At 53.8% G+C, this 285,011-nt stretch overlaps 2 protein-coding genes and 1 long non-coding RNA gene across 3 annotated transcripts; all 3 read right to left on the bottom strand.

Moving 5' to 3' along the window:
* Positions 1-74,364: 74,364 nt before the first annotated feature.
* On the bottom strand, positions 74,365-81,782 carry LOC119877843. Its single transcript, XR_005383456.1, has 3 exons — positions 81,247-81,782; positions 76,723-78,601; positions 74,365-74,490 (listed from the first exon to the last, which is right to left on the bottom strand). It is a non-coding gene; the product is annotated as an uncharacterized LOC119877843 (long non-coding RNA).
* Positions 81,783-143,938: 62,156 nt separating this feature from the next.
* XXYLT1 (xyloside xylosyltransferase 1) lies at positions 143,939-278,570 on the bottom strand. Its single transcript, XM_038583231.1, has 4 exons — positions 278,070-278,570; positions 257,826-257,973; positions 200,745-200,877; positions 143,939-145,301 (listed from the first exon to the last, which is right to left on the bottom strand). Exons 1-4 carry the CDS (start codon positions 278,568-278,570, stop codon positions 144,905-144,907), a joined length of 1,179 nt encoding a protein of 392 aa, XP_038439159.1. The 3' UTR covers positions 143,939-144,904.
* On the bottom strand, positions 164,539-165,863 carry LOC119877842 (voltage-dependent anion-selective channel protein 2). Its single transcript, XM_038583232.1, has one exon. It carries the CDS (start codon positions 165,725-165,727, stop codon positions 164,843-164,845), a length of 885 nt encoding a protein of 294 aa, XP_038439160.1. The 5' UTR covers positions 165,728-165,863; the 3' UTR covers positions 164,539-164,842.
* Positions 278,571-285,011: the final 6,441 nt, after the last annotated feature.

Below are 285,011 nucleotides of genomic sequence, written 5' to 3'. Positions count from 1 at the left end.
TGGGACTCGATCCCCGCGTCTCCAGGATCACGCCCTGGGCTGAAGGCGGCGCTAAACCGCTGAGGCCCCCCCACCCCCAGCCCGCTGCCCTACAAACTGGCTTTAAAGAATTTTTTATTCAGTATATTTAGACTAAGAAAAAAACCCCAACGAATCACCCATTTCTTGCGCCCCCACCACTGCCTCTTGCCACCATCATCTGTTCTTTGTATCTATGAACTTGATTTTTTTTTTAAAGATCCTGCATAGAAGAGAGATCGTGCTGCGTCTGGCCTCCTCTGACTTATTTCACTTGGCATAATGCTCCTAAGATCCATTGTTGTCGCAAATGGCAAGATCTCACTCTTTTTCGTGGCTGAGCAACGTCCTGGTATGTACGTCCGTCTCCCACGTCTTCCCTGTCCACTCACCTGTGGATGGGTTCTTGGCTTGCCTCCCCTTCTCGGCTACCGTAAGTCATGCTGCAGTGAACATGGGGATCATATAGGATTTTTTTTTTTTAATTTTTATTTATTTATGATAGTCACACAGAGAGAGAGAGAGGCAGAGACATAGGCAGAGGGAGAAGCAGGCTCCATGCACTGGGAGCCTGACGTGGGATTCGATCCCGGGTCTCCAGGATCGCGCCCTGGGCCAAAGGCAGGCGCCAAACCGCTGCGCCACCCAGGGATCCCCCATATAGGATTTTGAATTGCTGTGCCCACTTTCTTCAGGGAAATACCCAGAAGGGGAATTGCTGGATCACGTGGTAGTCTGATTTTTAATTTTTTGAGGACTCTTCATACTGTTCCACGGAGCTGCACCAGTTGACACTCCAAGCAGCGGTGCGCCAGGGGTCCCTTTTCCCCACATCCTCACCATTACCTGTTATTCCTTCTTTTTGATTAAAAAAAAAAAAAGACATTCTAACAGGTCTGAGGCTGTTGTGGTTTATAGTTTTGATTTGTGGCTTTGATTTGAGTCTCCCTGTGATTAATGATGTTGGGCACCTCTTCATGTACCCGATGGCCATCTGTATATCTTCTTTGGAAAAATGTTTACTCAGATCTTCTGCCCATTTTCAATCAGATTGTTCGTTTTTATGCCATTGAGTTGTAGAAGTTCTCTATGCACTTTGGGTAATGGCCCTTTATCAGATATATGATTTGTAAACTATTTTGTCCTATTCGGTAGGTTGCTTGTTCATTTTGTTAAGGTTTTCTTTTCTGTGCAAAAACTTTGTAGTTTGACGTTTCTCACTTCTTTATTTTTGCTTTTGTTGCTTTTGATTTTGGTGTCAGATTTGAAAAAGTCATCGCCAAGACCTATGTCAAGAAGTTTACTGCCTGTGTTTTCTTCTAGAAGTTTTACAGTCTCAGGTCTTACACTCAAGTCTTTATTCCCTTAGAGTTAGTTTTTTTTTTTTTTTTTATTTTATTTTTTTTTTTTTTAGAGTTAGTTTTTGTATATGGTATAAGACGGTGGTCCAATTTCATTCCTCGGCATGCAGTTGCCCAGTTTTCCCAACATCATTTGTTAAAGAGGCTGTTCTAAAAAAAAAAAAAAAAAAAAAAAAAAAAAAAAGAGGCTGTTCTTTCCCCATTGTATATTCTTTGCTCTTTTGCAATAAATTAATTGACCACATATGCATGGGTTTACTTCTGGGCTCTCTATTCCATTTCCTTGGTCTGTGTGTCTCTTTTTATGCCAATACCATGCTGTTTTGATTACTGTCACTTTGTGATAGAGTCTGAAATCAGGGGGTGTGATGCTTCTAGCTTTGTTCTTTCTCAAGATTGCTTTGGCTATTTGTGTGTGTGTGTGTGTGTGTGTGTGTGTGTGTGTATGTGTGTGGTTCCATACAAATTTTAGGATTGTTTGTTCAATTTCTGTGAAAAATACACTTGGAATTTTGATAGAGATTGTATTGAATATGTGGATTGCTTTGGGTACTATGGACATTTTAACAATATTAATTCTTCCAGCCTACGAACACAAAATACCTTTCCATTCACTGTGTCTTCTTCAATTATTTTATTAATGTCTTCTAGCTTTTTTTTAAGATTTATTTATTTATTTATGATAGACATAGAGAGAGAGAGAGAGAGGCAGAGACACAGGAGGAGGGAGAAGCAGGCTCCATGCACCGGGAGCCCGATGTGGGATTCGATCCCAGGTCTCCAGGATTGCTCTCTGGACCAAAGGCAGGTGCTAAACCACTGAGCCACCCAGGGATCCCCTGTCTTCTAGTTTTTAATATATAGTCTTTCACCTCCTTGATTACATTTATTCCTAGGTATTTTATTCCTTTGTGATTCAATGGTAATTGGGATTGTTTTCTTAATTTCTCTGTTTGGTAGTTTACTATGAGTGTACAGAGATGCAACAGATTTTTTGTGTATTGATTCTTGTATCCTTCAACTTTACTAACTTTATTAGTTCTAAATTTTTTTTTATTATTTATGATAGTCACACACACACAGAGCGAGAGAGAGAGAGAGAGAGGCAGAGACATAGGCAGAGGGAGAAGCAGGCTCTGTGCACTGGGAGCCCAACGTGGGATTCGATCCCGGGTCTCCAGGATCGCGCCCTGGGCCAAAGGCAGGTGCCAAACTGCTGTGCCACCCAGGGATCCCCAACTTTATTAGTTCTAATGTGTTTTTTATGGAGTTTTAAGGATTTTCTATATATAATACATGTCACATGCAAATAGTGACGGTTTTACATCTTTCTTTCCAATTTGGATGCCTTTTATTTCTTTTTCTCGCCTAATGGGTCTGGCTAGGACATTCAGCACTATGTTGAATTAAAGTGGTGATTGGACATCTTAATAACAAAGAGTTATCAAGTTTGTAGGTATGAGGCCCTGGATTACGTACCAGACATAGAAAGATGAAAAAGGCCTTCAAAGAGTTTATAGTCTGACAGACCTGCAAACACATCATTCCAAGTGATGTTCTAGGTGCTGCCAGGTATGAAGCTGCCCAGAGTGTCACTGAAGCCCAGGGAATGGGGGACTGATCCTGGCTTAGGGAAGACGTCCGAGAAGAGGTAACAGTGAAACCCACCAAAGGATGTGTCCTAGTTCATCGGGAAGGAGATACGGGGAAGCCCATCCCAGGGAGGAAAGGCTGCAAGGTAAAGCACGATCAGGAGTGCAGCAAAGGTTGACTTGGAGGCTCCGGGTGCTGGCAAGGAGAGAGAAGGGTAAATAGTGAATTAGGCGTTGGTGGGAACCAAGTGCTGGGCCGCGACCCATGTGCTGCAGCCTGGGTAGGTGCTACTTGCCTCAAGATTCTTCCAGCATGCACAGATTTCCCTTGGCAATTGTTCCTCTGTTGCATATGATTTTATGGCTCTTTTGGGTGGGTGTGGTTCTTCTATGTAGTCAACTCTGAGAAGTTGGGAGCCCCATTAGACTGTGAGCCTTGGCCTCTCGCACCTAGAGGACTGAGATGGCTGAGCCTGGCTAGAACTCTAGCTCCTAAGAGGCAGGATGGGATGGATTGGGAGGACTGGGGCCTACAGACACGGTCCACCTACTGGACAGGGTGGGCCATATTGGAGGTTGGCGGGGTTCCTAGCAGAAGATGGCATAAGAAAGTGTGAATGGGCGTCCAGCCTCAGGAGATCAAGGGCAATTCATATGCAGACATCCAGGCCCTTACCAGGGGGTCTGGTGTAGGGGTGGTTCAGAGAACACAACTCTGACCAAAGACTCCAAAACCCAAATCTCTCCCCTAGAACTTGCCTCTGATCCTTAGACTCACAGCCTGACTGCCTTGAATGTCCCACAGATACCTTAAACCACCATATCCAGACTGAGCTCATCATCTTTCCTCCACATTCTGTGGTTCCTATGGACCTGCCTTAGAGAAGAACATCCAGTGGTCACCGTAGATCTTGCCCACATTTTATCATTTCTGCTTCTTAAATATCTCTCAATCCTTCCCCCATATCCCCCTCCCTACCACACTCTCCTGTGCAAATCTGCCATCACCTCTCAGGTCGATTCCCAGCCAGCAGATCCCCTGCCATCTGTTTGCACTGGAGTCAGCTTTCCAAAGTGCACTTCATGTGACTTAACCTATTGACTCCTCGGTGCCCATGGGATAAAGTAGTCCAAATGCCTGAATAGGGCCAGCAGGAACCTCCAGGATCTGACTCCTACTGACCTCTGAACAGCAGAAGCCCAGGTGGCAGGCAACCTCCATGTCACCCTTGTGGTCTGCTGGCCGCCAGGGCCACACTGTGGAGGTCATTATAAGCCCTGACAGTTGGATTTCCTTTCTGTAATGCAAGTACCTGACTTAAGCTTTGATTGCTGAGGCATCTACTTCAGAGACAGCATCTCCAATAAGCACATTGCCAGCCTTACAATTAAATACAGCAAGTGCCACCTCCCTCCCGCCCGCCCCCCACCACAGTTTCTTTGTTTAAAGATCCTTTGGTTGATGTAGATAACTGACCATTTGGTCATATTTTTCTTTTTCTTCCTGTGCTTTAAGTCCTGCTTTTTATATTGTTGTTTTTTTCCCTCTGCTTTTATGTTTTAAATTCATTAATAAAGACCAAAACTGCAAAACCCTAATTCTAATGAAAGCAGAATCCCAGACCCCTACACCCTCTAACTACTCTTAACTTCATTGTGTGGCCCCAGCCATGCTGTACCCTCCAGAATTTGTGAGTGATAAACTTTGTCTCACAAGGTTTCCTGATGGTTACTGCTGAGAGTGTCATAATAAGAAGGGCCAGTCCAGCTACAACATTTGTTCCAAAAGGGTAACCCAAGCTCAGGTAAGTGCCTCTAGGCATTTCCAGCTGGTAGCAACACAATCGGTAGCCTGAGGCTGGGGCAAAACCCTCTAACTCTGACCTCTGGCCCCTGGGCTTCCAGCTTAGGGCACCTGCCTCCAGGGAGACTGAATGCTCTGTTCTCCAGGCAGTCTTTAGGTCCTAGAGGGAGCAGAATGCTAGCACTCAGGTCAGACCAGTAGTGCCCAGGAGGAGAAAGTTTCATTCAGGCCACGCTGAAGGGTAAATGCTTGGCTGGCCTCTGTTTGACCAGCACAGCGGCATGTTAAGAGGAAGTCATATATCCTGAGTCCCTGGAATTAGCTCAACATCCCCAGAAGGGAACATCTCACCTTGATTGATGAAAGGTGATCTGTGATACCCCACATCTGATCCCGGACTGACTAAATAAAAACCCACAAACTCTATTTCTTTCTCAGGCTACCCGATGTCTGGGAAATGTCAGCTATTCTCATGACTTCAACTAGCAATAGGTATTTATTGTACCGCCTACCACTGCTTGAAATAGCCATTCTGCTCCATCTCTACACTCTAGCCTTTTCTTATCACATCTGAGCGTATATAAAAGATAAGACAAGTGTGCTTATAAGCCATATTAAGAAATTTAATCCATGGGGAGAAAATCTCCTGTTAAATACAAATTGAATATTATGAGCGTACAATTCTTTATCCATCAGAGTTCTGGGTTGCAAGCAACAGAAATGGACTCCAGAAACAGAAAATGAGTTCATTCAAAGGGTATCAGAATTGCCTTGAAGCCTGGAGAAGCAAGAAAAAAAAAGGAGTAGGGAGGAAGAGAAGGGGCAAGAAGGGAAGAAGGAGAAGAAGGAAGAAGAGGAGGAGGTAGGGCAGGAGGAGGAAGAGGAGGAGGAAGAAGGAGGAGGAGGAGGGAGAGGAAATAGAGGAGAAGGAGAAAGAAAAAGAGGAGGAGGAGAGGAAGAAGAAGACGAGGAGGAAGAGGGGAGGAGCTGGGGAAGAGGGAGAAGAGGAGGAGAAAGGGGAAGAGCAAGGGCTGGACGGGGGAAGAAAAGCAGCCAGAATCACACCAAAACCGTGCTACCAAAGCAGCTGGGCCAAGGGACTGCTACGGCCCGACAGAGCGGGTGTTGCCTCCAGTGTCCCCTGGCACAGGGCATTGCGTGAGGCACACTTGATGGGGCCACCTTTAAAGCCACCAGAACGAATTGTTCCCCTGCCCCCAGTGCAGCTCCTTTAAGTCACCTGAAAAGGATGCATCCAACCTGTTGCTTCAGACACCTAAGGGCCACGACCTGCAGTCATTCCTGATTTCTTCTTTTCCCCTCCGGCTCTCATACCCCACATCTGATCCCGGACTGATTCCACTTCACTTTCCAAAATTGTGCAGATTTCTCAAATTTGTCCTCTCTCTCTCTGCTTGTCCTTAGTTCAAACCTTCCCTGCCTCTTGTCTAGAGTATCCTCCCAGACCCTCTCTGTGCTGCCCCCAGACCCCCGTGCCTAAAACAGAGATGTGACTTCTGCTTCTAGCTGTGGCAGACTGGCTCGTATCAGACTAATCTTTCTGCCAGAATTAACTGGGAATTAGATAAAATGTATTGTTTTTAAAAAATCCATTTGAAGTTATTTGGAGAGCTACCAAGACCCAAAGTGTGAAGGGTCAAGATTTTGGAAAGAAGGAAAGTACAAAGGGGTAAGCCCGGCACATAGCCCTTCTTGAGGCATTTGCCCATTTGTAAGTAGCAGTTCGGAGTTTGAGAAGCTGAGCAGAGAATTCAACGACCTCACGGGGCCAGAAAGACCAAAGTTGGAGTAGAGGATCTATCAGACCAAAGGAGCCTGTGGCCGGGCTGCTGATCAGAAATGATAGTTTCCTCTCTGGAAGAAAATAATATCCTCCAGAGCATCAAATAATCTCTATTCCTACAGTGTCTGTTTTCTGCAATGATGGAAATATCCTATAATATGCAGTGGCCAGTACAGTGGCTGTTAGCCATATTGGGCTATTGAACGTGTAAAACGTGGCTAGTGCAACCGAGGAACGCAATTTCAGTTTATTTAATTTTAATTTTAATAGCTGTATGGGGCTAGTAGCTATTGTTTTGGATGGTGCAGCCCTAAACAACATCTGACTTTCAATAGAAAATTGCCAAGGGAACCGGGATGCGGGACCAAATGACTGAAAACCAAGAGAACAAAAATAGACATAAGCAGATCCAAAGCATATCCAGATATCGGAGTTGTCAGACATGGTCTTTAAATCAGAGAGACCATGACTCCCTATATTCACTAAGATAAGGTTTGGCTGGATATTATAAAGCTCCCCAAGTGACATTTATTTAAATAACATAAAAGCTTCACTTTCATAAAAGAGAAGATGACACACAGGGTTCGTGACTCCTCTTTCTATGCTGTCATTATTGGTCTGGCTTTCTTTTCTTTCTTTCCTTTTTTTTTTTTTTTTTTTTTTTTAAGATTTTTATTACTTATTCATGAGAGACACAGAGAGAGAGGTAGAGACACAGGCAGAGGGAGAAGCAGGCTCTACGCAGGGAGCTCGATGCAGGACTTGATCCCAGGGTCAAGCAAAGGCAGACGCTCAACCACTGAGCCCTCCAGGTGCTCCTTGGTCTGACTTTTGTTGTCAAGGGGACTTTGTAGTCCAAAAGGGCTGCTGGAACTCCAAATCTCATGTCCCAGTTGTGAACCAAAAAAAAGAGGAAATGTGAAAGGGAGAATCAGGGCTCATCTAGCTAGCTCATCTCCTTTTAAACAGCCTTCCTAGAAGTTCCACACAATGCTCTGTTTATACCTCTTTGTCAAAACTTATTCATATGGCTGCCCCTGATTACATGGGAAGCTGAGGAATACAGCCTTTGGTTTTGGAAATTCATGGTTCCAGCTAAACAGCAGGATTCTGTAAAAAGGAAGGAAGGAGATAATAAGTAATCACAGTAGACAACTACCCATCTGTGTTACGCGTTCCTATTTAAAGACCTTCAACAACAGCACAGAGCTCTTCCCCGTTTGGCCCCTTCTCGTTCCAGCTCTGTCTCCGTCCATTCTCCAGATATCCTACACTGTACCCCCTAGTCGCCGACCACTTCCAGAACAGAGGCAAGCCTCCAAGCCTTTGCTCCGGCTCAGTCCTTGGCCTGGGATGCCCTTTCCCTGACACGTCTGGCTATTTTCAAAGCTTGATTCGAAGGTCACCTCTTTCACGTAAACTTTTCCAGGGCTCCTAGTCAGGGTCCAAATCTCCGTCCTGGCTCCCTTAGCTCCATGTGCAGAACTGCATTATTACATTTGCATTGAGCTGTAATGACCGGCTTTTAGGTCATCTCTCTTTCTAAATTATGAGCTTCTCTAAATCAGAAACAACCGCTTCTTTGTCTTTATTCCTCTAGAGTTTACTAGTTTTGTTATGTGGTAGGCGCTCTGTCAAGTGTGGTTGACTGGATAGGTAAGAGAGAAAGAGGTAAACTTAGTCCGTTACAAGTCTCCAGCGCGTTCCCTCCCTAGTGTGTGTGACCGTGACTCTGGGCACCACGACCTTTATACAAAACGGAGGTGATTTTGCCAGTTACGCCGGAGTTGTGTGTACTGCACGTCGCATGAAATAAATATGCTGATCTGATCTGGGACAGTATTTAAAATTAAAAAAATTAAAAAAATTTTTTATTGGAGTTCAATTTGCCAACATATAGCATAACACCCAGTGCTCATCCCGCCAAATGCCCCCTCAGTGCCCGTCACCCAGTTACCCCCAACCCCCGCCCCCCTCCCTTTCCACCACCCCTTGTTCATTTCCCAGAGTTAGGAGTCTCTCATGTTTTCTCACCCTCACTGATATTTTCACTCATTTTTTCTCCTTTCCCTTTATTCCCTTTCACTAATTTTTATATTCCTCAAATGAATGAGACCATATAATGTTTGTCCTTCTCCGATTGACTGACTTCACTCAGCATAATACCCTCCAGGTCCATCCATGTCGAAGCAAATGGTGGGTATTTGTCGTTCCTAATGGCTGAGGAACATCCCAGTGTATACACAGACCACAGCTTCTCTATCCATCATCTGTCGATGGACACCGAGGCTCCTTCCACAGTGTGGCTATTGTGGACATTGCTGCTAGAAACATCGGGGTGCAGGTGTCCTGGCGTTTCCCTGCATCTGCATCTTTGGGGTAAATCCCCAACAGTGCAATTGCTGGGTCGTAGGGCAGGTCTATTTTTACCTCTTTGAGGAACCTCCACACAGTTTTCCAGAGTGGCTGCACCAGGTCACATTCCCACCAACAGTGCAAGAGGGTTCCCCTTTCTCCGCATCCTCTCCAACATTTGTGGTTTCCTGCCTTGTTAATTTTCCCCATTCTCACTGGTGTGAGGTGGTATCTCATTGTGGTTGTGATTTGTATTTCCCTGATGGCCAGTGATGTGGAGCATTTTCTCATGTGCATGTTGGCCATGTCTATGTCTTCCTCTGTGAGATTTCTCTTCATGTCTCTTGCCCATTTCATGATTGGATTGTTTGTTTCTTTGGTGTTGAGTTTAATAAGTTCTTGATAGATCTTGGAAACTAGCCCTTGATCTGATACGTCATTTGCAAATCTCTTCTCCCATCTGTAGGTTGTCTTGTAGTTTTGTTGCCTGTTTCTTTTGCTGTGCAAAAGCTTCTTATCTTGATGAAGTCCCAATAGTTCATTTTTGCTTTTGTTTCTCTTGCCTTCATGGATGCATCTTGCCAGAAGTTGCTGTGGCCAAGTTCAAGAAGGGTGTTGCCTGTGTTCTTCTGTAGGATTTTGATGGAATCTTGTCTCACATTTAGATCTTTCATCCATTTTGAGTTTATCTTCATGTGTGGTGTAAGAGAATGGTCCAGTTTCATTCTTCTGCATGTGGAGGTCCAATTTTCCCAGCACCATTTATTGAAGAGACTGTCTTTCTTCCAATGGATAGTCTTTCCTCCTTTATCGAATATTAGTTGACCATAAAGTTGAGGGTCCAATTTTGTATTCTCTATTCTGCTCCATTGATCTGTGTGTCTGTGTTTGTGCCAGGACCACACTGTCTTGATGACCACAGCTTTGTAGCACAACCTGAAATCCGACATTGTGATGCCCCCAGCTAAGGTTTTCTTTTTTAATATTCCCCTGGCTATTCGGGGTCTTTTCTGATTTCACACAAATCTTAAAATGATTTGTTCCAACTCTCTGAAGAAAGTCCATGGTATTTTGATAGGGATTGCATTAAACGTGTACATTGCCCTGGGTAGCATGGATATTTTCACAATATTAATTCTTCCAATCCAGGAGCAGGGAATATTTTTCTCTTTGTGTCTTCCTCCATTTCTTTCAGAAGTGTTCTGTAGTGTTTAGGGTATAGATCTTTTACCTCTTTGGTTAGGTGTATTCCTGGTTATCTTATGCTTTTTGGTTTATATTATATGAGATGATGGCATAAAATCAACTTAAAAGCAACACAATTATAAGTAGCAGAACAAGGAATTACATTTAATTCATCAGGGTAAATCAAGCATCACCTTTGTGCTCAGCAGCGTGAAAGATACTGTGTGAAATCCCCACCACGCTCGCTTCACACAGTTATGCACCAAAAAAAAAGGAGTTTACAGTTACTGCCTTCCAGGAGTGTGAGACCCTGGAAAAAGAGGTCACAGAGCCCCAGAAGAAAAGGTTAAAATGAGTGCCATAATAAATGGTATAATATGGTATCTGTTACTATAAATATTTAAAGAAAGAAGGGAAAGATAGAGGCAGGAGTGGTAAGGAAAGACTTTGGGAGACAGTGAAGCCTTTGAGCTGGTCTTTGGTTGGCACAGTGATGATCAGAGCATGAAATACAGGCCCTGGGTGCGAGGAGAAATGATTTTGGGTGGATACGAACACAAGGCTGCACAGCATTAAATTGCATGGCAAGAAGATTTTGCCCTTTTCCACTCTCTTTGCTTTTTTTAGTTTACATTAATAAGAGAGTCTCCATTGGTGCATTTGTAGCAGACGGTAACATTCCTGTTAGTAAATAAATATAGGATAAATCTCAAGCCTAGACTTTGGCAGGCAGCCATATTTAACTAAAATTTAATGACACTTATTTTTTACTGCATCGTTTGTTCTGGTATCTTTTATTTATGGCAAGTGATTTTGGTTTTTGTTTATCCCACGTTTTCACTTTCAAAGTGAATTAATGTATAAAGTACAGCCAATTTAAAGGAAGCTAGTGAATAACTAATCATGCATGTGGTATATGGATATAGGGGAAAATGGTGAATGTAGGCTTAAAGCATTGACCTTTGGGAATCGTAAGGACAGGGGTGTGAAGAAAAGCCTTCCCAACTGTGATGGAAGCTGTGCGGGTAGAGGATTTGAGGTGAACAGGACAGAATCCAGATAGGGGTGGGGAGGCGGGGAGCAGGCGGGGGGCTCTTGGGAGGCCGGAGTGTGGAGGACGTTCCCAGCAGGCTAGTGTCTCTTCCTGGGAGCAGAGGCTTGTGCTTCTCAGCATGTACCGGTGGCATTCCTGTGCCTCACTTGGTGGCTGCATCAGCAAATGCTCTATGGACAGACAGGCTTGTGCACACGGAGGGCGGGCACCGTGGAGGCGCCTGGCTGGAGTAGGAGAGAAGAGAACCAGAAGCACATGTTGGGGGGCAGCACTTTTCGATACTTCGCCTCAGAACGAGAGCGGCCACAGCGGTCAGAGCCATAGTGCTTGCGCCCAGCTGCCCATGGGGGACACGTCACAGGGGTGCAGGGACCACGTGTCTGACCTGCCGCCCACACCTGGCCCAGCCGGATCCAGTGGTGTTGGCCACATGTCTGCACTCAGTGACCTGGTCCTCCACCCCTACCCTTATTCCCTGTCCTCACATCTGCCCTCTAATGTGATGTGGATGGATTCCTCCTTTTTCTATCTCTTGTTCTGGGGACAGGACATCTAACACAGCCCCCAACGCCCCGCAGACAAGAAAGCAAGAAGGCGGGGAGGGAAGGGAGGGAGACTGTGTTCTGAACAGGCAATCGATGTGACATTTCCAAGCCCTGCTGTGTCTCTGGCTGATCTGACCTGAGGTACCAAGTGACGCGACGTAGGGTGGAGGCTCCACTTCTCAGCATCTGATGTTATCAATCTAGACCCTGCTGGCAGCACTGACTACTTCCCTTGAAAAACATTTTAAAAAGAAAAGGTCAGAACCATTTGTTTCTCTGTGTGAATGAATTCACAGAGTCCTGGCAGCTTGTCCCCAGAAGACTCAACACAAACCCAGATGACTCCTCTAAAACTTCCAGAACAAGCTTTCTGGACAAAGTGAGACTTTCTAAGGCAAATCTCCTAGATCTGAAGTTCCCGACTCACCTGCATCTAGTAACAGAGCAGACCACGGTGTGACCTCGATGAGGTCTAGGGTTGCATTGTTGGGGTTTGAATCCTGACTTCCCACCCACCAGCTGTGTGACCTTGGGCGTATTACTCGGCATCTTGGAGCCTTTCTCATATGTAAAGTAGATACAGTGAATAATAATAAATGCTGTCTCATGGGGTTCTGATGAAAATCAAATGGAATAATAAGCGTAGAGCACTTAGCATGGCATCTGACACATGGCAAGCATTAATAAAGATGGTCACAATGACTGCTAGAGACAGCATCGTCCTGACACCCGACTGTTTTGGTCATCCCCGTGCAATAAACAGCTCGAAGACTTGCGCATTTCAAATAAACATTTCTTCCTCTTTCTCACGATTCTGAGGGTTGACTGAGCTCCGCTGGGTAGTGTTTACCTGGGGTTCCTCCTGTGGTGGCAGTCGGGTGACAGCTGAGGGGCTGGAGTCATCTGAAGACTTGACTGAATGGGAACATTCAAAATGGCTTATTTACTCCCCTATTTTTGTGCCTCAGTGGGGATGGTTGGAACACCCTGGGCGGCTGCGGCCTTGTTCTCTCCCTGCAGCCTCCACCTGCTAGCTTGGGCTTCCTCCCAGCATGGCGGGCTCGGAGACGTCAGACTGCCGACAGGGTATCTGGCTCCTGTTGCGGAGGACGACCTCTCCTCTACCCTTCAAATGTTTTTCCTGCTGGTCTAAGAATTAAATCAACATGAGACAGTTTGAAGGAAAAAATAAAATCTAATCTCACACACACAGGAGCTCCACATACACGAGAGGTTGAAAGACAGAAAGGTAACATGAGGTGCACACGCCATCCTGAGACAGGAGTCGGATAGGCTCCGGCAGGGAGGTGCTCGCACGGCAGTAGGAGAGCAGGTGCTTGGTAATTCGATGCTTGCCTTGCCATGCAGGTGGGTCCTCTAGGTACAACTTGCCTCTGGTAATAATTCATATTCTGGGAAAGGCGTCCCCGTTCAGATTTCAGCGAGCTAAGGGAGGGGCGAAATCTCCCAGGCTTGCAGGGTGTCAACTGCCTTCAGCGCCAAATAGTCCACATGCCAAAGTGGCACATTCAGTGTGTGTGTGTGTGTGTGGGGGGGGCTCTTGCTCTGAATCCCTTCACTGTTTCCAGGACAAACATTCCAAAGATCAACAAGCTGAAAGACTTCTTATGACCCAGCTTTAGAAGCCACGCAGCGTCGCCCCTGCCATATTTGTTTGGTGACACAGGCCAGCCTAGATTGGGCATGGAGACACCTGCACAAAGGTGTCCACACAGATAAATGAATTGGGTCCATCTTGGAGACTAGCAGTAGCCGCCAGCGTCTTCTAATGCATCATTTATTGAAAATAGCTCTGGATTTTGAACTGGAGACTTGGGTTTGGGGCTTCAGGAGTGACTATCACCCTGGAAGCCCCCACCTGCTCACCTGTGAAATAGGGGCAGTGATACGCATCTCACAGGCTGTAGTGGAGAGCAAGTGTCCTCACTTACGGACGGCTCCTAGCACATTGCCGGGCACACGGGGTGCACTCAAGTTCCCCTCCCCGCTCAGGGCAAGGAAACACCGTCAGCCACACTCTCCGTCCTCCTCAGAGGGCTCACCTCAACACTAGGCTGCTGACACCCCCTCGTCTCTGAACTCTGCAGGCGTGTGCCAGGAGGTTTAATTTAGCTCGTCACCTGTTGGGTTCATAGTTGGCACTGAATAAATAACGCATAATTTAGAAGGAGACTTGTCAACTCATGCGGCTATGCCACAGTCCTTCTGAATGGAATTTCTAGAGTGAGTTATTTAAATATAATTAAAAAAAAAAAAAAAGGTTAAGCCACCTGATCTAAGAAATCTCAGAAATGCTTTCATTTGCTCTTGACCTCTATTTTTTTGAAAGCTGCCAGGAAGCCGCACACATACTCATTTGGGATTTAACACGAATTACCGAGCGCTGGCGAGAACTCAAGGTGACAAATGAGTGACATTGGTTCTTAACGCTGCACTTAGGGCACGGGAGAAAGCCATTTACCATCTCAGTGGCTGCCTCTGTCTCTCTGCTCGGCTTTGGGCCTGCCTGGGTTGGGAGGAGTCAGAGAACTCAGCAGACGCTCTACCCAGCCTGGTGCACCTTGGGTGGGGGAGACCCTGCGGTGCCAGTCACGTATGCATCTTCTTCTCCCAAGCTCTCCCAACTCCGAGGAAACTCTTTATCAAGACAGAAAGCAGCAAAGAGTCTTGCTGCTCCTGGACATTTGGTCATCGGCTTCTCGGGGCAGGGAGGGGCAGTATTATATCATGAGACGGATGAGATGTTGATCAAAGAAGGTGTAGACTATGAAAATGTGGGACGGAAACTGAGGAGGTTTCTGTGATGCTGTGTCATCTTCCGTTGGGAATGTGGCCTCATGGAACAAACAGACCCAGGAGATGCTCTGGCTCTGCTCTTGCACGGCCAGGGGCTCTCCCTACCAGATCCTCCCTCCCATGAGTTCAGCTTCCAGAACATGTTGGTGGAATTCCACATCTCATGTTCGGTCCCGTGCTCTGAGCTTCGGGTCACACATCCCACTGCCCACACATCCCAAACAGGCTCTTCTGGGCATCCCATAAATATCTCCCCTGATGTGTATAGAGCTCATGGCCTATCCTTCCAGATCTCTACTTCCAACCCATTCCTGGTCCTGGTTATTCACCCAAGATGAATGTCTATTTACCCAGCAATCAAGTCAGGAGCTCCGAAGTCTGTCCTCTCTCTGACTCCAGTCACTACGCCGCATCAGTTCTCTCTTGGAATGGTCTTTGCATTCAAAGTTTAGCCCTCATCTTCCCTATCCACCTTGCATCCACCCCCGCACCCCATCACATCTCACCTGAACTATGGGAGTGGCTTCCAATGGAGCCTTCTTTTCTACCTCTCCTCTGCCTGAGCCAGCCCAGGCTCCTCCTCCCCAGGACCAAGGTCCAAATAAAAGGAGAGAAACTGCTGGGGCAGCTGATTAGCTGGATTTCCTACTGGCTGGGGCACATGACTTCCCCACCCTGGTCCTTTGTGTCTTCATCTGCAAAGTGAAGGAACTGGACAAAACTCTTCTAGAAGCCCCTTCCTGCTTCAAGATCCTGTGAATGTTCTGAGGAAGCTTCAGCAGAAGAGATAAAATAGCTTAGCTGATTATAAGCTTCAGGAAGCCTTGTCATATCCAAAGGGGGAAAATCACTAATGTCTCCTCAGTGCCAGTTAATGTCATTGATCCTCTCAATCTAGTTCAGCTCAGCAGAAGACAATGAATTTGGGGGAGAAAAAGAGGCTGACTTTTTCCCTTTAGAAATAGCTGATCTTTCAGAGGTATGGTGGTGAGCAGAGAGAGGCCTCTGTATACATCAAAGAGCCTTTGGGGGGCTTACGGAGCGGAGTCAGCACCTGCTCGGAGAACATGGAGCTGACTGGGAGCCCCAGGCTGTAGGGTTGGCTTTGCTGTGGGACCTGGGTAAATTATTCCCCTTCTCTGGGTCTGCTTCTCTGTCTCCGGTTGGAATCACTGATTTCTAGGCTGATACTAAGTCATCTCAAGGCAGGTAAGTGAGCATTAATGGGGTCCTAAAGTCCGTTTCAGGCCTATGGGAAGTTAAGAGTATTTCCATTTCTTTCAAAGCCTTGGTTTGAATCCAGAATACTTAATAAAGAAGAAAAGTAGAAGAAAGTACCTATGGTGCTTAATATTATGTGTCTGTCAACTTAGCTGGGCCATGGTGGTGGCCAGATATTTAGTCAAACGTTATTTTGGATATTTGCTGTGAAGGTGTTTTTGGGGAAGAGATTAATATTTAAATCAGTGGACTTGGAGTAAAGCAGGTTGCCCTCCACAATGGGGGGGGGGGGCTCATCCAATTAGCTGGAGGGCCTGGCAAAGACTGGCTTCCCCTGAGCAAGAAGGAGCTCTGTTGGCAGACTTCCTTTGGTCTAAAACTGCAACCCTCCCCTGGGTCTTCAGCCTGCTGACTTACCCTGCAGATTTTGGACTTAAAAGGCCTCCAAAATCACATGAGCCAATTCTTCAAAATCTCTTGTATCTATCATCTATCTGCCTATCATCTATCTATGTATCGTATCCTATTGGCTCCATAGAGCCCTGACATATACAGGAGCTATCCCTACCACCTATAGTGGAATGATAGGCCTTAGAATTGTAAAAAAAATCACAGGCTCAGCCGCAGTTACCAAAAGAGTCCGGTCACACCTCCCCAACCACTTCCAGGCTGGAGAGAGATGCTCCCTACAGGGACGTGAGACAGCATAAAAGTCTGGAATCCGGGACCTTCCTACACTAAAGGAGTCTCCTTCCCACAGGTACGTGCCACAGGTAAGAGAGGAGGCCTAGAGTAGGGATGGAACACCTGTTCTGGTAACAAATAGCATTGACGAGGTTAGGTATTATTCTATGTACTCTCTTCACACTGTATGATTTGATCATCAAACTCTAGGATGCAGATCCATTAACATCCACACTCCACAGATGAGGACCCTGATGCACTGCAGGGTCAGGGCCCTACCCCTTTACCTGCAGCTGACACTGTGTGGTCTTCTCCTGGTGTGTGCCAGGAGCCCCACGTGTTAGCTTGCTTGCTGCTGACCACCCTCTGAGCTAGACATCGTTGTCCATATTGGGCACATGAAGGGCTAAGACTCAGAGAGGTGACATAGACTCATAAGGTCATACAGCTTGTAGTGGCACAATCAAGATGCGATTCCAAGTCCCTCTGACCACGTCCAAGCTCTTCCTAGCCAGCTGTTCTGCTCTCACCCATATATGTTGTATAGGGACGACGGTACCTATAGGGGTGCAGGCTATCTCTGCTGTTTACAAGTCCACTGACCCTGCTGGTCACATTTCATTATAATTGTTGTCATAAATCACCATCATTTCTTTAGTAATCATACCTGTTTGCGTAATACTGTGCAGGTTGTCAGGGACCTCAAGGTACTGGCTTTACTCAGTGTTCATAACATAACATCCATAACATCCTCCATTCTGCAGGGGCTGGTTGAGGCCAAGGGCTGGAAGCTGATGTTTACCAAATACCTGCTGTATTCAGGACGGTGCTCTACAATATGCCTTCTCTAATTTATTTCTCTCCGCAATCCTGTGAGATGATCGCCTCCTTTGACAGATGAAGAAACCGAGCACATAAGAATATCCATTTCCAGGTAAGATCATGGAAAGAATGGATTGTCCTATAAGATTTGTTAAAATTCTTTGCACTGTCCCACTTCTTGTCATTTCTGGGACCCTGGGGACCCTGCCTCCCATTGAGTTCGCCCACCTTCCTTGTAAGGAAGTATTCCTAAGTCTCCCCTTCCAAATTCCAATTCCTAATTTGGTTATCTCAACTCATTGTTGAGAAGGAAACGTTGGGGATGAATGAATCCTAGAGGGGAGCAGAGAGACTGCTAGCCCCTTCCTTGTGGCTTTGTAGGGAGGAAGCACTTTCATCTTGAATCAGAAGTCATGTGACCATGTGGTTGGGAGCTGCTGAGACCATGTGAGGCATCTCCCTCACTGCTCCCCACTTCTACCCCAACTTCACTCAACCCAAAACCATAAACCTAGGGGTCGTCCGTGACTCCCCCCTCTCCATCTCTGACATGTCTAATCCAGTACCACCTTGGCTAGATGTACCTGTTAGACTCTTCTAGAAGCTACAGCCCCCACCCTAGGACTGTCATCTCTCTCCAGGATTATGCCAACAACTGCCCTCAATCCCATCCCCACACACTTTACTTCTTTGTAAGCACCTGCTCCATCTGCCCTCTGGTTTGCAGTGCTGGTCGCTCTCTGACCTGTCCACACCTAGACCCCCGGCGCTCTATTCCCACCTACCTGCCTGGACGTTCACCTTGAGATTAGCTTCATGTAAACCTGTCTCACTAAGCTGAAGCCTTCATGAGAGCATAGCCATGTCTCTCTTATTTATCACTATACCCCAGGGCCTAGCACATGAAAAGACTCGATAAACATTTACTGAGTGGATGGATGAACAAATGAGCTAGCGGTATTATGGCAAGTATCTGAACACCTTGGGGTTTTTCTGCCTTCCGCTTCTTTAACCCCTAGTGAGCTTCTCTAGGACCAGGCCCCTCTGGGGACTGAGGCCTAGACTGTTGGTGTGGTACAGTTTGCATGCCACCGTGGGCCAGTTTCAGGCAACTGTTGCTCATTGAGTTTCCTTGTTCCACCCCCCAGAGTATCTTGTGGCCAGCCCTCCTCCCTGCCTCTGCCCTCTAAATAGCCCAATTCATTTCCCTCCTCTGCACACGTCTCCCAACACCTGCCCCTCCTTGAACACTGAGCCACATCTCACACCCACATCCCTACGGCTGCGTTCAGATCTCCCTCCTGAGGACACACTGAATTCTATTCACTCCTCTTCCTCTTCCCCTGGATCTGATCCTCCTTGAGGCAGTTGTGGAGAGCATGCAAAGGAGACAAGTAGGTGGCTGAGAACTTTAGCAGTCGGGGCCCTCAATCCTTTTGTCGCTAATGGGTCGCTTCCCCAGGATGGCAGATGATATTTACCCCAAAGATGCAAATGTAGTGATCTGAAGGGCACTTGCACCCCGATGTTTATAGCAGCAGTGTCCACAATAGCCAAACTGTGGAAAAGACCCAGGTGTCCAACAGAAGAATGGATAAAGAAGTTGTGGTCTATGTACACAATGGAATAGTACTCAGCCACCAGAATGGATGAAATCTTATCATTTGCATCAATATGGTTGGAACTAGAAGGTATTATGCTGAGTGAAATACGTCGATCGGAGAAAGGTACTTATATTGTTTCACTAACATGTAGAATATGAGAAACAGTGCAGAGGATCATGGAGGAAGGGAGGGAAAACTGAATGGGAAGAAATCAGGAGATAAACCACGAGAGACCCTTAACTATAGGAAGGAAACAGCGTTGCTGGAGGGGTGGGGGGACGGGATAACTAGGTGATGAGCATTAAGGAGGGCACGTAAGGTGATGAGCACTGGGCGTCATATGCAACTGATGAATTACTGAACTCCACATCTGAAACTAATAATGTACTAGATGTTGGCTAATTGAAGTTAAATAAAAAAATCCATCTCTATATTATTCTCCAGCAATTTGTATCATCTCAGTTCTCTGCCACGGAGTCTAACTCCAATTGATGGAATCATTAGACACACAGAAGAGGATGATGTTCATGTTTGTGGAATGATGAAAGTGCTGAGGTCACTCTCGTTGCCCTAGGCCCTGGGCCCTAGTCTCTGGACCTGCATATCAGCCATGCTGCCATGAGATAGGGGCACTGGCCCCCGGCTCTCCCAATGTCTTGTTCCCTGCACATCTAAGTCTTGGGCTAAGGCCAGGATCGTGCGTTCTATTTTCTGACAATGACCTAAGTGAGGTCATGGCAGCAGAATTACGCAACTCTTAAGCAACATGAAGAATTCTGCAATTTTCCTCCCGGGGGAAGAGAAACTGTAAGAACACACACAGGTCCTTCTCAGAATAGCCCTTAGTTGTCCCAGTGAATTGGGTATCACTGGGGTCGATAACATCAAAAAAGCATGCACTGAGTGCACTTGCCAAAAACTGCCCCTGAAATGCCCTCTCCAGGGGGATTGGTGGGAGAAGGAAGGAACATTTTAGGTTTTGCACACTTTTGTTTCACAGATCTGTTTCGTTTTTATAATTTAAAACAGTAACATAAAATTTTCCTTCTCTCTTAGGCATAGAATCAGATAACTGCAGGACCTTAAGGGGTGGTAGGCCCTTGGAGACCCTCCGTCCCTGGCCCTCTTGGACAGAGGAGGAAACTGGGGTGACAAAGGGGAGGGACTTGCAAAAGGTCATGCAGCTCAAGGTCATACACCAGGCAGGAGGCTTTGGAATCCATTTCCTAGGATATTCATTTATAAAACCAATTGTCCTGCAGCTGGTCCAGTGGAACATGGGCAGCCCAGAAACTGTGGTCCGAAATTTCCCCCAAGATAAAAGAAAAGGCAATTAAAGGTGTGTTAAAAAAAACGGAGTGTGACCATTTTGGAGGCAGACTTGTTAAAGCTCAACATCGAGCGAGAAAATACTGAGAGAACATGAACAGGGTAAGGGAGGCCATTGGGACTAAGGAGCATCACTCTCTGTCTTTGTGGCTACTGGTATTTTTACACTAATTTATCTACTTTTATCTTGCTGGGCAAGAGTTCTCTAGCACAGTTCAGTTGTGTTGATGAGGATCGTAGAATAAATAACGTAGACCTTAAGCTGTGCGGGTGGAGATGGTTTCCATCTACATTGGGAAGACCACTCTGGAGTGTTATGCTCAGTTCTGGGCAACCAACTCTAAGGAATGTGAATAAATTGGGGCAGGTTCCAAGGTTAATGACCAGGACAAGGAAGCAAAGCCTGGTGGGAAATGACCAGAAGAATTGGGGGTATTCAGCTTTAGAGATTTGGGAAGTCTTAGACCCGCCCCATGGCAACGGTCTGCTGTGGGGATGAAGCAGTTGCCCTTGTTCTCTAGGGGCTTAGAAGGCGGACTTAGGACCAACAGATGAGAGACACAGAAAAAGGCCTTAGTTTAGCCTAAGAAAGAACTTTCTAAGAATTGGAAGGGTTGAGCTGTCTCAAGGTGCTCAGGCTCAGCTCTGCACCAGAAGACTACTCCGCTGGGTGATGCTGACACGACTGCAGAGGCCATTCTTGCATTTACTTATGGATTCTTCTCTTTTTAAAATACTACTCATACTTTAAGATCAAGCTCGAGGGGTGCCTGGGTGGTTCAGAGGTTTAATGTCTGCCTTCCACCTGGGGCGTTATTCTGGAGTCCCAGGATCCAGTCCCACGTCGGGCTCCCTGCATGGAGCCTGCTTCTCCCTCTGCCTGTGTCTCTGCCTCTCTCTCTCTCTGTGTCTCTCATGAATAAATAAATAAAATCTTAAAAAAAAAAACGCTTCTATAAAAAAAAAACAAGATCAAGCTCGAATGCTACCTCTCCTCATGAAGCTGACTGATTCCTCCTCAACCAAAAATGATCAATAACCCTTATTGCCTATATTATTTCCGTGTCATTATCAGAGTTTGCTTTCCATCCTCGAGGGGCTCTGCCTCTGGCCCGCTGTGTGACTTTGAGCAGACCCATCCATCTCTCAGGCCTGGATTTCTCATCTGTAAGGTAATAGGTTTAGGTGGGAGGTTGAGTCAGCCTTGGATCAAGTGACCCGAAAAAGTAGAAAAAGCCAAGAACACAGATGGACGTGAAAGCTGTTCTCAGGGGCCTACAGAGAAGTCTTGGGAAAGAGGATGACTTGTTCTTTTTGCATCTGAAGGGCAGAAATCATGCAAGGACCTGATTCCAGTTTGGTATCAGAGGGGACACCCGCTGTTTCCAAAGGCCTCAGCTGCCTCAAGGCGAGGCGGGAAGGCAGTGAGCGTTCCATCCCGGGGGGTTGGGGTCTGGCGGAGGCCGGGGAAGGGAGTGTGAGCAACCAGGTCGAGTAGGAGGAGGTTTGAGGCTGCAACGAACAGAATCACAAATTAGAAGTTGCCTGAACAATAAGGAATTTGTCTATCATAATAAGGAGTCCTGTCACCTAACATAATCCCGACAGGCGGTGAGTCCACTGGTGGATGGTGCAGCACATGAAGGACGTCGGGGCCCGGGGACAGCCTCTCTGGGATTCTCTGGGTTTTCCCAAGGAGGCAGCCACAGTTGCAAGTGACAGTTTCTCGCACAACTACACTCAAAATGGGAAGGAGCAAGTGTTGTCTCTTCTACAAATGAAGAAAATCTTCCCAGAAGCCTTCACAGGCTTCCCTTTCCACGTCACGGGCTCGGATAGAGTCACACTGGTGGGCCTCAGCCACTCACTGGCAAAAAAGACAGGAATTAGCTTAAATCAGTCCCTATGCATGGGGGGTACCCATGAAGTCACGGGCGCCCCGTACCTGACCAGGCTGGGGTACCGATAGCAAGGAAGGGGGGGCTACTGGGCCGCAGCATGAATTTCTGATTGGACAACTCCTGAAGCTGAGTCCAACTCTTTGATTCTATTTCTAGTTTTTTTTTTTTCCAGTTTGAGAATCCTCATTTTTACAAGTAGCTGCTTAAAAAAAAACCCTCTGCTTTTCTGACTTTCTTACAGCCAAGTTTGCCTCGCCCACTCCCTGACTGTGAGGCTGCAGTTAGCCCCTGGTGACACATGGGGCATGTGAATGCTGGGGACACTGTCCTGATGGGCTGGGTGCAGGCCCAAGAGCAAATGAAGGCAGCTGATTACAGGTTTACTCTCTCCCTCAGCTTCTCTGCAAAAAAGAAAGAAGAGGGGGGGAGAGGGAGAAGGAGAGACGGAGAGAAGAATGGAGGGAGAGAGAGGAAAGGATGGAGGGAGAGAAGGAGGGAAAGAGGGAGAGAGAGAGGAAGGAAGGAAGGAAGGAAGGAAAGAAGGAAGGAAGGAAGGAAGGAAATTGGGAAGCCCAGCGTGAGCTGAGACAATGCTGTGTGCAGGGGACATACCCTCTTTGACCCAGCTCTAAACCACGTCCTTCTGGGCCCCAAGACAGGCAGACATTTCAGAAGCTGAAATGGGGTAGAAGGGTGCTTGATGGGCTGGTCCGTCTTACCAGTCTCGGACGCCCGAGATAACCGGAGACGGCCGGGGTTGTCCTGAGCAAACCAAAGCCAGCAGCCCAAAGCCAAACTCAGCCTCAGCATCCAGGCCCTGAAGGGCAGGACACAGAAAGGGGAATGGCTGGGCCTTTGCATGGTCCTCTGTGGGACAGAGCCCCACCTCCCAGGAAGACCCACACAGCCAGGATTCTTGGAGATGAGGAAGGGAGAGGCTAGATTCCGGGCAAGCAAGCAGTAAGGGGCCAGTGTCCAGCATGGGGCTTCCGAGGCTCTGGCTCTGCTCCCCACCAGCCAGTGCCCTTCACCCCGGCACACCCACTCCCTGCCCGGCTCCCTGAGTTCTCACGCGGGGACAGTCATCCACAGGGCGTGCATTTGCCAAACAGCAAGCAGGGGAGGAGGAATGCAGAACACGAGGCAGCTGTAATTTCTCCCCCATTCTGTAATTTCACATCCGAGCACACAGCCCGTGACAGATGGAGCTGGAAGGAAGGGCAGAGTTGCAGGCCGTGCTGGGGTGACGCGAGGACTGGCATTGGATCGACTGGTTGTATTGACGACGATAGGCTGCCAATGGGCATTGGTTGGAGACCCAGACACGGGAGCCTCGAGTGTGCTCGACCTTGTGCTAAGTGGAGTTGAAGTGACAGACTGGGGCGTGCCCTCAGCTGGCTGGGAGGTGAAACACACACGCAAACACGCATGAAAAAAATAAATCAGGCTGCGTGGGCTCTGGGAAGGCAGGACAACGTCCCACTGAATCACTATGGCTCCCCCAGCACTTACATGGAGATTTAATCCTTACTTATTTCTTAGTATGAGCCCAGCTCTGTGTCAAGCCTCTTACATGGGTGATTTCATTTAAACCTTTACCCAAACTCTTTGATGCAAGGGGATGCAAGACTTGGCCTGAGAGCTTCTGATTCCAGAGCTCGCAGCCTTATGCATTATACTGCGCTGCCTCTAGCATCGGGCATATAGTAGATCCTCAAAATGTATTTGCTAGATGCCAGACTGAATGCATGAGACACCAAAAGAGATGATTTTAGCAAAGCCACGTCCGTGGGAGCTCAGAAAAGAGAATTCTGGTTGGGGTGGATTAAGGAGGCTTTCGCAAAATCCTATTTAGGCTCAAGGTTTGTAGAGTAGAGAGGGAGATGGAGAGAAAGGCAGGTGTGGCAGAGAGATGCCAAATGGCCCCATAACCTCTCGCCTTGGTGTTCACGTCCTTGCACGCTCCCTTTCTCTTGATGGTGGGCAAGACTGGCTTGCTTCTAACCAAGAAAGTATGCAGGGGTGACTGCCCCGTGCTGCGTCCATGATTACATGACGTGGGTTGTAATGCCCGTCTTACCCGGACCCACTCCTTTGCTGGCTCTGAACAAAGGAGCCTAATGTCTGGGAGGCCCACGTGGCAAAGAGGCAGGAGCAGGCTCTGGCCAAGAACCACTAGAAATGAGGGCAGCGTCTCGACAGCCAACAAGAAGCTGAGGCCCTTCCCTTGGTCCGACCACCTGCAAGGGCCTGAATCCTACTAACAACCACGTAAGCTGGGAGGATCCTTCTCCAGGCGAATCTTGAGACGAGACCACAGGAATTATGAGACCACACGTTGTGCTGTTTGAAGCCACTGCATGTGAGGCAACATTGTTATAGGAGTGGATAAGCGTCATCGGCAGGGACAACGGCGGACGCAGAGGCCTGAGGTTGGCTCCCCGGGAGCTCCGAGGTCAATGGGAAGCCAGCAGGAAGACAGGGATCTAAGGGACCTAAGGGATCCGTGCAGGAGGCTCGGAGCACCAGGAGCACCAGGAGCACCAGGAGCACCAGGAGCCGCGGAGGCTACTCCGGGAGGAGCCAGAGAGCAGGGCAGGTGGTTGGCGGTGGCCGAGCGAAAGGCGACGGCTTGATGCAGGGGGTGGACATGGAGGCGACGCTGGGAGGACGGTCGGGGCTACGCTGAAGCCCAAATCATATTTTCGAACAGATCAGACCACAGTCCTCCCCGCTCCTGCCCGCAGCTGTCGTGTGCTCCGGGGGAGCAGCTTGGAGGGGAGCTGGGAGCCCCAGGATGACGGGGCTGGCCGGCACGTCTGCCCTGGAGCCCCTCCAGCGATGGTGAATGCCTCAGGCTCTCGTGGCTCCCGTCCCACTCCCCCTCCACACCTGGCCCAGGGGCTGGCTCCAGGGCAGCCCCGGACAAACGCGAGCTGGGCCATGACGGCCCTCGCCTTCCCCGAGCTGCGTGGCGAGGCCACCTGCTTTCCTGTGGGCCGCGCCGGCGCCGCTGCCAGCAAGGCACACACTCCTCTCCTCTCTTCTCGTCATTTCTTCTGCATCAACAGTGCCTTGGGCCTCTGTAGGGACACCTCTCGGCTGCTCTACTGGGTACTCACCAGGGCTGGGGACCTTCTCCAAGCCGGGGTGGCCCTCAGGGGATAGGATGGTACTTGGTGGGCATCCTTCATCGGCAGAGCCCTGTGAGCAACGCCGACACATCCGTGTCCCCGGCGGCTGCCGTCCGATTCCCCAGCACAGGCTGGAAGCTTCTTCCTACTGGTCCCCAGGTGAGCTAAGTACCCCCTGTGAACTGAGCCTTTTCTAGGGCCGTGTGAGGCTACAAAGAGCACTTTCCTATCAAGCATCCCTTCCGAGGCTGTAAGAACTGGGATTGCTGGCTGAAGCCACGCACCCTCTTCTGCGTAGGGAGAAGAATCCAGTTAATGCCGGAGCAGCTCACGCTGTTGCAAGAACTTGGCCCTTCCCCCAGATCCCGGCCCTATTCACACAGAAGCTCAAGAGGCTCAAGAGGAAAGCCCGTGTTTTCCTCAAAAGCAAACATGAGCTCAATGGATCTTTGGCGCATCCGACGGAACCGCTAACAAGCAGGTGATTCAGAAGCGACGGGCTGAAGAGATGCCGGGAGACTGGACCCTGAGCCAGAGGCAGACGCTTGACGCCCTAGTCACCCCCTCCCCCCCCACACACCAGGGTTTCCCATTCATTATGGGAAGGTTAGATTAACTCGTGCAGGATTCGGGTGCTTCACATCACAGCCCCAATCATTCTAGTCTCATCCTCTGCTGTCCCTCTAAGCCATCGGCCACCTTGGGGCACTTGTGCTCCCAAGTAAGCCCAACTCATCACCCTACAGGTGTTTGTTCCAGCTACTGAAACATCCTTTGTTTTAGGGTGGATTTTCAGATCTGAGACATGGATTCATTTTTTTTTTTTTGAAGATTTTATTTATTTATTCATGAGAGACGCAGAGAGAGAGGGGCAGAGACACAGGCAGAGGGAGAAGCAGGCTCCACGCAGGGAGCCCGTCCCCAGCCTCGATCCCGATCCCGGGTCTCCAGGATCACTCCCTGGGCTGAAGGCTGCACCAAACTGCTGAGCCACCCGGGCTGCCCTGAGACACGGATTCAAATGCAAATATTTTGGGGAGGGAAGGTGGCGGGGATGACCGAGAAAACACCAGTGGGGATAGTGGGGAAAAGGCAGGAAATCAGTTAAGGGAATGTTAATGTGCTGATTCCTATTGTGGGCAACTAGGGCTTGCTTCTACTGGGGAACTCTGGGGTGCAATGTGCGACCCCTATCAGAGCTGTAGCCACCTGAGAGGGGGATCTGGTGTGTTTATTCACAGTCACTGGTGGTGGGCTCTGGGGGGAACGGGAGGCATCAACCTGCAGCAGCAAGTCCAGCGCGCACGGGAATGGAGTCTGCAAAGGGGATGTGAGCCAGTCATCCTCCCCCTTCAGCCCTTCTTCCCTCCCCTTCCACCCTCAGCTTCTCCAAACTGCAGACTCATGGGAGTAGTGACATCGCCTCCAAAAAGCTTTTCTGATCCTCAGGCAGGGCCAGCGGCTCCGGTATCCACAGTCACAGTCCAGCTGTTACGGCCTCCTCCTGTTCCAGCCCTTAGGTTTAGCCCTTCCCTTGGCCTGATAGCTGACGGCCGAATTGGCATCCGAGCAAGTGGTGACCCCGTGCTCCCCTTCTTTCCTCTCTGCTTTACTCACAGCCGCACTCACAACAGCTCTCATCCCAGTAAGAAAAAAAATACCTCTTTAAAGTACTATTGGTATTTCTGATGGGATCGATTCTCACTGCGAAAATGAACATTTAAGTGACGTTGTTTGAAGCGGTGCATGGTAATTGCCATGTTATTATAGAATATTACTTGATGGGATGAGCCCTGGGTGTTATTCTGTGTGGGCAAATTGAACACCGATAAAAAATAAATTTACAAAAAGTAAAAAAAAAAGAATATTAACAGTTGTATTGGCAGGAGAGGTTTTAACTGTGGTCATACAAAAATAAGAATAAATAACTGAATCCAAGTTGCTCCCTCCAAGTTATCTGGAACTGTGATGTCTGCATACACTGAAACATCTACCCTCCCTCTGAAGAAAGAGGAGAGCATGCAAATTAAAAAAAAAAAAAAAAAAAAGAAAAGAAAAGAAAAGAAAAATAAGGAAGGGAAGAGCCTCCCCGCAAAGCACAGAGGGTTAAAAACTGGTTCATGTGGATAGTAGAGTGGGCTCTATGATCCCTGGAGTAACCCACAGAGGTGAAGCAAAGGACAGGCTGGTACAAGGCCACCTGAGTCTTCTTCTTCTTCTTCTTTTTTTTTTTTTTTTAAGATTTATTTATTTATTTATTCGTGATAGACATAGAGAGAGAGAGAGAGGCAGAGACACAGGCAGAGGGAGAAGCAGGCTCCATACCAGGAGCCCGACGTGGGACTCGATCCAGCACTTCAGGATCATGCTCTGGGCCGAAGGCAGGCGCCAAACCGCTGAGCCACCCAGGGATCCCCCTGAGTCTGTCTTCTAAAAACAATTTCACAAAAATAAATAAAAAATAAAAATAAAATCAATGTCACTGAGTCTTGCAGTGAACCCTGGAAAAGAGCTAGGTCACCTACAGTCCCACAGAGAGAAAGAGGAGTGAGGGACGGTCTTAGTCCCCTCCAGCTGCTGCAACAGGACACAGCAGACCGAGTCACTTATAAACATCAGACGTTGTTTCTCACGTCCCGGAGGGTGGAAGTCTGAGATGTGGTCTCTTGAAAGGACTTGCTTCCTGGTCCACAGACAGTCCCGTGATCTCACGTGGCAGGCGGTGTGGAGAGCTCTCCGGACCTCTTTGATAAGGGTGCAAATCCCACGCCCTCATGACCTAGTTATCCCCCAATGTCTCACCTCCTGATATCACCCATTGAGGTTAGGATTTCAAACATGAATTTGGGGCGGGGGGACCCGATCATTCAGTCTGTAGCAGGAGCCAATAGCTGTGGTCAATGGATTGATTACGAAGCTGGAACATCTACCAGAAGAAGTCAGAGACCATGTGTGATCAATAGGGGATCTGCTCACTAATGGATCTGGGTCTAACCCATGAGTTACTGTGCTTCCCCCGCTTAGAGGTTAAAGGTCCACATGACTGTGTTTCCTGAGGAGGAGCGTGGCTCTCACTCAGCTATTGACATTCCTGAGGATCAGGTCCACTGCTCACCAGCAGGTAGAAAGACCAGAAGGCTGATCGGCCCCTAAAACAAAGAAGCACCCCTGTCCACCAGGGCCACCCAGCGACAAGGGTGGCACAGAGGGTGGGTGAGCATGAGACTGGGAAGTTGTGGGGAAAGTTCTTATCTAAGGAAGGAGGCTGGACCATTCGTGTGGCCAAAAAAGATCCAACGCAAGGAGTCAAGGACTCCAGCTGAGTGGCTTCCTGTATGTGTTGCCACTTGCACTCGGAGTGAGTGACTTGCCAGCCTTACTGTCCACGTATCCCAAGCGATAGAGCGCATCAGCCCTCCTTGGAGTTGCCGTGGGCCTGCTGGTCTTCGTGGCCTTTCTTGCTAGTTGCATCCGTCTGCTTGGACCATGACTATTGTCCACAGACCCGCTCTGCATGAGGCTTCCCTGAGGCAGACACCCTGCTATCCTCATCTTAGGGTACACTGTTCCCAACACAGCGCCTGTTGCAGGGAATCTTGTATTGGTGACATCAGTACGTACCACATGAGTCAGGTTTAGCCCTTTGCAATCTCCTTCCTCTTCATGCCACCTGGCCTCTGCTGAAGCTCGAACCTTTCACCTCCTCGCCATTAGTCCCTCCACTGGCCCCTGTCCACAGAGCCCATTGATAGATGGGTTGGTTTTGACCTTAAAGGGGACAGTTACAAACACACACACCTTTTAGGGTGGGGAGTGGGTTCTGGATACCTGAAAGAAACAAAATCCACCAAAACCCTTGTATTCCTAGTCATCCACCCACCCAGGAGAGAAAATATTTCCCAGAGGATTATAATAGAGACTCACATCGTCTTCCTTTTCTCCACCCAAAAATCCTACCATCGCTCAACACGCATCTCCAATACCACCTCACATGGAGCACGTCTGATCCCCAGCCAGTCGTGACGCTGTGTTCTGGAGGCCCCCCACACACGTGCCTTGGTTATGGCACTCACAAATGGGTGTATACCCAGCCTGGAACTTTCCCTCCTGGGCTCTGGGCGAGAATCCAGCTGACCTTCCCTGTCATCTGGTAGCCCTGCCACACTCTTCAACTCGTCATATAGCTCTTGAGGAGGCTTCTTACACTTAAGAAGATGGGCTTGGGCAAGATGGCTGTAGAATCCCAGATGTGTAGAGCTGGAGGAGGGCTGTCACCCCAGAGTGCTGTCCCTTTGGCAGTGTGCCCAGTACATACACTACCAGCCTTGGCTCAGACAACCCCGCAGATGGGGAGCAAGTACCTCCGTCCTTGACCTGCTGAGCCTGGGGGAGGCTCCCTAGATACACATCCACCCTTTGAGCCCCATTCTACCCATGGGAGCTGCACAGAACAAATCTCCATCACCCAGAGCAGCCCATCAGATGTTTGGGGACAGCTCTCTTGTCCGTGTGAGTCTTCTTTCTCTCCAGACTAAATAACCCCCAGCTTTTACACTGTTTTTAGTCATCCCAATAAGGCCGTTGTTTTTAACTGCTCTTGAAAGAACATTCTCCTCAAGGTGAAATAGAAATGAGTAGTCATGTTGGTGTTGACCTGACCCTTGCCGCACCTAAGCAAGGATAAATACTTTCACGTCTCTCCAGTGGTGCAGAAATAATCGGCAAGTGTCGCATTCATACGCACACCCACTGAGGTCATGCCCGCAGGAGACCATGAGTTTGAAGAAGGTGAATGGTTTCTGAATTTGTAGAAAAACAGAAGGCTAGCCCTCACCTGAGTCTTTTTTTCCTTTATATGTAGACAAATATGAAGTGAAAAAACTCAATCAAAAACTCTCCTTTGAGAACTCTGGGGCAGGGTCTGTAGGACCAGAATGTGGGACAGCCAAGTAATAGATCATCTCAATAGGAAAAAAGGAAAACTGATGGTGAAAATTCCTGAAGGATTCCTGAAGAGGCTTTGTTATAGTGAAGTACTTGGGAATCTCATTTCCCAGAATCCTCTCTTCAGAGAACACTAGAAAGTGTTCAGTAGGTCAGATTTCTTAACCATGAATCATAAAAAACTGGAACCCATCCTTCCTTTCCTCCTCCTCTTCCTGGGAAGGAGGAAGCAGGACTGAAGAAGAAGAATGGGAAGAAGAAGGAGGAAGATAAGGAAGGAAGAAGACTCTTCCTCTTCCTTCGTGCTTTATGCTTCTGACCCTCTTCCCTGCCTCCCCCTCTTGCCTTCCTCTTCCTTCCTTCCTTCCTCCCTCCCTTCTTCCTTCCTTCCTTCCTTCCTTCCTTCCTTCCTTCCTTCTTCTCTCATCTTATTCCAAAATGTCTTTGAGGCAACAAATGCCTCAATGCTTCTGCAATCTTGCGCTTTGATTGCGTCAAATCATTTATTGCTTCACACAAAGCTGCTGATGTTTGGAGTCTGGAATCTTCTTGCAATAAAGAGCTTGTGTCAACGCTGAACCTGCAGTAATGAGGTCTAACCTGTAATCAAGCTAAACATCACAGCATTTGATTAATTCCATGCCTTACACCCACTGTGATTCCCTTCTAGTAATTCCTTAAGTTGGTACAAAAATCCCTCCCGAAAGTGAATTTTATGTAGACATATAATTTTTGAGGTCTAACGGTCTTCGTTATACCATCTTGAATCCAATCGGTGATGACTTTTGCAAAGGCGATAATGAGCTGATAACAACATCTTCACCTGTGCTTGCTCCCAAGCCCAGGGCCATGGAGGAGATGAGTACGTGCATTCAGACCATGCCAACCTTGAAGACTTTTGAAAAGCCTTGAAAGTTTTGAAAACAGAGTGTCTTCTATCTTTTTTTTTCCTTTTTTCACAATTTTTTATAATAATAAATTTATTTTTTATTGGTGTTCAATTTGCCAACATACAGAATAACACCCAGTGCTCATCCCGTCAAGTGCCCCCCTCAATGCCCGTCACCCAGTCACCCCCCCCACCCGCCCTCCTCCCCTTCCACTACCCCTAGTTCTATCTTAAACATCATAACACCAGAGCTTTCCCTGGCCTCGTCCTATACTCTCTTACAACCCCTGAAAGAGGAAGCCAGTTTTGCTGCCTGATTTAGGCTTGAGATAAGCCTGATTCATCTGAGCAACTTACAACATGTCAAAGCATGAGTCCCAGCCTGAGAGTCTGAGGAAAAGGTGCCAGAGGAGTCAAGGAAGGCTTCATAGGGCAATGGGTTAACTCCCTCCCAAGTTTCTTCCTAAGAAGCCTGGGTTTCTGGCTTGACCACACCGTCCCCCAGCCTGGAGGAGCCCCCCTAAGCCCACCAAAGTGGGGCTTAGATAATGGGTCCACCCCTTAGGTGGGGCTGCAGCCGTGGGCCCTGTGCTTGGAAGGATGATGCGATGTGAGACACTCTGCCCTACTCTTTTCTGGACGCTGTGAAGTTCAACTTGAAGTGTCAGTCATGACTGATATTCCTGCGAAGGGGCCTGTGAAGTTGCTGATAGTGTTGTTTCCTTTCAAGTGCAAATACCCCGGGCAGCCCCACTGGTAGAGCTGCCCCCCAGCCCCACCCTTCTAAGGAAAGCAGCCCCTGGCAAGCCTTACACCAACATTCAGAGTGATTCCTGGGCTCCGCCAACATGACCTGGCCCTGCTCTGGGCCCTGACAAGTTCAGAAATCACTGATAATGATATTAATAGAATGGCTAATATAATCTATACTCAAAGGCCAGCATGGATTAGCTAAACTTTGATTAGCAAAGAAAGACATTGCGTGCAATCAAGGAAACATGATGCATGCAGCCGAAATGGTGAAAAGCCAAGAGGAGAGTGGTGTCCTAGCATGGGGCGTGGAGCAGTGAGGGCAACTACTTTGGGGTACAGACTAGGAGGCTGGGGAGGTGAGAACTTGCCTTGCTGTGCTAATCAGCCTAGTAACCACACAGAATCAGCTTTCTACACCTCTGTGAGAGGTCCACTAAGGCCAGGAAAGGTATATCTTAGTCCTCTGACTACGTGAGAGTGTTGTCTTATGAAAAATTTCCTAAGGAACAAGAAGATAGAAACTTTAACAGAGTTGCCTGAGGTTAGAAGAGATTTGCAGGGCCCCACAGTTCATTCCTCTGCCCCTTGCTTACATGCATCAGAACACTCTCAGACCAATTCCCATCTATCCCAATCTAGAGGAGATACCCCACCACCTTCACCACCATTACATGCTCATCTTGCTCAGGTGAGTCTGGGGCTTCTCAACACTCTCCTCTAATTGTCTCTAATGGCAGAAGAAAAAGAAGATCCCGTGAAAGAGTCAACATCCCTTCCTCTACCTGTAGGGGAGGAAAATAATTTTCCCTCTACCCTTCTGAGTTCTTGCCTGGGACTCCTGGTAATAAAAGACAGAATAATAAGAGGAAAACCAAACAGGCTTATTAACATGTATACCGCAGGTATACTGGGAGACACCCAGGGAAAAATGAGTAACTCACTGAGGTAGACTAAGCCACTGGTTCAAATACCATCTTTAGCTAAAGACAAAAGAAAGATGGGGGAGGAGGAGGCCAGTTACTACCGGAAAAAGCAGAATAACCAAGGTTAAGGTATAATTTGCAGATTTAAGTAGGAGCCTTCTCTTTGATTAGGGTCTCTCCTGATGGTCGTCCTGCTCTTCTGGTACAAGGGGGAGACACATTACAAATGGAGATTTCCTTCATTAAGTGTAAATGTCTTTTGCCAAAGGACAACTTCCACTTTTTTGTACTTCTGTTTTCAGAGCTCCTGTGTCCCTGTTTCTCAAAATAATCAGCTCCAAATAATCCTTATGCCAGAAGGCATATTTTGGGCTGGAATATTCTGCTATCCTTCATAATTGTCTTAGGTTCTCTCCAGCTGAGGCCCATAAATTAGACCGGCCACAGACAGATTCATGAGAAAAACAAACAGAAGTGTATTAACATTTGTATCACACATGTACCTACGGGCGCACTGAGTGGTGAGTCAGGGGGTGGTTAGAACTTGGGTTTAAATACCAACAAAAGAAAAGGGGTTTGGGGCTTCCTGCAGGGGGGAGGGAAGTTTTGGGAAGGTGACCAGGAAAAGAAGGGTGAGCAGATTTGTTTGGTAAGGTTTCTTATGCACATTTAAGTTGGAGCTAGAAAGTCTTGTGTTTGAGCCACTAACTATGACACTTACAGAGTGTGTGGCCTTGGGAAATACCCTTAACTTCTTAGAGGCTCTGTTCACCTGTAAAATGGGACAGTGATATCCAATTTAAGGTTGTTATTAAGATGACAGATATTCCATATGTCGGACAGATATTCAGCAAATGCTGGTGATTCCCTAATATCCACTAAAACTAATCTCTTGTTATGAAACGGAGAATAGACAGCGGATGGTGTCTGTTTCATATCTGTGAACTTCTCAGCTGAGATCCTTCTCTGGGCATCTCTAACCCCCCACCCGAGCACACAGCCCAGCTCAGGGCCTGATCCACGGCAGGTCTTAGATGAACACGTTGTAAACTCACCTCCGTCATGTCTGGTGCACAGGGAGACCCAGCAATCAAGCATATCGATTACTGCTCGCTAACAGGGTCAGGCGCACTGTCCCATTTTCCTGTGACACTGTGAGAGGGTTAGTGAAGGATGAGGCCTAGTGTGCAGACAGCTGGGAGACAAAGCACCCTGATCTCAGTAGAGGCACCATGAGTGCCTGAGGCAGAAGCTCCTCCAGCCATATGCCTCACTCCCCTTGCACTGCTAAGCCCCCGGAAGTGATGACAACCAGAATCCTGCACCAGGAATGAGTGGCTGGCATTTTCCACTGCAGTTGGGCCGACTGGCTTTTTCCTTCTTCCTTTCCCAGCCCTCTTCCCTATAGATTGCAAATGCCTAGAGAGGAAAGGCAGGGGCTCTCTGGACTAAGGTGGGGAGGAACAGGTACCTAAGCAGTCCCCAACCCCTCAGCTCCTTGGCCAGCACCTAGGAGAACATGGGGCAGCCACAGAGCAGGTCAGTGAGTGGAAAGGAAGGAAGGTCCCACTACACGGAGTGCTCAGGCCTGACTGCCCTCCACTGCTGCATGTTCATGGCAAATGACTGAGATACTGTGGATCCCAGAACCCCAGGGGTCTCGGTGACTGAAGGAGCGACAACCTTTCCAGAGTTCTGAGAAGGAGGTGGAGGGTGGAGGTCATCGCCTCTCCCTTCCTACACGGGCCATCGTTACATGACGCAGAGGTTGGTAGTGTTCATGCTTTGGAGGCCCCAGGACTGCGTCCCAGTCCCACTGCAGCCGCATGGTAGCTGCGTGGCCCTGGGCAGGGTCCTCAGTCTCTCTACGACTTCATTCCCTCTGTCATAAGGTGGTGTCAGCGATGCCAGAAACCTCCTGGGAGTATGGCGAAGTCAATCCTTCCAACTAAAGGCTGGGGGTCACCTGCCGGCTCAGGTCCTTGCTGCAGCCGCTGGCCGCACAGGTGCTGGGGGCAGGTCTGCCGCTCGGGAGGTTCGTACTCGGGAGGGGCAGCCTGGCCACGCAGCCGCTACGGCAGGAGCAAGTGTGTCAGGAACTCCAGAGATCTGCGTAGGCCAGCAAAGAGAAGCCCTGCCCAGACCGGACACTGGCCGAGTCCTCACACATTCCCGATTTAAAGTTTAAGCGTCTCTTCTGTCATAGCTTCTCCTCCACGTGCTATTCGTTGCCGAGTCCCCAGTGGTAGCCTCAACAGTTGAGCGGCTGCGCGCTTAGACGACAGATGCCCATGACGACACCCTGATGCCGCCCCCTCAACGTAAACAAGTTCATCCTACGTCAAAACAACTTCACTTAAGTCATCACCAAGGGAATTTGAACACCTAACGAACAATACACAGCAGGAGTCCACCTAAGGGCTGCGCAGCACCTGCACCGTCGGCGCAAGTTTGCGCAAGTGCTTCCCTAAGGTTACTTCAGCTTCTGGGGTTCCTCCGGCCTGGAGCGCTGCTCCCTGCCCCATCTCTACCAGCAAACCCTTCCTCAGTTTTCAGACCCCATGAAAAACTCCTCTCCTCTGTGATGTCTTCCACGGCTCCTCCCATTTCTCCTCGCCCCAAAGTCCCCTGCAAGTGCCCCCTCAGCGGCTATTGGCTGGCACCAGGGCCTGATCAAAAGGTTCTGAATGTAAAGGTTAAAACAAAAGCCATCCTTTCCCTTGAGAAGATCATAATCAGGGGCAAAACTGGCGAGAAACAGTTACAATCTAATATGAAAATCGCTTTGATGAAGTCACATGCAAGGTGTAGGGAGCTTTGGAGGAGAGTCACCGTGAATGCCGACAGCGGGCATCACGCCTCTGTCTGTAAGCTTGGCTTTTTAAGCTAAAGTTTGAGTTGCTCATGGATGGTGGTATTCATCTTTGTATCCTCTGCTGTGCTTGGCATGGTCCCATGTTTGATGGACGAGTGTCGCCCGTGAATGCATGAACAGATGAACAAATGAATGGTTCTTTAAAGCCTACTGCAGTGCCGGGACTTGGGTCTACCGGCCGGACCTGAAGCCCAGGCCCTGATTCAGGCTGAGGCATGCTTAATGGAGACCCACTCTGCACCCCCAGCAGATTCATGGACCATATAAAGAGTTCTGTTCCTGACTCTGCTGATGAGCATGTGTCTAAGCCTCAATTTCCCATCTACGAGGCCAGTGATGATACTTCTAGCGGCTGTCTAGCTCACGGCAGCATTGGGGAGTTCAAATGAGATTCACTCATCCAACAGTATTCACTGAGCACAGCCCTTTCCTGTTCTCTGTGTGACGGGGCATGGCCACAGAAGGCAAAATACAAGGAAGGCTACATGCAGGTGAAAAGTCAGGGTGATTTTGAAGGGAAGACAGGGAGCAGACAAGGCTAAAATGTGGCAACCCAGAACAAGACCAGTACCACCGATGGAGTCTTGGGATTCAGCCCGAGGGTCATAGCCTCCGATTTCCCCTTCTCCTGGCTAGAGCTGCTCGCGGCATGTGGTCTAGAGCCTTATCTGTTAGAAGGAAATTTAAGGGTAAGCTCCTAAGATGGGGATGCATTGAAGGGCCTAACGGGGAGTTTTTCCCAGAGTGTACTTGTCTCCTCCTTTATGCCTCTACCTTTCAGGAAGGAAGGAAGGAAAGGAAGAAAGAAGGAAAGAATATTTTTTGTGCCTGAGAGAAACAGCCATCAACAAAAAAACAAATGTTTATTGTATGTCCTTGTATAACAGGCATTGGGCTGAATGCAAGGTCAGGGAGCAAAACTGGGAAGGCGAGCGAGGAAATGAACCTGATGCAGCTATTCCTTTCCGGAAGTTCACATTACTTTAGGGGAGCATAAGACATGGAAATTCATAGGTTTCATATGAAAGAGAAAGAGGTACTTTATCTTTTTCTATCTTCTCGTTTAAATCTTGCTTTGTACGAGAAAGTATTACTACATAAAATATAACGAAGGGGCATAATTTAAAAGAAGGAATGAAAGAAACAAAATAGGGGTAAGGGCACAAAATGGGGCCAGGAATGCGACTTCACTAGAAGAACCAGAAACAAAAATACATATGCTCTGAATGAGCCACAGATCTGGCTCTAAACCTTCTAATAGCTAATAAGAAACACGAACCCGGTCAGTGACCTAGTTTCTGGTTCCGTAGAAAAAAAAATGACCAGTTGCTTAGCAGTGGTTCAGGCATCTCTCCTGAGGGTCCTAATTAAGACGGGGCTGAGCGATGAAGTGAGCGATGACCTCCTCCGTCCCCCTGATGAGGATTCTCATAGGAAGGTTGGTCAGGGCGCGTCCCAGCCCAGCCTGTGGCTTGCCCCACCCCGACCCTACCCCCACTACAACTGCACCTCACGGGGGAGTACAGAGTAAAATGTGGTCCCAGATTAGGGCACTGAGCCTTGTGGAAAGGGAGAGATGCTGACCAATTTAAGGAGAGGAGCAAGGTCAGATCCGGGCAAATGGGGAGTGGTTGGGGTGAGGGGGAGCGTGCCGAGTGCGCAGAGGCCGAGAGATGAGGTTGTGCGGGGCAATAAAGAATGAATACCAGGCGACAGAGAATCGTTCGTTACCCCCACTGGCCTCCGTCAGCAGGAGCAAAGAGGGGGTCCTAGTGTCCTTCATTTTTCTGGCACAAACTGGGAGGGTCGGTCTTTCTCCAGAGGAGAAATCTAGGTCTTTTTTCAGTTTGGCCAGCAGGAAGGCTGAGGCCACCGCAGACCCGACCCCGTGAGTACCTCGTCTCTAGGACAATGTGGTGGCAATGGATTGCGGAAAACTTAAGGATGAGACTAGAGCAATTGTTTTCAACTGGGAGTAATTCTACCCCCGGGGCATTTTTGGCAATGTCTGGAGACACTTTTGGTTGTCGCAGTTGGGCAGGTGGTGCTGCTGGGATCTACTGAGCAGAGGCCTAGGGCGCTGCTAAGCATCCTGCAATGCATAGGACAGCCTGGACAACAAAGTGTTACCTGGTGCAAAATGTTAGAGGGACTGAGGTTGAGGAACCCTGGATTGGGAGAAGCAGAGACTCCGGTGGAGACAGGAATCTCTCTGCCAATCCCCTCAGTCTGCACTGTGCCGGGAGCCTGAAGACCCAAGTTCCACGCGGAAGAGAACGTTTAAGAAGATGATGTTGATGATGATGACAATGACGATGGCGACTCCATTTGTCCACGCTCTAGTTGGTAACAGAGTCTCACATTCATTGCCTCCGTGACTTACGGCAATTTGGAGCCTCCTCATGGAAGAGAAGACTGCAGCCCAGAGAACACAACTGACTTCTTCAGTGTCTGTTTTGAGCTATAGTGTTTCTTGTTTCTTCTCTTTCTCCTTCTTCCGAGATGCCAGGGTCTCACTGCCTCCTTCCACAACTACCTGTGTTGAGAGAATTCCCTAACATATACATCGGGACACTGAAGAGGACAGATACTCCATTTCCCAGTCTTCCTTGATGGTGGGGCAAATTCTTGTGATGGAGGTGGTGGTGGTGATGGAGGGGGTGGTAGTGATGGTGGTGGTGATGGTGGTGGTAGTGGTGGTGATGGTGGTGGTAGTGGTGGTGATGGTGGTGGTATTGGTGGTGGTAGTGATGGTGGTAGTGATAGGGATGGTAGTGGTGGTGGTGGTATTGGTGGTGATGATGGAGGTGGTGGTGGTGATGGAGGGGGTGGTGGTGGTAGAGGTGGTGATAGTGGTGGTGATGGTGGTGGTGGTGGTGATGGTGGTGGTGGTGGTGCTAATGGAGGTGGTGGTAGTGATGGTGGTGGTAGTGGTGGTGGTGGTAGTGGTGGTGGTATTGGTGGTGGTGATGGAGGTGGTGGTGGTGGTGGTGATGGAGGGGGTGGTGGTGGAAGAGGTGGTGGTAGTGGTGATGATGGAGGTGGTGGTGGTGGTGATGGTGGTGGTAGTGGTGGTGATGGTGGTGGTGGTGGTGGTGATGGTGGTGGTAGTGGTGGTGATGGTGGTGGTATTGGTGGTGGTAGTGATGGTGGTAGTGATAGGGATGGTAGTGGTGGTGGTGGTATTGGTGGTGATGATGGAGGTGGTGGTGGTGATGGAGGGGGTGGTGGTGGTAGAGGTGGTGATAGTGGTGGTGATGGTGGTGGTGGTGGTGATGATGGTGGTGGTGATGGTGATGATAATAGTGCTGATTGTCGTGGTGACGGTGATAGTGGTTGTGGTGGTGGTAGTGGCAGCGGTGGCATCCAGTGTCCAAGACGGGTAATATTAGGGTCTGCTTAGCAGTCTGAGTTGGGCAGTGGAGGAGACAACGGGCTTCCCTCCAGGCTGGTTTCGTGTCTGTGGTTCCAGAGGTGGCTCTGGCTCAGTGACCAGTCGCGCGGCTGGCTGTGTGTGGGCCACGTGTTCCTGTACAACCTTCCTTCTTGGTTTTAATAGTCCAATTCAGTTTCTGTTGCCCACAGGGAAGAGTCCTGACTGCTACGCCCTGTGTATGACCCTGAGCTGGCCTAGCTAAAGTTGGGGTTTATTTTGGGTGTAGCTCCCCTAGAGCTCAAACATGAATCTAAAAAGAGACCTACGCAGGGGTCAAGTCAGAACCCAGATGCTGCTCCAATAAGACTTTGCCCCTCATTCAAGGCCCACATTCCCGGCTCCTTCTTCCCTTAGGACAGGTATTGGCTCCAGGAGGCTCCTCAGCTCCCGTCTCCCCGTCCTCTCCTGGGCCACCACTCCTCACTTCGCCAGGTGAAAGCAGGTGTATGTAAAGTCCGTCTGGGGAAACACCTCGAGAACTTTTCCCAGGAGCCATGTGGGCTCTATCACCGGCCGCTTCTAAAATTCTCCTTCTGGAGCTGAGGGCAGGGCAGTATCCAGGCCCCGCGCCCCAGGCCACTGCTCCCGGGAGGCCAGCAGCCTGTGGGTGGGGAGGGCCCAGGAGGGGGCTTGCAGCCTGTGGGTGGGGAGGGCCCAGGAGGGGGCTTGCAGCCTGTGGGTGGGGAGGGCCCAGGAGGGGGGCTTGCTCTCTGCAAGGGGCGCTCGGGGAGGGGCAGCCAGCAAGGAATCGCTGGCTCCAACAGCAGTGCTCTCCCCCCGGGGCCTTCCAGCCGCCTACCAGTGAGCCCGTGAGGCACGCGGCCCAGGTGTTCCCCAGAACAGGTGGGATCGTGTTTCTTGTGGGCACCGAGGCCTGGCACGGGGCGGGGGGCTATGAAGCCAGTGTGACACCAGATCCGTCCCTTATGCTCCCCAGGTGGTGAAGGCAGAACAGGAAAGACAAGCTCCCGCAGCTCCTGGGAGGGGGCCCAAGGGGCCATCTGGAGCCAGGTGGACCTCTTCATTCCTAACGGACAGACTGCCACGGGCTCTAAGTCTCAGAAAAGGCAAAGCAAACCTGGTAAAGGCTTTGTTGACAGCCAACAAGGTCGTCGCACACCTGGAGTGAGGGTGGGACAGGGCCGGACACGCACCGCGCTCAGGCTCCTCCCAGGGCACCCTCCTGGGGAGCCCGCGGTCCATCCTGGGCTGCAGGCTTCCCTCCCTCCTAGAGTTTTCTCTGAAGCTCCTGTCATCACCTCCTTCAGTAACGGGTCCAGCGTGACACGCTGAGATAATTAGGCTTTCCTACCCTTCCCTGAAGGGCTGATAGCACGCTGCGGAGTGTCTTTGGGGTCTTTGGGGTGTAGAATCTAAAAATACTTGTATGGTCAAATCTATCAGTCTCTTCCTTCATCGTAACGGCCCTAGTGTCATGCTAAGAGGGACTTTCCCGGCCTCCGGGGTCATTAGCAGTTTTATTTTTTTCTTCTAGTGCTTTTTTATTTCTTTCTTGAAACCATTTGGAATTCATATTGGTCCAGAGAGTGAGGTAGGGACGGAATGTTATTTACTTATTTTCTCAAACAGCCATTTGCTCCAGGCCTTCCGGGTGAATTTATTCTTTCTTCCCCGGCTTGAAATGTCACCCTTGTAATGAAACAACATGCTTACGTATTCTTGACTTTATTATTTATTATTTGGCTCCATTGATTTTTTTTTTTTTTTTTTTGTCTTAGCATCATTGGCTTGGGAAGATTTGTAAAGTCAAAGCAAACAGAACTGACTTAATTAGCTGGGAGTCTTTGCAAGGTTTTACAAAAGAAAAAAACACCAGCTGTTGGCAGTGTAACTTGGGGTGCTGCTCGGGGCTTCCCCCCTCCCCATCCAAGGCACTTGTCCAGTGCGTGTGAAGGGCAATGGTAGAAATGTCAGGCAGAGAGTCAGAGGAGGCTGGGGCTGGAAGGACATTTAGAAAGCTTCTGGGACGCCTGGATGGCTCAGTGGTTGAGCGCCTGCCTTCAGCTCAGGGCATGATCCTGGGTCCTGGGATCGAGTCCCGCGTCGAGCTCCCTGCAGGGAGCCTGCTTCTCCCTCTGCTGTGTCTCTGCCTCTCTCTCTCTGTGTCTCATGTGAATAAATGGATGAAATCTTAAAAATAAAAATCTTCTGGTTCAAGGTCATTAATTTCCAGCCACTGGAGTTGAGGCTCGGAGAGGTCAAGCAAGGCCCCACCGTGTAGGGCTGGCAGGTCTTGCCTGGGAACTCAGAGGGCTCCGTCTGTCAACTGCACGTCTCGGACATCACCCTTGTCGCCTTTCCCACCTTCCTTGTCACTGCCACCCCTCTAAGTGTCACCTGGCCAGTCGCTTCTGTATTAGCCCACCTCCTTCTGGTCTCCATTTCCTGTCTGATCGATGGAACACCTCTAGGCTGGGATCATATCACTCCTCCTTGAAAATCCTGGGTCAGTGGCTCCTCATCAAAGATAAACATGGCCTGATGTTGAAGATCTCTACACTCTGGCATGCGCCTAAGTTACCTCTTATTTCTCTCTCTCACATAATTTGTGAGATCCAACGAGACAGGACTACTTGCCCCATCCTATGTGTTTCCCCATAAGCCCTGACTTGCCCCTTCCCTTCTTGGATCTTCCCCTAAACCATATCCACTCTTCAAAACCTGGTGCAAAGTTGTCCATGTTCCAGAAAGGTTAAAGAAATTGCCCAAATTCGTCTTTCTTTGTGATGCCCAAGCGAGAAGACATTCCCCTTCCCCTGGGTGTCACGTTTCCTTGGAGGTACTGCTTCTCAGACACGAAATGCTCTGTGTCTTATTGTCTGGTTATTTCCTAAAGTGTGTGCTCCACGGGGACAGAGGTGGTACCTTTCACATCCGCACATTCCATGGGGCCTCCTGTCATGGGTGCCAAGGTATACATGGCCTGCTACACAGCAGGTGCTGAGTTACATGGGACCAACGGTAAATGAAAGATTTCTCCTCCCTGCCATTCCCAGAACCTTTTTTTTTACCTCCCACAGGTGAGGATGGAATGCATTCCTCGGTTACTCAATGACAATGTGCTCGCTAAAGCACCTGAGATGATCTGGGGAGAATTATGAAAAGGAGCTGACGTCCAGAAACGGCAAATCCTGCCCTGTTTTCAAAAAGATGGTGAGGAGACACTCTGAAATAAATTGATAGAAGAGTCTGAAGTCCCTCGTTCTGGACAAAGTTCTAGACCGTATTGTTAAAGGGATGGGTTAGGAGCCGTTAGCATAGGTTTATGAAGAGTACTCGGTGATGCTAACATTTATTGAAGGTTTGCTCTCATCCCAGTGATCTCATTTAATTTTCACGGCGCGGCTTATGAAGAAGACTTTGTGCTATTGTTACTCCCACTTTATAGATGAGAAAACGGAGATTCAGGGAGGTCCAGTAAGTCGCCAAAATCGCACAACTAGCAAGTAGAATTTGAATCCAAATGCTTTTTCCAAAGCCGGAGCTCTATCCGTCTTACCAGGGAAAGATAAAATCTTTGTCACACAGCAACGTAGTGCCAGAGCCACAGGAGTGATTCCCGCCTCTCGCACGGCCCTAGCAGAGGGCTCGGTACATGGTGCTTTATTTATTTATTTATTTATTTATTTATTTATTTATTTATTATTTATTTATTTATTTATTTGGTGCATGGTGTTTAGTTGGAGTCCTCCTCACTCTGGGTCAGTAATGTGAGATGCCAAAACAGTCTGCCCGCGGCTACCTTGAGAGCGGCGTTCTGGCTGGAGCAAGGAGGGAAGGGTCCTGCTCCTGGAACGCAGGCCGCAGAGGAGCCCGGCAAGCCGCGCGCGGGACGTTCCAGTCCGCCGTCTCCTGGGGCCTTCCAGGCTGGCCACCCTGGGCATCTCGCTTCTCCTGCAAAAAGTGGATGACGGTAGATGCCTCATATGGGTGAGTATAGTGACGAACCGAGGCAGTATAGAGAGAGCACTGGGCACGGCACCTGGCCCTTAGGAACCGCTCAACAAATGCTGGTCCCCGCACATTCGGGCGCTGAACCTAAGAGGGACTTGCCCAGGGGAACATGGTCAAATGAGGGCATCAGGCTGAGAAAGAGGAGCATCTCAAAACACGATTAATTGGGGAGCATCCCCTGCCGAGTTTCAGCCCGGAGGCCATTCGGATAGGATCCGACCCACATCACCGGAGCCATGAAATGGGTCCTCCGTGGCCCCAGAATCCACAGCTTCTTCCAAAGCTGCCTGGGACATAAAGGCCTCCCGGAACCCACTTTTCTCCTGGGAACTGGTGTGACTTTTTCTGGGCAACGCTAGACAAAATAACAAAGGTCTAGAAGCCAGTCATTTGTGATTGCTGATTTAATAATGCTAATAAAACTCTAATTAAAAAATTGACGCCCCCGCTTGGAAAGGTCTCTTCCAATGTTTCACAGACATGTACTTCACGTATGTTGATGTGTTTTGGGGTTTTCCCTTGCAACATAAAAATCTGGTTAGCCTGGCAGGACACCCATCCTCCCTGTGGACCCCTGCTCTATTCTTCGCTGGGGCACAGAGAGCCCGCTTCCCTTCTAAATCCTCTTGCGAGCATCCAAGTCGCCAAGGACGAGGAAAGAAAATGTAAGGAGAAGCACCCCCCTAACCCACCCTCCAGTTTGGGGAACCCACAAAAAGCATGTGACACGTTGCAGGACAAGCGACAAATGTAAAACATCGCGTGTGCCTTCCTCCTCCTGGCACCACTTCTTGCTAATCCCGGAACACAGAGGAGACACAGCCCGTCCCCTAGAGACTCAGCCATCGACGCTTCAGTTAAGGAGAGGCTTTCGGCGTGGGAGAGGCATTTGGGACGCACTGGGAGCTGCCCCACTGGGCAGACCCTAGTGTCCGTGGCACCCGGAGGCCCCCAGCCCGCCCTGAGTGTGCACCCATGCACACCCATTCCTTTAAACTGAGTTTGGGGGAAAAATCCCTGCGTGGCTCAGTGGTTAGCGCTGTCTTCAGCCCAGGGTGTGATCCTGGAGTCCCGGGATCGAGTCCCACGTCGGGCTCCCTGCATGGAGCCTGCTTCTTCCTCCCCCTGTGTCTCTGCCTCTCTCTGTCTATCATAAATAAATAAATCTTTGAAAAAAACAACTGAGTTTGGTGTTTTACGGGTAACAGGGCTCCTCACACAGCACAGCTTGATATTGTCACTGCCAAACTTAATTATCGCTGTCACTCAGGATCACATTAAAAGTGAGAGGGGGGGTCCCCTTTATCCTTATCATGATTAGTAGTCTTTCCGTCCGGAGTTGCCTCCCTTGAAAATGCTCACTGAAGGTATCTGCCCCGCACTAAATGGGTTCATATTAAGCTCCCGCCTCCTGTGAGGGCTGTGGGCTTCCAGTTAGAGGAGGTGAGATCATCTGCCCTCCTCCTTTCTTGGCTCCCTCCGTCCCAGGTCCGGGTACGGCCCTGACCGGGGGACACCGTGTGTGTCGCCTAAGTGCCTCCTGGGAACTAGGAGCAGTCACCAGGGGCAGGAGTACGGAGCTTTGGGGGAGCCGGCTCCATCGGGGACATCACCGTGCGACCCCGTGTGACCCAGGCGGCCACAGTTCTCTGAACCTCAGCTTTTGGTCTGTAAAACGGAGAGTCCTACCCCCCTGAGATTGTTGTGAGTATCCAAAGAGGAGAAAAAGGCATGGAAGTGCTTCAAACACCGTGAACTCTCATAAAATGTTATTTATTTCTGTTAAATGACCTCTGGATTACGAAGCGGATCGCTTTAGAAGGCTGCATGGGGGTCCGGGGCAGCCAGGCATCACTGAAAACGCTGGAAAATCCTATCCTCAGCGTCTCTGAGTCCCGGTAGAGACAAAACCCCAAACTGCCTTTTAGCAAAATAAGAGTAAGGAAAATAACACTATTAATACCCGTGACGGTAATGGGGACAGCTGATACCTCTTGGCGCTTCCTACGAGGCAGGCGCTGCCCAAGCCTTGACCCTGAGCCCCCCACTGCTGGGGGCCTGGGCGACCTCAGGGCAGCCGTCGTCAGGCGCCCAGGAATTTCCGGAGCCCCCGTTAAACCAGGGCACATAAGGATTGGCCACGACGGCAGCGGGTCCACGGGAGAAACTGGGAAATGCAACGGGCCGGGGCTACTTATCTACTCAGGGAGTCTGGTTAGCACTCAGGCCCAGTCGTGTAAGAGGCGAAGTGCATGCACGAGTCTTGGGACATCACCCCTCCTCGGGGGAAGAGCCGCTCCTTCCTTCCAGGGACTCACCTGAGGTGCCGAAAGGTCCCCCAAGTGAAAGGGATGAGCAGGCACACGGTCCGCTCGGTTCACGAAGCTTCTACGACTGAAAAATAACCTGAGGAGCATTGGGAAGTCGTGTAAAAACCGAAGCCCGGAGAAGGCTTGTAGCAAATGACACGCACGGGGTAGCGCAGGGCCAGGGGTTCCCGGAGGCCTCCCCCCTGCACCCCCGCGGCCTCTCCCCCGCGCAGCCCAGAGTCCCTGCCCCCCCCCGAATGTGCGTCCAGCTGCTGCTCCTGAACTTTCCCCCCTTTTCTCTTTCCCTTCCCTCCTCCATATCTCGAACGTCCAATGGCCATAGGACACGGATCCTGGCTCCCAATTCGTGCTCAGTAAATGTATTTTTGGATGGATGAACGAACAGATGATGCTATTCCTCACAGTTCTGGGCTCTGGAGTCCACATGAGTGAATGAGACATGGTCTCAGTCCTCAAGATGCCCAAAGTCAGGGGGTGGGGGTGACTGAGTGACGGGCACTGAGGGGGGCACTTGACGGGATGAGCACTGGGTGTTATGCTATATGTTGGCAAATTGAACACCAATAAAAAATAAATTTACAAAAAAAAAATATGCCCAAAGTCTAGGTAGGGTCCGGTTGGAGGTACTGGGGGTAAAACAACTACGAAAACCAGGGTCGCACTGGGCTAAATATGCATCGGAAGCTTGGCTCCACATGAAATGTGGGTAAAGGGCGCGACTTGCCTGTGCTCCAGCTTCCTCATCGGTAAAATGAAGACATTAGTGCCGAGGTCACGCGGCAGGGGTAGGATGGAAACGAGGCACGAGGTCATCTGGGGGTTCCCAGGGCGCCGTGGGGATGCGGCATTGTTCACGCCTTAGACCAAGAGTTGGGAAGCCCAGGAGCCAAGCAGACGGTCGTCCAAAGCCGAAGCCTTAAGTGGTGGCGTGTCTCGGAGAGAAATCCGAGTCATTCCCTGTGACGTCCTTTGTGGCACTTTCGGGCCAGGTGGCTACAGGCACACTCCCTGTTCAGCTGTTCTAAATGGGGCAGAGATGCTCAGACGATCCTAAATACCCAGAGACTTTGGCCCAGACCGAACTAGTGGATCTCTCTCCACACTACCACCTGGCACGTTTCCTCACTCAACGTGTAGAATTTCAGCAAACGTTTGTTAGGCAAAATGATCTTTTTAAGTGAATACACAAACGCACACACTCTTCGTCCTCCTTCCCCTTCCAGGAACACGCTTCTCTAAAATACAGATGCCCGATCCAGTGCGTAAAAATCGCTGGTTTTCCTTTTGCTAATGCTTAGCAGCTAGAGTAGCTGGGTAGGGGTTTGCCAGGGGACCCGCACCCTGTCAGTGTGTAGCACGCGCACTCATGCACACAATCGTCTATTACTGTCCTCTTGGGCTTCTTGGGTTGTTATTTTTACTGCTGCTGCAGTAGCATTACCCACGACGTAAAAGTATATGTTTATGTATTTCTAGTGTGCTCGGATTATAAGCTTCTCAAGGGGCAGCTGACTTGTCTGTTTTCTTTACCACCGAGGTGCCAAAGCCAAGCACAGAGCTGGCACTTGGGAGCAGCCAGGAAACCCATGTTGGAAGAATGAGTGGGCAATGGGGCCAGGCGGGTTAGAAGCAGACGATGGTGCATTTCCTGAACTTTTGCTTTTTGAGCTGGGTGGACACTTGGTCTCCAGCGGCCTTCATCTACCTGGAGGGCCAGGTTGGGTTCCAGTTGAACATACCAGGTAGAGGGCACTGGCTTCCAAGGGCTTCCCACCCTGGGTCTGCATGAGACGATGTATTAAGGCACAAGAGGAAATATTAGGACTTCTGTCTACATTTATTTTTATCAGAATAAAAAAGGGAAGGAAGGAAGGAAGGGAAGAAGGGAGGAATTCGAGGTTTGCTGAAGTAACCACTTTACCGAGTGGCTAATCTCAGTAGGCTGCCAGCTGGAAACAGCTTCATTGTCTGCTCACTGCCGCCTTCAGCATGCCTTTGTTGGATCTCTTTTTTCTAGCCTCGATCGCATTTTATTTTATTTTATTTATTTTTATTTTTTTATATTTTTTTGATCACATTTTAGACAGATGCCTCAGCTTTCCCGTCACTCTCAGCTTTCTAAATGGTCTCAACTTCAGGCCAGTTTATTTTTTTATTTTTAAAAGATTTTACCCATTTATTCATGATAGACAGAGAGAGAGAGAGAGAGAAAGAGAGAGAGGCAGAGACACAGGCAGAGGGAGAAGCAGGCTCCATGCAGGGGGCCCGACGTGGGACTCGATCCCGGGACCCTGGGGTCACGCCCTGGGCTGACACCGCTGGGTCACCCAGGCTGTCCTCAGGCCAGTTTAAATCAAGACTTTAGACTCACATCCAATTAAATAATCTTCCTCTTCCCTGTTTCAGGCCTAACTCCCGGCTTGAGGACCTGCAGGGGATCGCTTATGCTATTTTAATCTCACTACTGGTGCCCTCTGTGGGGCTAAGCCGTCCACCAAATCCCATGTGTCATCTGGAGCTGTCCCTGTCCCTCTCTCCCTCCCCCCCCACAGTGAGACCCGCACCCCGCACTCATGCTTCCGTCACTAGTAGTGACCTCTCTGAATGACCTCTTGCAAAGCCCCCTTCTCAGTTCCCATAAATCTCCAATTTTTATCACTGGGATCTCATTAGCCCCATAGACCAGCCTCTTGGGAGATGTCCCTCCAGAAGCCTCAGCTCTGGGAGCCCTCCGGGGGCTCAGGCCCAGCCAGCCCGTGAGGCCCTCCCGCTCAGCCTCTCTCCTCGTCCCACATCACAGGCAGCCCCAGCCGGCTCCCACTTCACCCTTGTCCGGCTGCGTGGAAAGCTCCTGTCATGGTGCTCACAGCGAGATATGCTGAAACCCCTTTCCCAATGTCCCCCTGTGACGGGGCTGTCCTCAGGAGCCCAGCAAGCCTGCGGCCAGACGGTGGATTCCACACCTCCCTTTCCTCCAGGTATTCCTCTTCCATCCCCTTCCCCACGGGGAGCAGACAGGAGGGCAAAAGACCTTTCTACTTTTATGAATTCCCAGACCACAATAACCTTTTTGAAATGTGTAGTCCTGACTTATTTAGGCCGCGAGCCTGGTGAACTCTGGACAAGTCTTGCCGTCACGAGGTCCCCCTTGAATATGTTCAGCAGCTTTCTTTAGAATGTGGGCTCCTACTCCACATCTCTTTGTGGATGCAATTGGGAGACAAGCAAACGAATAAATAAAACTTATCAAACGTGGATATTCAAACCGGTTTTACCGATAGGTGCTCATTCAGAAATCTTACGGGGAACTTAGGGGGCTCAGTTGGTAAAGCATCTGCCTCACACTCAGGTCATGATCCCAGGCTCCTGTGATGGAGCTCTGAATCTGGTATCTGGCTCCCCACGCAGCAGGGGGCCCACTTCTCCCTCTGCCCTCCCCTTGCCAAGCTCTCTCAAAAAAAAAAAAAAAAAAAAAAGAAAGAAAGAAAGAAAGAAAGAAAGAAAGAAAGAAAGAAAGAAAAGAAAAAAAGAAAAAAAAAACCAAGAAAAACAAAAAAGCTTAGAAAGTCCTGGTCTTGAGAGCAGTTGCAAAAAGACATTTTGTGATAATAAGAACCAGAGTTGGTAGAAATATTTTGGAAAACACAAAATTCTGTGTCATGAATTCATTGACGATTCCATGTCACAGGTGACCCATATACGGCAGGAGACTCTTTACAATTTGAGACATATACATAACTCTTTTTGAAATGAAGAAAGTAAAACGGACTGGCTCTGACATTTGATTAAAGTTCCCAATAAATGCTCCCTCCATTTAAAGAGATGCCGTTTCTAAATATCTCCAAGGTCAGGCTAAATGATGTGCACATCCTGCTGCGGATTTCAGGGAACCATACCAAACAGATTTTGTTTTTTTGTTTGTTTGTTTTCCAGATTTTGGACACCAATTTATACATACTTGATGCAGCTTAAAGCAAAGGTAGTGAATAAATAGATGGTCCCTGGTGAGAACCAGACGAGAAAATATCAAGGATCAAGCCCGATTGAGAATCCCTGCTCAGCAGGGAACTGGTACACGGTTGTCACCAAGGGACAGTAGCCCCAAAGGTGGCAGGCCGAGGCAAACGTCTTGGTAGGTCAGAGTAGAAGAACAGGCATGACATAAAAATGTTTAAAAAACAACAACAATTTTGGTTCTGGAAATACCTGCCAATCTTATAAAATATTGTGAGTTAAGTGTTCTTGTCTAGATGAAAGAATTTCGAATGGTAGGGTATTTATCCTTTTACCCCATGCCCCTGGCTGGGGACAGGGCACAGGATGGTATCTTATAAATGTGAGTGGTCAGAAAACACAAATAACATGTCAAGGAGGTGCAAACGCTGGCCTGAACAATGTCTTCCATGTGGATTACAGAAGATAAAACCATTTTGGTTGCATCTCCCCTGAAAAACACTTCACCTGAACTCGAAAATCACAAATGAAAAAAAAAAAAGAAAGAAAGAAAATCACAAATGGTGACATTTATGTGCTTCTCAAAATGCGAATAAACCATTGACATTTCTGTAGACAGAAGGTAACCCCAGGGCACTTATTTCCAATCTAATCACTCCAGTTTCAGCAGGAGCATTAAGTCCACTTGCTGATGTGAAATGCTAAAAAGACATTTTTAAGAAGCAAGATCACCTAACTCTGACCAGGTTGATGTGAAATGTCTGATGTTTATTTTTTCTATGCTTTGCATTGAGTTAAAACTTCACTGCCAGAGAGAGGGGCCCAATAACCTTCTTTCACAGCTGTCTCTCTACAAAGCAATTTCACAAAGACAGGATGTTGTCCTAAAAAATGTTTTTTGGTTCTCTGCTGGGCAGGCTGGCAGCTGGATGGGTGTCACAAACAAATCGGAAAAGTATGTTCAGCGATGCTAGCCCACTGGGGAGCTGGCTGTGACTTCAAAGGCAGAGCAGCAGTGAATCCAAAAAAAAGGTAGTAAGTATCTGAGGGACATTATTGACTTCATAGCGAATCCAGGAAAGCAAAGGCTGGGAGGAGGAAGGGTCCTTGGATGGAGAGTGCCGGAAGATGGCTAGGGAACACGGGGTACACAATCAGGTGTGCATCAGGTCTCACAGGCACTTGGAAATGGAACGGAGCGCAGGTAACAGATGTTTCTCAGATCAGAAAAATCCCGTTTGACTTGCTTCCGCCAACATCAGAATTATGATCGGTAAACGTACGAAAAAGGACCTAATTATCAAGCAAATGCAAATTAAAACCAACATGCAGTCTGACGACACACCCAACAGAATGGCCAAACTTAAAAAGAGGGGGGATGCCCAGTATTGGTGAGGATGTGGAACAACCAGAATTCTCAGGAGCTGGGAGTAGTTGAATCGATACGACGACTTTGGGAGACCGTTTGGCGGTATCTACTAAAGCTGAAGATACACATATGTCGTCGTCATTGTGCACTTTTGCTTCTACTGCAGATCCAACAGAAATGTGTATATACAAATGTGTTCATCAAAAGACATATACAAGAATATTCATAACAACGCTATTCGTGACACCTGAAAAAAAACCAACTCAAATGCACATAACAATACAATGGGAAAATCATAAGTCAACAACAGAAATGCATGAACTCCAACCGCAGGCAGTAATATTTGGATCAGTCATGTACATGTGATGGTGAGTGAAAGAAGTTACATACAAATGAGTATATTCTGCATGTTTCCTTTATTTAAAGTAAGAAAACAGGCACAATTGCTCTCTGCTATTAGAAGTCAGGCTGTTAGAACATGAGAGACTCCTAACTCTGGGAAACGAACTAGGGGTGGTAGAAAGGGAGGAGGGCGGGGGTGGGGGTGACTGGGTGGCGGGCACTGAGGGGGGCACTTGACGGGATGAGCACTGGGTGTTATTCTATATGTTGGCAAATTGAACACCAATAAAAAATAAATTTATATTAAAAAAAAAAGGAGTCAGGCTGTTAGGTACCTAGAGAGGGGCAGAGTATTGGAATGGGGTACCAGGGAGTTGGGCTTCTCGGGTGTGATTGGTGCTCTGCTTATTGATCTTGGTGCTGGTTGCAGTGGTGTGCTTAGTTTGTGAATATTTATTAAGCTGTGCACTCAAGATGTTAGGTGGCTGCCCCCTCACACCCAGAGGTAGACGGTCAGTATTCACTTCGTGTTGACTGGTGTATGGGTAGAGCTCCAGACGGGGCTCAGCTGGTCTTGACTGTAAGCAGTGGGATGAGGGCAAGGCTGTCCCACATGCCTTCCTCTTCCTTCAAACTGGCAGCTACTCAAGGCAAGCTCTCTAACGGTGATAGGCAGGAGCCCACAGCAGGTGGAAGGAAATACACGGGCCTCTTAAGCTCCGGGCTGGAGACTGGTATCCTCTGCTGCTCGTATCCCATTGCTTAAAGCAAGTCATACGGCCAGGCCCAGCAGCAGTGCGGTCGGGAGATATGCTTCTCTCATGGAGTCCAGGGAGACCAGCAAATATTTGGCGAACGATAATCTAATCCAGGATATTTATGATACGTACGGTTTTCTGTATCTCGTATTTCAAAAACATTCAGGGTAAACAAACAAAGAAAAAGACATAGGAACAGCTCTATTTCCCTGTCCTCACCCCTCCCCAGCCCCTAACGGAGAAGGGATATGCTTATGAAATTATTCTATACAAACGCAGGGACGAAAGGAAGGAAGAGCATGCGCTTCCTAGCACACAATGCACTTCCTGCCTGCTGGGCCTCGGAGAAGCGTCTCCTTGGTGGGCCGCGCCTGCCGCCCCTGCCGGAGAAGTGGCGCAACGATCCAGCGCTTCCTGTTGATGCAGCTGGAGGGGTCGCTGTCAAGGACTGCCAGGGTTTCCCCAGCGGCGGCTCCTTGCCTTCCGTAGTTCCCTAGGTAGTGCAGTTGCTTAACAGAGGTTGAACTTCTCTCCGGGAGAAGGAAAGAGCAGAATGTGTAAAAGGCTTGAGCCTTCTGCAAAACCAATTCTGGAACAGTCTCCCTTAGGGCAGAGGCAGCCGTTCTAAAAGCAGATCACAAATTACTGTAAGAACAACAGCCCCAGTTCCCCCAACATCCTTAACACATACACTGTCAGGGGGACCTGAGCCTTTGGAGAGGCCTGGTTCTCTCTGCAAGGACACTGGGGGAGGTTTGAGGACAGGTGCTGCACCTGCAATGTCTACGGTCAGCCCCACCCCATCTCCTGACCCCCACTCAGTACTAGGATCTGAAGCTTGTCATGGCTCCCTCAAGAGAAGGAAGAGTCTGGGATTCCGTTCCTCCTCTGCTGGTAGGTACCACCTGCATGTAACCCAGTGACAAATCGGCCCCATCACAAATTCTTGCCTATAAACACTGTCTCTGGGTTCAGACTGCTTAGTGTCAAATTCTGGCTTCTGTTATGTATTTGCTGTGTGGCCTTGGGCAGGTTGTCCTACCATTGTAACCCTCAGTTTCTCCAAATGTGATGAAAGAAATGGGATTCGTTTATTCATTCAATGGATCTTTCTTTTAAAAACCCCTAGGGCAGCCCGGGTGGCTCAGCGGTTTAGCGCTTCACCTTCAGTCCAGGGCGTGATCCTGGAGACCCGGGATCGAGTCCCACGTCGGGCTCCCGGTGCATGGAGCCTGCTTCTCCCTCTGCCTGTGTCTCTGCCTCTCTCTCTCTGTCTCTCTGTGTCTATCATGAATAAATAAATAAAATCTTAAAAAAAAGAAAGAAAAGAAAATAAAAAACCCCTATGCATTGGGATACCAGGGTGGCTCAGTTGGTTAGGCGTCCAACTCTTGAACTCAGCCCCTATCTTGATTTCAGGGTCATGAGTTCAAGTCCATGCCCAGCACGGAGCCTACTTTAAAACAAAAACCCCTGGATGTGTCAGACAGGCTGCTGGGCTCTAGGGATACGCTGACAAACGGGATTGATGCAGCCCTACCATCATGGAGTTGACATGGGGGCAGGTAGAGTAGAAAATCAAATTTATGTCAATGTAATCACAATCACGGCCATGCGCGTTATAAAGGAAACAAATCCTAAGCTGACGTGGAGACTAACAAGGGAGTCAAGGAGGTACCTAACTGAGAAGTGACGCTTCAGCTGAATCTCAGAGGAAGAGGAGCCAACCAGGCCAAGGGCCTGCCGGGTGAAGAGCATATATGCAAAGGCCCTGGGGCCAGAAAGAGCTGGGTCCTGTCAAGAAACTGAGGGAAGACCAGCGGGGCGAGAGAGGCGGAGTCCACTCCAGTCAGGAGGCTGCTGTGAGCCCTGAGACCACGGTGGCGCCAACGGAGGTGGGGAGAAGGGGACGGTCAAGTGTTGTCATGGGGGATAGACCCCTCGGGACTCGCTGACGACTGAGGTAGATACGTCTGTGTTGGTGGGGCCTAAGCCAGTCGGTACAAGCAGATGGCACCTGCTGATAAGGCGGAGGGCATTTTGGGGGGAATCTAGATTTCTGATGAACCTCGTAAGTACCGAGATATTGGTGAGACAGCCAGAGGAGGCGACAACGACTGGCCGACTGGAGCCGGAGGATGGCTACGTGGGATCGAGTGACCTACACGTTAAGGAGGAGCTTCCTCTCTTGTTTTAGGCTGTTCAGGATGTTGCAGTTAGAAGGCCGTAGCCCGGGCACTTCCACAACATTCCTGTCTCACAGCTCGGGAGGCTCAAAGTCCAAGGTGAAGGCACTGATGGATTTGGTGTCTGGCGAGGACCTGCTTCCCGATCCTGCATGGCCCTCGCCTCGCTGTGTCCTCACAAGGAGAAGGCCCAAGGGGGCTCTCTGGGGTCTTAGTCTGACCACGGGGCTCTACCCTCATGACCCCATCACCTCCCAAAGGTCCTGATGCCATCGCATCGGGCGTTAGGATGTTAATATATGAATTTATGCATACAGGGCTTTGGGGGGGGGTGGCTTTGGGAGAGAGTGAGAGGAGGGGCGGGGGAGGGGAGGGCTCAGTAACGGCAGGAAGGTCACCAGCTCTTAGACTAAGGAAGACAAAGGACCTTAGCAAGGATGACCAATTAGGCCAAAGAAAGGCCAGAAGGAGGGGTCGCAGAGAGGGGGTAGTTCAGGAAGTTGGGAGGCTCGTCTGGGTCCAGTGCTGCGGGGACAGGATGCAAGTGCCAGGATGTATTGAGAAGTGACAAGCAAGACACGGAGCCAAGTGCAATTTGTGTTTTCAAAAGGTGCATGTGCGTGCGTGTGTGTGTGTGTGTGTGTGTGTGCTGGTGGCGGAGAGCACGTCAGCTGATTTGCAGGGTCACCTGTGGAGTAGCTCCGGAAGGCCCTGCAAGAACCCGGTGACAGCAGCGGCCCCGGAGGAGGGCGCTGGGTGGGCTTCGAAGGACACGGTTCACCGTGTGTCCAACCCGCCAGCAGCTCTCTGGGTCACGTGACCCCATCACTGTCCAAAATTGCCATGAAAGTGAAGGAGAAGGCCTACTACCTTCTAGAATCACGCGTCCTTGCGGCGCTGGCGGTGAGGGTCCAATGCCCGGAGGCCGCCCAGCGGGGACCTGGGCCCAGAGCTCGGCGGCGCTTGAGTGTTGCTGCTGCTTCTCAGCATAAATGGGACGAAGAGCCCCGGCCGGTGGGTTGGGGAGTCCCCGCGCTGCCCTAGTAAACTGGGGTGCTTAAAGCAGCAGAGGTGTGTTGTCCCCCGGTTGCGGAGGCCCAGAGTCTGGAGCAAGGCGCGAGCAGGCCATGCTGCCCCGGGGCTTTAGGGGGACCCCCTGCACCCCCACCCCACGTCACGTGCCCGCCCTCCCTCTGTGCCCTCCCGGGGCCCTGCTGTGAGGACGCCGCCTGGCCCTGGAGCCACCTTCCCGAGTGCGACCGCGACTCGACTGACCACACCTGCACCGACGCCTTGGCGGGTCCCGGTCCCAGGCCCCAGGGGGACTTGAGTCTGGGTGACTCTGTTCCACCTCGTACCCGGGTCACATTCGCACAGCCACACGCTTATCTCTGGGCCAGCTTGTTTTCTCCCGGGCATCCAATTCCCACCGGAGCCGTGAGGGGGGCCGTTGGAGGCGCCGCCAAGCCCCTGCAGCCACGGCACGTCGGTGGCCCTAGATGCCCCTGGAACCTTCTCAAGTGGGCACGTCGGGCAGCAGAACAGGACCAAGGAGGCCGAGACCTGCGAGTCCCGTGTTGCTTCAAGGAGGGGGCTGTGACTGTCCCTGCAGAGCCCCCCCGAACAGGAAGCCACCGGGGCCTGACCTCAGCCCTTGGTGGGGCTTGAACCCTGGCGGGTCCCTCTGGCTTGCAGTCGGCAGGTGCAGTCCCACCTAGCGCCCTTGTCCCCTGGGTCGCAGGGCGCCAGCCGACTCCCGTTCTGTCGGCAGAGGGGCAGCCCCCCCTGGGGTGGGCACAGCGGAACCCGGGGTGCCGGGCCGTGGTGGGGCGACCTGCGGGGCCATCCCAGGTGGGACCGGGGACGGGGACGGGCTCGGGGTGGGTGGCCCTCCTGTGCCGCCGCATGTTGGGCTGAGGCGAGTTCCCTCTGGAGACTGGGCAGTGACAGGCCTTTTCATTTGCACGGATCATCCTTCCCGGCGGGGTTTGCACGACGTCCTCCCTCCGGGAGCTCTGCCCGGGCCCCTCGGAAGCCCCCGCAACGTCTCCAGGCCCGGGTCACCCCCAGAAGGCGGGGGCTGCTCTTGCGTGAGGACAGCCGTCTCCTCGTTCTCGGAGGGGTGTGAACCCTGGGTCTTCACGGGACCTTGACCGCGGGTTGATTCGGGCGCATCCGTGCGGGCGGGGCGCTCCCCAGGGGGAGGCTCCGGAGAGCTCGGCCCACCCCAGGTGGCCGCGGGGCGAGCGAGAGGATCAGGACTCCAGACGGGGGGTCCCCTCTTCATATTGGGGTACCGTGGCCTGGGCCTGCTCTTGGGCAGGGAAGACAAGACAACCAGGAATGTTTTCCGCAATAGCCTTGGCCCCACGCACCCTTGACACAGACCCTGAGCGTCAGGCCTCCCGGCCTCATCTGCTGGGGCTGCGGCTGCAGGGGGAGTTGGGCGGGAGAGGAGCCTGCGCCTCCCCCGGGGAGGGAACGGCCAACAAGCTGCAGATCTGCTCAGCCTGCTACCTTGGCTTATTGATTCAATTTTTTCAAAGATTTTATTTTTTCAAAGATTTTATTTATTTATTATTTATTCATGAGCGACACAGCGGGAGAGGCAGAGGGAGAAGCAGGCTCCATGCAGGGAGCCCGATGCGGGACTCGATCCCGGGACTCCAGGACCACACACCCGGGCTGCAGGCGGGCGCCCAACCGTTGAGCCAACATTTTATTGAGCGTGTGCTACATGCACGACACTATCATTTTCTCAGATTGGCACGTTTACTCCTTCCTGCCCTAGGACGCAGGCGCCGTTATGATCTCTAGTTTACAGATGATGAAACTGATATTCTGAGACATTAATTACTGTGTCTGAGGCCACCTGACGCTTTTATCTAAGATCAGCCTATGGCAGATACTAGATCTCTGGGAAACCAAAGGAGGGGATCTTGGGGTGGTGTAAGCTGCTAGTGGGGAGGGAGGCGGGAGCCAGAGGGACAGAAGAGAATCGGGAAGGTTATTTTTTGGACAGTTGTCGGGGTAGATGGAAGTCACACGTTTTGAAAGCAAATTCAGACTTTAAAAACTCTGTATCTATTTCATGATCTCCTAAGAGCCTTAGCCCCTACTAGGGGATGCCCACGGAGCTTGAAGCTCAGGTGTGTCCCTGGGTTCACGGGCTATGGATAGAAGCAGACCCGCGGAGGAGACTATTCTGGAGCTGATGACTTCTAACGATAACGGGCTGTGAGGCCAAGTCTTTATGGAAAAGAAGCTCCTCAATTTAACAAAGTTTGGGGCCAGCTTTTACAGGCAGAGCCCCGCGATACTGCAGCCTGGGTCCCAGACTCCGCGGGACGGCGAGTACGGCCACCAGCAGGTGAAAGGGGTGTTTCGGTTTCCCGGGGCAGGTAACAGCTGTGCTTACGTGATGCTCTGCTCCACTGAGTGTGCAATGGCGTAAAGGCTGAGGGAACCAAGTCCAGACTTTAATGCAAAGATATTTTATTGCTAAAAAATGCTGACCATCATCTGAGCTCTCAGTGAGCTGTGGTCTGGTCACGGATCGCCATAGCGAATAGAATGATGATTTTTTTTTAAAAAAAGAGAGTTTGAAGTACTGTGAGAATTACCAAAATGTGACACAGAGACACGAAGGGAGCAAATGCTGCTGGGAAATGGTGCCGACAGACTTGCTGGACGCAGGGCCACCGCGGCCGTTGATCCATCCTGAACCACAATTATCTGCGACGTGCAGCAGTGGGAAGCACAATGGAGTGAGGTAGGCCTGTGTGTGTGTGTGTGTGTGTGTGTGTTTACGATTTTCTTTATTTATTCCTGAGAGACAGAGACCCAGAGAGAGGCAGAGACCCAGGCAGAGGGAGCAGCAGGCTCCATGCAGAGAGCCCGGTGCAGGACTCGATCCCGGGACCCCAGGGTCACGCCTGGGCCCAAGGCAGGGGCTCCGCCGCTGAGCCACCCCCCACCTCCCGCGCCCCATCTGCACCGTGTTCAGTGCGGCAAACGCTCTCAGGCCGTCGCCGGGCGCCCGTGTCTGGGCCACATCAGCTCCCCCCCAGCTCTCAGCTGGTCCACGCTGGGCTGAGCTCCGCTTTGTCTTTCCTTAGCTTGGAAAGCTCATTTGGATCTGAAGAAAGAACTGGAAAGAACCAGACTCTGCTTTACAAGTGGATTTCGAAAGACCGTCTGGGTGACCTTCCCCTGGAAGCTGAGGGGTCTGGCGGCTGAGAGAAGGCGTCCGTCAGCGCAGAGTCGCCGGGCCTCGAGGTCCCAGGGTCCTGTTCGGGGGCAGGCCCGGGAGCTGTCTTCTGACCGCGAGCCGTTTGTGGCCCTGGATCGGCCCCAGCTGCTGGGAGCTCGAGGTGGAGGAGCCGAAAGGAAGGCGCAGCTCTGGTCTAACAGCCGGGGTGGTGCCTCCCCCGGAATCTCCGATTTCTGGGTTAAGGTCAGTCGGTGCAATAGGGGAGAGGAAACCAGGGCAGCTTGGGAGGTGCTCCCTCACCCGGTCCCTGGTCTTCTGCAGAAAGCACGGCCCCCCGCAGGGGCTGGCCAGCCGCGGGGTCACTCTGCTGCGGAGCAGGAACCACTAGATCCGTGCGACAGATGAGGAACATGGGCCTGGCTGGAGGGCCCAAGAGGAGCCGTGGTGGCCCAGGCCCAGGATGCACAGCTCCTCTCATTGTCCCCCTCACTGCCCTTCCCCTGCGACTCGCATCTGAAACATGAGGCTGTGGCAGGGAGCTCAGGACACCCTGACTCCCCACCTGGACTCGGGCCCCGGGCGCAGGTGTCCCCCACGGGCACGGTGCTCTGGGAGCGGCACGCAGAGGTGGTGAAGGTGGAGACCCACGGGGAGAAAGTGCCGTTGGTCAAGACAGGAAAATGCTAGCTGGTGCTTGACCCACTGACCTGAAGCTGGGGAGCACAGGGTCTGGGGAAGAAAGAACCCAGGAGTGACTAATTCCAACCCCAGAGGCTCAAATCCACTTCCCTGTCACTTCCCCCTAGACCCGAGTGTTAATGCCCACGACCACGCAGAACACACCTCCCAGCGTTGCCAAGGGTTGGCCTCGGAGATGTGAGCCAGCAGCTCCGCCCAAGGATGGGGAGCTCAGGATGTGTTCCCTCCCACCAAGCGAACAGGCATCATGACCCGGAGCTGAACTCTACACAGTCCCTGCTCAGAGAAAACGCTTCCTAGCACAGAAATGACAAATCCACTTGGGATCAGGGGCCCCCGGGAAGGCCCAGGGAAGGCAAGGTGGGGGGGGGAGGATGTACACAGACCCAGTCTTTGGCGTCTTACGTCTGTCTGTGGAATTGCTGTGTGTTTGGAAGCAAAGTGGGGTGTGGATCTGACCATCGCACTGAGCTCCTCGTTCAATCCTATTCTCGGGCTCTGGCGAAACGCGGAATCCTCAGGTTTAGGTTGTCCAGGAAGGATCACACAGAAAGGGCGTACCCGGTGTCGGGGCGCTGAGCGGCCCCCCTCTGCTTCCTGGGGGCAGTGAAGGGCTAATAAAGCTCTCAGAGCAACTACAGAGGCGGGTCTTATCCTTCGTTGAATCCCCAGGGCCTGGGCCACAGGCCGTATCCAGTCACGCCATCAGGACCCGTCTTCTTCCTCTGATCTCTACCTCCTTCCAAAATTCTAGGACAAAGTCCATTTTAGAAGTAACGTTGATGGTAAGCAGAGGCAAGTGGGCCTGCCCTGGTCCTTGCCCTCCCTCTCCACAGGCTGGCTCCCGTGAGAGCAGCGTCCCGACAGCCTTCCACTGCCCGCTGCCCACCCCCCATCACCACACCACGTCCCCAGGGAAGCCAGGCTCCAGTGAGTCCCTTCTAGAGCTCCGCGTCCAGCTATGGATGTTAGGGGCCAGGACAAGGAGGCTGGATTGCCAGGCCCCGGCTTTCCCCTACGCGCGCAAGCCCTGACCACACGGCTTCAGCAGCTCAGAGAGCAAGGACCAGCCGCCCAGCCTCCAGGACCACCTGTTTCTGGGACTTCCTGGTTCCCTCCTGATGGTGGGTTGTGAGAGGTTGCAGGGGGACGGGCACAGGTGGGGAAGGGTGCTAGGGGGGAGAGGCCTGGCTCCCCTCTCTCCTTCCAGCTCCCCCATCAACTCAGGGAACGCAGGGCTTCCACAGCTGCTGCAGAAATGCCTCACCTTCAGGGACCCCAGCCGGCCAAAGCCCACCTAAGGGAAACCAAGTCCCTATGACAGAGCCTCTCTGTTTCTGTTGTCCCCAAGTCAGAAAGCAGCAGAAAACCTTCTAAAAAGTCAAAAGTTAATACTTTGAGGAGATTCCATCTTACTTCCTTGTTTCGCCTGTTTACTCCCTGCTCCCCTTCTATTTTCCCCGTCTCCTGGTATATTTTCCTATAGTTCTAAATTCCCAGGTTCAAATTCTTGTAAAAAAACCCAGCAAACTAATTGCTTCCTTTTGCTTCGTGTGTATGTAGCGTGTGTGTGTGTTTCCGTAGAGTCTTAAGCAACCTGGCTAAGAACATACACCTGGTAAGAGAAACACAAGAGCTCTCTGGAGAAACCCAGAAGGGAATTGGTAGAGGTGCCAGCCAGCGGGGCCCAGGCTCCTCCTCCCAATGCCAATCTGTTCCATTCTTCCCTCTATAGGCTCAAACCTTTCCCCTGGGGGTTTCCAAGGCTGAGCCCTTCTACCTCGATCCCACCTGTGACAGGTACAGAATGAGGCCGGGGGCTGAGAGGCCCAGACCCACACAGACCCAGCCTTCCTGCGTGGCACTCGAGGCCCTTCATAGCAGGGTTCCAACCCGCTCCTCAGCCTCTTCTCTCGATTGTGTGGACCCCTCCCCACTGTGTCTCATGCCCACCCGCCCCCCTTCCCCACTCCCTGTGCACTGGCTAGACCTGCCTACTTGCCAAACCTCTTCCCCTGCCACCCCCTCTCCACCTAAGCACCTCGAAATGTTTGTTCAGTGTTCATTCAGGGGCCAGCTGGATGTCCAGTCCCTCGGGAAAGCTTTGCCAGGCCTTCTCCCCCCGCAGGCGAGGTTCTGGGTGTTCCCACAGCCCTGGGCACACACCTTTCCCGTGACCCTCAGTGGCTGCCTCTCGGCTGTTCCATGCCTCTCTCTTCCTACTGGCCTTCAGGTTCTGTGACGCATGGCAACAGCTTGTTGAAACTCTATAAGTTGATTTTCCTGCTCAAACAACCCCCTGGTAGTGCATCGAAGAGCATTGGAACGGATGCAGCGCCGCATTTTCAAGTCCACAAGCCAAATTGACTTTTCCAAGAACTTCATCAAATTTCGCATGAACTTAATGGTTAAATCCGGCAGTGGCTTGAGAAACTACCAAGTCGTGCTGTTACCACTTAACATTAGCATTTGCAGCTCAGAATCAGTCGCCGATAAACCTGCAAATCTTGGCAAGTCTCACATGATGCCAGCTTACCGGTGGAAGCTGGGGTGGGGGTGGGACGGGGACCCCCGGGGGAAGATTTTGTGCAATGGGTGAGCACCCTTGGTCAAGTTGGGGGCACGGAAGACACTCCAGGAGGGCAGAAAACACTTGCACGGGGTATTTATTTTTACTTTCTTTTGCTTGACTATATTTTCTTTCTTTTTTTTTTTTTTTTGTCTATATTTTCTATGCCATACATGTATCGCTTTTGTAGTAAGAAAAAGAAATACGTTTTTTAAAGTACAAAATGATAAGCGATGAGTGTGATTAAAACTATAAAAGCTCGATGAGGAGGAAGGGAGGGAAGAAGGAAGACTCTTGATCAAAGACATTTCTGCCCCCAAGACCAAGATCTGCAGCCCTTTGCGAGAGGTCTGATTGCCGTCCCAGGGGTCACACCAAACTCCGAAGGCCAGAACCCCTGGGATGGGGGGGGGCGCACACCGGGGATCGCAAGAGCCTTTCCGCTGCCCAGACAGGCTGCCGGCGGCCCCCCGGGGGGACCGGAGAAGTGGCCCATTTGGCTTTGGGACACGGCTCTGGACGTCAGGCGAAGGGACTGCTTCTTGGGGTCTTCACGTCTGCCTCCCGGGGTGTCCACGATGTGGCTCATAATCTGCACACGGGAGGGGTTCTCGTGAGTATTGTTGGCTCTGGAGGAAAGCGGGGCCGAGGGCGTGTGCGAGGAGACCCTCAGCTCCTTCTGCAGGTTCCCGGCCATTCCCGAAGCTGAAGAGCATGCGGAGCTCCACAACCGTTCAGGTAGATGCTACGATTATTCCCATTTCCCAAAGGACAAAACCGAGTCCCCAGCAAGCTGGGCGGACGGCCCAGCCTGCCACGCAGCTCGGAGCTCATGCCTGGCACCGCCTCCGGGGTCTGGCCGCATCCTGCAGTTTCAGCCTTGAATTTTGTTTCTTTAAAACCGAATTGCCCCAATAAACTGCTATCAGTTTGCCTCCGGGGAGTGGGAATATGGGATCGGGGTGCATGAGGGGCTTCACTTTTCATTTTACACTGTTCTGTCCTGCTTCTATCCCCCTCCGTGAGCATGGGTTGTGTCTATAGAATTAATAAAAGGATACACTGCTTCCCGTTGGTAGGACGGTGCTTCAAAACAGAAATTTTAAAGTTTAACGGAATCTTAAACTCCCTTGCCATTCACAGGTTGTGGAGCCATGTTTATCGAATGCCCCGGCTCATGGAGATCTTTCCAATTCATGTTGGAATCCAGCCTGGGTTTCCTGATTTCCTCACCTCCAGCTCTGGGCCTCAGCAGCCAAGTCAACCCAAGCCCTTCCTGTGGTTTGCAGCTCAGCCTGCCCAGTGGGAGGGAGGAGGGAGAGGGTGGGGGAGGAGGGCAAGGGAGGAGGAGGAAGATGGGGGAGGATGCCCTGCTGGGGAAGCCAGGGGCCCTGCTAGCAGGGACATCGTGCTTGACGGAAACAGGGCCAGGTCCTCCAAGACTTAATGACGGAGGCCCAGGGACAGCTAATATGCGGAGGGATCAGGATCTGAGGGCAGACAGGGTGAAAAAAAGGGAAGTGAGGTCTGGATCACCCCGTGGGAGGAGCAGGGGCCCAGCTGAAGGCACAGGGGCACAGCGTGCATCTCCGGCCTCAGCACCCTCGGTGCTGTCTCTACTGCTCTCCTTCCGGGCCCAGAGGAGTCTGAGGGGAAGAGTACACCAGGGGGGTAGATCCAGGAGGGGTCCAGGACCCTGGTCCCACCAGGCCTGAATCCGCAGGCTGCTTAAATCAGTTTCTGGAGGAACACAGACACACTTTCATGCCTTATTCCCTCAGAGCGAGGCTGTTGGGCAGGAGGGGAGAGAGGAAGAGGCCGGCCCCCTCCTGGGATGTGTACTCACTTCACAATGTCACTTTAATTTCTCACAAACATTCCCCAGCAGACCCCTCTGAGTCCCGCTCGGGAGCCCAGCCCCGCCAACAGGCCAGCTGGGGGGCAGCTGGAACCTGTGTCCAACGTGCTTGAGGAGAATCCATTAGCCAGACAGCAGCTCTTCCGTCTCCAGAGAGCTCAGGGCTGGGGCATCCGGGTGCAAAGCATTGAGCGTGCAGAACAGTCCCTGCCACGGGTCACAGAGCAGGAGTCCCTCCAAAGCTGAGGACCCGCAGCCCCTTGTCGGACACCATCTTTGCAAAAGTTTGCACACCAACTCTGCAAAAGGCGGTTCTGAGGGTTTGGCTTTCTCCTCTGGCCACCTCCAGGGTGGTATCAGGGCTGGGCTCACCCGCTCCTGCTCTAAATGTTTGCCTGTCGGACGATGCTTAGTCATATTAACCAGGAAGCAATGAACCAGAAGCCTTTCTGCTCCCTTATTAGATGCTGTACAAGCAGGCTCTGAAATGTTATCTGCTCAAGACCTCAGATGTCTAAATATTTACCAAAAACGTGATCAACACGTCCTCATTCAGCACAGCCAGTGTCCACCGGGTGTGCAGGCCCGGGGTGGGGGGAGGCGGGGGACGCGGGGCTCCATCGGGAGACAGCTTCCTAATAGGAGCACCAGCTCCCTGCAGTCCTAGACCTGCCATCATACCGTCTTTGATGTACCTTTGGGGTCACCTCTCCAGCTGCACGTCACACATGGAACCCCAGACTCTGGCTACGTGCAATTTCTCCAAACACACAGGCCCTATTTCACTATTTGGGTCTATATTAATGCTCCCCTGGCATGTCCTTTCCGGAAGGCTCCTCTTGGCAGCATCAGGCACGTTTCTAAGTCAAGGATGGCAAGTGGTTGACTTGTGGGCACAGATGGAAGCTTTGTAATGACCACGTCCACGCTGTGATGTGATTTCATGGATTTGTCATTGGTGTTTTCAATTACAGATGCCACCTCCTCCATACGCCCTCAGGACTCCCAGCCTGCAAAGCAAATGTCATCTCTTCCTCCCTACATTCCTTTGGCACCCGAGTCATTTTTCATTTTCCACCTTGTCTAACAATTATTAGAATAGCTTATTCTACTTCCCTGCGAGTCTCTAGGTTCCATAGGGTAGTGACTGTGTCCTACCTCTGCTGTCTCCTCAGAAGGGTGCGTTCCTTGCTTAGAGTCCGTGCTGCCGAGGGGGCTGGATTGAAGTTCCTTCCCGGGGACAGCCAGCTAACGGCCGACTCGTCTTGAGCACTTTTCCTGACGAGTGTATTTGGAAAGGGAGCTGGCTGATTCTGGGCTCTTGCACCGGGAGAGGCACTGCTCCAGGACAGGGATCGGGGCTACTGGGGGCCCAGGGCAGCCTCCTGGGGTGGTAGGGTTGCCAGACAAAAGACAGGCACCCAATTAAGTTGTGCATACGTATAAATGCATCCTAAGTATTGCATAGGACAGACTCGTGCTAAAAAAAAAAAACCTGTTTGTTGTTTATTTGAAATTCAAATTTAACTGAGTGTCATGTGTTTTTAATTACTAAATTTAACCCTAGGTGGTGGTCCCAGGAAGAAGGCACTGGAGACTGGAGTCTTCACAGACTTTCTAGGACCAATTCTGTCCATGAAACTATGTCTTTCTGGAGGAATAGCCTGGGGAGACAGAGAGCATGAGTCCAACCAAGCCGACTCCCTTCTGGGGTTGTCCACACTCCCAGGTGTCCTGGTGCTTCTAGACGAGGCTCTCTGATGTCTCACCACCAGGTTCCTCATGGGCCTGGCTACCTATGAAGGCCAGCTTTAGCAAGACCCAGGTAGGGGGAAGCTGAGCATAGAAACTGTAGGAAGTTGGGACGCCTGGGTGGCTCAGCGGTTGAGCATCTGCCTTCGGCCCAGGGCGTGACCCCAGGGTCCCAGGATCGAGTCCCACATTGGGCTCCCTGCAGGGAGCCTGCTTCTCCCTCTGCCTGTGTCTCTGCCTCTCTCTGTGTCTCTCATGAGTAAATAAATAAAATCTTTTAAAAAAGAAACTGTAGGAAGCCCTTAAAAGGCATTTTTATGCCTTTAGTTGTAAGCTTCATTAGGTCTGGACCAAGCCTGTCTCATTCATCACTGCATCCCCCGCGCCTTGCATAGGCCCTGGCATAAAGCAGATACTCAGTAAATATTTACTAAATAAATAAAAAGCTTGGTGCTGCTGGGCCTTCTCCACCCATGATTGGGCTTACCTCATCCACAGTGATAAAAATGTGCAAGAACAACAGTTGGCAGCAAGCCTTCCTTTTTTAGGGGCCATCGCTAATTTCCATTACCCAGCAAAGTGTCCAAGCCTATTAGGCTGATCTGGATTTAAAATCAATTGTTGCATCCTCAGGGAATGTGGCTGCTATAAAAGCAGGATAAAACTACATCTTCCTAAGTTAATTTATTTCCATTTAAGGGTAATTAATACTTCTCATTGATGTGAATTTAGAAAACAAGGAAAAGTGCCATGTTGGGGATAAGCTCCTGCTGCCCCAGGACCACAGGCAGACTGAGTTACCAGGGTGACACTGAGTGGCACCTGTGCTTTGTGGTGTTGCCTCCTCACTTCCCTCTCCATGCAGAGTGGCTGGAAACATTCCTTTTCTCCTGTTTTCTTCTCTTCCACCTCTGCCAAAAACCCTGATGGAGGATTCAGCTGGCTTCTGGATTATGATCCAAAGGTGTTCATGGTTAAGAAGATCCCAGAAACCAGAGGAACCATCAGGCAGAGGAGAGAAGAAGTAGGCAAATGTAATGAGGGCCTGGCTTTGGATGGCTGTGGGGCCGTAGAGGTGACATCATGGGGTGGGATCAGTGGACCTCAGTAGACCAGAGACAATCAGAAAGGATGTCCAGCTTTCCGAGTTGGCGACTGAGGGAATGGTGAGGGTACCAGCCAGGACTCATTGCAAACAGTGGAAACTAATTCTGGACCTCTAAGAGGAAAGGGAATGTATTGGATATACATTAATTAGAGCTCATTGAATCAGTGTAAAGTTTGGAGAACCACACTCAGCCAACGGGCAGAAACCAGGAAAAGGTGAGATCCAGGTCATACCACAAGAGCAGCCTGGTCAGGTCATTGCCAGAGCATCCCACCATCCATCAGACCCTTGCTCCGCTGCTGCTGGGAATAATCTCTAGCCTTGTGTCACTCTCAGGAACTAAAATCCTTTTTGGCATGGTCTGAATGGCCATGCCTGTCTTATGCTCGTGCCCCAGTCATTAGGAAGCAAGTATGGGAATGTCTGGCTCCCCTGAAACTCACACTTATTGGAATCTCCTCCAAATAGGATAAAGGATCCGATGTAGGAAATTCCCCACCTCCACCAAAAAAAGAGAGACAGCGGTGATGACATTAAAGTGGGAGAACACAGGAGGAAGAACAGGTTTGTACGGGGTGGGACATCCTTGTTTTGAGCATCCTGAGTGTGAGACACCCATCAGTATCCAGGTGGAGCTGTGGAGAGAGCTTGACATTAGAGATCCTGCTTTGGGAGCTGTCTTCAAAGAGGTGACAGGCCATTGGTATAACATCTTCCCTTGGTTTCCTGTGGCTTCTCCAGCCATCCTTGCATTCCACATCTTCAATAACTGATTTCTTCTGAGAGGCCCAACACTGAAGGCAAGGGCCCTGCAGGAGATGAAGGTTTGGCTGTGTCCTCTTTTCCCAGAAATCCCAATTCCTGGTTTGGGTTTCTAGTCATGGAACATGCCTAGCAAATGAATGAAGTTAAGCTGGCTGGGGCCAGGATGTAAGAGCAGCTTTGTCTACAGCTGATGGGAAATCCGCTAGAAGAATCGCCCCTCCTTAAGGCTCCATTACCTTAATTTCCAGGTTCAACTCATGCTTCAGAAGCAGAAAAAAACCTCAAGTTTAGCATAGGGGCTCTGGAATGTTCAGAGCCCTGAAGCCTATGAACTGCAAGGACATTTAGGGTTCGTTTATTTAGTTCAACCTCTTATTTTACACACAAGGGCCCACGGCTCAGAGGATCCCACAAACCATGGCATCCTTTAAAGTTCTCTGTGAAAAAGTGACACAACCTTTCACCCACACCTCTGCCCCATCCTGCCAACCCTGCCACCCACCTGGAAGGAAGGGAGACCTCGTGGAGGATGCAGCTGGGTGGAACACCTCCTCTTCCCCTGGAGGCAGTGACGTCTGTCACTCCTAGGAGAGGATTAAAATGCTGCTATTGTTAAATTTTGGTGAATAGATTCTGGGTTATTCTCCTATGAGGGCTGGTCATGAGTCACTATAGCACATCCTCAGGAAGAGGCTGGCTGGACTCCCAAAATGGGAGTGAACTTGGGGCCCAGTGAACTTAGGCTGTGAACTGGAAGCTCTTATGGCCACTCCTATTATGGGTGAGGGTTTGATTTACAAGTTGTATGCATGGGGCAGATCATTAATGTACAATTATGTGTAGCATGTAGTATGTAGGAGTGTAGGTATATGTATTTGTAATGTGGTAGGCACCAATGCATGAATTACCCAAGTGTGGTCTTTTTTATTGTTGGCTTTAATACTGGCATGGCACAGAGAGTAGTGCTTATCTATTTAAAGGCAAGTATCAGGCAATAGTTTAAGCAGAATTTCAGCTTTGGGTGATGGTGGAGCTGTTGCTTCTTCCTAGAGTCTCAGGGAGAATTATTGTCCTCCTCCATCACCAGTTTCCAAGACTCGTCATTTCCTAAGGAGGTGTTTTCAATGATACTTGTAATGGGTGTGAGAAATAGGATAATGAAAAAGTATAGGATTGATGCTAGTTGACTGATAATGATAAACGGGGACTCAACTAGTCCTCTGATTCATGTTAATGTTACTGGGTCTGTTATAAGAATCCGAATGAGTATTGACTTAGGGGTCAAAATATTACACTTTGCTGTTCTGATATGTGAAGGAAAGGAATAATTGCTAGAATTAAGATAGAGAAGATTGGGGCTAATAATCTAGTTTATTAGGAATCGGGTGAAGGATTGCATAGGCAAATAAGTATTATTCTGGTTTATTATGTCGTGGGGTATTTAGGCAGTTGGCTGGGGTGTAACTGTCTGGGTCTCCTATGCAGTCAGGTGGGAACAGTCCTAGAGCAGATAGTGTTAGAATAAGGAATAAGAGTCCTAGAATATATTTACTTGCGTAGTATGGGTGGGATGGGATTTTGTCTGACTCAGACGATATTCCTAATGACCCATTAGATCCTGCTTCATGGAAAAATAGTAAATGGAATGCTACAGCGGCTGAAATAATGAATGGGAGGATGAAGCGGAAGGCAAAGAATCAGGCTAGATCACTTTCTCCACTAAGAATCGTGTTCCTGTCCGTTCTACTAGGCTAGTATCCATGTAATGACAGTTGCCCCTTCGAAAGATATTTGTTCCTATGGTAGGATGTAGCCTATAACTGCTTTGGCTTTCACTATGAATAAGGATTATTCTGATGTTTCATGTTTCTGAGAAGGTGTGGGACCCACAGTACTTGCCTCACATATCATACAAAAATAAGCTGAGAAATATGGAGACTCCATCAGCATGTATGCTGATGTTCATCCGTAGTTTACATCTTGGCAGATAAGAGTTACTGATGAAAAGACGGTTATTTTATCTGATATATAATGTGTAGATAGGAAGAGGCTGTTAAAATTTGTAGAACTGAACAAACTCCTAAAAGAGAACCCAAAGTTTCATCACTCTAAGATGTCTGATGGGCTAGAAGGCAATGAAAGGTTAATGATTTTGATCAATGGGTAGGATTTTTAGATGTAGGTCGTTAATGTTCTTGTAGTTGACATACAATGATTTTTCATGTCATCAATGATAGTCAAGTTCCATGGAGGAATAATCATGTATATTGTACTTATTTTAAGTAATATTTTTATAATCGGTTTTGTAGGTTTTTCTCCAAACCTTTCTCTGATGTATGGTGGGTTAGGATTGAGGGGTGTTATTGGTTACAGTATTGTATTGCACTTGGGGGGGTTATTTTTTAGATCTAACAGCTTTTTAAATTTATTTAGGGGCAATGCTTGTGGTTTTTGGTTATACAGTGGCCAAAGCTACTGAGATTTGAATATCTAACAAGACCATTTTAGAAATATTTCTTTCAGGGATGGTAACAGACATCGTGGTAGCTCTTAATGTTTTAAAGGAAGATGATGTAGAGATTGTGTTTAAATTCAATGGTATAGGAGATTGAGTGGTCTACGACATGGGGATTCAGGATTTTAATGAAGAAGCTGTGGGGATCGCTGCATTATATAGTTATGGGACCATAGTTATGGTGGTATATAAGAGCATGAAAATATCCTAAGAGATTTGAGAATTTAAATAAGCTTGAAGGATAATAAAGTTTTGTGTTGTGAGGTTGAGTTCTAATGCCTATTAGAACTATGATTGTCACAGTGAGGGCTGTTGATTCCAGACAAAATGACATAGTTATCTGTTGAATGGTTGTTGGTGTAATATTGTAGGAGATTAAAAATCCTCCAAGGATGCTTCCACCTAGAAGGCATTTAATGGGTTAATTATGGAAGGGTTATTTTTATTGATTAAAACCCTTCTCCCCTGGGGCACCCTGGTGACTCAGGGGTTGGGCGTCTGCCTTTGCCTTAGGTCGTGATCCTGGGGTCCTGGGATCAAGTCCTGCAGGGAGCCTGCTTCTCCCTCTGCCTATGTCTCTGCCTCTCTGTCTCTCATGAATAAATAAATACAATTTTAAAAATAAATAAAACCCTCTTCCCCTCTTCCTTCCCCCTCTTCCCAACTTTTATGTCAACAAACTGAATGTTTAGCTCTTTGGCAATCTGCCAGAGTTGATGAATTTGAAACCCTCAGCATCTTCTGTGGTTGCTTTCTCTCTCCATTCTAACCTTGCTTGTGCCTCTGTTAGACAAATCAGAGATTCCAGGTGTGTGGTAGTGACTGGTGAGCTGTTTAACCATTGGCTCCGTTTCTGGAGCTCAAGGTAAAAACCTTAAAGGATCTGAGCAGTTTCTGCCTTGGGTAGACATTGTCGAGAATAACCAACTTACTTTCTAAAAAGCTGGTGGGGAATTGGATCTACTGTTTCTCCAGGAACCACCATTAATCTTTCGGATGATGGTTTCAGAAACCACTTCAAGTACAGAAGTATTGGAATCTCGACTATTCATATAAGCTACCATGGAACTGCTAACAGTTCTTAGCTTCCCAGTTCTTACTGCAGTCACATTTTCAGAGAGTAAGGGGTCATGATCTTCATTTGGGGTGTCATCTGCATATTTTTGGCTTCCTTCAAAGAGTGCTAATGCCAAACCTGCTTTAACAACTTCATGACCAAAAATGACAGGGTGAGTTGACAATGAGTCCAAGCTGGTTTTCTTCGGCTTGAGTCTCTTGGATGGCATAAAGGTCTTTAAGTGAGAACTCCATCAGTTGGAAACCCTTTAAGCCTTGCAAGCCCTTGATTTCTATCCTTTGCTATTGCTAATATAATTTGCTTCAATCTACAAAAGGAATCTTTAGCATTTGAGACTTCGACAACTTCTCTTCCTCAATTCATTCAGTTCCACGTCTTTTTGAGTGCAGTTTTCCCACTAGTTCTAGAAATTATCGAAGACCTATAGTTGTCAAAAAATCCATTCTATGAATTTTCTTAAAGCTGAAACACTTTTGCAAGAACATCAGAGTAAAGCGATAACCATAGAGGACAAGCCTCAATGATAACACAATTGACAAGGAAATTTGGTCACTACTCTGGCACACTTCAATAATTATGGTGCGACATAACAAAACCTTAGGAATTCCTGGAGCTGTTATATCTTTCACCCATACAACATAAACCAAGAAAGTTTATCAGTTATTTGACAGTGTTTCCCATGTAATTTGATATATTAAGTAAACAAGCCAGAAAGACTTCATTCGAAGTTGAATTTTGTGATATTGTCTGAAATATCAGAAAGTTTTAAAGCACATGCTAAAGAGTATTACAGATGATACAACTTAATACTTAATAGCCAAGGTAGCAATGAGGTTCAAAAGGCAATGTAGAGGGTTACATAGATGTTAATAAAATTTAACTCTTTTAATATTGAGAAGATTCAACTTTAAGTAGTCGAAGACCCAACAAAGACAAACCATCAGAACTTTGTTTTTCCAGGCAGATTAAAGATTAAAAAAAAAAAACCTTCTGTTCATAATTTAGACCAATATTCTAAGAAAACGGTCATTTTATTTTTTAAATGTTCAGAAAATTTTAAAAAGATAAATTAATAAATCTATTTATTTATTTATTTGAGAGAGTGCACACGTGCGCAAGCGTTGGGGCGAGGGGCAGAGGGAAAGGGAGAGAGAACCTCAAGCAGATTCCACACTGAGTGCGGAGCTCGAGGCAGGGCTCCATCTCACCTCCATCACCACCTGAGCGGAAACGAAGAGTCAGACAATCAACCAACTGTGCCACCCAGTCACCCCCTAGAAAACTGTCATTTTAACAGAAAAACCAAATTCTAATCTTATATGAGTATATATCAGATATTAAGAATCAATTCATTCCAAGAAGATGAATTTTTAAAAAAATCTATGCAGTCTCTCCTTTTTCCTCTCAGTCCTCTCCCATGTCCGTATGTCCTTATTGGGACAAAGACATCCAGGGACTGCATGGATCTGAGTTCTCATGGTGGGCGCATGATACACTGACCAGGATCCCCATCAGGAGAAAAGGGCTCTCAGCTGTGGGGGATGCAGTCAATGGCCCTTACCTCTCAGACGCCACGGGTGTGGGGGCTGCCTTGCCAAGGGCATGCTCTCTTCCCAGGAGGTCACATCTCCAGTGATTCTTGCAAAAGTCCATCCCTTTAGCCCCAATTTAGGATGGTTCCGAAGGGTAATCTGACTTTTGGAACTCCTCAGAGACGCAGCTAAGACTTCTGTTGATATCGTATTAGTGCACAACGTTGACTAACCTTGCCCTCTGGTGTGTCCTTCTCTTTCCAGGTGTTGATCACATCCTAGTAAACGTCTTTCCATACTCCATAGTCTTAGTATCCCAACCACGCACACAAGTCCCTGCCAAAGATTCCCTTCTCACAAACCTTCTACAACTTTCCTTTTTACATTCAGATTTTGTTGTAGGTTTTCCTTCTTTAAATAACCAGTCTCATCCTCCTTGCACAGAGTCCTTTCCCTTATTATTTCACTTATTAAAATTATTCGCATCTGTTTTGTTCTTAGATTACGCATAGAATCTCATTAGACATTAGACAAAGTTTTAAGAGGTTTTTTCTTCTCTGAAAAGTTTGCAGTGGAGGTAACATGAACTTACTTGACTCTCAGTTAACAGGTGGAATAAGTTTTACATTTAATGCTGATAATTCTAAGGAAATGACCAACAACCTTAAGGTAGCTTTAATACTGCATATTTTTCAAGAGCTTGAAAAACATTTGGGTTAGTTTGTACCTTTGAGCTCTAGAATGCCCCATTCTTATAGGCGCTTGCCTTTAAATCAACTGAGTGGAGCCTTTACAAATTAGTTTTAGCAATACCGTCCAGAGGTAGAGAAAGTATTTCACATTTACAACATAAATGGACACACATAAAAATACACAAACAAGATACAAACAAAATTTAAAGGCCCAATTTCCAAATATCTCCCTTTTACACAACAAATATAACTGCAAGATGGAATTATAATTTATGGATCTATTAACTTGTCATTTTTCAATGAAGTCTAATGAATATTGTGGCCAGGCAGTGTTAAAAAATAAATAAGAAGATTGCCCAATTTTGGAGAAGACAGCCCAGAGAGAGGCATGTGGGGAGTGAATGATCATTTCCTACTTTCCAATTAGAACATGGCTGGTTTTATTCAAAGACCCCAAAAGCTGCCACAACAAACGAACCAGCTGGGGCCCCGAGGACCTCCGTGAGCATTGGTTCCTTCCTAGAAGTTGGAGCTTCAGTGACCCCAACAAATGGCTTCCTAGTCAGACTTTTTTCAATCAAGCAAGTAAAGGAGGCTAAGAGAACCCAAAGCCCCTCTTTGGAAGTGACCAAATAGAAGAAACCTAAGAGAGCCAAACCAAACGGGAGGAAGAAACAAGCCCACGTACCTCGGCACCCGGAGTGCCCCCCAGGAGGTGTCTATGCAAACTGAAACCAAAACCTGTTTCCTTGCACAAAAATTATACCAGGCTCCAAAGGCGGGTGGCTCTCGGTCAGAATGGGGCCCGGGAGTGTCCCGAGGACAAGGGGCCTAGGCAGCTGCCGGACTCATCACTGGGCTCCGGTCACATCTGGGGGCCGACGAACCTCAGGCAAGGAGCTCCCGGCTGGACATGTCAGATGTTAACGGAACCCAAATCCGTGCAGCAAAGACCATCCCTGAGATGTCCAGGGGGCAGCACAGAAAGCGGGGTCAGACGGGCAGCCAGCAAGGACCCGCTGGCAAGCCTCGACTCCACCTCGCGCCTCCCCCATGAGGGAGACTCAGGGAAATTTAAAGGCAAACAAAAAGGGGTCGGGAGGAAAAGTTGCAGCTGTGCTTATTATTATTAGGATGCAGCTGTGATTAGTCCCATTAACCTTCGGTTGCTGGTTCCACAGCCACTGTGCTCCGAGCCGCCCCCAAAGGCCTTGGCGTGTCCGTGGCCCATGCAGCCCCCTGACGGCCTCCCAGGCTTCCCAGGCCTCCCAGCGTGCGGACGGGCCTGCGCTTGGCAGCATCGGACGGTGTCAACCTTTCAACACTTCTGATTTTTGCCAAGAAACCATGAGTGTCAGGGGATGACGCCCCAGTGAAGTGGCCGCAGGTAGGAAGGAGCCCAGTGGGGCAGGGGGACCCCTCCAAACCTCCTGACTGACGACCAGTGCCCTCTGGCCTTGGCGGCCCTCCAGCCGGCTCCCCTGCCCACCGACCATGGGACGGAACCCAAGTGGCACCCTGTCCTGGGGGCGCTGGCCCGGGGGCACGGCCGTGGCTGCCGTGGTGACCTGGGTGAGCCTTATCTCGCCCGACATCTGCTTCCCGGCCTGTGAAGATCAGGCTCTTGCTTCTGCATTCATGTGGTGTGACAGCTCTTTGTCGCATGCCTCGTCTGGGCTGGCCTGTGTCTTGTGAAGAGGACGCAGAGATGCTCGAGCCATCCTTGCCTTCCAGATGCCTGAAACCTGTGGACAAAACACTGAACGAGTAGTGACACGTAGGCCGATGTTGATGACAGAGGAATAGGGGGGCGACAGGAGTATTTAACAGGGAGGAGGCGCGGATTAGGGAAGGCTTCCTGGAGGTAGTGACCCTCAAGCCAAAGGAGGGACCTAAAGAAGAAGGCAGAGAAGAAAGGTGCTGTCGCTAAGAATGGGGATGTGCTTTCCCCAGAGCCTGAGCTTCTTTTTAAAAAATATTTTATTTATTTATTCATGAAAGACACACAGAGAGAAAGAGGCACAGACACAGGCAGAGGGAGAAGCAGGCTCCATGCAGGGAGCCTGACATGGGTCTTGATCCCGAGACTCCAGGATCAGGCCCTGGGCCAAAGGCAGGCTCTCAACCGCTGAGCCACCCAGGGATCCCCCTCATTTATTTCTAATATTGGGGTTTTCTTCTGGTTAGTCTGCCTAGAGATTTATCAAGTTTATTGATTTTTTAATCAAAACATCAGCTTTTGATTTTGTTGGTTTTCTATATTGATTTTCTGTTTTCAATTTTGTTTATATATGCTTTAATTTTTATTTCTTTCCTTCTGCTTGATTTAGTATTAAATTGCTCTTCTTTCTCTAGTGTCCTACTGTAGAAGCTTAGATTATTGATTTTAAATCTTTTTTTTTTCTAATATATACATTCAATGCTGTAAATGTCTCTGTAAGCAGTCCTTCTTTTGCATCCCACACAGTTAGATAAGTTGTATTCTTATTCTCATTTGGTTAAAAATATTTCTCTTGAGACTTCTTCTTTGACCCAATCCATGTGTTAGAAGTGTATTGTTTAATCTTCAGGTATCTGGAGATTTTTCCAACTATCTTTCTGTTATTGATTTTTAATTTAATTCCATTGCGGTCTGAGAACACACACTGTATGATTCCTATTCCCTTACATTTGTTAAGGTTGTTTCATGGCCCAGGATGTGCTCTATCTTCACAAATGGTCCATGTAAGCTTGAGAAGAATATAAATTCTGCTGCTTTGGGGTGGAGTATTTTAGAAATGTCAATAAATCAAGTTGATTGATGATGCCATTCAGGTCAACTACACCCTTACTGATTCTCTATCTGCTTGATTTATCAATTCCTGAAAAAGGTGTGTTGAAGTCTCCAACTATAATAGTGGATTTTGTCTAGTTCTCTTTGAATTTGACTCACATATTTTGATGTTCTGTTGTTAGGTGCCCACACATTTAGGATTGTTATGTCTTGGAGAATTAATTGATCCCTTGACTATTATGTAATGACGCTTTTTATCCTTGATAGTTTTCTATATTCTGAAGTGTGCTTTGTCTAAAATTAATATAGTCATCCCAGCTCTCTTTCATTTAACATGAGCATGGTATATCTCTTTCCATCTGTTTGTGCTCAGCAAACCTGAGTTTTTATATTTAAAGTGGGTTTCAGGGTCCCTGGGTGGCTCAGTTGGTTAAGCATCTGTCTTCAGCCCAGGTCATGATCCCAGGGTCATGGGATTGAGCCCTAAGTTGGGCTCCCTGCTCCGTGGAGAGTCTGCTTCTCTCTCTCCCTTCTGCTCCCCCAGCTTGTGCTCACACACACTCTCTCTCTCAAATAAATAAATAAAATCTTTTTTAAAATGTCAAAAAAAAATAAAATGGGTTTCTTGAAGTGACATAGTTGAGTCTTTTTTTATTCAGACAACCTTTTAATTAATACATTTAGACTATTCACATTCAAATTAATCATGGATAGCGTTAGATGAATATCTACCATATTTGTAACTTATTTCTGTTATTACATTTGTCCTTTGTTTTGGTTTTCTTTCCCTCCCTCTTTGTGGCTTTTCTGGTTGTAAATAAACATTTCATATGATTTCACTTTATCTCTTCTCTTAACATAATATTTCTTTATTACATTTTGTAATGATTGCCCTAGAGTTTGCAATATACATTTTTAAACTAATCTGGATATACCTTTATTATACCACTTTACATGTATGAGGGGTCTCTTATAACAGGGGATTCCTAATTTTTCTCTCCCATCCCTCATGACACTGCTGTCATTTGTTTCACTTACCCAAAGCTGTATCCACCCAATACCTCCTTACTATTACTACTTAAACAGTTACCTTTTATTTCACTTAAGAATAAGAAAAATTAAAGTTTTCTTTTGCTTTCATTTATTTTCTCTCATACTCTTCCTTTATGTAATAAAAAACTATTTTAAAAAAATAGTGGCTCACCTTGCACCACCCCTTTCTTCTAAACGTGAATCCTCCTCCAGCTTCTATCTGCTCTTAGGTGTCTTCGACTATTATTCTTTTAAATATTTTCTTCAGAGTGTATAATTGTTGCTTCAGGAGCGTTGGCCCAATACGAGCTACTGCATTACCATGAGTAAAGCTCCTTGTTTAAGGCTATTGGATTCATTTTCATGAGAAGTGTTGGTTTGTAATGTTTCCACCTTGATCATTTTTCTCAATTAAGGTTATGCTGACTCCATAAGAAGAGTTTAACCATCATTTTCAAATATAGATTTGGGCTTTTTTTTTCTTACCCTAACTCAATTTCCTTGCATGTGTCCTCATTTAGTCATTCATCTCATCAGCATTCATTTAGATTCTACTACATGCTCCCTGGGCTAGGCGCTGGGGATCCCAAGGGGAGTAAACTCTACTCCCTACTCCTCAGGAGCTCCTGCTGGCAGCGACATGGTCTTGTTACACATGACATCATATTCAACCCCCAGAAAGCCTGTGAAATCAGCAGAATGAGTATTTTGCTCCCCACCTAGGAGCCTAGCCGGCCTCCCCAGTGTTGTTTGGAGAACCTTCAATCATTAAATCAGTGCTTCCCTGCTGCTGCTGGTCTGGAACACACTGCAGAGCCATGTGAGAAGTAGCTGGACTACAGATTAACAGTCGGAGCTCATACTTGATTGATTAATCTGTTTACGGCTTTATGGTGACTTAACATTGAGAAAATACTTCCACATAGATGGGCCCAAAGGCCTATCACCAAGCTTTTTTTTTTTTTTTTTTTTTTTTTTAGCTTTTTTTTTCCCAGATGCTTTGGAGGATGAGTTCTGCTATAGACCGTGCTGCTGGTGGCCAGACATCTCACAGCCCCTCGTGTGATGCTCCTCCAGCAGGAGGATGGCACCTCCTTCCCCAGTAATGACAGGCATGGTCGCATGATTTATTTTGGCCACTGAGAAGCTCTAACACCCAGGATGTAGCTTGCCATCTCTGTTCCTTCTTCCGTAAGACCAGCAATGTCCCACACAGGGGCTTTATTCTCCACCCAGGTCATGGAGTAAAGACAAGGTGAAGCAGGGCCATACCAATCCTACAAATATACAGTGTAAGAAAGAAGTTTGGGTTATATTAAGTCTCTGAGGTTGGGGAAGAACTTGTTACCAAGTCATCCCCAGGACTATCCTGATGGGTACAATGATTTCTTTGAGGTGCTCCTCACGGAGCTAATGTTACTAACATAACCTAAAGTGATCCTCCAATTCAGTGGAACTTCACCTGATTTCTTTTGTTTGATGCACTAATGACATAAACAGGATTTTTTTTGTCATAAATAGGATTTTATTTCTGGAGATGACAGTTCTGAAATTCAGAGAGGTAAATGGTAAAATCACATGGTCTATGAATCCAAGAGTTGGGTCTTGAACGCGGGTGCCCTGACTCCCAGTCCAGTCTTCTACACCATAATCTCCCTCGTTTTAAATTCCTCAGTCTTTTTGGTGTGTTTTTAATGTTGTGTCATATTTATGAGATGAATTTGGAAAATGAGTTGTACTTTCGATCCACTTGTTTGTCGTCTCTATAAAGGAGGAAAGCAAATATGAACAGGATTCTTTCAAAAGAGGCTGGAGCAGCAGGTCAGTCCCTACCCAGAGAGATATAGGAAAAGTCCACAGAGGCTCCCTCTAGGCTGGCCAGCTGGCCAAGTTTAATCAGAGAATATCATTAAACCAGTGAGGGTAATGAGGGCCTTCGATCCAATGTGAGTCAGTGTGGACAAGCAACCGGCCGGTTATCAACGCTGGGCAGCTGTATAAATGGACTAGTGCATTCCTGCCAGAGCAGTGCTGTGGATGGCTGTGGAATCCTGTCAGGAAACAGAGGGAACAGGGGAGATAAAGGGCACCATTATGTGAGCCAGTTCCTAACAGTATCTTTTTTATTTTATTTTTATTTATTTATTTTAACAGTATCTTTTTAAATTATTAGTATTTAGAATGTTCTCTCAATATACTCTTCCCAACTGAAATATATAGTAGTTGCAGAAGAGAAATCTGGCCAACAGCACCACGACGGAACGGTCACACGTCGCTGTCCTCTATAATGGGACAGACAGACATCTCAGTGCTGCTCCTCTCGTGAGACGCCAGCGAAGTAAACGGTATCAACCATGTACTATTCTTTAAAAAAAAAAAAAAAAAAACCATGTACTATTCCTGTTGAAAATGTTCAACATAAAACAAATCATGTGGAAATAAGCAGACACATTCAAATTCTCCAAAACAATTTGCCTAGACACCTCAAAAATGTCAGTGTCACGAAAGATGAAAACCCATGTTGAGGGGACTATTCCAAATAAAAAGAGACTGGAGAGCATGGCAGCTAAATGCGGTATATGATCCTTGGTTGTATTCTGATATTTTTAAAATCCAGCTATAATGGCCACTGGGAAAACTTGAATATGGATTATACACTTGACAATAGTTTTGTATCAATGTTAAATTTCCTCAAAATGATATGGTCATGTAGGAGAAGGTCCTCCTTGTAGACACAGTATAAAGGGGGAAGAATCATGATGTCTGTGACATACTCTCAAATGGTTAAACAAAATTGAGTGTGTGTGTGTACATATATACACTTTTTAATATATGTAAATGGGTATGTGTGTATGCAGAGAGAGAGAGACAAAGCAAAAATGGTAAAGCATTAAAAATCGGTGAATCTAGCTGAAGGGTATATAGGTATAGAAGAGTATAAGTATACAGCATTAGACTCTTCTTGAAACTTTTCTATAGGATTGAAAATTTTATTTTATTTATTTTTTCTTATTATTATTTTTTAGATTGAAAATTTTAAAATAAAATGTTTTGGGGCAAAAAGCACCAATCACAGTAGTTATATATACTAAAAACAAAAGTAGTTATACATGCTATTAAAAAGTAGGTCGTATACACCTATATACACTGTGACTTGCATGTGCTTGGGTGCACAGACCTGAAACTAATGTTACTACCACTACCAGGTGTTTCCTCTCCTTGGGGCAGATACCTGAGGCGGAGGTAAATTTCTCTGGAATAAATTTTGAGCATTAAAGTATTTGCCACAAGCCTCGAGTTCTCTAGTAAATGACACAGGAAAAATTCATGTCTCCTTGTGTCTTATGAGACCTTCCCACCACGGACACGGAATTCTACTTGGGAGTAGGGAAGGATTAAGCCTAGAATTAGTCACAGACTTGGAGATTTTCCAAATCAATCACGAGCATGTCCCTCTTCCACCCCACTGCCCTCTTCTGGGAAGGGGTTTGTACAGATCCAGGAGCCTCCTGGGGGGGAAGAGCCCCGAAGCACCCCTTGACCCTTCTTGCCTTTGAAGATCACATGATCAGAAGGTCAAGCTGAGATCCTGCAAGGACTCCAGGTAGATCCACCCCTCAGTCGGCTTGTAAGACTGCAGAGGAGCAGACCTCTCTCCTCGAGCAGAACCCTCCTCTCTTCAGTCCATACCAGGATCCTTCAGGCTAAGAATGCCGGAAAGTTCCTAGAGCATACCAGATGAGAAGACCTGAGTGGGGTGGGACTTCCCATGAATTTGCCGGCGGAGGAGGGGGGCAGGAGTGGAAAGGGGCGGGTGGCTGAAGCGATTGGTTTGGACATTACCAACACTAGTCACATTGCTCTTCCAAGCTGGTGAAGTCCATTTTGATGCAGCAGGGGTCAAGGCATCTTCAAAGTCAAAAAACCATTATCAACATTTTCCACGTCTGCAAAACATGCACCCAAACACGTCCAACTCCAGGATATGTGTTCACGTTCTCACTTCCCCTTTTCCTGGTCTACGTGGACCTCTACACTTTCTTCTCCGCAGGTGGACGCAGGCACAAGGGCTGGGGTTGAGCCAGCGCAAGACACAGGAAGGGGAAAACTCTGCCTTCAGTCCAGTGACTCGGCTTTTCCCTACCCCATTCCCTTCCCTGCCTTTACTTCCCAATGAAAGAATGCTAGGGCTCAACGCTGCACAGGAAGCTGTGATTCAAAAAAGCGTTTCTTTCCTGGCTTCAAATAAGAGTGAGCTCTCTTTCGCAAAGTGCTTAGAGAGTAAGGATGATTCATTTCACTGACTTGATTGGGTTTTGCACTAGGTGTCTGAGCCGGGAGACATGCTTTAAGCAAAATCACACATACCCAAAGTATGTCTGTATAATTCAGTTTCCTCTGGGAAAGCCGACGACTGCTACATGAAGTGGGGTTTTTTTTTTTTTGTTTTTAATTTCAAGGTGATGTATTTGGCACTCAGTAGCCTCGAGGTGAGAATTATACTTTCCACTCTGCCTTTTTAATTGTTGACTTTGTCATTATTGTGACCAATGTAAACCTATTTTAACGAAGAATTCGATCAACGGTCCATCCTAGACAGAGAAAATCACTGAATTTGACTCCCGGGAACCGTCTTTTGTTGCCAAGAACTCATCATGGGAAGAATATCAGCCAAAAGTAAAGTGCTATCGAATACCTTATCGGCTTGGTGGAAGGCCAGTAGCACGAGGGGCACCGGTGTCTCCTGCCTGCCGCTGACGTCGTGGTCTCCCCGTAAGACCAGGCGCGGTCCCTAGACAGAAATTCCACCCGCTGCGTGACGTCCTACTGGAGCGTGGCTCGCCCCGGAGCCGCGGGATGGGGTCCACGGCCGGGCCCTCCGCTGCCAGCCCTGCCCCGGTTCCCTGGACGGCACCTGCGGGGCCTACGCCGCGGCCAGACTTGCTTTGTGGAGAGAAAAGCACCAGGAGGTCGCGGTGTCGACACCAGGAAGGTGCCCCGGTGTGAACAAGACTCATTTGCAGATAGACCACAACAAACGCTACATCCTTTCTTCTAGAGTGACGTGAAAAATGGCTCCATTAAAATACTGTATTTCACATTCTCGAAATAATTGAGCTTCCTGACAGGCATTCTTCTCAGAGCCGGGCAGGAAGCGTGGCTCAGCTGGGCTTTGGGGACACACGGAATCCTGAGGCCCACGCCAGCGGCAGGACGGACTTGGGCAAGACAGCGGCGGGGGCGCGGGCAGGGGCGGGCAGGGAGGAAAAGAGTGGGAAAAGCTGGACGAGAACTGATTGAAAGCCAAGGTCGTTGCTCAGATTCCGTCATTCCTTCCTGGAAAGAGCATTTCTGGAAAGGTGCTTAACCTTGTGGCCCCAGATTTCCAGGATGTTGCTGGCTCTCTAGATCTCTCGGAGGCTTGCTTATTTACCAGGCTTCTAGGCCAGGGACAGAAGGATGTGAGAGGAAATTACTCAAATGGGACATAAAGAGAAGCCAAAGGCAAAGCAAGAGCTTTTAAAATGCTGCTCACACACGTTTCCCATGGGAATTAGAATCAATTAAACAGATGCCGTATTTTTATTGCCCACTACAGCATCAAAGTATATTGTATGAAGTTTCCAACTATTTTTTTTTTTTTTCCTACAAGAATGCTGCTTGGAGAATGCTCTAAATGACAAAGCAGAGAGAGAAAAACAAATTTAAGACTTCTGGAAAACTCAGGTTAACATTTTGCAAACCCATTTCTGAATATGCTCAAATGTAGGCAAAATCTTTCTTAAAGTCATCAAGAGCAAGAAGGCAAAGTGTCTTCAAGGAGCCTTTCACAGTCCTCTCCTACTCAATTTTGGCTTTATCAGATCGAGTCAGGCTGTATTTTAATGCAGCACTTTGTTATCACTCAGCACGTGGGCAGGGATCTGTGAACAGATGCATCTGAGGATAGCAATGGGCATGTTGTTTTGGGCCACAGAAGCTGGAGAACCCCCAGAGTGTACTTAATAGAACTGAAGATGGGTGGGGTCTCAGCTCAAGAAGGGGTTGTCTGGTGAGAGGTCTTTCTGAAGAGAAGACCCAATCTCTGAAGATCTCCCCTGTGGACCAAAGGGCAGATTTGTGTTGTGTGGCCCCAGAGGACCAAGGCAGAACCAAAAGGGAAACAGGATTTGGTTCTTGCTACTGGGTACCTCAGGAAGTAGTGAAACCCCTGACCCTGGCGTATCAGTAACAAACACTAGATGGCCACTGCTGGAAAGCTGTAGAGGGGGCTCTTGTGTTGTGTGATGCCAGAACCAGATTAGAGAGTCTACAGGGCAATAAAAGAATATTTTCCCCTGGAAGGAAGTTTTCTGGTATCAGCATTTTGAGTTCCCAGCAAGGGCTCATTCTGAAAAGGTCAGAGCACATAAGCAAGGTGACCTCCTAAAGATGGAGACTTATCTGTTCTTATGCTCTTCTCTGGAGATTAGCACAATGTTTAATCAGTGAATGGATGGAATGAATGAATATTGATCTGCCCTGTAAGGAAGATGGTGAGGTATGTGATGCAAGCAGAGTAGTGGGGAAAGGCTAGATAAGTACGTTGGGGCAAGATTAAGAAGGACATTAGATGCCAGACAGAAGAACTTGCACTTAATATGGCAAGCTAGCACACATGTAGCCAAAACCTAGGAAATGGTTAGCTCATGCTCCCAAGTATCCCCAACTCACACATCACCTATCTTTTTGCTCACATCCCAAGTCCCCCTCATCTCACACTCTAAACTTCCCAAGGTCCCACTCCAAATATCTTCTAGCTCCAGATAGCTGTGAAGCATTTCTATGGAGTCTTTTCAAGATCTAATCCTTGCTAGAACCAACCGATCAACAGCATTGATCAGCTCACACAATCTCTCCAAGACTGTGACAAAAACAACAAACATCAGCAAAGACTGATGTTCCCCTTCTACAGTAGAGCTGCTGCCAAAGCAGTATCTTTGTGAGAGGCTGTGTTTCCCAGTCTCTCTTTCATCTAGGAGGGGACTAGGGGATTTAATTTTCACAAATAAGACAATAAAACCAATATGTCTCACTTCTGTGTCTTTAAGTTTAAGAAGTAGGTGTGTCTTCTCCATGGTCTCTTTAATCATCAACCAGATGCGTGGAGAGGCCCTGAGCTCAACCTTAGAAAGAGCCTGGGAGGCTGTCACAGATGCCTCATTGAATTCTGCCATCAATGGGAAATAAATGTTGATTGGGTTAAGCCACTGAAAATTTGAGGTTGTTTATCAAGTTAGATTATCCCAACTCATAGACACCCAGTTGGACTCATATAGAGCCCCCAGTGGACTTAGGATCAAGGATCAAGGAGCACCTAGAAGTGCCTGGCACTAAGACAGAACTCAATAAAAACTTGGCAGATACATAAATCAAAATTCTCCGGGTCCTCAACACTTTGATAGAGTCTCTAACTGACTCATCCATTCCCCTCTGATAGATACAGCCTCAAATTAGATCCTAACTTTAGAGAAGGGCATTGAGGGAGGGCAAGCGTAAATGGGCACAGATACAGGAATCTGAGGCACAAAAATTTCCGAAGACAACTTTTGTGATGGTTTTTGGTCCTTCCTGGAACACTCTCTCTTTGCCAACATTTTGAGCTGCCTCACTGACCTCATGGCTGCCAGCTGCAAAGCCCATTTCATTCCACATTTAGTGATACCCTCCTCATGCCAAGTACTGAGGGTACAATAACTAAGACATGGCTCCCCAAGGAGCATGTAGATGAGAGGGGTGCATAAGCCTAATGCTCTAGAGAGACTGAGTACTGCTGAGTCATGCTGAGGAACTGGAAATAGTACTACTCCTATCCTAGGAACAAGAAGCCAGCCAAACTCCAAGATTATAACTTTTCCTAAACCCATCAAAGAGCTGAGGTTTCAAGGCAACAAAGTAGCCTGAAATCTAAGAAAACACAGAATCTTCAGAGAAGAGACAATATGGTCATTGGTTCTTCTGTGACAGGGTGTGGGAAGAAGACATACCAGGTATAAGAAGAATTCAGCTACAATTTTAAATAAATCACTGGAGCTTGAGTGTGGGCTAGCTTGGGAGACGTCGAGACAATCAAAACCACAGACATAAGAGGAATTCACACAAATTCACAAACTCTTCAAGAATCTCTACCAGGTGGTCTCAAGAAAGATGGGGTGGGGGTAGGGGACAGGTGAAACAACAGGAGAAAGTTTCCTCACTGCTGCAGTCATGAAGGTAGGAGCAGCTGATGCTACAGGGGAAAAAAGCTCTGTCCAGAACCTTTTACCCTGTGGCCTTAAGCCACCAAGGGAAGGGCAAATCCTGTCACCCCAGGGAACCCATTGTAACTGGGGAAAGAGTACAAGATGAAAACCTCTGCTTCTGAGGAGGGGCAGGAAACCAACTAGGGTCCAGATGATTAGAGGTCTTCTGCCCCCATGGGAGGAGAACAGGAAACTCTCTTTAGCACAGGAACAGTCTGAAATACATGGCAGGGTTTGGCTGCCACAGCAGGGAGGGACAAGATTACTGAGAAAGCTCAAATGCCAAAATCAAGGGGCACATCAAAACTGCTTAAGACTGAGGCTGGATCAGAACAATAAAAAAAAACCCTGCCCCTACCCCCAGCAGGCTACTCAGGCCGAGAGACACTGAATCACCAGAAACAGCAGTCTGCTGCTGAGGGGCGAGCAAGAGCATGAAGAAAGAAACTCTCTGAGGTACACAGGAAAGGCCCAGAGCTGAGGATGGAGCAGGAACGTTGAGAAAAACACTTACCCTAAGCACAAAGTAAAGCTAGAGAAATTTGAAGCTACTAGTGCACTAAAGGTAACCATGGCAACAGTAAGACCCAAAACCAGTTTAGCTAACTAGATTAATTTCAAACCCTACACATGAAGCCTAGCAGAAAAAAAGGTATGCCCGTTTCCTGGAATAAATATTATCTAGCTTCATATTTATTGTCCTGCACAGGATGTCCAGCCTTTAATCAAAGATTATGAAACCCCTGGAAGAAAGCAATAAAAAACAACTGTCAAGAAACAAAGCAATCAACAGTTTCCAAGATTACTCAGATGTTGGATCTAATAGACAAGGGATTTAAAATAGCTACAACTGATAAGTTAGAGAGTCTAATGGAAAGAGTGAACAATATGCATTAAAAAAATGGGGGAATTTCAGCAGAGAGATGGATATCTAAGGAAGAATCAGTTAGAAATGCTATAAATAAACAGCATTGTGACGGAGATGGAGAATGTCTTTGATAGCTCATCGATAGAATAGACACAGCCAAGGAATGAATCAGTGAACTTGAATATAGGTCACTAGAAATTACCCAGACTGAAAGAGAAACAGAAAAAAAAGGACAAAGAGGAATGAATGCATCTAAGAGCTATGTGACTATATCAGATGATCCCTTACATGAGTAATAGGCATCTCAGAAGGAGAAGGGAAAAATTATAGGGCAGGAAAAATATTTGAGAAGACAGCCAAAAAGAATTCTAAAAATAATGAAATACATTAAGCCACACATCCAAAAATCCTCAGGAACCTCAAGCGGAACAAGTATGAGCCTTCCAACACCGAAACTTATCCAGTCTTATAATGCAGGTCAGCTGGTAATGAATTCTCCCAGCTTTTGTTTAGCTTAAAAAGCCTTTCTGAATGTGTCATTTTAAGATGCCCCCCCCCCATTGTCTTCTGGCTTACATAGTTTCTTGTGAGTGACCCGCTGTAATTCTTATCTTTGTTCATCTGTATTTAATATCTCTTTTTTTCTTGCCTCCTTCAATATTTCCTCTTTATCTTTGGTTTTCAGTAGCAGGAAGTAGGGATGAAGAGTGTACTGAATTTTTTCCCACCAGTGCCTTACATTACAAATGCCATACATTCATTAAATATTATCTCCCAAACAACAGAGAAGTTGACAACAACATACAGATAGAGTCAGTAATGCATTCACGGGCATAGCACGCAGCAAGAATCAGGAGTGTGTGTGTGTAGGTATCTCAATTCTCAATTAGTACTCAAATCTGTTCTGAAAACACAGATGATCAAATCAAAGGATATATGTGTTTCCATCACCTATATAGAGTGAGGAGGGTAATAAGACAATCACAGTGCGCTGAGAAATATATTCAATTGAGAAATCAATAAAGGATCCTCCTGCTGGTATCACTGGGCATGTGGTGTGGTTATCCAAATTCAAGTAAGCAGTACGAAGATCTTCAGCGAGCTGCAAGTCACCCACGTCTTATTTATGGTCTGATTTGCTCAAAGTACAGGAGAGTATGTGATACTAAATATTAAATACTAGGAACGATTAAGCTGGCGTAAGGCAATGTTTCTTCTAAGGTTATGCTTTTTAGCCATCCCAAGTATCTAAGAACAGGAATGATTTCTGCCAGCTGACTAGAATGATTAAAAGGAAGGTTTTTTTTTTAAGATTTTATTTATTTATTCATGATAGACACACAGAGAGAAAGAGAGAGGCAGAGACACAGGCAGAGGGAGAAGCAGGCTCCACGCAGGAAGCCCTGATGTGGGACTCGATTCTGGGTCTCCAGGATCAGGCCCTGGGCTGAAGGCGGCGCTAAACCGCTGAGCCACCCAGGAATCCCCCCCCCTCTTTTTTTTTTTTTTTTTTTAATATGGATCTCATTCTTGTCATAACAGATTGGATCCAGGATGGCTTGGTTTCAGAGCACCTCACATTCTTCTTTTAAGTCTTTCCATCCCTTGATAGTCTGTTTCCTTTGGAACTGGAGATCATCAGGAACACCAAATTCTCATGGTTATAGATGATCAAGTCTCAAAGGTAGTGTGCAGGTAAGGGACACCAAAGACTTCTCCTCTGCCTGTTTTAATTTCAGGTCAGTGGACATCACATGTGTCATGGAGAGACGGGCTAGGAGAAGGGCGTTAATACCAACCCATTACATTTTAACACATCAACTTTATAGGTCAGTGCTTCCTGCAGTTCAGTAAAAATATACCCAAAAAAAGGGGGGTGGGGTGGCAAAGGGCATGAGAAGTCCACAGAAAAATAAAAACAAATGACTAATAAATACATGAAAAGATTTTCAACCTCACTCCTAAACAAGGGAGAATAAGTTTAAAGAACCCAACAGCATTTTTCACTTTTCTGATTGGCAAGGATGAGAAAGTCTGGTGTTCCCCAGTGTTGACAAAGGTAGGGGGGAAATAGACCCTAGAGTCAGAAACTCTTAGTGGGAGTTTGAACTGATATGGTCTTTTGAGACAGCAATTCGATGTATATCACAATCATTAAACCAAATTGCCATTTGACTTACTGATTTCACTCTTAGCTTCCAATGAATCTGTAGAGTCAGAGATTCATGGAAATAGCTATAAATACCTATGAATGCATGTACTGTGGGTATTCACTGCACATAGAAATCTGTAGAATCTCTTTCCAGATTGCCAGAACGGCAATAAAAGGAGAGCCCAGCCCTTTCGGAACCTCTGAACCCCCAGCCCCGCTGCACCAGCCCTGGGTGAAGGGTGACATGGAGCTTTGGTGAAAAGCTCTCTCCAAGATGGCAGGAGGAGGCCAATAAGAGACTCTGGATCCTGGAGATTCGCTTCTTTGAAAGGTGGCCCCATCAGGGCGCAACAGGAAAGACAGCAGCAAAGGGTGATACGACTTCAGGGCAGAGCAAAAGATTATTTAACCAAATGGCCTCTAGCTAATAAGAAATCCCACCTTCTAACCAAGCAGATTTTCTTTGAGGAACCAAACGGAAATGCAGAAGCTTTGCCAACTTCCTCTCCTGCCTATTTTGGGAAGGGACAGGAGAGGACATGAGAACTTTGACAAGTGCCTTGGGATGCTCTGAAACTTAAGTCAGCACCTGAAAACCTCAAGAACCCAAAGGCAGTCTCTCCACAACTGATCAATTCCCACAGCTAAAGTCTCAAGTTGTAGCTTTGATTAAACAAAAGTTTTAGCCTCAGGGAACGTTAGTTTCCAATAATTGCTAAAAAGTTCTTTCCATTGTTTTAAATAAGAGCATGTTAACTTCTTTTCCAGCTAAACGGTAATTTTTCACTCCAAATTAAAAAAAAAAAAAAAGACCTTTTGGGAGATCTGTACTTATAAACTAAATATTAGGCATCTCCAACATCTCATGATCTCACCTGGAGACCAAATGAGTCAGGAAATGAAACAAATTAGTCTCCTGATGAGAATAACAGGTACCCTTCCGGCCTTCGGCATGTAACTACACACACAAACCAGCTAGGGAGGAACTGGCTAGCTGCGTAGATGAGCAGCAAATTATCGACTGGACCAGATTCCTATCGTTTGATGATGTCTTTTCCTCTCATTTTCTGTCTTGCATAGGCCCAAGCTTGACATTGTACACGAACTCACCGCCTGACGTGACTCTTTACTTTCCTCTAATAAGTCCCAATTGATTTCTTACACAGGAGAAAATCCAACACTGTTAAGTTCCACGAAGCTGGATATTGCTAGCAGCAAGAGACTAGCAGGGTAGCTGAGGACGTGGGTTTTGGAAGCAGACAGGCCTGGGTTCGGGTTCTGCTTCTGCCATGAATTAGCTTCTGTGGTTTTGGAAAAATTATTTCACCTCTTCGAGTCTCGTTCACTTCATTTGTTAAAACGAGCAATAGCCGCCTTGCAGGTGTCTAATCATAACGGCTTGAATTAAGTGAAGTCATGCAGCTTGAAGCAATCACCAAAGCTTCTGGAATGTAATAAGGGCTCCGCCTGTGTCAGCTGACGGTGCAATCCAAGGAAGATCCTGACCATTCCTAGGGGAGGTGCTTCTGCCTCTGTAAAGTCGAGCAGCCATACCAGATGGTCTGCAAAAGTCCCTCAGACCTGACACCTGAGAGGTTAACTGTTGAGCCCCTTTCGGGATTAATTAACCAGATGGTCATCGTTCCCTCGTCCAGATTTTCGTGGTAGTGAGTTTCCGCTGGAACAGTTAGCGTCTGGCTGTGAGAACCCTGAGGACCTGCCCTCTCATTGGAACTGACCTGCAGATACAGTGAGTTCCGCACCAGAGGTGGCATCCGAAGGGAGGCTGGAATGGGATGCGAAGCTTGCGGGGAATGGGATGGAGAAGATCCGAACGTTACCAGGAGTCAAACATAAAGTTCGGGGCAGCCCGGGGGGGCTCGGCGGTTTAGTGCCACTTTGGGCCCAGGGCATGACGCCCGGGGGCCCGGGATCGAGTCCCACATCAGGCCCCCTGCAGGGAGCCTGCTTCTCCCTCTGCCTGTGTCTCTGCCTCTCTCTCTCTCTCTCTCTCATGAATAAATAAATAAAATTTAAAAAAACCACCAACAACAAAGTTTGGGCTTACTTCCATCTCAAAGCTCCTGTCATTCCAAGAAATAGGAAGTCACATGCTTTCAACTCTTGGAGGATCAGTGTGCTGTTAGGAGCACGGTCACCTAGAAGAGCCGTGAGTCGGGATGTACCTATTTGCTCACCCAGGCTAAGGAAACATTTCCGCCCACCAAAGCCAAATCTGAGCCTTACAGGCAGGAAGGGGGTGACCAGGTCAGCTGCTTTCCCAAAAGAACCGCTGCCTCTTGCTGGGGCCCCAGCTGCGTCCCCCCGGAGATCAGAAGGGAATGCTGGGCCAGGCCTGGGGCACGGCGAGAAGCCTGCAGCCGAGCGTGGCAGCTGAGAGATGCGGGGGTGGGGGGAGTGGGGGACCTGAGAGTCTCATCTACCAAGGTGCTTCCCTCTCCCTGGAGACCCCCGACATCCTCAGGGGGAAGGAGCCCAGGAAGGCCTCGCTCGCCAGCACCCAGTCCCCAGCTCTGGCACCCAGCACCCAGTCCCCAGCACCCAGTCCCCAGCTCCGGTCTCCCTTTTCCTTCTGCACTGAGGCCTCGGGGAACCCCTCGGCACCCCGGGTTTGGTACCCTGCCCGGGCTGCTCTGTCAGCGTCTCCTGGCTCTCACCCCCACCCCGCCCAAGCACTTTGCAAGATGCCCGTGCTGACTGTCACGGCAAGTGCCGGCCGGCGTCGCCGTCCTCCTGCTGACGGGCCCGGGCACGGAGGTGACGGGCTCAGGGCGGCACAGCGTTCTCAGGCTGGTGGCGGCGTCTTGAACACTGGGCAGAAAGAGCGGAGCCAGTGCTGCCCTCGGGATCGGCAATGCTGGATCCACCCCTGTTCACCGGGTCATCTTAGACACGTCCCTCGATGTCTCCGGGCCTCGGATTCTCTAACTGTTAAGGGGTGGCAGTGGAGCCCGAGGGTTGAGAGGGGTCGAAGACGTGCGGAGGCCGGGACGGCGCGGGGCACAGGTGTCCTGGGCACCTCCCGGCGGCCGCTCCCGACCCTCGGCCGCCCAGCTCGGCGCAGACCGTGGGGACAGAGGGGCGGCCTCCGTGGCCTGTCCTGCCGTCGCTCCTGCACTCGTCCCCGCTGCCTTCCTCAGCGTCGCTAGGCTCGCCGGGCATCCAGCTCCCAAGGCCGGGCCGCTGCGGCCCGTTGACCAGTGCGGACTGGCCGGGGCTGCGCTGGGCCGCAGCGGAGAGGGACCGGGGGCGGGCTGGGCCCGGGGCTTAGAGCAGCCGCGCGCTGAGCGCGGGCACCGTCACTTCTGCTGCGGGGCCCTCAGGTCCTGGGGGAGCGGAATCTGGAATCCGGGCCGGGCCCCCACGGGGTCTGGTCGGGGCCGTGGAAACGCCGGGCTCCAGGACGTAAGGGCAGGACCCGGAAGGGCAGCTGCCCGGGGTGGGGCAGGGAGGCCTCTGGGGTCCCAGTAGCTTCGAGGACCTCCCTGCGTCTCCGCTCCTGGGCTCCCGATCCTGGTCGGCGACCCGGTGCCAGGGGACGCAAGAGGCCTGCAGGCCCTGGAGCTTTCGCATCTCACCCCGCCCGGCCCGTCCCCGCCCCCCACGCCATCCCCAGGGGCTCGGAGCAGCTCCAGGCCGCTCCCTCCTCCCACAGCGCAGGCAGGCGAGTGCGGAGGCCTGGGCCCCCCGCTAGCAGATCCCAATGCGGAGAGGCAGGAGGGTTTCCCTTTGAAGCCCCTTCTCCGGGGTCTCTGGGTCTCTGGGACTGTGGCCCTTCGTCCCCGACCCAGCTGGGGACATGCATCTGGCAGAGTCAGGGGCGCTCGCGGCAGAGGCTGCTCTCTGCTCCGTCGATCTACGGTAGGACCCAAGCCTGGCATCTCCGGCATCCGGAGTCCAAACCTCAAAAGCACCGTCCCGGGCCCTCGGTCGCCAGCCTGCAGCCAACAAGCCATCCCGGGGGGCCAGGGGAATTGCGGGCACGCAGGATTCCGGCACCCGTGTACTCAATTTGAATTCTGAATAAAAATTTCTCAGGTATAAATGGACCAGTATTTTTTTTTTCCAATTAATGTAAGTGCTACCGTAGCACAAATTTATGTAACAGTGTTAGAGCTCCGGGACGCCCGGGGGTGGGGGGCTCAGTCGGTGGAGCGTCTGCCTCCGGCTCGGGTCATGACCTCAGGGTCCTGGGATCGAGCCCCGCGTCGGGCTCCCTGCTCGGCACAGTCTGCTCCTCCGTCTTCCTCTCCTCCCTGCTCACGTCTCTCTCTCTCTCTCAATCCCCCTGTCTCTCAAATAAACAAATAAAATCTTAAAAAAAAAAAAAAAAAGGTTAGAGCTCCGCGTAGCTTTTTGTAAGTCCGCAATAAATTGTTACAAGGAAGATCTACAATCACGAGGGGGTGGTCCCCAAACTGGAGACCGTGGGGGACCCTACGCTGGGACGCGCTGCCCCACGCACACAATTCCCGGGTTTCCGTGCAGAGAACAGCGCTTGCTGGGAAACTGCACGTCCCGCCTGACTGCACCCAGCTCCGCCGCCTGCCTTCCCATCGCTCCCTCCCTTCTGCTTGCCCAGCCCCGAGAGTCCCCCGCCTCCCGCCCGGGGGCGGCCCGACCTGCGCCCAAGGGACCCACCGTGGCGCCGGTGAGTCGGCCCAGGGTGTCTGGGTGGAGTCAGCAAATCAGGGAGGACTCTGAAGATTGTTGACCGATGCCCTCTTCGAAAGGGGGAGACACTGTGAGCACGGGGAGCGCGCAGCTCGGTCTGCTCCAAGTGGGTGGAACGGGGGCTTCCACCTGCCCGTCCTGTCCCCAGCCCACCACGGGGCACTGCAGGTCTCACCGTCCTCGGGCCCCGGCTAGCCTACGGTAGGCCTCCGAGCCGCCGGGCAGGGACAGGCGCGCCCGTGCAGCGTCGCGCTCACCCTGTGCCTGTCCCAGAGCAGCGGGGGTGACCCTGCGGCTGCACCAGCCCGCGTGCTGCCGTCCTCACCGGCCTTCAGGCCCCGCGTCCGCGCCTCCCTGGCCTCCCGCCACGCTCACCAGGAGGCCTTCGGCCTGCCCCAGCCGTGTTCTATGTTGGGCACCACCCGGCGCAACCCCGCGGAGGAGAGAAGGGGAGCCCGAGGGAATGGCCGGCAGCCGGGAGAGTCTGTCCGGCCCCGCAGACCCCACAGGCTCTCAGGGGCCGAGCCGGAGCCGGAGCCGCTGCCCCGAGAGCCCAGGGGACGCTCTGGGGCCAGAGGACTCTGCGGGGCCCGCGTGCGCCCCTCTGAGCCCCAAGGGGGCCTGGCGAGGCCGTGGAGGGACAGCGCGGCCGGAAAGGTCGGGGAGGCCCCAGGCCAAGGTCCCGCTGGACGCCTCCTCTCACGCTTTCCTCACCTTCCCTCCCTCCCTTTCCACAAATCCTCCCTGGTCTATTTTCTCATCTGCCTTCTGGTTTCCTAGCCTCATCAATCATCTAGTCTGTTTGTTTCAACTCCAACTAAAACCTTTTTTTTTTTTTTTAAAGATTTTATTTATTTATTCCTGAGAGACGCAGAGAGAGGCAGAGACACAGGCAGAGGGAGAAGCAGGCTCCATGCGGGGAGCCCGATATGCGACTCGATTCCGGGACCCCGGGGTTACACCCTGGGCCGAAGGCAGATGCCCAACCACTGAGCCCCCAGGTGCCCCTAAAACCTTTCTTTATCCCCTTTTCTCTCTGGACTTCCATCTCTATTTGCGTGCCTGTGTTGAAAACGGAACGGGTAATGCATGGCCCCAAATCGAAGCAGAGGCCTTCTGTAGTTTCTTCTTGTCCTTCGAGGTGACCTGTGGCGTATGTGTTTGTATCTGGACTGACTTCTGGTCTAGGAGGATCTTTCTATTCTCCAACTATTCGTAGTATTTACTTATTCACCAAAATAACATATTCATTTGAGTAATGGTTAAGCATCAGGCACTTAGAGGCTAGTGACACAGAGAGGATGACCTCCTAGTCCTTGTCCTCAGAGAGGAACCTGCCTGGCAAAGGAGAATGGCAAATATGCAAGTACATTTAGATAGACTTTCGCTTACTAGTATATTTTAGTGAGCACACGCTGTGTGACAATGACTGGCACAGGTGTCGGGGTCGGTCATGGCGAAAAACGGCGAAACAGTACAGTAATTTAAAAAAGTACTGACAATATATACCCACTGTTGCAGGCGAGCTTCTCCAAGCAAGCTGACCCTGAGATGGAGTTTCCTGTACAGGATGTTTACTAGGAAGTAACCTTGGGATTAATATCTGCAGAAAGTGGGGGAGACCCCCCCAGTTAGAGAGAGGGAGAAGCCCAGCTACAAAACAAACCCAACCATGGCACTGGTCAACCCCAAGGGAACTGGAGCTGGTGACCCCCATGCCAGAGCTATGCTGTTTGGGGTCCAAATGACGAGGCCATAAAACTCGTGGCCCGATCAGTCCCTGAATGCTGGCCGCCTCGGGAAGATGGTGACCTTGGATAAGGTGGCTCTTTGCAGCTGACGACAATTCCTACAGAGGCCGAGAGTTGAGGGCTGTCAGCAGAGAGCGCTCCCAGCAGCTGGGGCAACGGTGCTTCCTTGAAGGCAGAATTGTGTGTGTGCCCCCGTGTCCATCACACACCACGGGGAAGGAAGAGAGTGGAGAGGGACCGCTCCTGTGCGCCAATTTCCATCTTTGCATTTCTTCTTGGACTAACATAGACTGAGCTTCCAAGAGCTCTCACGTCTAGTGGGGCCACGTAACTAGGTCTTCGCATCAGTGGACAAGTCCTTGCAGGCTTGTCTTAGGAGCTTCCCACTAACTTCTTCATGATCTTCCTTCCCTCGATGCCAACCAGATGCCGTAATCCAGTGAAGTGTCTGTGGGACCCAGGAAATTTGACAACAATCCCCTACCCCTGGACAAGCAGAGCAGGACTGATTCCATTTTGTGCTGCCCCCGCCACCTCCCGTATGACCCCCACATGACCTGCTTATTGCTTAAGGCGCTGCCCCACCCTAGTTGAGCCGCTGGGCACACTCTAATCGGAAATCGGCTCATAACAATGTAACCCTGCTTTGTGCCCCCCAAAACTGTGCGCCGATTCTGACCAAAGTAATAGGCCAGCTCAAGTGGATCCTATAGGGTAAGGTAAGGGGTAATTCAATCAGCCGCCTGCGTGTGGACCGACATGACTGTGCAACTTTCTGCGTATCCCATGGGCCACTGGCCCCTATAAAGCTGCTACGCCTCTTAGTCTCGGGGTCCAAGTCCCTGCTCCGCTGTGTCGGGTACACTTGGGCCCAAGCTCGAGCCTTGTGTGTTTGCATCGGTGTCGGCTCCTTGGTGGTTTCTCGGATTCGCGATCTTGGGCACAACAGTGTCTTGTGTCCTGACACATGCCTGAGCCACACAATGAAAGGATCCTGGGTCCCTAAGTGGCAGCATGGAGCAGAGCTCTCCCTCCTCCACCCCACCTCTCAGTCAATGGTTGTCCCAGGACATGAGAAAGAACAAACTTTAATATTTTTAAAGATTTTATTTATTTATTTATTCATAAGAGACAGAGAGAGAGAGAGAGAGAGAGAGACAGGCAGAGGGAGAAGCAGGCTCCATGCAGGGAGCCCGACGTGGGACTCGATCCCAGGTCTCCAGGGTCACACCCTGGGCCAAAGGTGGTGCTAAACCACTGAGCCACCTGGGCTGCCCCAAACTTTAATTTTGTATTGACTTATATTATGTTCACTCAGATCTGGATGCTGTTTGTTTCACCAATTAGCCTTCCTTGATTAACACAAGTTTCTTGAAGTGAGGCACTCCCGTAACAAAAGCTAAAATACGATGCCATGCCGTAGTGGAGGAAGAAGGAAAGAGTTGTAGCAGGTAGGTAACTGGAGATCCATGTTGTGCTGAGACAAAACATTCAATAAAAACTGTTGCCTATGGGGGCCCCTGGGTGGCTCAGTGGTTGAGTGTCTACCTTTGGCTCAGATCATGATTCCCGGGTCCTGGGAGCCTGCTTCTCCCCCTGCCTTTGTCTCTGCCTCTCTCTCTCTCTCTCTCTGTCTCTTATGAATAAGTAAATAAACTCTTTAAAAAAAACACACACAAAACTGTTGCCTATGATAACTTGGAAGTCAAAAACACAGGCTTTAGAAAAAGAGGATGGAAATTAATGCTGCGTCTTGGTTGTTATTGGCTGCATTCAACAAGATAGCACAAGAAAAAGACGAGCTCAGGAAAGAACTCACCAGTTTGCAAGACGAAAGGAAATGAAATAGAATCAGAAATTCAGGCCCTTGCAGCAGTGGAGAAAAAGTGTCTCTTCCAATGAATGTGTCCATTAACTTGATGGGGGAGTCCCTTCGTACACATATATCAAGCCATCAGGTTGCATACTTTAACTATATTACAATTTTATTTGTCAATGGTATATTGATAATGCGATTAAAAATCCTTCCTTGGGACGCCCGGGTGGCTCAGCAGTTTAGCGCCGCTTCAGCCCAGGGTGTGATCCTGGGGTCCCGGGAACGAGTCCCGCGTCGGGCTCCCTGCATGGAGCCTGCTTCTCCCTCTGCCTGTGTCTCTGCCTCTCTCCTGTGTCTCTCTTGAATAAATAAATGAAATCTTAAAAAAAAAATCCTCCTTTAGGAAACCATCTTTCCCTTTGGCATGTCCTTCTACCTCTTCCAATAAAATTAATCCCACTGTGTTAGTGGGTGCTGGAGCTAACTGCTATAACAAACAGTCCCAAACCTCCAGGGTTTAATGCATTGAAGGTTTTATTCTCAGACACTGTCCAATGCCTGATTTTAAAAACAAATGTCAGCAGTGTAGACCCAGTGAATCTCCTCAGCTGAACACAGTGAACCAGCAAAAATCAATCCGTAGGCTGTACCTTCCTACCAAAGCCTGACAGCCTCAGGGTAACCACCATTAAGCTGAGAAATAAGGGCATGAGGCAGCAAATAAAAACAAGGCAGTTGAGAATTGTGACTTGCAGAATGGGGGGGGGGGGGGTTCCTTTACTGGCACACGGAATGGCCTAGAGGCAAACAGAATAGAAAGCTCCTCAGTTTTTGAGAGAATCCTATTGCCAAAGAAGCCGGGAGCCTGGACATAAAAGACCTTTGCCTACTCTAAGGCATGTGAAGATCCTAAGTTTTGAGCTAGATACAGAGTGGGTGGGACTTTGCTCACGCTCTCGCTCTCCGGGGGAAGGATGAATGAATGGGAGGAGCTGCCAGTAGGTGCCTGGGGGAGAAACTGGCGATGCTCTCCCATGCTGGTGCGCGCTGGTGGAAAACAATATTCATTGCAGCAAAGTGCTACGGACGGACGGGTGGCTTAACAACAGAATGCATCTTCTCACGGTTCTGGAGACTAGATGGCCAAGATCCAGGTGTCAGCAGGGTTACTGGGGACCCTCAGCTGGGTCCTCACGTGGCCTTCCTCTGTGCACGGTGCAGCCCTCGTGTCGGGGTGGCCAAATGTCCTCTTCTCCAAAGGACTCCAGTCTGATTGCATTATAGTCTATTCTAACGGCTTCATTTTAACTTTGTGTGTGTGCGCGTGTGTGTGTCTGCGTGTGGCATAACTGACACATAGCACCATATTAATATCAGGTATGCAGCATGATTCAAGATTTGTATATGTTGCAAAATGGTCCCCATATAAGTCTAGCTAACATCTGTCAACATATATAATTACAGAATTTTAAAAAAGATTTTGTGTATTTATTTGAGAGTGAGAGACAGAGAAAGAGACACACAAGCAGGGAGAGGGGCAGAGGGTGAAGCAGATCCCCCTGCTGAGCCAGGAGCCCAGCATGGGGCTCGATCCCAGGACCCCGGGATCATGACCTGAGCTGAAGGCAGATGCTTAACCGATGAGCCACCAGGGCCCCCTCATTACAGAATTTTTGTCTCGTGATGAGGACTTTTGAGATTTATTCTCTTGGCAACTTTCAAATATGCAATATGGTATTATTGACGGCAGTCACCCTGCTGTCCATGACATCCCCAGGCTTCATTTGCCTTTATAACTGGAAGTTTGTACCTTCTTACTCTTTTCACCCATTTTGCCTGCTCCCCGCTCCCTGACTCGGGCAACCAGGAATGTGGTCTCTGCACGTATGAACTTGGGTTTTTTTGGTGTTGTTTTATTTATTTGTTTGTTTAGCTTCCACGTACAACTGAGACCATATAGTGTTTGTCTTTGTCTGACTTATTTCACTTAGCATCATGCCCTCAAGGTCCATCTACGTTGTTGCAAATGGCAAAATTTCATTTTTTTTTTTATGGCTGAACAGTATTCCACGATATATCACGTATGTCTGTGCACGTGTATATACGTCTGCACCTGTGAACGTCTGCACGTTCCTTGTCCATTCAGCCATCGGTGGGCACCCCGATGTCTCCATAGCCCTGGCTGCTGTAAACAATGCTGCAGCGAACATGGGGGAGCAGGCTCCTTTTCAAGCTGGTGTTTTTGTTTCGATTTGGACAAATACCCAGTATTGCTGGGATTACTGGATCATGTAGTATTTCTGTTTTTCATATCTTGAAGAACCCTCCATATTGCTTTCCACAGCGGCTGGGCCAGTTTACATTCCCACCAACCGTGGGCGAAGGTTCCTTTTTCTCCACATCTCACCCACACTTGTTCTTGTCTTTTTTTTTTTTTTTTTTGTTCTTGTCTTTTTGATGCTCGCCATTCTGACTTGTGTGAGGTGACATTATTAGGGTGTTGATTTGCATTTTCCCCAATGATGAATGATGTGGAACACCTCGCCGTGTGTCTGTTGGCCATCTGTATGTCTTCTCTGGAAAAACATCTGATCAAGTCATCTACTCATTTTTTTTATTCTTTATTTTTTTGGTTGACATATACTGTATTATCAGTTTCAGGGGCAGAATTGGCATTATACCCTCTAGTTCCATCCACGTTATTGCAAATGGTAAGATCTCACTCTTTTTGATGGCTCAACAATATTCTTTATATATGAACACCACACCTTCTTGATCCATTCATCTGTTGATGGACATCCGGGCTCTTTCCACAGTCTGGCTATTGTGGACACTGCCGGTGTGAACATTGCGGTGCAGGTGCCCCTTTGAATCACTGTTTTTGTATACTTTGGATACATCCCTAGGAGCGCAGTTGCTGGGTCATAGGGTAGCTCTATTTTTAACTGTTTGAGGAAACTCCATACTGTTTTCCAGAGCGGCTCCACCCAATTATAATCAGATTATTTGTGGGGTTTTTTATTTGATGTTGAGAATAGTGCTAGGGAAACTGGACCACTTTCTTGCAACATACAGAAAAAATAAACTCAAAATGGATTAAGGACCTAAATGTGAGACCTGAAACCATAAAACTCCCAGGAAAAAATAGAGGCGGTAAGCCCTTTGACATGGGCCGTGGGAACATTTTTCTAGATACGGCTCCCGAGGCAAGGGAAACAAAAGCAAAAATAAACTATTAGGACTACACCAAAGTAAAAAGTGAAGAAAACCATGAACAAAACAAAAAGGCAACCTGGTGAACGGGGGAAGTTTTTGTAAATGATACATCTGACCAGGGGTTAATATCCAAAATACAGTTTAAATGCTTTTAACTGCATATGTAATTGTGAATTCCTCGCATCCAGGGAAGCTTGCTGTCCCTTTCTGGTTTGGCTTCAAAGGCTGATGCTATAGAGGAGGCCCATCCGGCCCGGGTACGCAGCCTGGGGTTGAGACGTGCCCCAGGGATTAGCTGCAGGGGTCAAGGGCAGTTTCCTCAAGCAATTTCAGTCAAGTATGCTTTCCATAAACGGAAATCTTTATCATTTTAGCACCAATACGTACGTAAACACACATTACAAATGTTTGCCTTCTCAAAAAAAAAAAAAAAAAAAAAAAAAAAACCAAACCACTTAACGGAGGGCGTGATACGGAGCAGGACTGAAGGGGAGTCAGTGCTCTGACGCCTCGTGCCTGGGACGTGTCGGGGCGGCGGGCACGGCGGCCACTCCCGGGGCTCGGGAGTCAGATCCTCCGGGGCCTGCGGAGGTCACTGCAGCTCTCCGGGCATCAGTTTCCCCGCTGATGCACGGATGCGGTGGAGGCAGCGGCATCACCCGCTCGGAAGCGGATGGGCAGGGGGGCACCCGGGGGCTCAGCGTGGAGCGCCCGCCTTGGGCCCAGGGCGTGACCCTGGGTCCCGGGATCGAGCCCCCATCAGGCTCCCTGCATGGAGCCTGTGTCTCCCTCTGCCTGGGTCTCTGCCTCCCTCTCTCTCTGGGTCTCTCATGAATCAATAAATAGAAACTTAAAAAAAAAAAAGAAGCGGGTGAGCGTGACAGTCGATCGTGCCTGGAAAGGGCGGAGGCCCGTGCGCAGCCGACACCCAGCATTAACCAGCATCACCTTCTGCTGCATCCGACGCTGCTTCCTCCACCTCCTCACTTGCTCCTGAAGCCTCAGCTGTCGCGGGGCTTGTTTGCAGCCCTGCTGCCCCCTGGCCGGTGGCCCCCCCGCCTGGGCCCTCCCCCTCTGCACAGACCCCGTCACGGGCCGTCCTGTGAACCCAGGTGGCATCTGCCTGGACACCACGCGGCCACCATTCAGGGAGCGTCCTCTTCTCTCTGGGCTTTCATTTCAGGCCATGGGAAAAACCTTTGTGCATCATTTTATTTATTTCACAAGCGTTTAGTATGTGGGTGATGCAATTCCGTATTTCTGGCCCATCATTGCCAGCACAGCACTTGAACTTCAATACGTCGTGTTTTTGCTGATTTTATATAAACTGTCTGTGTAATTGATCGATGAGCTGTGAACTGCCGGTTTCTGCTACGCTTTAGATGTGTTGGGCTTTGGAAATCTTGAAGAACAACCCAGCATGCTCACACAACATCAGGATATGCAAACAGGTACCTGGCAAATATAGGGCGCGGTTGATCTCGGTCAGGGGCTCCCGGCCCGGGTCCGGTCCCCTGTGGGCGTTCATGCAAGAGGCCCCGGCGGGACGAGGTGCTCAGTCCTTGCTACCTCCCGCTCTTGCTCATCCTCTCCTAGCAAAATGGGCCGCCGTGGCCGTGGGCATCAGGCCAGCCGCCAAGCTGCAGCCCGACCCTGGACACGGGAGGACTCCTAGCAAACTTCTCACAGAATTTGCTGAAAGGGAGGAAGCAGCTTCTCCCTCCTTTAACCCTGTTGTTAGCAGCCCGGGGGGCCGAGCTCAGGGAGGGGCCACACGGGGCGCAGGTTTGCCCCTGACTCTCAGGCGCGTGGATGCGGGCCAGGTTGCTCGGGGTCTCTTCGGCCTCTGTGCCTCTTACATCATTTGGCTTGCATTGTCCCGACACTCCAACCGGCGTCCCCAGGATCCTCAGCAAGGCCCAGAAAGCTGCGCTGGGAAGTCGCTCACAAACAGATGAAGCAGACACACAAGGGGCGGAGGCCGTCCCCTGACTCCCATCGTGGGGAAGGGATCTGGGCCCCGTGCACGCCCCTCCTCTCCCTTCGACCTCCGATTTCAAATAGCTTTGACCATGTCCTTCCCTGCCTGCGGCTGTGCCGGCTCCACGACAGCCGAGCTCCGACCCCCACGCCCCTACGCATCACGGGACTGGCCCCACCCGCCCCTGCACAGGCTCACTCGCCTGTTCACTGAAGAACCAGGGCCTGAGTCTTCTGCGAGGACGCGGAGCACGTGGGGGCCCGAGGGTCTGGGCCCATGGGAATAGGACTGGGAGCTGGGGTGCTGCGGGACGGCTGGGGGCCCCGTCTGGAGGCAAAGGGGCCACTTAAGAGGCTGCTATCGATCCGATCCAGGGGGAGGAGGTTGTAGCAGAGTGGTCAGCGTGGTCGGGGACGCGCCACGGGACAAAAGGGCCAGATGCCGTGATTTTCGGCCCCGGCGCACAGTCAGACGCTTACCTCTCCCAGCTGCCCCCCCCCGGCTGTGCCGGTTCCCAGGCTGGGGAGCCCATGCCCCTTTGTGTGGGGCCCCACCCATGGTTAACAGCTCCTGCTCCGAGCAGCCCCTCCCAGGCCTCTGTGGTCCCCAAACCACAGCACCTCGAGTTCACGTGGGTCTGGGGGTGCACGGTTCGGTCCGTGGAGCGGTCCTCAGGGCACTCAGCGTAGGAGGGCCTGGCCTCCCACTCCTGCTGTCCCCTGACCACGCGGCCTTAGCTCCCCTGTGGGAGGACATGTGTGGGGAGGCGGGGGGTGAGTGGGGAGCACCAGCCCTGCCTCGAGCTTCGCCACTTGGACCCTCGCAGCTGCTGCTCACGCCTCAGCCCCACAGGACGTCAGCCCCTCTTTAAGGGCTTGGCGGCCGCATGACACTAACGGGCGACTTGGTTAAATGTCTTGAAGAGTAATCATTATTTTTCCTAACTCCTTTACCGAGGCATTTTGAAAGCCGTGTGCGTGGGTATGTGCACCCCAACCCCCCGCCAGCCCGCCCCACGGCCCGGGGCCCTGCTCACCCCCACTCACCTCCCCCCGGGCCGGGGGCCACGCGTGTCACCTGCGCTTCCTGCTCTACCTCTCAACTGTCACCAGACCCGCCTGGCCGACGAGGAACCGGGCCTTGGGCCATCAGGATCGCGGCAAAGGTCACGAGGCCGCCGAGTGCGAACCCGGATTCCAGCCCCGGCTTGTGTGAGTCCACGGCCTCAGGGCACCAGGCATCTGTGACCCCCCACGGCACACCTGGGCGCAGGGAAGGCCACCGGCCGCGGACTCCGGGGGGACAGGCGCCGCCCATGCAGGATGTGGAACCGCCACTGCCCGTCTACACTGCCCGTCACGGGAGGGAGCCGCGGGCTCATCCCCAGGTCACTGAGGCAGCGCGCAGGGAATCCACGGACGCGCACCCATGGAGGCGCTGCCAGCGGTTCAGAAGGGACCCCAAGAGGTACAGGCAGGAGGCCCCCAGGTCCTCCCCGCACTCAGGGCGGCTGCAGCTACGTGGGCTCCGGGACGGACAGCAAGCCGGGGCGTCTGCTCCGTGCCAGGCCCCACTGCGGGTTCTGACCAGCTGCGTTCACGATCGATGGGGTCAGAGCAGGTCCCGGGGCGCCTCGGGGGCCCTGAACCCACCCAACCAGCCCTGCCAGGTGCGGCTAAACCTGGGGCTCCTGCGCTGAGCACCCCGGCTCCCAGCACCCCAGCTCCCAGCCCCCCGGCTCCCAGTCCCCTGGCTCCCAGCACCCCAGCCCCCCGCCTCCCAGCACCCCGCCTCCCAGCCTCCCGGCTCCCAGCTCCCCGGCTCCCAGCTCCCCGGCTCCCCGGCTCTAGGAGCAGCACTGGGCCGTGGCAAGGGCAGCCCGCAGTTACACCTGCAGGGGAGGAGGAGACACCCTGGCCTGTCCACCCCCAGCGTGAGGTCCGGGCCGAGGGTGCGGCGGGGTCTGGCTGCGGGGCAGCTGTGGCCTTGCAGGGACAGTGTCAGCCGTGGGGACCGCCGCCGGACACCTCTCGATCGCGGCCTCGGGACAGCAAGGTGGCTGCCGATGTCTGGGCTGGATGGCAAGGCGCCGGCCCGGCCCGGCCCCGGGCTGCCCGCTGGGGGGACGGCGACAAGGGCACAGGCGGGGACGGGCGCATCCAGGGGCGCAGGTGGGGCAGCTGCTGATGCCGCCCTCCACGCTGCAGAGGTGCTACTGCCCAAGTGTTTCCCAGTCTGAAGTCACAGGACTGCGCTGAGCCCCCAACACTCCTCGAAGAGTCCCCAGATCACACTGTCACCCGCCTGGCCGAGGAGCCCCTTGTTCTGTGTAACCCCCGACTCACAGTAACGTCCAGGACTTCCTGGGGGCGGCTCGGCGCAACAGCAAGCCACTACCTCCTGTGCCGCCCCAGGTGGGGGACCCGGGACTCAGGCCTTGGCTCCCGGCGCCGCGGTGCCCAGTGCCAGCCCGTGTGGCTCCTTCCTTCTCCCCCCAGCGCCGACCGCGCCCCCATCGCGACACCCGCCCTCGGTCAACGCGCACTGAAGGTCCCGCAGCATCCGGCCTCCCTTCCCGTCAGCCTGGTAACCACACGATGAGCCAGCGGGTCTCAATCCTGTTTTCAGATGGAGGAACCTGGGCTCAGCGCAGGCACCGGCCCTGGTCGGCGCACGGCGGCTCCCAGCGCTGCCTCCCAGCTTCTCCAGACACACGCACGTTCTTTGTCTTCTCTTCTGCTCGTCCCCGCACGCCTTCCAGGCCGCGATCTAGGACACCTGCAGGGATGGAGAACTCACTACGTCCTGGGGACACTGTCCCTGTGCTCCTTGCAGAAAGCTGAGGCCTTCCTAAAGGTCCCACCTGATCCGAATTCCAATGTTTGAGGCCAAAAAAACAAATCTGTGCCCTCTGACCTCATGGCACCCCCCCCCAAATGTTTGACGCGGGCTCTCGTTCCCCACATGGCTTTTTTTCTCTAGGCTGACCTGCCTCCCGTGCCTCTAGCCTCCCTGGGGGGACATGAATCCGCATTACTGTCCTGTGCCCTTCAGAGAGTCCCGGGATGCGCCATATGGCAAAAGACTTGGGATCTCTCAGGCAATCGGCTTTGTTTAAAAGTATTATATATCTTTTTTGTGTTTTTTTTTTTTTTTAAAGAGAGTCTCTAAAGCAAAAAGTAAAATTTCTCCCCACCCATCCTCTTCCAAACCCAGCACCACTGCCCAGAGGACGCCTCTGTTGGAAGCTTCCATTTCATTTCTTATGACAGTTTCTGTTGTAAAATTTGAAAACACAACTAGACCTTGATTTGTTGGCTTATCCTTAGATGTCGTCTGCTGAGGGCCCTGCACGGAGGGTTGGGAATGCCGCACCCCGACGCTCTCCTCTCTCCTCCCACACACTTTGACCTCAAACTTTGGTTAGTTATATTAGTTTTTAAAGTTGTTTTAGCAGTTCCTGTTATATTACTATAAATAATGTGCCTAAGGAGCTGTCTCATCCATGAACTCCCCCCATCAACATGCAGGAGAGTAGTGAACCTCTTCCTTCTACTTCTCTCTTATGAACTCTCAATTTAATAATATATATATATATATATTGACAATTGCAAGGTTTATAACATTTGCACTGTGTTCTGTAGCCATCAGTAAGCTTCCACATTTTGTCCATAAAGTAATTCTAAAAGTTAAAAGCCAATAGACAGCATCATTGTGACTCTATGAACACTATTCCCTGCAGATCCAAAGAATATGGCTGGATCCACGGGGAAGAGGAAATGTAATTCACCGCCTTGATACCTCTGACATTTGAAGGAGGGTTTGCTACGGAGCAGAGTCTAGTGGAGACTCAGTTCCCTATCGGCTCTCCTCACTTCTTCTGGGTCCATTCCACGTGCACTTTATTTTTCCTTTTTTTTTTTTTTTTTTTTTTTTGTCTCTCATGCCATCCTCTTTTAAAATTCTTTTTTTAAGAATTTTTTTTTAATTTTAAAAATTTTTTTGCTAGAGTGATCTTCATTTCCTGTGTATGATTGGTAACTGGTAAAGATAACCACATCTCAATCCCTGGAACCTGTGAATGTTATCTTACGCAGCAAAACAGGGGTCTTTGCAGATGTAATTACGTCAAGGATTTTGAGATGGGGGTAATAATTGCTCTAAATGCAATCATAGGGGGCCTTCTAAGACATGAGCAGATGGAGATTTCTCACACGGACACAGAGCAGGAGATGTGAAAATGGAGCAGAGAGAGATTCTCAGCCACACACCAAGGAATGCCAGTTACCACCAGAGGCTTGAAGAGGCAAGGATGGCTTCTCCCCTAGAGCCTCCGGAGGGAGTGCAGTCCTGCCAACATCTTGATTTCAGCCCAATGATACAGATTTCAAAATTCTTCCTCCATAACAGTGAGAGAATAAATGTCCCTGCTGTTAAGCCCCCAAGCTTGTGGTAATTTGTTGCGGCAGCCGCAGGAAGCTAATAGAGTAACATTTTAATTGCTTCTATCCCTGAAAATGACCGTTTTGGGTATGCCCTCTTGTTGACAGTTTGGCAAGGTATAAAATCCTATATTCTTTACTAAAAGCCATTTTCCCTTAGAATTTTGAGGACACCCGACCATGGGCTTCTAGCATCCAGGATACCTGCTGAGGAGAAATCTCACATCAGTCTGAATCTTGTTATTTTCAAAGTACCAATTTTTCCTTGCTCTACAAGCATTTGTGCATTTTCTCTGGGTCCTCAGAGTTCTGTCATTACATAAGAATGTGTCTGAATGTTGCTCTTTATTTCATAAATCCTTCTTGACATTCTGTGGCCTGTTTCAACCTGATGACTCCTGCTTTCTTCAGCTGAGGAAACGCTTCCTTAATTTTTTAAAGTGTCCATTTTCTGTTAGAACTCCTATTGGACAGATTCTGGTCTGTCCTCCCTGTCTCTTGACTTTTCTCTGCTATTTAATCTCTTTGTACTTCCGCTCTATATTCTGGTGATTTCCTTTCCAAGTCACCAATTTGGTTCTCAGTCTTGTCCATTATATTATTCAGCTATCCCACCAGATTTTTAAATTTCATCAGTCATGCTTTGAATTACTAAAATATCTTTGTTCTAATTTTCAGATAACTTTTCACGTCTGGGAATCGAGTCTACTCTTGTTATCCTCTCGATATCTCTGAAGACACTAATTATAATTTTTAAAAAATATTCTTACTGGTTTCTGGAATTATGTTTGATTCTTCCAAGGCTAGCTGCCCTTTTTAATGACTTTAGTGCCTCTCAGTGTCAAGAGGAAGTAGGCAGAAGGGTGTGTGTTTAGAAAACACATTGACTCTCAAGACGGAGGGGCCTGCATATTTTGGAAACTGTACATACCCTATAGATTGAAACAGCTCCAAAGATGATACTATTGTAAGTCATATCCTACCCCACACCTCTACACCATCTCCATGCCCACACTCTGAATGAGAACCACAGGGCCAGGTCAGCAATTCTCAATCCTGGTGGAAGATCAGAACAAACTAGAGAGCTTCTAAAAACCACCTGGGCCTGGGAGCCCCAGATAAAGCTTGTGTGCCTCTGAGGTTGTAAATCACTAGAACAGAGGTGACCTATCTCTAAGGTCTTGCTTTTGCAACTGTGGCCCATGAACCAGCAGTATCTGCACCACCTGGGAACTTGTTAGACATGGAGACTCTTGGGACTCACCCCAGATGTTCTGAATCAGAATCTTTATTTAAACAAGCCCCTTGGGCAGCCGCAGTAGCTCAGTGGTTTAGCACTGCCTTCAGCCCGGGGCGTGATCCTGGAGACCCGGGATCGAGTCCTACATCGGTCTCCCTGCACGGAGCCTGCTTCTCCTTCTGCCTGTGTCCCTGCCTTTCTCTTTCCCTCTCTGTGTCTCTCCTGAATAAATAAATAAAATCTTTAAAAAAAATGCAAACAAGAGCCTCAGTGATTGGTAAGTACATTAAAATTTGAGGAACACTTCTTTACTTTATGGGGGGATCATAAGACAGTGTGGCATATTTGGGTGTGACCTCTAGAGTCCAACAGATCTGAACTTGAAGCCCAACTCTGTCTCTTAACTAACTCATGAGCACTCTAAAGCTGGAGAAATGTGGCTATAGAGCACTCAGCACAGTGTCTGGCCAGTGGTAGAATTTCAATAAATGGTCTCTCTTTCTCATTTACTTCTTCAAAGGTTCTTTTCCAGGTCTGTGACTCTTGGGCAGGCGTGCTTCTCCCGTACCTCCATTCCTCTCCTGTCTGTAAAGCAACTGATTAATCACACTCTTTGGTCTTTCCCCCTCCAGTACTGTCAGAGCTGTACCATCAAGTCACTCTTCTAGCACTGCCTTACGTGATGGCTTCTGGTCTCACTTGTAAAATTTAACAGCAAAATGCTTTTGATATGCAGCTTCTTTGAAGTTGACCCAATCTGTATCCCGGAGATAAAAAGCTGTTCTGCATCATAGCTTTTTCTCATATGAACTTTAAGTGTCAGTAGAAAAGACAGCTGTGCACTCTGCTCTGCTGGTTTCATTTTCCCTGGCTCCATTTGGAGTTCCCTGGAGAAGCATGGGGAATCGATTTTGTGTCAGGAGATGATGACACCATCCTGCAGCTGTGATTCATGTTGAGGACATCTTTGATTCATCACTAACTCCTCTTATGGATCTCACAGTGAACTTCCTCCAGGGCTTCCTAATTTGTCCTCACCACCCCCCACCCCCCAAAGCTGGGACACTTTCCAAAGAAGACACACGTGCACACACACAGTCATGATGCCTAAGTCTCTTTACCAGATTCAGCATCCCAAGAAAACTAGAGGAAATCCTGCCTCCAGCAGCTGCTAACCATAAAGTCCGGAGATAAATAACCAGCCAGCGTCCCTTCTCCAACAACTCAGGCACTTTGGCGGCCACCATCTGCTGTTGGTTGAAGCAAACTACAGGTGGCCTTCCTAGGAAACTCTCTTTTACTCTCCGCTCTGCTGTCCTCTCCATGTCACCTCAGGACACTCTTTCCCAGCCCACAGACACTGAGAGCTTGGCTTATATGCAGGTGCCAGATTACTTATGATAATTGCCCAGGGATGCTGAAGAGGCTCAAGCCCAAGGGTGCGATTCCCAGGCCTGCTCTATGTCTCTCTAACTCTGTCTGTCTGTCTCCCTCTCTTATACACACACAAACACCCTAGGACTTCTTTGAACAGCTCTTGGATGGGACTGGAAGGCTGCCCTGTTAATAAAAGAAACCGGGAGAAGCCATTATAACACTATGTCAGAGCCACGTTTCTAAGACTTTCGTGGTAATATGAATCTCCTGGGGTTGGGGTGGGTCTCGTTAAATGTCAGACTCTGATTCAGTAGGTCTAGGGTGGGGTCTGAGCTTCTGCATTTTGAATAAACTCCAATTATTCAGCGATGCTGAGGCTACTGGCCCATGGGCCACATTTGAGTAGAAGAGATTAGAATGACCTTTCCATCCGATGGGGATCTTCAGGGACCACTGGAGGGGGTGGAAGGAGTCCCGGATGGAGAGCCTGAGCGGGTGTGCCTGTTGAGGATGGAAATCCAGAAAACCATGATATTGCCACCATGTGTCTAACGGATCCACTCAGAAGACGGTTACTGAAGGAATGTTATTAATTTAATTTATTCAACACAGCATAGTAAGTATGCAGCACTGATAGTAAGTCAAAGGAAAAATTACATGAACGTGTCAGTAAGTGCTATTAAGACATTTGATGAAAGTCACATCAATTTCTGTAAAAAGAATATTCCTTTTATACAATAAAGAATATCTTTCTTAAACCAACTTCAAGCATAGTCCCTAATGGCAAGACTCTTAGAAGCAACCTTACTAAAGTCAAGGACAGACAGGAATGTTGGCTACCACGACTGCTATTAATTAAGACGTAAGATCGGGGGCCAACGCATATGACTCCGAAATAAGGAGTATAGCTTTAGAAAAGGAAGAAGAGACACAGCTACCATCACGTGCAGATGGTCCAACCGTCAACCCACATGATTCATCTGAAAAATTTTAGCATACATAAAAAAGCTCAATAAAGTAGTAGAATATGAAACAAACACAAAAAGCAATACCTTTCATACACAAATACCCAAAAACCAGTTAGGAAATATGTGGAGGAATGTTTCCTTTCACATGTGACACCAAAAGTAAGACCAAAATGTAGAGATTAACTTAATAATTTATGTGCAAGCTATCAATAAAGTATAAATAAATACATAAACGTTACGACGAGCCCTAAATGACTTGGGGACACAGTGAGATAGACCTTGTTTCTTAGTAGATCACAGATAAGAGTAAAGCAGAAAAATGCTGACCGTGGGCACTGAGTGTGTGATGGCTTGCTGGCTGTAGGATTCACTGTAAGATGATCTGGCTAGGCCATTTCTTGGAAAAGTCTGGATAACATTATGTTTAGGGGTTCTCCTGTCGGTCGGGTCCTGGAGAAGATTCATCAGCCTCCTGCCTGGAGTGTGTGCAACTGACTGCCATTTCCTGGGAGCTAAGTAGGGGAAGAAGGCTGGAGCGACTTGCATTCTCCACCTAAACGTTTGCAATCCAGCACCGTGCCTGCAGCTGGGCCTGAGCTGCCCCAGCCCGGCCCCTCGTGTTGCCCTTTCCAGAGATAAACAGTAGTCTTCAGGACGGGCGCAGAACCGATAGGCGTCAGGCTGCATGGAGTGAGGGAGGCATCTTGGGATCTATTCGCTTTTTAAATCAGTTTGCAACCAGTCCTCCCCTCCTCAGTGTTACTTTGCTGTCACTTTCAGAAGAATCAGGTGCCCCTCCTCCCCGGTACCACTCGGAATCCCCAGATTGGGCTGTTTCTTAGCTTCTCCCACTACTGACTCAGTATTCAGCTTTAGTGTATCTGCTAAGTAAGTTAGTGCTTGTCTAGGTGCTTCTCGGCTTCCAGATTTTGTCGCTGCAACCACGTCTCCTGGGCTATTGAATGCGTTCGTGTCTTTAAATAATCCAATTTGTTGTCCTGAATGTTTCCCAGATAGCAATCAACTCAGGGGCCCAGATGGGGAGGAAAAACTAGTGTTGACTGCATCTATTACAGTGAGAATCCACTTCCAAGGGTAAAACAGATTAGAGGAAAGGAGCGCCTAGTTTAACCCATAGGGGAATGGGGCATGTTTTTTTCTCTTAAAACATCTTTTGAGAGGCACACTGGTATATTTCTTCTGCATAGCAAGTGGCGCTAAGCATCAAAATCTAAAAAGTATTCAAGCACTTTCACCCAATAATCTCACCATTTGAACCTCTCCTAAGGAACAATCTTAAAACCTCAAGTCACCTTCACAACAAAGATGTTCATCAAAGCATATTTATGATCAGGAGAAAATGGAATGTCCAACATGTAGGGGATGTTTAAGGAGCATACAAAGCATCCACTTGGTGAAATACATGGTGTGATCATTAAAACGATATTTATCAAGAATGGAAAAAAATGTGGACAAAAAAAAGAGATAAAATTAAATACTTACTATGCTTAAAAATACATAAGATAGTTTTTTTTAAAAAGACTTTCCCTAGAAAGGGTGAAGGGAAATACCCCCAAATGATAACACTGAGTAGTTTCATTTTCCCTTCCTTTTGACTTTTCTATAATGAGCAAGTATTTCTCTTTAATAACAGCTCTATTGAGATATAATTCATATGCTATATGTACATTTAAAATGTACAACTCGAGGATATTGAGCATAGTCACAGATATAGGCAACCATTGCCACAGTTTAGAACATTTTCATCATATCAAGAGGAAATCCCGTACTCTTAAGCTGTCACTCCCCAGACCCCCAATCCCTTCTCAGCCCTAAGCAATCACAAACCTCTTACCTCCCTACAGATTTACCTACTCTGGACTAGACTCATATAATGTACGGTCTTTTGTGACCAGGTTTCTGGTCTCTTTCAACCTAGCATAATGATTTTAAAGTACATCTGTGTTGTAGTATATAGGAGTACTTCACTTCTTTTTTTTTTTATTTTTTAGATTTTATTTATTTATTCCTGAGAGACACACACAGAGAGAGAGAGAGGCAGAGACACAGGCAGAGGGAGAAGCAGGCTCCATGCAGGGAGCCCGACGGGGGACTCGATCCCGCGTCTCCAGGATCAGGCCCTGTGCGGAAGGCGGCACCAAACCACTGGGCCACCGGGGCTGCCCGTAGTTTTGATTTTTATGTCTCTGATGGCTAATGACGTTGCCCAGTTTTGTCTGTGCTTATTGGCCATGTGTATATCTTCTTTGGAAAAATGTCTATTCAAGTCCTTTTCTGACTTTTGAATCGATTATTTGTCCTTTTATTACGGGGTTATAAACATTTCTTCTTGCGTTGATGTTAGTTTTCATTGGCCTTTTTTGTAGACATTCCTGTGATCTTTTAACAAGACAGCGCTGGTCAATTTTTCACATGCTTTCCAGGTTTTGGTTTTTTTTTTTTTTTTAAATGTCATTCTTCAGGCAGGAAATGTAGAAAGCATTTGTCCGTTTGTTGTTGTTGTTATTGTATGAAGGGCCCAGCATCTGGAACCCTTTCCATGCTTGTGAATTTACCACCTTCCGAGTTTTGATAGGAAGCAGAGCCTTCCTCCCACTGTGGAGCCAGAAAGGCCAGATTTGTATTTTTTCCAGCCTCCCTTCCAGCTAGGACAGGAGCACATGGTTTGGACTCAGCCAATCAGGTTCGCCTGCCCTAGACGCGAGCCAGGGTATGATGATGAAAAACAGGTGGGTCAGCAGAAGAAGCATTCAGGCAATGGCAGCCCGCAGCCGTGACATCCGGTGCCCAGGAAGGCGGCAGGGACAGCAGAGCCGCAGCATTGAGTGCTCGGTGTCCTGGGCCGGGGAGGGCAGTGGGGTGGCGGGGATGTCAGCTTGGCTTTGTGCTTCCCAGCACTTGCGACAACGGCTCTTTCCCAGCCTGGTTCTGGGCTGTGGTTTGGCCGTGAAACTGGCCACTCCTAGTCTTCTCTGTACCAGACTGTTTTCCAAGCTCATAAGTTTCTTTCGGGTTTAAATCAGCAGAATTGCTTTCCACTGTTGCAATTAAGGAGTCTGACGAGCCAAAGATGATGTTTCTTTTCCTGAGAATGTGTCCTTTATCATGAACTCCCGTGCAATAGAACACTTACACTATAATGAGATGACAGCCACCTGGGATCAGCTGTGTGAGCGGCTTAAACACATGTTGTGCCCTGATGATGCCCAGAAACATATGCTAGTTGTCCGAGAAGCCCCCACCGGCACCGACGCAGGAAGCAGAGCCTCCAGCCTCAGACGGGCCTTCAGATGACTTCAGCCCTGCCTGACATCGACTGCAGCCTCAGAAGACTCTCTGAGCCAGAATTGCTCAGCCAACTGCTCCCGGCTGCCTGATCCAGAGAAAACCCAAGAGATATTAAATGATAACTGGCGTTGTAAGCCTAAGGTTTGGGTGATTTGTTTTGCAGCAACAGGTAGGTAATATACCCACTGACAATCTATACATTTCCTCTCTATTTGGAGACCCCAGTAAATCCCACAGTCTGGGCAATGGGGCCACTCCAATAACCCCTCTCTGAGCAAGTCTATATATTTAAGAACGCTGTTTTTCCAGTGTGGTATATTCCCCCACAAAATTAGCATCTCTTGCTCAATGTGAAGCTCTTAAATAAAATCAGGACTATTTCCCATATATGTTGCTGGAGATGTTCTGGGGGATTTTCCTTTTTGGGGGATGGGCCAGGGTATGTGGGTGCTGGAGCGAGGGATGCTATGAAAAGACACGACAAGGAGCCAGGGCTAAAGCCAACGGTGAGAGCCATCTGACTCAGTCAGGATCTCAGGCCTGGCCGAGACAAGTGGCCACAGACACACACCGAACACCATGAGGGCCTCTGGAGGGTCCTGCATCTGCTCCACCTCCTAAGACACAGCCATTCAATAAAACCCTTCCTAGCCCACAATAGCACACGGTAACCGTGCTCTTAGATTACTTACGCTATAAACTACTCCACATCCCCAGCCAAGAGAGTCCTCTTACCCACACAAAAAAAATATATATATATTTATAAAACTTCTAATCTCAGCCAACACTACACTTAGAAAAATGTCAACAGTGATTAAGTACATCTTACGCTGTCCTCAAGCAGCTGTGTAGGTTGGCAGGCGAAACGGTAATGAACGATCAAGTCAATCACCGAATAGGTATTTTGTTTTTAGAAATGCACCAATTTAGCGAGGCTCTAACACTGGCAAAGTACCGTCTTTAATTCACAGCCGCGCCCCGGTTGGCCCACTCCCATACACACCTAACACTTGGGGATCATTTGCAAAAAAAACCAACACAACAGTGTCTTTGCCTACGACACTGAGACTCTGCAGGGACTGGAAGTAATCGTGGCCTTAGGGTACGCGGCGTGGTAGGCATCTGCCTGCTCCACGACCCCCCTCCTCTACGCACCCACGGCTGCTCCCGGGGTCCGCCCAGCAGAGCGGCAGGCACCACAGCTTTACACCTCCCACCCACTGCCCCAGGCCAGCCGCAGCAAATGGGTGAGGCTGCCTCCGCTCCTCACTCTGGGCTGCGCTCGTCCTTGCGGGTCCTGCCCACTCAGGTCCTCCACACCTTTGCAAGTGGTCTTCCCTGAAGTTCTTAAGCATCAGCACCCCCTTGCAGAGAAGGAAGAGACCCTCGGGCCTCCGAACCCTTCCCAGCTGCAGGTGCTTCGAGGACAAGCACCAGCACAGTGTCTCTTGTTGTGAGTTCCTCCGGTGGGAGCCCCGGGAGGGCCAACGGCAAGTTCTCGTCACCAGGCTGGGCTGTGCACGCTCCTCCTGGCAGCGGCAGCAGCATGAGGCCCATCCCAGCCCTTGCTCACCCCTCCACTCCCTAGACACAGCGCTGGCTCTCACCCCCCGGGGGGACCCCGACTCCGCCACTCCCATCCCTACCCCCATCCAGAAGGTGAGTCTGGTCAACCGAGAAGATGCCGGTTCACAGAGAGCGGAGAGACCAATTCACTGAGAGCCGATTTACAGAACTCAATTTGCCAAGCAAATCCTTGGCCAAATTAATTTACTTACTGGAATGTTCAGCAGGTACTTAGCACTGCTAATGGGAAGGTTAGATTTTAGTGACTGATGATGAGATACAGAGAAAAGTACATTTCAACAGCAGCAACGAAATACCAACTTTCCTATCAGAACTTTTTAGTTGTTACTGATATTTTTGGATGAGATTTTTACGGTAATCTTGACCTCTTCCTCCTCCTCCTCCTCCTCCTCCTCCTCTTCCTCCTCCTCCTTCTTCTTTTTCTTTTTCTTTTTTTTAAGATTTTATATATTTTTTCATAATAGACACAGAGAGAGAGGCAGAGACACAGGCAAAGGGAGAAGCAGGCTCCGTGCAGGGAGCCCCATTAAGAACTCGATCCCAGGACCCCGGGATGATGCCCTGAGCCAAAGGCAGACGCTCAACCGCTGAGCCACCCGGGCATCCCAATCTTGACCTGTTTCAAGCATTTTTGAATTTAAATTCGGATCACCACCCATTAGACGGATCCACCTCCAGAATCATTCAGAGCCTCCAGTCAGAGCCCATCCAGAAAACATGACTTCACGCCTCACCTCTGTGGGGTCTGCCTCTCCAGCACCTGTGCCCCGTAACTCTGTCGGAGGGGGGGGGGTCTTGGCAACAGCTGCCCAACACAGCTGGCTCTGGTAGGGGCCAGGGGTCTCCGCTGATGGTGAGGTAACTCCCAAGAGGCTGGGCCACAGCCGGGCATGGACCTCCAGCTGCTCGAGCTGATGCCCCACCTGTGGGCGGACGGGGCTGAAGGACACAGCAGCCTAGCAGCCCCCTCCCTTGCCACTGCCTGCTGAAGGGGCTTGAGAAATTCCTGCTTTCCCAGCTACCCCTTCATCCAGGGGTGGCCAGGGGACCCAGCCCTGCAGTCAGGAGACAAGCACCCAGAGATCTGTCAATGGGGTGCTGTGGCGGTGAGCACAGTGTCCCATGGGTACAGAAGAAGGGGTGCACTGGCGTAGAGAACTTAGTGGCAGAGCTGACTGAGACCCAATCTGCTTCTCTGGCCTCCACGCACGGCAGCTCTGCACGGTGTCAGGACACGGTCCCTCCAGCGGGGGCGGACCTCGCCCCGTGCCATACGCAACCCCCCTCCACCCTGCCCGGGCTCCTGATCTAGTGCGGGACATAAATCCAGCACCGTATTAAGGGCCACAGGCTGTTCTAGATGCTAAGATGGAAGAAGCTCACCCCCTGAGCCACCCCGGTGTCCCAGGATTTGTAATTTCTTAACCACTGCACTCTTTAATCCACTTTGGATTTCAGTAGCTTGAGCTTACTTCAGAAGCCAAGATGGACAATGGAGGCTTCAGAAGTAGCGCTTCCTCCTGGAGCAGGGTTATTTTCAGTGACGCAGCTTCTAATTTTGCCAAAGGCAACACCATTACCTGCCCAAATTATTGGGCAACTAGCACGTACGTGACGTAGGTGCCAGTACTGATGCCTTTGTGGGTGCTGAGTGGAGCCCTGGGGGTTCACGTAGGCATTTAGCACAGGATCGAGGCAGCGCCAACCACAGAAACACAGTGATCGAGGTGAGCCGATCCTCTCCGGCAGCAGGAAGGGCCCGACTCACAAGATTTCTCCAGATTTAGGAGAAACACATGGCCTTCCATTGAGTGAACATACCAAGCCCCAAGTGGGATAAACATAAATCCGCATCTACGAAAAATAAATTACAAAGACAGAGAAAGACCTGCAACAGAATGGGTGTTGGATGCACGGCAGAGTTTCCGTCATCAACAGAGACGCCAGGAGACGATGGAATTGTATCTTCAAAGTGCTGAGGAAAAATACCTCGCAAGGGGGTTCCGGGGTGGAGCATTTCCTCTGCTCTCTTAATACGCTTAGGCTTAAGGGCATTGGTGTACGGTGTGAAGAAGCTCTTGCTGACTCCGGCACAGCCCGCTGAGCACGTGGGCTAAGAGAAGCATTCCTGGGAGGGTGGGATTTGGTGGAAGGAGGCTTACTAACCCCAGATGGCTGTGGGGCTACGAATTCTTCCTACAATCCTAGAACTCATGAAACTATCATTTAAGAGTAAGGCAAAAGAGATACTTTTAAAAAGATGTACTGAGGGGCGCCTGGGGGGCTCAGTAGGTTAAGCATCTGTCTTCAGCTCAGGTCATGATCTCAGGGTCCTAGGGTCGAGCCCCCCATCGGGCTCCCTGCACAGGGAGTCTGCTTCTCCCTCTCCCTCTGCTGCTCCCCCTACTTATGCTCTCTCTCTCTCTCTCTCTCTCTCAAATAAATAAATAAAATCTTAAAAAAAAAGAAAGAAAGAAAGCTCCCAGGACAGTGGCCTGAGGCTGGGGCTTCCGACCCCACTCAGTTTGGCTCCCTGCCCTCTCCCCGATGCCCTCCTCACCTCCTTCCAGCGGCTGCCGCGAGCGCCCAGATCCAGAGCAGGCCCAGGTGCCTTCGTGTCGGGTCTGCCCCCGCCGAGCCTGCCCTGGCACAGACAACCGAGGATCGGCTCTGCCCCGCTCCCGCTTGTCACTCGAGGGAAAGCGCACGTCCCCCACATGTCCACGGCCTGCTTGCTCCCTGCTCCCTGTGAACGTTACTTTGTGTGGAAGGAAAAGGGTGTTGTGGGTGTGATGAGATCAGGACCATGAGATGGGGGAACTACCCTGGCTTATCCGGATGCACCCAGAGTGCTTCACGGGTCTCCTGAGAGGGAGGCTGAGGGAGATTTGAAGCCACACGCACACACGTGCACACGCACACACACACCAAGGCCAGGTGAAGACAGACCAGAGAGAGATCTGCAGAGCCAGCCCGGAGCCTGCAGCCCTAGACCAAGGAATGCTGGCAGCCGCGGCTCTCCTAGGGCCTCCAGGTCCTGGGGCCCTGCTGACACCTTGACTTTGAGCTCAGGAACTCCAGAACCGTGTGCAAGAAGTTTCCATTACCGTAAACCACACGATGTATGGTAATTTGTTAAGGCGCCCCCAGGAAACCCATGCACCCCCCTGCTCCTGACGGACTTCCCGGTGCCAAGTGCTGTGCCGCACCCTGAACCCTGCTGATCTCGCTGAAGCCTTGCCATAACTCTGATGAGGAAACTGAGGCACGGAGAGCTTAACCAGCTCGCCCAGGTGCCCAGCGTCAGGATTCCGATGCAGGCAGGCCACCGAGTCACGCGGCTCTATGAGCACGGTGTCCCGGAGCTGGTTCAGGCGGCCCAGCGGGGACGGGAAGGGGAGGTCGTCTCCCCAGCCCCCATGTGCCGGGGCCCCAGGAAGAAGCATCCAGAAGCCTGGACTCAGACACCTGTCCACCAGCCCGCCTCCCCCCGGCCAGTTCCGGGGAAGGGCAGGGGACCGGCTGGCGGGGAAGGTCTGTGCCCGGCTGCGCAGTGCGGGGGCCGGACAGGCCAGTGGCAGGGGGCCCGGGGCTGCCGGGGGACCATCCTGTCCCCTCCCAGCCCTCTTTTCTAATTTTTTTTTTTATTTTTTTTTATTTATGATAGTCACAGAGAGAGAAAGAGAGGCAGAGACACAGGCAGAGGGAGAAGCAGGCTCCATGCACCGGGAGCCCGATGTGGGACTCGATCCCAGGTCTCCAGGATCACGCCCTGGGCCAAAGGCAGGCGCCAAACCGCTGCACCACCCAGGGATCCCCGGCCCTCTTTTCTATACGTTGCCAGGCACTGGACTCTTCCTTCAAGACTGACTCGTTACAAATCAGAGTAGCAAAAGGAAGAAGGGAAAAGAGAGTAGAAGCCACTCCTCCTGGGCCTTGCGGAGGCGGCCGCCGCTTGGTTCGGAGGAGCCAAGGGGTCCAGGGACCGTGCCAGCCTCGGGGCCCAGTTGGCCTCCTTTGGGGTGGGGGGCACTGGGTTCGTGATGACCTTCTCTGGCGGGAAAGCGGGCCCAGCCCCTTGATCCGTCTCAGCCGCCCGCTGGGACCCCTCGCTGGGCCTCGGGACCCCCGGCCTGCCACCGCCAGGGCTGCCTCGGTGGCTCCTGGACCAGCTGCCCTCGGCTCCCTGACCCAGCGCGGGCCCCAGACACAGCCCGGCCGGAGCGGGGAGACATGGCCCCACCCCGGAGGAGCTCAAGAGGACACAAATGTGCGCACAAGCCCTAACCAGGCCGGGGGGCGAGCACCCCAGTGGAGCTGAGAGGCGCCATCTGCGGGCGGGGGCTTTCCCGTCCTGAGCACAGAGCTGCAGCCGGCCTGTCCCCCGGCCCCTGCCCCGCTGGCCGGCTGCTGGTGGTGCAGGGGGTGGGGGGCCCAGTGCCACGGGCCACCAGGGAGTCGGGGGCCGCAGGGAGGGGGTCAAGCACCATGAGGCTGTAGGCCACGGGGATCTAGGCTGCGAGGATCTGGGCTGCAGGGATCTGGGCAGCGGAGATCTGGGCCGGGGCCTGGCCGGTCCACCCTTGGGCTCTGCTGGGCTCCGCCGACGGGGTGCAGGAGGGCAACAGCCACCGGAGGGGGGAACCCGCTCTTCCCGGTTTGCCCCTGGCTTTCCTGTGCACCTCCCGTGTCTGAGCGCCTCTCCGGCCGCTGCGGTCCTGCCCGGTGGCCCACGCCTCAGCCAGGCCCCTGGGCAGCATTTCCAGCTCTGGCGGGACCGGTGTCACCCCGCCCTGCCCCCCAAGACACACCGTTGGGAGCTGGCTGGCACCCCTGCTCCAAGAGGAGGGCAGCTGGGCCCCTGGAGCGTGTCCTCCCCCCTGTAAGCTGAGCTCCAGCTCTGGGGGCGCCTCCTCCAGGCCCCTCAGTTTCCCCTTTGCTCCCACAGCCATAGGAAGGGGCCGCTTCCCGCGGGGGTGCCTCCGCTCCACCGTGGCGGCGTCCAGGCACCCCGTTAACGGCTCTATGCCTAACAGCCCCCTCTGCTGAATTCTCTGTGTCCCCTTTCTGGACACGGCCTGGTAGGACATCTTTAGCACGTACCTGTTGTTTTGGCCTCTCCCGGGACACCCCCTGACCCCCCTATAGCAGTATCCCCCTCATTTACAAAACTGCCCCTCCTGGGTGACCCATTCCCTCTATTTGTCCACCAGTGGCGGTCCCCTGTGGCCCTCACCAGGCCTGGATAGGCTGTTGGCCCCAGAGGCGGGCGCAGGGTGGAAAGCAGCCAGTTACAGCCTTGCCTGGCGTCGTCTACACTGAGGCCCCTTTGTTCCAGGGCCTTCCCTGGCGAGAGTCAGACCAGGCTACCTGCAGCTGCTGCTCCCTCCTCCCCCCTCCACAAAACACCCTTATCCATCGTAGAAAAGAATGAAGACCAATTCCAAGGAGAGGAATCCTTGACCGTTGGCCACGCGGCTGCGCCCGGAATCCAGTCGTGCCCTGTCCCCTCCACCCTGTCTTTCCCAGTTTCCTGAACCAAGAATTCCCCCCTTTGTTTTCAGACAAGTGTGAGCTGGGTTTCTGTCACAGTCACCGGGAAGGTCCTGACTCATGTGGCTGAGGCGAAGCTCCTCAGGTCCGAGTCGTCGCGTCGAGGTGACTCAGGACCTTGTCTCGCCAAATTCCTCCCCAGGTACAGCGGCCTCGGTGCAAAGTGTCCCCCACTTGACAGCCTGCAGCTACTGGAACACAGCTCACATGTCCCTCCGGCAGAAGCAGAGGCGCTCCGGAGAACCGAGCTGCCCAGAGCGCACCTGAGGTTCCAGGTGTGAACCTGCCCCGTAAAGGGCCTAAGTGCGGGACCAGCCATGGCAGTGCCAGCATCCAGGTAAAGACGCAAAGCGTGAGAGCAAACCAAGGGCAGGAGTCGAGAACACAGCCCGACTCCCATCCTGGGGCCCAGGGCCTAGTCCTGCCCCGCACACTCTGTCCGCCCTGCACGCGGCGTGCGATTATAGGATCACGTCGGTAACCCTGCGTGTCCTGTCGGACCCCTTTTGGGTGCGCTTCAAGAGTTTGCTAAGATAAAAGCAGTTTGAATCCAGAAGATCTTTCCGCTTCCTTCAGGAAGAGCATCCCAGGGACCTCAGAGACCAGTCTACCCCCTACCCCAAGATTAGGACGTGGGGGCTCCTCACCGCAGTGCAGCTGGAGACTCGCTAGGTCAGGAGCAAAGCCCGGGTCTGCAGGGCTCTGGCTGGACAGAGATTCAGAGGAGGTAGAGGCGCTGCGGCCACCCCCGAGGCCAGTGGGCAGGGTCTTGTGCAAGGCCCTCACAGGAGGGACGGGCCGCTGAAGGCCCTGGGGTCAGCGGGCCCGCAGGGCCATGCTCTCCAGCTGCGGTCATTTCTGGGGCATTTCCCAAGAGTAAGGACTTCTTGCCGTATGTGCAAAATTCTTCTCTGCACTAGAAAAACAAGACCCGATGGCACCAACCTGCTAACCCCAGCCCAAACCCAGCAGACAGGGAGATGACGAAAAAGGCCCCGGGCCAGCAGCTGGGCCCTAGGTCTGGCCCTGACTTAGTAGACGATTTGGGGCGAGTAACCTGGCCTCTCTGGGCTTCTGCTTCCCCCTTTGCCGCACGGGGAGGAGGGGAGGCATGATACTTCCGGCCTTCCTGCTTCCGAGGGCTGCTGTCTGCAACTCCCGCAGCTAAGGCACGGCCTTGACCCCGCCAGCCCCTCAGCGGAGGCCTCCCAGCCAATAGGAACGGGCCCATCGCTGGGTAGGACCCTTCCAGGGGTGCTGCCGAGGGGCACACAAGGCCCAGGGTCCACTGAGGGACACCCTGTGCCGACGCCACACACCTGCACCCCAGGCTCGCCCGGTCAGGGGGCCTTGGCAGTTCCTTGTCTGCACGCACAGTGGGAGACCAGGGCGGGTGTCCGGGGGCTTGAGGGGCCGGGGTTTCCTTCCTGCCCTGCTGCGCATGCCCATCACTGCCTGCGCCACCTCGTCCCGTGTCCCGGTTGGATACTGCGAGTCAGAGGACGCCGGCCGGGCCCGTCAGAGCTGTGGAGGACAGCTCACAGGTTGTGGCCTCCTCGTTCCCCATCGCCTTCCGGATGGGGGGACGGGGAGCCGGCGGGGGAAGGGGCTCATCTGAGGCTCCAGCGGGTCGTGGCAGGGCAGGGAGCAGGGCCTAGTGCCCTGGTCGGGGCAGCTTCTCCAGGTCTAGACCTGCTCGCTCCCTTGGGAGGGTCACCGCAGCCCTGCGCACACTTGCTCCTCCGCGGAAGCCCGGGAAGGAAGGCCGCAGGGGGTTAGCACGTGTGACATGCTTGGAACCGTGTCCGACACGCTGACCCACGACCGTGCGCCCTCGCCTTAGGGATCCGCTCCGTAAACGTAAGCTTCCCGAGCCTCGCGTGACACAAGTGTGTCTATCACACTTGGGCTGGTCTAACGCCGGCATTCCTGACCGTGGCCAGTTCCCACGCGATGCCCCAGAACCCACGCTCACTGGGCCGCGGGCTCCACCGTCCCCCAGGACCAGCCGCTGAGAAGCCCCATCAAGTTCCAAAGCCTCAGCCCCGAGGTGTTGCCCATCATTTCCCCCCAGACTCGGCGAGGGGGACCCCGTCACTCGGCCGTGCCTGCGGGCAGAGGGAGCCGGGGGGCGTCGTCACTGGCCGAGCGGCCCCCTCCCAGGAGCAGGAGCACGAATCTTCGTGAACGGGTTTCTCTGCAGCAGCTAACGGATCATCCCCAAACCTCGTGGCTTAAAACGACGGTCCACGCTTCACGCCTCCGTGCACCAGCAGTTTGGGCTGGTCTCGTGGGGACTCACTCGGGCAGTGCCAGCTGCAGCCGGGGGGGCTCACACTCCTCACACACGTGCCCTGGGCACGTCCTCAGCCAGGGGGTCCTGGGGTCCACGCGGCCTGACCGCCGGGTTAGCATTCACGGGACAGCGGAATTGCGAGGTAGCAGGAACAGGGACCGCAAGGCCTCTTGAGGCCTAGGGTGGGAACCCACGTTACATCACTCCTGCCACATGCTGTTGGCCGAAGCAAGACCTAAGGCAAGTTTTAAGAAGTAGGGAGACCTTAAGAAAGGAAACAGATGAACAGATGGGAAAGGGGCAGAGAAAAAAAGGACGGAAGGAAACAAGCCGTGAGGGACACTAGATGACGGGGAACAAACCGAGGGTTGGTGGAGCGAGGTGGGCAGGGGCGGGGGTTCCGGAGGCCACTCGTGGTGAGCACTGCGTGCTGCCGTGAGCGCTGTCACGGAGTTCTACTGCAGAAACCAAGATCGCACGGGATGTTTACTAAATGGAATTAAAATAAAAAAAAAAAAAAAAAAAAGAAGTAGGGAGACAGACGTCACTTCTTGATAGGAGGCGCTGCAAAGGGTCTGTGGTCATGAGCGATCTCTACACACGGTTGGAGGAAGAGAAAAGCAATCCTGGAGGAGGAGGGTGTATTTTAGGCCGACGGGTGACACTCTGTCCTCTGCAGGGTAGGATGGGATGAGGACTGTGTCATATGCACAGGTAACCTGAGGAACCCACAAATCCACTGGGTGGGGTGGGGGGTGTAAAGAGAGAGAGAGGATTTTTAAAAAATTTTTAAAGTATGTATTTATTTATTCATGAGAGACGCAGAGAGAGAGAGAGAGAGAGGCAGAGACACAGGCAGGGGGAGAAGCAGGCTCCATGCAGGGAGCCCAACGCAGGACTCGAACCCGGGACCCTGGGGTCATGCTGAAGGCAGATGCTAAACCGCTGAGCCACCCAGGGATCCCCGAGAGAGAGGATTTAAATAGTGGCACTGATTCCAGAAAACCTGCCTTAGAGTCAACGTGAGACAAGGAAACTGGAAACTACCTCACTTGCCAAAGGATGATACTCCGTCTTTCTGGTTATCGACTGCCACCAAAAGGGTTCTATTAGGACTGATGAAATGACTATTAATCACACCTGTCACTCTTTCCCTTAGAGGAACCTGATTTAAACTATTATTTTCAGGTAGGGTGGGTTTAATTTAATTAAGCCGTTACCACACAGTATTTTTTAATAAAATGCTTTTTTTATTACCTGTTTTGAATGTTTCACGATACCTAGAAACTGCAAATTTAGCTCATCAATCCCTGAAAAATATCTCTCAAACAAGTTGGCATTCTATACCTTACTGTTAAAGCTATCAACCAAATCAGACTTACTTCCTATCAGAAAAGTAACGCATCTCAAGGAATATCATAAAATCTACTGGAAAATAAGTTTTGGAATAAATCATGTAAGATAGTGTCCTAAAATTAGATCAAGACTTACGTGATTTGGGGGATCCTCGGGTGGCTCAGTGGTTTGGTGCCTGCCTTTGGCCCAGGGTGTGACCCCGGGGTCCCGGGATCGAGTCCCGCGTCGGGCTCCCTGCATGGAGCCTGCTTCTCCCTCTCCCTCTGCTCTCTGTCTTTTGGGGGAAAAAAAAAAAATCATTAGTACTCCCGCCATCACACTCTTATCTACGGTGTCTGGATCCAGAATTTCCCAGCCTGAGCCCAGATTCCCCATTTATACTGCCAGGCTTCCCCCTTTCACAGAGGTGTGTGTAGGACCCGGAAAGCTTTATGGCCTGAGGGTTTGGGATGGTTTGATTATAACCTGGGAGGAAATCTCTTGCTTTCCTCCAGGAGGGAGAGTTAGAGTGAAGCCAGGTGCCTCCAGGACACCTGCTCTAGGGAAAAGTGCCCTGGACGTCAGGTCCTTTCTGACACCCAGTGCTGGAGCCCCCGTGGCTGCAGCCGCTACCTGCAGAGGTTTGTGTCCCTCCCTGTGAGCACCACTGCCCCAGAGCACGGGCGGCCAAGGCACCACCCAGCTCCTCCATCCGGGCCCGTGGGGCAGCCCCACCTGCCATCCTAGGTCCAGTCACCCCTGTGCCTCACGCTTACTCAGACCCTTGGCTTCCTTCCTTTGGTCCAGACTGGGGCTGCCTCCCCGCCCGCTGGTGCAGGAAGATGACAGATGTCTCAGGTCACGTAGGCTGAACAGAACCTCCCTGGACCCAAGTGTCCTGGTGGGCAGGGCTGCTGCAGAGCAGGAGTCAGTCCAGCCTTCAGGGCCTGCCCAGGGAAGGAGGGTGGGCACAGATTCCCCCTCGCCGACTCCACTAGATTCTCTGGGAATTCCTTCCTTACTACCTCTATTCCTTAAAAAAAAAAAAAAAAAAAAAAAAAAAGGAGTGTTTTATTCTCATAGCAGTGGAAAATCCACACTGTTTGGTTGTTCTACTTCCATGGCAGACTCTTGGAGTGTGCCAGGCTGGGCCGCATGAGTTCCTGGCAGTGGGGATTAGGGTACATGCCAAGACACTGATGTCACAACAGCTGGACTCCAGGCCCAGCCCTGCTGCTCACCAGTTGTGTGACTTCGAATAAGTCGCACGGCCTCTTCGAGCCCTAATTTCCTGTGTCCAGAATGGGGATGCTAGCTTCCAACTCTCAGAGGTCGTGGAGGATTAAACGGGAGCGTACGCCTAAAGGGCCTAACACGGACACAGGAGAAGCCCCGTGGCAGCCCCTGCATCCCGCTGTCCTCTGCTCCAACTCAGGCTCGGGATCCTCATGCACTCATGCCCACTCCGCAGGCGGCCTCCGCTGGGGCCGAAGCCAAGTGTCGAGAGAAAAACGCAAAGCACAAAGGAGAAGAATGAGGCCATTTTCACGTCCTTCCAGGACCATGAACTTCAGGGTAATTAGATAGATGTGAAGTGAATATGGGGCCCTTTTAAAATCCTAGATCTACTTAATTGTGTCAGCTGGGAGAGTCATTAATAAATGATTAATGGAAATAGCTTCTGTAAAAAAATTGAATTATCTCAGCTGTGTTGCAACCTGCTGCCCAGATACTCTTGAGAGAACTCAGAGCTGTTAATAGCTTCAGGTGGACTATCTTTGCTTTCCATGGCAGATCATGCTTCAGGAAGATGGTCTCTCTCTCTCCCTGGAGCCAAGAATTTGGATCATCGTCAGAGGGAAAAACGAAGATCAAGGTTAAACCACTGGTTTGAAGTGCCAGAAGCAGCCGGTGTCCAAGCCCCAGCTGGTGTCCCTCCCACCCCAGGGCCTGGCCTCCCTGACCAGTAAGAGCCTGGCTGGCACAGGCTTGTCCAAAACACCTTCCCTGCCACCGTGCAGACTTCACGAAAGCCAACAAAACACCAGGCAGGTGAGGAAAAAAGACAGGAAGCATAGACCCCCCAAATGCAGCAGCCAGTCTTCAGGTGAGCCGTAGAGGCGACCTGCCTTCTGTTGTACTGTGCTGTTTTTCTGTATTGAGTCTGCATTACTTTGAAATTAGGTGGGGCAGGGCGGGGGGTACGTTTCTTTAAAGTCTACGACCCAAAGCATCTCCAAGTCCACCTGTTAATACAAAGGCAAACTAAACACAGGTGATCTGCTCAAACCATTGTTTGGGTCTGAGTAGGGCAGAGACTACAAGGACCCGCATCACATCAGGACCAGGGCAGGTGATGGCAAGAGAGTACAGACCCTCCCTGTGCTGTTTGCAGGGCTCTGTCTCATTCTCTGGAGCTCCCGCCGCCTCCAGGGACTGCCCAGCAGCTGGTTTGTGGCTGCTGAGCTAGAGAACCCGCAGCTAAATGTGTTTTTAAAGTCAAGGGCAGGACTGCATCCACCTGAGCAAGCTGAGGGACATGGGAAGAACAGGAAGCCAGACACCCAAAAGTACAAGGAAGAAAAGTATTCCCTAACCAAAGCCATGCTTCCAAGGCACGCAGAGTGTTGACTGTGAAGCTTCCATGTTCAGAATTTCACCCCAGATGGCAAAGTTTGGACGGAGGCTATATGCTTTTCTGTATAAAGAGGTCACCTCCTATGTCCCTCGGTCTCACACTTTCCCTGTGATTAACTTAAGGTCCCGTTTCCATCCTTTAAAACATAATCCTGCACATTTGGAGTCAGAGAGTAGGTTAGTAGTTGTCTAGGGATGGAGATAGGAGTCAGGATTAAGTGTACTTGGTACCAGGGATCTTTGGGAGGCTGAAAAGGTTCCCAAAGTGATTTCTGCCGATACTTGTGCAACTTGGTAAAGTTACTAAAAATCACTGACTTATACATTTGTAACAGCTGAACGATGGGATGTGTGAAGTACACCTCAATAAAGCCAACAAAAAGATTGAAATTGCAAAAAAAAAAATCCCCCCCCAAAAAACCACCTACTATTGATGTATCTCTTCCCCCAAAACTCTCCAGCTACCTTCCCTGCACAGAGCTGACTACTCCCTCCCAGAACTCCAGAGGCCCGTGCTTGGGTCTGCTCCCACTTGATACCTTAAATTGTAATATTTGTGGCTGTGCCTGTTTCTCCATCTAGATCAGGCCTTATCATCTCCAACTGCCTCAGGTCCCCGTCCCAGGGTCACATGGGCCCTGTGCAGCAGAGAGATGCCAAAAGCCTGTCTGAAGGGAGGAGGGAGCCCTGCAGGCTCTCCCTATGAGCTGCACAGGTTGCTCAGGACTTGCAGGGCTCCAGAAACTTAATGGTCCATAAGACCCATCCCTGCACGGACCTGGGTCACTGGTACCCTAAGCCACCCTATCCCAGGCCCAGTGGGACAGACAGGATCACCTGCCTTGTGACCCAAAATTCAGGGACCCTGCTGCTCCCAGGCGGAGCAGGAAGTGAACCTGAACGAAGCTTGGTATATTAAGATGTTCATCACCTTGTTATAGATAACTGTGAAAACCCAGAAATCTGAAAGACTCACCACTCAACCACTGAACCACCCAGACATCCCTAGATCTTATTTTCTTAAAGAGTGAAACAACAGGCTGGCTAGAAGCCCCTATATCCTCCTTCCCCAGTCCTAGTACCTCCCACCCTTCCTCTCCAGAGACAGCAGCTTTAAGGATGAGATGTGCATCCAGTGTTGTAGCACTTGTATTATATTAATTATCTAGAATTGGATTTTTAAAATTGTTTTTGAACTTACCAATACAACAGTTTTATACTATATATATATAACTCACACCCATCCTTACAGCTACCCATGCTGAAACAGACTTGTTTCATTCACTTCCCTGCCATATAATAATCCACTGTGTGATATGCCACAGTATCTTTCTCCTCGTCTCCACAGATGGACTTTGGGTTTCTTTCTCATATCTGCTATAAGAAATGGCATAGTGTCTGCCTTTGGCTCCGGTTGTGATCCTGGGGTCCCGGGATCGAGTCCCACGTCGGGCTCCCCGCACGGAGCCTGCTTCTCCCTCTGCCTGGGTCTCTGCCTCTCTCTGTGTGTCTCTCATGAATAAACAGATAAAATCTTTTTTTAAAATAGCATAATGGACATCACTAGGCAGGTTTCCCTGTGCACATAAGCAAGAATTTAACCGGAATAGTGGTTCTCCAAGTGTGGCCCCAAGACCAGCAGCGTCAGCATTGCCTGGGAACGAAGCAAAATGAGAATTCTCAGGCCCCACATCAGACTGAATCAGAAACCCTGGAGGTGGGCCCCGGGCACTCTGTTGTAGCGAACCCTCCCGGTGGTTTAGATGTGAACTATAGTTTGAAGACCACGGCTCTAGACTAAAATATGTATCTAGAAAGGGATCACGGTCCTTGGGTGTGCACATTTTAAGGTCAACCCTATACCCCCAAAGAGCTCTCAGTGCAGTTTACCAATTTGCCTCCTCCCTCCTGGCCCACGAGGGCCTCCCCCACCTCTTCACCAACACTGGCACCATCAGGCCATTTGCTTTTAGCCCAGCTGATGGACAGAAATAGTATCGCATTGCTGTTTAAAGTTGCATTTCCACAATTATTAAAGAGGTTTTCATGTGGCCACTCAGGTTTCTTCTCCTCCTTCATTAGTTTTGTACTTTAAAAACCACAGATTTAAAAACACGTATACAAACTCCGAGCTCTACCTACTTGCCTCATCATCATGTTTATGAAATGGACACCTGGGCCAGACTCCAGTGCAACTGACTGCTCACTCACCTCCTGCTCAGTGCCAGGCGTCTCCAGGACCGCCTTCTGGGCGGAGGCTCACGTCTCCTGCCATAACCACGGCCATCCCATCCTGGGCCCGTCTGCCTGGAACAGCACCTGCCCCAGTTAACAGGAGAGAGAGAGACCTCCTCTCCCAGCCCGGCCCCATGGGGCACCGGGCCTAACTCAAGAGATCAGGGACAAGAGATGCTTAACAGTTCAGAGATCCACTCGTTCAATCATTTATTCATTCAGCCAAACTGGGATGGGCACAGTGATGAGCAAGAGCCACCATGTTACCTGCCTTCACAGAGCACACGGTTCCTTAGACGAGAGACATTAAATGAACAATCACACAGAATCACCTACAACTATGACAAGAGCCAGGAAGGAGAGGTCGATGTTATGATGAGACTGGCAGGAGGTCAGGGAAGGCTTCCCGCAGCGGTGATCCCTCGGCCAAGAGCTGGAGACAGCAGAGCAGCGCTTTCCAGGGGCCCAGAGTCCCCACAGCCCGCAGCCCATCCTGGCTTTGCCTGCCCGGCTCTGGGTGCACCGTGAGAGCAGGACAACAGGGCTGCCGAGCTGGGAGCCCAGACACGAGCTCAGGCCTTTCCCAGCCTCTTGGAGGGACCCCCACCACCTGGCCTCCTAGCCCGAGGGAGCCCACAGGCCTCGAGAGGACAAAGACTGCATTTTGCCAGCCACCGTCACAACTAGTGAAAGACTGTCGAGCTCAGGGATGGAAGGCCTCAGAGGCAGAGAGCCCCAGAGAGCTCGAGGGGAAGATGAGGTGGCAGCTGCCTGTCCAATCAGACGCAGTCTAATTTGTTTTAAAAGCATCATTTCTTTCCCAAGCCCTGACCACTTCTCGCGCTAGAGAGCTCTTTCTTCCCTGGGGAATTTACAATTTGCAAACGAGGCGAGGTGGAGGGGCTGATTCCCTGCTGCTCGGGTGGCAGAGGACCAGCACTCATGCGGTCTCTCTCTCAATCTCTCGAGGATTGCCCTAAAACCCCGTGCCCCGCCCCCTCCCCCCGCCCCCCATTCTCCTGCACAGTGACACGGAGCATCCACGGCTCGGATTCGCAGCGGGCACACAAGGCTACCCCACTTCAGGGTCTAGAGTTCACATCTGAATGATCTTGTTTAAAACAAGTTGTTTCCGAAATGCCCACATTCTGCTCCACTGTGATGTAGAAGATCACACCTCGCCCTGCTTCTGGATGGAGGGTGCTGCTCACCCGACCCATGATGCCAAGAGGATCCCTGAGGAGAAGCCAAGGGTAGCAGGATGAGTTGATTCTTCTAAAGATGGTTTCATGAGACTGCATAGAAATGGTTGGAAAAATCCTCGTCTGGATTTTGGTGGTTCATGGTGACAGAGCAGAAAGAGAAATAGTTGGGATAGAGCACCTGGGTAGAGGCCCCGCGCCCACTTTACTCAGGCACCCTGACCCTTCACTCCTCTTGAAGCTTTAAATGCATTCTCTATAATTTAGGGAACAGGACCAGATCTTCTCTCAAAATTTTCCAGTTCAACAGAATGGACTATTATTAATCAATTTTCATTTTTTTGGTGTGTTCCATGTTTCATATGATTCTCGGAGGCCAACAAAACATAAATTTGGCACAAGATTTTAAAAAACTTAAGTGAGGAAACTGGAAAGGAGAGAAAAACCGGGCATGCTTTGTTAGGAGTGGACTGAAATTTGCCTCTGAGCTTCCTAGCAGCCAATTGGAGGAAGGAAATAGAGTTGGTTACAAGACTAACGGTATAGACATATGCTGGAGAAACCAGTTGTGGGGGGATCAGCTCTTCTGGGGTCTAAGATCTGAGACAAATTTCTCCCGTAGGTCTTCATAGAATTTCTACTCTGTCATGTTCAATAAGATTTTTTCCAGAAACACATTAACTTTCTTATATAAGGTGACCCCGCGTTGGTCAGTGAACCGTGCCTGGTACAGTCTGACCCAGGTCCAAAAACTGCAGTCCTCATCTGAAGTTCTCCGGGGGTCTTTATAAGGCAGAGAACAATAGCAGAGGACTTAGAACCGCACCTCAACTGGGGGCCCACTGACCCCAGGGCATATAATCCAGATAACCAAAGTCATTGGCTCACGGTGCGAATCTAGTATCAACATACTGGGACATGGTTGTCCCCTGGGCCCCCCGTACTCCAGCCGTCCCTCTCTCCCCGTCCTGGCACCTCCATGCTGCTGCTGTTGACCTTGCTACCTGGGGGTAATGGCAGACCAAAGACTAGCTGGGGTTGGTTTGGATAAAACAGACTCTCTTGGCTCCCAGGTGCCGCACAGAAAAAGGCTCGAACCTCTCCACCTGCTGTTCAAGGCTCTATGTGATCCGTCCCACCTCCTCCTGTGGCCTCAACAGAGAACGTCCTTGCCTTCCCCATCCGCAGGTCAGGCCCCCGGCACCCCCGGCAGGTGTTGACTTTCTTCATGTGGACACCATCCAGCCTTCCGTGTGTGTCCTTTGCTTCTCTTCCCCCACGTAAGCTTCTCTTTTGACATTTATCCCGTCCTCCAAGACCGGGCTCGGGGGCCACCAGAGCCAATCCTTCCCTACTTTTCCAGCAGACATAACCTCCACCTCTCCCCTAGCCCTTGGTCAATGCCACGTTCATTCACACAGCCCTTGTTTCTGAGTCTTGCCAGCCCTCAGCCCACAAGAAGAATTTGAGTTTCTGGAGGTTTGGCCTCTCTCTCCAGCTTGATGGGGGGCTTCTTGAGGGTGAAGGCCTCAGTTTACAAGTCCTAGCTTTTGGGGTCTCAGCACCACTCCCCGCCCCCCCCCCCCAGCAGAACTCCAGTATGTATCTGCAGAATTCACCTGCAGGAGAGAAGGGCATAGTAGGGCTGTATCAGGAGAGGGGAGACCCCAGGGGCGCCTTGCCCTGATGGATGGGGAGGAAGCCAGCAGGCAGCGGGTCACCAGCTAGGGGAGCTGGGGAGGAGCAGGGACTTCTCATCCCTTTGTCACAGCAGGGCTGGCCTGCACGGTAGCCAAAGGTGTGACTGCAGGGGTGATTGCTTCCCGGTAAATGAGCACCTGACATGCTTTGTGCTCATCAGCTTTCTTGCTGCCTCTGCCTATTTAGCCAAAGCACTCTTTTTTTTTTTTTAAGATTTTATTTATTTATTCATGAGAAACACAGAGAGAGGCAGAGACCCAGGCAGAGGGAGAAGCAGGCTCCATGCAGGGAGCCCGATGTGGGACTCGATCCCAGTCACGCCCTGGGCCGAAGGCAGGTGCTCAACCCCTGAGCCACCCGGGTGCCCCTAACCAAAGTGTTCTGATCACAACAGCCATCAGAGCTTGTTGACATTTTTGAAATTGTGCATTCATGCAACTCAAGCTTCAGCCCTCCGTCCAGCAGCTGTGCCACATATTAATTACAGCAATGAATGAGGGGAGCCTGGTTGATCCTCCGGGGGAGGGTGGGGCTTATTTTTTCGGGGATATGGTTTCCACCTCAGGGTGTGCTGGTTTGCTTTTCAGGGTTCCCATGGGGCAACTGTTGAGCACCCACTGAGTCCAGGGCCTTCTGCTGGGTTCCTGAGCGTTCCCAAACACCTTGGTTCATGGGCAGGTACGTGTGGTTGTGTCCACGTATGGGTGTGTGAGGGTTTGTTAGTGTAAGAGCACACGCACGGCTGGGTTTGGACCCCTGGCAGGTCCGCGTGCCCCACGGCGCACCTCAGCGAACGCCCCGGGCGGGCAGACAGGTTCTATTTGCTCCTGACCACATGTGAAGCACCAGGGAAGCTGTACCGCTCACGGGGGTCACTGGCGATTCAGAGAGACCTTGTGCTGGTGCCCAAGTGTCCAGGCCATCATTCCTGGGCTCTAATCTTTTGCAGCAGAACCCAACCTGGCAGGCTGGGAATACTTTATTTTGATTGTCACCAGCTCCTCACAGGAGGGTTCCGGTAACTTCTCCCAGATGAGTTAGTAACTTGTCTCTGGGCCTCGGAAGGCAGGGCCCCTGGGGCAAAGGTCTGTGGGGAAGGCTTTTACATGCAGTGGGAGGCATTGGAGCCCCCGGACCCACAAGAGGGGATGGAGCCCCGGGACCCACAGGAGGGAATGGAGCCCCCGGACCCACAGGAGGGGATGGAGCCCCCAGATCCAGGGGAGGGGATGGAGCCCCTGGACCCATGGGAGGGGATGGAGCCCCCAGATCCAGGGGAGGGGATGGAGCCCCCAGACCCACGGGAGGGGATGGAGCCCTTGGATCCACGGGAGGGGATGGAGCCCCAGATCCAGGGGAGGGGATGGAGCCCATGGACCCATGGGAGGGGATGGAGCCCCAGATCCAGGGGAGGGGATGGAGCCCCAGATCCAGGGGAGGGGATGCAGCCCCAGATCCAGGGGAGGGGATGGAGCCCACACACCCATGGGAAAGGGATGGAGCCCCAGGACCCACGGGAGGGGATGGACAAAGGCAGACCCTTTTTTCTTCACACGTACAAGATGATATATGATGTTTCATTCATTCTGCGACTCTTTTTGCTCCCAAAATGCGGTGTTTCCAGTTACCAAGACAGGAGCATCAAAAGCAAAGAGGCCTTTTGTGCCGCGGCTCCGCAGGAAGGATCGCACTGTTAGGACCTTCTGGTCCCGCTGACGCTCTGTGGTTCACCTACGCCCTTCGCAGCAACGCCCAGCGCCCAGCGGCTGGCTGAGGTCTGGGGTAGGACCCCGTTTGTCTTTGAGCAGGACACAGGCTGTTGCTGCACAGCCCCCCGCCTCAGCGGGGATGATCTCGCGATCTCTGAACGAAGGACCGCTGAAAGGTCCTCCTTCCAAGTCAGGTCACACACGCAGGCTCGAGGGATTAGGACGCAAGCGTGCCTTCCGAGGGGTAACCCAGCGTACACCTAGCGCCCGCATCTAGGACCCACAGCTCCTAGCACTGAGCTTTCGCCTGCGGTCGTCCTTCACAAAGTGCATCCTGCAAAGATCGAGTGATCTGATCCTCCAAGAGGCCCCTGAGGTCAGTAGCATCACCCCGTTCTAAACCAGGGGGTTTGAGTGATACGTCAAGATCACACCACGGGGAATCCCTCAGTGGCTCAGTGGTTAGCGCCTGCTTCACGCCCAGGGCCTGACCCAGGGGGTGATCCTGGAGACCCGGGATCGAGTCCCACATGGGGCTCCCTGCATGGAGCCTGCTTCTCCCTCTGCCTGGGTCTCGGCCTCTCTCTCTCTCTCTCATGAATAAATAAATAAAATCTTAAACAAACAAACAAACAAAAAGATCACACGAGGAAGTCGGGCTCAGCCTGCCCACTGGCCCACGGGTGAGCCCAGCGATTCTTCTCTCTTTAGGGAAAGGTGCTGTTTCATTGCCAAGGAGAATGCTGGGGCTCGCGGCCTGCTGGGGGGCCTTGCCAGGGACTCGCCTCCTGTGTCTCATTACCTCCCGCCTCCCCCAGACGTGGGCCGCCTCCGGCAAGCCACCCCTCACCGCGCAAAGCCTGGGTGCAGCCTGGGTCGGTCGGAGGGGAGGTCTCGCAGGTAACGCTCCTTTTAAGAAAGAAGAAATGAAAGAATGGTCTATGCCGGTCGTCCCCCCGGAGGAGGGAGTCAGGCATCTTGTGGACCGAGCAATGTCAGGAAGACTTTTCCAGCAATTTGCATTGCCTTCCAACCGACTCACAGCGGGGGCAGTGGGGGCAGCGCCCCTGACGTTCAAGCAGAGTCCGGATGGCACCCGCCAGGCCCCTGCCCCAGGTGCCGTGTGGCTCTACGTGACACCTGCAGGCTCTGGCAGCCGCGGGGCAGGGGATGCCAGCCGTGGCCGCAGCAGTGCCCTCCTGCCCGGGCCGTGGTGGCTCTTGTCGACGGGCGACCAGAGGGGCAGCCGGTGCAGAAACGCGTGCGGTGTGCGCTCAGGCCCCCTAGGAAGCAGACACCGTGATGGGTTTGGGTGTACGAGGTTCACTGGGCAAGGGTCTGAGAGGGCTCGGGAGGAGGCAGCGGGGATGGGGGAGCGCCTTCTGACCCCTGTGCAGGCCTGAGCTGGGAAGGGGGGCCCGGATCTCAGGGGACGTGCCTCCCTCCCCGTCGGTACCCGCGGCCAAAGACTGGACCCAGGCCTGTTCCAGGGTGACAGGGGCTCCTCCTCCCGGCCTGGCTGCCGTCTGGGCCGTGAGGACACAGTGTGACCCACGAAGGCCTGCAGGGCTCTGGCTCCCATGGCTCTTCGAAGGCGGTTGACGGATCAATAATTCTCTGCAGAACCCATCAAGTGCTATGAAGGCCTCCAGCGGATGCAAAGCGAGTCTCAGCGGGGAGCCCCACGCAATGACCCTCAACGGCCTGACGCTTGCTCCCTGACAGAAGCTTAGGTGCTGAGGGATTTGCAAAATTTCAAAATGGCTTAGAATTGAGCGAGTTGAGTTTTTTGCCAGTGAATTCTCATAAGAATATAAAACAGCTCCGTCAAGCTCCATCACGACGCCCTGGCCCGCGGCCTAAGCCCCACCGCAGAGCCTCCCCTCTCTCCTCCCAGACTCCGCCAATCTTTCCTGGTGCCCTGGGGTTCGGTGGAACCCGTGTGAGAACCACCACTCCCCTGTCGCCCTGTAACCTGGATTTGTCGGCCAGCGAGGTGGCCAACCAAGTCCTGCCTCACGCTCTTGCAGCTCCTAGAAGACAGGACGGCTCCGGCTCGGTGAGCCCTGGCACCGGGCACGACCGTAGGCGTTGCCTGGATGGACTGTCGCTGGACGGGGGAGGGAGGGGACAATGAGGCCAGACAGGAGAGAGGGCCCACGGAGGGCGGAGCGCAGGCGGCAGCCCGGCAGGGCAGGAAGCCAGGGCGGCGGAGGAGGAGGTGCCCTCAGTAAATGGGGGTGGGGGTACACTTCGGCCCTGGGCACGTGGCCACCAGAGACCCGCACTGGCCCCGGCCGGGCTCGCTGCCCCCTTCCCGCCCCCGTGAGCATCGAGGCCATTGCCATCGGCCAGCCCCAGCCGCCGCACCCGGCAGCAGGCCCCGCTCCAGCCGCTGTGGCTCCTGTCCTTGCTTCGCGTCGGGGGCCGCCGGGTTTCCTGCCTGTGGCCACACTTGGATCTTCACTTAGGACTTTCGCCGCACGTCATCCGGCGCCTGTGGCCCAAGTGATGCTTAGCCGTCCCTTTCCTACAGTCCGTCTTCTCCCGGGACCTTCCAGAATGCGCATCGACGCCCCTGGCCACCCGCTGCTCCGCGGTACCTGTCCGATGACCCGCGCAATGACCACTGAGCTACCTCTTTGCCGCGCGGCATGCGGGGCGGTGGGGGCGGGTCTGGCAGATTGTAAGAGCCGCTGCCCGCTGCTGCAAGGCCTCTGCTCCAGCTAGGACCCGGGCACAGTCCTTTCATCTTTCCATTTGGCTGCCGAGCTCCTCCTTCCGTCCTGGCTAAAGAGTCATATGGATTCTGGCTTTTTAATCGAAACCATTTAATTATACTTAAAAAAAAAAAAAAAAAGAAAGAAACCATTTAATGCCCATCTTGGAAATAGCCGAGGGTGGTGTCAATAAATAGATTCCCATTTTAATCCTGATGTTTTCAGGTGGAACATGGCATTTAGGGAGTTTAACCAACACGTTAGGTGGGAAAATAGGCTTTTGCTGCCTCCCCACGCAAGCAGGGAGTGATTGGAATTTTTTATTAACATTTTTGCCCTTTTGTTCTTGATCATTAGGAGCTATGAAGCTGTTTTTCAATGTCAGCTTGTTATCTGTAAACAGGGTGATAATCTGCTCTCCCTTGGATCTTAGAACATTTTCCCTGTACCTCTCCCCTGACACGTACGGTTTGTACCGTTTTGATATCCCCTAATCTACTGACCCTGGACTTGAGGGGGGCCCAAGCAGTATTTCTTAGGCCAAAGAGTGGCATAAGGCCCCACTCTGTATGGAAGTACTTCAGTTCTTTGGGCAGATGATTTATGTTGCAAGATGCTACACGCAGACTAGGAGACTGGAGACCTCCTGGGACAAACATCTCCAGATTCGGGCTGGGGCTTCTACGGGCAAGCTAATGTCTCCCAGTTCTCCCGAAAATAAATCTGCTGCTGGCCGTGGGTGGAATGGGCTGTCATGGTGATGAAGTAGTTGGGGAGAGTCAACGGAACTAGCACAGAAGTGCAAAATAGTGGTTTTGTGACCAATATAACGAGCCTTGGGGTAACCTGCTCAAAAGCTCGCCCCTTGATCTAGGCTGGGAACATAAAGCTCCACCCCAATATGAAGCAAGCATCCTGACACTGGAACAGTCTTTGTTTCTTCCATATTATCCCAGGACTCATAGGGTAACCGGCGCTCAGCTAGGGGCCCACCATCGGTCGGAGATTCGTCAGACCCTTGGAGCCAGTGAGGACCTCGCCTCTCTCACCTGTTGCCTTCTTTGCAAATCTGCTTCCAAGATACAGGAGGTAAATACGACTCTCTAAAGAGAACGAAACTTGAGTAACACAGAGTCAGCAGGGGAAATGCTGAGTTTAGGAACAGAAAATTCAGAAAGTCACCAACAAACAAGAGGAGTACGTGTCAAACCGAGATGCCACCTCCAGCTGTTGCATCATGCCTGCTTCGTGCACACCGTGCCGGCCTGTCGGTCCGCAGGATGGTGCATCTGCTCCACCGTAATGATGTGACACTTAGGAGAAGCGGCCGGGAGGGAGGGAGAGTGCCATTCTGAGCGCACAGCACTTCTCACTCCATTCCCTTGGGGAAGCTGAAGGACAGGCCACTGGAATTTGCAGAGGCTGGAAGTCATTTGATTTGGTGAATCGGTTGCAGAATCGCGGAATCTCAAGGTTGGAAGAGAACTCGGAGGTTGTTTAGTCCATCCAGTTCGGGAATCTCCTCCACAATATCCCTACCAATTGGCTCCACGAACTCTGTTTCAAGAGCTGCCGTGATGGGGAGCTCAAGGGACCGTCTTTCCCCGCTATGAGGAGACAGAGATTTCCCGGGGAAGGTCACCATTTGCCAAAAACCAGATTTTCTACAAAATCATCCTAAACCATTGTAGCAGGTCCTCCCACTCCCTCCCAACCCTATGATTCACCCCTTGGGAGCTCCCCAAACCTGTCCCCTTTGTCTCAAAACCCTACCCTACTACTTCTCCCGTCTCTTGCCAAGGCATCCTCCCTCCTATAGTCATTGAGGAAATCAAGACAACCAGACAAAAACCATTAGCTCCCCCACTCCTTCCTTCCAATTCTCTCTGGTGGCTTATGTTTTTCCTTCTTCCTGTGCCCGAGGAAGAAGTGTCTCTCTTCGTGTCCCAAGGTAGCCCTTCCTCTCATTGCACTGGGGGTGGGATTTATTTTTTATTTATTTATTTTTTTAGAAGATAGTTTTTTTTAAAAAAAAAGATTTATTTATTTGTTCATGATAGAGAGAGAGAGAGAGAGAGAGAGGCAGAGGGAGAAGCAGGCTCCATGCAGGAGCCCGATGCGGGACTCGATCCCGGGACCCCAGGATCACGCACTAGGCCAAAGGCAAGTGCTAAACCGCTGAGCCACCCAGGGATTCCCCTGGGTGGGATTTATGGTGAGAATGTTTCTCAGCCTTTTCTACCCATTTTGATGTAGATATGTTCTTGTGCATCCAGTACATAGGAGTTGCTCAGCTGGTTTCTAGATTTCTTTCATAAAGAATTGCTCCATGCGTAGCTGCCGATTCGACGTGTCCACGGCAGAAGGTGACTTCAGGAGCCTCGTAAGTCACCATCTTGGACCAGAACCAGGAAACCTTCCCCTCTTGCTGGAAATCACACCCCCACTGCCCCCACTGCCCCCACTGCCCTGTGTCAGATCTGAACGACCAGGCAGGTCCTCGCTTTCCCGTAGCTCCAACTTCTCCACCTCTTAAGAGCCATCCTCCTCGGCCTGTGAGTATGTTTAGGTCCTTCCTACACTTAAAAATAGACTCTCTTCACCCTGCTGCCTCTTCCATCCCTCTTGCCTCACCCTTCTCGTATTAGTTAGGATAGTCTAGGTTGTGCTGCTATAACAAACAGCCCCAAATCTAACACAACAAAGACTTGGTTTATTTTTCCTCATTCAGGCAAAGTCCACTACAGGTCAATGTGACTTTCTAGAGCAACTGTCTTCCAAGCAGGGCCCCAGCCAGGCAGGCTGCTTTAACCTTGTGGCTCCCTCTTCTCAACCCAAGACCTCCTCCACTTGGGGCAGCAGGAGAACAGATAGCCCCCTCCTATCTCCGTGGAAATAGGAAATGTTCTTCCTGTGTGCCAGGAAGGACAAAATCACAGGAAATAGAAAGTCGCTAGAAGCTTTTTACCACACCCTCACCAACCTAACTGAATGCGGATTTGGCCACGTCCACTTCCTTGCCTCCTTGTACGTTAACCGCTGAAAATGGCTTCTGCCTCCCTGCATACAGGAAATGCTTCCTCTCCCAGGGACCACCGATGAAATCTTAGACTTCTGGCTTCTCCTGCTCGGGTCACAGGAACTCAGCTCCTGCGGCATCCTCTTCACTGGTCTATGCTTTAATGTTTTGTAAAGATTTTTATTTTATTTTTTATTTATTCATGATAGACATAGAGAGAGAGAGAGACAGAGACAGAGACACAGGCAGAGGGAGAAGCAGGCTCCATGCAGGGAGCCTGATGTGGGACTCGATCCCGGGTCTCCAGGATCAGGCCCCCGGGCCAAAGGCAGGCGCCAAACTGCTGAGCCACCCAGGGATCCCCTATGCTTTAATGTTTTGTTCTGGATTATTTTGTTCACAGTCACTGTAAGAAATAACCAGAATTGATTTTGTGCATTTGCTACGAAATTTTTGCTGAGAAATTAGTCTATTATACGCCCCTATTTTCCTTATGGAAGTCTTAGGTGAAAAATAATTTTTAGGGCAGCCCCAGTGGCCCAGTGGTTTAGCATCGCCTTCGGCCTGGGGTGTGATCCTGCTGTGCCCTGCTGCACACTCGCCCCTGGAGCCCTGCAGGGTGCACGGCGTCTGACCCGGCCTTAAGTTGCCACTGGCTGGAAAAAAGGAAGAAGAGAAGAAAAAGAAACCACAATGAAATATTATACTTGTGCAGCCCAGGTGGCTCAGCGGTTAGTGCCGCCTGCAGCCCAGGGTGTGACCCCGGGTTGTGGGATCGAGTCCCACGTCGGTCTCCCTGCATGGAGCCTGCTTCTCCCTCTGCCTGTGTCTCTGCCTCTCTCTCTCTCTGTCTCATGTGAATAAATGGATGAAATCTTAAAAAAAAATAATTTTTAAATTTGGTGCCAACAAAAGTACCATCTCTCCTAAGGAAATATGTTCACACCTTTTATATAATGTTCCATGTTTTGCTTTTTAAGCTGGCCGGCAAGAAGCACAGAACCAAACCACACAGTCTGTCTTAATACTAATACTTATAAAGACCTCCCAATCAGACAGGCAGACCTAAAACCGTCTGCGTTTGCGGGCGATAGGATCTTTAATATAGAAAATCCTAAAGACTCCACCAAAAAAGTGTCAGACCTAATCAACAAATTCAGCAAAATGGCAGATTCCAAAATCAACATATAGCACACTTCTGTACGCTAGCAACGAAACTCTGGAAAAAAGAAAGAAAACAACCCCACTCACAATAGCATCAAAAACAATAAAATCCTTAGGAATACATTTCACCAAGGAGGTGAAAGATCTGTAAAAACTACAAGACCCTGGTGAAAGAAATTGAGGACGCGAACAAATAGAAAGATCTCTTGTGTTTATGGATCAAAAGAATCGACGCGGCTAAAATGTCCATAGTGCTTGAAGCCATCTATGGACACAATGCAATCCTCTCAAAATTCCGGCGGCATTTTTCCCCCAGAAATAGAAAACACAATCTTCAGATTTGTATGGAGTCACAAAAGAGCCCCAACAGCTAAAGCAATCTTGAGAAAGAACAGGCTGGAGGCATCACACTGCCTGATTTCAGACCCTACAGTGAAGCTCTACAGCAGTGTGGCGCCCGGGCACCTGGGGGCTCACCTGGGGGCTCACCTGGGGGCTCACCTGGGGGCTAAGCTGCCCACCGTTGATTCCCACTCAGGTCATGACCTGAGGGCCCTGAGATCCAGCCCCATGTCGGGCTCTGTGCTGGGCAAGGGGCCTGCTTGAGATTCTCTCTCTCCCTCTCCCACGGCCCTCCCGCTCCCCCTCCCTCTCTAAAAAATAAAAATGTCTTAAAAAACCAGTATGAGGCTGGATAAAAATAGACACAAACACCGGTGGAGCAGAACAGAGAGACCAGAAACAAGCCCCTGCGTATATAGTCAACTAACAACTGGCGATGGAGCCACGAGGACTCAATGGGGAAAGGGCAGGGTCTCCGGTAACGGGTGCCGGGACGCTGGGCGGCCCCGCGCGGAGTGAAATCGGATCGCTATCCTACACGGCTCACAAACACGAACTCCTGATGCGGTGCAGACTAAACCCAAGACCTGACACGGTAAAACTCTCCGAGGAAAACACAGGGGGAGGCTCTTCGAAACTGGTCTCGGCAATGAGTTTTTGGGTATGACACCCGAGGAACCGGCAAAAAATGCGAACATCAGCAGGCCGGACGACAACAAACCGAAAAGCTTCAATGGGCAAAGGAAATCATCAACAAAATGAAAAGGCCTCTGTGGAATGGGAAAAAATACTTGCAAATCAGGATAAGGGGTTGCTATCCAAAGTATGTAAAGAACTCATGCAACGTAATAAACAATCTGATTAAAAAATGGGCAGAGGATCTGAATAGAAATTTTCCCAAAGACGTACAGATGGCCAACAGGTAGGTGGACAGAAATCGCAGTGTATTGACCGTCCGGAAGCGTCCGGCTGGGGAAGTGTGTCAGTTTGCTGGGACCACGGTACCCAATACCCCCGACCCCTGGGGGATGGGGGTGGGGCAGGGAGGGGGACTTAGCAGAAAGGTACTGTCTCATGGTTCTGGAGGCTGGAAGTCAAAGGTCAAGGGGTCTACAGGTTTGCTTTCTTCCTTTTTAAGAAAAAAAAAATATTCAATTTATTTATTTGAGAGCAAGAGCACACGTGCGAGGGGCACAGAGGCAGAGGGAGAAGCAGGCTCCCCACGGTCTCACCCTGGGACTCGATCCCAGGCCCCCGGGGTCACGACCAGAGCCGAAGGCAGGTGCCTAACAAGGGAGCCAGCCAGGCGCCCCTGCAGGTTTGGGTTCCTCCGAAGCGTCCCCCCGGCTTGCCGAGGTCCCTCCTCACTGTGTGGCCACAGGGCCCTCCTCGGAGCACGTGCACGTCTGGTGTGTCCGTGCGTCCAAGTGCCCTGTTCTCACGAGGACAGCAATCGCGTCGGGGAGCGGCCGGCCAGCCGTGCACGTGTCCCGCGGGCCTCCCCAGCTGGGGCTCCGACCCCGTCCTCCGCAGGGTGAGACCGTGGGGGGCACGCGTCCTCTACTACGCGGCAGCGCCGGGGAGGGTCTTCGGGAGGCGGTGGCGTAGCCGAGCCTAGACAAGGCCCCGCTGTCCTCGCCATCAGGGCTCCACAGGCGGAGGGGCCGCGGCCCTGCATCCCTCACTGTGCCTGCTGGGACGTGGGGCAGGGCGCACACCTACCCCGTGTGCAAATCTCCATTTGAACGGTCACGAGTTCAAGCTGGAGCATGATGAGCCAAAGTCGGCAGGTCGCGCCTTGGATGTCGAGTCCCGACCACACGCACGCGTGAGCGCAGATGGGTGGTGCCCACTCGTGTGCCGGGGGGTCAGCTCCAGTCCTCTGCGCCCTGGTGTTGGCAGATGCAGAGGCTGAGCCCGGAGCGGGGAGGGCGCATCCCAGGAGCCCTGACCTCCCAGACGAGCCCGGGCCCCTGCAGAGTGGGGGCCGACAAACATGACCGCCTGCGGGCAAGCGTCGGGTCCCCCACCGGGCTAAAGGACGTGCCCCCAGTGGCTGCCATTCACCACGTGGGAAGAGTATTTTAAGCCGTGACCCTCAGAACCCCCTTGCGTCTGCGTGTCCTCCGCTTCCTGGGCTGGACACGTCCCGTCACCAGTGTCGACGTGGGTTAAGAGGTGGCCTTGGCTGTCCGAGATCGCCCGGCAGGTGAGGGCGCACACGGACTCAGGGGCAGGCCTCTGTCTCGGGTGCGAGGTCCTCTCCACCACAGGCCCTGCTTGCTCAGGGGCTTCTGCTTGCCTGCCGACCCCTCCCTGGGCCTTGCATGTGCAGACGGGCCTGGACGCATCAGGAGGCGGGGTCGGTTAGTCGAGGCAGGTCCTGCGAGGCACAGCTCATGCGCTCTCCGAGCCCCGGCCCAGACTTCGGCTCTGCTCCGTCCGACCGGCAGATGCTCCACAGGGAGTTTCCATTGGGCAAACGGAACGGGGCCCCGTGGGGATGGGGACGGGACTCGAGGAGACTGGGGTTGGCTCCGGCCCATCTTCATCGACACGTACACTGTCTTTTCTCTGCAACAACAAAGGGCTCTCGTAGCTACAGAAATGCCTGAATTATTAGGGTCCGTGTAGGAAACACACCTCGGTTGTTGCCCGTCTAAAACCCTCCCGCGTATTACCCATGTTTTTCCCATCGACAGAATCGTCCGTTTTCTTTTCTGAATGTGGCCTTTAAAACACACAGTTTTCTAGGAGTTGAACTGATTAAATATAGAGGAACAGGCTCTCTTACATAGACACACACACACCTACGACCTTCTGTACATAAGATCCTAGGTTTTGCATTCTCAGCACATTGTAAGCATTTCCCAAGGCATTAAATATTCTTGAAAAATAGGATTCTAATGCCTAGATTATTTTATTATATCGGTGTGGCATAATTTATCCACTCCCCTAGTCAACATTTTAGGTTGTTCCCAGTTTATTTTATTTTACTTTTTTATTTTATTTTATTTATTTTATTTTATTTTATTTATTTATTTTTTATTTATTTATTTTATTTTATTTATTTTATTTATTTTACTTTATTTTATTTTTATTTATTTATTTATTTATTTATTTATTTATTTATTTACTTACTTATTTAATTTTTGGTGTCTTCTATTTAAAAAAAACTGGTGTGATAATGACTCTGTCCACATCTCTTGTTGTTTTCTTACAATAAACTTTATTTTTTTGTGTTTTTTTTTTTAGTTTTAATTTTTTTTTGTATATTTTTTTTTTATTGGCGTTCGCTTACAATAAACTGTAGGATTTCTGAATTGCCCCCATGAGGTTTTCACGAGCATTACCAAGGGTGTGCGTAAATCCCCAAAGACGATGCTCGCACACGGCAGGCACTCAGTGACTAGTGGCTCTAAATAGGGAATCAAGCACCCAGGAGGACAGAACGATTCCGTCAGAACAGAGTCCAGTGGGAGACGTGCTCTGTCCGTCAGGAGTTGACGTGACCGGAGGGTTCGGGGCAGGGCGGTGAGACGGGGAGGGTGGGATTTGCTTCCAGGAGCAGCAGGGCTGGCCCATATGAAGAATGAAGCGACAGGACACCACTGTCCTCCCCGTCCCAGCCACGCTCCCCCGGGGCCCGCAGACACCCTCCGGGAGCTCGGCTCGCTCAGGCACGGGGACGCGGGGCCGGGCCGGGGGCTCTCAGGAACGGTGACCACACTCTTGACTCAGGCCCTCCGGGTGGCAGTAAACTGTGACCCGAGAACAGACGACATAGTCACTGTGTTCTCAAAGGTTGTTTATTAGCTATTCTCACTCACGGTGAAGAGAAATAATAATAATAAAAAAAAGTGAATGAAACCGAAATAAAAGGAGATGGAAATCCAGCGACAGTTCTTCCCCTAAGAACCCGACTAGACCTAATGGGCCGCCGGGGGCTTCCTGTCTGCATCCTGCGAGGGGACGCGCCCAGAGAGGAGCCTACCTCCTTCTAAGGTACGGGGTCTGATGCGCTGCGATACGAGGGTCACGGGATGACTTTGTAAAGAGCCTGAACGCTGGTCAGTCCTGGAGTGAACCGCGGGGTGCTCATGGAGGGCGTCTTCCGTGCACGCGACTCTGCTGCGTGTCCCCGCGGGCGGCCGAGCTCTGCTCCTTGAGGGTGGATCTGATTCCCGGGCCCCCGGGGCCCCCGAGGCCGACTGGGGGGAAGGAGGGATCGTGACGTTCTGGGGGGCAGCTGGGAGCAGGAGGCTGGGGAAGCTGCGGTAACGAGCCCAGGCTTCCATGGGCGCCGCTGCTGGCCCCCCACGCCGCACCCCAAGCCGGCAGCCGCCTTCCACCCGGGCCGCGCCGTGTGGGCATCTCGGGCGCACGCACACAGCCTCCCGGGCGGGCTGGCATCCACGGGGCGCTGGACCTCAGAGCTCCCTGGGAGCGACAGCAGTGCTGCTTGTTCCCTCTGGCAAAATGGAAGCTTGGCCATTTAAAATAAATTCATGTTTGGTCTGAGAAAGGCCGGCTCTTGAAAGGATTTCAAGATTTGGGGGCCGAGGGCAGGGAATGGCATGTCCTGTCCGTTCTCGTCTCTAAACACCTGCTCTCTCGCCCAGAGGTCTGCGTCCGCCCTTCGCGGAGCCGCGCCCCCGGGAGCACCTGCAGCGCGGCCAGGCCTCGGGCTGGGACAGACGACGCCCCTAAGGCCCAGACGCTGCCCCGCGGCCCGCAGCCCGCAGCCGCAGAGGCTCCTAGGCGTCCGGGATGGGGGTGTTGCAGTTCCCGTGGTAGATCTTGACGTGGCCCTCGCAGCGGAAGTAAGCCTCGAAGACGTCACTGTAGCCGTGGTCCCTCCACCAGGTGCACAGCTGCCGGTTCCAGGTGCAGTCCAGCACGTGGAAGAGCTCGGGGTGCTCCATGCCGATCATGGTGAAGAAGTCCTGGTCCCCGAGGTGGCCGCGGAAGTGGTACTTGTCCGCCAGCCGCTGCACCTGCGCCGGCTCCAGCAGGCGGCCGTAGAGCAGGGACCGGCGCATGGCCTCCAGGTCCAGCAGCATCACTCCGCTGTTGAAGCCGGGGAGCCCCTCAGGGGGCGGGCCCCCGACCCGGGTCCCGGGGTTCTCGTGGCGAAACTGCCAGAATGTGTGCCTGGGAAGGGGAGAGAGAGCAGGTTTAGCCTCGCTGGCGTGGGTAAGAGTTCGCCGGCCCCGCGCTCCCGGGTCTTGACGACCAGCCCGGGGACGGGGAAGCCGTTTGCTCGGAGCCCAGCGCAGGGATGCACAGGTTCTGAGGGTCGGGGTCTGCGTCGCGGCACAGCCATACGGGGACCCAGGCCTTCACCAAGCCTCGGGTCTTCTCAGCACGTGGCACCCGCAGAGTGACTGTGGCTCAGGCGGGCACAGGGCTCGGGGGGCAGCAGGCCGCGTGCCCACCTCCCGTGTCGCATCGCCGCTGGGGACACAGGTGCACAGAGAGGCTCTGTAGTCGCCCGGGGTCCTGCCACCAGTTAGTGGGTGGCTGAGGACTGCGGACCAGTAAACCTAGGCACCTGCCATCCCACTTTTTGGGGTGGCAACGATCCGGGTGGAACTTTCTAACACCTTAAGTTTGTGACCTTGGAGAGGAGAGGAGAGGAGGGGAGGGGAGGAGAGGGGAGGAGAGGAGGGGGAGGAGGAGGGAAGCACCTGTGGGCAGCGACCTGCTGAGAGGTGGGAAGCCGAGCTCAGGCTGAAATAAAACCAGCCCCTGCTAGACGGAGCCTCCTTCATCGAGGCCCCAAGGCCGGGCAGGGGCTGCAGGCGTGAAGGAGCCCAGGGCAGGCGGCAGTGGTCGCTTGGAACCCGGCTGCCTGGAGGGAAGGTCTCAAGTCCAATTTCCCTCAAGGCAGACCTAGAATCTGACCCAGGTCTGTGGACCCTTCCAGTCCTCTGTCCAGACGCTTCCATCTGGAGAAGGGAAGACAGATCCAGAAGCCTCCCTGTGGGGACGTGGTCCGAGCGCTGACCACCCTGTCCTCCTGCCCTCCCGAAGCTCCCGGGCTGGGGCTGGGCTCTGCAGGGGCGGAGCGGGCCGGGCACTGCAGGGAGGGGGAGAGACGGCGGGCCGGGCCTTCATGGGGACGAGGGCAGGACAGCACCCCCATCGTCAACACCCCCCTTCCCCCCAGAGGCCTCGGACCTGGAAGGGCCGTGCCTGAGCCTCCCTGGGTCCTCCCCACCCTCCTGATCCGGGGCAGGGAAGTGGGCGGTGGAGGGGAAGGCGGCGGGGGGCCCGGAGATCCACCCCGGTTCCCAGCCTGGCTCCACGGGGACTGGGGAGGCTCTGCATCACGCATCAGGAAGGGGAGGGGGAGCGCTCGCAGGGGAGGACAGGGGAGGACAGGTCTGTGGTCTGAACTCCGCTGTGAGCGGCCTGCGAGGAGCCGAGCTCCGGCGTCTGCCTGGAGATGACAACCTCGGCAAACAGAAGCTTCCAGAGCCCGGGAGAGGCTGCAGCCCCTCCAGCCACAAGAGCCTGCGGTGACGGACTCCCAGGGCCTCTGGCGGCTTGGTCCATCTGACCGTGTTTCCTCCAAATGGTCACCTTGGGTCCAGGCCACAAGCCGCTGACATTTTACTGAAAGGATCTGGGCCGCCTGGCACCGGGAGGGGAGGAGGGGCGGGAGGGGGGAGGGGAGGGCGGTGTGCTCCCCGCCACCACCTCTGCGGCCTCAGCACCATGCACGGCGCCCCCGTGGCAGGGGCTCCCGAGCAGGGGACAACTCGACGGGGACAGGGACGCCGGGGATGCGGCTGGGGCTTGGGCTGGGGATCCTCCGGCACCGGCCGGGGCCCAGGGCAGCTCGCCAAGGGGACAGGAAATCAGCAGGCCGCAGGGTGTGTGCAGAAGCAGCTGCACAGCCTGGAGCGGGGACCGGGGACCGGGCGCCCTGAAGCTCGCTGTCCCCAGGCAGGGCCACGGCAGGCGGGTCCTCGGCCTCCGCGTCACCTGTGCGGGTGCAGGAGCTGCAGCAGCTGGGGATGGAGCCCCGTGCGCCCGGCCCCGAGGGGATGCAGGGTCGGCGCACCCTGTGGTGTCCCCCGGGCAGCCCGGGGCCGTCACACCCCAACAGGGACGGGGCCGAGGCTCGCGGGCCCCACTGGGCTGCACAGCCCTGTCACCTGGGCCTTGGCTTCCCGGCAGCAGCGGCCGCATCCATGAGGCTGGCAGGTGCCCCCGAGGCCGCAGGCTCTGGGGACCCGGCCGGCAGGGAGGCAGGAGCCGCGGTGCCCACCCGGACGGCGTCACCCGGGAGCCGGGCCGAGGGGCCCGCAGGGTGTGCAGAGGTACTGGCGGGGCTCGGCGGCGGCAGGAGCCCGGGTGTGAGCACGGGTGTCGGGCTCTGGGTCCGGGAGCCTCCAGACGTTGCCCCAGTCCCGGGCCCTGCGGAGGCTCGCTCCCACCCTGCAGTGTCACCTGGGACACGCGCTCGAGGGCACAGGCTCTTTCCTCTTCACACACGGCCTCGGCGGGAAGCAAGCCCTCATGCAGGCCGAGCACTGTGAGCCCCAAGTCCTTCCCCAGCGCCGGGGCGGGGGGGCTGCTGGGAAAACAGATTAAGTGCATCCTTTCAGGTACGGGCAAGGCCTTCTCTAACTTGGTTCTACTCCCTACGCCCTAACTAACAATCACAAAAAGGACCATTTGAAAAACGAGTACAGGGGGCGCCCGGGGGCTCAGCGGTTGGGCGCCTGCCTTGGGTTCAGGTCGTCACCCCGGGTCCCGGGATCGAGTCCTGCGTCGGGCTCCCTGCGTGGAGCCTGCTTCTCCCTCTGCCTGGGTCTCTGCCTCTCTCTCTCTCTTCTCTGTGTCTCTTATGAGTAAATAGGTAAAATCTTTTTAAAAAAAGTGAAAAATAAAAAACTAGTACATTAATTTTCATGAAGAAAACCCATCTTTATGGAAAAAGGTATTCGAGACCCTTCTGGAAAGCAGTGGTTTCCTCCCTGGTGATCGCTGCCACGGCAACCAGAGCCTGGCCAGGGAACACAGAGCCGCGTGCCCGGGAAAGGACACAGGTTCTCGTGAATGACCCTTTCTCCTCCCAGCACCCCAGGGCCCTTGCACCTCCCCATCTTTGCACGATCTTCTCCTGGGTTGGTCTTTCTCAGCTTGTGAGGCTCAGCATTTGCCACTTTCGCTTCCAAGGGGGGAGAAGCGAGGACGGGAACATGCATCGGGCCTGGGCCGTCTGCATAAGGCTCCCTAAGAATGTTCCAGAAGCCCGTGCCAGCCCAGACCGAGTTCAGGCTGTTGGTTCTCCAGTAGAGAGGGCTCCGCCTCCTGAGGTTCCCGATGGTGTCACGGGCAGGCTCCTCCCTGTGGCTCGGCCCCCAGTGCTCATCGCTCAGCCCCAAGCCGCCGAGAGCAAGCGAGGCTGGGCCTCCGCCGGAGGAAGCGCGCCGTCTGGACGGTCTGACGGGCGAGGGCTGCGGTCAGGAAACACGGCTCCCTTCGTGCCCACGCTCGCCTCCCAGGACCAGTTCGCTCTTGTTTGCCTTGGAAGGGACGCTGTTTTCCAGTCCTCCGAGGGGGGAGGCCGGGGGTGAAGAGCGGCGCTCGGCGGCCCGGTGTTCCATCCCCCGCTCCCGGGGGGCGGCCGGGGGCAGCTCTGGGTGATGCGGGGCTGGGTTCAGAGCAAGGGCAGCGTCCCTCAGTCCTGCCCCGGGCCGAGGTTCTGGGAGTGGACTCAGGCCCTCGGGTTTGGGGAGCCGCCACCCTGGGGAGCCAAGCCGGAGACGACACAGGCTGCCAGGAGCAGGACGGCCACTGCGAAGCTTGACGGCCGACCCCTAGGGCGTTCCTCGGCGCCGGGGCCACAGCGGCCCCCACGGGCCCCTGACAGCACGTCAGGCCTCTGGCCCCGCTGCGCGGAAACGCTGCCGGAGTCCTGCAGGCTGGGGGTGGCGGGACCAGGAGGAGAGCCACGGGCGCCAGAACCCCAAGACGCACGGAGACTCTGAGCTGCCTTCCTATGGGGCGGACCAGGACGCTGAGGCCCGGAGATCGCCCGGCCTGTGGCCACGCGCGGGAAGGGCGGCCCCGTGCCCTGGCTGAGCACTTTGCTTTCCGCGAAGGCCTCTGCACGGAAAAGGCACCTGCTCCTCCGCCACCGCACGGGCCCCGCGGCAGCAGAGGCCACTCGGTGCCAAGCGTTCGGAGGCCCAGAGTGCACACCTGCCCTCCCGGCAGGCACGGCCTCTCCCAGCTCAATATGCAGGCCCCGGCCGCGGTGCCGGGCACCCCAGTGGTTGACGGGGCTGGCGAGGCACAGCAGGTGGATGGCACAGAGCCTCAGAAGGAACGTGTGCTTCTTCTCAAATACCAGCCCTGTCTGCGGGCCGGCAACCTACTGTCCGACCGCCGTAGCACTCAGAGCTGGGAGGGGATCACAGGCCCGGGGAGGGGCAGGGGGCACGGGTGGGGCTGGGGGTGTTGGGGCCAGGCTGCCGGCAGGAGAGCAGGGGCATCCTGGGGCACCGGGGGGGGGGGGCGGGAAGGGAGGCAAGGCCCTCCGCCCGGAGGAACCAGCACCAGGCCCCCTGTGCAGCCCTCCCTGCACGGAGGCCACGGGGTTTCCTGCTAGGCAGCCTGAGGCCCCTCTGCGCTGCCCGCCCGTCTGACACAATGAGGCAGTGAGAGGCGCTGGGGGCCTGGGGGGCAGGGGGGAAGGGCTACGATCACCCGGCAAACCTGCCCGGACGCCGTTTCCCGACTGCCAAGCCGGCGGTCGCTCCAGGGTAGCGGTCATTGCCTGAGCCGAGTCTCCCCGAGAGCTCTTGGCTCCCAGCGACAAGACCACTGAGCCCCTGCATCCGTGGGCCGGGGCGGGAGGGCTCCCCAGGGCCGCGCCGGAGCTCCAGTCTCCCCGGCCTCTGGCTTCCTCCCAGAGGCCTCGCCGCCTCCACCTTCATCTTCACGCCTCCCGTGTGTGCGTCCAGGTCCAGCTCTCCGCCCTGTAAGCAGCAGCCACCCCACGGGCCGCCCTTCACCCCCTGCATCGGCGACGACCCTGCTTCCAAATAAGGCCCCGGGAACTAGGCCTTCAGCACGTGAACGGGCAGGGGGCCCACGATTCACCGAAACACGCGCCAGCAATGGGACGAAGGGAAACAGCACCCAGCCTACCTTCCCCTGTGTTCACACTGTCCAGACCAGGAGGGCGCCTCCGCGGATTCCCCACCCCCCGTGGGCTGAGACCCAGGAGACAGAGATGCCCAAAACCCCACACTGCGGTATCCCCTGGTTTCTTTCTTTCTTTTTTTCTTAAAGATCTTATTTATTTATTCACGAGAGACACAGAGAGAGAGGCAGAGGCACAGGCAGAGGGAGGAGCAGGCTCCCTGCAGGGAGCCCGACAGGGGACTGGATCCTGGGACCCCAGGGTCACGCCCTGGGCTGAAGGCAGCCGCTCCACCGCTGAGCCCCCCGGGGATCCCGTAGCTCCTAGTTCTCAGTGAGACATGCAGGAACCCCAGACAGCACACTGAGTTGAGGGGCTAATCGATCAGCAATCACTCAAATAGTTAATGGAGCGCGTACCCGACCCAACTGAGAGAATGGCAAGTACGGCATCCTGCCCTCAGGAAAGTGGTGGGCTAGCAAGGAGAGGAGACCCTGACGTGAGCGCACCTACCATGTCAGTCGTGGGATGAAGGGGCTGCCCCTGGACTCAGCAGGCCAGGGGCAAGGGCCTGGGTTTGCTCGGCCATAACGGGGTGGGGGTGAGACACCCACACGGCTGCCACGGTCTACAGGAGCAAACGTGGGCACAAACTGCCAAACGCATGCCCGTGAGGGGCGGCCCTGACTGGCACAGGAGCGCAGACACCCCACCACGCCCAGGCTCCTCCCACGGTGTGCGAGGACCCCAGATCAGCCACCTAGGCAGCCACAAACCACCCGGGGGCTTCTGTTCCGACACAGCATCCCGCTTCATGACACCTAGAATAAAGACTGTGGCCAACACTGTCCCATCCCCAAGGCTGCACCAGCTAAGCCCAGCCATCTCTGTGAAACCTGGCACAGCAGTGGAATCACAGAGGGCGGACATCCTCGCCAGGAAGGCCCCGGGCCTGCCACAAGATGGCCCGACCCATCCTGAGCCTGGCGGCCCTCAAATGCCCACAGCCCTTCTTTCCTCCAGAGAAGGGCTGCTGATCTGTGCGAGGCCTCTGAAGGCTTGGCATGGCCAAGGCCCCAGAGCTTCCCATTTCCCGATGCCCACGGGAGGGCAGGATGCCCTTCTCTGAAGTGCCAGTCCTCTTCTCACACATCCAGGGAGCAGGCAGGTGTCCTGCCCACCCACCACGGCCCATGCCCAGCCTGCCCGGACATCTCGGCCACAGGGGCTCCCTGCCACCCCTGCTGCCCAGAGCTAGGAGTACAGGTGGGTGGGCTGGGGAGCGTGCGGTCACTCAACCTGATGGACAGGTGCAGAGCATGATGTGCTGGGCCCTGGAGGGCTGCACGGGGAGGGCTTGGAGAGGGACAAGGGGCAGATGATGGACGAAGGGGCACTGGAGGGCTCAAGCAGGCAGATGGAGCCCTGAGGGGCTGCGTGCCTGGCTTACAACAGGGGTGGCGGACGGTGACAGCCAGGGCAAGGCCGGGAGGATAAAAAGGGGAACGGCTTGTTCGGTCTTGAACAGATGCCAGCCAGAGGAACAGTGATGTGGGGAGCCCTGCAGGGGGCTGGATGCAGGTCACAGACATGAGGATGAGGCAGGCATGAGGGAACTGGGAGGTTCCAACATTCAGGGGACGGGAGAAGAGGAGCTGGGAAATGCACCCACAATAGTTCCAGTGGCTGCGGTGATGGCCTCATCACGGCCTCATGGGTCTTAGACCCCACCCGAGCTCCCCACTTGGCTGATCCTCCGTAAACTCTACTCCAGTGACGGGGAACTTGGATGGGTCCCCTGTGACTGCACTGTCCTGTGCGTGCCCCTTGGGAGCCCCTGGGAGCCACTGCTCCCTATTTCCTAGATAGTGTCCCCTGGATGCTCCTGGCTCCCCACCCAGCCTACCTCACTGCGTATGAGAATGTGATAGTACTGAAAGCTGCAGAGGATGGCAACTTGGAAACGCGACAGACTTCTGGCAGAGTAAGTGACAGAGACTAAGGAGCTGGGCACTAGGACGGAGGGACGTCCACCTGCCCAGGGAAGGGATGGGTATGCCAGACTACAGAGGTACGAAATACAGGGTGAGAGGTGGGGTGGGGACACTGAGGAGGGTAATCGCGGTGATGGCCAATACTGAGTGAGCGTACCCATGTGTCAGACCCAGTTTTAAGTCGTCATTTACTGTTGATAACAAACGAGATAAGTAGTATCACCTCCATGTTGCAGGTGAACAAAATACGGCAGGGAGATATGAAACACTGCCCAGGGTCACAGGAACCAGACAGAGGAGTTTCTCAAAATGAGGGAACTCTCAGGACACAGCTGAGACTGGAGGAAGGACATAAATGAGAAGATACAGGCTCTGAAATGGGAACTACAGAGACTGGAGACAGAGGGACCTGGGTACCAATAAAGGTTTGAGAAAGAGAAGTGGTTTACAAGGGCAATGAGGGATCAATAGAGATGGATAAAGGATCTGCCTGCGTGTGGAAGGTCTGAGTGGAAGCAGGAGCCCTGGCATCAATAACCAGCGTGTGTTATTCATCTTTATGACTTGACGGCCTGGTGTGGGCATTTGATTCACAGCAGGCCCTTGAGAACTCTAAGTTTCAAATGGATGGATGGATGGATGGATGGATGGATGGATGGATGGGAGGATGGGCGGGTGGGTGGATGGATGGGTGGATGGATGGATGGGTGGATGGGTGGGTGGATGGGTGGATGGGTGGGTGGATGGGAGGATGGGCGGGTGGATGGGTGGGTGGGTGGATGGATGGGTGGATGGGTGGGTGGATGGGTGGATGGATGGGTGGATGGGTGGATGGGTGGGTGGGTGGGTGGGTGGATCAATAAGTGGATGGGTGGGTGGGTGGATGGGTGTGTGGATGGATAAGTGGATGGATAAGTGGATGGGTGGATGGATGGATGGAGGGGTGGGTGGATGGATGGATAAGTGGGTGGGTGGATGGGTGGGTGGGTGGGTGGATGGATGGATGGGTGGATGGATGGGTGGATGGGTGGGTGGATGGGTGGATGGATGGATGGGTGGATGGGTGGGTGGGTGGGTGGGTGGATCAATAAGTGGATGGGTGGGTGGATGGATGGGTGGGTGGATGGGTGGATGCGTGGGTGGGTGGGTGGATGGATGGGTGGATGGGTGGGTGGGTGGATCAATAAGTGGATGGGTGGGTGGATGGATGGGTGGGTGGGTGGATGGATGGGTGGGTGGGTGGATGGATGGGTGGGTGGATGGGTGGATGCGTGGGTGGGTGGGTGGATGGATGGGTGGATCAATAAGTGGATGGGTGGGTGGGTGGATGGGTGTGTGGATGGGTGGATGGATAAATGGATGGGTGGATGGGCGGATGGATGAGTGGATGGATAAGTGGATGGATAAGTGGATGGGTGGATGGATGGATGGAGGGGTGGGTGGATGGATAAGTGGATGGGTGGATGGGTGGGTGGGTGGGTGGATGGACGGATTAAAGAATGAACAAAGGAAAAAGGTACTGAAATCAGATGGTAGGATTTAAAGGAGGAGAATGGTGAATGAAAGTGGTACAGCAATAGTTCAGGAAGGCAGCTGGGGGGAGAATGTGCCTGGGTCCTGTGGGCTGGAGCCACCGGGGTCCTTACTGGGGGAAGCCAGGGCTCTGTTGGGAAGGAAAAGCTTTCTTCTATCCTTCAATGGTTCTTCCATCCAGTCTAAGAAGTAAAGTGACGTGAAACAGATCAACAGGAGAAAACGACAATTAATTCTGTACGAACAGGAACCCGATATACACGAATGGTTCAGAGACAAAGGTGACGTGCAGGAGCCATGGCGTCCCGAGCTACAGAATGGAGCAGGGCTGGGGCATCAAAGGGGCGGAGGGTGCAATAAAAGAGAGGCGTTTAGTGATTAGAGGTTCACCGCCATACAGACGGATCGTTTAGATAAAATGTGTCCCTGGTAATGACTCTTACTGTGGGAAAGACTCTCCCTTTAGATTCTTCTAGGAAGTTAAGAGAGAAGCAAAATTTCCCTGGAGTCTGCAAATCTCAACCGCCTTCAGCCCCCAACAGTCCATCTCATCAAAGAGACACATTTGGAGGAGACTTGTTTTGCACCCCTGCGTTTCTCGCAGGGTGAGGACGGGGAAAGCGACATAGAAATGTTGGCCCCATGAGCTGAGGAATGCGTATCCACGGCAAGGTGCCACCGTGAGAGATGACCAATGAAGGGACCCGATGGTAACCCGACCCAGGCACGCCTGCGGTCCTCTGGCGAGGCCCCTCCTGGCCGGGGCGCTGGAAGATGTCCGGCCTCCAAATACAAGGCTTGTACCTCACTGCTAGGGAGGAGCTGCAATCTGGTGGAAGCCCTGAGACCTCCCCAGGGGGCTGTAGGGTATGCAGCCGGCCGGAGGGGCTGCTGAATACCCGCGTGCAGCTGGCCTGGCACGGGCGGCCAGGCCCCGGCTTAGCTCCACAGTCCTGCCCTTCCCCTGAACTGAGGCTGACGGAGGGACCTGCATCCGGGTGAAGACAAAGCCGGAGAGAGATGCCCTCAGAATCCCCCGTTAGCCCACAGCACCAGGGCACACAGAAAAGAAGTGCCCAGGAGGCACGCTAGGGCGCTTTCGGGGACAGTGGGCACAGCGCAGTCGTGTGCAGTAAGGCGGCCGGGGGAGCACGCGCGGGCCTGAGTCCTGGGCCCAGGATTAAGCCCAGGCAATCCAGCCCCACACCCTTCGCTCTACGGAGGGGCTGTTGCTACACGGGAGCTGGATGTTGGGGAGACTGTGGGCGTGGCTGAGCCAGGCACAAAGGCCACCGGGCTGCACCAAAATCTGTTATTTCTCAAGCCCAGAAAAAACAGTCTGCAAGCTTTCACACTTGCTTGAAGCTGACCTGCACCTTTGCTTGCCCCTGCTCGCTGCCATATGCCTTGGTGGCACGGGCGGTGGCACGGACTCGGTCGGGGTAAGGGCAGTGACCGCGTGGGGGCAACAGACGGAGGGCGAGGCCGTCCCCCTGGTCACCCACAGAGCAAGGGCGCAGGCACTGCCCCGCGGGGGCCTCTCCCGGGCAGACTGCACCCCGTGAGGGCTCCCTGGGATCTCGTCCAAGTGCACATTCTCAGTCAGAGGCTGCGCTTCTGCCAAGCTCTCAGGCAGTGTTGACGCTGCTGGCCCAAGGGTCGCGCTCAGAAGAGAAAGGACGGCATTGTTAGTGTTTCTATAAAGACATGAAAACCGCGGGAGTCGCGACGGTGCCATTTTATCCTGCAAATGGGTAAAGTAGGTACATGCACGGGCACTTAGAGATTTCAAAATTTCAAAATGAATGAATGAATGAATGAATGAATGAATGAATAAATAAATAAATAAATAAATAAATAAATAAATAAATAAATTTCATACGCATTTTAACACGGCCCTGGGAAGGGAGAGCGGGGAGGGGGAACTGGGCAACGGTTCCCTGGAAGCTTAAGGCACCAGGAGGGCGGCCCGGCCCTGCCGCCCTCCACCCCGGGGATGATCGGTCTGGGTCTGCGGTGGAGGGGGACGGTGCAGGGGGAGCAGGGGGACGAGGGCGGGCAAGCAGGTGTATACTAGTATCCCACTGCCTTGAAAACGTACTGGTGCATCACAGGGTGGAGAATGCGGTTCTGGGAGCAGATGCAAATCCCGACCCTCCGCTTACGAGCCCGGAAAAGGTACTGAAGCTCTTTGTGCTTCGGGGCTCCTGCACGGACATGAGGCTGTTGGAGGGGTTTTCTGGAGAAGGCACAAGATGACGGGAGCCGTGCACACGGGTCACACTTGGTGAGAAGCAATGTGGGTTCTCTGCGAACACACGCCTGCCCCCGCACCCGCTCTGCAACCGCATGTAGGGTGACCTTGCGCACGTCACTTCCCTTCCCGAGGCCCCAGTTCCTGCCTCTGTGACACAGGGTCATCAGCCCTAGGCTCCCCTTCTAATCTGAAAGCCTATGGTTCCATGTCCAGAATGATCACCGGACGTCAAGAGTTGATCTTCCTTTAAAGGTGGCACCAGGGATCCCTGGGTGGCGCAGCGGTTTGGCGCCTGCCTTTGGCCCAGGGCGCGATCCTGGAGACCCGGGATCGAATCCCACATCGGGCTCCCTGCATGGAGCCTGCTTCTCCCTCTGCCTATGTCTCTGCCTCTCTCTCTCTCTCTCTCTCTCTCTCTCTCTGTGACTATCATAAATAAATAAAAATTAAAAAAATAAAAATAAAAATAAAGGTGGCACCAGCGCGTGAGTGGATTTTGTTGTTTTGCTTTTAAAACCCGTTTCCGCGTATCAACAGAGCAATGGGTGGAGGCTGGCAAGCTGGGGGATCCGGGAGTGAGGAGCAAGACTGCTGCGCTAGAGGCGGTCCTCGTGGGCACTGGGCTCGCGCGCCCAGGGGAGAGGCGCACAGAGGGCTGGCTGGGCCGGCCCCCTCCTCCAGGCAGCCCCCGAGCTGGCGCCCCGTCTTCCTCAGGCCTCTGAGCTGCTGGGACCTCCTACGGCTCCGTGATTCCCCAAGATGCAGGAAGACTCTTCTCAGCCTTTTAAGCCTTTCCTCGCCCAAGGGCAGTGCCTGAGGGGTCATCTGTGTATGGAGACTACATCTGGGCAAAATGTGCCTGGCCCTGGGCCACCCAGACACCCAACTTGCCCCTGGCCTGCCCGGCGCCCACACAGCTAGCTGCCCCTGGCCGCCGGAGGCCTCACCCTTGGCACTCTGCTGCATTGCCTTCAGTTTTGTTTTGTTTTTTTTTTTTAAAGAAAGGAAAAAAAGAAGGAAACCCAGAAAACAATTTGTCCTTCTGAGGCCAGCTTCGATCGCAGACACGCTAGGCTGGACCATCCCAGGGGCTTATCAGAGCTGCCTGATTCTGAAAGTAAACAATTCCTCAAAGGCAGCCTGGAGTCCCGGCTCCTCCCCCAAACCTCAGTCGCCAAACCGAGGGCCCTTCTGGTCCCTGGGCATGGCCGGCTCCGGCGGGGCCACAGGCCTGCAGGGGAGGCAGCTCCAGGCCCGAGCACAGCGTCCGAGTGGGGGAGCCAGGCGTGGGGCAGCAGGCCCGGACCAGGAGCATCCGGGAGGGCGCTCGGGGGGCTGCCTCGATGCCGGAGGGACCAAGGGGTGCGGCGAGGCAGCCGCCGGCACAGGTGGGGGTGGCCTGCAGGAGGCAGGGTGGGGGCGAAGGAGAGGCCGAGCCGCTGCCAGGCCCAGGGCAGCTCACGGCTGGCTCCCCGACGAGGGTGGGGGACGGGGGCTCAGGGACTACTCAGTGGCAGCGTGTGGCCGCCCAGGGCCCGGCAGCAGCGGACGGAGAGCGGTCAGGAGCCCCTGCCTGGGCTTCCCTCCTGGGCACTCCGGGTGCAGCACAGGTGGCGAAGACTACTCCCCCATCACGGTGACTTCGGCACAGTGACACAGGCTGGGTCCCTGCCCCGTCTTCCCCTGCAGAACAGGGAGGCCGTCCCAGCTCGGATACGCTGCGGCTCTGGTTCTCGACACCCCGTCGCCCAGGACGGCCTCAGCACCAGCACCCGGGGGCTCTCTGTCGCCTCTGTGCGTCTCCCCGAATGCAGGGCGGGCTGGGGCTGGGGGCACGGGAAGGGGTCGGCCGTGAGGTGCCGGCCCTGCTTCCCCGAGGGCTCCACCCCAACATGCCTCTCCCCGCTCCGTCCGCCCGGACGGCCGCCAGCCTGGGCCCCACCCGGCGCCGGTGAGCTCCTCTCCGCCTCCCTGCAGCGTGGCGCTGACTCCCCGGAGGGGTTTCCCCCTTCAGACTGGAGGTGGCCCCCGTCTAAGGCTCTCCTCCGCGCCCCCCAGACGGCTCCACGATCCCTGCAGGCTCCTCACGAGGGTCAAGGAGTGGCAGCGACCCTGGGGTGTCCTGCAGGTGCGCCTGGGCTGCCTAGACCCCTGCGGCTTCCCGGCTCCGGGGGGCGGGCACTGGGGCCTGGGCTCCCCCGCGACAGCCAACCAGGACTTGACGGGCGGGAAGAGCGGAACAGATGCTAGTCCGAGCCACCACCTGAGGACAGTGATCAGCATCCTCTGAAAATAAGAGCCGTTGTGTCGACGCTGCTCCTGGAGCCATACTTCTGGAATATTCTCCGGCCGGTCGAGGGGCAGCCCTTTGTCCTCGAGGGTTCCCGGCCACCTTCTCTCTGCCTCCTCCCCACAGCAGTAGCTGGCCGCCCCCGACCTGACCCCATCCAAACCAGCTAGGTGCGTGTCTTCGCCCACTCGTACCCGGGAGGCACACATCCCACGGGGCCCGTACCACACCCAGGGCTGCTCCGCTGTCCACTCGCGGAGGCTGCGACGCTCCTGCTTGCTCTCAGCCCGACGGAGGAAGCGCAAGCAGCAGCCTCGGCTGCGGACACACCCTGGGAAGGGTGTGGGGGGGAGGTGGGGGGACGGGGAGGGCCCCTGTCACGGCGGCACCCGGCACGCACCCACGTGCACGCCCTGGGCAGCCCAGCGGCCCCTGTGCTCCCGTCCCCTCTCGCCAGAGGCCAGCAGACACCTGCCCACAGGTACGCAGGCCCAGCGGGGCCCTCACCGCCCACTCTGTCCAGACAGACGCGCAGGGCGGCCGGCGCGGGACGACCACCTGGCTCACCCAACAGCCCCTTCAGGGCCAGACTCCTCGTGGGACCTTGGGAAGCTCCCAGACTAAGCTCCTGGAGCCGCACGGCCCCCATGGGCGCGACACCCCAGAGGCAGGCGTCTCCCGGAGCGCAGGGTGCACGGCCTCTCCCACGGCCCCAGGCTCTGGCCTTGGGGACCATCCTCGCACGGTGGATGCCCTCCCACGTGGCAGGAACGTCGGGGCTGCGTCGTCGGGGGTTAACTAAATATTTTAGAACAGTAATTAGCCCCAGGGATATTCCTTTTGCACACTATACATTTCTGAGAGATTTGGGTAAGACATGGTGGTTTTAGGTGTCTCTCTGATTAACATATTTTCTGAATGGAAATGAGAACCCTTGGCCCTTGGTCAAGATGAGACGTACGAAACTGAGATATGTCAGAAAATATGTCTGTTAGAGGGAATGTTTTCTGATTTTTGCCAAAGTTTTAGATTGCCAAGGAACGAAAAAGGCACGGCTCCGTTCACAGCCCGGCCCGACGGGGAGGCGGGGGCTAACCTGGCGGTCGGCGCCGTGGGCAGTGGAGGAAGGGGCAGCGGGCATGCTGTGTGGACGTGGGGGTTTTCAGGGACACAGCTTGGGATTTGGGGCCACAAGTCCGGGCCGAGCTCCTCAGTGCTGGCCACTCGATAGTTTGGTTGCAAAAAAAAAAAACAAAACAAAAAAAACCAGAAAACAAAAAACACAAAACAGGAGTGCAGGCCCGCGGCCCACCCGGCGCGGCGCTCGTCGGTTCTGGATTGTCAGAGGCTGTGTGGGCCTCAGTCGCACTTGCTCAGGCCCCACAAGAACCCGTCCAGGTGAGGCGAGGAGTTAAATTCAAAAAGGGAAAATGTTCTTTGCCTTTTATTTTATTTTTAATCTTTTTAAAATATATTTTTTAAAGATTCCATTTATTTGTTCATGAGACACAGAGAGAGAGAGAGAGAGAGAGGCAGAGACACAGGCAGAGGGAGAAGCAGGCTCCACACAGGGAGCCCGACGGGGGATTCGATCCCGGGACCCCGGGGCCACACCCTGGGCTGAAGGCGGCGCTAACCACTGAGCCATCCAGCGATCTCAGTTCTTTGCCTTTTAAAGGCTGTTGACATTCACTGCGTCCCTGCCTTTACCTAGATGGAGATAAACGGGGGGAAAGGCGATGATGCTCGAGACGTTTGGAATCCATCAAGGGGAAGGAATTGGGGAAACAACATAATCTTGTCACGTGACGGATCCCAGCAGCACCCTTTGACCTCAGGGAATAAAAGAGCCGTTAGGTCGCAGAAGAAAGCAGGCGGGGGTCGCGCCTCCCGAGCAGAGCTGAGCAGGGCCGCAGAGGCTCCGGGCACCTAAGGGCCCAGCCGCACCGCGTGCCCCCGGCCTCCAGCCGCCGCAGAGCTCGACGCTCCAACAGCTCACAGCTCCAAGGCGTTTCTGGGACTTCTGAGCATTTTCCCATAAAAACGGTCTCCTAGTGTCATCTGGGTTCCCTTTATGCATTCAATGGGACCCAGGGCTTGGAAGGGAGCCCATGGGGGGCGGGGGGGGTGGCACTCATGCTGGTGCTGCCAACAGGCCGCGCGGCCCACATGAGGGTGGCGTGAGGGGTCCCCCACCCTGCGTGGCCCGTGTGTGCCGTTGTAGGGAGGACAGGTCGGTGAGAAGGCAGGGAAGTGGCTGAGAGACGAGGTGCCGGGCAGAGGCGACAGTTCTGTCCCCACAGCTGCTCTCGGACCCTCTTCCTGCCAGATGAGTCCTCTCTGTAAAACTGCGTCGGCCCTCAGGCGGGAACAGCGGCCAGCTGCTGCCTTGAGGCCGGGGACAGGCTCGGGCCGCTGGCTCCCCGCACGGGGCGTCTAATGCAGCTTACGACGAGGAGCGCCGGGCGTGACTGTGGGGCCGCCGCGCAGGACGAAAGGCTCGATGGCCGGGAGGCCGGGCAGCAACGGGACGGGAGCGCTGGCCCCAGGAGGCCCAGGAGGCCCAGGAGGCCCAGGGCGCCCAGGGCCAGGCGTGCAGCACGGCGAGCCCAACACGACCCGACGTCGCACTGCGAGGAGACGCCGTCCAGTATCCTGAGCCTAGAGGCTGGCAGCACACGCACGTCAAACAAACACCGTTACGGGGAGTACAGCACCCTCCGCCCGGCCTGCTGGGCGCCCGTCGGCAGCCCCTTCCCCGGGCTCTGTGGCTTCCCGATCGCTCTGGCTGCACATTCAGGAGGCACATCTGCAGGTCGCCCCAGCCGGGGGCAACGGGTGGGACCCCGACCCCCCCCCCCCCCCCCCCCGCCGGGACACCTGCATGGAGGGAGCTCCCTGGGCGGTCCCGAGGCGCCGCACTGGCAGCCAGGAGCTGCGGGTTACTCCGCGTTTCTCCTTCCCTTGCATCCGCGACGATAACCACACTCACTCTGGTCCTGGACCTCTGCTCCCTAATAGCGAAGTGAGATCACAAGGCTCATAAAATGGTGCCACCCCACACGCACAGAAATACCCACCAGGGCTTCTAAAACACCCCCCGGGGGAGCGACAGGGGCCGGTGTGGAGGGACCCCAACACGGGCCGGTGCCGCGTATACAAACTTGTGACTTTTCTAGAAGATTTCTAAAACTTGGGGTGCCTGGGCGGCCCAGTCGGTTAAGCGCCTGCCGTCAGCTCACGTCAGGCCCTGGGATCGAGCCCGCACCCCGCTCCCTGCTCAGCGGGGAGCCTGCTTCCCCCTCTGCCTCTGACCCTGCCCCCTGCTCGGCTCATGCGCGCGCTCGCTCTCAAATGAATAGATAAAAAAATCTCTTAAAAAAGAGTAATAGAACTTTAATGTTCTGCTCTGTGATAGGCTCATCTGCAAGATTATAGAGCAGACTTCTATTTGAATTTCTGTTTTTTATAAAAGAATCATTAGGATCCCTGGGTGGCTTAGGGGTTTAGCGCCTGCCTTTTGCCCAGGGCGTGACCTCGGGGTCCTGGGATCGAGTCCCGCGTCGGGCTCCCTGCATGGAGCCTGCTTCTCCCTCTGCCTGAGTCTCTGCCTCTCTGTGTGTCTCTCATGAATAATAAAATCTTTAAAAAATAAAAATAAAAAACAATGAAACCAAAACCCTAATACTATTACTCCTCGATGAGCCTAAAGCCTTCCCCTTTCCTGGAGTGACAGCATTTCGGCGAGTGCGAGGATGGTTACTCTCAGGCCTCTCACTGACGTGGAGCATCTCACTACTGGAAGCCCCGGGTACTGATCCTGTAGACAGGGGGCGTACGTGAAACGTGGGCTCCTGATGTCAACTGTCCAACTTGTCACCAATAAACTGATAACCAGGAAGACTGTATTATCACCATGAGAAAAACAGTCACACCTTGCGGAAGCCACACGTACGTCCGTCATTCACTGATGGTAACGGCAGAGACACGCTCTTGCTGGACTCTGCACCCCCCACCCCCCCACCCCGAGAAGGTTGGGGCCCAGCTTGGCTCCAGCACACCCCATCTCAGGGGATGAGCCTCGTCCTCTCTCGGATCCTCCAAACGGTGTCTCAGCCTCAGGCGCTGGAATGTTCCGGAGCCCAGGGATCCCAGCTGCGGAGGGGAGGAGCCCTGAGAAGCCGGCCCTCGGAGGGCACCCAGCTGAGACCCCTGCTGGGGAGGTGTGGACCCTCCTGGAGAGGAGGGGGTGGCCGCGCAGGAAGGGTCTAGGGTGCCCTGCACCGAGAACCTCGGAGGGTGGCCGCCCCCCTCGTCCTACTGCTGCCCCGCTGCCTTCCCAGTGCCTCGGCGGCTGCAACAGGCCGGGCAGTGGGTCCCCAGGGCGGACCCCAGGCAGCAGCGCTCCCGCCCCCCAAGGGCACTGCAGCCCCTACAGGGAGGGGAGGAGGAGAGACGGGAAGAGGACGCCCGGCCGGGGACCCACAGACCACAGACAACTGCCCCCGGCGGTACCAAGGTCAGAGGGCTCCTTAGAGTCGTCTTCTGTCGCTAACAGGATTAGAAAATAAAAATAAATCCTGAACACACAGAGCCCCCCGCCCGCCTGTGCACAGAGAAGAGAGCGTTTGTTCTGTTTTGCCGGGTCCGACCTTCCACCCACGCCTTCAGCTCAACGGGACGGAAAAGCGGCCTGCGAACTCCTTTCAAGGGGAGGCGGCGGCTCAGGCAGTGCCCAGGGGGTGGTGCCAAGGGGCAGATGAAGCCCGGCAAGCGGCATCCCCGCCGGCCCTCCCAGGCCTCCCGCCTCAAGCAGAGGATCCAGATCTGGATTCCAGGGCACCCTCCCAGCCGGGGGGACGTGGGCAGAGGAAGCCCCGCCCGCCCCCGCTGCCGGCAGAGAGACCGTCGTCTGCCGGACGGTCCGACCCGGGTCACTCGGCTTAACGCCCCTCGCCCCGCGCACAGCTGCACCGCGCGGCGCTTGGGGGGAGCTGCAGCCGCCCCCTTCCCATCTCCGCGGCCCCCTCTCACCGTCCCCACGTGGGGCCCAGCCTCCTGGGGGGTGACCGGCACCCCAGTCCCAGGTCCGCGCAGGGCCCACCACACTGCCTTGCTCTGCCATTCACCCTGGGTTTTTTTATTTTTTTATTTTTTTTAAAGATTTTAATTTATTTATCCATGAGAGGCAGAGACACAGGCAGAGGGAGGAGCAGGCTCCACGCAGGGAGCCCGACATGGGACTCGATCCCAGGACCCCGGGGTCACGCCCTGGGCCTAAGGCAGGCGCTCAACCGCTGAGCCCCCCTGGGCGTCCCCATTCTGGGTTTTCTTCATTAAATATAACCGCACATTAAAACCCACCGAGGAGTAACATTAGTTAGAAACGCAAAGCACTACATTTATGAAAATGCATGCGCGTAGCGAGCTATAAAAGGAATCCTAAGAGCCAGATAGACTGGAATCTTTCCCAAGAACCTTCGACTGTTCTCAAACTGCTGACTGTCTTGCTTTACTTAAATCGAGACTTAGTAAAATACTTTTCCTTTTTGTTTTTTGTTTTTTTTTTAAAATCAATTTCTTGGTTGTAAACCAAGTGTTCAAAGTAAAAAGGCCGAAAAATTTTATAAACCCATAAAGAAAAAAATAGCATTCTCATGGGACGCCCTCGGTCTCGCACACGCATGTGCACGCGCGAGGCCGGAACCGGGGTAGGTCCGCCCAGACAGCGGACGGGAAGGCCCTCGCCACACGCCGCGGTTGGTGCCGTGCTCCGGGGCGCTGACGACCGCAGGGAAGGCAGCCAGCGTCTCGGGCGCTAGGTGTGCTCAGAGCTCTCCCGTAGTTTCTCCAGCTTTCACGGCCACCCCAACGATACAGCCAATCGGATGGCGAGGTCTCAAGGAAGTCAAGGATGGAAAAAAATCGCCGAGTCCAGATTTTATTTTTTTTTATTTTTTATTTTTTTTTATGTATACTTGTTTTTATTCATAATCTGTAATGTCTGGGGATACCAAAAGTAATTCTAGTGATGGCCGAATTTAACAGAAATTTTTTAACCTCATCTTAAAACTTCCACTGATCCTTCTGGTTCAATGGCAATCTTCAATGTTAATAGGAACATAAAAACAAACATGCACACAATTGCACAGTTTTCATAAAGGTCTATTTCATTATTGGTGGGTAGCGCATTTAACAGTTAAATACATTTAAATAATGTATAGGTAGGTGACTGCACGACTGCAGTATTGGTAACTAGATAGATAACCAATTTAACTAGAAACCAGCTAACAAGTAACTGTCTAAATATTTAAAATACAGCTCTTGTTCAGATCATCCTTTGTTTTGATCACCTTCTTGGGGGAGGGAGGAGGGGAAGCCTGCTGGTCACACTGGAAATATATTAAGGCCAAATCTTCTGATAACCATTCCCAGAGGTTTCTTTCAGCTGGATTAAGCCTCCAACTCCAGGGCAAGCCCAAGTTTGTGGCCTCCAGCATTAATGCTCTTCCCATCTACCAGGGCAGACAGTGTAAGCTTGACACCAGGCCTCAGAGTCTGAGTGTAGCCCACTCCAATTAAACTAGAGTTGTTGACTTTTGCAGAAATGGAAGCAGTGGGATCCAACTGATATTTGGCTGCAATGCCAAAGCGAGTGCAGTTGGTACCTGATGTCCAAGCAAGGTTTACTGAAGTGTCAAGATCTTCACATACTTTCTGATAAATTGATCCTCCAAATTCTGTCCCGTCATTGACATTAGTGTGTAGTTGGAAGTCCCCAGTCCTGTAGCCCACTGCAAAGTTATTTCTTGTCAGCTTTGACTTGGCACTATCAAAAGTCATCTGGTAGCCAGCAAGCCAGCCCTCATAACCAAAGACGGCTGAACCATGGATTGCAGGTCCAGCAAAATCAAAGTCAACATCACAACCAAGGTTTATACACTCCCTCTTGTAAGAAGACTTGATTTTACCACTTTTCTTTCCCGTGTTTGGTGAAAAGGTGGTATCAAATGTCAGTTTCAAACCTTGACAGATCTGGTCTTCAATTGCGATTTCTGTTCCCAGAGTGTTATCGGTGTTCCACTTTTCTGTGAAAGTCAGACCATACTCACACCATTTATATTTGGTCTCCAAGGTTCCAGTAACTTTACCAGTGTCTGTATTAGATGAACCAGACGTTGAGAATTCCACACCACTGCATGACTTTGTTTTCACATCCAGTTTCACCAGCCCAAAACCAAATCCTTTGTTGAAAATATCTCTGGCAGCTTTGCCAAGGTCAGCATAGGATGGAGGAACACACATTGGCCGCGCGCAGTTCTGCCCGTAGGTCGCCATGGCGAGGCCACAGGAAGGGGTGATCTGGTGGTCTCCGGAGAGGGGCCGCTACCGCCGCTCCGCTCGCAGCTCGGGCTGCGGGGCTCGCTCAGGGTCGGGCTGCAGCTACCCCGGCTGGAGGGCGAAGTGAAGGAGCCGAGTCCAGATTTTAAATCACCGTAGTCCGTCTGCCCCTAAAGGTCACGCTCCCTGCGCTACGGCAGAGCCATTCCCTTTTCTCCGCGGATCTCCATCCCCCGCCAGGAGCTCAGGGTTTAAGAGGAGGGCCTGCGCCCGGGGCTCCCACGCAAGCAGAGGCGCCGGCCAGCCGAGCCGAGGGGCGCAAGCTGCAATGCTGAGCCCGGGGCTGGGCTGCGTGGGGGGGCGTGAGCCTGCCAGGGCTCTGTGTCCGGCACCGACGGTCCCGGGGGCTGGAGTCTGAGGTCCGGGGCAGGTGCGGTCGGTCGTCCTGGGGGCTGGAAGGAGCGGCCGCTGCATGTCTCCCGCCTCCTGCCTCGCTTCTGGTCGTGTGCCGACGCTCCCCGGCATCCCTCATGGGGCTCGATCCCGGGTCTCCAGGACCAGGCCCTGGGCCGAAGGCGGCGCTAAACCGCGAGCCACTGGGGCTGCCCTAAATTCCCCCTCTTATAAAGACAGCAGTTATCCTGGATTAGGGCCCAGCCTCATGACCTCGCCTGTGTCTGTAATGACTTAATTCCCAGGTACTGGCGTCAGGACTTCAACATACGAATTTGTAGTGAATGAGTGAATCGGGGAGAGAAGGGGTGGGGCGGGGCAGGGGGGAGAGGATGCCGGGGAAGCAGAGGGGAGGGGAAAGGGAGGACGAGATGGGGACAGGGGGAGGCCAAGCAGGGCTGCTTTTGGGGGCCCCGGGTGCTCCTGGGTGGGACAGCTCTCCAGGAGCAGGTGTGGCGGCGCGTCCGGCACCGTGAACACCTGTAGGGAAGGGACGGGCTGGCGGGACCAGCTCTGGACACCACCGTGCCGTCGCCGTCCCACCCGCCCACCACCGCCGGTGCCTTCGCACAACAGAAGCCTGCCGCCCCCAGGCCGCGAGGGCTGTCTGCCGGGCCTCTGGTAGATGCTGTCCCCACCGAGCCCTGGCGCCGTGTGACCTGCTAGAATTTTTGGAAATATAAACTCAGCTCCAAGACTTAAAATAGAGGTAAGCTGTCCTTTTTGCATGCTTCCTGGGGGCGGGGAGGGGGCGAAATATGTAAATATAAGACATCACTTGCTTGCTGAATGGCGGAAGCTTGCTTCAAATAGCGCACGCACGCCATGTGTGCAGAACGTACGTTAAGATGGGCTGCAAAAAAGAAAAAAATTAAAAAAAAAAAAAAGATGGGCTGCAAATGCCTTAGGAACTCATTTCTTCTGCAGTTGCCTTGGCATTACTGTCGCCGCATAAACAAATCTGCTGTTATGCCAATGACGTGGGTGCTGATATCAATCACTCAACTGGCACGCCACGTCCGCTCCAGAGAGCTAAGGGTGGTTGGTTATCGTTATTCTTAAAGCCAAGAAGACAAAAAAATAAAGAAATAAATAAAAAATAGATAAATAAAAATAAAAAACCAACAAGATAAAAAAAATTAAAAATAAATAAATAAATAAGAAATTAAACAAAAACAAACAAACAAAAAACCCACAAGACCACTCTTGACCTGGAAGACACTCCCAGGTGACAGAGACGTTGGCGAGGGGCAGGCCTGCCCGGCAGCCACAGGACCAAAGGGCAGAAAGCGGAGGAAGCCAGGAGAAACGGAAAGAGACGTGCCCTGAGGGTCAGACCGGGCAAGAGGGCGCGCCTGCCGCTGCTGGACACCGAGCCTACGATGAAGGCGTGACCGAGCTGGCCCCGAAACACAGAGAAGACTGCTCAAGGTGGAGGTGGGTGAAGAGAAGCCCCCGGGTGACAGCACGAGCAGAGGTGAGAAGGTGAGAGCCCGGCACAGCCCCAGGGGACCATGAGCATCCCGTTTGGCTGGAGCCACTGAGCCACTTACACAGGCCCCGGGGATCAAAATTCAGAAACACACACACACACACACACACACAAATTCAGAGCACAGCCCCCAACCCACGTCACCAGGACGGCGCTCTGCCGCAGGAGCATCTCTGCATTCTGCTCCACCTTCCGCCCCGCACGAGCTCTGCCCCTTCCGAACGCTCCCCAGGAAAGCTGCGGGTGCCGACCCCCTGGTCTGTGCTCCACCCGGGGCCCCGCAGACGGCTGCCCCACCTCGCTCCCCCAAGACCAAGGGCCCGGGTCCTGGTGCCTGCCCGGGGAGCTGGGAGAAGGTGCCAGAGCCCAGTCTAGGGAGAGACCGAGGTCTGGCCTCCGCGCAGTCATTCGCTCGGGCAGGCGGAGGCTGGCTCTTGCCAGACAACGTGCCTGGGACACGGGGCGGGAAGGCAGCCTCTGGCTGGCGCTGCCGGTTCCAGAGTCACCGTCGCCCTGCACCGGGACGTCCTGCGCCACTTCCCGGGTATCAGGCACAGACCAGTGCCAGCCGCTTCTTGTCCAGCAACGTAAACCTCGGGCCCCAATGGACGGTGTCGACCCTTCAGGCTCCTGGAGGCCCTAGAAGCACCTACGGGGTGGGTGCTTGTCTGTCCCATCTAGGAGTCACTCAAGGCCCAGCCTAGAACCTGCGCCTCCAGCCCCTCCAACATGCTGTAAGCACCTGGTCCCAACATTCAACCCCTTCTGCTTGAAACACCTGGAGTCGTTTCTGGTTTTGTCCCTAGTCGACAAACCAACTGCCGGGCAGCGGGCGTCCTGGGAACTTCCTGGGGCAGGCCCTGGCTGCGTCTCCTGCAGGGCAGCCCGGGGCTGGGCCCGACTCGACAAGGCCCCAAGCGTCCGAGTGTGCGCCCGAGCAGCCGCGGGCTGGACGGGAGGCAGGCGGCCCAGAAGCCCCCCACCCTCGACGGCAAGAGGCCCCGGGTCTTGGCACGGAGTTCGGCGGCCCACCTCCCTCACCCAGCGCCCGGCGGGTCCGGCCGCGACGGGGGGACCAGGGGAGGCGATGCCACCGGGTCCCCCCGAAGGTGGACGGGGCCCGGGCCCGACTCGGAATCAATCCAGGACTAGATAGACTCAGGGCTGGGGAGTCGGAACCCGCAGCCCGGGAAGAGCACGGGGTCCCTGGGGACGCGTGCCTCGGAGGAGAGCCCAGGAAGGGGTCTGGGGGCCCTGAGGGCGCCGCGTCCACACGGGGCACGTCACGGTCCCACCGCGAGCCCTGCTCTGGTCTGAGGGTGAAGCCACGACGTCTACACACGACGCGGACACGAGGCGACGCTACTACCCAAGTGACGCACCCCGACCCAAGCAGACCTGGAAACAGCTGCGCGGCCGGGGACGCGGGGGACGCCACCGAGCCACCCCCTGGCCGACGAGGCCCCAAGTGAGGACCTGCGCCCTGCGCCGAGGGGAGCCCCAGGCCCCGGGACCCACACATTCCAGAACCGTCGGCGGGATGTTCCCGAAGGGAGGGGAGGCCGCGAGGGCCAGGGGAGCGTGCTGCGTCCCCTGAGCGCCTCTTTGTTCCACGGGCGCAAGGATCGCAGACGTTTGTGCCTCCCCCGTTTTCCTAGCTGCCCTGTTCTCCTCTCAAAGGCCCTGAGACCACAGGAAGGCTTCCAGGAACAGCAGCTGGGAGACCTGCTCCGGCCGCTGGAACAACAAGGCTGAGGGTCCTGGCCGAGGAGGGAAGGCTGGGAGGGGGCCGGGCCTGTCCCCACGCGCCCCGGGACTCGGGACACAGGCTTCCTGCGGGGGGCCCGGGGCCCGGGCACATTCCTCTGGGATCAGATTCCAGTCCAAGCTCACACGGTCTCTCCGAACACGAGGAGCTTACGTTTCTACCCCGACTTCCGTCTAGGGCCGACGCCGAGTCCGCAGGGACCATCTGTTCAAAGGCCACCGCCTCCCACCCTGACCCCGTGGCTGCCCCCTTGTCCCCGTGGGCCTTCCCTCCGAGGGCCACCGCTGCCCCTGGGGCTCAGATGCCCCCACGGGGGCCACAGCGAGGGCAGGCCTGGTAGGGAGCCCGACACTGTGTGCGGGATCCTAGCCCCATCACTTCCTGGCTCGGGGGCTGGCCTCGAGTGGGCTCACCAATCTGTGCCTCAGTGTTCTCATCTAGGAAATGGGGGGAGGGGGGCACTAATAATGACTTTATGGAAGCGTGATGACGGCTAAATGGCATTCCCCGGAGTCCTCAGCACAGTGCCTGGCGCGGGGTGCACCCCAGCAGCAGGGCCCATAGAAGCCACTGGTTCCGTCAGCATCACTATTGCCCCTTGAGCGTCCTCCCAGAGTCCAGAGCCACGAACAGCACTTGGTAATTGCGAAAGCCAAGGCAAGAACCTGCTTCCATCACTCTGGTTCCATCCAGGATTTCCCTACGGCTCAGTGACTGAGCACCTGCTATGGGGGGGCCTGGGCAGCCCTGAAGGGGGAGCAGAAGGCAGCCGAAGCCGCAGGCCAGCACAGCTCCTCATGCCGTGTCCCTTCTCCAGCCCATTTTCCAGAGTCAGGGTCCCAGGACTTGCTTCCCAGGAGCCCCAGCCCCGGGGCCCAGGCAGTGCTCCCCTGGTATGTTGCAGGGGGTGGCCACGGCTGCAGCCGCCCGGCCGCCGCGTCCTCCCCTGTGGCCTGCACACCCGGCTGCCAAGGCGCCCTCAGCCCAGCCAGCACCTGTCCTTGGCGACACCCAGGGTCTGAGGCTACCAAGCCCACACACGTCTGTCTTTCCACCCGAGGGCACGGGCGACCCTCCACGGAGGCTGGCTTGGGCCCTGTGTGCATCTCCCTAAGCCTCTGGGCAGAAACGTGGCCAAGCACTAGCCCCAGCTAGAAATTAAAAAAAAAAAAAAAAAAAAGGTTAGGAGACAGGAGGCCCCGTCTAGTGCAGGGAGGAGGCACAGAACGCCTGGGTTGACCCCTGCTTGCCACGCCTCTGCTCCTTGACCTGCTCTGGGCCCCTCCACCCCCATCCCCCCGATCCCGCAGAGCCCAGCTGCTCCGGGCATTCGCTCCTCGGCCCGGGAAGGCTCCTCGGCTGCACGGCCCCAGCTGACCTTCCATCTCATCTCACCTGCGCTTCCCTGTAAGACACCCGTAGGCCGCACTGGAACGCCCTCTGCCCCTTTACCCTACTCTGTACTTCCTAACCAGCGGGGTTTCAGCAATGAGACACACTGGTCCTGCCCCGGAGAACGGCACCCCGAACGAGGAAGGCTGAAGGTTCTGCAGCAGAAATACGGGAGGCGGCAGCGGGCAGCCTGGGCTTCATCCTCGCCCCGCTGTCGGCTGGCCCCGGGGTCTCGGGCCAGGGCCGCCCCCCTCCCGCCTTCATGCCCTCGTCTATAGCGTCAGTGCTGGACCCGGCCATCTCTGCAAGCACCTCTAGCACGGACTCCAGGAGAAACCCAACCTCCAGGGCCTCAGCAGTCATCCCCCCACTCTCCGCAGATGGGAGGCGGACCCCACCCCCCGCCCCTCCGCCTTCTCTCCAGGCTCCAGGGAGAGGCGGACGAACCGGCTCAGTATCTGGCCAGAAAGGCGCCTCCACGGGAGCACCCCCGGAGCCAGGCCCCGCAGAGCCTACGACGGGGTGGGAAGGCCTGGCTCCAGGCTTGCTTCCAGCTGGAGTCTGCGGGACGCCGGGGAGAGGGATGTGAAGAGGGCACGGCCAGCCCTGATCACAGGTCGGGGGGGCAGCGGACAGCAGCGCGGAGGGGGCTCGCTCTTTCATTTCGACCCTCTTGATGGCACGCAACAAACCCACCTCACGGCCCAGGGGTGTGGCGGCCGGGACAGACGTGCTGCCCCCGGCATCACAGAGCCACCGAGGGAAGCGAACGCCTGCATCCAACGTGTGGTGCCCGGGATGGGCCACAGCACCCCCAGGAAGACGCCCTGGGACGGGCGGGGAAGGCCACGGGGCTGGAAGCCAGGGAGCCCGGGTACTGGCCTGGCTCTGCCTCGAACCAGCTGGGCGACCTTGAAGGAGTCCCTTCGCTCTGGTCTCATTTTCCTACGCTGAAAAATGCTGGAGTTGGAGGAGATGATTTCTATGTTCCCAGGCAGCTGCGACGTTCTATAATTCCACTAAATGGGGATGAGAATCGGATCTAATCAGCTAGAACTAATTCGACCAATATTTTTAGGTACCTCTAACTTGCAAAAAAAAAAAAAAAAAAAAAAGCCTCTATTTTTTTTTTTTTTTTTTCCTGAATGGCTGGGGATGCTGCAAGAGCGACCTCGGAGAGCCAGAGCCGCGGGCTGGGGCACCCACCACCTGCGAGCCGATGCCATCAGAGCGTGATGAACCTGTACCAACCGTCCCTCCTCCAATGGGTGAGGCTTGGGGATGCAGGGCCAGCACTGGGGGCACTGACGTCTGTAGCATGGCCGAGGACCCCCCCCCTGGAATATCTCAGGGGGCCCAGGACGAGTGAGCCCCAGGAGCTGGAAGGCCGGGGTCTGAAGAAGCTCGTCGCTTGAGTTATTAATGGGCCTCTGAGTCCTGCTCAAGTGTCCCGTGACAGATGGTTTTGCGAGCTGGTCGTTCTGAGGCCAGTGACGAGTGATTGTGGATTCCGAGGCAGTGGCACCACCGGTCGGTGTCTGGAAATGTCTCCGGAACCCACGGCAGGAAATTCGGTCAGCCGTCTCCCTGGACGCTGGCGGGATGATCGCAGGGGGAAGGAGGGCCGGGAGCTGCAGGGTCGGGGCCACTGCCCCACACGGGCTTCCGTCCCCAGCCCAGAGCATCACCACCGCCCTGCTCAGGCGGTGCCAGGGCGGAAGGGAACGCAGGGCACTCCGGCCCACCTGGCTGCCCTGGGGCCTCAGAGCCTCGGGAAAGCAGGTGCCACGTGAAGCGAGTGATCCAGGTTCAAGAGAGCCAGGCCGGACGGCGTCCTCGCGGACTTCTGAGGGCCTTTAATGTGCTCCGGGAATCTAGAAGAGGACGGTGAAGCTCATATATTCATATGGAGAATTCACTTTCCCAAACCCACTCCATCACGAAGCCCTTTGCTCCAGTACACGTCCTGGGATCGGTATTCCCCAGAACTGACCCTAAGAAATGCGGCCCTAGACCACGGCCCTCGATCTGCAGACGAAGAGACGGCGGGCTGGAGTGGCCCCAGGGTGAGCCGGAGCTCAGGAGAGTGCCTCATGCTGGCTGCGCACATTGCAGGTGCTTTAGGGCAAACTCCAAGGCTTTCTCCAGGATCCGACCGGATGGCTGGGGACGGACATGCTTCTGGGAAACCAGTGGGTCGGGAATCCAGGCCCTGGGACCCACCTGCAGGGAGACGGTCAGCATTTACCGCAGGCGCGAGCCCCGACACCCTCCAGCTTGGCCCTGCACGTCATGTTTAATGCCGCTCTGTCCCCCCTGCTGCGCCGTGAACTCCGCGCAGCAGGGGCCGCATCTTTTGTTCGCGAATGCATCCCCAGCCCCTGGCGCGGGGCCTGGCAAACCGCGCTTGGCAACTCGCTGCCAACTGATAGACTAATGGACGTGCGCCTCAGTATGTACCTCCGAGGATCCAAGCCACCGTCAGAACGAGCCCTCTCGTTTCCAGATGCAGGAGCCCCATGGAGAAGTAGACGGAACCATTCGTCAGCACCGCGGGGAGGCCCCTCCTGCTGGGCATGAGGACAGCCAGGCTCCGGCCCCGGCTCGCCCTGGAGCCAACTCGAGTGTGGGAGGCGCTGGCTCCAGAAGGGCTGCAGTGGGAGCCAGCACGGGAACCACGTTTTCTGGACGTAAGCCACATCTGCATTTCCTATCAATGATGCAGGGCGAGCGGGCAGCCACGCGTTGTCCGGAGTACGCAGCAGCAGACAGGGGCAGCAGGAACAGATGGCATCCCAGCTTCCTTTAGGCCAGCCCCGGATCCATGCCCGTCTTACAGTTTGCTAAGTAGTTACTCATGGGGCCTGGGGCGGTCCCTGCCTGCAGGAAGCTAAGAGCCTGGAATGAGAGAAAAGATGGGTGTAGACGTGACCACGCAGCAAGGAAGACACTGGTACCAGAGCCACACAAATAAACTCTTCCCCAAGAACAGGACGAGCAGCAGGACTTTTTTTTCGTTTGTTTGTTTTTTTAAAGATTTGATTGATTTATTCATGAGAGTCGCAGAGAGAGGCAGAGACACAGGCAGAGGGAGAAGCAGGCTCCGTGCAGGGAGCCCGACGTGGGACTGGATCCTGTGACCCAGGGTCATGCCCTGAGCCCAAGGCAGACGCTCAAGCCCTGAGCCACCCGGGCGCCCCAGATGGCACGGTGCTGATGGAAAGTTGCAGTGCTATGGAGTCTGGGTCCTGAAAAATGATGCTTTTCGCTTCATCGGTCACGACTCTGACCAGAACAGTCCCACAAAGGTGAGGGATGAGGGGAAGGGGGAGAAAGTTGGGGCCTGGGCTCCCTTCCTTCCCGTCAACATCCCCCCGGGGCTCAGGACGGAGGCAGGAGGCAGCCTGCGGACAGGAGGGTCCTCAGCAGGACGGTCCACACAAGGGGTGCATGGAGCGCTCCGCGGGCCGGGCCGGGGGCGGGGAGCGGGGAGCGGGCACGAGCCCCGGGCAGGATTCCGGGGCATCCGATCCCCGGCAGTACCAGATGGCCCCAGGCCTGCCTCATGCAATTCATTCCAACAAACTGAAGGAACGACATTACTTTGCAACTGAAATCTGGGGTGAAACGGGCTGAGGTGCCCACAGTCCGAATCCGTGGCCAGGGGCGGGAGGGGGCGGACCAAAGGGCTGTGACGATGCCCGTCCGGGGCCGGGGGCTGAGCCCCACGTCGGGAAAGCTCCAGCGGTCACAGCAGCTTCTGTCCGTATGCACGGGTCGGACCACAGAGTCTCTAACTGGAAAACACTGGAAACAGGGCAGCCGTGGGCAAGACAAAGAGCCCAAACCACGCGTTTTCCCCTCGGTCCTGCCCTGACGTGGCGGCACAACCAGGAGCTGCTCGCTCCTGCTCGGGTGGCTGTCCACAGGTGAACACGGAATTATGGGGGCTGCCCTTGGGGCCTGGATACAGCCCTGGGGCCGGGGCTAAGCGAGCACGGCCCGAGGGCGCCCGTGCCCTGAGCGCCTGGATGGGGGCCGGGGAAACAGACGACAGCGCCCGGTGGACACGGGACACTGGGACTTGGTGTTCAAGCCCCGAGCTGGGCCCCCGGCTGACACCAGGAGATGCGCCCTTTCTCGAACAAAGTGCTCCTCTGCAGGCACAGCCCAGCGTGGTCCCCGCAGCCCGGCCACGGCGGCCGTCGGGCTCCCGGTCCCCTGTGCTCCGCTTATGCCCGTATCCTGGCCACGTGCTGTGGGACGCGGGCAGGCGGGCGGGCCGGGGCACAGCGAGACAGGAGATTGGTGCACAGAGTGTGGGGTGATCCTAGGAGGCAGGAGAAGGGAGGAAGGGACGGAAAGGGAGAGGCCGACCCAGGGTCCGTCACCGACACGGCTGCCGTCGGCGTGGGTGCTCACTCCGGCCGGGACCCAGACGTGGGTGCGGATGTCTCCCGGTCCCCCCTCCCCCGAACAGAGCACCCGCCCCAGTTCCCAGGCTGCACGGGCCACGGGGGGGGGGGGGGGGTGCTCAGCCTCTCCGGCCCCCGGGCTGGTCACCGGGGCACCCGCGGCAGGTGCGGACGGGTCCCCGGGGCCCATCAGCTCTCACAGGACTTCACCGCAGCTGCGGCTGGTCGGGAGCCGACGAGGGCCTCTGACTGGGTGCCCAGGCCCCTGCTGCAAAACGGGCCACACGCTTCACCGTGTGTATTTTCTTTCTTGGCCTCGAAGATGCTAACAACTGCCGAGGTGAATCTTCAGTCAAAGCAACTACAACATCCAACTTTTTACTTGCTCTTTTTGCATCTTTTAATTTTATTCATTCATTCACTCATTCATTCATTCATTTATTATTTATTAGCATTGCCTAGCTCTCCTTTATTAGATGCCACCTTAAAAATGTTTGCCAGGGCAGCCCGGGGGCTCAGCAGTTGGTGCCGCCTTCACCCCAGGGCGTGACCCTGGGTCCCGGGATCGAGTCCCACATGGGCTCCCCGCGTGGAGCCTGCTTCTCCCTCTGCCTGTGTCTCTGCCTCTCTCTCTCCCTGTGTCTCTCATGAATAAATAAATAAAATCTTTTAAAAAAAATATTGCCCAGTTGGGGCACCTGGGTGGCGTCTGGCTTTGGGTTTCAGCTCAGGCCTTGGTCCCAGGGGCCTGAGATCAAGCCCCACACTGGGCTCTACGCTCAGAACAGTGTCCAGTTGCGATTCTTTCCCTCTTTCTCTCTCTCTGCCCTTCCCCATGCTTGCAAGCTCTCTCTCTCTTTCTCTCAAATAAGTAAAATAAATAAAATCTTTAAAAAGTCTTTAAAAATAATAAAAGATGCCCTCTCCTCCTGCCCGCCCCCACCCCACTCACTCTGTCTACACATACTTACACAAAACCTTCACAACTGGGTGGGGGCTAAGGTATAACTCAATCAATAAAAGTATGTGAATTAGGATTTTGACTCAAGCAGCCATTAGCAAGTTCACAACCACCCCCGAGACCACGGGGAAAGACCCCGGGGAGCACCGCAAAACGCCCTCCAGGAACGACTGCTCCACCGTCAGCAAACGAAACACCAGTGGTGAGAACAGCCACATCTCGCACACACACCCCCATATAGTTTTTTTTTTTTTTAAGATTTTATCTATTTACACACAGAGAGGCAGAGACCCAGGCAGAGGGAGAAGCAGGCTCCATGTAGGGAGCCCGACGCGGGACTCGATCCCAGGACCCCGGGGTCACACCCTGGACCAAAGCCCAACCACTGAGCCCCCCTGGTGTCCCCCATATGACTATTTTTAGATTTTTGTCCATCACAGATCTCCCCTGAGCAAGCTGACGCTGTTTTCCTTTTTCTTTTCTGTTTTTCCAACGAGCGGGGTTTTACTCCTAATTCACGGAGGTGAGGCCGCCTCGTGCAGCCGGGCAGGGCAGGGGCCGTGTGAAAGGCCGCTGGGGCCAGGCCCACGGAAGCAGCAGCAGCGACGCGCAGGGGCGTCAGGCCTGCGTTCATCCACCCACCGGGCGGGCCTTGGCCGCAGCCACGCTGTGTCCCCAAGAACGCAGAGCCCAAGGCACTAAGAGCTTGGGCCACCTGGTAAAGGCAGGTCGGGAGCTGTCCCCTGCCTGGGAAACCAGCTCGGCCGCCCTTCTGCTCTCCGCTCACTCACGTGGGGACCGTCCACGGAGACTGTGCCAAGGTCGTGCTGAGCGCTGGGGACACAAAGGTGCTCGAGATCCAATCCCCACTCTGCAGGGAAGAGCTCGCGGGTTGGGGCTGGGCCTTCCAGCTCTGACGTTCCTCAGTTCTGTGATAATCTTGGCAAAGGCCCCACAGGACGGAGCAGCCTCCAGGCAAGGAAGCTCGCAGGGACGGAATGTGCATTCTCGAGGGAGAGGTGAGGCAGGGTAGCAGGTCCCTCCCCTCCCTCGTCGGACGCCAACTCCGCTCTCCCTGGAGAAACACTTCAACAACCACGCCACGCTGCCCCCGCCGCGGGGACCCTCAGGCTGCCCTGCTCGCCCAGTGGAAAGACACTGGGAATCTGGTGGCAGAGGATTGGATTCTGCTGCCTGGTTGGGATGCAGTTACGATGCCATAAAGCAGAGGGGCCAAAAACCCCACCGGGAGGCAGAGGGGGCCCTTCCGACTCAGGGCAGTTCTCCGTGTGGATCTTCCGAACCAGGCCAAGAACTGAAATGAGGCGGGCCTGAGATGTAAACGTGGGGAAATGTGAAGTACCCCAGGCGAGCATCGCCTCTTAGGAGAAGCCTTTGCTTTAGGAAAAGCCCTCTCCGACCGCTTCCCAGTAAATCCAAATGTTCTGAGACTGGTGCTTGAAAGAGCGGCCTTGGGAAGGCAGGTGTGACAGCAAGACCGACATCTGAGCTCCGGGAATCCTCTACCAGGGAGGACAGGACCAGAAATGGATTCTGAAGCATCTCTGAAATGACCACGTACATCATCGAAAGGGGGACTCGTGCAAGTGCGTCATCTCCCACCATGAAGAACGACAGAGCATCAGAGCCGGAAGGAAGCCTGCAGATGAGCAAGCCCACCTGCTTGTACCAAGAGCCGGTGAACCTGGGGCCACACGTGTGCAGGAGTCCAGGCCTGCCAGGACCTGTGGGCTGGGTCGGAACCGCTGAAGCCAGCACGCACGTGCCTCACTGCTGGCCGGTGCTGGATCCAGTGACCACTGTCGCTTTCTGGCATAGGGTCCAGGGCTGGTGGCTCAGTGTGCACCGCCCCCCCTTCCCCACCCGGGAGGCGGAGGACCAACTAGCACCTCCCGGCTGACTAACAGGTACCATCACCCGCTGGAAGGTGCCGGCCAGAGCCCTGGGTGGCATCCCTGACCTGTGGCGCTCTCACCCGCCTACCATTTGCCCCTCCTTAAACCTCGCCCGCAGCCCGGGCCTTCACGTCTTCACTCCTCTGCAACCTGGTCTCCATCACGCGGCCAACGTGACCTTCCGAACGGGAAAGTGCAGCCAGGCCTCCCCGCCCACGACTAGGTAACGTCCAGGTGCTCTGTGTGGTTCATGGGGTGCTCCATGTCTGACCCTTGCTCTGTCTACGCCGGCACCCTGGACTGAGCTCTCACGGTGCCCCAAAGCACCCTGGGATGCCCTGACCTCAAATGTCCTCTCTTCCTGGTCAACCAAACCCTGCCTGTCTTCTGATAAGAGACAAGGTGTCGGCCAAACCCTCAGGATACGGGTCCACGGCTTGCACCCTTGAGTGTCTTCCCCACTCACGCTGCATCCTGAGCTCTCGGCAGTTCTAAGTTCTTTTAATTGTCTCTTTAGCGACGAAGCGACCACCAGCACCGGAAGATTACTAGAGCCGTCATGTCCCGGTGGCCAACGAGGAAATCCAACTGCAAGCCGAGTCTTGGAAAGTAAAAGGGCAGCTAACTCACAAAGATGAAATAAAATTCTTAAAAAATGACCTCATACGGACCTGTCAGTGCTTATGCTTCCTGCATCCTGGAGAAAATACCGTGTGGGCGACCGGCGGGATGCTATCGCCGTCTCCTTCCAGGGCAACGGGCGCGGGCGTGCACGCTGAAGCGCGTGCTGGGCCGCAGCGACAGAACTCCTCCTCCTCATTTTTCTTCGATGACAGCTCTACGCCATATGACGCAGCTACTACGCGGTTCTTCCGTTCAATGGTTTTTATCATATTCACGGAGCCACGCACCTATCGGCACCATCCACCTTAGAACGTTTCCACCGCCTGAGAAAGGAGCCCCGTGACCCTCAGTCACCAGCCTCCACGCAACCTTCTGGGGCTCTTCTGGATGTTCCACGTCAACGGAAGCACGGAGGCGGTGGCCTTAGAAGAACGGCTCCAGGCTCCTCCACGTTGCAGCGTGTGTCAGAACTTTGCTCCTCTCTAGGGTCAGACAACGTGCCATCCCGGGAATACGTCACCCCGCCAGCCCACCCGCCCTCCGGCGCTCACCTTTAACGCTGCTCCGTGCACACGCGCCTACAGGTTTCTGGGTGGGCCCTCGTGCGCCGTTCTCTCGGGCGTCTGCCCGGGGGATGGGACGGCAGCACCACATGCGAGCTCGGTGTCCGACTTTGAGGAAGAGCCGGCCCGCTTTCCGAGGGGATCGCAGCGGTCGGAGTTCCCGCCGGCAGGGCGCGACGGCCCCAACTTCTCCACGTCCTTGCCGCCACCGTGACCCTCCCTCGTCGCAGCCATCGTGCTGTGGCAGGGAGTCGCATTTTCCCGATGATGAAGGAGGTTGAGCGTCGTTTCACATGCCTTTTGGCCACGTGTGGGTCTCTCCCGCCTTCCTGCCACCTCGGCGAATACTCAGTATGACGCACCCGAGTCCCAGGAGCTCCAGGTAGACCCCTGGGTCCCTCTGGGAGGGCTGCTGGGTAGGCTCCAGCGTTCCCCCCTGGGCAGGGCTCAGCCAGCAGCACCTCCACGGAGCAGCTGGAGCTGGCTCTCGAGGGACAGGGGCTGTGCAGCCTGTTGTCTTTGATCAACTGCTAGGCAGAGAGCGGCTGGGTGTAAGGCACAGAGATGAGGGACGTGGACCTTCTCGCCTTCAAGGCCGTGGCCGTCGGGCGGGGGAGACACCAGAGCAAGAGGCAGTAAGCGCGTCCACAGAGCACAAGCAGGAGCTTCAGGGACAGAGTGAAGGGGAGGCGACTCCAGCTTCAGGGTGGGGTATGCACAGGGAAGGGCTCGTGGACGTGCCTGCGCCTGCGCCTGCGCCTGAGCTCGGCTCATAGAACAAGGAGGACTTCAACGTGGAGCTGGGGGGCAGGAGGAGGGCAGTGGATGCAGAGGAGTCTGGGGTACTGGGTCCAGGCCGGAGCCTTGGAGAACCTGAACGAATGCTCCTGTGCATACAGTTCCAGGGTGTGGGGAGGGGAGCAGGCCGGAATGGGTGTGAAAGATCGGGGTGAAGCAAGATTGAAGGGGGCCTCACACCGCCCCAGGCGTGGCTCTGTCCTCCAGCTACAGGCAGGAAGGAGGGCAGGAGCCCAGGGTGGCAGAACCCCAGGGCTCCAGGGCAGCAGGACCCCAGGGCAGCAGGGACCCCAGGGCTGCAGGCTCCCAGGGCAGCAGGGCCCCAGGGCTGCACCGCTTGGGAGCTGCAAGTACAACAGCCAGCCGAGGCCTGAAGTCTGCGGCTGGCAAGGCTTGGGTGCCACCCTTCGGGGGTGCACCCGGGCCCCTCGCTGCAGCCCGCCCTCCGGAGCGGCCACAGTAAGCGCTCTCCCTCATGCCCACCTGTTCCATCAGCCCGTCCTCCTCCGCGGCGGGGACAGCAGCCTCTCTCTGCCGCGGGCAACCTAGTTACCAAACGGCCGGCCTCACCTCGCTCCATCGCCCCAGAATCAGAACCTGAACCAGCTGGAGAAGGTCGCTCTCCCCTGTCCTTCCCCATCCCCACGGCCTTCACGGGGGAAGGGGACACACAGGCCGCGGCCAGCCGGGTGTGCTCGCAGCCTCGATGGGGTTCTCAGCCCTAGTCCCGTCTTTCAGCAGCAGCAGCAGCAGCGGCAAGGGCAGGCCTTGGCTCCGCGGCCAGTGGTCCCAGACGCACAGCACCCGGCGTGCAGCAGCGGGACGCACCCAGCGGCAGTCACAAAGGATGGCTTCGAATCTGCTGCGGCAACAAGACGCATCTTCAGAGAGCGCCGCTCCATTTGCAAGAAGGCACCGTCCCCACACTCCCCGACCGTGGCCATGCGTCCGCGGCGCAGCAACGGTTCCAACCCAGAAACGGGACCCTCCGTCAGGGAGGGCTGCTCCCTGAGCGCAGGCCGGGCAGGGCCAGGGCGGCCGAGGAAGGAAAAGGTTTGCCCGTGGCCCCGACACACGCAGACCATCCTCACCAGGGGACGCAGCATCGCAGCACAGAGCGTGTGGGCGAGGCTTGGGGCCTGCCTCCCCCATTTGCTCATTTTGCACAAATTCTGTAAAACGGACGGGGGGCAGAGACAGAGCAGCCCAGCGATGAGAGCAGCCCCTAGATTCGAACTCACGCCCACATTTACAGGCTGGGATACCCCAGGCGTGTGTTTTTGCCTGTGTCTCTGCTCCTTCACCTGTAAAACGGGCATAGAAACAGAATTAACCTCGTGGGGCCACGATAATTAAGCATCCAAGTACCATGAAGGGTGCCTGGCACACGGTGCATAATCATTAAGTATAAATTTTTCTTGTTACTATTATTATTACAAAGCATATTTCTGTTTTCCATTAATTTATTAATTTTTTAAAGATTTATCTGACAGAGAGAGGAGCAGCAGAGGGGGAGGGAGAAGGAGACTCCCCGCTGAGCAGGGACCCCCCCCCCCCCCGATGCGGGACTCGATCCCAGGACCCCGGGATCACGGCCTGAGCCCGAGGCAGACGCTTCACCAACTGAGCCACCCGGGCGCCCCCGTTCTTCATTGATCTCAACTGCCACAGACGAAAGCGAAGTTTTGGAGGCACGACCGACATCAGCCTTCGCCGCGGTGATGATGAACGAGCCTGGGAGACGCTGCCCGTCGCCACTGCCTGTTTACTTGGAGATGTGCCGCTGCCCCCGCCACCCAGGAGAGCCCAAAAAGTTGAATTCTTAACGTCTAATAATAAAAATAACCTTCTGGAATGGAAGGTAGCTCTTTAAGGTTCCCCCTGATCTTCCAACACGTCTGTGAGACGCACAGTAAGATTCTCATGTTGCCACTGAAGAAACCGAAGAAGACTATAACTCAGTTTGCTTAATTCCACGAATAATTCCCAAACTGTACGTCCCGGGGGGCCTGGGATGGAGCCCTGCGCCGGCTCCCTGCTGGACGGGGAGGCTGCTTCTCCGTCTGCCCCTCCCCTGCCCGCGCTCGCTCTCTCGCTCTCTCTTTCTTTCTCTCTCTCGGTCTCCAGCAAATAAATAAAATTTCAAAAAAAACCCTGTATATTCTGATGAATGGGATTTTCTAATCGAATGAGGACAGAAGTAGCCACTTTCTATAAACCAAACCTTCCACGTGAGCTCTGGAAAAACAGAATCTGACAGCATCGTACCCAGATCTGCCGGCAGTGGAAGCGGAGGGTCGGTGTGTCTGTCCACCGACGGACACCGGGAGCCAGATGGGATGAGGATGTGCGGACGGGGAGCTAGCTTGGGGGGAGCACGGAAGGGAAGGAAGAGGCGGCTCAAGGTCCCGCTGGACGCACAGGGGGCTGCCCCCGTGGGGCACTGGCCAGGAGGGGACAGTGATGCTTCCGGAGCGACGCTAGAGTCCCGGCGGCCAGATGTGCAGGTGGACGGCTTTGTCAGCTCTGTGGGAGGAAAAGAGGGGCAGGGCCTTTCTCTCAAAGTAGGAAAAAGAGAAAATAAATGTTGGTGCATCCAGCAGGTGTCCAAGAGTTGGGCGGGAAATGTGGGCCCACACGTGACCGAAGAAATCGTCCCAGGAGTGATGGCATCTCCCGGACTCTAAAAGAATGTGCCTGCATCACGCAAAGTCATTTTTTCCGCCTCACGTGATAATGTTCCATATTTCAATCACCTCTGCTAGGAAAAACCACCACAGGCAGACGGTCTGGTGTGCAAAGGGCTCTCGGATGCAGATTCTCGGTGGACACTGTGTATTTTGGCGCAACGGCTTCACTTATTTTACGGATAGTCACACGCCGCATTTGCGCCAGCTGCTGTTCCGGGCACCCGACAACCCTTATTCATCCCTCACGGCCCCCACCCTCCACGAGGAAGTCTCTGTTTTGCAGATAATGCCAGGACACAGGAAGGCCAACGGCTCAAGGTCACGCAGGCGGTGAGCACGGCACCAGGCACGGAACTCCAGCCTGTGGTGCGACCTGCCACGAGGCTGCGGCCCCGCAGCCGAGACAGGAAGGAGGGGACCCAGCACCCCCCCCCCCGCCCCCAAGACGCTGGGCCCTTCCTCGTGGCGAGTGCTAGGACCCCTGCCCCCCGGACCTCCCAGTGGGCCAGGCTCGCGGGGCCCGGGAGGCATTACAGGACGACTGCCCTGCACCGCAACTCTGGGCACAGAAAGCTCCAGTTTTTCCAAATCCCTGGAGATCAGCCCAGGCGTACCCCAGAGGCATCTAGGGTTTCAGTTCACTTGCATTCCAATATGAAAGTTAACTTTTAGGTGACAAGAGAGGCGGAACGTTCTCAGAGCAGCCACGGAGAGACCCACCCAAGGCCGTGAGAAATGCCCGACGGCCACGGCTCCCAGCCCAGAGCTAACAGAGGTGAAAATGCACCTCCCACCCTTGGCCGGGAAGCTGAGGGCACAGGCCCCCACCCGGACTGGCAGGGAGAAGGGAAGGCAGCTCTGGAGCACCACGGCCTGGAAAAGACCGGCCCGACTTGCACATCCCTGCTGGGAGCTGCGGACGCCCGTCTTCCGCGGGGTCCACGGTCTGAGATGGCCGAGCCAGCCCCTCCGCCAGGAACAAGGACGCAGCCACGGAAAAGTAGCTCGCTTTCCTTCAAATGGAGATGGCGACAGGACAAGGGAGGAGGGCAAGCAGGGGCACGTGGTCCGTGTGGCCAGACCTGGCGCTCAGCGCTGCTTTCGGGGATTCAGAGTCCCTGAGTCCGGGCGGCTCCCAAAAAGCTCAAACGTGTCCTCCAGATACTGGCTTTCCCAAGCCTTCCTTTTCTGTGCCTTCCTCCTTCCCGTGGGCCCAGGCATCCTGGAAACCGTGCTGGTCCCTGTGCCCCGAGCCAGGGCATGACCCTTGCTAGTCATTACGCGACGCTCCTGAGCTGCGTGCGCAGAGCGAGGCCGGAGACTGTGCCCCGCGGAGTCTGCCCACACTCCGTGTCCCTGCAGAGGACGAGGCCGGCGCGGGAGGCTGGGTGGGACACGGGCAGCTATGAACCGGGACCCTGGCTCCCCAGGGAAGACGTGTGTCTGCGCGGCCTTGCTCTAGAGAGGCCCTCTTCCTGCCTCCGGGCGTCTGCGTCAACAGCCAAGGCCTTCCACCTGCGTTTCCTACTTGTTGACGTTCAGAAGTCAATGCCCTTCCTTGAGGGGAGGAGACGGGAGGTGGTATGAGCCCGCACAAAAGAGGCCTCAAAGGGAATGAGAGCCTCCCTGCGACTCTGAGTCTCCGAAGGACCCCCGTGGGGAGGGGGAGGACGTGGAGAAACCACGGGGAAGCGGGTTGTTTGAATTTAATATACAGAAAAACACTCCAGTGAGCTTTGTCCAGAAAAGAAACTAATGGGCTATCTGGAAGCAGCAAGCTCCCCCACGGAAGGAGGCGATCAAGCTGGGACCTGGTAAGTCAGATACGCCGTCGGGGACCTCGGGCCGGAGGAAAGATGGGGGGTCCCCTACCCCCGAGGCTCTGCAACGATTCTAACAGGATCTGTAACTGTTTGCTAACGTTAGGAAAGACATTTCCATCCATCCTTCTCGTTTTATAAAAGAGGAAAACCAAGGCTGACGGGAGAGAATGTGGCCTGAATGAAGCCAGCCTGGGTCTGTCCCTCCGTCGTTGCATCGAACAAAAAGCACTTGGCAGGATGAAGGATGCGTGTCCAGCATCTCAGTGAGAGGAGAGCGGCCAGGTGCTGACGGTTCCGATATCCCAGAGCTGAGGACACACCGACGCCTCCACGGCTCCCTGGGGACCCCACACGGGCTCTGGACCCAGCCCCAGGAGGCCGAGACTCGTGGGAAGGACCCTACAGTAGAAATAGGCAATAAATAGCGGGACGGGGCTTCTGCAGGGTCAGGGGGGATGCTGAGGCTCATCAGAGTCGAAGAAACCCACAGCACCCCTTTCCCGTCGTCTTAGGGGGATGACGGCTGGATGGCGGGTGGAAGGCCGGCAGGCAAACATTACTCTGACATTTCCAAAACTGTAAGAGAAATTTTAATCCAAGTCAGGCTGCAGACCTAGCCAAAAAAAAAAAAAAAAAGGCAGCCCATGTTCTTTGATAACTAGAACCATTCATTCCCTCTCTGGTGTAAAAGCCCTGGGGAGCCTGCCTCCATCCACCTGAAAACCTATACGACTGCGCGTTCCCCAACAATCAAAACCCCCAAGAAGAGACACCCGCGATGTCGTGCATTCCACACTCGTCGCAGCACCGCCGGGGAGGCCTGCGCACCAAGGAAGAAGCATTCAGGCTGTTTGTGCCGGAGGGACCGGACGTGCTGAAGCGGGAATCCAGCCTCTGCCAAATGTGACTGTGGACTGTAAGGTGCGGGGGGGACAGTCTGTACGGGGTTCAAACACCAACGCAGGAGTCTGGGTGCCCTGCGGTGTTTAAGGGGAAGATTGGGATTGTTGCGAACATGGAAGTACATTCTGTGAATCCCCAGAGAAGGGGGTTCAGGCCCCACGGCCTGCAGGGCAGCCCTGAGCTGCTCGGGGGTCAGCCGTTAGCTTGCCCGTCAAGGGTGTGCAGGCCCCAAAAAAGCAAATAACGCTCTTTGCCTCTGGAACGGAAGTGCACGGGACGACGAGATCTGAATCACAAGAGGCTGGATCCTGGGGCGCCCGGGTGGCTCAGCGGTTGAGCGTCTGCCTTCGGCTCAGGGCGTGATCCTGGGGACCCGGGATCGAGTCCCACGTCGGGCTCCCTGCGTGGAGCCTGCTTCTCCCTCTGCCTGTGTCTCTGCCTCTCTCTCGGTGTCTCTCGTGAATAAAAAAATAAATCTTGAAAAAAAAAAAACAAGAGTCTGGATCCAGAAGATACATTCTCCAAATGAGGACGGGCGCTAGGGAGCAAGCGTCTAGAAGGAGGTGGCCCGTCTTCAATTTGGCCAAGTCACGTGCGGCCTTCCATAGCTGCTCCGTCCCACGGTGCCCGCGTGAGGCAGACAAAGGGCTCCCACCGGGCGGCCTGGAGAAGCCGGGGCGCAGAAGGGGCCCCAAGTGACGAGAGAGCGTGGGGAGACAGACAGCAAGCGGGGTGTGACACCGGTGGGGCACGCCGGGGAGGACGCATGGGGACGGCCACGTTACAAGGAGAAGCCCGAGGCCTCTAGTAGCGCTGCTTCGGAAATCGTTGACGCCGTACCGCCGTGACCACTTCTAGGTGCGCAAGCCACGACGCCCAGGTGTACTCGCCGCTGGCTCCCGTCCGGCCACCTGCTGCCCCGCGGCCATCGCGCTCCCACACTGATCTTCTGCACCGCGGAACAGAGAAGCAAAGTCACGTTTTCCGTCATGGCCAAGGGCACACACCGGCCCATAAACCGTGAGGAGCTAAGGGCCCGGGACGGCTTCCCGGCTATGAGCACGTAGGGCAGGGGTGGCCTTCTTCCTGCCCGGCACGCTCCCTTCCCGAGTCAGGACACATCCTCTGGCTTCTAAAGCTGCACCCGCCGCCGCCACCCCCAGATGAGCAAACCGGAGCTTTAAATACGTCACGCAAGGTCACCTGGCTGGGAAGTGGTGGGACCCGGAGGCGCACAAGTTCCCCACCTTCTTGCGCACCCCGCGGTGCAACAGGAGCATGCACGTCCCCAGAAAAACGCACGATCTGGCTTCACCCCGAAGGCTACGGGCAGCTCCCCCTGCTTCCTCCCGATACTTGGTGCCGTTATTTAAAAGTAGCCCAGCCTTCAAAATCCCAGCACGTTCTTAGAGACCCAGAGCGGGATGACGGCTGGAGGGAGGGCTGCAGTGCGCGGCCCCCAGGCCGGCCTTGTGAGGCTGGGAGGGGGGAGACGATGCTTAGCGCTGTCCTGAAAGAGCAATGAGCCCCGGCAGGGGAGACGTGCACACGCAGGAAGCACCTGTGCCCCGGGTCATGACCTGAGTGGCCTCAGAGCAGTCAGCGCTGAGGAGTGGGGGGCACGGCTAGGACCACCGAGGCCCTGGGGAGCTCTCCCGAGATGGCGGCTTCTCACTGCGCCTTGCGGGAGGAGGACGGCGAAGAGAGGGCAGGGTGGGGGGAGAGCCGCCGAGGCCCGGGGAGAGCATGCCCGAGGCCCACCCGGGAGACGCCTGGACGGCCCGTACGGTGGAGACAAAGGGTGCAGGGGAGCCAGCGGGAGAAGGCGGAGGTGGGGGCGCAGGTGGGAGGCTGCAGAGAGCCCTGAGCGGGGCCCACGTGGCGAGTGGGCTTTAGAATTAATTAATTAATTAGCACGACGCCAGTGGCCGAGCGTGGGCGCTCACAAGAGTCTGGGGGCGGGAAGTCGCATCAGCGAATCTGGGGGCAGGGACGGGGCGGCCGTCCCTTGGCTGCGGAGTGATGCGGAGCACACCGCTGGGAGCCATCCAGGAGACCGTCCGTCCTGAGACGAAACTGAAAGCCAGGTGGACAGCCGGGCTGCGGAGCCTCCGAGAGGCAGGAGCGGTGCGAGGGGGCCAGGGCCCCGGTGTCAGAATGAAGGCCAGGAGGAGGCAAGGTCCGGAGGCGCCTGCGCGTTCCGGTGGCCACAGACGCCTCAGAGGGTGCCCGGCCCTGTGCTGCAGGCAGGGTCAGCCCTCCAGGCCGTATACCCCTGAGGGAAGGCACGGAGACCACTAACGGGGACCCCCCAGCATTCTTCACAGCTGAGCCGTTGGCCACCGAGCCGGGCTGCGCAAGCCCAGATGCCCAAAGATGAGGGGCGAGGGCCACTCCCCAAAAGCATCCCGAGCTCACATCAACTGCCTACGGCCTTCTCTATCTTTTAATGCCAAGGCCGGGCCGCAGGGGCAAATCCGCAGTGTGGGCCTCAGTTTCCCTCCCCCTCCCAGAGGTGGGTTGTGCTGTCACCTGTGGCCCCTGCTGATCTCTCCCAGGACGTTCGGGAGATCCTGCTCCAGACGTACCCACGAGCCCATCTGGCAGGCACGGAGGGCATTTTCTGAGCCCTGCACCTCGGCCTGCGGAGGCCCGGCTGCCCTGCACGGGCCATCTGCTGGCTCTGGGCACGCACCAAAGCGCAGGGTCGCCTTTCCAGGCACGGGCTGACGGGGAGCAGCTCTGCCGAAGCGCTGACGTGCGGTTAATACGCAGTGAGGGGGGCGCTCGGGCGTTTCTGGGACCCGGCAAAAATCAATGGTGAAAACCAAGCATTTGCACTCCTGAGAGGCAGCTGCCTCGCCTCCACTGGTCTCCCCTGACTCCTTCTGCTTGCAAGTATGGCCCAATCCCAGTGGTGAGCCCTCGAAAGCAGCAAATTAGTCTCTCCGTGGTGTTAGTACCACCCCGCAGAGAAGCCTGAGCTTCCATTCAACGCTGGGCCAAGGGACAGCTCGTGGGCTCACCTGGACCACGGGAGAGGTGGGGGCAGGCGTGGGAGGTGCACTCAGAGACACCGGGTGCTTCTCCTCTTCCCCCTGGGAGTCCAGGCAAAGGGCAAACGGCAGCCCCGGAATGACCCGACATCCCCTCCCGGGCTCCAGCACATGGCAGGTCCTGACCCGCTGCCCAGCTCAGCCGCATCTCGGACCCTGGTACCTCAGCCTTCGTGGCCGCCTTGCCCTGCGCCCTCCCCCCCCGCCCCCCCGGGTCTCCTCCCTCCGTCTCTCCCTGCTCTCCTGCTCTGTCCCCGGAGCTCAGTGTGAAGACGCGTCTCCGGGTGGTCCAGGAGAGTGCGCTTGACACTTGTCCCAGTGGAACCCCTACTAGTGTCCCAGGTCCACACCTGAAGGGTTGTAGCTTAAACAATGATTTATTGGTGAAATTAAACGGTCGCCCCACCTATGCTGTACTTCCCCCCAGAACCATTTCTCATGATGTTTGTCTTTACTTAACTATAGTCAGGCAGATCTAGAAAATGGAATCTTTTCTTTTTTTAAGATTTTTATTTTTTTTTAATTTTTAAAAAAAATTTATTTATTCATGAGAGACACAGAGACACAGAGAGAGAGGCAGAGACCCAGGCAGAGGGAGAAGCGGGCTCTGTGCAGGGAGCCCGACGCGGGGCTCGATCCCGGGACCCCAGGATCACACCCCAGGCTGAAGGTGATGCTAAGCCGCGGAGCCACCCGGGCTGCCCTAAAGATGTTTGAAGACACAGGACACTTAAAGTAGTTGCCAGTTCTGATAACTGGTTAAGTCTGGGGATCTTTTTATTTTCTTCCAAAGTTATATTTCTGGACAAGAATTATGCTTGGCCTTGATACTTTACTATTAGGTAAGTTTGAGGCTGGTTAGAAAGACATTTGATGGAAAAAAAATTTTTTTAAGATTTTAATTATTTGAGAGAGAGCATGTGAGAGAGCATGAACGGCGGAGAAGGGCAGAGGAGGGACAGAGGGAGAAGCAGACTCTCTGCTGAGCAGGGAGCTGGACATGGGGCTCGATCCCAGGACCTCGAGATCATGATCAGAGCCAAAGGCAGACAGTTATCCAACTGAGCCACCGGGGCGCCCCCATTTGATAGAATTTTAAATTACCAATAAAATTCAACTACTTGGGGCAGCCCGGGGGGCTCAGCAGTTTAGCGCCACCTTCAGCCCAGGGCGTGACCCCGGGTCCCGGGATCGAGTTTTGCGTCGGGCTCCCTGCATGGAGCCTGCTTCTCCCTCGGCCTGTGTCTCTGCCTCTCTCTCTCTCTCTCTCTCACTGTGTGACTATCATAAATAAATAAAATTAAAAAAAATAAACACCCAAACCTGTGGCCGTCAGCATCCAAGGACCAGACAACCAAAGTCTTCGGAAGGTCCAGGCCAAATGGTACAAGCCTTTGGTCAATTTTTGCCTCAGTGAATGTTAAACCCAAAGCCTCAACGTGGCAGTTCTTGGGCTGAATCTGGTGCACCACCATGTCACTCGGCTAGCAGACTGTTGGTTTACCTATTTTGGTAATATTTGGTCAATATTTAAAGATCAGAAGCTTTTACATTAACAACACAGATTTCTGGCTTCTCTTGGGAAAAAAAAAAAAACACAAAGGTTTGGCAGCACTGGGCCCATATTCATGCAAAACAAACGAGAACATCAGAAACATCAGTCAAGACCCAAGACACAGATGGGGTTTCACTCAATTCTATCCTTCCTTGTCTTTCACAATCTGTTTCTGAATCTTCAAAAACTTGTATTACTTCTTGGAGGCATTTACCTGAAATTAAACTGCTGTGGCCTGTATCCTGAGTTTCTGAATCACAGATGGCCTCTTCTCGTGCTCGGTACAATGTGCTACGCTAACTGGATGATCCCCTTTTGAGAGCCTACCCAATACCCTCTCATGTTACAATTTAAAAAAAAAAAAAATTTTTTTTTAAATTTATTTATTCATGACAGACACAGAGAGAGATCCAGAGACGTAGGCAGAGGGAGAAGCAGGCTCCATGCAGGGAGCCCGATGCGGGACTCCATCCCGGGACCCCGGGGTCACGCCCTGGGCTGAAGGCAGGCGCTAACCGCTGAGCCACCAGGTGCCCCTCATGTAACAATTTTATACAAAACGACTACTCACTTTCACATGCTTTTGAATGTGATATGGCAAATGGACCGGAGACTGGGGCCCGTCTGGTCCGGTCTGGTCCGGTCTGGTCTGGGCAGGGGACTGGTGGGCACCTCCATGTGCAGCCCATCACATGCAGTCCGGATGCTGCATCTGGTCCACAAACCCCTCCCAGGTTTTGGCTGGACATCTCAGTCTCCTGGGGGCTCAGAGGCCCCAAAGACGGTCTCTACTCACTAGCTCATCTGTAGGATGCCCTTGACCTTTGAGAGCAGCTGAAGGAAGGTGAGGTGTGAGGAGAGCGGTGACCTGAATGACCAAAACCACACCATAGTCTTTCCAAACCCCGATGACGTCTCGGCAGGAAGGAACAGGCAGAAAGAATTGGAGATGCTCTTCCCCCCGCTCTAGTTCTTCCTTCTAAAAAATGAGCCGACATTATGTCCCTACCTTGCTTAGACACTACTTCCCAGACTCTCTCAAAGCTCATCACCAATGAACAACCCTCACATGGAGAACGTGAACGTCTTGTTTGCTGCCCAGACGAGTAGAATGCTACGATTACATCGCCCTCTTTAAACGGTTCCAAAGTCACGATTCTTGGGTCAAACCATATCAAACGGTCTGAGTCAGGGAAAGAGCTCCCCTTGCTTAGGGTCTGTGCAGATCTCAGGCTTCATTTTATGGAGGGTGGCAGTGTTTCCCAACAGGAACCCAGTGGAACCAGAGAAGCAGCCAAATGCACGGGTGCCTCACGCCACACAGACCGGAGGGAGGCCCCGGGAGCATCTCCCCGACCTCACATTTCTAGAAGTCTGTCGGGACCGGCAACCTCCAGCAGCAACGACATATCAAACGTTAGGGCCAAATGATACACAGAAAGCAATTCTGGTTCCTAAAAAGCTTCCTCTTTTACAAATAATGATAGAAAATTCTTGAGGACAGACACACCTGGGAAGGCTGGGTCCCTGGAGCAGTGTTCCTACGGGCAGCTCCTTGCTGTTGGGCTGAGTTACCCAGTTCAGGCCTAGGAGGCCAAGTGTTCATTTCAAACTCAGCTCCAGTTTTAAAACTTGGTATTTCTGCAACGGCTAGTTCTGCAGCGGACCCGGAGGCTGCGTACCCATTTCCCCTACGGCCGAAGGGCGGCTGCAATGCGTACCCGAGGGGCCCTGGAGTCACGGTGATCCCCTCCTCCCCCCCAGGAAGAGGCTTACAGAGGAGTCTTTTTTGCTGCCTAGATTGCAAATGAGACGTTTATTTGGCAAAAGAAACAAATTCTAGTAAGACCCTTTGGGGGGCCTCAGTGGGGAGCACCTGCCCGGGCTCATCTCCCAGTGGAGCGTCCCACCAACGGGGCCACAAACTTCCGACGGGCAGGGTTCAGTTTCCCTCTACTGCTTAGCCGGACCCTCGGCAAAAGCCGACTGCATGAGCGTTTTCTTGCGCGCAGAGCCGGGTCCACCCTGGGAGCCTCCTGCAGGCTGTGCTCACCCAGCAATCCCACTTCCCTTCCACAAATCCTTTCAGAAGGTGGACAGGGATTCGGAAGGCGGAACAGCCAGCCAGGGACGGCGTGTGCCCCACAGTCGGGGGCGCGGCTCTGCGGCAGGCATCTCCGGGCCCGGCGGAGGGAACCCGAGCGTAACAGCACCGACTCGCCACTCAGTCGCCACTGAGCTTCAGCGGCCCGACTGCCTGCATGCTGTGATCGCTTTGAAAGCAGGGACCGTGTCTCCTCCCTCGGAATTCCTCCAAGTTCACCCACGCGATGAGCCCAGCAAAACTCGAGAATAACCCTGTGTCCCCTGGACTGTCTTTAAAAGGAAGCACAGGGAAGCACTGTGTGTAGGAAGGGCGGCGGTGGGGCTGCAGAGCCTCCCCTAGCAGCGGCCGGCACAGCTCGGGGAAGCAGCTCTCTCCGAATCAACCAGTGCTCCTTCGTGGACTCAGCAGGCATCTACTAGATGCCTGGGCCTTGGCCTGCACCCTGAGGAGAACGGGCAGCGTGCCCCCCCCCCCCCCCCCGTCCATTCTCCCTCCTCCACGAGACATCTGCTCGGGTACCAGGCGACGGGTCTCCATGGGCTCAGCGGTGCCCCAGCACGGCTAACACGCAGGAGGAAACACACCGACCTGAGCTGTGCCTGCCGGGAAGGGAAGCCCTCCCTGTGCCCGTCAGGACCCTCTACCCCCTGGGGCCAGCACAGCCCGCCCCCAGCAGCCTGCCCGCAGCCCGTGGCCCTCGGCGGGCGCTGGATGCCCACAGCTCCAGGCGCACAGCGGCAGACGGGCCACGGTTAACATTCCCAGGAACACAGCTCCATTCTGCGCTTCTGTAGACATCTTTTCCCTTTTATTTATTTATTTTTTGTAGATTTTATTTATTTATTCATGAGAGACACAGAGAGAGGCAGAGACACAGGCAGAGGGAGGAGCTGACTCCACGCAGGGAGCCCGACACGGGACTCGATCGTGCGACCTGGGGTCAACACCCTGGGCTGAAGGCGGTGCTAAACCACTGAGCCACCTGGGCTGCCCCTGTTGGGTCTTTATTTTTCTTTAATTTTTTATATTTTATGTATTTATAAGAGAGAGAGAGAGAGAGAGAGAGAGAGAGAGGGAGAGAAGCAGGCTCCATGCAGGGAGCCCGATGCAGGACTCAATCCCAGGACCCAGGGATCACGCCCTGAGCTGAAGGCAGACGCTCAACCACTGAGCCACCCAGGCGTTCCCTCTTTTCCCTTTTAAAACACATTTTCCCAGTGGTGGGAGTAAAAAATGATCACCTCATAGTAGGTATTTTTATGTCGACTGCAGGGCAGGACTCTCCCTCCCCTCCTATAATTCCTGGGGGGCCCCCATCACCGCCTCTGGACCACACGGGCGAGGCCTGCAGGGGCCCGGGGACTTGAGGAAACTCTCAGCCTCTTTCTCAGCCACTATGTAAAAGGCAGCAGCCTTTTTTCCGTCACTCAGATTGAACTCTAATAGAAACTGACAGGCTCAATTTTGATTAATTAAAAAGAAAACAAAAAATAAAACAAAAAAACCACGAGCACAAGCGCCAAGCAATTCCTTTTCGGGTGTCAGATGGAAAGAGAAGCTACGATCGGAAGGGGTGGTGGCGGCAGGGCATCTCCTATGAAGCAGAACTTCGTGCCCAGTGAGGATTTCAGACCCAGGGACTTGAGGACAGAATGACACGATGAATTCACACAACCCTCCTCAGCTCCAGACCAGGCGACAGCTAATAGGATGCTTTAAAACAAAAAAAAACAAAAAAAAACAAATAATAGATGAGAGCTGACATTTACAGGTGCAGTGGTATGTACGGGCTGCGACGTGCTTCAAGACAACAGAGATCCAGAGGAGGGAGGAAGAGGAGAGGTGAGGAGTAGGGATGGAACCGGCCTGGCCACGGGCTGGGGATGCCTAAGCTCCATGAACACTGCAACACTCGCGCACCCAGCGAACTGCGGGAGTCTGTCTCCTTCTGCATATGTTTGAAGTTTTCCCAGAAATACTGAGTTGGGTATAAGGGTGGCCAAGATACACTGGTAAGTGAACCAAAAAAAACATGCACAAGGGTATAAAGTATGAATCCACGTATACGCGCACATACGTGTTGGTAAATTGGCGGAAAATTTCTGGGAAAATAAGAGTCCTCATATACTTCTTGATTTTTTAATGAAAATACACTACTTTTATATAATGAATTTTTTAAATATTTTATTTATTTATTCATGAGCAACACACAGAGAGAGAGAGAGAGAGAGAGAGGCAGAGACACAGGCAGAGGGAGAAGCAGGCTCCATGCAGGGAGCCCGACGTGGGACTCGATCCCAGGTCTCCAGGACCACGCCCTGGGCTGAAGGTGGCGCCAAACTGCTGGGCCACCGGGGCTGCCCTGAATTTTTTTTTCTTTTTTAATTCAAGCAGTGCAGCAGGGCAAAGGACAGCAGGGTTAAAACAATGAAGTGAACGTCTTGGTGGAGCAGAAAGCTCATTGGTGGTGGGTGAGCAGGGCTGGAGCCCTGGGGGGCACCGGGGTGTGGACAGCAGCTGGGCCTCTGCAGGGCACTGAGACACCCTGGTTGACACTGTGGGAAGCAGGAGGGGGCGTCGGCCCCCTTCCTTCCTCCCTGCTGGCTACCCCCACGCTGCCGTCTTCCACCTGCACAGCTCCCCCTCTCCGAGCTCCTGGTTTCCCACAGACCAGACTGAGAGTTCCCTCCTTTATTGTGGACGGCTGATTCCTCCTTGTAACGCTGTCTTGCAAGTAGCCCACGCAGCTTCGGGTATACGGCGAGAGCATAAAACCTCCCTGCATAGGGGATCCCTGGGTGGCGCAGCGGTTTAGCGCCTGCCTTTGGCCCAGGGCGTGATCCTGGAGACCCGGGATCGAATCCCACGTCGGGCTCCCTGGTGCATGGAGCCTGCTTCTCCCTCTGCCTGTGTCTCTGCCTCTCTCTCTCTCTCTCTCTGTGACTATCATAAATAAATAAAAATTAAAAAAAAAAAAAAAACCCTCCCTGCATAGACACTAAATTCACGGTGCTGATCTCAGGGGAGGGAGGGAGAGAGGGAAGGACGGTGCACAGCATCCAGCATCGCCACCCCAGCCGCCACCCCAGCCACCAGGGCAGGAAGTAAAGGATCGGCCCTCTTGTCCTCCAAAAAGGGCAGGAGGTTTATATGGCAGGGAGGTCCTACACACAGGCAGGGAGTTCAAGGGCCAAGACGCCGAAATAGTGGCACTAATTCCGCCGTCAGTCGCTCCTATTTTACACACGAGGGAACCACCCCAGGAGTTAAGGGACTTCCCTTGGGTCACAGCCCTAACTAAGGGGCTGAGCCAGGAGGAGACAAACGGCCACGACCAGTCGGGAGCGCCAGTCTCCACCAGGCACCCCGCACACGGCGGTTCCACGCTCCAGCCAACCCCACCGTGAGTACCGAGTGGCACAGGTGGGGCCGTCCCGCACGGCCGTCTCCCAGCCCTGTGCTAAGTCCTCACTCGCTCCCAGAGGCCCTCGATGGGTCAAGGCTACACCTGCGGAAAGACTGGGCATTCCAGCCACCCGGAGAGGGGCCAGGCGGGCACAGATGCTATCGATAAAAACCGCGTGGCCTAAAGAGCTGGAAGAGCAGACGTTATCACAATACCGGACGCAAAAGCAAATTCCTGCCTAGAGGTGTGTTATCAGCAGCTGACAGGACTAGCCTGCTGCTTCCACCTCATTGTGGGTTCGGGCTCAAACAGCACACAGCGGGCCCGCGGAGCCAACGGAGAAGGAGCCGGAAGCCGGCGGCCCCGCCAACAAGGCTCCCATTCAGCAGCTCCTCGGTGGCCAGCTCCACGACGGGGAGGAGAGGCCGTGGTCCCAGCTCCAGGCTCGCTCAAGCTCACGCTCACCCTCACGCTCACTCTCGGTCCAGGCTCAGCAGGAACCCCACGGCCCAAAGCCGGGCCTCCCAGCTCCAGCGCCCTCCCCGCGGACCCAGATCACAAGCCGGGCGCTGCTGCAGAGCAGTGACCCTCAGACCTGGTGCCTCGCGGAAACGTTGAGAGCGGCCGCCTACCCCGCCCCCGCACCCTGCACCCCGCTTTCCTTACAAGCTCCTGCTTCCATAAGGCTGTGCTCCTGCCCACTTGGGGATTTGTAGAGAAGCCGGATCACTCCCTTCTACTAAACAGAGGTTTTAACTCTTGGGTAGGGGTAGAGCTACCAGGTTTAGCAAAACATGCAAACCAACAAAAAACAGGGTGTCCGTGGATTTAAATTCCATATAAACAGCAACTAACTGCTCTGTAGAAGCATGTCCCCTGCAGTATTTGGAGTATACGTACACAAGGCAATTATTTGCTGTTTTTCTGAAATCCAACCTAAGTGAATGTCGTGTGCCTTAACTGACAACCCCGTATGGTTTCCTGGGGTAGAGCAGAAGTATCCAGTAGAACGAACCATCTCGAAAAGAAAACAAACAAGAGCTGGGAGGATTACGGGAGGAAAGTGAGCAAGTGCCCTCTACTGAGTGTCTCCCACGACCGCAGCTTTCCTGCACGTTGCTTCACATACGTTCCCCAGTAATTCTATGCTTCAGGTGTAGTCATCCCCACTTACACGTTAAAAAATAAAACAAAACCGAGGCCAGGGAATCAAGTGACTTGCAAAAAGCCTCACAAATCCACAGCTTCTGAGAACGGCCCAAATGGGATTTCTTCGGCATCAAGAAGGAATCTGCATCTTCGGCATCTGCTCTGCCTGTGGATACGTATTTATAGTGTCGCAGGCTCTGCATAAGGAGGGTCCTACGGTCCTACGTTCATAAGGAAGCAGATTCAAAACGGTATCCTGGACTGACGTGTGTGTAAAATACAGCTGCCCGTTTGCAGAGAAAGCATCGGGCCCTTCTCCCCTTCGGCCGTGTATCCCAGAGTGAACACGTCACCTACGAGGAGTTACCTGTCCGGCGGTCTAGTTCTCCAACAAAGAGGCAGAGAAAGGGCCAAGACAGGGCCGTTCCACCCGAAATGACCGCGGCTCCCAATCTGCAGACAAGAAAGGTCACGGGATGTTTGACTCAACAGAATCCTAACGGGGGGCGGGGGGGGGGGGTGCACCTGGCTGGCTCAGTTGGTTAAGTGTCCGTCTTTGGCAAACCAGGTTCCAAACCTGCTTCTCCCTCTCCTGCTCCCCCTGCTTGTGTGCTCAATCTCTCGCTTTATCAAATACATAAAATTAAGAAAAAAAGGAGAAAAAAAAAGAATACTAACAGGGACCCTATAGAAAAAGGTGCCTCTACCACTAGTTCAGCATCCCACAGTCTGTCACTTCCCAGGAAGCACAGTGAGTTTATTTATTTATTTTTAAAGATTTTATTCATTTATTAGAGACGGAGACGGGGAGAGAGAGAGAGAGGCAGGGACACAGGCAGAGGGAGAAGCAGGCTCCATGCAGGGAGCCCGACGTGGGACTTGATCCCAGGACCCCAGGGTCACGCCCTGAGCTGAAGGCGGTGCTAACCGCTGAGCCACCCGTGCTGCCCCGCACGGTGAGTTTAGTATACACGTGGGTGTGGAAGTGGGGGGGGGAAGGGGATTAAAAAAGAAAAAGGCAAAGAAAGCTATTTGTCAAATGAATAATGAGAACTACTTTTTCCTCCACCCCCCTCCAAGCTGCTAACGTTCTTGGTGGCACACAATGGAGGGGAAACAACCATAAAAATGACTTAACGTGCGTCCTTTTGAAGTACAGTAACTGTCAGGCAAGGGCCTATAAACATAACACAGTCGAGGAGATGCAAGATTTATTTCTGCTCAGTGAACTTCCAGAGCAAGATGCACTCGGTGCGTCAGTCAAGTTTTTGCTCCTGTGCTGTTGTTTTGTTTCCGGATTTTCCTTTCTTTTCATAGAGGCTAGCAGATGTTGCTTATGATAAAGACCCTGCCCACCTCCCACTCGGCCACTTAGGGAGACCACGTGGTTGCGGGAACTCCCACTGGTTCCCGGTTCCTCAAGGACCGCAGGGGGTGGGCAGTGGGCAGACGCGGGCCGGGACGCCCCTCCGGCGGTGATGGCCAGGTCAGAGGCGTGGGGCCGCAGCGGCCGCTCCAGAGAAGGGCCCGGCTCCGTCTCCTTGCTACCCGTCCACACCCCAGGTCTCCTCCCACCCCTTCCCCACAAGCACCTGTACCCGGCCACAGGCTCCAAAGACACACACAACCAACACTTTTTCTTTGGGGCCACTGGAGTCTCCAGTTTTCTAGCGGAAAACAGCAAAAATTCCACAAAAACCCACAGTCCACTCCCCGTCTGACCCACCGGCACCAAACCCTTCCCAGCCCCAGCCCAAGATGGCAAAGGCTCAGAGGCAGCTGCGCCGAGCCAGTAGGGCGCACGTCTGTGCGGCGCGGTCGTTTGCAGACTTAGCTATTAAAGGCTTTATAAGCACTTCAGCGGGGGAGGGAGGGGGGAGTGCGTAAAGGGGTGTTTGTTTCTGGTGATCCTGAGCGCATGAGCCCTACAAACAGGCCAGACTCCTCCAGCAGCTGCAGGGGCCTCAGTTTTCTCACTGGACGTCATGATAATTAAAGACTGAAGGCAAGAAAAATTCAATTTCATTTTGGATCTAAAAATCTTTCTGAGATTTCTTTTGAGAAGTCCAGACAATTAAGCTGATTTAAGTTTCACTGTAAAATCCTAGATCTACAAAAACATGAATTCTGGCCAACTCTATTTAAATGGGATCATGTCTTCTCCACTTATATTAGATGGGAAGGTTCCAAGCCAGGGCTTGAAGGCGCCACTGCTCTGCCTGCATTTAACCATGGTGTGAGTATCCCGGGGACCCTGGCCCTTAGGGAGCGGCGAGGGGTCCACCAGCAGACACGCAGCCTCAGGACACAGGACAGACAACGAGGAGACGGCGGGTCAGGAGGGCGGCGTCACGGTGCCAGAGCAGGTGGACGGAGGGCTTGCGGCACACCTGCTCCCATCCTCACGTGGGAGGAGCCCAGGCCCCAAGCGCAGAGCGCAGGGCCGGCCCGTAGGGCTCTGGGCTCTCAGCTCGGTGCTCCCTCCATCGCCCTCCAGGTGTGAAGCCAAGAACCCCGAACTAAGATCCACCTTGTATCAAGGTGAGGGAATGAGGCCCGGAGGCCACTATGAGCTCAAGTGGCAAATGTGTGCCCGAGGCCTCCCCTCCTGTTCCCGGCAGAGTGCGAGGCTCCGCTGTGTAGGGGCGGCAGCCTGGGGAGTGTGATGTAAGGCTGAACAGCCCACAAGGCCCGGAGTTATCAGGCCACTCAGAGGTCTTGCAGGAATTTCCTGTTATGTGATCTGCGTCTTGCAAATAGTCACAAGCAAGCGAGCTGTCACTCCCCGCTCTCTTAGGGGAAGTGCAGGCTCCTGGGTCACTCGTCTCCAAAGACGGCCCGGCTCCAGGAACGTCTGCAGGGAGCTGGCAGGAGGCTCTGCTCTGAGAACAAAGAGGGCAGCGTGGGCTCTGCTGCTGCTGCGTGGGCTCTGGCTCCACCGGAGGAGGATCCTCGGGGACGTGGAGCTCTCTGGACCCAGAACCACGGGTCTAGTTTTTAGCAAAGGCTTGTAGGGACTTCTGCTTTTCCTTTCCCTTGTTTCAGCTGTAAGACCTGCAGTGCACGCAGGAGAGTGTGTGCAACCGTGTGCACGGCCCCCAGGTGGAGAACTAACGACACTGAGGCGCCCCAGAGGCAATGTGTACCCGAGGCCTGCCCCCTCCCTGCCCTCACCCCGCAGAGGGAGCGCCGTGCCGGCCCAGGGGCCCATCGCTGCCACGTGGGGTGCACCTAAGGGCCACGTTTAGCTGTGTCTGGCAGGGCGTGAGGCTGCCCCTGGCTCGTTTTTGCATTTGTACGGCACCCAGCTGGACAAACGTATTTTATGGGCCCGTCCTCTTAGCTACGGACATTCAAGTCATTCTCAGTTGTTGCCTACGGCGCACGACGCTGCAGCGGATACCCCCCGACCACGTCTCCCGGCTCTCAGGCGCCGGGGTTTCTCGGGCGCGCACGTCAGGCCACGAAGCACTGCGTCATGCATGATGCGTTCCCCTCTGCGACCAGGCATCGAAGAGCTGCGCGGCTTTCCCTCCTTCTGAGACAGAACCCTGCTCTGCTCGCACGGGGTGGGGGGCGGGGGGGTGACCGGTGACTGAGGCAGGACACCTGGCTCCTCGTCAGCCCGGCAAGTCAGAGCTCCAGCCTGACACGGCCCTTACCAGGGAAAGCCCGAGATCTCAAAACTGAGCTTAACCAGAGTCAACAACCAAAACAGCCCGGCTTTCTACAGGAAAAGTCTTACAAATTCCCCCAAGAGGACGAGGCGGCCTCACGGCTGCGGGGACCACCTGCCCGCACCACTGTCTGCAGCAAGTACAGGTGCGTCCGCTCGCCCACAGGTTTAAGCGAACTCCGCCTACCAATAAATCCCGCTTTGCCGTGGGCAGCAGGACACGGGAGGCGAGGGGGGGCGGCCCGGGCCCTCACGGCGGCCACGTACCTGTACACCGGCTGCATCTCTCTCGCTATGCCGATGACGGCGCCCGGCAGGAAACTGTCAAACTCCTCAAACAATTCCCGGATGTTGGTCTTGTACTTCAGGTCTAGGTCCAGCTGAATTATCCGCAGGATCTCTGGAGGAAAGATAAAGAAAATGAGAGCCAGACACACATCCTGGGAGGCTCCACCACGGGCAGAAAATGAGGGAAGGCTGCAGAGACAGGTACGGGATCGCTCCCGCCGTCACCTGCACGATGCACAGTCGTCGCTGGACACCAAGGCCCGTCATCCGCCAGCGACCCACCCCGCTCCAAGTGTCCGTAAACAACTGCCCACCTTTCCTTCCACCGGCAGACAGGCCTTGGGTTCCTGACCCGGTGGCCCCATGCTCCGTGTCAGGCCCGCTGTCCGCACGATACGCTCCAGGGCCGCCCCACGGAAAACCCAAGGCACACGGGGCTCCTCCTTGGGGCACAGGCGACCCCATAGGACAGAGGGCCGGCAACCCCCCACTCAGACTTTCTCCAGCCTACGTGTGCGTGTAGCCTGGATGCCACCAGGGCAGCTGAAAGGCCCCGGACACGGCTAGGTCCCCATCCCACGACGGAGAGACGGCGTGGCTCTAATCAGACAGACGGAGCCTCAGCATCACCCGTTTGCCCCTGTCGCCTGCAGACTCAGGGTGAGGAGGGAGGGGGAGGCACTGGCTCTGTCCGTCCCCCGCAAGCCTGACTCCGCTCTGGAGTGGCAGTGCTGGGGCCCAGCTGCCCGGGGCGTCCCCCACCAGCAATGACACGCGGCTGCCTGGACACAAGGAGACAGGCCCTAGTGTGGACGTGAAAAGGGAGGGGCTCCGGGGGCTCCAGGGAGGGGGCGCTCAGGTTCAAATGATGCCGGAGACCAAGGAGGGGGCCCAAGGTGGGGATCGGGGGTTCTGGGGGCTCCAGGGAGGGGGTGCTCAGGGTCAAATGATGCTGGAGACCAAGGAGGGGGCCCAAGGTGGGGATCGGGACACGCGGGTGCAAGGTCCAGCTCTGCTGCTGCTGAGCTCTGTGACCCTGGGAGAACGGCTCCTCTAAACCGTAGCTGCCTCATTTGTCAAAGTGGGGGGTGATACGATGGGCCTCCGGGGCCCCACGTCAGGCAGATGACAGGACAGGCGGGCAGCGTCCCGTATTCAGGCTGCAGGGCCCCGCGGGAATCCAGGGTTTGGAGAGCAGGGGCATCACTGACGCTGGAGGTAGTCAGGGGAGGCTTCCTGGAGGAGGAAGACATATGGGCAGGGACAGACAGATGAGGCCAGAGACCACCACCGGCCCCCGACGTGAGGCTCCGCCCGTGTCCTGAGAGGACAGCTGCCCACGGAGGCCCTGTGAGGACGGGGACCGTGTCTGTGGCACCTCGGCCTCCACCCACTCATACGCAGGCTTGGCAGTCGGTCAACGCGCAGGAATGTGTGTGGAATTCAATAGGCCCCCTCTCAATGAGCTTAGGAAGAAATCACAGCTTACGATTCCAGAAACACTGATTCATCTGTTCTTGTTCTCTTTTCCTTTGTGGCACAGCTGACGTCTGACCTGAGTGTTTTGAAAATAATCAGTGACGCTTGGCGAGAACGCAGCACCCAGGCCAGGGGAAAGGGTGGGGGTGCCAGACGCAGGCTTCCCGGGCCCCGCGGGAAGGGGCTGCAGGAGGTGGGCCGCCCACCGCGTGGACCCTGCCGCCTGCCTGCACCCACACCCCGTCCAGCAAAGCCGCTGCTCTCCCCCACCAAGCACAGCACCCAGCACTGCACCGAGGAGCCAGGGAGGTGAGGCCTCGGGGCCCCTGCAGTGGCTCGGCTGTCCCCCGGAAAGCTGCCCTGCACCAGCAGTGCAGGACGGGGGCAGCTTACAGGGCAGGGCCTCGGGCCCCCGCTGCTCTCAGAGGCGACCCTGCGAGGACCACCCACACCGTGTCCCAGGAGACGACGTGGGAACGAGAGTCCTAGCGCTCGAGAGGTCACGGTGGGGAGGCCCCGTGGCACACGCGCCGCCTGCAGTCACCGTTTTCCTCCCGGCTGCTCTGGTGCAGGGTGGAGCAGAGCTCCAATGAGACAGGGCCGGGGGCACTGCCATCCCGTCGTCCCGGGGTGAGGAACCCCATCATCGCAGGTTCTGTCGGTGAAAGGGGCGGAGGGGACAAAGGCCAAGAGAGGGGAGGCCTCGAAGAGGGACCGACGGGGCTATGGGAGGAGGGGTAGGTTGTCGTCCTGGCCCTGGGGGGACACCGTCGATGGCAGCAACGACAGCCGCAGGGAAGCACCCTCTGTGAGTGGGAGTGCCCGGCACGCACAGGCACCAGCTCAGTTCTCATTAACCACCTGAAGATGCGGAGTTGTTCTGACGTCCAGATGAAGAAACAGGCTTAGAAGAGTCAAAAACAATAGTCCGAGGCCCTGCGATAAATCAGCTGGGGCTGGGACCTGAACCTGGGTCAGCTTCGCCTGAAAGCCCAGCACGTCGTGTCTGGAGGCCCGGCATCTGCTCCGAGCAGAGAGAAGCTCCAGGGACGCGGGTCCGGCTCCCCAGGGACGCGGGTCCGGCTCCCCTGCCGCCCGCGCAGGCCCGCACAGCAGTGCCCAGGACCTTGACACACGGCAGAGCGACGAGCTGGCCACAGTGTGAGACTTAAGGCCGTCCCCACACGTAGTTCCGGGGATGCATAGAGACTCCGGGTGATGGGGAGGCCCGTCGTCAGCCTCCCTTGAGAGCCTGCCGTGTGCCACGCGCACTCCCCGGGCTCTGAGGTCACAGGAGTCCGACCTGCTGTACAAGGAGCAGCCCGAAGGCCTGGACGGGCCCTGCCCCGTGGCCCGCGTGCCCCCCGCCACAGGAGCGCTCCTCGAGGACGGGGATGCACAGGAGGGCAGAGCTCAGGCACGGCTCCTGCAGAGGCCAGTCCCTTCCTCTGCGCAGAGCCCTGGCCTCGCCCTGGCCTCGCCTTAAGAAGCCCATCGGTCAGTCTGAGCACCGCCCTGCCCCTTGGGGACTGGCCGGGAGCAAAGCTGGACACGCCCGGGAATCCGGAGCCTTTTACCGTTTCACAACTCCCCACTTATAAAGTAGCTGCTTCTGCTACGAGTCGCTGCTGCTCCAAGACGGACTCCACGGAATGAGGTGAACTGGAAGGAGAAAGACAGCGGCTGCCCTCGAACGGACGTCTTCACGGCGGAGGGAGGGCCGGGCCCGGGGACACTGGCTTCTGCTCTGAGAGCCCGACCTGCGGCGCTGCACGGGCCTCTGTCCAGACGCTTACTCTGCTCTGTGACTGTGAAGATGCCAGGCTGTGACGGTCGCCGCGGGAGAGAGGGACATGCCTACGAGGAAGGCTGGAACGGCGTAGGGCGAGATTCGCGTAAAGGGCCCTGTTCCTCCGGCCCCTGGCTCTCCGTGGACTACGGGGCAGGGGCGGGGGCGGCTCCCCTGAGGAGGAGACAAGGTTGGTGCATGGTAGGAAAAGCACAGGGAGGGCCCAGGAGGGGGCTGGTCGGAGGCAGCTGTAACGACAGCCCTTAGGACCACGGAGATGGAAAGAACAGATGACTCCAAAGCGAAGAGGAGATGAAATCTCTAAAGCATGGGGAAGAACGTCTCAGAAAAAGGAGCAGACGTCTACAAAACTCAAAGCAGCGGCCGGCATCCAGGCTGCATGAACGTCTGCCGTGTCAGGATCCCAAGAGAAAATGGTAATATTAAAAAAAAAAAAAAAAAAGACAAAGAGGACAGAATAATCTAGGATAACAGATCTGAAGGAAGAGCTGACCTACCCATTACACAGACGGGGAAACTGAGGTCCAAAGAAGCCGTGGGACTTGCCAGGGTCACAGAGTTGAGCTAAGTGGCAAAGCTGGTCCCAGAACTCGGGTGTCCCGACCGGCCGGCCGATGCTCTCAGGTCAGTCGGTGCCCCTCTTCCGCTACCCACGCCCACCGGGGGCCATGAACTCAAGAGCAGGAAACGCTGTGGCCCAAAGGGCTGTGCACAAGGCTCGCCCGTGGCTCATGGGGGATCCGCATCTCACACCGTGAAAACGCGAACCTGAAGACGAGCGGGAGTAGCTCAAGAAGAAAGAGGCCTCTGCGACCACATCCTTGGGCGGCTTTTGGGAAACGGCCGTCCGCATCCTCGCATTAGCATCAGGCAGGGATGCTAGGAAATGAACAGGACCAAGGACTCTTCCCACTTCCCTGACAACGCACGCTGAGCCGTACGACGTCCCAAGGGAGGCAGGAGCCAGCGGCCCGGTGTCTGCGGCAACAAGCGCGGCACCAGGAGTGAGACTGGGTGCCCCTTCCCCGCCCCGCCGCTCGGCCCCCTCCTGTTCTAGGTGGACCTAAGGACGTGGGTGCCGCTACGTCCATCGGCTGGTGACGGGCCTGTCAACCGGGCCCTCAAGCCTACCGACCGCACGGCGAGGGTGGCAGGAAGCCGGGCGTGCGTTAGGGCGTGGAGGCATCTGGGGAACACCTTCGCGCTGGCCATCGTCCCAGGAGGAGTGTGGCCGCCGCCGGCCCGGCCCCTCGGTGGACACAGGCAGGGGAGCTCCTGGCAGCGTCACCTCGTGGGGCAGCCCTCAGAGCCTCAAACGCTGCTTCCCACGTGGCACGGCGGTCTGGCAAGACCTCGGCAGGCTGAAACGGAAGACCTGCTGCGTCCCGGGACAGACCCCTCGACCCCAGGACTGGTAAACGTGCGACCGTAGGACGGGAGTCACTGATGTGGGCCGACCCCACGTGGGGAAGGACGCTGAGGACCTCGGCGGGCTTCTTGGTGGGAGACGCGGTTCCTGCCGAACGTCAACCCCAGAGGGCAGAGCCAAAGACGGTGGTGGGTACGGCCTTGCGAGGCGCCAGCCCGCTCAGCTCACCCTCCCGGGCTCCAGTTTCTAACAAGTGGCGAAAGGAAAGACGAGCCTCCAAGGGCGCGAGGAGTCCCCGGGGTTCGGGAGGGTTCGAAGCACCGGGCCACACAGCCCACGCCTCGCCCCGGCGCATCGCAACAGGCAACGCGCGCAGCCTCAGGGCGGCTGGGACTTGGCAGGTCAGCACTCCCCGTGGAAGGGCCCGCGACGGCTCCTCGCCAGCCTCCCAGGCACAGTCACAAGGCGGGTCATCTGACCACACACCACGGATGGAATTACAGCCCAGAGGGAGTAGCTGGTGACAGCCAAGAACAAACAGAAGCGGGGAGCAGCTTCCCTTCCTCGCCCCTCCCTTCTCCCGTCCCCGGAGACTATTCCTCGCGGACGCGCCTTCCACACCGGACAGACGAGGAAAGGACGGGCACGCACAAGAGCCCGGGCCGGCACACGGGCTCACGCAGGCGCCTTCTTTCCCCTCCCGTCTCGCATGAGCGTCAGCTGCCCGGGGACGGACGTTTACGGCCCCTCAGGACAGCAGGCCCAGCTGTCGGTGACCGCGGGAGGGTGGGGGAGAAGGGGACGCCGTGACAGCCCGAGGTCCAGGGGGTGTCAGGGTGCTGGGGCCGGGCAGCCGCCTGGGAAGGAAGCTCCACGTCTCCCCGGCCGCCCGGGGACGGCACTGCTGCCTTCTCGCCCTCCGCGGCCTCGTACTTGCAGTCCGGGCCGCCCCGGCTTGCGGAGCCCAGGGCAACGGGGAACGGGCCCCCGTGCAGGACGGGCCCGAGGGGCAGGCCCAGCCGCAGCGGCCGGGCTCCTGCTGCCCGGGGTCTAGGCGTGCGATGGAAGCCCTGCCACCACCACGCAGACCTCAGCGGTGCCCCGACGGCGCCCGCACAGGCCCAGCTGCAGGACAGCTGGCTACCCCGGGGGACGGCTGCCACCAAGGGTCATGGTGGACCCCGGGGCCCAGGCCTGGGACAGACTCCTGGGGCTCCCCCCGCCTGCTCCGGTGCCTCCCGGGGAGCAGACACAGGGGTTTGTGGGCCAGGCCCAGGACGGGCGCTTTACACCTGCTGACATGGCCCACGAGCCCCTTCCCCGCTCACACCACCCTGGCCCCCTGGCCACCGCACGGCCGGACGCGGCAGGCGGGCTCCGCTGGCTCTCCCCCGGCTGCGGCTGTGCACATCAGCAGCCCACCCCGCCTCTGAGGGCGGACCCGGGGTCCCTGAGAATGATTCATAGGACCTGTTAGCAGCCCTGGCGAAAGGTTTGGGGGCCCAGGCTTCGAAATTAATGACCACGGTCAGCTTTACGTATTAGCCGGACAACAGATTCTTTCTCCAGCCTTCCTCGCCCCCTCTCAAAATTAAGCATAGAAAACGGAGTGTGAGCTATGGCCTGGCCCTCACATTCTTTATGACCACGGGCTCCCGTTTTGTGGACAAGGCAAAACAAACTATTATGAAACGACAGGTTTTTGTGGGTTTTTTTGTTTTGTTTGTTTGTTTTTTGTCTTCTGCAGCAGCGTAAACATGCGTTTCTTCCTTCGCCCTCCTGCCTTCGGTGACTGGTTATATAAATCATATCTTTCGGGATAGGACACAATTTATTTCCAACTTGGCTGAAGAACTTTAGGGACGTATATAATGTACAACAACACACGCAGCACCGGGTCTCCATTTTCCTCTCATCTCTCTTGCCAGCATGAAATTATAGCTCATGTACTTCTTTATGAGTCTCAATCTGCAGAGGAAACTGGGTTTTAGGTCTGGAAGTCAGAACCGCCCCCCCCTTCTCTCATTTCCATGGCAGAGATGCCCGCGCCCCCGCTGGCCTCTCTGCAGCGTGGCTCCCGGGCGGGGGGGGGGGGGGGGGGTTGCTGCTAGAGACTTTACTTTGATCTGCAAAAGCTTAAGCCCTGCTTCCTACTGGGGCACGACCACATTCTGACTCGGGCCTGGTCTCTGCTCTCCACCAGCGAGCGAGCGTCCTTCACAGGCCCGCGGGATGGCAGCTGGAGAGCCGTCCTCCCGGCGCAGAATTCACAGGTGTCTTCTGAAAGCAGCGATACGGTTACCGCTGGTCCGCCCAAACGGTCAGCAGATCAACTTTCCAAGTTGCTCGCTCTGAGGTTCTTTATTGGAGCTGCGGGGGCCCCGGGCTCCGGTTTCTAATCTCCCCTGCCCTCGCCTTAACCTCCCCCAACCACCCTCTCCCTCTTTCCCGGCATTTGAGCCCAGGCCGTATCTGTGGATCCAAGTACAATGAGGAAAACTGACGAAGGTTCTATTCCGCCGCCTGCCACCCCCACCCCCGTGCCCTGCTGGCAAGCACTCGTGCCCGGCCCTGCCAGCCTGTCGGGGCCCGTCTGCTGCCGCCCTGCCCCCTGTGCTTTGCTCAAATGACGACGGCAACCAGAGGACTGACAGCACGTGGCAATGTTCACAGTGCATTTCCCACTCACAGAACTTTCTTATGCTTTTACCTCGCTGAAACCTTGCAACGACCCTGGGGGCAGGTGCATTCGTGTGGGTTGGGTCCAGCTGCTCTAAGGGAAGATGGAAAGCAACTGGCTTGAATAACACATAAGGGCAAAGCTAAGCCGTCCAGGGATGGCAAGGCTGCTCGGTACAGCTATCAAGGTCCCGACGCCCTCTGCGCCTCCACTCTCTTCTCCTAGATCTGGTTTCCATTCTCAAGGTCACTGCATGGCGCAGGACGGCTACTGGGATCCGCTCAATTTGGCTGCATTCCAGGCAACAAGGGGAAAGAAGGGAAAAGGTCCCCTCCCCCTGCCCCCTGCACTAAGGCAGATGCTTGAAACACCCATCCTGGAGGTTCCGGATTTAGTCACATGGCCACACCTAGCTGCAAGGGAAGCTACGAAATTAATCCTTCTACCGGGCGCAGTGCTGCTCCCAAATGAATGGGATTCGCTTTATAAATGAGAAAGGAGAGAATGGACAGAGAGCAGCGGCCAGCAGCACTCCCAGGCTGGCACCAGCAACTGTCCCCACTGGACCCACGAGGAGACCGAGGCCCAAAGGATGAAGCTTAGCCCAGGTCACACAGGACCCCGTGCACGGCGCCTGACCCACGTCCACACACCCTCCCCCGTTCACCAAGTCCCCGTGCTGCAGCGGAGCCGCAGGTGTGCTCCCGCCAGCACCCGTCTGCTCGGCCCTCACCTGTTCCCTACTGGCCCACCCCGAAGAACCCCTGCCCTCCATCTGGCCTCACACTTCACTTCCAGCCTGGCTCTCCACCCTGTGCCCCAACGTGTGTCTCTTAGAATCCAGACACGGTCACTAGGAAGGTGAACCGGGCCAGAGATGGCCAGACCCCACAGAGAGCCAGAAACACCTTTCTGAGACTTATTATGCGAAGAACTACCCGTTCCCTTACCTTTTGCAGCAGGAGAGAAAAAAAAAAAAAAACGGTTTTCTAAGGTTTTCGTCTTTTCAGGAGCAGCCCCTGTGGCCCTGTGACAGCTTGCAGACGGACCTGGCCAACGGGCAAACAGCTCTTCGGGTTCCTGGTCTCCTGAGCCAGGCCTCTTGCCAAAATGTCATGTTATTTTATTGATTCTTATGCTCCATTAAAAAAAAAACTCTCTATCATCACCTATAAAATGAGGTTCCAAAGGCCAGATACTGAGTGAGGTAGTTTATGTGTTTTACCTCGTTTAATCCTTACGTGTAGGGTTTATTGTCCTCATTTTATAGGTTCCCCCACCAAGACCATCTGCGTTCCCATGCTTCCATCCCGGCTCGCCCAGGTGAAGGGAGCCCCCCGGGAGCCCGGGGCTGCTGGGTACTAAGAGCTGCCCAAGAACAGGGAGAGGTCCCAAGACTTGACTCTAACTTCCATTTAAAACACAAATCTGCCTTCCTGTGGGGCAGGGGCGTTCAAGAAACCCTCCTTCTAGCTTGTTCCCATCCCAGACCTTATGATGGAAAAGATTCTATCTACTGGACTGCACCTAAGCACTAATTAATCCATTTCCCTGCTTTAATTAAATTTTAATTTCATTTAATTAGTCCGTATTTTTTAATTAAGTAAAATTTAAGTTTTTTTGTTCTAAGTTTTAATCGAAGACATGAAATGTAATGACAAACTGACATAACTGCAGATGACGGCGAAAAAAACGGAAGCGAAACACAAAAAGAATTCAGGCTCTAAAATATTTCCGTGTGGGATCCCTGGGTGGCGCAGCGGTTTGGCGCCTGCCTTTGGCCCAGGGCGTGATCCTGGAGACCCGGGATCGAATCCCACGTCGGGCTCCCGGTGCATGGAGCCTGCTTCTCCCTCTGCCTGTGTCTCTGCCTCTCTCTCTCTCTCTCTCTGTGACTATCATAAATAAATAAAAATTAAAAAAAAATAAAATATTTCCGTGTGTATTTCCTAAGAAACAAGGCCACCCTCATGATGACAGTACAACCCCCCAGGACCAGAAAAATCAACACTATACATTGCTGCCACTTAAGCCCCACTCGAAATCTGTCAATTGTCCAAAAACAAAAGGAAGATTTGTGGTTGGTCCAGGATGACGTACAGTTGTCACGTCTCTTCCGCCGTCTTTCCTCATTTTCTGTGGCCATTTGAGGAGCAGAGGCCAATATTTGGTAAAATCCCCCTCGACGGGCATCTGTCTGATGTTTTCTCGGGATGGGATTCAGGTTTTGCATCTCTGCCAAGAAGAGCTCAGAAGCAATGCTGTGTTCTTCTTGCTGGATCACAGCCGGGGGCACAGCATGTCAGTCTACCCCGTTATGGATGATGCTAACTCGGATCACGGTAAAGTTACCGTTGGGAACTGTGACAATGGCATAATGTGGGGAAACATTTCGAGACCAGGAAAAATACCTTCTTGCGGAACAAATTCTTGCCTGCTCTGGTTTAGCACCCACCCCTTAACGCTTCTCATCCGAATAAATTATTACTGTAACGGTTATCGCCAAATGGTGATTTTCCAAGGCCTTCATTCCCTCCGTGTTTATTTTTTTAATATATATATTTTTAATTTATTCATTCACAGAGAGAGAGAGAGAGAGAGGCAGAGACACAGACAGAGGGAGAAGCAGGCTCCATGCAGGGAGCCCGACGTGGGACTCGATCCCTGGTCTCCAGGATCACACCCCGGGCTGCAGGCGGCGCTAACCGCGGAGCCACCCGGGCTGCCCTCCCTCTGTGTTTATTAACTGGCATTCTACTGCAAGGAAGAACTTTCTGGCCCCCCCACTCACGGCAGGTCGTGCCAAGCAACTTCTTCCCTGGCTGGAAGGCGGGCTCTGGTGCAACCTGCCATGGGGGTGCTAGACAACGGCCCTCCTGAAAAACCTCCAGCAGCACCAGGCTAGGGGGCCCCTGCGCATCCCACAAAAGTAAGTGAAGAGAGAAACGAGCATCACGGAGAGTTTCAGAAGGGAACACCCCCACACCCACCCCCTGCACCCCGGCTTTCCCCTATTTTGTAAGACACGCAATGCCTGGGCTTGAGGAACTTTAAGGCAAGTGTGAGTAGACAGGGCACTGGGGCCGAGGCCGGGCTCCTGGGTCTGACTCTGCCCCTAAGTCCAGCCTCGGGCAAGCCGCCCCCCATCTGGGCACCAGTTCCCCTGGATGGTAAAGACAGAAGGGTTAGGACAGACGCCTTCCAAGACTCCCCGCCCTGCCACCCATGACTCTGAGCGGAGGCGGCTCCTCTCCCTCACTCAGGACCCAGCAGCTCGTGCTCACGAGAGCACAAGGCCCGGAAGCTAGGCCTTGCCCTGTTGACCTCAGCCACGCCGGGCCAAGTAAGCCAGAGTCCCCTCGGTGTGCCAAGTATGTGACAGTGGGGAAAAGGGTCAGACACGGACGACGTCGTGCCGAGCCTCAGAAGTTGCAGACCCAGGAGCGTTTTCCTTATGTGTTTCCTGCTGCAGCCGCTGCCGCTGCTGTCGCCGGTATTACGGCCGTTGTCCACGGCAACAGACAGTGCATATGGAAATGACGGTGATTTAGCCCCTCCTACGTGCCGCTGCAATGCTTTTAAATCTCCAGGTTTCCATTTAACAAACGTGGAAATCGAAGGTTTATAGTAGCTGAGGACTTGCCCGAGGTCACAAAGCTAATGGGCGACAGAGCAGGGATGCACGGCAGGCCTCAGTGGTGCTCGGGTCTGAGCCCCTCTGTGTCCACGCGCTCCCTTTGAATAGGTTTACCTCGAAGTCTCCACACTCGTGCCGGGTTATCTGCGGCCGACGACAGACCCCCCCAGAGTCAGCGTCATCACACAGCGTATGCTCACCCCTCACGGATCTGTGGGTCAACTGCGCTTCCCAGCAGGGCGGCTCCCACGTGGGCCTCTCTTATGGGGACAGTGAAAGAGTGGCTAAAAGGCTCAGCCAGGCTGAGGTAACAAGGCTGCCACGGACGGTCCCAGGACGGAGAGCGTACCCGAACCCCGCTCAGGGGCCCCTCTGATGACGGCAGCCGGGCCTGGGCTCCCCCGGAATGGAGTATGGAGAAAGCGGGGAAGCGGGCAGGAGGTCCCCGGGCGGCCCCGGCTTCCCGGACGCAGGCAGGCAGTGAGCCCTGTCCCGGCTCTCCCGGCAAGGCCACCTGCATCGGCGGCTCCAGGAGCCCAAGAGGCTCCCTTGTCGAGTCATGCGCCACTATTTTTACCCGGTCACTTTCTGACCATAAACCCACATTTCGAATTTCATTGTTCGGGGTGGATTAAGAAACTCAGCCTGGCCTTTCTTGTGGTTTAATTTCCTGCAAGCCTGTACGGGGGCAAGACTTGAGAATTCCTATGGAAACACGACATCTTAACCTGTTCTTGGCGGGATGGTGTCCAGGGCTTGGGCCGCCGGCTGTTGTCCAAACCCACGCTGCTCTATTCGGAAGGAGGCCTTGACCTGCCCCGTTCTCTCCTCCACTGAGGCAGACCGTTTCCCACTGTCCGTGTTTGCAGTCTGGCCACTGGAGGACTGGGTCAGGGCAAATTTATTTATGAATATTCCAGTCCGATGTCAAGAGACGAAGTCCACAGAGCACCCGTTGCGGCGTTCTTGGTGTCACGTCATTCGAGGTCAGTGACAGAAGAGCTGATGAAGCTTAAGACGACTCCCAAGTGATTTCGATCATCAAGCCGGGCACGACTCCGTGGTCACAGGAGCAGCGAACACATACCAGAAGGAAGAGGGATGTCCCTTTCCTGTGGAAGCCAGGACTCATCCTGTTTTCTTTTTAAAACCCTTTCACCCCCACATACCCCCACATGTGCATACCCTAAGCACAGTTGTGATGCCTGGCAACTTCCATTCCTTCAATATGAACGGTCTCTAAAACTCCAGGCTCTTCCCAACTGCCCCAAGCCCCTCGGCACAGGCCAAGCCACGACGTCCTGTTCAGACCTGGAGCCCCCTCTGCACCCGGAAACCCCAGAACTGCACCAAAGCTTCCTCCTGCATCTCACGAGAGGCTTGACCTGCGACAGGAGCAGCGGGAAGTCAACGCCGCTGCCGCAGACACGGCCCCAGGGGCTGACAGCGTGAGCTCAGCCGACCCCGCGCCGCACTCCAGCCACACACCGCAGCTCCGACACGCACGGCGACTTCCCTGTTCATAACGGGCGACGCCGCACTCGTTTGCTCACCCAGGAGTGTCTATTAGCCCCCGCCACGCGCCTGCCGCACCTGCCGCACCTGCTGCACCTGCCGCCGCAGACGAGCAGGGCCCCGCTTCCGTGTCACTCCCAGTCAGTAGGCGCTGCGGGGAGAAGCAAGCTGAGCAGGGGCGCGGTGGGGCAACAGGACTTGGGGGGGCAAGGGAAGCTGGGACACAGAGAAGGCCTTTGGAACAAGCAGCACTTGAGCGGAGACATGAACGACGGAAAGAGAAATGGCAAGATCCAGAGGAAGAGACAGAAAGGCCGCTGATGAATAACCCGGCCTGGCCCTATCGTATCAGAGTGAAGGGGGGCTGGGGGGGCAGGGCGCTCAGGGGGCAGGCTCCAGACCCACCAAGGGCCGCCGGCAGGGCAGGACGGGGCCTGACCAAACAAGCCCCCCCGCTGCAGACCTGGCGCCTCTCTGGGCCCCCGTCCTTGGCCAGAGGTCCTGGCATCGCGTGTGACGTGCGCCCCGGGCACCTGGCTCACAGGGAGGGTGCTCCATGCTCCACTGAGAGCTCCCCCCGTCTAGGGGGCCACTTCCGTCGGCGATGCACCTGTGGCCCCTCGAGGAAGGCCATACAGGGAGGGCAGAGGGACACAGACACCGTCCCCTTCCCCAGCAGCCCCTGTGGCTAAGGGCTGGTCCCGGCCTCGGCTCTCCTTTGTGCTGTCGCCAAAACAGCTGCCCGCCAACTAGGCTGGGAAAGCCACGCAAACCGGAGGATAATGAGGGTGGAAAAGAACGCTGAGGGGCCCCTTCCTCCACCCCCGCCCCGCCCACATATCTCTCCACAGGAGGAATCCGGTTAAGGTTAAGTGGTCATCAGGAGCAGGGACGCCAGAGAAGTGGCCATAAAAGTCTCTATGCAGCCTAGCAGCCACCTGGAAAGAAGCAGGCGTGGGGGGGGGGCGGTTAATTCATTCAACTTTCATTCAATTATTAGTCCAATATAATATCTGGCTCTCTGATTAGGCAAAGCAGAACGAGGCCTCTGCCCTGGAACTGCTCACAGCCCAGTGGTAGAGATAAAGTAACAGCAGCAACCACCACCCCAGATGCCTATGGTCGGGACTGGGGGCTCAGGGGGACCTGGGGCACAGGGGGTGCAGCAGGGGGATCTGGGGCACAGGGAGACTTGAGGCACAGGGGGACCTGGGGCACACGGGGGTGCAGCAGGGGGACCTGGGGTGCAGGGGGACCTGGGGCACAGGGGGCTGCAGCAGGGGGATCTGGGGCACAGGGAGACTTGAGGCATAGGGGGACCTGGGGCACAGGGGGACCTGGGGCACAGGGGGATGCAGCAGGGGGATCTGGGGCACAGAGGGATGCAGCAGGGGGACCTGGGGCACAGGGGGACCTGGGGCACAGGGGGGTGCAACAGGTGGGACCTGGGGTGCAGGGGGTGCAGCAGGGGGACCTGGGGCACAGGGGGACCTGGGGCACACGGGGGTCCAGCAGGGGGACCTGGGACGCAGGGGGACTTGGGGCACACGGGGGTGCAGCAGGGGGGACCTGGGGTGCAGGGGGTGCAGCAGGGGGACCTGGGGCACAGGGGAGTGCTGCAAGGGGTGCTGCGCGTACAGAGTCGGGCACCCTGGAGGCTTGGCGCTCTCTCGGGCCTTGTCTTAACCAGCTCAGGCCACCGTAACAAAGCCCCACACACCGGGCGGCTTACAGGAGACGCGGATTTTCTCACAGTCCAAGAGGCTGGAGTCCACAGCCCAGTTTCTGCCGAGGGTCCCCCACCCTGTAGATGGCCACCTTCTCCCTGTGTCCTCGCCGCCCTTCCCTCTGTGGTGGCCAGAGACACCGTGCCCTGCGTCTCTCCCTCCTCCGTAAGGGCGCCAGTCCCATCTGACCAGGGCCCCCCCTTAGGAGCCTCGTATCCTCTCAAAGGCCATCTCCAAATACGTGACCTTAGAGGCTGGGCCTCTGCGTCTGAAGCTGAGGGGTGCACACCGCAGGCCACAACAGGCTTTGAAGCACTGACACACACCAGAGGTCCTCTGTGTGGACGTGGAACTGTGGGAGAGCCTGGCGTCGGCGAAGGCAGGGCCGTGAGAGCCTGGAAGGCCGCTGGGAGGGCAGGAAGCAAGCCCACCGGGCGCAGTAAAGGACTTGCAGGGGGCACAGGGTGGTGAGGCTGGAGAGGTGGCCTGGGGGCCCGTGAGGGCAGGGAGCCAGAGATCTGCTGAGCAGAGGGGTCACAGGGTCAGGCCCGCGTCCCGCAAGCCCTTGCAAGCCACCTGGGGGGCCAGGCCGGGGAGATGGCTCAGAGGCAGTTGTCACAGTCGGGACAGGAGAGGACGCGGCTCCAGCGGAGGCCGTGGTTCAGCCTGGTGCGCTGCTGCCCATGGAGCTCCTCGGCCGCTCTGGACTGGCTGGCGGGAGCCCCGCCTGGGGGGTGGGAAACGAAGCTGAGGTCCCCATGCCCAGGGGTGCCTGGCCCATCCCCTCCCCGGGACCAGGAACCTGCCGACGTCGCACAGACAGACACGCCGGGGAGGGGGCCCGGCCGGCCCTGCGGGGACCGTATTCACTGAACCGGGGCCCTCTGTGCTGCTCTGAGGTCAGGCCACTTGGTCCCTCCTGACTCCTGGGACAGAGAAACCCAACAAAGGATAGCACCAGTGCTCACCAAGCCACCCACTAGGCCCAGCCTCCACGCGGCCCTAAAGAAGGGCAGCCCCTTGGTCCACGCTGGGTGGGAAGGTAAGGGGAGCTTCCAGGTGTCCTGGAGCTGGACACGCGCCACTGACCCAATGGCACCTTCCCTGATTCCGCATCAGTGGCTCTGGTGAGGCCAGGGAGCGGCTGTGGCCCACGGGGTCCCGGTCACTGCGGTCGGCCTCGTGGTGGCCCCCGAGTCCACTTCCTCACCTGCAGGGCCAGGGGCTAGGCCTGGGGGTCCCTCGGGCCCGTCCCAGTTCCAGCCCCACAACCACCGACATGGCACATCCCCTGGGCGGGGGGGGGGGGGGGGGGGGGGTGGCGCGCGGGGGAGCAGCTGACCTCGGGGCTGCCTGATGCCAAACGGCCCAAAAAAGCACCACTTCTCAGGGCACACTCGACTTACGCCTAAAAACCTGGCATGAGATGGTATTTTTATTACCCGAATCCTATTTTCTCAGTGATTAAAAGCATCATTTCAAAGCTCTTTCATTCTCCTTCCTGATCTTCAAACGACCAGCGGGCCCTACTTCCCCAGAGCTCCCCGCTCCCGCATCTCTACCCTGGCGGCCAAGCGCCTCCGGCTGAAACGCGGGCTGCAGGGAAGCGCAGCTAAAGCAGCCTCTTGGGATGAAGCGGGCTTCCCTGCCTGCTCCCCACCAAGGGCGGCACGGCCTTGCCCTCCAGGACAGGCACCAGCTGTGTGCTGGGACGCCTCCCCCAGCTGGTGAGACCCCCTGTGTGGGGGGAACAGTCCTGGGCACAGTACCCGGGCTCCCTCGCTTTGCAGGCGCGCAGTCACTGCGCCAGGGGCTGGCCAGGAGGCCCGCGGGGCACTTCCCCGGGGACTGCCTATGAAGCCTGCGGACCGTCCCGTGTCAGCGTCACGCACACGCACACCAAGTCCCATGGCGGCCAGGAAGCCAGCCTTGCCAGCCGGTGTCAAGAAAACCTCACACACCCTACCCCATCTAGTCTCAGGTCAGCAGACCCTCAACAGATGCACCTTTCGGGGCACCCGGGTGGGTCAGTCACTTGAGTGTCTGACTCCTGATTTTGGCTCCCGTCGTGATCCCTGCATCGGGCTCCTCACAGGATATGGGCTTGAGGTTCTCCCCCCCTTCCTCTGCCCCTCCCACCCCCATGCTCACTCTCTCTCTTACTCTTTCTCTAATAAAAGAAAAAAAATCTGGGCAGTCCCGGTGGCACAGCGGTTTAGCGCCGCCTGCAGCTCAGGGTGTGATCCTGGAGACCCGGGATCGAGTCCCACATCGGGCTCCCTGCATGGAACCTGCTTCTCCCTCTGCCTGTGTCTCTGCCTCTCTCTCTGTGTGTCTCATGATAAAGAAATAAAATTAAAAAAAAAAAAAAGAAAAAAACATCTTAAAAAATGAAAATTAAAAAGATGTGTCTTTCCTTCCTTCCACAGGGCCAAGGAATGGGTCCTCGTATCAGGACCCTAAGGACCAAGCCCAAGGACTTGCTTATACACTCTTGCTCTAGGTACCCCCATTCTTTCTCTTCTTAGGACTTTTCACAATTTGTAATTATACACTTATTTGTTTACTTACTTATGGTCAGCCTCTCCCTGGAGACTGTAGGCTCCATGAGGGCGGATAACATTAGTGCTTGGCATATTCCACAACTATCTTTTTTTTTTTAATTTTATTTATTCATGAGACAGAGAGAGAAAGAGAGAGAGAGAGAGAGAGGCAGAGACACAGGCAGAGGGAGAAGCAGGCTCCATGCACCAGGAGCCCGATGCGGGACTGGATCCCGGGACCCCAGGATCACGCCCTGTGCTGAAGGCGGCACTAAACCGCTGCGCCACCCGGGCTGCCCCACAACTATCGTTTTTAAAAGGAGGAAATATAAGACTCTCCCAGAACCAGATTCGCCGTGGGGAAGCTATCCACTTAAGGAGCTGAGTGCCACAGAGCCTGTGTTCTCAGGGCCATAGAGGCAAATAGAAAATTCTCCTGCGGAGAGGGATCAGGGAAGGACACCCGGGAGGCAATCCTCAAACCAAGGACTTAAAAGACACGAGGCAGGACCCTCCAAGTAACAAGAGGGCCTACGGGTCACACAGCACAGAGTAGAGCCAAGCAAAGGATAAGTGGCTCCTGGAACGCCAGAGCAGGATGGGAGGTCGGGCTGGGCGGTAGGGGCTGCGTCAACGTACCAACCGGAATGTCAGGATTTCAAGGTTTACGGCTGCAGGAGCCCTGCGGTTTGCATGGACTGAGCACCAGCCAGAGCCGTCGAGAGAGGCGTGTGGGACCTGGTGAGACCATCCGACAGTCCCGGGGGAACGAGGGAGGAAGGGAAGGCTAAGGTGAACTCTTGGTTTCTGGCGCGGGCAACCCGTGATTTGCCAAGATGAGGAAAAGGCAAGCTTAGGAGAGGAAAACAGTCACTGCTGTGACGCATGTTGACTTTGATGTCCCCGTGGGACTTTCAGATGGAGATTTCTAGGACTGATCCTAATGGAAACTTTCTGAAAGCAGGTGTTTGGCAGAACCGGAGGTAGGAGCGCTGCTAGTGCTCACCCACATCCCGTTCTCCTGGCTCCTGGTCGTCGGGCGGCCGTCTAACCAGTTCCTGGGGAGCGGACCCTGAGCAGCAAGGGTGGGTGTGACTTCCAGACTGGAGCAGTGAGCAGCCGCCCACGCCCCATCCGTCTTCGCCGGCCGTGAGCTCCAGGTGGTGCAGCGAAGGGACGGAAGTGGCCTGGACCCCGGGGGTATTGCCTGAGAGGAAGCTGCTGCCCTAGGGAGTCGTATATCCAGGACGAAATTTGCTTGGAGGGGAAAACAGTAGGTGTGAAAGCGCTGGTATTTGGTATTTCGGGGCATGTGTTACCACAGCCTGGCCCGGCCTCTCCTACTCGTGCGCGTGCATCAGCAGGTGGTAGCTCAGTCAAGGCGGAGGAGGTGAGCACGCAGGGCCTTGTACCTGCCCACACACCTAAAGACAGGACATAGTTTGAACAGCAGGGTCGCACTCCAGTAGTGGCCTGTAAGGGAGGGGGACACCCTCTGCCCGCCCTGGAGTGCGTATCATAACCTTGGGTAGAGGAGGGCTACGCGGAATGTCTAAATCCCCTCCAGGTAATTCGGATGTTTTCGTGCTCCTCTAGGAGCCCTTCGATCTGAGAATAACCAGGAGGGGATGCGGAGCAGAGCCGACGTGAGTCCTGGTTCTGGGAGGCCACGCTTGGAGCCGTCGGCACGTGCCACCTCCGACACCCCGGACTGTCCGACGGGCCTGTTGTGTCTCTCAGGCTGCAGATAGGCTGATGGCAAAGGGGCTGAGGAAGCCGGGAAGCTATGACACCGCAGCCTTACGCCCACCCGGGGACTCCGAGCGGGCAAAGAGCAGAGGCCCGCAGCTGGCCCTGGCCGCACGAGTAAGCCACGGTCCCTCTGGCAATGGTCTGCACCTTGCGGGACACCCGCTGAGGATGCGGCTGCAGATACAGGACGCGGCCGCTCCGGACAACCGAAGGACGCCCAAGCCCCGGCCTGGAACCCAGTCCCCGGCCTGCGGACACAGCCGCGGCCCCTCTGCGGCACGTCGGGGCGGCCTGCACCTGCACCCGCACAGCCCGCGCCGGGCTCCTCCGGGGAAGCTCTGCCCCTTCCTCGGCCTGCGAAGGGCTCCCGCGGGCCCTCGGCCGCTGAGCGTGCAGACCTGAGGGATCCCCGCGCGCTCATGACCTAACTCGGCTGAGGCCGCCAATTCCCGCTGCAGCCCGTGGCGCCGGCCCCCGGGATCAGCATCCGGGGGCCCTGGGCGCGACCCCAGTGGCTGAAGGCAGCAGGCTCCCTGCAGAGCTGCCCGCTGACTACGCTCGCTGAGGACGCCCTGGGAGGCTCGCAACCGCCCGACAGCGCGCACAGGACCCGCAGCGGGATTCCGCTGACATGTCACTGCTCACGACTCCCGAGCCCCGTGCCTCCCTCTTCGCCTTCTGTCCCGAAACCTGCCTGGGCAAGCTGCTGGGTGCCCCCTTCTTGGGCACAAGCAGGAAGTTCAAGCGACGGAGCCCGGGCCTGCACACACCCTCACCCGACCCCACCGCCAACCACAAGAACCCCAGGCGGTCTCCCCTCCGTTATGTGGTCCGAGGCCGCCCGGCGGGGGCGGGGGCGGGGGCGGGGGCGGGGGCAGGGCTCTGCTGAAACCGCAAGTGCGGTTATCTCTAGCAGGATGAGCCCATCAACTACCGGTTGACATGCAGCTACATCAACAGAGGTATGGTGCCTCACACGTGGAGGTGAGGATACGGCCCTACTCCGCGCTCCAGGTTGCAGCTGTCCCTCTCACAGTGGCCACCCCTGAGGTCCTCTTGCATCCAGACCTGAGCCCCATACTGTAAGAGGAGCAGAGACCAACAGTCGCGTCCCAAAAGCGGGCGTCCGAGCCGTGGGCAGTCTCGAGGTGTCTCCTGTGGGGGACACACGGGGGAGCTGGGGCTGCTTCCCCTGACTGAAAGCTGCCTTTGAACTCCTGAAGGAAAGGAGCCAGGCTCCTCCACCGAGGCAGAGTCGGTACAAGCATCAACAGCTAAAAGCAGGTTTGGGACAGTGCAAGAAAGAAGTTTCTGAGACGCAAACGTGTCCCAAGATGAAGGAGGCCGTCTTCGGCCGCAGCAGCTCCCCGCCTTAGGAGTCCAGGCGGTGGCTCTCGGGGTGCCCCAGGGAGACCTGAGAACCCACCGAGGCACCAGGATCCCTCCGGCCCTGAAGTTCTCGGACCCAACTCAACAGCTGCCGCAGCTCTGCCCAGAACCGCGGCGTCCGGTGGTCTGACCAGAGAAGGGTCCGGAAGTCCAAGGACGGCTCTGCAGTCCCGTCCCATTGAGGCTGAATGTGAATCCCGGCCAGACACCAGGGAGCTGAGGAGACCTGTGCGCGTGCACGGGCACGAGGGCACGGCCGGGCGACACAGAAGCCCCGGGAGGGCATCGCCGGGTCAGGAGCTCACCATCAGCCCCGGGAAGCAGCAGACCGACGAGCCCGACGAGCCCGCTCACCCAGAGGAAGGCAGTTGCTAGGCGGGGACGGTCCGTCCTTCCTGCGAGGGGGCCGGTCAAGGTAGTTCCCCAGAGTTCCCCGAGGAGCAGGGGTAGGCACACACCGGAAAGCCAGCGGGCGGCTCTGGCCAGGAAGCCCGCCTGCACGCCCCGCTGAGTCACCGGGTATGCGCCCCTGAGGACGCCCAGAGGGCTCCCCACGCTGCCTCCCACGCAGCCCGGGACCTCGTAGCCTGGGACCCTGCACTCCCCGGGCCTGGGAGGGGCGCAGCGCCGCAGCCGCGGGCGAGGGCCAGGAGCCCCTGAGCTACAGCAGGGCGATCCGGGGCTCCAGGGCCCCCAGGACAGCGCTCCCGACCTTTACAGAGGGGGCGGGGGGCAGATGGAGGGGTGCAGGACGGAGAGGCTGGCCACGCCGTTCCGGGGGCCCCGCTGCGAAGTCCCGTGCCCAGATCTGTACACTGAAGCCGGGCTGCGAGGGGCACAGTCCCTCAGCGACCACAGGGGACACTCCCACCCTGCACACCCGGCTGGCCGGGCCGAGAGCGTCTGCAGGGGAGTCCTCCCTCTGGCCTGCCTGGTCCCCAACACTGATGTCCTCTGGCTGTAGCTTCCCTCGCTTCCCAGCTGTTTCCTGATGCTTTTCTCATCTCACTGTCCCCTTTTGAACAGTTCCTGTTCCTTTTTCTTCTTAAGGGGGCTGCTCCTCTTCCTGGCTCTGTAGCCCCGGGACTTTAGCAAACCGGGGCCAGCCCCACAGCCCCTGCGGGCCCCCAGGCACGGTGTGGCCCTGTCTGGCTCGAGGCCCAGGCAGCAGTTGTGAGGGCGGCCAGAGCAGTCGGCACCACGGCAACGGGACGGGGCTCACCTGCACCCCCCGACTGAGGGAGCCGGCTGGAAAGGCACCGTGCCCCTCCCCTGTGCATGTCAAGCAGTATCACCAGAAGCACAGCAAGCAGGGTTTCTCCCTAGGAGGGACGGGGTACGAGAACCCCGCCACCGTCACAGGGCTTTGGGCCATTCCAAACATGAGGTGCTGGAAGACCCTTAGCTATTCTTTTTTTTTTTTTTTAAATGTGACACGGTTCAGCCCTGCCTGGCTAAAGAAAGTTGACCACAAACAAAAACATGACACCATCGAGCTGTTTGCACAAAAGAGCCGGGGGTGGAGAGTAAAGCAGGGAGCGAGACTTCCCGCCGACCCGGGCAGTGGGCCAGGTGTTTGTGACTTGGAGCCCATCTTCCTCCACCAAAGGAGAAACAAAGGTGCTCGTGTAGTTCAGGAGGCAAGGCCTGGGAAAGCTTTGCCTCCTCCTGTCTGGTGCTGAGCCGAGTAAAGGACGCGCTCCCCCTTCGGGGCTCTGCAGGGCGGACGACTGGCTTCCGCAAGCTCGCTGTCTCGGCGTCTTTCTCGGAGGGCTACGCTTCTGCTTGCTATACACTTAGCCGTGGTCCTAAGCCTCCATCTGCTTTTAGCTCTTTAACTTTGTGTTATTTTAGTGAACATCTCAAATTCTCTGAGGGATAAGGGATTACGTAGGAAAATAATTATAAATATCAACAATAATAGGACTCCTTAACCGTGTGCCAGGTACCGCTGTAAGCTACTCCTGTATATAAACTCATTCGGGGGCAGCCCGGCTGACCCAGCGGTTTAATGCCACCTTCGGCCCAGGGTTGTGATCCTGGAGACCCGGGATCGAGTCCCGCATCGAGCTCCCTGCATGGAGCCTGCTTCTCCCTCTGCCTAGGTCTCTGCCTCTCTCTCTCTGTGTCTCTCAGGAATAAATAGAATCTTTAAAAATAAAAACTCATTTAGTTGTCACAACAACCCTGGAGATAGGTATTTTATTACTATCCTCACTTCACAAAGCAGGGTGCTTGAGGCCTGGAGCAGTTGAGTGCCCATGGGTGGGTGCGGGCAGGGGCAGGGTTTAAGCCAGTGTGTGGTTCTCACCCCCAAGCCGTACCCCGACCCACTGCAGTGTAGGTGTGAATAGGGGGGCAGATGAATGAATTAGCTAAGTAACTCAGAGACTAAGCTCCCTGGCTGACTGCGCAGGCCAGTTCCAAATGAGCTGCGGCATAGTTCTTGAGAGTCGTGGTCCTCCAAGATCTCCAGTGAAATACACTATCACAAACACGCTTTCTACAGCAGGAGACGCCCTACTTCTCCAGTCTAATTCCAGGACAAGATGACGAAAGCCTGCTTCTGGCAGAGTTCCTGCCTTGGGCCAGACACTGTTAAGGGCACGTTAACCCATTAACCCAAATCTCTGATTCTTAGTCGTCTTCTTTCCAAATACTGTGCCAGCCACTCAACCAGGCGTATCCTCATGGGCAAGTCATCTGGCCTGTTTGTGCTGGATTTTTTATATTTAAGACGGGAAAACTCTGGTAGCCAGTTTCTGACCTCAGGCAGTGGCTGTGTGGGTCAGGGGTTCGCACTCACGGAGCACTTAGAGTAGCGGCTGGCATCTAAGAAGCGTTCGGGTAATACCAGCCATTGCTGCCGCTACTATTATCTGACGGCGACAGCGAAGCAACCTGTTTACTGGAGCAGCACTCGTGCTTCTACCACACAGGGAACTGGAACGTAGCATCTCCATTCTAAAAGTTTTAAGTCTCAAATCATCCTCCAGATAAATCAATTAGCCCTACGCTCAAGTAGGCAGGCCTCAGGCTGCAGAATCACGCCCACTGTGTTACTCTCACTGCCAAAAGCTTATAAACGGTTCTGCAGAAAAAACATCCTGCTTGGGTTTTGCATTCTCCTTCCGCCTCCTGGAAGCCTAAGCAATGAGCCAAGGTCTGCTTTCACCATCAAGGGGTGAAGATCTTAATACAAAAGTCATTGGTGGAAGGAAGGAAATTTAAAAAACATACACAAAAAGAACACACACACACACACACACACACACACACACACACAACAAAAACAAACAAAAAAAAGACCTTACATTTTTCATCCCTTTATGTGAAATTTATTTTTTTCCTCCCAACAATAGCAACTACCTCCCGATGAAAGGTCAGAATTTAAGGTGGTAGGTTGGGGTCTGCCAAAACAACTCCCTAAACCCAAAAAGACTTACTGAGAACCTTCTAATGTGCCTGATGCTAAAGCATGTATCAAGGACAAAAGAATTTCAAAATCTAGAGAGAGAATAGAAAAAAAACGAACTATGTTTCTAAAGCGTGTATCATGTTTTCAGGTACTTCATCTTTGTTTTCTGGAAAACCTTGTGAGATATACATGATTATCCTCATTTTACAAATCAAGAAACTGAGGCTCAAGCATGACAAATCAGTGAAGTTCAAACAACCAGTTTGTTATGAACCTGGGATAAGAGGTTCGAGCTTGGGAATTCGAACTTCATCGCTGTTCCCACTGAACTCTTGGGACTCAGATTAGGACCGGTCTGCCCTGAGGTTCTCAGAGAAATTGGCTTCCATCTGCTGTAGCCACTGGAAGAAGGTCAAGGCATTTCCAGGAATCCAGGGGCCTCAAGTCCCTCCAGACTAGGGTCGGGGATCTGCTGTGGTTGTGAACAAGACGGATGTGAAATTACCATGGGGCCCAGACCCCAACTGCTACTCACCCCAGTCCCCAGGAAAGGGGTGATCTGGATGGAACCAACTCAGGCCCCCACCCTCAACACGCCAAGGCTTGAACGGAAGTAGTGTGAGGGTTGAATGGCCAAAAAGTCTTAAAGGCCTGTGACTTCCCAGGGTCAAAGAGCTCTGTGAGGCATCTGTTTTGGGGAAAGGAGCACTGTCCTAAATTCTGGAATGAAAAATCTGTTGGAATATAGGCTGAGTCATCTTCTGGAGAGGAGGAGAAAGAGAAAACCAAAGATAAAAACGAATGGCCTAATTTATGCAACACTTCCTGACATTTACAAACTCCTTTCATGTCCATAATTGCCCTGTGAGGTCCAACAACAACGTTTCAGACCAAGACATACAGACGAGGCCTGCACCGAAGCCACCTGTGAAGATCCCTGCCTGTGTTCTCCCACTGACGGCGAGTTAGTTCAGTGCAGGAACGGACGAGCATGGTCAGCGCTCCACTTTTACAATGTCTGGCTTCACAGGGTTTTCAGACAACACCTTCCAAAACACGCCAAGTGTGGAATGAAGAAGGGTCCTTGCACTTGGCACAACGTGGGGAGCCCACCATATGCTTCTGCTGATTTCCTTTTGTATTTCAAACTGTCAAACACCACTGCATCATAGTAAGGGGACTAAAAGAATGGTATCCGTCTTCCCTGCCTTTGCCTTGAAGCTGAAACATGATTAAAATCCCACCTCCTCTCACTGGCTATCATCATACCCTCAGATCAGCTTAAGAAACGGCCTCCTAGGGGCGCCTGGGTGGCTGAGTTGGTTGAGCATCCATCTCTTGGATTCCGCTCAGGTCATGATGCACAGGGTTGTGAGCTGGAGCCCTTGTGAGGCTCCATGCTCAGCACGGAGTCTGCTTGAGATTCTCTCCCTCTGCCTCTCTCTCAAATCTTAAAGAGGAAAGAAAGGAAAAGAAGAAAAGAGGAGAGGAGAATAGAGAGAAGGGAGAAGAGAGAGAAGAGAGAAGAGAGAAGAGAGAAGAGAGAAGAGAGAAGAGAGAAGAGAAGAGAAGAGGAGAGGAGAGGAGAGGAGAGAGAAGAGAAGAGAAGAGAAGAGAAGAGAAGAGAAGAGAAGAGAAGAGAAGAGAAGAGAAGAGAAGAGAAGAGAAGAGAAGAGAAGAGAAGCCTCCTAATTCAGGAGGTTAGGAAAATCTCCAAAATGATTCAGAAGAACCCCTACCCTCCACCGCCAGGAAACCTGATGAGCCTTTCTGACCCAGAATTAAGGTCACTCCCTCTTCGTGCCCCACTGGACAATCAACACAACCCCCTCCCCAACACCCACACAGCCTGTAAAACTTCCAATATTCAAATCAGCATCGACCCTGTGGGTTGAGAAAGTATTCTGGGAAATCACTAATACTGAGGGAAGTATCTGCCCTTCAGTTTAAGGAAAAAAAACTAAAGTTCCCTGTCATGTCAAGTCACTCTTACCTCTACCAATAAAACAGACATTAAAAAGAAGAGTTTTACAGTTTATCCCTGTGTCTTAATTCTTTCAGTTTCGTTTTTCCCAAAGCTGGCATCTCATGCAGGTCACTTTCTAGACTTCAGAAGTCGCAGCGAGGGGGCCTTGGCATCCTTGCTCTTGCAGAGCAGTGACAGCTCCACAAATAACTTCAGTTCAACGAAAAAGGCAGGCAGGAAGGAAATAAAAAAGGTGAAAAGGAAAGAAAGGATTAGGTGCGCAGGAGTACTGGGAAGAAAGGTCTGTTCTGGGAAACAGAGAACAACTGGGTTTGGGAATGTTCAGGGTCTTTGAACTAAGATCTTTATTCTTAGTATCTTCAGTCTTATGGGATAACAATGCCAAAGGGACATTCCCCAGACCCAACACCACAGGCACAGAAAGACTAGGGCAGAAAACAAGCCGCGGGGATCTTCTGGTCGTGCTTGGAGCACAGCTACGGTCTGGACAGGTTTTTGATCCATGTTTGTCTGAAGTCACTGAATGACCAGGAGTAATGAGGTCAATTTGTGCTGGTTTATAAAATCAGCCTTCTGACTTTAAAGCTGTGGCACAAGTCACATTAGCCCCTCACTCTGAGGTCCTGTGGTTTCCAGAACTAGACGGACCCGGCCAAGGTGGCAAGTCAACCCGCCCCTGGATGCTGAGGGACCCAGTGGGGTTGTGGCTTCACCTTCCTCCTTCAGGTCCCTCCTGAATGTTGAAAATGAGCCCTAACTCTTATTCCTCTGAGTAGGGGTTCACACACCCATCTCTATACCTGGAAGCCACCTCTCCTTCCGCGACAAGCCGTGATGCCCCCTCCCCTCCCGCTCACTCAGGTTCGCCACTCCTGGCTTCCCAGTGAAGCCCTCTTAGCATTCCAGCTCTGAAGACTCTCCAAGAGCTTCCCACTCACTATCCACACGTGCCACAGGGGTTAAACCTTCCCTCTCGCTTAGCCATGCCACACCACTTCTGTCCTAGAGTCCTCGGGCTGCCCTCTGGTACGTACCAGGTCCCCCTGGACTTGAAAGCCACAGCAGAGCTGCTCCCCAGACTCTGCCAATCGCCTCTTCAAAACCTTCCAGAGCTGGCTTCCCCACCACAGCACCACACACAGAAATTCGGCTGGGCTTTGATGTGCTCTGCGGGATCCTCAAGTCCAGGCCACACTCTTGGGTCCATCCCACAAAAGAATGCACGAAGAGGCACTCAAGTCACTAGATGGAAATGCAAACCATGTTACTCCTTGGCTTCAAACTCCCATCAGCGACTGCAAATCCCACCGTCCCCAAGAGAAAATCCCCAGCTCTCAGCACAGCTCTCAACGCTGCCCGGCCTGGCCCTGCCTACCCGAGCCCCCAGGAACACAGCGCCTGCAGTTCCCCTTCACTGCCCTTGTCACAGCTGTAATTAATTAACCATTTGCTCAATTAGCTGATTAACGTCTGTCTTCATGACACATTCCACGAGGGCTGAAACCACACCTGTCTTCCTAACCCCGTATCCCTAGTGCTTGGGGCAGGGTTTGCTTCACAGGTGGAATTCAAGAAATCTTTGCTGAATGAATGAGGGGATGAAGTGCTGGTGACAGCTTCTCCGTCTACCCGAGTCCTGTCGCTGGCTGTGGAGGCTGAAGCTGTGCTCCTGATACCCCCAACTTTCTCTTGTTTTCCTTCTTTTGTGATCTGCCTCCACAGCCATTTGCCCCATTCAATTTTTTCAAGAAATTTCAAACTCTCCACGTAGCACTATGAGGAACTGTAAGAATATAGTCAATCAGAGACACAATCTCCCCCTAATATCTTGTTCTAATGTTTATTGAAATGACTTAACCAAGAACTGCAACATATAAAAGGAAAAAAGAAATGGAATACTGCCTCTGGAAACCATTTCTTTAAGCTCCTTTGATTTTAATTGCTTTGCGTGCAAATGGAAGTAGAGTCCCAGTTCACGGATATTTTTTTCATTTGCAGCCAGAGTGAATGATGCAGGCTGCATTCCAGTGAACATGCTCTTATTATAGGGAGACTTGGGGCTAAGGACATGCCTAGACATGATTAACAAAGTTGTGCACTTGCAAATTAGATGAATGCCAGGAAATATTTAAAACTTTCCTTTCTTACTAAACACTTCAAAGGCATGTCCTTGTTTATTGTCAACCTTTTACCCCCAATTTAAAACAAAAACAAAAACAAATCCTTTCTCTCTGAGAAAAGTTCTACTAAAGAATGTCACTGTGATATGAAATGCATCCCAAGAATAGGAGTTCATCTAATGCCTTAAGTTTCCTTAGCTCCACATTTAAAAGTAAGAGTACATACCTGAATCTAGGAAAGATCTGATCCCAGAGATAGCACTTCTAGACAGGGAAAAAAAACATCTAAGGGCCTGAATTAAACTCGTTTACTTCCAAAGGTATAGTCAATAGGAACAGTCTCTAGCCAGCAAACCACACATGTAGGACTTGACCTTTTACTCCTTGGGGAAGGAAATCCAGGAAGCAAGGCTGAAACAATCCTCTGTGCTGGCTGGAGAAGACTGTGAAGCAGCGGCGACTGCAGGGCTTACGTGTTACAGCAACAGCTATATCTGATCTGCAAACTGTCTTCTGCAGTTTCCTCTCATTTCCTGAGCTGGGCAGACGGTGACGTAAGGTATGCTGGCCCCAGGGAGCTCTCAAGGAACCTAGACTCCTGTAAAGGCCCTGGTGAGATGAGCTGTGCCAGGGACTTTCCAGCCCAAGGGCCAAAGGTGCTTCCTGGGTGCACATGGTCTCCCCTACTTTAGATCCTCAGGAGTCTGAAATGCTGATCATCAGCACCAGGGGCCCATCCAGCTCAAGGGTCAACAGGTAAAACTCTTTGCTCCCATTTCTGTCCATTGAGCATTATCACAGAATCACAGAATCACAGAATCTTGGGGTTGAAAGGACAAAATTTCTTTCAATCCTCACTCCAGTGGTTGATTTTCCTCCACAACCAGGCTTGTGTAAACATTAAACATTTTGTGATTTAACTTGACAGAGACCTCTCAGAACCAGGAGGTGCTATTTTACCACACTGCATCAGACCGCCCTGATTCAAGCTCTGCTCTAGCTTTCAGAGATTTTGAGTCACATCTTATCCCTGAGCCTCATTTTACTCACAAAATAATAGAAAATAATAATGATGCTCACATGCATTAAGCACTTGCTATGCACCAGTCACTATGCTGAGTACTTTATACTGATTAGGTAATTTAAGCCTCCCAAGAACCTTATGAGTTGGGTACTATGTTATTCTCATTTAATATAAGAAAACCAAGATCTACAACATATGTGACATGCCTACTAAGCTACACAGACACAGGGGACAACCTCTATGAATCCAGTTTTAAAAATAAAAAAAAAATAAGTAAAAAATACTAAGCAAACACATTAGTGGCCACACACTGGAGGTGAGACATTTCACAGATCTATCCCAGGCAACTTACTAAACAAAAAAAATAAATAAAATATAAACAGCAACCATAATGAGGAAAATATCAGAAACCAGAGTAGCTGCAATATGTTATTGAACATATTTGGTTTCCAACAAAAAATTATGAGACATGCAAAGAAACAAGAAAGTATGACCCATACTCAAGGAATACAGCAATTAGTAGAAACTATTTTTGAACGTACCCAGATGATAGATTTGGCAAACGAAAACTTCAAAACAGATATTATAAATATGTCCAAAGAATTAGGGGAAAAACATGCAAAAGGAACTTAAAAATATGAAAACCATGAGTCAACAAATATTTTCAATAAGGCTAAAAAAGTTTTTTAAGAACCAAATGAAAATTCTGGAGTTAAGGAGTTCAGTAACTGAAATGAAAAGCTACTAGAGGGGCAAATGGAAGATCAAGATGGTGAAAGAAAAATTCTGTGAACTTGTATAGAGAAAAGTAGAAAGCATCCAATCTGAAGAATAGACAAAAAAAAAAAAAAAAAAAAGGGGTTAAAAGTGAACAGTCTCAGAGACCAACATCAAACATACCCTATATATGCAATGAGAGTCCCAGAAGAAGTGGGCAAGGAAATGTAGAAGAAAAAAATATTTGTAGAAATAATGACTGAAAATTTCCTGAACTTGATTAAAAAAAAAATCTACACATTCAAGAAGCTCCAAAAATTCTAAGTAGGATAAATATAAGGAGAACTATACCTAGAAAAAGCATAATTGAACTCTTGAAAGACAAAGAGAAAATCTTGAAGGCAACAAGAGAAAAACTCATCATGTACAAGAGAGCTTCAATATGCTAATTCACAAAACAAATCTCAAAAAAAAAAAAAACCTCAATAAATTCAGAAGGTCTGAAATCATATCAAGCATATTCTGTGTTTAAAAGCTGAAATTAGGAGTGCCTAGGTGGCTTAGTTGGTTAAGCATCCAGCTCTTGTCCTCGGCTCAGGTCTTGATCTTAGGGTTGAGTTCAAGACCCATGCTGGGCTCCACACTGGGTATAGAGCCTACTTAAAAAATAAAAATAAAAATAAATAAAACAACCTTTATAAACATAGAAATTAACAATAGAAAGAAACTTAGGACATCTCCAAACATTTAGAAATTAAACTCTATACTTTTAAATAACCCACGTCAAAAATAAATAACAAGGAAAACTAGAAAATATTTTAAACTCAATGAAAATGAAAACACAGTATATCAAAACAAGTGGGATACAGCTCAAGCAATGCTTAGAGGAAAATATATAGCTTTCAATGCCTATGCAGAAAGGAAGTCTCTCAAACAAATAACCTAACCTTCATCTTAAGAAACTAGAAACAGAAAAACAAAAACTAAAGTAATTAGAAGAAAGGAAATAGAGAAGATTAGAACAGAAATAAATTAGAAAAAAACAGAAAAACACTTGAGAAAACAAAAGTTGGTTCTTTGAAAAGATCAACGAAACTGACAAATCTTTAGCTAGGCTGAGAGAGAAAGGGGATACAAATTACAAAACGATGCAAGAAGGGGCACCATTACCACCCTACAGAACAACTTTATGCCACTAAATTACACAACTTAGATAAAATAGAAAGAAATGTATAGAAATACATATGTTACTAAAACTGACCCAAGAAGAAACAGATAACCTGAATTGATCTGTAACAAGAAATTGAATTTATAATTTAAAACGTTGCCACAAAGAAAAGCAGAGGCCCAGATGATTTCACAAGTGAATCCTATCAAATACTTAAAGGAAAAATAATATAGGACATCTGGGTGGCTCATCAGTAGATTAAGCACCCAACTCTTGATTTCAGCCCAGGTCATGATCTCAGGTTGTGAGACTGAGCTGGACTCCCCTCATCAGGCTCTGTGCTCACTGTGGAGTTTACTTGAGATTCTCTTTCTCCCTTTTCCTCCCCCCACCCCTCCCTCCATTCATGCATTTTTCTCGCAAATAAATAAAATCTTTAAAAATAAATAAATGACAAATAAATAAAGGAGAAATAATGCCAATCTTCCACAAACCTTTCAGAAAATAGCAGGAAGAACACTACACAATTCATTGTATGAAACCAAATATATCACAAGAAAATTTTAAATCTTAACAAAATAGTAAACCCTATTTACCAACATATAAAAAAGACTATAGGGGATCCCTGGGTGGCGCAGCGGTTTGGCGCCTGCCTTTGGCCCAGGGTGCGATCCTGGAGACCCGGGATCGAATCCCACATCAGGCTCCCGGTGCATGGAGCCTGCTTCTCCCTCTCCCTCTGCCTATGTCTCTGCCTCTCTCTCTCTGTGACTATCATAAATAAATAAAAATTAAAAAAAAAAAAGACTATATAAGACAGCCAAGTAGGGATTTATTCCAGGAATGCAGGGTTAGTATACAATTCAAATTTAATTAATGTAATATACCATATTAATAAAGGACAAAAACCACCAATCATCTCAATAGATAAGATAAAACTCCCAACAAACCAGGAAAATATGGAAATTTCTTCAACCTGATAAAGGGCATCAATCAGTTTTCTTAAGACCTGTAGCAATCATCATATGTAAATGCTGAGAGGCTGCTTCATCTTCCTAAGATTGGGAACAGGTTTGAGCACCTCTACTGGACTCCGTAACGTACTTATAACTAGTGAACACTGAACTTAGACCTAGTGTAATAGGGCAAAAATATTCATCATCATCATCATCATCTAATGAAAAGCATCTAGACTAGAAAGGAAGAATTAAAACTGTCTTTATTCACAGATTACATGAACCTGTATGTTAAAAATCCCAAGGAATGCAAACAGAAAAACTATTAGAATTGATCACCTCCTGCCACCTCTAAATATATTTGGAGATTAGAATTTCAACTTAAGAATTTCAGATAGACACAAACATTCAGTTCATGGTACCTAAAAATTTACCCAAGAAATCTGAAAACATATTCACACAAAAACATACACACGAATGTTCATAACAGCGTTATTCATAAGAACCCCAAACTAGAAACCATCAAAAGTCCATCAACTTGTGAATACATGAACATGATGTATATCCATACAATGGAATATTACTTAACAATTAAAAGGAATGAATGTGCTACAACATGGATAAATCTCAAAAAGATTATACTAAGTGAAAAACATCCAAATGCAAAAGGCTACATACTGTATGATTCAATTCATATGACATTTTCGAAAAGTCAAATTAATATAGAGAAAGAAAGCAGATGAGTGATTGCCTATGGGTAAGGGTAGGAGCAGGGATTAAGTGCAAACAAGCACAAGGATCACTTTCTGGAGTGATGGGAAGGTCCTAAAACTGGATTGTAGGGATAGCTGCATAACCCTATAAATTTACCAAAATCATTAAGCTGTGCGTTTATAATGGGTAAACTTTATATGGGTAAACTTATAATGGGTAAACTTTATGATATGTAAATCATATCTCAACAAGGCTGTTTGGAGAAAAAAAAGACAATGTGTGTAAAAATTATTTTTAAATCATAAAATACAGCAGCTGCTCTATTTAGCAACATCGGTTGCTGGTGTTAAATGCTATGGCTCTGGGCCTTCCCACTGGGAACCCTCCATTGATAAACTTCGTTTATTCTCATAAATGTTCTCTTAAATGAATTTCTATGAATCGCTTAGAATAGTGCCTATGCTCAGAAAATATTATGTAAATATTAACTATTATCATCATTATTATTATTAATGTGACAGGCATGCCTTGAAGTGCTCAGAGAAGGCACAGCTGGGCCCTACAGGGACGGCCACGAGGGACGCCTTCTCCAGAGGCTCTCCGCTGGCCAGAACTGTTTCTGAAAAGTGGCCGTGCATTTCTTCCACTGAATAGAGCCTCTTTTAGCTTAAAAAAGGAAAAAGACCATCTTTGTCTTATTTGTCCCTTTGTTCTCGGAGCCATCCTGAGTCCTGGGGGAAAGGCCACTCCTAGTGTAACTGCAAATCAAAGAGATTCAAGAATGACAAGTCTTTTATGTCTTGGTCTCCCAACTCTCAAAGCGTCCCCCACCCGCCCCCAACCGGGCCACCTGCACTCGCACAGCTCCCCGGGACAGCTCTCAGGGTCAGGGTAGTGCTGTCTCCCCTGCACGGCACATGGCACCCCTCCCAGCGGGCTCAACCCCTCTGGTAGGCAGGTTTCAGAACCCCCGGCTTCAGCTGCGGGGGTCTAGACCCAGTCTTAAAGGGTATCTCGGCTACTTCAGGAGGCCAGGGGCTTGTCACGACCTCAAGCTAGTCCCCTTCCCTCCGCAGCCAGCGGACCAGCGTGTGGGTGGTGCGGCTCAATTTCTTCACCTGGTTCTGCTGTTCCCTCCAACCTGAGGCCACAGCCTGCTTTCTCCACTTCAGGAAGCAGAACCCCACTCCCAAGGGGCTGCCAGTAAGTACCCTCAATGCTGGCCTCTCGGACCGCCCAGGAGACTGCCACACCCTCTGCAGCAGTGCTCACGGAACTTTCTGCAATGATGCAGGTGTTCCGTATCTGTACCAGTTGAGGCAGTAGCTACCAATCACGTTGAGCTATTGAGCACTTGAAATATGCTTTCTGTGACCAAGGAATTGAATTTTTTTTTTTTTTTTTTTTTTTTTATTTATGATAGTCACACAGGGAGAGAGAGAGGCAGAGACACAGGCAGAGGGAGAAGCAGGCTCCATGCACCGGGAGCCCGACGTGGGATTTGCTCCCGGGTCTCCAGGATCGCGCCCTGGGCCAAAGGCAGGCGCCAGACCGCTGCGCCACCCAGGGATCCCAGGAATTGAATTTTTAACGTTATTTATTTTTAATGAATTTAAATTTAAATGGCTGTATGTGACCACTGGGTATTATATCAGACAACACAGCTCAGGTTGTCGCTGGCGGCCAAGGTGGGAGCTCCCGAATCCCATTTCACCAACCCAGTCTCATCCTCCCACTGCACACAAGGGCCCTGGACTCCTCTCCATCCCTGCCAGCACTATCACCAGCCCAGCAACCCTGACTATACAAATACTCTCCCTGGGCAACAGGTGCACTCACAGAAGTCGGAGGACTCCTCCTGCAATCTTTCAGTAACACATCTTGGGTGCGGGGGGGCGGGGGAGGGACAGAGGGAGAGGGAGAGACCACAGAGATGAGCCAGGCCTGTGAACATGCAAACAGCTATACAGACATGAAGGATGGGAGAGGTCTCTGCTTTTTCTTTTTCTTTTTTTTTTTTAAGATTTTATTTATTTATTCATGAGACAGACACACACACACACACAGAGAGAGAGAGAGGCAGAGACACAGAGGGAGGGAGAAGCAGGCTCCATGCAGGGAGCCCGACGTGGGACTCGATCCCAGGACCAGGACCCGGGATCATGCCCTGGGCCGAAGACGGCACTAAACTACTGAGCCACCCAGGGATCCCCATCTGCTTTCTCTTTTTAAATCTGATAAATAACCTGCTTGGAATTTGGTCATAAGAATTAGGGCCCAAATTACATAAAACAAAACTTAAGAGTCACATCAGACAGGAAAAGGAGGATTATTATAAAATGCCTTGCAGGAACTAAAATACCAAATGAGGAATATTTGAGGAGATAAAACTAAGGTGGCTATAATTTCAAGTCATTAACTGTCACGTCATGGAAATTTTTTTTAAAGAAGCTCATTTGAAGACAGGCAGAGGAGCTAGCAGACGGAAAATCCTTTGCTTTGGGGCTGGTATGTTCTTTTAAAAAGCCAGGGTTGGTCAATTTACTTACAGCATAACCACGTTGGATTGAAAAAAATCAATATGCATCCAGGGAATTACTTTCTGCACATTCTGCTACTGAATTGGCAGCAAGTTTTCACGGCTCAATTAGCTTTTCACTTAAAATAACAGCCAGTTTCTATTTTTAATTGAAGTATTTATTAACAACAAAATGCAATGCTATTTCAAATTGTTTTTGAGAATCTGAAAAGAACAGACTGAGATTCAAATATAAATGGCATAATATTAAAATGTTTTAATAATTTGGCCCAACAATCTTACCACGATGATCACCCCTGGGAAATACGATTCAAAAGGAAAAACCGTGTGCCTAAAGATGTTCACAAGCATCGTCATCTAAAATGGCAAAAATTAAAACAATCTATACAAATTAAATGTTCTACAAAAAGGGAAGCGATTATATATCCACTCTATTCACGTTCACACTTGTCATTGCTCCAGAGAAGCCGCTCGTCAAGGTCACCGATAACTTCCACGTTGCTAAATCCAAGCCTCGTTGTACTTACCTACCATCAGCATTTGACACAGATGATCACTCTCTGTCTCAAAAAATGTTCTGCGCAGTGACCTCACTTACTCCCCTAACCTAACCAAGAGCTTATTGAAAGAAAACTCAAGAGTATTCCCCCCCGCAGGCCCCGCAGGCAGGGGTAGCTTGTCCTAGCCCCACCCGCCCACTACCTGCCACTCAAGCTGGAGACCAGCCAACCCAAGGGGACTTGGCTCACGTGCTCACCACAGGCTCACCCTTAGCTTTCCCCTGTCCATAAAATCAGACTAGCCAAAGTGTGACTAATCCATAAGAGCAGGTAATCCAATAAACATCCAACGGGGGCTGGGAGAATCAAACACATGCATGTCTGGTTCCCCCAACTATGTCTGGCCTAGATTATGAAAACTTGATGCACTTCCTGACTGCAGAGCAATGGTTGAGGAAAGCATCCCAGAAGTACGCTTGGGAAAGGAGGGATGCAAACTAAGGAGGCGGTATTTGGCCCAGATGATTCATAACCAAGATGAGCAACTCCAAGGAGGAAGTAGGCTCAAAGAGAGGAGTCATACAACACGAAACTTCTGCTCCCACTCCCCCTGAGTTCTAGAAACAAGTCAATTAGGAACAAGCCAAGCAGGTGTTTCATCCTGGGAAAGCCAAGTAAGTGCCTGGTGAAGGAGTTCTAGGTCATGGGAACTCCCCAGTAAGAAAGGTTATCAAGGGTCAGGGCCTGGATGTTCAGAGAGCTGACTTGTAGGACTATCCCACCTGAAGCCACACTAACAAGCACAGTGACAGCCAGCACTTAAGTAACACTTATTCTTGTCCCATGCCTCATATCAGCCAAGGACAGTATATGTATATTAACTCAATTAACTTTCACAAGCAGATACTATTAGTTTCAGTATTCAAACGGCGGCTGTGCCATTCCAGGGCGCTCCGTCATTATGCAAGACATAACAAAATCTTTAAACACAAACATCCCAGTCATCAGAAAGAAGTTACATGGTGTCCTCAAGGCCAGAGCATCCACAGTTCTTGATAGCCAGTTCAGGAAGTGACTCTTCCATCACGGGGAAACAAAATAACCCCTCCCATCTCCACTGAGTGCACTGATCCCTCCAGAAATTCAGATAAAAGCTGCAGAGTCCACAGGTGGAAGCGCAAAAACCAATTATTAAGTTGATGAGTAAAATTTAAAAAATAAATAAATAAAGGGATCCCTGGGTGGCACAGCAGTTTAGCGCCTGCCTTCAGCCCAGGGCGCGATCCTGGAGACCCCGGATCGAATCCCACGTCGGGCTCCCGGTGCATGGAGCCTGCTTCTCCCTCTGCCTGTGTCTCTGCCTCTCTCTCTCTCTCTCTCTCTATCATAAATAAATAAAAATTAAAAAAAATATATCAAGTTGATGAGTAAATATTGGTAGGCATTTTGCAAGGTGCACTGCAGAAAAGCAAATCTCTATAAAAATCAACTGACATAGGCTTTGCTGCTGGTAAATAAGTTTTGATCAACTGCATTACCGGGGACTGAAATTAATCTGCAAAGTGAATGAAGAGCTGGGATACGTGGCTGCTCCTGGGCTGGGAGTAGTGTGGGGTAGCAACAAGCAGGGTCCCCAGAAGAGGCCTTATCAGCAGGACGAGTGCAACCCATTTGTTTTCTTATCCTACCTGCTCAGAGTTCCCATCACCCTCGAGGAAGTCTGTATATCTCGAGATAGAACTAATCATTTCCAGTAAATCTTTAGGAATTTATCCAGCAAAATCCTGCATACATGTAAAATCACTTACGTACAAGAAAGTAACTCTAGCATTGTTTCTAATTAAAAAAATCTAAAAATAATCTAAAGGCACATCAACAGGAGACTAGTTAGATAAATTAAATACTGTACAATGAAATACTCTGTAGCTTTAAAAAAAAAAAAAAAAAAGGCCACCCCCAAACATACTGATTTGAAACTACCAGCAGACATATTGTTAAGTGAAACAAAAAAATAAACAAGGTACAGAACTTTCCCACGGAGTTGAGAATTTAGTAGCAGGGGATGAGGGTAAGAAGTTTTATTTTCTTTGTATATCCTTTGGTATTTTCTGAATTTTGCACCATGTGGAGGTGGCTGCGAATAAAACAGCAAAAGCCAAAAAATAAATTTTTATGAGCCTCATCAGTGTGATACATCTATATGCACTGATAGCTACAGGTCTATCACACTGTTAAGTGGGGAGCAAAGCAAGTTGCAAGTCAAAATGTATAGTCTAAAAAAATAAAAATAAAAATAAATAAAAAATAAATTTAAAAAAATGTAGAGTCTAATCCCATTTATATTAAAATAAATTTTTGTTGTGTGCTGGCCTGTGTGTTCATAAATGCATAGAAGAAGGCCTAAGATGAAACGCCCGTCTATTTACAGCGCTCACCCTTCAAGAGGGGAGTAGAATCAGGGTGGGAGAGAGGAATGATGCAATTTGCGCACTGATTACCATTAAAAATCTGCATTTTAAAGACTTTTCTAATTGACCACCCATAACTTTATTTTGATCCCTGTGTTCCTCATCTCTAAAAGTTGTATTTGGTTATTTTTCAAACACGCAAGATTACCTTTGACAATTTCCTGCAGGTATTTTCAGGCCTGTCTTTTGTTTCTTTAAACATGGTTAGCAGACATTTTCTTAAGCTAGTGTCTGATAAGTCCAACAGCTGAAGTCTCTGAGAATCTACTTTTGCCGTCTCTTGTTTTTGCTGGTTCTGACTCATTGCACCTTGTTTTCTTTTGCTTGGTTATTTTTGGTTGTGCACTGTTCATTGTCCTTGAAGGTGATTTGTGAGTTCAACTAAGTTCCCATGATGTTTGTGGGTCACCTGGTCCTCTAATCCTGGTAAAGAGTGTGGGCCCTGGGTGGGGCAGTCCAAGTTCAGGTCCAGCTCCCAGTCAGGGCTGTGCCTTGGCCAATCTACTCAATCCCACTAGGCCCCATTTTCCTCACTGGTAAGCTATGGAATCGTACATCCCTCTGGGCTTACAGGGGATAAGACAGTACATGCAGTAAGGCACTCGGCACACGCCCAGCACAAGGTGAGTCTTCTCCAAATCATGGGACCTACTATTACAATCACATTGTAGAATAAAGATGTGACTGAAGGAGATGGCAGCTAGAATATGGGAAGAGGGAGGGTGGGTGAGAGAGAGTAACTGGGAACGGGGTCTCTCCCTAAGTAGCCTGTAAGCTCTGTAGGGTCCAGAACCATGGAGGGTCCAACCTGAGCACCTCTCACCGGCGACCCAGGCTGTGGTGGGCATTAATACATGGACGCCTGGGGGGCTCAGCGGTTTAGCACCTGCCTTTGGCTCAGGGCATCCAGGATCGGGTCCCGCATCAGGCTCCCTGCATGGAGCCTGCTTCTCCCCCTGCCTGTGTCTCTGCCTCTCTCTGTGTGTCTCTCATGGTAAGTAAGTAAAACCTTTAAAAAAACAAAATAAATAAAGAAATAAAAAGTGTTACAGAGCATAAGAAATGAGTTAAAGGGACTGTGTGATAAGGAATGTGCCCCCCAGGTCCTCAGGGCCTCTAAGCTTACTGCCCTGGTTGTGACTGCCCACAGAAGGGCTACTACTCATGACTGTCCACTCAGTTACAGGGACCCAACTTTGCCACCAGAGAAAGAGCCTGGCTCCTTGGAAGTCACTAGTGCCCCACGCCCAAAGACTGGAGACACGGCAGGGACAATGACACAGAAACAGCTAGGACAGCCTGAAAGAGACCTCCAACGGCCCTCTGGCTGCAGTTCTTGCTCACGTTACTTGCCTTAACATGAATGCTTATGCCAGGGTCCCACCACCCCCCGGATCTTCATCGACCCATTATTTGTTAACAGAGTGGCTTGTACCCACCCCTGCACTTCACTGAAAAACCCTTTTGGGGTCCACATATCCTCCACAAGAACAGCAGACATAATCCCAACCCCAGGCCTGTGATTAACAGCAATGTGTAAGAGGAGCATGCTGATGCTAGAGAAAACCCACAGAGGCCAATCCAACAAAATAAAAATCTCATTCTCTAAATTTGTGATTCGGCAACCACTCGGCATTTAAGTCAGGTGCAAATACCTGCTGTCTCTCCAACAGGATTCCTCTGCACAGCATTTGATTTTTTTTTCCCTTTAAGTCTATTACTTATTCCCCCCCCCCGCCCTCCTCTGCGGTACGCTAGCAGTGTCGCTTTTGATGCTGATGAGGCCGGGAGGCCAGGAAACTGCTGTGCTTCTTGTCTGAGGTCACTAACAAACCTGGGGACGTTTAGTCAGGTCAGCCCCTGGAACAGAGGCTGCCACCAACGTCAAGGACATCAGTCAGCAGCGCAGCGAGGGAGAGGGAAGGATGACGACAGCAGAGGGAACTGCTGTCACGTTAGACACAGCACAGGGGAGGAGTCAAGGAAAACGCTTTTTAATGGCCTCACATATTTGCCACACATAGTGTCCTAGAAAACTGTCATCATCTTAAGCCGACGTGGCAGGGACCTGTGGCTACACACACGCTCATACCACACACCCTGGCATCTCTGTGTGGGCAGCAGAACTGCTGTCTGCCCAGGACAAGAAGGACGAGCAGGTCCTGGTAGCCAGAGCGGTCGTGCCAGAGCCTGCCTGGTGGTGGGCAGGGACCAAGGTCCCTGGGTTGCTTAGGCAACCTGAGTATCACATTCCTGACCCCGGTGTCTTTTAAAGCCAAGCCAAACCTGCCTGACTTGCAGCCACCCTGCCCTGTGTAGTCTGGCCAGCCTAGGAAACACAGGGGCTGTGGATAAACATCTGCAGGACTTCCCTCAGGTGCTGTGATGCCCCTTTCAGATGCTGCCGCGGGAGAAAAGCACTCAGAGTCCCAGCTAGGAACCGTCTCAATCGTGCAGGATGACCTGGGCACAAGTTTTTATCCACAGTTGGTCAGGAAACAGAGGCAAAGGGAGAGAGGACCCATGGATTAAAAGAGACTCAGGAAACACGTGTGACCAGCGGGTAAAATGGTACAGCCACCCTGCAAAAGTTTGGCAATTTCTTATAAAACTGAACGTGAAACTAGAAGACCCAGCTACTGTACTTTCAGGCCTTTACTCCGGAAAAATAAAAATGTACGGTGATGCAAAAACTCGTACCCAAATGTCAAAGCAGCTTTAATCACAAAAACCAAAAACTAGAAATGACTCGAATATCCTTAAACGAGCAAATGATTGAACTGTGATATACCCAGACCAGGAAAGACTACTCAGCAATAAAAAGGAATGTGTTGATGATATATGCAACAACTTGAACGAATCTCCGGAGAATTATGTTGAGTGAAAAAAGGCTAGTGCCAAAAGGTTGCATACTTTAGGATTCCATTTATATAATATTCTTGAAACGACAAAAGGATAGAAGCAGAAAACAGACTAGTGGTTGCCAAGGGTTAGGGGCGGGGGCAAGGGCTACAAAAGGGCCACATGAAAGATCCTTGTGATGGAAGGGTCTGTATCTTCACTGTAGCAACGTCCATATCCCGGCTGCCACATTGTATTCAGTCTTGGAAGATGGCATGTTTGGGAAAAAGTGGGTAAAGGACCTCTATACCTGTACTGCTTCTTACAACTACATGTTAATCCACCTCAGAATTAAAGTTTAGGGGCGCCTGGGTGGCTCCGCCGGTTAAGCACCTGCCTTCACTCAGGTCACGATCCAGAGTCCTGGGATGGAGCCCCGCATCGGGCTCCCGGCTCGGCGGGCAGTCTGCTTCTCCCTCTCCCTCTCTCTCAAATAAATAAACAACATCTTTTTTTAAAACAACTAAAGCTTAAATGACAAAAAGAGAGGAAGAAAGAAAGACTTAAAGAGACATAGAGCCCTTGCCTGGATCCTGATTTGAACGAACCAATAAAAACACATTTCTAAGACAACTGAAGGGGATCCCTAGGTGGCGCAGCGGTTTGGCACCTGCCTTTGACCCAGGGCGCGATCCTGGAGACCCGGGATCAAATCCCATATCAGGCTCCCGGTGCATGGAGCCTGCTTCTCCCTCTGCCTGTGTCTCTGCCTCTCTCTCTCTCTCTCTCTCTGTGACTATCATAAGTAAATAAATAAAAATTAAAAAAAAAAAAGACAACTGAAGAATGTGAATGATGCTTGGATATGAGATGACAGTCAGGAATTATGATTAATTTTGCTCAAAATGGTAAAGATACTGTGTTTATGGTAAGAGTACTTGCCTGTCCGAGATACTTATCAAAGTATTGAGAATAAAATATCATAAATGGTACTTGCTTTGAGAAACACAGGGTAGGGCAGCCCGGGTGGCTCAGTGGTTTTAGTGCCGCCCTTGGCCCAGGGCGTGATCCTGGAGTCCCCGGATCAAGTCCGATGTTGGGCTCCCTGCATGGAGCCTGCTTCTCCCCCTGCCTGTGTCTCTGCCTCTCTCTCTCTGTCTCTCATGAATAAATAAATAAATAAAATTAAAAAAAAAAAAAAGGGATCCCTGGGTGGCGCAGCGGTTTGGCGCCTGCCTTTGGCCCAGGGCGCGATCCTGCAGATCCGGGATCGAATCCCACGTCGGGCTCCCGGTGCATGGAGCCTGCTTCTCCCTCTGCCTGTGTCTCTGCCTCTCTCTCTCTCTCTCTCTCTCTCTGTGACTCTCATAAATAAATTTAAAAAAAAATTAAAAAAATAAAAATAAAAGAAAAAAAAAAAAAAAAAAGAAAAACGCAGGGTTGAAGGACAGTGGGTGGGAAGACAGATAAAATGAGCCAGACCATGAGCTGCTAACTACTGACCTGGGTGATGGACACGCAGGAGTTCATTATGCTAATCTCTCTATAGTTGTGTATGTATTTGTTAACAGGCCGAAGAGTAATTTTTAAAAAGTTCCACCAGGGCACTAGGGTGGTGCTGTTGCTTAAGCATCTGACTCTTGGTTTCAGCTCAGGTCGTGATCTCAGGATCATGAGACGGAGCCCCACCAAGGGCTCCGCACCCAGCATAAAGTCTGATTGAGATTCTCTTTCCCTCTCCTCCTCCCACTCACGCTCTTTCTCTAAAATGAATAATTAACTCTTTAAAAAAAAAAAAAGAAAAGTCCCTGAGAGGACACCCAGTGCCTTGTTTAAGGCCACATCATCAGTAGGGGAAACGGGGCTTTAACCCAGGTCTTCAGAGTCATCTAGCAGAGGCTGGGCCTGCCTCTTTCTGGAAGGGCCACTGAAGGCACGGCGAGAAGCTGGCCCAGCCGACTTTCAGACAGTACAGGTTCAGGAGCACCCGGGGGCCTGGCCGGTGCTCTCTAACCAGCATATGGGATGCTAAGCAGCCTCGTGCACAGGTGACAGCACCGTGAATGGAGGCCACCTGGGCCGAGGAGATCCAGCCACACATCAGGCTAAGCAGGAGGCTGGATGAAACGGCCGATCCTGCCTTTCCTCCTGAGGACACGGGGGTTCCCAGAGGCCATACAAGCTGAGAGCGCTGGATCCACATCCTCCTCAAAGCCTCCCCAGGTCCCATGGCCAAGGGTGTGCCTCCTCTGCACCCCCACAGCTCTGTGCTCACACGCCCCCCAAAGCCGTCTCTCTCTCGTATTGCGGAACAAGTTAACCCCAAACTTAGCAGCTGGAAACAACAAACACTTATGATTTCCTGATCTCCCAGGTCCAGACGCACAGCTCGGCCAGGCCCTCCTGGCTCACAGGCCGCAGTCACCTCACGGTACATTCACGGGGCTGCTGCAGGCCTCCCGTCCTCCCGGCGGTTGGCCGGAGACGTCCCCCCTCTCCTGCCGGCCTCTCCACGGGGCAGCTCCTAACCTGACGGCCGGCTTCCTCCAGAGCATGAGCTCAGAGAGGGAAAAAGGTACCCAAGATGGAAGCCAGAGTCTCTTGCAACATGACCCCAGCGCTGTTACGCCACCACCTTGCACAGGCTGTTCACTAGAAGCAAGTCAACCAGCCCGGCCTGCTCCAGCAAAGGGCATGAACAGAAGGAGGAGGGGTCCCGGGAGCCACCTCACAGGCTACCTGCAACACCCTCTGTAATGCACGGTGGTTGTAGGATGGGTTTCTGATTCTTCCGCTAAAAATAAAGCCGTGAGAGCAAAGCCCCCATCCACCTACATCTCCCCCCAAGGAGAGGTATCAACCCCGCTCTGTATCCGAGGCCGCAAGCACGGGCCGGCCCACGGCCCACGCCCTTCACAAGGGGCAGGCCCAGGTGGCTGCCCGGGCACCTCAAGGCCCCACCTGCCGTCGTCCCAGCCGAATGGACTGGCAACCAAACAGCAAGTCGTGGCCTCCGGACGGGCCAGAAGAGTCTGCCGGGGCCTGAAGTGGAGAGAACCAAGAGAAGCCGCCTGATAAGGGGAAGTGCCAACAAACCGAAGCCCCCCGCAAGCTTCAGTTCCGTGGGAACAGGAAAAAACACATTTTTAAAAAGTGGCTGTAGAGACAATAAAATGGGGAAGTGCAGACAGAAACACAGAGACTAGAGAGACGGAAAGAGAAAGAGAATCGGCAAAACCGACTGGGTTTTCTCACTCCCCACCCTCCGGTAATAATCCCTTTAGAGCCTGACTTTCTCCTAAGGGAAGGGGAAGGGGAAGGGGGAGGGGAGGAGGGGGAGTAGGGAAGGAGGGCATCTAGAAGTCACACCCGGCAGGACCAGAAGGCTTGCGAGGGGGGTCACTCGAGGTCAGCCGCCCCGGTCGGAGCGTCCCGAACCTCCCAGGTCTGTGACTGAGGACTATGGACAAACTTTATTACGTGCTGGGCGATGCTTCAAAGAAAAATATCAATATTGTATCTGCCTACGCCAACTCAACACGGAAGGGAAGCCGTGACCCATTGCACCCCATGCCCACTCGTCTCTTGGGGAGCAGCTCTGTCCCCGAGCTTCAGGTGTGAGCGAGACCAGGGCAGGAGCCAGGAGAGCCTGGTTCAGGAGCGGGAAGCTGGTACGAGGGAGCCAAGTGGGAAAGCCAAGGCTGAAGGTGCGGAGGGCTCCCTGGAGACGAGACGAGCCGCCCCTCAAACAGCACTGGGTCATCAGAACCAGCCCCTCCGGGCTGAGGCTACACCCGATGGGATCACCTGGCTGCTGAGGTTCGTACCCACACCCGATGGGGATAGTCCTCACCCACCCCCCAAGCCTTTCAGATTCTATAAAGCCCAGGTTCACATCCTGTCACATGCCTGACTTGCATGGGATTTTCACGCCCCCAAGGGGCCAGGCCGAGGCCACCTGCTTGCAGAGCCTGCCCTCGGGGGCCCTGTGATCAGGCCGAAGGAAGCAATGCCCAAGCCCGGGAAGTAGGAAAGCAGTGTGTGCATTTGACAAGGATAATTTAGGGCAGCCACTTAGGCCGGAGCATGGGACAGACGTGCAGAGCATCAAGAGGTGATGCTAAAGGGGGAACACAGGCCGGACAAGAGGAGCAGGGCCTCGATCCCTGCAGCTCTCCCACTGGAGGCCGAGGCATAGCCAGGAACACTGCCCAGAGGATGTGAAGCCAGAGTGAGTGGGTGGGAACAGAAAGGAGGAGCAGGGCCAAGGCTTCACCCAAGGTGGTTGAGCGACGGGCCCTGGCCACCCGCAAGCACACCCAGGGCTTGGAGTAGAGAAACGGGGTACTCTCCTGCCGGGGGACCAGGACAAAGCTAGGACGCGAGAAGAGGCACACACCCGTGCCGACCCCAGTCCAGCACCCTGGGCCCAGGGGTTCAGAGTCCCACGCCACCGAAGAGGCCTCTGGCCAGGCTGAGGCCCAGGCCGCCCGCCCAGCACACCCCTCGCCCAGGACGCTGGCTTCCTGCGTCTTCCCAACCATCGACTCCTCAGCCCTCGAGGCTGGCACAAACCTGCCTCCTCCTCCCCGGTGAGGCCTGCCCTCTGAAGTCTCACAGAACTGCCGGCGTCCGGTCCATTCTCCATGCAGACAACCCCACGCCATCTCCCTTAAAGCCAGGCCCGGTGCCACAGGCCCCAGCCCCTGGCTTGGTGAGCGTGCTCCCCCCCGGGCTCTCCCCCAAACCAGACGGGAGCCTCCCGAGGGCAAGGAGGCGGCACCCGCCCCGGTGCCCTGCATGCTGGGAGGACAGCCAACCCGTCACGGTGACGAGACGACGAGAGCACAGGCCACCCGACCTCCTGGCCACAATGAGCACCGGCACTTGCCTTCGCCTGGGAGCCAGGGATTTCAAAGAGGGTCTTGAAACATCTTTAAAAAGACAGAATCTAATAGAGGAGACCGAAACGGAAGAGATTACCGTTCGAAATCAGCTTGGCGACTATTTTTATTAGCTTACAGAGAGCTTCTGGCACCAGTGCAGAGCGGCCGACGTCACGGTACTATTCTTAGCATCTCATGACAGATTTGCTCAGCTGTCCCGCTTCAGAATAAGGGGACTCGAAGGCCTCAGATTTGCTCCATGGAGCTGCCAGAAAACAGTTTTCACTAGATCTCTAGACGCATGTTTATGACCTTTGCTCAGGACTTGCTCAGATGTGTCCACTCAGGCAAGCTCCTGCCCACGAGCTTCTCCTTTGCCTGCTTCCACGCGGGAGCTCCTGCACGTCACGCCAACCCGAGTGCAGGCATCGCGGCACCGTGTGATCCACCGGGAAACCCGCCCCCGCTGTGTCTCCTCGGGGCCTTGGGGGCCCGTCAAAAAAGGGTTGTCCAGAAAATTCAAGCTTTCGGGGGCGGCTAACCCACATGCGACATCCAGGTTCCATGGGATTTACTGGCAGCTGCCGGATCTCATCCCCGAGGTTTGGGACGGGCTTAAGGAAAAGCACTGGGGGGATCCCTGGGTGGCGCAGCGGTTTGGCGCCTGCCTTTGGCCCAGGGCGCGATCCTGGAGGCCCGGGATCGAATCCCACGTCGGGCTCCTGGTGCATGGAGCCTGCTTCTCCCTCTGCCTGTGTCTCTGCCTCCCTCCCTCTCTCTCTCTCTCTCTCTCTCTCTCTCTCTGTGTGTGTGTGTGTGTGTGACTATCATAAATAAATAAAAAATTAAAAAAAAAAAAAAAAAGGAAAAGCACTGGGGCCGTCGGGCTGGCTCCGGGGTGTGGGGGGACCCGCAAAACAGACGCGTCCAGGTACAGGCCCGGGGAGAGCTCACTCACTCAATTCACTTGACAAATGTTTCTGGAATGCTTGCGTGCGTGGTGTTTTCTGGTCACCGAGAGCACAACCATGAACAAACACATAAGGACACCCTGTCCTCATGGAGCCTGCGTGTGGGTGGAGGAAGCAGGCAACCAGGGAAGCAGGTGGAAGGCGTTCTCTGGCAGACAGTGATGAGGACTCCTGGTGGAGCTGACCCCGGGGTCACCTGCTCTGAAGCTCTCTGGGGTTGGTGCCACCAGGGTGCCCTGCTTGCAGGGGCTCAGGACATGAATCTCCTCCTGAACGTCTCCATCCCCGGGCTCTCCCCATGGGTGGCGATCAATGCCCCTGGTTGGAGGCAAACGCTGAGGGCGACACTGATGAGGCACCGATGGCCAAGTGCCCGGCCGCACGACGTGTTGGCCAAGCTGCAGGGCGAGGGGCCACACCGATAGGACAGGCCCCTGGCTGCGGAGGCAGAGGCTTCAGGCCCAGCGGGGGCCCAGCACACGCAGCCTCAGGACGTGAGCCCGTTCCTCCAGGGGCCCCTGAACCACGCTGCGCTGGGAAGTGCGCTCGAGGCCAGGCTGCTGGTGTCGCGGAGCTCTCCGGGAGGAAGAGCACGGGCGCCATCTGGCTGAGGCCCTGCGACACCTCACGCAGAGCTGCCCGGTCCCTGGGTCACCAGCCCCACTTGCTAACAAGGCGGTGGCATCTTGAACAAGTTACTGCTCGCACAGGGTGCTCTTCGGGCCGGGGGCCCAGGACAGCCGGGGGACGTGTGGGGCTGGGCGAGGGCAGGAGCAGCAGCTGGGAGGGCCAAGGGCCGCCGTCTGATTAGCGGGGCGTCGCGGAGCACTCCCTGGCGAGCCGGGCTGCAGAACAGGGCTGAGGCCCAAGGTCTGGGAAGACGCTATCCTCCAGCAGAAGGGAGCAGGCGGGCCTCCCCCCTGTGCTGGGGCGCCCCTGCCTTGGCCCAGTTCCCCTGCCTCCACAGTGGGGAGGAAACTCCGCGGGAAAGAGAGCCACATGCCTACATGGGACTGTGTCCACCAGTAAGCGGGGGCCTGGATCCAGGTCCTATTCCGTCCTCTGGGGAGGATCAGGGAAGGGGGAGCCCCCGTCCCCCGACATCCGACTAGGCTAGGGTGGCACGGGGCACAGCGGGCCCTGACTCCCAGGGTGCTGGCCCCAGGCCCACCCTACAGCACCCCGGTCTGTCCTCAGGCCACATGACCCCTGAAGGAAGCAGAGGCCGCAGAACTAACTATGTCCGGGCATGAGCCGGCCAGCACTTTCACGTCAAGGATTTCAGAGACTGGAAAATGAGCCGAAACAGCTCGCTGAGTTTAGGGGCCCTTTGTTTCTGTTTTTCTCCTAACACTGAGGCTGACGCGGGTTCGGGGAGAGAAGAGGCCAACATTCTCACTCCTTCTCCATCACACCCACACCCCCTACAGGGCCCTTCCCATCAGACCCCAATCTGCCTCGCTAATGGGTAACTCAAGGTTGATTACAGACTCCCGATTTGGTTTCGAACTGAACAAAATTATGGAGTTCCACAAACCAGCCCTTAAAACCCCTCTCTATTTTAGAAAGCTGCCATCTAGGAACAGTAGAGAACATTACAGACCTCCCGTGGTAGGAAGTGAAAATACAAAGAGCACGGAACAAAGAAATCCGAACTGAATATGGCTTTTACTACATTTGTCAAATTTCACTTCAGGAAAAACAATGAAATTTTAAAGACTTTCTTCGGAAATTTGTACACCGACCTCAGCATTTCAAAGTATGAATGAGTGAATCGAATGAACAGAGAGCCGCCCGCCCGGACTCCGCTGCTCTGGAGTCCCCGCCTGCAGGTGTCCGGCCCTGCCCCGTGCACCTGCGCTGCTTGTGCACCTGCGCTGAGCTGCACCTGCCCATGGATTACCCGACTTCCGTGCCAGCCTTTCCTTCCGGTGCCAGAGATCCAAAGTGGACCCAACACTGTCCTCCAAAGAGCCCAGCTGTGTGCCTCCAGCCTCAGGACAAGGCCCCAGAACAGACTGCTGAAATCAGGACCCCTGGGTGATGGCACCCAGGATGCAAGAAGGGGGGCAGGGAGGTCCGAGTCAACCCCTGATTCCAAACCAGCCAGTGTTTTTTTTCTTTCATTTTTAAGATTTTATTTATTTATTTGAGAGAGAGAGAGAGAGAGGTCACAAGCAGGGGGGAGGGGCAGAAGGAGAGGCAGGCTCCCCTCTGAGCCGGAAGCCCCATACAGGACTGGAGCCCAGGACCCGGGATCACGACCTCAGCGGAGGGCAGACCCTAACTGAGTGAGCCCCCCAGGCGCCCCTAAGCCCACGGCAGGTACTACCCCGCTGAACCTGTAACACCGCGTGACAGGTGAACGGCTACCTGCATTTTACGGGGGAAGGAAACCACAGACAGAGCCAAGTTCAGTAACTGAGCCAGAGTCGCACACAGCAGGCCCGCGACGGCGCTACTGGGAACACACGCAGGGGCTCCCGGCCCAGGGTTTCAGCCACGATCCCACGCGGCTTCTTTCCAGCAACTTCCTACGGTAGCGAATCTCCGGAGTCACAGGGCAGCCACCTGCACCCAGCTCGTCTGAGCCTTCACTCCTTTCCCCGTGATAACCCGACTCCCCTTCCAGCCTGCGTCCCGCCTGCCGGCTCGGGGGTCCCCGCGAACGCTGGGCCTGGGCGTCCCGGAGAGCCCCGCACGCTCACATGGGGACCGCGGCGGAGCAGGGCGCCCTCCGGCGAGGCAGCCTCTCTCGGCAGGTCCGGGCGCTCCCACCGCCCCGGCGCTCGGCTGCAGGGGGTGCGGGCCGGACGCCGCCCTCCAAGCGGCCATCGCAGTCCTTAACCGGGGCAGGGCAAACGAGAGCAACTCTGCGGTGGAGAAATCTGATAAAGGCCAGCTCCGCGGGAGCTCGAGGCAGCAGCCACCAACCACACGCCCTCCGCCCTCGGCACGCGGCACGCGGCAAGGCGCCCTTGATGCAACCCGGTGAAAGCGGCACTTGGCCGCCGCGCCCTTCCCATGGGGCCTAACTCCAGTCTCGTGACGACAGAAACGTCAGACAAATCCCGATTGGGGGACGCTCTAGATAAGACATCTGACCGGTACTCCTCCGAACCGTCGGGGCCGTCGAAAAACAATAAAGCCAGTCGGACAATGACTGCACTGCCGAAGGGACACGACACCTGAGTGTAACGGGGTATCCTGATGGGACCCTGGAGCAGGAAAGGACGTTGGGCTAAAACTAAGCTGAGCTGAATAAAGTAGGGCCTTCGGGTGGTGACAATGGATCAATGTTGGTTTATTAATTGTAATAAATGCACCACCCTAAGGTAATATGTTAATAATAACGGAAACTGGGTACGGAGTATGTGCCAGCCCTCCGTACCATCGTCATCATTTTTCTATAAATCTAAAATTTTTGCAAGGAATCCAAAACAGTGAAACGGACACGGAGGAGATGCAAAGGCCCACAGCGCCAAGGGCCCAAGGGGACTCTGAAATTAGAGTGAGGACGTATAAATAAAAAAAAAATAAATAAAAATAAAAAGGGATCCCTGGGTGGCGCAGCGGTTTGGCGCCTGCCTTTGGCCCAGGGTGCGATCCTGGAGACCCGAGATCGAATCCCACGACGGGCTCCCGGTGCATGGAGCCTGCTTCTCCCTCTGCCTGTGTCTCTGCCTCCCTCTCTCTCTCTCTCTGTGACTATCATAAATAAATAATAAAAAAAAAAATAGAGTGAGGACGTGCGCACGTGTGTGCGAATGGGAAGGGTGGACACAGCTCCAACAACTCTGGAGCACGAAAACACACACACAAGCTCCCTGGCCAGCACACCCGACACAGATCCAGAGGAGCGAGTGCCCAGGAACACTCGGAGGATGCCTGGCTGGAAGGACCTTCGACCAGCTGGGGACACGGAGGCTGCGAGAGACATGCAGTGGGACGACCTAGGTCCTACCTCTTAGTTACCAGGTGGCTTTGCTCAAGCCAACTCCCCTCTCCGGGTTTCACGTTGTCCTGTAAGACGGGCCTGTGGGATTCCTGCCTCCGCGCAGAGCGGTGAGGGGCCGAGACAGCCAGATCGAGGATCTGCTCGGCCACCTTCAGCTGTCTGTGCCCTGCAACGCAGTGTCAGCGTCCCTGTGGTATGTGCACCCCAGGCACAGGGCAGGTCCCCCAAGGCCCAGGCACAGGGCAGGTCCCCCAAGGCCCAGGCACAGGGCAGGTCCCCCCAAGGCCCAGGCACAGGGTGAGGCCCCCCAAGGCCCAGGCACAGGGTGAGGCCCCCCAAAGCCCAGGCACAGGGTGAGGCCCCCCAAAGCCCCAGGCACAGGGCAGGTCCCCCCAGGGCCCAGGCACAGGGCAGGTCCCCCCAAGGCCCAGGCACAGGGTGAGGCCCCCCAAGGCCCAGGCACAGGGTGAGGTCCCCCAAGGCCCAGGCACAGGGTGAGGCCCCCCAAGGCCCAGGCACAGGGCAGGTCCCCCCAAAGCCTAGGTCCCCCCAAGGCCCAGGCACAGGGCAGACCCCTCCAAGGCCCCAGGCACAGGCCAGGTCCCCCCAAGGCACCAGGCACAGGGCGAGAGGCAGAGCTGGCCCGCAGCTGTTGGGTGACTGATGCAGGGCACAGAGAGAAGCTTCCAGAAGGGCACATGCCTGGAGAGCCCAGCCTCCCCAAGCCAGGGCCGCGTGGGGACCCTCTCAGTGCGCACAGGACTGAGGAGAGCGACTGTGGACAGCCCAGGCTGGGAGTCAGGGAGCCCCGGTCCTGCCCTTGCTCAAGCAGGTGCTGGGGCCCTGGAGAGTCTTTCCCCTCCCGGTGCCTCAGTTCCCTCGTCTGAAAAATGGGATCACAGTGCGTGCTGTGCCCCCTACAGGTGGACATGAGCGTCCTTCACGTAGATGAGGGGCGCTTCGTTGCTAGGCGGGCAGGGACACTGTCCGCATCCCAACGCCCCTCCTCAGGGCGGCTAAGCAGAGCCAGGCAGAGGGGCAGTCCCCACACGCCAGGATGACCCCACCTGACCCCTCCCGGGTGCACGGCACACCTCGCGGCCAGCGCCCACAGGACCCTGACCCACGGGGTCAACCCCGCCACAAACCAAGTCGGGAGAGGCCCCGCTCCTCAGCCTGCGGGGAGGCCGACCGGCTCAGGACGCTGCGGACCCGATGGGGCAGCTGGCCCAGCCCCACGCGGGCCCAAGGTACATAAACCGCCGACGTCGTGCGGAGCTGGTTCTGCCCAAAGCTCCTCAGGGAGTCAATCAACTAGAATTTTTCTATCCCCGTCCCCCCGTCAGAAACCAGGGCAGAAAGGGTCAAGTGCCAGGCTGGCCTACAGAAGCCGAGGGGCGCACAGCACAGCCAAAGCCTAGCTCTGTCACCCGGGCCTGGGGACACCGCTTGTGTGCCCCTTGCAGGGCTCAGTCAGGTTTTTGGCCTCCCTCCCCCCAACTTCCTTCTGCCTGGACTCGGGGGTGTCAACAGAAGCCTGAGCCTCGCTCCAAAAGGCTGGGAAGCGCAAATTACCCTTTCTTCTTCACTTCTACCCTTCCTCAACCTCATTCATTTATCCAACAAATATATTTTTCATCCCATTCCCTAGGAGCATCTATCTCAGTTCAGGGTACAGAGGAAAGCAATCAGGGCTGATTCATACTAAAGTGCAAAGGACTGCTAGGCAAGTGGTTCTGTGACGGGAATATTTGCATGATTCTGCAGGCGTTTACAGTCCCCTCACTGGAGCTCCAAATGGAAGACGATCTGCTCTGTCTACTCTTAAAATTCTACTTCGCCTTGTTCTGGACCCACTGAGCTGCTGAGAGCTGCAAGTTCGGGGCTGACTTGCCCTCCGCGGCCAGTGCAATGCCAGTGTAGTAACCTGTGTGTCCCCCGGCTCTCGTGCAAAGGCGGGGTCTCACTTGGCTCTCGGCTCCCCCCATCGGGGCACACGTGTCCGGTAAACACAGGCATGCAGGCGCACACGGGGACACTGCAGCCTCGCTGCTGCCGGAAGCCCGGGAGGCCACCGGCGGGTCCCCTACAGCCCATCCCAAGTGCCCTGCCCGGCCAAGCCTCAGGACGGCTGTGCAGCTGGACCCCGGCATCTGCCGGTGACCCACTTCCCGTCTCGACACACCAGCCATCCCGAAGTACGGGTCTGCTCGGTTCCTCCGCGTCAGAAGCTGTTTCCTGTGGCCAAGGGCCCGCCCCTCGGCCTGGCATCCGGGCGCCCACGGCACAGGCCAACCTCCTGTGCCCATCTTGTCTCTTGCTACTTTCCAGCATGTGCTCTGATGCCGTCATCAAGGCGAGTGTCACTTCCCAAGCACACCCTGTAACTCCCCAACTGCCTCCACTGCTCACTACCCATTTCAAACAATAAGCCTTCCCCATCCTTCGAAGCCCACCTCAAGTACCACCTCCTCCATGAAGCCCTCCTCCTTCATGCTAAACCTAGGACTCGCCCTCCTCTAGGCTGGGGTCTCAGCGGTGTGCCCCTTGCAGGGCTCAGTCAGGTAGTTGGCCTCCCTCCCCCCAACTTCCTTCTGCCTGGACTCGGGGGTGTCAACAGAAGCCTGAGCCTCGCTCCAAAAGGCTGGGGAGTGCAAATTACCCTTTCTCTTGGGTAATTTGCTCTCCCTTGGCTCTCCCTTGTGGTTTTCTGGACCTCCCCCTATTGCCAGACCACACGACCCAGGCCACTGCTCAAGCTGTGACACGGCAGCCAGGCAAACATCTGACGCACGCAGCAGCAAGACCTGATCATGCACACACAGGGCCCTTGGCAAAGGAGGTCTCGTAGCAAAGGGCTGAGCATGGGACAGGACCTGCCAAGAGGGACTCCGGGGGCCTCTGGCCAGCCTCACCCACCCAAACCGTCTGGGCACCCGCCCTCCCCGCCCGGGGACACCACCACAAGCATGGGCCAGGTCTGTTTTCACAGCCCATGTTGCTAAGCTGGAGCTAACAGGTCCGTGGAGCTGCAGTCTGTGTCCCGCCGGCTCCAGATGGGCACACGATGCTTGCTTTCCCACTGCATACGGGTGCTTCCGAGGGTGACAAGCCTAACACCACAGGAGACAGAAGCCCTGTGAGGGGGAGTCAGGAGCAAGGGCAGCGCCGGCCGGGGGCGCGTGGGAGGCTAGGCATCCAGGCCATCAGGATGAGCGCGGGACAGGTCACCAGAAGCAAGGCTGGGAGGCCACCCAGAGGAGTGCCCTGACCTCGGCTCGGGTTTCCGGTCCGCGCCCACGGGGACAGCAACTGAGCTGAAACTCCTATGTGGCTGCCCACGGTCCCCTTGAGAGGTCAGAGGTGAAAGGACATCGAAAACTGCAGACCCTCACCTGTGCAGGCTGCCGACACTGGCTGGCTTTGTGCGGATCACCTTCGGCCCGGTGACTCCGCCCGTGGGGAGTTACCGCAAGGAAACCATCCTAATTAGAGGAAAACACCTTTCTGTACGTGGATACTAATCACCGTATAGTTTATGACTGTGGAAAAGAACACACGGCGCCAGGTAGCTGAGGACAGGGAAGTGATGAGGTTCATCTGCTCGATGGAACCACTCAAAAATTTTTCAAAGACCACGATCACACAAAAAATGGTGATGAGTCACAGTAACTGAGTGTCCTGACACAGCCTCACTTACTTGCACCGTTTCTTTTATTCTTTGAGCTTAATGTTCGATTTCATATTGTGATGCACAGATAGACTGAGGATGTTTTAAATATACAGCATAACTCCTACGTCACCAGAGTCTTTAAAAGGCTACGTGCTGGGGAAGTATCAGGAGACACCAAAGGAGTGCAGGTTTATGCAGCAGCAGCAGCAGGACTCTTTTCTATTGTAATGTAGTTTTCAGATACTCTTATAAATGTTGCTTTTAAAAAAGAGTGAGTAAATGGGGCGCCCGGGTGGCTCAGTGGGTTAAGCCTCCGGCTCCGGTCCTGACCCTGGGGCCCTGGGGTGGAGCCCTGCATCGGGCCCCCTGCTCGGCGGGGAGCCAGCTTGTCCCTCTCCCTCTGCCCCTCTGCCTGCTGGTGCTCCTTCTCTCTGTCAAATAAATACATAAAATCTTAAAAATAAACAGGGGCATCCCAGGTGGCTCAGCGGTTTAGCGCCGCCTTCAGCCCAGGTCGTGACCCTGGGGTCCTGGGATTGAGTCCCACGTCGGGCTCCCTGCGTGGAGCCTGCTTCTCCCTCTGCCTGTGTCTGTGCCTCTTTCTCTCTGTGTGTTTCTCATGAATAAATAAATAAAAATCTTTAAAATAAATAAATAAATAAAGTAAACATGTTTTCAGGGCAGTTCTCTGCTTCAGAAGGGGAGGGCGAGGAGGGGCCTCCATATGAAGAGCTAACCGGGACACCTGGGTCAAGCACTGGAGAGAAGCTCCTGGGCCGAACGCTGCACAACGCGAGCTTTCGTGACCTGCCTTCCTAGGTGGAACCAAGGGCTTGTGACCCACCCCGCTCCCTTCTCACTTTCTCGGAGGAGAAAAGAACTCTGTGAAGGAAATAAAATAACCAAAATAGCAAAAATGCACCAATTAACCAAGAACAAAACCAACAACAACGCACAAAACATCAGTAATTTCTATGATTTAAAAAAAAAAAGAAAAAGAATACCAAAAAGGCAGAAAAAAGAGCCGTGACCAACTCAAGGCGGCACTAAGGGTGAGCATCCTTCCAAAAGTTGCAGGACATGCCGAGCTCCGGGCCGGGAGGAGCTGCCAGGGCTGTGCGGCGGCCAGACGGCTCCGCGGAGGCCCCAGGCTGCAGGCGCCCCGGCCCGCTCGCTTCACTTTGTGACCGGCAGCTGCAGTGACTCGCAGGGACCGTCTCCCTAGCCGGTGGCCTGTGGGCAGGTGGGAGAGTGACCGTCTGGCAGCACACTGTCACTGCCCCGGAACCCAGGGAAGGATGCGGTGTTGAACACGTCGGCTCCGTGCCCACCTGAGCCGGCCCCTCAGAGCCACGGCCGCACTTGGAGGCACAGACGTCTCGTCTCCCGCAAAGACGGCGAAGCCGTGGCTGAAGCCTCGTCCCCACAGGCCCTGCGGCCCGGGCGAGGCCAGGCTCCAGGGCAAGGCAAGGCCAGAGAGCGCGGAGCGGCAGCTGGGGCCCCCGAACTCGTCATTGGCCGGGCCGACTCGAGTCCAGACATCTCAGGTTCAGCTGCGATCCTCTGACCACACAGAATCCTGCTCCCAGGCTCTGTCTACGCAGCCAGCGGGACGGGCTGCCGGGGGGCTGGAGGAGAGACCGATAGAGGCAGAAGCCCCCCTCCTCAGCTCCCCAGAAGCACAGAAGCCCCGGGGGGCTTCCTGGAGGCCTGGACTCTTCCAAATCTGAGCCAAACTAGCTCACTGGGTCGGCCCTTCGTTCTGTGGGTGGGGAGACTGCGGCCTGGAGAGGCAAGGTGGCTCGCAAAGGCATGCAGGTGGCAGGCAGCAGGGCCAGGACTAGCACGTCCGTCCGCCTGCCCAGAGAAGCCCGGATGACGGGAACACCCTCCTTCCGTGGCCATTGCCTGCGGCGCCAGCACTGGTCCTACCAGAGCGACTGCTCACGGCACAGGGGAGGGAACAGGAGCTGCTGTTGGGAGAAGCAGGCCTGAGTCAGGCTGACCGGGGCCCACGCCTGGTGGTCACGTACACGGTGCGCAGCCCCGGCCCAGTCAGCTCCTTGGTCTCCCGGCTATGACGGTGCAGGGCCGCCGGGAGGACTCCCTGAGCTCCGAGCTGCACCAGCTTCCGGGGAGAATCACAGACGCTAGGTCTTCCCCACGCCCTCCTCTCTCCCTCAGACCCCACCCAGCAGATCTCCTGGAGCCCTTGCCCTCCTGCAAGGGAGCGTGCAGAGGCCCCTGGTGGGTGGACACAGGGCTCAGCCACGGGGGTGGGCTAAAACCCCCTGTGGCATCCCGGGACACCACACTAGCAAGGGAAACCCAGCTTCAAGCTGAATTCCCGCCTACAGGCCTCTGCCAACACGCGTGGCTCCGACTGCTCCCTCACTTCTGGTCCACTGGCCCGCAGCAGCAGGTCTCCTCCAACGGCCCTGCTGTGCCCCCAGCGATCAGGTTCTGCTGGCCTGACTGCTAGAAACCCGACCAGCCACAGTCAGGTTGCAGCCTCCCCAAGACCCCAGAACTCCCCTCCAGGCCCCTCGCAGGCTCAGGTCACGATGCACCATGGCCAGGAACAGGGGAATATCAGGACCACTGGGAGGAAGAGAAGCCAGCAGCTTGGGACACCCCACAACAAGAATCCTCCCTGGGTTCTGATCCCAGGACCACCAGGCCCGCCAGCATTTCCACACAAGCCCGGACCTGTCACAGACCAGCCAGTCCATCTCTTCTGCCCTGCGGGGGGGGGGGGGGACCAAGGCCCAGAAAATCCTCGGACCGTGCATCAAAGTGTCAGAAGGCTCTGGGTTCTAATCTGTACCTCTCACATCTGGATTGTCTGTTTTACAGGCAAGTAAGTGCAGGTACAAACTAGAGAGGACAGGGTCACAGATGCAGGGGGAGGACCCGCTAGCCCAACCTTCACAGATGAGCCAACCGAGTCAGGCGGGGGGCAGGGGGTGCATGCAGGAGCAGCGTCAGGCCTGGAGCCCAGATGCCCTGCTGGGGTCTGGGGATACCACCCTGCACGGCCCCCTCTGTCCTTGGAGGGGGGCACAGCCACGTGCACCCCACTCGAGGGTGCGCAGGAAGCTCGGTCCCACAAGGGGCATGGCCGCCACCCTCTCCCCCGGGGGAGCTCTTCTCTTGGGTGCAGGGCACTCGCCACACTGGCGCCCGGGGGACAGACACAGACATCCGAGCACAGGTTACCTTTGGGCATGATCTGATGCATGGCGACGGAGAGGAAGAAGATGGAGTCGCTGTAGTAGGTCCCCGAGCCAGCACTGAAGTGCTTCTGCATGGCCTCCACGACCGGGAAGAGCTTGTCCGTCAGCACGCCGACATCGTGGAAGACAACCTGCAGCAGGACACGAGGAGACCGCGCGGGTGAGAGGGCTGGCCCCGACCCCGGCTCAGGCTGCCTCCCTGCCGCGGGCCACAAGCAGGGCGTCCCGAGTGACAGCAAGAACTCCTGGGCGGTGAGGACGGGGACCCTGCGTGGGGGCACGGCGTGGGAGACGAGTGGGGGCAGCCGGCTTCCTGCTTCTGATCCCCGCACCGGGCCTGAGATGACCAGGAAACCTGTGAAAACGTGTGGTCCTGACGTTCGGGGCCCTCTGCGCGTCTGGGCGGCTGGTACCTGCCCTGGCATCACCGCTCCCAGTGGCCCTTTGGGCGTCAGATGCTCCACCTCCTGGGCACTCGTGTGAGCAGGAGAGAACGGCACCCAGTGCCGCAGGCCCGTTCGGGTTCAGCCAGCGTTTCCTGGGCGTCCCAGATGCTCTGCAGGGACGCAGGAACCAGGAACCACTTCCTGCAAAAACGCTCGGGGTCTACAAGGGTCCCCAGCCCCTGAACACAGCTCTGGGGCACTGACGGGACGCTTGCGTGCACAACGATGCCCATGACGACCGGGACTTGGCGGGGGGGGGGGGGGGGGGGGGGGGGGCAGGCGTCCCTATCACAGCTCGATCACGGCCACAGATGATTACAGCCACAAATGAGGAAGAGATGCTCAAGGGGTCACACTGCCCGAGGTCACGCGGCTCCCAGGTGGCCGGAGCTTCAGCTCTGCTCTCTAGATTCTAAGTCCCATCTGTCTCCGCCGTAAGTGCGTCCTCTTTCTCAACAGCAGCCACATGGGCACAACCAGCAAGTGGAGGCGATGAGGACCCACAGGCCCGTGAGGGGGTGCTTTTCCTTGTTTGATGTGGGTCTACGTGATAAATCCATCCCCCTGCCACCAGCCTACCAGGCACGTGCTCCCGGAGGTCTTCCGGGTCTCCTCTGCTGCTCCACATGCCCCCCAACGTCTAGAACACCCCACCGCACGCAAGAGGCATCGACTAACACAGCCCAGGCCAGAGCTACGCGCTCCTCCTCCTCCGTGGTCAGCCCTCACAAGAGGCCGCCGCTGACCCCTCCGACCTCCCCTTGTCCCTGGGAGCGGACAGGACGGGACAGGACAAGCCTGTGAGGCCTCAGCGGAAGGAGAGCCCCCATCCCACGGCCTGGTCGGGGACCTGCCAGCAGGAGAAAAGACGGCTGTGGGCAGGCTGCCGGGAGGCCCTCAAGCAGGTGGCGCGGTGCGGCCCCCCCGGACCCCGGCCCAGGCCCCAGGCCCAGCCCCCTCCCTGCCCAGCTACTGCGTCCAGAGCCCCAGGCCTCAGGTGGCACCCCGAGGACCAGCTGTCCAGGGCGATGGTGGTGGCGCGCGGCCCGGCCCGCTGCAGGCCCTGCTTTAGCAGAAGCTTACTTTTGTCCTGACTCCCTTACGTGTTGGCTTTGCTCTTTAGGTCGACTTGGATTTCGGCAACAGCCTTAGAAACCTCACGCTGAGCGGGCGCCACTGTTCTTACGGCTCTGTCTTTTTCAGATTCATCTCTGTTTCTCTCCTAATGAACTATTTTCCTTTATCCTTTCCCGACTCCTTTTCTTGATTTTTTTTTTTTTTTTTTTTTTTTTTGCTTCTTCAGGACGTCCCGCCAGCTCTGCTGGTCCCCGGTACAACTGCCAGAGGAGCCTCGCGCCTCCCAAGCCGCCACGCTGCCCTCACCTGCCGCTGCGGCGTCCCGCTCCTCGAGCGCCTCGGGGCCCGGGCTCAGCGTCAGGTTCCTGGCTTCCCAGCCCGCTGTCCTGTGCCCTCCGCACCGGCCTCTGCTGTGCCTCCCAAATAACCTGCCAAATACCCACATTCCCCTCACCCCCTCCTTGGTCTCAAAACCTCCAATGGCTCCTGCCATCAGGACGGTGCCAACTCCCCAGCGAGGCTTCAGAGGCCCGGCCTGCGCCCCGCACTGCCTCCCTCCCCGGGCGCTGAGCAGACCCGAACCAGGCTGTCCCTATCCTGCCCCAGGGCTCTCTGCACCGTGGGGAACCCCTTCCAGCCCCCGTGTCCGGTAAACTCCTCCCCGGGCTGCCAACGTCGCTCAGACCCTGGCTCTGGCCCCGGCTTAGCCTTCCATAACTCATCACGTCCCCGTCCGCACCCTCCGCTCCCCTGCCTGACTCTACAAGACCCTGTTTCCGTGTCCGGCACATGGGGCATTCCCTGAGGCTGCGACGGCTCTGTGCCCCACGCCCAGCCCCGGGCCACAGGACAGGCCACCACAGAGCTCGTGGAACTAAATGAACTTCCTAATTTGGTAACGAAGTTACTAACCCACTGCGAGCCTCGATTACGGAAATGGTAACGCCTGCCTCCCACGTGCCTTTCAGGACTACCTGGGACAAGGAGACAACGCGCCTAGTTCAGGGGAGGCCACGCTGCACTCATTCCTGAGTGTGAGCATCCTGCCCCCGCCCCTCCCCCCGAGGCCCCTCTCCTCGCAGGACAGTCTTCACTCATAAGCCAGCCTTTCCCTCGGAGCCTCCTAACACATCCAAGCACATCTGGAAGCGGGAATTTGACAAGAAGCTGACAAGAGGGCTCCCTAGAAATGGAAGCTTCATATTCATTAAAAAGGAGGACAGAGAGTGGGTATGCACAAGCAGACACACACGTACACGCTCAGACCAGAGTCCGCCGGAGCCGAGCTGGGAAAGACGGCTCTCAGCCGCCTGCTGGGTTCCTCTAGCCGGGCCCCATCTCACCCCAGAGCTTCATGGGAGACAATTACATCCTATCAGCGCTAATAGATTTATGAGGACAAACTGTACTCGGTACATTGTTCCAAATGCTGCACAGTGAAGAACCCGCTCCGATGAATATTTCATATCATAAATCTACTCGAAGATAGATTAATATGTTCCATGGACACGTAGCAAGAGCAAACCACAGACGCTGCAAGGGAGAATCAAAACACCCAGGCCTCCCAATGTCTAAAACCAGTTTGCAAACGGTGACCTTCCAAGGGCACATTCAGAAGCCCCCGTCTGGTCCAGGGCCTGGTGTCTGGCAGGGGGCAGTGCGGCAAGAGTGACGGAAGGTGCAAAGCTGGGGCGGGGGGAGGACAGGGAAAATGTCACCCCTCCCACCCTTCCTCCCCCCTTTCTTTTTTTCCTTTTAAAGATTTTATTTATTTATTAATGAGAGACACACAGAGAGGCAGAGACACAGGCAGAGGGAGAAGCAGGCTCCATGCAGGGAGCCCGATGCGGGACTAGAACCCGGGACCCCGGGGTCATGCCCTGAGCCGTAGGTGGCGCTAAACCGCTGAGCCACCCGGGCTGCCCACCTTTCAAACGCCCGACCTCAGGGGCTGCACGAAGAATTACCATATAACCTAGAAAACCAGGAGGAATAATATAAAATAAATCCCATACTAAAGGCAATTAGCCAAGGAGAAGATCTCAAACAATGGTTTGGTTTGCACCAACTTGACTACACAATTTTGGGGAACTTAGATTAAAAAGTCAAATCACTGCTTGTGACTTCTATAAGTTTATTTATACATAAATACTTAAAATCCTATTAATCTTAAAGTATGAATTTTCCCCCACACTCAGCTTACAAAAGGATTTCTTTTTGAGCTTCTCAGGTGCATGTGCAGCATTAGTCCCCTTATCAACCTGGGTTGAGACATCCAGAGCCATACTCCGGAACACATCATCCTTGTCATCCACTTAAGGAGTTGGATACGGTTTCTTGTGAATTTATGTAGGACGGTGTCATTGGAAATGGTTCTCTAACCCACGAGAATCCACGTTCCTATCATGAAGCTGTTGGTTTTTTCATCAGCCTGTAATTACGTATTTGTAGCCACTTAGTGTCTTCCTTTTATTAGTGATCTTTAAAGGCTCACTGATACCAATATTCTACGCTTGTAATTAGGAAATCCAAACCCCAGGAATGATGACTAAATCTGTGTTAAATTTCTGCACATCCATTTATTTTTAATTAATTCTGTCAACTGACTTCCAGAAGCACTTAAATTCATCCAGGCTAAAGTGTTCTCAAGCTGTTCTTTGTGGTTCAAATAAAACACGCAGTTGAGAGACCACTGTGTACGAGAGACTCGAGAAAGACTCATCCGGGGATGCGGGCAGAGGGGGAAGCTTGCCTCGGATCCCCCAGGCACGGCATGTTCTCGGCACTTCCGACTGGAGGAGACCAAAGCACCTAGAATGGCACCGAGTCTGGAGCCGGGCAGGGGTACGTGTGTTTGCCAGCCGGGCCCTGGGCTTGCAGGCACACGCGGCCCTGAAAAGCCAAGCCACAACTGCCCTCAACATTCACAGAAGACATAAAGCAATGCCAGGTCTTAGCTCAACTTGGTGGAGAAAACTCATTTGTCACGTGGGAGTCAGGTCACACCACGATCTGGGAGCCAAGAAACAAGGTGACAGGCGCTGGCTCTGCACACAATGCCAGGTTTCCAGGAAACACCGAGGCAAGGTCGGCCGGAAGAAGAGCAACACCCCCAGCGCCGGACACAGTGCCACGGGATGGCGACACGGCCCGCTGTGCTCGGCTACACACTGTCCCCCGAAGTGCTGCTGGAGAAGAATGACGGCACAGAGCTGTGGGAGACCCCCCAAAACTAATATCCCTGGTGCACCTGCCACAGGCTGGAATCTATGTGCTACAGGAACAGCAAATGGGTGTCGGCTTGTCCCACGGGGAGCCTAGAGCACTGGGTCGGAAGGCTTCTGCAGCTGCATCTGGACTCACGCCACCACCAGCACCAGCGTCGTCCACCAGTGGGTGGGCAAACTCACCCCCCCATGGAGCTACCCGCCCTGTGCTGCGGGTGTCCTGTTTCGGCTCCTACTTCTTAGGACGTTTAGCACTTCTGCAAGATGTCCTAGATGTAATTTAATTGTGCCAGGCAGAAGCACAAGCAGCTCAAGAAGAAAAAAACCAGCCTGCCCGTCTAATTCCCAAAGAATGTCCAATCCATTCCCGTGACCCACTTTACTAACAGCTCAAAAGCTAAAGCCGTCCTCACTACAAGGTGTCCAGTTGCTACAAAAATATCTTGTCTGGTTGCCTCCCCACCCTCATCTCCACCTCACCCCCAACTGCACCATCAGAAGTTTCCAGATAACCAGATCTGGCACTTAGGGTTCTGGAACTCACTTCTACAAGGTTCTCAGCATGTCAGCAGATTCCATTTCTCCAACAGCTCAATCTGGCCAGGTTAAGGGGGGGACAAGGAGGAAACACAATGTAGACAGACCAGACCCGCACGTCTGGAAAAGGCCCCACATGGTGGGTGACTACGGATCGAACCACAACCAGGGGGCTGCAGCTGCGCCAGCAGGAGGCTAGTAGGCACCCGAGGCTCTCCAAAGCCACTATGCAAAGGCTGTCGCTGGGGCATCCTGCAAAAATGCAGACTCCTGGGGCCTCACCCCAGGCATCAGGAGTCTGTTTGTGGGCAGGCTCAGGAATCTTCGTTGAGAAACACCCCTGAGGGGCACCTGGGTGGCTCAGTGGGTTAAGCATCTGCCTTCAGCTCAGGTATGATCCCAGGGTCCTGGGATGGAGCCCCACAGAGGGCTCCCTGCTCCGTGGGGAGCCTGCTGCGCCCCCCCTCACTCTTGTGAGCTCTCACTCTCACTCTGCTGCACCCTCTCTCTCTCCAATAAACAAACTCTTCAAAAGAAAGAAACAAACAAGCAGGCAAACCACCCCCAAGTGATCATACCGCAGGTGGTCCTCTGGCAATGAGAGGTGCCCCCACTGGACTCCACGCCCATCAGGTGGCCTCTGGGTATGGGCTGGGCCCAGGTCTGGAAACCGCCCTGCAGGAAGGCGTGGGCAGACTTCCACAGCACGTCCAAAGGAGACCACGGTGGCAAGAGGCCCGGAGCCCTCTCACCTGAGGAGCTGCTGGAGGGTCTGTGGGTATGTGGCCTGGCGGGTGGAGTGGAGAGGACTGAATGATGTCACACAGGTGCCAGACCATCGTCTCCGCCCCGTGATGCCCTCCCCCCCCATCAGTCAGAGGGTCTGTGGCAGGCAGGTGAAGCGATAACGATCTTATTAGCACAGCAATGTATGGAGGTTGTGGACAGGAGAGCAGCGAGGAAGAGGCTGGTGCAGGTGCTCTGCTCCGTGTGCCTCCAAACACCCAGGCTCTCCTGGGGAATTTCCAGGATGACCCCAAGGAACACAGCAAACCCCTGGGACAGAACCATGTCCCGGGAACGCACGAGGAGGAGTGGAGGGAGACGAGGGAACGGCCCGGACGCCCCTCCAAGGAGGACCACGGATGAACCGTACGGCGACTCCAAAAGAGAAACGGAGTGGGCAGCAAATAATAAAGAAGTGAAACTCAGCGGTTTCTCCTGCACTGTGCGTCCGGGGCGGCCAACAGCGACATCGGGCTGCGGCCTCACAGCCTCCGGAGCTCCCAGACACAGCTGAGGGCTCCCGAGGCAGAAGTCCAGCATTTCCACGGCACGGCGCGGCCGACCGCCACTCTTACCACCTGCTCCCGGTCTCGGGCCCCGGTCCCTCCTCTTGACGCTGAGCCCTCGTTGTTGTTTTTTTTTACTTTATTTTTTTTTTTATTGGAGTTCCATCTGCCATATATAGCGTAATCCCTAGGGCCTGCCCCCCAGTCCCCCGTGCCCCCACCTCCCCTCCCACTGCCCCTTGTTCCTCTCCCAGGGTCAGGATCTCTCATGCCTTGGCTCCCCCTCTGCTTTCCCCACTTGGCCCCCCTATTTCGAGGATCCCCCTATTTCTCACGTGCCCCATAGGAGAGAGCGTCCGAAACGCCCCAGTCACTGCCCACCTTTCCGGCACTCACCAAAGAATACATTTCGCGAGCTCTTTAAGACAACCTGACACAGTGGTTGCTCACAATCATTCCTTAAAACTGCCTCTTTCACAAATGATGAGGTTTGGATTTTGTTTTTTGGCTTTTTACATCTAATGCTGTTTTCCCGACAGCACAAGCCAATTTACCATAATATCACGTTTCCCAGCCCAAAGGAGAAGGTAAGAGGCCAAAGGAAAGCAGCAGGAGGCTGGAAGAGGTGGAAGGGCAGAGAAGGCAGGACTGTCCTGGGAGGCCCCGGAGGAGCTGGGGGTGTCTCTGCGCCCCCAGAAGTCCATGCCTGGGGACGTGCACAGTGTTCCTGACGGATCCCCCGGTCTCTTCCAGTCCGGGTGGTAATCCCCCACGACCTGTGGCCTCCGGAGAGCACTGCAGCTTTACCAGGAGCGACACCCAAGGGCCACACCGAGTTCCAGCCTCACCCTGGCAGGAGGAAGCGGCCGCGGGTGGGGGCCGGCCCTACACCCTCTGCTCCCCCCACGGCCTCAGTCCCCAGCCGGCTCCCTGGGGCTGGGACGCAGCTGGAGCCCAAACGGGGACCCTCCACAGTCTGTGCCCCCAGCTCGGAGCAGTCAGCCTCTGGGATGGCCCCCACCACTTGCTGGCTCTCCTAGGCTTCAGGAACCCTCGTCCTGGGCTCTGCAAGCTGCAGCGACACCCGGGGGGGATGGGGGGGGTGGATACAAAAGAAAATTCTGAGAGGCACAAAGACGAACCACTCAAATACTTACAGACTGACTCTGGTGTGTAAAATACAAGAAAACACAAGTAAAAAACCATTTCAGAGCTATGATTTCACAGGTGATGGGTAAGGAGAGGCTGGGGAAAGACTCACGAAGTCAGTGTAAACTCCGCCTCGGGGGGTGATGCTGCAGCAGGTACGGGACTTGGGCAGCAGCCGCCAAGCAAACCTTCCAAGGACCAGACTCTGGAGACAGTACTCGTGCCCAGCTTTCCGGGGGGCATGATGCACTCCCAGCGCCCAGCCCACGTGGACAGCCTGGTGCCGGCCCTCCCCAAGGCCTGCTCCCCAAGGCGGGCGTGGGAACTAGACCTCCCTGCTCCTCACAGGCTCCGCACCAAGCCCTCCTGCAGCCTGAGCCCCGAGTGCCCCGGGCACACAGACAGCACATGCCTCCGCCCCCCAGGCGCTGGCACCTGCAGGTCACCGCCCCATGAGGCACAGACACAAGCTCAGCCCACCTGGCCATGCCTGTGCCTTCATAAAGGGGACGTCGCCTGCCCAGGGTGACCTGCTGGGCGACCCAGGCCTTTTTGATTATAGAATGTGAACAACCTGTCTGTCCCTGGGGTGTCCCGGGAGCCCCTCTCCTCCCTCTGCTCCCCACCGCAGCCTCTTCCCTGGGCAGGACACCGGGCTCCTCACGGGCCTCGCAGGGCCTCCCCCCACCACATGCAAGGCCTTGCTGATCCCGCACAGCCAGGCCCCCCCACCTGGCCTGCCCTCTTCCTCCCGGGGGCACGGCCAGCTCCCGGCCAGCTCCGCTCCTTAGGCCTCCACTCCGAGCCACCCCCAGCAATGACGGCCCTGCCTAGCGACTAGAAAGCTCAGCTGTCCCACGCTCCCGAGGCCTCTTATCCCATTAACACACCGTGTCACTTACTCGGACTCCTGGGACCCTGTACATCTTCCTCGTTTCCTGGCCATGGAGTGACACACAGGTGAAGCGGGCCCTAGCCCTTCTTTAGCTCCTCCTCCACGGTGTCCCAGGCAGAGAGTGGACACATGCGTCGGCCCGTTTAATCCCCTTCCTGCGAGAACATGAGCCGCACCAAGGCAAGAGCCTTGGCCTGTTCTGCATCTGTTACCCAGGGAGATGGCGGCCTGTCTCTGTGCCCCGGGGCAGTGCTGGCACCTACTAGCCCCGCTGCACAGTACGGCTCAGTAAGGGTTTCGGCCACGCTGCACAGGGCTCCGTGGACCTTCACTGTGTGCGTCGCGGAGAAAGCAGTGGCCCTCCTGGGCGCCCCAGCACGGCCAGCAGCAGCCTTTGGCTTCCCCTCTGTTGGCATCTCCCTGCTTTGGCCCTAAGCCCCCGGATCCGAGGATCTTCCACTCAAACTGCATAAGAGGGCAACCCAGGGAGCTCAGCGGTTTAGCGCCGCCTTCAGCCCAGGGCGTGACCCCAGGGTCCCGGGATCGAGTCCCACATCAGGCTCCCTGCATGGAGCCTGCTTCTCCTTCTGCCTGTGTCTCTGCCTGGATCCAGCCCCTGGGGCTCTGGGCTCAGCAGGGGCTCTGCTTGGGATTCTCTCTCCCCGTCTGCTCCCCTCCCGCTCAGTGCACACAGTCTCTCCCTCTAAAATAAATCAGTCTGTCTAAAAAATAGAAAGCAACAAAAAAGACGCATATATGTTTTTGTGGGCACGTGTGTATGTGGTAAAAGTACAAAAATACAGATTCCACGAAGCGTACCTGCTCCCTGTGTGTGGCAGTGAACGCTCCAAAGGGGAAGGATGGGGAAGGAGGAGGAGTGGGCTCTAAGTCAGATCTATAATGTCTTATTCCTTTAAAAAAAAAGAATGTGAAAAATAAATAAATAAATAAATAAATAAATAAATAAATAAATAGAAACAGATATGGCAAAACATTAGCATCTGTCTAACCCATGTAATAAGACCATAATCTATTACATTTTTCTGGGGTTTTCTATATTTTGATGGGTTGTACTTAAATTTTTAATGTATAAGAAAATAAAATACTGGGGCACCTGGTGGCTCAGTTGGCCCAGTGTCTGCTTTTGGCTCAGGTCATGATCCCGGGGTGCTGGGCCGGAGCCTCACGCCTGGATCCCACTGGGCTCCCTGCTCAGTGAGGTGTCTGGTCCCCCCCTTGCTCCCTCCTCACTGGCTCATGCTCTCCCTCTCACTCTCTCAAATAAAGTCCTTAAAAAAAATAAGTACTAAAAAAAATAAAACAGAATACTAAAAAGACACAAAGCAGCATCGTGCGATGTGAATGAGCTGAAAAACTCAGTATAAGAGAAAGCCAAGAGAGTGGGCCGTGGGTACTGAGGACGGCTGGGGCTGAGTCCTGATTTTCAGATACGACTTATGGGCACAGGACCCTTCCAACTGTGACGTGTCCCTTACGGAGAGTCAAGGAAGAGCTTTGAGAACAATCCAAAAGAGGGAAAAGAAACACGCAGACGTGGAGTTTATTTAGAGTGTGAAAAATCAGGAAGTCCCGGGACAACTTACAGGAGAAACAGGGTGACAACGGACAATACAGCCATACAAACAATAAGCACGAGACAGGGCAGAGAGATGGGAAAGCATCCTCGAGCTGCAACCCCACGCGTGGCTCTCGAGGGGAACGAGCAGACACCCACACGCCCCGGCTACACCAAAAGTCCGCCGTGGGCGGGCAAGATCCCGGTGCCAGCGGCAGAGTGACGTGGCTCCTGAGGGCGGGGCGCACAGCTACGCTACCTGAGGCAGTGGACAGGTTCTCGGGGCTCCGCTCCCTACTCCCGCCTGCCCACTCTCTCGCTCGCCCCACGGCCAGGCCTGGATCCCCGCGGAATGGAATGCTCTCAAGGGGCAGTGAGAATCCCCTCCCGCATCTCCAGGCTAGAACAGCCCCTCAAAGATTCCCGTAAATCCATCCCAGGTGCTGCACAGGTCACAGCAAAGAGCTCCGGGGTCAGTGGCTCCAGAAACCAAGAGGCTCAGCAGCAGGGTCCTGTTTCACCTCCCGGGGCTTTTGCTTTAAGTAAAGAGAAATGTTCCCGTTTTGCGTTTGTTCTCACAGTTGAGCAACCAGGCGAGCAGGCCGCGTTAGGACAGACTCAGCCTGTGCACGTTTCTGCTCAAAGCGCAAGCCGTTCCGGGAGTCGGAGAAACAGACAAGTACACGCAGCCAAGCTCCGTGAACGTCTTCCTCTTCTGCAAATGCTGCTCACTAACCTCAGGTAACTCCTCGGCTGTTTGCTCTTCACCGACCAAGGGAGGCACCGGCCAGGTTGGGTGCTAAACTGGAACGCTCCGGAGTGACGCTCTCAGACGAGCCGGGGGCGCCTGCCCTGGGCTCACCGCACACGGGCTCCATGTGACTGCAGGCCCGAGGCTGGGCACCGTGTGGCTGTGCTCCCAGAGGGCGGCCGCACACTCCACCACCGGCTCCTCCGCGCAGGCACAGCCGCCCCCAAGGGGGATCAGGACCCGAGACTCCGGCGAGGACTCCGACATCAGCAGGGGCTGACCAACGCTGGCCAGTTCTCCGGTGCCCTGTCCCCAGGACCAGGGGTCACTCTGACCTTACCTGGATAAAATTCCACTACTCTGATCACAGGTCAAACTTACCTTAGAGCAGGTAGTCACCAGCCGAAATAACTACCAGAGGGTACCGGTCCCCTGCCCTGCTGGCATATTTCCAAGTCACTGTCTCCTCTGCACGAGCCGTTCTCTTCAAGTGAAGGCTTGTTCCTTTTCCACTGGGAGGAAACTGGGGACCACAGGGTCCACCCCAACAGGCTCCGTCACCATGTCACTCTTGCTTGGCAGGTACACGGGATACGATGAAGTATGTGGGCCAGGGCATCTCTCTGCCAAACTTGCTCTCTTATAAGACAAAGCTGAGCATCCATGGGCGCAGGCACCTGGAGCAGGATCCGACCTGAGAACCCGACGGGCAGGTGCAGAGGGGCAGGCCCATGAGGCGGTGCTCTAGGGCTGGGCCAGGCAGGACACAGGCCTGAGGGGTGCTCCTGGGGGTCGGGCAGCCGTGCACAAGGTCCCGAGAGGCATCTAGTATGTGCTGGGCACAAACAAGCCCGTCGTTTAATCTCATCCCCACAACGTTTTGAGGCGATGGTACTATTGTGCCCCCTCCGCAGATGAGGAAGGAGCTCAGAGAAGACAAACGACTACCCACCCGCCGCCTCCTTGACAGAGGAGATAGAGTCGCATCCCGACCCAGACTCCTCCAGAGTCAGCACCACGATCACTCAAAAAACACACGCGCCCCCTCCAGCAGGCTGCCCCCGGACGGAGATCAGACACAGACCGCATCCCTGGGCCCCGGTCCAACAGCAGCGGCCTCCGAGAGCCTTCAGCGGGAGCGGGCCCTCCAGGCAGGGTGCTTGGGCTCCCCCGTAACGGCACTACCTGCGTTCTGGGTAGCTCAGCTCACACAGTGGAGAGCCCAGGCTGCGGCAGGTGGTAGGCGGGGTGCAGGCCTGGGCAGGAGACAGCAGCGGGATCCCTTCCACCAGCACCTGCCCGAGGAGGCTGGCTCCGCTACGCGTGGCGCAGCCGCTCAGTGGGCTGTGAAGCAACGCCACGGAGGGCCAATGGATGCAGGCGCGCACAGGGCACTCACGGGTGGGTGAGGCAGAGGACAGGGACAGAAGACAAAGCAGCAGAGGCCAGCACAAGCCAGAACTGGGCTCAGAAACACATAAAAGGGAAGGCAGGCGTGGCACGGCCTGGGCCCCAGACCCTTTGCCCATCGCCTGGCTGCATGAGCTCAAGCCGGTCGCTCGGCCTCCCTGGGCCCCCATTTCCTCCCAGGTAACATGCAGGGACTCCACAGCCTGCCCAGCTCGTCCGGTGCTGGCTTCCTCGGACTTGCTGCCAAACCCTGGAGGCCCTGGAGGTGGGGTTGCGACCAGCACGGTCCCGGAGGCCCCGGGCGGTTCTGCGGGGCACAACCTGGAGGAGTGAGACTGCCCCACGCAGGCTCTGAGGCTCCCCTGCTCTCCACCAGCCACCCTGCGGGCTCCCGACCTGCTGGCGGGGGGAGGATACGCGTGAGGGGCCCCAGTGAATCCGAGCACGTGCCGCTGGCAAGCCAGCTCCCCGAGGGCAGAGAGCAGAGGGACCCCGACATCACGGGTGCCTGAGAGTCGGAAAGGCTGCTCCGGCGCCCTGGCCAAGGGCCCTGGGCAAGCTACTAAAGCTGCTCTGGGCTTGGGATCCTCATCTGCGAACACCTCCCCCTCGGGGGCTGACCGGTCTGAGGAGTACATAGGAGACTGAGGGTGGGACGTGGCCTGGTGCCTGTCACTCACATGGTGGTGGCAGACGTGGAAGAGAGCTGTGGCAGGCCACACTCCGAGCCGGGGCACAGGCCCCCTGAGTCAGGACCTCGCCCAGAGATGGAGGGGAGCGTCAGCAGGGAGCACTGCTCAGAGCCATCCCAGGAACCACCCCAGAAAGAGGTGAACTGTGGCTTCAGGACCCACGGCCACCCCCATCTCCTACCCTGCCATTCAGGAAAGGTCTAGGAAGGGCCTGTTCTTTACACTCCTTAGCACCCAGGTTCCACAGGCCAGTGAGGGAGTCACACAACACTATTCCAGGCTGCAGTGTCCCTACCCATCTTACAGAGGAGAAACTGAGGCTCAACACCCTGAAAGGCCTTGGCAGAGGAAGTCAGGGTCCCAGGAACGTGACTCCTGGCAGGACTCTGCCCACCGCACGCCAGCGAGTGCCAGCCCCAGGCACTGCCCACGGGCCGGGGGTCCTGGGCAGAGCACGTGGCCAGGCCGAGCCTCCTCCACGTCCCTAGACCAGGATGAGTACGTCTCCTTAGTAATTCAAGGGGGAGCGTTCTGAAAGCCAAGATTCAGGACACGCCGGAATCTTCCCAGCTGGCCTCAGGCTGGATGACCTCCTGCCTGGAGAAGCTGCTGTTAAAAGCCACGAGGAAGTCTTCTCTAAATCCAGAGGCCTCCATAGGCGGTTAAGGACTGCAAATGTTGGCCAGCCACGTCCCACTCGTGTCAGAGCACGCTCACGGAATGGCGGGGAGGAGCACCAGCAGCCCACTGCCCGCCCAGAGGCCCAGGAGACCACCCCAGCGTGCATCGCACGGCGCCGCCCACCTGTGCTGGCCTGGGGTGGCCCAACCGACCCCAGCAGCTCCGCAGTCTGCCCAGAGCCCGGGGCTACACTGTGTCCGGAAAACACAGGAGGAAGGAAGACACAGCCCCGCCCTCCAGGAGCTTGCACGGGGCCAACTCCAGCCCAGCCGGAGCGCAGAGAAGAGGAACAGGTCCGGGAGGCAACCAGGGACGGCTCCCCCCACGGCTGACGTCCACCAGAACTGCAGCCTCACGAGCGAAAAGCCAGATCGATAAAGAAGGGAGGGATGCGTGTTCCGGGACAGAAAGTGGCTGAGCAAAGTCCCCGAGGCATGAATGGCTTGGGGTACAGCGGGGTCCAGGCGAGTGCTACCCCAGCCAGCCTGCGCGGCTCCTGCGGGGCTCCTGGGGGGCTCCTGCGGGGCTCCGCGGCCCCTCCCACTGCAGGGAGCCCTGCCGCCCAGGCGCTGACCACCCCAACCGGCCAGGGAGCCCCACAGACTCAGCCAGGTGGCACCCTCTCCTTCTGGTCATGACTCTCCCGGCAGCTAAAGGGGCCGAGGCCCGTCTGTGGGCCCAGCGGCCTCAGCTCCCCACCCTGTAAGGTTGGGAGGGTCACATCCTACCAACTTGCAAAGCATGCACCTCTCCAAAGTCACCCACAGGGCCACCCAGGCGCCCCGGGATTAGTGTTCTGAGGACACAGCAAGAAGCTGGGGTCTCCAACCCAGAAAGGAGCCTTGGCTGGCACCCTGGTCTTGGACCTCCAGCCTTCAAAACTGGGAGAAAAAACATCTACTGTTTATAAGGCGCCTCGTCGGTCGTGTTTTGTTACAGCAGCCCCAACAGACAGAAGCCTCAAGTAAAGCTGGGCAGAATGCAGTTTGGCAAGCTAGCTCCGCTGCCCTCCAGCCGGATCTGGAAGCTCTGCGCCTTTCCCAACTCCTCCCAACACACCTGCTCAGGTACCATGAGGAGAAGCCCCCGTTTGTTAGGCAGCCGCCTGTAAGGTCGTGTGTTTGGGGAAAGAGGGCAGGGGATCACATCCAGGGCCCCACTGCTCCCAGACGTCAGGGGCTGCTTTTGGGCTCCAAGCCACGTGCTCCTGCCCTGGCTGGCACCACGCAGAAGAGGTGGGGAGCTCCAGCCAGGAGGGGAAGGAGGCCAGGGCAGGGCAACAGGGCCAGCGTCCGACACCCGCTCCTACCCGCAGGACGGTCACTTCTTTGGAGCTGCCTAACAGTAATCACCCAATAAGTAAAACCAATGGCTTTAATTTAAAGCGCATTAGGTTAACAGCAGGCTTTGTGCCAGCTGACAGGGCTGGCTCCGCAGATGCAGGGGTGGGTGCACAGGTTGCCCACAGTAGCAGCCCGGCTCCCAGCAGCCCTGCTCCCGGCACCCCTCCCCTCCAGGCCACCCCCCACAGCTCCACCCGGCTGGGTCACCTGCAGGAGCTCCCGCAGCAGCAGGCGCCTCCCTGGTCCCGCAGGGCCCTCCCAGCTGGCTGTGATGTGGCAGGGGGGCGGGGGTGAACCCAGGACCTGGAGGCGCCTGGGGGTGGCGAGCGCAGCCCAGGCCCCCAGAGGCCCTGAGGACCCCTGAGGACCTGCACCAGGGAGCCCGGGAGCAGCGGCCCGGCTCTGGCTCCCGCTCCGGCTCAGCGAGCACTGCGCCGACCCTGACCCCAGGGCTCCCCCAGGACAGACCCCGCACGGACCCTGACCCCGGGGTTCCCCCAGGTCGGACCCCACGCTGACCCTGACCCCAAGGCTCCCCCAGGTCGGACCCCGCGCCGACCCTGACCCCGGGGCTCTCCCAAGACGGACCCCACTGGGCTCAGGCACAGGGCTGCTGGAAAGCTAACGGCAGCAGCCAGCAGGGCTTGGCCTCCCCTCCCTCCGCAGCCAGAAGGCCCTGTGGGGTCACACAGGGAGGCCCGGGGGGACAGGTGAGCCCGGGCCCAGCACCTGGCAGGCACCTGCAGTGCACCCAAGAGGGAGCAGAGGCTGCATAGCAGGGTCGCCCAGAGAGGACTCTAACCGCTGCTCTGTGTGGGCTACATGAGCCACTGCCCCCTCCACCCGGGTCTGTGGGCGCACTGGGAGGACACCACACCCCTAACGTCACAATTTCCTTCCAGCTCCAAAGCGGGGTGATCCTGCAGTGTTCTGGAAGGTGAGGGAGACCGTCGCTGCCCAGGCTCTATTCAGATTCATGTAATTATTTGAGGCTGCAGGGCAGGGAAAGCTAGATTGTGAGGTGGGCTACAGCCCAGCCCTCATGGCCCCCACTCTCCCGGGTGTCCCCTCTTCCCTAAAGCATGACACTGCCTAACCCCACGACTTACTTTGGGAGCTCAAGTAAGTCACATGATCTGTCAACCTTGGGGACCCCTTCACCTGTCACAGTGATGGTCAAATGAGATGTTTGTAAAGTGCTTTCTCAAACGTTACTATTTGTGCTGAACAATGTCACTATTATTCTCCTATCAAGTCTTCATAAAGGAACATCGCTCCACTGATTTTAGAAATAACATTTACCATATACATCAGAAATTACTACACTGGGGGCACCTAGGTGACTCAGTTGAGTATCTGCCTTTGGCTCAGGGCATGATGCCGGGGTCCTGGTATCGAGTCCCGCATCGGGCTCCCTGCATGGAGCCTGTGTCTCCCTCTGCCTGTGTCTCTGCCTCTCTCTCTCTCTCTCTCTCATTCATGTATAAATAAATGAAATCTTAAAAAAAAAAAAAAAATTCTAAACCGTATTCTTCAGAATGCAAGTGTTTCCAGAGATGCTATAACATCTTTCTGGGTAGGGAGGGGAGTCAAGGCACCAGTTTCTTGCAAAATGCATTTTGGTAAACATATAAGAAAAATATCAAATATATGTATGCAGTTGTCTTTATCGATATGTAATCATCTCACCATTAGTCATTAGGGAAATGCACATCAAAACCACAGTGAGATGCCACTTCCCACCCATGAGATCGGCTCTGATCAGAAAGATGCCGACACGTGCTGGTGGGCGTGTGGAGAATCTGGAACCCTCATACACTGCTGGTGAGAATGCAGATTGGTGCAACCACTTTGGAAAACTGCATTTCCTCAAAGGTTAAGAGACCTGAACACATACATCCACACAAGAACTCATAAACAAATGTTCACAATAGCCAACAAGTAGAAACCACCCAAATGTCCATCAAATAATGAATAAATAAATGTGGCATGGCCAGGCAATGGAGTATTCTTCAACCATTAAAAAGGATGAAGTACTATCCATGCCAAGAAAAGGAAGCCAGGGGATCCCTGGGTGGCGCAGCAGTTTGGCGCCTGCCTTTGGCCCAGGGCCTGATCCTGGAGACCCGGGATCGAATCCCACATCGGGCTCCCGGTGCATGGAGCCTGCTTCTCCCTCTGCCTATGTCTCTGCCTCTCTCTCTCTCTCTCTCTCTCTCTGTGACTATTCTTTTGAGGGTGATGAAAAATGTCCTGGAATTACTCAGGAAGTATGTGTTGGATCCTCACTCACAGAGGCGAGGCGGATTACCCACCCAGCTAGTGACTGGCCAACCGGAGTTGAGACTCAGACCTCTCACTCCCTCAGGACCAGCTCATGCCCAACCTACTGAGTTCTGCAGCAGGACAGGATGAATGGGAGTGTGACGCTCAGCGGGGTGGGTTCCTGGATGGCAGGGGCTGTGCCTGACCCATGTCGGCGTCCCTCATAGCTGTGACTCTGGGGTCCCACATACAGCAGGTGCTCGGTCACAACCAGGCTGGGCTCCTAAGGGGTGGGGCAGGGTTGGCCAGTCGTCTACCCCCAAACCTGCTCTCCTCTCCTTCCTTATTAACTGAACCCCTCTTTTTAACTGAGTCCTCTTCTCTTGATTCTTCCTCCATCGTGCTACCACAACACAGATGTGATGGCTAACGCTGTAGCAGCCAGCCTGGCCCATGAGGACAAAGGGCCACTCCCTAGGGACAGAGAAGCAGAGAGCTGCAAGGAGCCTAGGACCCTGCTGACTTCGGGAAGCCCCCATGCCACCAGGAATGCCTACCTCTGAACTTTTAGATGAGAAATAAAGCTCAATCTTGCGTGAGCCACCAAAATTTGGGGGTTCCACGGCATATTCTATCAAACCTGATACAGCAAGGAAGGCTATGGAAAAGGCAGGTCGCCACGTAAGGCTGAGAAGTGTAGGATTCCTCTTGACAAACAGAACGAGGCAACAGATGGCCCAGGAGCAGAGCAAGCAAAACCCCATGGGAACAGACAGCTTTTCCGCAGCCTAGGGAGGAAAGGCTGAGCAAGGAAACTGAAGCCACGCACAGTAGGTCTAGGATTTGGAATAACCTGAGAGGACGGTTAGCCAGGAGTCGGGAAGCTCTGAGTGGAAGCAATGGCATAAAAGCAGCATTTTAACAAGATGAACGTACAGCCTTTCCATGCCAGCAGAACCAGGGGAGCCAGGACAGAGAGTTGTTCAGCCAAATGTTTGCTGAACACCCACTATGTGCGGGCACTGTGCTCCCAGGGAGGGCCGCACGGAAAGGATGGCTGAGCTGGGTCGGAGAGATCCGCAAGAAAGCCCCAGGAGCTCCTGTATCCCTCAGGGCAGTGACCTCCCACCTCTGCCTCTATAACTCCATACAAATTCGGATCCAAGGCCCCAGGCCCCACCTGGGGGATTCTGATCCACAGGGTGGGGCAGGGCCCAGGATGCTGATTTTTTAATAAGTGTACCCGCGTGATTCTGACGCAGTATGGAGGCTATGGATGGACCGAGTATACAGGCTAGCGGCTCCTAACCCGGCACGTGGGACACAGCACGTTTGGAGGTTCACTAAATAAGCGAAGAAATAACAGACTTCCATCCTGTTAGGAGACAAACCAGTAGATTTTGAAAGAGTTTCAATAATAATCAAAACAAGATTTTTCTGGTTAAGTGATTTTTTAATATAATATTTAGTTAACCAAAATGTAATCTAAGGTCACTAATGATGTTCTATGATCTATGTCTGCAACCATTTCAGCTAAGAAGTATTTTTATTTCACTTGAAAATAGCCTTAGGAGAGACCTCTGGGTGTGAGCACAACTTCGGTGGGGCTCCCAGGGCTTCACTCTGCAGTCCTGCCTTCCTCGCCTCTCCCCCTCCTCTCCGTATCTGCCCCGCCTTGGGAGGGCGGGAGGCGGGACGGGAAGTGGGACAGGAGGGGAGGACAGGAGGCGGGAGGTGGGACGGGAGGGGAGAGGAGGACGGGAGGCGGGACGGGAGGGGAGGGCGAGAGGCGGGGCGGGAGGCGGGACGGGAGGCGGGACGGGAAGTGGGACAGGAGGGGAGGACAGGAGGCGGGATGGGAGGGGAGAGGAGGACGGGAGGCGGGACGGGAGGGGAGGGCGAGAGGCGGGGCGGGAGGCGGGACGGGAGGCGGGACGGGAGGCGGAACGGGAGGGGAGGGGAGGATGGGAGGAGAAGGGAGGGCGGGACGGGAGGTGGGATCGGAGGTGGGATCGGAGGTGGGACGGGAGGGGAGGGGAGGGGAGGATGGGAGGAGAAGGGAGGGCGGGACGGGAGGTGGGATCGGAGGTGGGACGGGAGGTGGGACGGGAGGGGAGGGGAGGGGAGGATGGGAGGAGAAGGGAGGGGAGGACGGGAGGCGGGACGGGAGGCGGGGTGGGGGAGGAGGGGCGGGCCAGGCCCCACCCGGCCGGCGTCCTCGCGCCCGCCGAGCCCCGAGCCCCGAGCCCCGCAGGTCCGGGAGGAGCCCCGCCGGCTCCCTGGGCACAGAGGCGGGGTCCAGCGGCCCCGCAGGCCCCGTGTCGCCGGCACCGCGCGGCCTCAAGGCCTAGTCTCGGTGCGAGCCGGGAGCTCAGCGCGGGGCCCGCGGCCCGACGGAGGCCAGAGCCCGAGGTGCGGCCCCGACGAGGAGCGAGGCCGGGGCCGGCCCTGCCGGTCTCCGCGGGCGGCGGCGCCTCCTAACGGGGCCGCGATCTGGGGCGTGGGGGGAGGCGGCGCTCCGGCGGCTCGGGCCGGGGGGTGGGCACCACGCGACTCCCGCTCAGGCGACCTCGGCAAGACCCCGTGCGGCCGACCCCGCGGGGCGACCGGCTGCGACCTCACAAGTCCGAGACCGAGGAGCCAGAGCTGCAGGCGCACAGGCCGCGCCCCCGCCCCGCGCCCCCGCCCCGCGCCGGCCGAGCGGCCCCGGTCCGGGTCGCGGCAGAGCGCGGTGACGTAGGGGCGCACCGACGCAGGGGGGCACCGCCCGCCGCCCGCCCGGCCGAGCGCGGTGACGTAGGGCCACAGGACGTAGGGGGGGCGCCGCCCGCCGCCCGCCCCGCCGAGCGCGGTGACGCAGGCGCGCCGTCGCCCAGCCCCGCTCACCTTGCACTTGAAGCCGGCGGCGGGCGGCAGCAGCTCCCGCAGCAGGGCCTTGGCCACCTCGCGGCTGGCCTCCTCGCTCACGAAGTGCAGGTTGAGCACCTCGTGCGGCTCGAACTTGGCGAGACGCAGCAGCGAGCGCAGCGCCACGCGGGCCTTGGCCTGCAGCGCCGCGCTGTGCTCCGCCTTGGTGAACATCATGAGCAGGTGGTAGTCCACCGGCCCGGGCCCGCCGCCCTCCAGGCCCTTGGCCTTGGCGCCCGCGGCCGGCGCCGCCGAGCCCCGCACCACCTCCGGCGCGGGCGGCGAGGGCGCCGCGGGGGCCCCGGCGCGGGCCTCCTTCAGCCTCTTGGTGGCGCTGGAGAAGGTCTCGCGGCCCGAGCCCAGGTAGTAGAAGGCGCAGACGGCCAGCGCCGCGGCCAGCAGCAGCGCGCAGTAGTGGGAGCGCACGGCGGCCAGGCGCGCCATGGCCCGCGCGCAGGAGGGCCCGCCGCGCCGACCCATGCGCCCCGGGGCCCGCGGACCGGGCGGCGGCGGCGGCGGCGGCGGCGGCGGCGGCGGCGACCAGCACCCCGCAGCCGCTCAGGAGCCCGGGCGGCGGGCGGCGGCCATGGCGGGGGCGGGACCGCGCTGGCCGCAGCCAATCCGCGGGCGCTGCTGCCCGAGGGGGCGGGGCCGCGCGGCCGCCGCTGGGTCCTAGACGCGGCGGGGTGTGCGGCCGCCGGCCGTCCCGGATACCCGGCTCCAGGCGCCGAGCCCCGAGCGTGCAGACGCGCCGCGGCGCCGGCCCTCCGGGAGCAGGAGCCCTGAGCTGCACGCGCGAGGGGCGCAGTCGGGCTCCGACCCCCTCGCCCCCAAACGTCAGGAGGCTGCAGGTCCTCTGTCCGCCGACCCGCTGGCGCTGGGGATCCACCGAGCGAACCCCCGGCTCCTTCGCCGTCTGGGGGGCGCCGCGGGAGGGGGCGGGGTCCACCGGGGGCGGGGCCCGCGGGAGGGGGCGGGGTCTCCCCTCCCTGGGAGCGGGCCTGCGTCCTGAATGGGCGTGGCCCGCGGGAGGGAGCGGGTCCTGCGGGTCCTGGATAGGCGGGGCCCGGGGGGGTCCACCCAGGGGCGGGGTCTGTCGGCCTGAATGGGCGTGGCCCGCGGGAGGGGACGGGTCCTGCCGGTCCTGGATCGGCGTGGCCCGGGGTGGGGGGGCCCACCGAGGGGGCGGGGGTCTGCCGTCCATGTGGGCGTGGTCCGCGGGAGGGGGCGGGGGCCTGCCGGTCCTGGATCGGGGGGGCCCACCGAGGGGGCGGGGCCTGCCGTCCATGTGGGCGTGGCCCGCGCGGGGGGCGGGGCCTGCCGTCCTGGTGGGCGTGGTCCGCGGGAGGGGGCGGGGCCTGCCGGTCCTGGATCGGGGGGGCCCACCGAGGGGGCGGTGTCTGCCGTCCATGTGGGCGTGGCCTTCGGGGGGCGGGGCCTGCCGGTCCTGGATAGGCGTGGCCGGGGGGGGTCCACCGAGGGGGCGGGGCCTGCCGTCCAGGTGGGCGTGGCCCGCGGGAGGGGCGGGGCCTGCCGGTCCTGGATAGGCGTGGCCGGGGGGAGGTCCACCGAGGGGGCGGGGCCTGCCGTCCAGGTGGGCGTGGCCCGCGGGAGGGGCGGGGCCTGCCGGTCCTGGATAGGCGTGGCCGGGGGGGGGGTCCACCGAGGGGGCGGGGCCTGCCGTCCAGGTGGGCGTGGCCCGCGGGAGGGGCGGGGCCTGCCGGTCCGGGATAGGCGTGGCCGGGGGGGTCCACCGAGGGGGCGGGGCCTGCCGTCCAGGTGGGCGTGGTCCGCGGGAGGGGGCGGGGCCTCGGCCTCCGGAGCCCCCGAGCCTCGGGCCGCGCGGGGCGGTTCTGGTTCTGGGCTGCCGGGGAGGCGCGCCGGGGACCCGCCCGCGGCCCGGAGCCCCTGCGGCGCCGACGACGCGCGAGTCCTCACCCGCGTCCCGAGGACCGAGCGGGACGCCTGCGGCTGGAGGCTCCTGCGCGTGGCTCGAACCCGCCGCTTTCGGAGGAGACGCGGTGGGCGCCGGGGCCGCCTGACCCTCCCGCGGGCCGGCCGCGCCGGGGACCCCAGGTCCGCAGAGGCCCGGCGCGCGAGGCGGCGAGCAGGGCTCCCGGGGGGCCGCAGCCGCGGTGACGCCCCCGGGCCCCTCCCCGCTCGCTCCGGTCCTGAACGTGCCCCCAGACGCGGCGTCGTGGTGCCCAGAGGAGCCGCGGAGCGCCGGGCCCGCGCCCCCGAGAGCGCCCAACAGCGGGTCTTCGGCGGTCACGGCGGGAAGCGCGGCCCCAGGCCCGGCCCCGCCCCCCGCCCCCCCCCGCAAGCCCTGACCCAGGCCGCTGCCTTGAGCGGCCCCCAACACCCAGCACCACCCGGGGTCCGGAGAAGGCGCTGCCCGACGGCCCGCGAGGCCGCCCGTGACCCAGGCAGCCCCGTCTCTGTCGCACGAAGGCAGGACTCCAGGAAATAGCAAGTACCTCTCCCTTTCTCTTTTTTTTTTTTTTGCCATAACATCTTGGATACCTGACCCATTGAATGAACCTCAAAAATATACCCGCCCCTGACCAATCAGCGTTTCTACTTCTAGGAATTCATCCTGGGGATACAATATTTACATCTACTTATATATTCACATATTTAAATGTTGATATTAAATGTATTTAGCCAGAAGGATAAAGCAGAACTAGATTTAGGACGGCAAGAGACTAGAATCAACAGTCGTCAATAAAGTGGTTAAACAAAAATAATGATGCTGTCATTACAAGGGATGTGTTCACCAGCTGCAAGTGGAGACATTTCAAAATAAACGGAGGAATAACTTGCAGGTTTAGAGACTCGAGATACTGATTAGCCAACTGCAATGAATGGAACCTCTATGAATTCTAATTTGAAGAATCTGTTTTTTAATTTTTATTTATTTTTTTGAAAGATTTATTTATGATAGAGAGAGAGAGGCAGAGACACAGGAGGAGGGAGAAGCAGGCTCCACGCCAGGAGCCCAACGTGGGACTCGATCCCGGGACCCCAGGATTACGCCCTGGGCCAAAGGCAGGTGCCCAACCGCTGAGCCACCCAGGGATCCCCAAGAATCTGTTTTTTAAAAGCACATTGATGGCAGCCCGGGTAGCTCAGTGGTTTAGCACCACCTTCAGCCCAGGGCGTGATCCTGGAGTCCCAGGATCAAGTCCCACATCAGGCTCTCTGCGTGGAGCCTGCTTCTCCCTCTGCCTGTGTCTCTGCCCCGCTCTCTCTCTCTCTGTCTCTCGTGAATGAATAAATAAAATCTTAATAAATAAATAAAAGCACATTGGTACAATTGGGACAGTTTGAATAGACTACGGTAGTTTTACAGTTCAAGGAAATACAATGTTGTGATTGGCTTTTTTCTTTTAGACATACATACTGATTTGTTAGTGAAATGTCTGAAATTTGATTCAAAGTAAAATCTGGGTAAGAGAAAAAAATGGGTGGGTAAGAGAAAAAATGGTGTTTTATTGATAAAACAATGTTAGCCATGAGCCATTAGCTATTGAAATTATTCTATTTTGTATATGTTTGAAATTTTCCATAATGAAAACTTTTTAAGATCCTCCCCCAAAGTGATGTACAACACTTGACTTAGAAATCTGTTCCCCCACCAAAAAAAGAAATCTGTTCCCCATGTGAGTGAAAGCAGCAGATAACAGTATGATCCCATTGTAGATCAACTTAAATACACACACCCAAAGTTCTAGAAAGATATATACCAAGAAAGTAAGTTTCCCCCTCAAAACTATTCAACAGAACTTCCTGCACTGATGGATGGCCATGTTCTATAATCTGTCCTGTTCAAGATGGCAGTCACTAGGCACATGGCTGAGTGCATAAAATGCAGCGGTGGAATTCAACTCTTAATTTTGTCTGACTTTAATTAATTTCAATAGGCACATGTGGCTAGTAGAGGCCATACTGGGAGCTCTGGCAGATGACGGAATGATGATCCTCTTTTTTACTTCTTGTTAAACATTTTTCTACAATGAAAGAGCATTGTTTTGCAATAGGGAGAAGTAGGTTATTTTCATTTAAAAAGATCACTATTGGTGTGGGTTCTCTTCTTCACAGAACTATTCTGAAAATGAAGTGAAGAGGAATAAAGCAAGTCACACAGAAAAGTTTTATGCGTCTGCTTTTAATTAACTTAAAAGGAAAAAGCAGATGATTCACTTCCAGGTCTGTTCTTTCAATCCTCCATTCCTTCTATCTCAATTCATAGAAAAACATGTTTTTGTTTGTTTACTAAAAGGATTGAGTGTGAATGTGCTGCCTAGATGGGGAACTTCAAAAGATGCCAATAATAATGGAAAATAATCAGACCTAGCCCCCACTTCCAGGGGAAAAAAAAAAAAAGCCTTTGTCATTTTTAGCTATTTTTTTTTTAAAGATTTTATTTACTTATTCATGATAGTCACACACACAGAGAGAGAGAGAGAGGCAGAGCGAGAAGCAGGCTCCATGCACCGGGAGCCCGACGTGGGACTCAATCCCGGGTCTCCAGGATCGCGCCCTGGGCCAAAGGCAGGCGCCAAACCGCTGCGCCACCCAGGGATCCCTCATTTTTAGCTATTGAATGCATATAGCTATGTGCTCATAGAGAAATTCTTTAAAAGATCAAAATGGATTTCCTGATTGAAGTACCAGCAAATGCGATCAACTAGGTCAATGTGACAGAGCTGGAAAGGAACAGAAGACCTTAAACAGGACAGTTCCTAACAGATATGTCTGCAGTTGTGGTTCACAATAAAGTGCAAGTCTGAGCATAAAAAAAACTATGCCAGAGGTGAGATTTTTATTGACTTATTACCATAATTTTTCAGCATACAAAGTATTTTAATCAAGTATAATATTTACAATTCTTACATAATGTACATTTTAGAATGACTATAAAGATAATGAACTTTTTGCTCCATTTACAATGACAAGCTGCAGTAAAACTACATTCATGAATTAGATACAAATCCTCTACATACTAATAAAAAGTAAATGGAGTGTTGGTTATACATTCTTTAAAATGTCTTTTCACAGGTAGCAAGAAATATTACATGTAATAAGTCTTTATGACTGGAATGATCCAGAAATACCACAAAGCACAAGTAAACACATATAGAAAAGTAGCTCATCATTTTCAAAAGTTAACCTTTAGCCTTTGTGTAAAATAAATGGTGCCAGCAATCTTTATAATGTAGCAAGCTTTCCCTGTTTAACTCTCAAGGCAAGGGGCTGTTGAGGAAAAATAAGAAAATCTAAAACCTAAGACAGAGAAAAGACCAATGCAGAGAAAAGTTTATATTTAAATCAAGCCTTATTTCACTCCCCTTATTATTTCATTTTAAGTGGATAAATGTATGTAATTGGGAAAGGAGGGCCACAAAACCATGTTTACAGACTGACGGATTCAGCTAAACTGAATCCAAGCCCCTTTTAGTTACCTTTCATTTGGAAGCATCAAGAATTTGATGAATATATGGTGAGTTAAAATTACCATGTTTTGCTTTCATTAATGTTAGTACAAAAATGTAATATTTCCTACAATTTAACGTCTTCAAATCCTAATCTATTCCTTCAAGGTAATTTTATATCCAGGTTCTCCAGAACATTTGGAGTCTTTGTTACGAAAACACAAGGAAAGCTGGCGGTCATTATCAGATTTTGCTACTTTATAATAATTTCAAAACATTTCATGATACAAGTAAAGTGCCTCTGACTAGTAGTCAGTCAGACAGGGGTTCTGCTGTCGGCTATGCCACAACCAGCAAATCAATGACTCCCCTCTGTAAAACAAGAGGAGCAGCCCAGGATCAAACAAGAGAAATGTTGGCATTCTTAGATTAACATCTCAAGTCCTACTGTCAGAATCAGGTGAGATAATGTCCAAGTACACTGTGCGCAGAACAGTACACAAAAGAATGTTGTTATAGTGTCACCATGCTTCATCCACTCATTTTGTTTGTGAGGAGCTCTGAATTCAAAAAGCGTAATAACTACTAGTCAGTGCTCTTTCCACTATATCATGAAGGTGGAAGTCATTCTGGACATCATAATTCTATAAAAATACATCATTTTTTTCCTGCTCCCATCCATGATCAAAAGTGCTATCAAACAGAAAAATTAGTATGACAATATAAGAGTGCTATGGGAATGTCTTACTATTTAAAACGAGTAGTCAATTTAATCTTAAATACAATTTGGTTTGTTGTCACCACACTTTACAAGTATAAAATTATATTTTTAAAATATTGCTTAACACATCACAAACTTAAGTAGTCCAGACTGTAAAGGTATATATATATATATATATATATATATATATATATTTTTTTTTTTTTTTTTTCAAAATGCACTCATGAAGAACCAAGGTACATATTCCAAATTAAATTGTATGTTTTGGAAAGTAAACATCAAAGTTCATTAAAATCTACAGTGAAGACCAGTAAAAATTAGGCAAACATTATAATGTACTGAATCCCTGGAAATTTCTGAATTTCTAAGGATTATGCCAAAGATAATTTTTAAAAGCCTTAGAAATCTTAAACATAAAAGTGTTACAAGGAAACACTGCAAATAACTACTCCATTACCTTTAGCCTAGTTCTAGCATGGGACTGCATTTTATGGGCTCTTCATAGCACTGCTATTCTTATTTTGATGTTAATCTAGCTTTTAAATTAATGTGCTAGTGACAACAGGCTAATAGAACAATGATAAGGAATCAGAAACCAATAGAAACAGATCAGTTAGGGAAAGAAAACAAAGGGCAATCACATTGACTTATGAAGCCCAAAAGCAGGATTAACATTGTTTATACTATAATGTCTCATAATGCATTGCGAATAGTTCACAGCATAATAAAAACCCAGGTTTGTTACATACTGTATAAAAGCTATTA

The sequence above is a fragment of the Canis lupus genome, chromosome 33 (genome assembly GCF_011100685.1).
Source record: "Canis lupus familiaris isolate Mischka breed German Shepherd chromosome 33, alternate assembly UU_Cfam_GSD_1.0, whole genome shotgun sequence".
Taxonomy (NCBI): Eukaryota; Metazoa; Chordata; class Mammalia; order Carnivora; family Canidae; genus Canis; species Canis lupus.
The sequence above is the reverse complement of the archived record's forward strand: the minus strand, read 5'-3'. Positions and strand labels throughout refer to the sequence as shown.

What these genes read in the sequence shown, in the direction of transcription:
- LOC119877842 (XM_038583232.1), bottom strand. Translation starts at nt 165,727, where the DNA reads ATGGCGACCTACGGGCAGAACTGCGCGCGGCCAATGTGTGTTCCTCCA.
- XXYLT1 (XM_038583231.1), bottom strand. Translation starts at nt 278,570, where the DNA reads ATGGGTCGGCGCGGCGGGCCCTCCTGCGCGCGGGCCATGGCGCGCCTG. An exon ending in CCGCCGGCTTCAAGTGCAAG is followed by an intron (nt 257,974 to 278,069) that starts GTGAGCGGGGCT and finishes GTCCTGCTGCAG; the next exon opens with GTTGTCTTCCACGATGTCGG. An exon ending in GCATCAGATCATGCCCAAAG is followed by an intron (nt 200,878 to 257,825) that starts GTAACCTGTGCT and finishes TCTTTCCTCCAG; the next exon opens with AGATCCTGCGGATAATTCAG.